A 288,358-nucleotide genomic window follows, 5' to 3' on the forward strand; every position below is an offset into this window, starting at 1 on the left:
CTTTGCTGTGCAACTGCAGTGAATAACCACCCATCTCTAGTTTCCCCAAACCTCAGAAGCCTTTCTGAGGTTTTCAGAATCAAGCCCCAATACCGCAGTCTAGCCTTCTGTCAAGCCCTCTGTAACCCAAAGCCAGCCTGACAGCTGAAGCTATCCTATTACTCTGCATCCCAAACTCTCTTTGCTGTGAGAGTCTATGTCACAAAAGCCAGGGGTTCCTGCTTTATTAGCTGAGAGGAAAACTAGTCTGGGATCCTAGCCCTACCAGAGCCTGCTTGTGTGACCTTAGGCAAGTCACTTTCCCTTTAAGAGTCTCAGTGTTCTTATTAGTCAAATTAGAATAATAATACTTAGAGATCTGAAGTCACAGGATTGCAGTAAAGGCCAAATAAGTTCATGGTGGCCACTATGGTAAGAGGTAGAGGTAATTCTTGTCAGAGTTGTGGTTGCCATGGTTACAGTGTTGATGTTTACTGCAAGGCATGACTCTTCACCCTCGCTGTCCCTTTTACCTTTCGCCTTTCCCATCTTTTCCATTCCATATCCACCTTATCATTTAAGGAACAGCTCTAGACCAACTTTCTCAAAAAAAATTTTCCTGGGCTTCCTAAGCCTACTCTCAACTCTCCTCTCTTCAAAAACCTCCCAGATACACATTCTTTGTGTTTGTACAGGTACCATGTATATCATATTATATTGTGTAGCCTCCCCACCTGGGCTATAGGTCCATCCCTTAAGTTTGCTTAGCTGCCCTCTTAAGACTGGACACACAATAGATGTTAAATCAAGATTAGTCAAAATGAATGAATGAATGAAAGAAAGAAAGAATCTTCTTTTTTTTTTTTTTTTTTTTTTAACCCCTTAAAGCAAAATATGCTGACAGTGCCCTCTGCTGCTGAGCAATGATTCTGTTTTTCTACATGGTGGAAAAACAAGCAAGACAATGTTAGGGAAAAGAGTGGGTAAAAATTGTGCTTTCGACATGCTGGGACAGAGGACCAGAAAGAGCCACGGAAACATCCCAGTGCAGCGGAGGCTCAGAAACCAGAAGGGCCAGACACGGTGGCTGCCGGAAAGGCGAGACCCTCCTTTTCAGACTGATGATTGACAGCCTGTTTGGAATTGGAGCACCCTCTTGATTTTACATAACAAACTTCTCTTTTCCTGTGCCCCTGCCCCAGGAGCAAGTGTGTTATTTTTGGCCCAGAGATAAATTTTCGCTCTGATTGTATGAAAATTAACTTCGAAGATTCCACGATGCTTCATGGGAGAATGCATTAGAGAAAATGTTGTGAGAGCTAGAAAACACTGCTAGAGAAATCACAGTCCTGCTCATTTTCTTTTCAGGTGTTCTAATACAGTGAAAATAAGCAACTGCCTTTTACGGATTGCCTGCTATGTGCTGGGCATTTTCCTTCTATTATATTATTTCAAATCTCATGACAGTTGATCAGGTAGGTTTTTTGTTTGTTTGTTTTGTTTCATTTTTTTAAAGTCCTTACCCGTGGCATATGGAAGTTCCCAGGCTAGGGATCGAATTGGAGTACAGCTGCCAGCCCACACCATAGCCACAGCAACACCAGATCCGAGTTGCATCTGCGACCTACGCTGCATCTTACGGCAATGCTGGATCCTTTAACCCACTGAGCGAGGCCAGGGATCAGAGCTGAATCCTCATGGATGCTAGTCAGTTTCGTAACCCACTGAGACACAATGGGAACTCCAGGTAGGTTATTGCTAGCCCTTTCCAGATGGAAACATTCCTGTGCTTTAGAGATTGCAGGAAATGTGTCCATTTCCAGAGAGCTAGTAAAGAGCATGGCTTTTGAAGTCTGAGGGGCACAAAACCGGTGCCTTCCCTCGTATTGCACACTGAGTCTGCTAATGGGGCCCTGGACCAGGAGTCGAGCTACCTGGAATTAAATCCAGATTCTACCAGGAACTTACTTAGTAAAGCTGGGTGAATGAACTTTTCCTCTGGGCTTCAATGTCCACACCTGTAAAATAAGGGGTATGAGACCAGGTGTTCCTTAAGCACCCTACCAAATCGGAGTCTATTATTTGCAGTCATCTTCATTTGCTGAACTATAAATACAAAGCCTCATTGTGAGCATGATTCTCCCTTGTGTTTCCACTACAGGCGTGATCTTCCCCATCTAACTAAGTCTGGACGGTTCAATGTTGACGAGACAAGGACTACAAGCCCTCTAGACTGAGCTTTGAAGGCCATTCAGCTATCTCTCTATTTAGCATGTACATCATTCTGCACATAAATGAGGCATTTATTTTCCTTATCGAGTTCAAAGCACATTATATGGTCTTTGCTGGTCTGGAAGGCAGGGCGCGTTGAAGCTTTCAGCATGCCCGTTTGGCATATGCGACACCCGGTCTTTAGTTGGTAAGGGCCTTCGTTGGTGGGCAGGGTGTCCCGTGTTGGTGGGCATACCTTGATAGAGCAGGGTCCTCGGGAACAGCATCTCCCTGTCCTGTCCTGTCCACTGAGCCTTTGAAGTGGCTCACTGGTGCTTCAAAGAGAAGTTCATGGTACAGGGAGCAACATCTGATATACTTTTATTAATTACCCTTCGAGACAAAAAACATTTCGTGGAAGCCAAACGTCTAGAAGAAAAATCTGTAGCCTGTGCTCAGCCCTGCGGCCTGGAAATTCAGAGGAGGCACAGGGTGCTCCCTGAGAGGAACCCAGAGCATGTTGGGGCAGAGCTGTAACCAGACCTGACACCCAGAGCAGCGGTAGCTCCGGTCTTCCTGAAGAACAGAGCCTCCCTCTGAATTTGCACGGGGGTGTGGAGGAGTCGGAAACCTAGGGTCAGAGAAGCTCAGAGTAATTCCTCCTGCCTCCTAGCGCTTCATAAAACATGATCACAAGTGCATGAACCTCCTTAGAGACTACAACCACTTTTTTTTTTTTTAATTCGGCAAAGTGACATCTACTGTGACTTTAAGTCAAATTATTCGTCTACTCTGGATTTCTTTTACCGTCTGTGGGAATAATGGTCCCGTCTCCCAGGATGTTGTGAAACTTAGTGACCACAATGCTTAGCAATAAAGGAAGGGAGTTCCCGTTGTGGCTCAGAGGGTTAAGAAACCAACTAGTATCCTTGAGGATGTGGGTTGGATTCCTGGCCTCACTCAGTGGGTTAAGGATTTGGCATTGCTGTGAGCTGGGGTATAAGTCATAAATGTGGCTCAGATCTGGCATTGCTGTGGCCGTGGCATAGGCCAGCAGCTGCAGCTCCGATTAGACCCCTAGCCTGGGACCTTCCGTATGCCACAGGTGTAGCCCTTAAAAAAAAAGAAAAAAAAAATGAAGGAAAGTGGAAGATTCTCCAGGAATCTTGACTCTGTGTAGCTCAGGGAGGTCCAATAATGCCTTCCTGCCTGCTTGTCACTTCAAGAAGCTAAAGGTAGAATAAATTGCAAATTAATACCACTCCAAACACAATCGTGCTAAAAAAAAAATATTGCTACACTTTTTGGATATTGAGATTAAAAAAAAAAAACTAAACAGTGTTTATTTAATTACCAATAAGAACTCCAATAAGCATAATTCTGATTCATTTTATCTTGTGAGGAAAACATGTCCTGAAACTCTTAACTTCAAGTACAATAAAACTACTATTCAGTAAACATTGCTAAACACTGGAATATTACAAGAGCTCAGAATGTTATTCTGGTGACCAGAAGTCTTGAAGTTGGCTTCTAAGCCTCGGGACTCTATAATTTATTCTCAATCTAAGCAGTATGATTGCTAAAGACCTTCAAAGTCATTTGTGAAGTTCACAAACCAAAAACAAGTACAAAGAACAAACACAGTAAGTGTGATCGGATGTTTTATTGCATGATGTCTTATTTGATGCTTTGATTGTAAATGAGGCAAGTGGGCCCCATTAATTCCTGATGGAGATGATTTGCTTCCAAGAAGTCCCTAAGCTTCTGAAACTCTGTACCCTGTTTGACATTGAATGAGATGTCTTCACTATGCCAGATGCCACAGCTTTCTGTGGCATCACCATAAGCTTGACTGATCTTACCAGATGTTTTAGGCTTTGCAGACAACACACCTGCATATCCTTGAAGGGCTGGAATATCTTCATTATTCCCATTTCTGAGATGAAAATGTAAGAATTTGAGTGAGTGGGTTGGCTCCAAGGCATGTGAGATAAAAGCTTTCTTGGACCCCAAAGCAGAGGGAAATGTAGCTGGACAGCTCATCAGTGTTTTACCCTGAGTGAAGGGGTTCCCTTCAGCTTTTTCTGACACCTCCTGGGGCTCTGCTTTTCAGCAAGAAGACTGGTCCTTCAAGGCTTCACCCCTACCCTCTTACATAAACCTCCTCACAAGGGAATAAAGTAAAACCCGTTTTAAAATAGTATTTATTTGGATTTTCACAGCATTCATTAATGTGCTTTCCTGGGGCAATTTGCAGTAAAGATCCCATCCCAACCCACCTCCAAAACACTAACTTTAAAATAAACTCTCCAACTTTTCTGGAGTGTCCATTGTGGCTCAGTGGGTTAAGAACTGACTACCATCCATGGGGATGCAGGTTCAATCCCTGACCTCACCCAGTGGGTGAAGGATCCAGTATTGCCACAAGTTGCAGCATAGGTCACAGATTCTGCTTGGATCTGGTGTTGCTGGGGCTGTGGTGTAGGCCGGCAGCTGTAGCTCCAATTCAACCCTTAGGCTGGGAACTTCCATATGCCACAGGTGCAGCCCCAAAAAGGTAAAAATAAAATAAAAATAAATAAAATAAAATAAGCTCTCCAATTTTTCTGAAAGCTTAGTATTTCGGAAACCAAGAAGCCACTGATTTCAAATTTGACAGTTTTTTTTTCAGTGGAGGACATCGTGGCACATTTCTGCTTATTGGTGACAGACAGGCACTCAAGACCCAGCTTAGCTAACCTTCTCTGCAAAGCTCTCCGTCCCCAGTCACTCCCTCCTCTGAACTCACATGGCCTTTTCTGTCCCTGCCTCTCTCATAACCCTTCTGTCCCTTTATTTACCTATTTCATATTTTTCATTGGTCTACATATGTTTTTTCTTTTCCACTTCCTTTGAATTTCGTAAAGGAAGGGAATGAAATTGTTCTCAGTTTTGAATACTTCCCTAAACCTACTACCAAATAACCACTCACAAACTGAGGGATGAGTTCACGGATAACCAGAGCTTTCCTCTACCTCCTTCCCAGGGCCCGTGCCTTTTCTCTGTTTACACCATGAAGATGGCACTGGTGTGTCTCTCAAGATAATTATGTACTTCCCTATGATTGCCAAGTGCTTTGAGACCATAAAAAAATCTTTATAAATGCCAGCCATGATTACAACCCTTTGAAACAATGGGATATATGATTTACAAGTGGAAAAAGATGAGACATAACAGGTAATCCTTCTTGTCTGGTCCCCATTTTTATCCCCACCCACCGTCAAGATAGTAATTCAGAGGTAAGAGCGTCAGCTTGGGAAGAGAGAGGAGGATTAAACCAGGGTCTAGGTAGGATTTCCAGGGCCCATGCTGTCACACTGCTGTCAAGAGGAAGGGTGCCTAAATCTGAGAAGAGGGGCCAAGGGCCGGAATTCCCAGAGAGATGGGTGACACCCAGCTCACCGCTGAAAGGGGAACACAGACTCGGATGAAGAAGATGGTTGGTCGGCCCTTTTAGAGGAAAAGGTGGCTCAGGAGAAGGCCTGAGAAGGTGGCAGTGTTGTCAAACTCTGCTCAGTCCTCAACCTCTGATGACCTAACGAGGAAAGAAAGGGTGAGGTTTGTTTTCGTGACAGTTTACAGAATGGGAGAAAATAGTTTCAAATGATGCAACTGACAAGGGCTTAATCTTCAGAATATACCAGCAATTTATACAACTCAACAGCAAAAAAGGCAACAATCCAATTGAAAAATGGGCAAAAAACCTGAACAGACATTTCTCCAAGGAAGATATACAGATGGCCAACAAGCACATGAAACAATGCTCAGCATTGCTGATTATTAGAGAAATGCAAATCAAAACTACCATGAGATACCACCTCACACCAGTCAGAATGGCCATCAGTAATAAGTCCACAAATAACAAGTGCTGGAGGGGGTATGGAGAAAAGGGAATGAAAGCTGGTACAGCCACTATGGAGAACAGTGTGGAGGTACCTTAGAAATCTACACGTAGAACTACCATATGACCCAGCAATCCCACTCTTGGGCATATATCCAGACAAAACTTTCCTTGAAAAAGACACATGCACCTGCATGTTCATGGCAGCTCTATTCACAATAGCCAAGACATGGAAACAACCCAAATGTCCATCGACAGATGATTGGATTAGGAAGAGGTGGTATATATACACAATGGAATACTACTCAGCCATTAAAAAAATGCCATTTGCAGCAACATGGTTGGAACTAGAGACTCTCACGTTAAGTGAAGTAAGTCAGAAAGAGAAAGACAAATAACATATGATGTCACTCATACCTGGAATCTAATATACAGCACAAATGAACTTTCCACAGAAAAGAAAATCATGGACCTGGAGAATAGACTTGTGGTTCCCGGGGCGGGGGGGGAGTGAGAGGTATCGGGAGTTTGGGGTTAACGGAGGCAAACTATTGCTTTTGGAATGGACTAACAATGTGATCCTGCTGTTTAGCACTGAGAACTATGTCGAGATATTACAACACAGGGGGACAATGGGAGAAAAAATTATGTATGCATGTATGCCTAACTGGGTCCCCATGCCCTACAGTGGGGGAAAAAAAGAGAGAGAGAGAGAGAAAATGTAATAAAAAAAAAAAAGAAAAAAAAAAGAAAAGAAAGGGCGAGGTTTAGTTGTTCACCCTCTCTCTGGGCTTATCATATCAAGTGGCCAGAAGAGGTGGGGTGTCTGCTGAAGGAACAGAGCATTCAGATTTTCCTCCCTAGAATGTGTGTCAGGAGAGAGGGCAGGAACGTTTTGTTTGGCTAGTTTTCTTGTGGGCCTTTTATAAGATCTTTGAAGGCAGAGCTGACTCACTAAGCCAACTTTTCACATGGCAGATGCCATCCATCTCAATGATCGGATTGTTCCAGACTTGACGTTGCCTGGCCTCCGAGGTCAGCAGCAGGCGTGGAAAACACCGTGATTTACCAGGAAAGGTGGGAAGGGGAGGCTCTGACAGCGTGAGTCTGCAGCTCCCTCCCAGCTGTGAGCTGCACCCAGATGGACATTGCTTGTCTCGGTGTGTCTGAAAAACACACACACTGGGGCCAAACCAGGATGGGCCCTCATGTCTCGTGTTGGAAACATCAAATTATCTGGGAGTAGCAGCAGATCTGGGGGTGGGATGAGGGCCTGCGTGGGGAGGTCACTTCACATCACAGCCTTCTTGGCAGGACGCAGCCAGCGATCATAACCACGGGCCCAATCTAACTTGTGGTTTCAAGGTTTTTGCCAAATGGCTCCTGTTTCCCTGAAGAGCTTTATACGTGGGAACAGTTCAATCTCCCCCGCCCCACTTCTCAGCCATACCATTGTCAGTCACCTCAGAATGCTTAATTCTTTGGCATAATGAACTAGTGAGGTGGCCCTCATTACCTCCTTGCCTGACGTCAGTGAGGGAGTTGTTCCCCGTGGCTGTCTTATGTGAAATAATTCAGCATTTGTACTTCAATTAAAACTCAGAGCTATATATTATTAAATGGCGCTGACTCATTCCATGGCTTCTCCTCAGCTGAAGAAGTGCCCAAAAATTGCTGTGTGCAAAGTAATGACGAAGACGGTGTTGAAGCTAAAATGTCCTTGTCAAGCATTGTGCATAACAGGGCCCTGAAGAAAGCGACTCACACATCTGAGATGATCATTCTGTCCTCTGCCGGGGCGTTCTCAAAAAGAAATTGAAGTTTCAGATGGATTCTTTCTGCCTTGAAGGGAGAGGAAAATAACCCCAGACTAGAACCTTCTTCCATTTTGTGAGTTTCATGAGAGCATGGCCCGGCACCCAGTATTGGCTCCACTGAATTGTGCAACCCATGCTCAACAGCTCTCGGAGGAGAGAAGGGGAAATATGCCTTCGCGTATTAGCAGGAACATAAAAGGGGAGGCAAAGTTTAGATTTTACGAAAAAGCTAACTCTGTTCCTTCCATGAATGCAGTATTTTATTTTATTTTTTACTTTTTTTCTTTTTAGGGCCACACCAGTGGCATATGGAAGGTCCAGGGTTAGGGGTCGAATTGGAGTTGCAGCTGCAGGCTTACGCCACAGCCATGGCAATATGGAATCCTCAACCCACTGAGGGAGGCCAGGGATCAAACCCACATCCTCGCAGGCACTATGGAATCCTTAACCCACTGAGCCACATTGGAAACTCCGAGTGTGGTATTTTACATTAAATATGTCTGGGAGGGAGTTCCCATTGTGCCTCAGCAAAAAGAACCCAACTAAGTACTCGAGCAGACAGGGCTCGTATCCCGCATTGCTGTGACTGTGGTGTAGGCTGGCAGCTGCAGCTCCGGATGAACCTCTAGCCTGGGAACTTTCACATGCCGCAGGTGTGGCCCTAAAAAGACAAAAAAAAAAAAAAAAAAAAAAAAAAAGGCCTGGGAGAAAACAACTTGGTGCTTTATTTTTTCCCTGCTGTTCCAAAGACTATCTTTCGGTCTCAAACACAGAGGATCCTCTGAGCTCAGTGACCACAGCTCTGAGTTCTCTTCATTGCTGTCCATTTCTTCATCTGCAAATTAGGCATCATAATCTGTGCATGGAACACTCCTGGGATTCCTAGTGTGAGAGCCTGTTCTGTGTCATAAGCGTTCAATACAACAGTATGGGTGAAAATAACAGCCTTGTAAAACTGCAGGCGTTTTTACACCAATGATGATCATCAAGACAAGTGCAGTTCCCAGAGGGATCTAGAGGAAGAGTCCTAGACTTGGAGTCATAAAAACAGGGCTTTTTAGCCTGGGCTGCTTCAAGCACATACAGCATGGTTACATGAATTAGAAAAAGGCACCCCTTCAGGTCCATGGATTGATAAGTATCATTTTTGGCCAAAGAGAACAAGGCACCCCTTCCTCTAGTGGATGCTGCCCTGGGCCAGCATTCCTGTATAACAGCAGCCCTGGAGCTCGAATTCTGGAACTAAGAAATCATTCTTCCTACCTCTGAGTCTCAGTATCCTCCCAGACAGAAAGAGGGAATTGCATTGTACCTCCTTCAGCTCTAAAAATGACACAAAGTCCAATGAGCTTTCTGATCCTTCTACAAAAAAGAGCCCTTTATCACACAGACTGCAAGTTCTGAGCTCCGTCTCTTTAAAAGCATCTGATGACACTCCCTAACTATGTGAATGAAATTATGTATGGTTTGATGTGGGGCAGATTAAAACATAAATGCTTGAGTATAGACATGATGTTCCAGGTGGAACACAACGTGGGTAGCCTGCCAAACAGGAAAAACGACTCCGTGTTTCAGTAATGGCAGAGGATGTGACTCTTAGCCTAAGCCCTCTATTGAGACCTCTGCTCACTGTCTCAGTGTGGCTGAAAGGCAGACTCAGAGCGGGCGTCCCAGCCTCTCCCCCACCCCCCACCATGGCCTCTCCCAGAGCACCCAGGAAGCAGGCACTGCAAGGATCCAAGGACTGTTGTCTTTGTTGATGCCTTGTTGCCAGAAAACAGAAATTAGATCCTTGGCCAGATCCTTCTATCAGCAAATCCGAGTGCCAGCAAACACTTCTCAGTGAGAGAGCAAACAAATAGCCACCTCCCTTTTCGAGGCTCAGGGATTTTCAGCCCTAAATTTAGGCTTCAAGTTTTAAAATCACGTAAACACATAATGAACCCATTCACGAGTCTCAAAAAGTAGGCACAAGTAAATTTGGTTGTATAAGTGAATATTTCTAAAATCATTTTTTGTTTTGTTTTGTTTTGTTTTTGTCTTCTTTGTTTTGTCTTCAGAGCAAGAGGGAAGGACTTGGAAACAATTACGACCAATTACGTCATTTTCAGAGAAGGAAACTAAAGCCCAGAAAGGGAAAGGGAGTTGCTCCAGGTCACACAGCAGAGTATATTTGATCAGGCTGGGTTTAGAATCGAATGCTCTTTCCACTCTCCCACGATGAAAACGCAACCAGAAGGTTGGGTGGAAAACAGATGGTACATAAAATCACTATGCCTCAATTTTTCAGTCTCAAAGGATGGATGCTCTTACCACCATCCAAGATCATAAATAGCAGAAAGTAAATGTGATTTTCATAAAATGTGCTTATCTGCTGCTTTTCTTAAGGGTTGTGACCTGTTCTATTTGCCCATCAGAGAGACAGGTGACCTCCCACAGGCTAGTGGAGCAGACACCCCTGGGCTAGAACAACTCTAGTCCCCGCCCCCTCTGAAACATAGTCTTTGCAGTATCTTCCTTAGAACTGGCACCAAGGACCAGGTGTTCTCTGGATGAACACACCTGTTTGCTAACCATCTGTTTCTTCAAAAATAATGCTCGAACCTTCCTTGCCGCCCCCGAGCACCTGCCAGTGAAACCAACTATGGCCCAGTGTTTCCCCTGGGTTATTCCCAAAGGTCCTGCAGGACCACAGAACCAATCCCTGGAGATAAAGCAAACATTTGGGAGAAGAAAAATAAATGCCGGGTATTAAAATAAAACTCCCTTTATTAAACAAATCAGATACAAGCACTCAAATCCACGAGCTGGAAAGCAGCAAAGAGGAGGGGCTGCCAAAATACACATCAATGGAGAGTGGGATCAATCAGAAATTCATTTTTCTTACTGAAGAAGAGAACACCGCTTCTCACCCATGGACCCCACTCTCAGGCAATGTGACAATGGGGCCCCAATTCATGTGGGAGTAAAGATTTTCTTCCCAAGTCATTGAATGAAGAAGCCAGTCTTGAGACGGGGGTTCTTGGGAAGGAACAGAATGGGATGAAGCTCCATTCTACTTCAACCCCCACACCACCTTTTTTTTTTTTTTTTTTTTTTTGTCTCTTTGTCTTTTCTAGAGCCACACCCACGGCACATGGAGGGTCCCAGGCTAGGGGATCGAATCAGAGCTGTAGCCGCCGGCCTAAACCACAGCCACAGCAACGCAGGATCCAAGTCGCAACTGCAACGTACACCACAGATCACGGCAATGCCAGATCCTTAACCCACTGAGCAAGGCCAGGGATCGAACCCGCAAACTCCTGGTTCCTAGTCTGATTCCTTAACCACTGGGCCACGATGGGAACTCCCCCACACCACCTTTTTAAAGACACAACTCCCAGGGCCATCTTTTCTGGCGCACCATGGTGGGGAGGGGGGATGGAAGCTTCCAGTGTTAGGTGTTCTGTCCGCTGTAAATACTGGAATCGAAAGCACCACCCTTGCCCTGGAAAGGCCGAACCCCTCCGTCTTACGCAGTACTCATCACAGCAGTTCCTCCACAGAGCCTGGGGGCCCAAAGACCCCCACTTGATGCAGTTCCAATCTTGCCATGGACTCCCCAGAGTCAAACCCAGGGCTGCCAGCCCTGGGAGAGACCAGGACTAAACAACACAGGGCCAGAAAGGCCTTCGGAGTCCAAATCACATGCTATCTTTAGAAGTGGAGCACAGTTGTAGTTTGAACAAGAACAGGCTTATTCTTACTGCTTGAGCTTTAGGATCTGCAGCAAATGAACTGTATGTGTGTTGGGGGCAGTGGCGGCAGGGGCGGGCATTGTGACTGGGCTTTGAGAAATGACCTGACGAAAAACCAAGACAGATAGACTGAGTGAGGCAAAGCGAGGGTCTTTAAGAGCAGAAGGGAGATCTGGTGACTCTTATTAACCTGTTAACTTATACCACGGCTCTGTACAAAAATAAAAAAGGTTCTCATAAGATTAACAATTTAAATAAATAGCTGATAGGACACTCTCTCATTTTTTATAGCTCATCTTTGGGGTTGATATTCAGTTCATGCTTCCCTTGTTGTTCTTGATCCAGGATGGCGATCACTTCATCAGCCTGTATTCGCTCCTGAAAAAAGACAATTTTCACATTACTGTTGCAAGCGTGATAATCAGCCCCAGAGGCAGATGCTTCCCAAACACTTCCAGGCATCCTTCTGTACAAGGACTGGCCCTAAATCCAGCTAAGGACAGAACCTCATCTCCATTCCTGCTCGGGTGCTTCCCTCTTTTTTTTTTGCCTTTTCTAGGGCTGCACCCGCGGCATATGGAGGTTCCCAGGCTAGGGGTCGAATCAGAGCTGTAGCTGCTGGCGTACACCAGAGCCACAGCAATGAGGGATCCGAGCCTCACCTGCGACCTTCACCACAGCTCAGTGGGTTAAGGCAACACCGGATTCTTAACCGACTGAGCAAGGCCAGGGATCGAACCCGCAACCTCATGCTTCTTAGATTCGTTAACCACTGAGCCACGACGGGAACTCCCATGGGTGCCTTCTCTTGACTCTCCTACATCCTGAACAATTACTTTCCAAACAGTTCCCTCTTGTTGGGGCTCCCGAGTGGCTCAGTGGGTTAATGATCTGGCTTGTCTCTGCACAGGCCTGGGTTCGACCCCCAGCCCAGTGCAGTGGGTTAAGGATTTGGCGTGGCTGCAGCTGTGACACAGGCTGAAGCTCCGGTTTGGATTTGATCCCCGGCCCGGGAGCTTCCATATGCCGCAGGAGTGGCTGAAAAAGAAAAAAAAATAATAATAATTTCCCTCTTGTCAAGAAGTCTTTTATATTCAACCACTGACTCCCTTTTCTACTGCGTGGTCGCACAAACATCTCCAACTCAGTCCTCCACTTCAGGGTTCAGGCTGAATTCCCCATTTTCTCCCCCAAAGACCTACTTCACTACTTTCCTTTTCTCAGTAAAGATCGTCCCTGCTCATCCATGTGCCCCCAAAACCTGACCGTGGTTTCTCGGATCTGATAAATCGCCTAGTCCTCTTTCTTCTGCCTCCTGTTTCTGCCCTTTCTTTTCAGTGCACGTTACCGTTGCCTTAGTTAAGCCAATGGCTCTCAGCCTCAGTAATGCTGACGTCTTGGACTAGATAACTCTCTGTGGGGGGGCCGTCCTGTGCCTCGTAGGATGTGTAGCAGCATCTTTGGCCTCTGCCTACTGCAGGTAGCCAACAGCATCCCCTCCCTGAAGTTGTGACAACCAAAAAGTTTCTAAATGTTGCCAAATGTGCCCTGGAGGCAGAATCGCTCCTGCTTGAGAACCACGGGTATACACTCTGCTATCTCTTAGCTCAGTTGCTGCTCACACCCCCCTCCCACCTGCTTCCGATGGGTCCTCTGCAGAGTAGTTATGCTGCGAGCCACTCGGGAAGTCCAGGATCCTCGCACTTGAATCGTGACCCCCCTCCCCATGAGCCCTCCCCTTTCCTGCTCACTGCTCACAGCCCTCCCAGGGGTTCCCACTGCTTGACCCTCCAGGACCAGCCTTTTGATGTGCGTACAAGGAGCTGCCTGACTTTGACCTTCCTTCTTCAGCTCTCCTCGTCTTGTCCTCCTACCTCACCTTACAATCCACCTTCCCGACCTTCCTCAAGGTCTCTGACAACAGCACTCTTGAGAAGATTTCCCTCCTCTCAGTGTAGGTTAAGTGCCCCTAGACTTTAAAGGATGCTTCCATTTTATGCTTCCTCTTACCCCCACACCAATGCCTCAACAGGCTCAGGTGGTCTACCTCCAAATGGCCCCTCTAAACTTCCACTCTTTCCCCCTTCTGTATTATGACTCTACAATGTGTTAGAGACAGTGATTTTTTCCTGTCCTATAACTCCTGGGACTGGGGAAGGTGGCGCGGAGGGGCAGAGGGGGGAAGGACAGGGACATAGCTTTTCCCCTACATTTAGAATGGAACTTATATTTCTCTTTTCTTTTTTTCTTTCTTTCTTTCTTTTTTTTTTTTCTGTCTTTTTGCCTTTTCTAGGGCTGCTTCCTGTGGCACATGGAGGTTCCCAGGCTAGGGGTCTAATTGGAGTTGTAGATGCTGGCCTACACCAAAGCCAAAGCAACTTGGAATCTGAGCGGCCCCTGTGACCTACACCACAGCTCACGGCAACGCGGGATCCCTAATCCACTGAGCAAGACCAGGGATGGAACCGCAACCTCATGGTTCTTAGCTGGATTCATTAATCACTGCTCCATGATGGGAACCCCGGGTTTGTATTTCTTGATCAGCTTGTCAAGTCTAATCACTGCCTGCTCTGTGTCAGCTTTTCAGACCATTCACCACCTTGCATACCATGTTCTAGCCTCTCTGGCTTTTTTGTTTCTTGACCACTCTGAGCTCCTTCTTGTCTCTGGACCTTCACGACCTCTTCTCTCCCTGGAATAGTCCTCCCAAGACCTTTATCACAGTTGGCTTTTTCTTGTCACTTGTCTGAGGGGTCTCACAGTTCACCACCTCCTCTCTTTTCTTTTTCTTTTTTTTTTTTTTTTTTAACAGCTGCACCTGCAGCATATGGAAGTTCCCAGGCTAGGGAATGAATCAGAGCTGCAACTGTCAGCCACAGCCACAGCTCTATAGCAACACCAGATCTGAGCCACCTCTGTGACCTACATCACAGCTTATAGAAATGCTGGATCCTTAACCCACTGAGTAAGGCCAGGGACCCAACACTACGTTGGGTGTTTGGGTTTTTTTTTTTTTTTTTTTTTTTTTTTGCTTTTTTAGGCCCGCACCCATGGCATATGGAGGTTCCCAGGCTAGGGGTCGAATAAGAGCTGTAGCCGCTGGCCTACGCCATAGCCAAAGCAACAACATATCTGAGCCAAGTCTACAACCTATACCATAGCTCATAGCAATGCCAGATCCTTATCCCACTGAGGGAGGCCAAGGATTGAACCTGTGTCCTCATAGATGCTAATCAGACTCGTTAACTGCTGAGCCACGACAGGAACTCTGTGGGTTCTTAACCCACTGAACCATAATGGAAACTCCAATCCCTCATTTTTACTTTCCAATCAATTGCCTTGTTCCTTTTTCCAGACATCATTTCTCACAATCTGAAAATCCCTCAAATCTTTTGTTGTCTTTTTCTACTAGATGAAAGCAAGGAATCTTGTCTTTTGGGGTCACTGCTGTATTTCCTGTGCCCAGAAAAGTTACTGATAGTTGGCAAGAGCTGTATTATAGTTGATGAATAAACGCATAAGGGGGCAAAGGGTTTTCTCTGTCTAAAATGTCTCTGCCTAAAGAAATCACGCTCATCCTTTAAGGCTCAGGTCAAATGCCATCTCCTCAGTGAAGCCTTTCGGGTTTCCTCTTTCTATGCTCTAAACACCACACATTGTTGACACTAATCATAATTCTTACCAAGATCTGACTTGTGTTTTAATCACTCAGACCCCTGTATTATCTCTTCACTTTGACTTCAAGTTCCTTGAAAATAAAGGTTATGTCTTACCTCGTTTGTACTTCCTATAAGTAGTCCCTAGCACAATGCCCAGCATAGTAAATTATTAAAAAGAACTATTTTATGATGTGCAAACAAAGCCTCTTTTAGTCAAAAGCTTGTAATTGAGCATTATGTTGACCCAAAGGCGCCCAAAAGGATCAAATACGCTCAATAACAAAACTAAATTGTTGTCATGATGTCCAAGTGTGATTACTACTGTGTGAATATGGGGAAAACATTTTACTGATTAGGAAACGGATAAAATGATCAAATCTGACCGCACAAGAGACTGTTGCTCTGAAAGGAAAGAAGTTCAAGAGTTACAAGTCTCTGCACAAGGAACTGAAGTTTCTAACATTGGGTGTCCTTAAGAGTTTATGATGCTACATCCTCCTTGAGAATTGAATGTCTTTAAAGCCATTTGTAAGGAGCATGAGAGTCGGCCAGCTTTGATGATGTCCTGATAGGCAGACTTTCTTTGCTCAGGGATTCAACCTGATCAGGGTCTCTCAAACTTTGTTGCACACTGGAGTCACTTTGGGAGCTTTCAAAGCTTCTGATACCCAGGTTACACCCAAAGTCAATTAACCCAGAACTTCCAAGGTGGGGAACCAGATGTCAGTAATCTGTAAAGATCCCCAGGTGATTCCAGCGTGGAGTAGAGTCTGGGAATCAAGTCATGGGCAAACTTTCCTGATAGTTGCCGAAGAGGTTCTGGTCATTTTCTTCTGTGACCACTAGATGTCGCCACAGCTCAAAGATGGGAGAAGTTTTCTGATACTTTCCAGGTTAGGAAGGAGAAAAGAGAAGACTTTGTGTTAGCTGATGTTGATAGAAATAATATCTTGGGAGACAGGGCTGAGACACTGATAAAATAGGTTAAATGTTTGTTGAACACTGAAAAAAAAAAAAGCGAGGCAATTTTGTCAGCAACGTGTAATCTCCATGGCATACTCATGTACCCAGATTCCTTAGTCCAAAAGGAGTGAGGCTGGCCTTTGGGAAGTGGAGATGTACAAGGAGAGAGAGGGTGGAGAGAGATTATAGATGAAGGAGACTGATCAGTCCCCTGTGAAGTTTTCACAACTCTGTGTGCTCTGCTTCTTCCGTCAGGACCTTTCTTTTCTCCTTCTGTGCCTGGCCATCGTCTTCTGCTCTTTTAGAATGGTGCTTATGTGAGAAAGTCTTCCTTGACAGTCCCTACAAATGCAATCTGCTGTCTTCTCGCCATCATTTCCTTGTCAGCTTCTCCAGCCTCCACTTGGTCAAGGCTACGTTTTGTTCATCCTTATACACCCAGGGTCTACCTAGCAGAATTTTCCAGACACAGAATAGGCTTTCTGTAAACATTTGTGGAATATATGAAAGAAGGCTTAGGGAATGTGGCCTAACAACTGTGTGAGTTAATGCTGGATGGCAAAAAGTATATGAGAAGGAGAAATTCTTTTTAAGCAGTTTCTGATGCAATTGGATTCAGTGGAGGGACCTACAGAGGGAAATTGGTTAGAATGCCATTTTAAAGGCTAGAATTTCACAGCTTCAATAAGATGCAGCGCTGGAGGAGACTTTGAAGTCAGCTGGTTCAGCCCTGGCCATGAAGTTTCAGGTTCAGGCTCGGCATCCATGTCAAGCAGTTGCTAAGGCCTTGACTGGAGCCATCCAGTGATGAGAAACTCAATACTTTCAAAGGAGACAACTCCACCAGGTAATGGTGATGGTCTGAAAGTTATTCCTTATGTTGAGCCTAGACTTTCCTCCCAGGGGCTTGTGTCCATAGGTCTTTGTTTTCCTTGTAGGGCCACACCCATGGCATAGGGAAGTTCCCAGGCTAGGGGTAGAATAGGATTTGCAGCTGCTGGCCTGTGCCACAGCCCCAGCGATGCCAGATCTGAGCCACATCTGTGACAATGCTGGATCCTTGCCGACTGAGAGAGGCCAGGTATCGAACCTGCATCCTCATGGAGTCCACATCAGGTTCTTAACCTGCTGAGCTATGACAGGAACTCTTTATCCATACATTTTAATTAGTCCCTCTGCAACATGCCAGGCAGACTCTATAACCTCTGCCCAGCAGCCTCCAAAAGGATGAGACCATGGTCTCTTATCCAGGCTAAGTACCCTTAGCTACTTTCAATACAATAGTAACTTCCAATACTTAATATTTAATTTAAATAGCAAATGACAAACTTTCACGTCCCCTCACCCTCTTCTGCAAATGTTTCATAAGTTATTCAGTGCACATTTTAAGGATTTGCTGAAAAAACAAATCAGTCTTCCTGGTGACCAGTAGAAAGTGGTTCCTCTTTACTGATGTTACAATTAATAAACTCAAGACTAATTAGAGACTCTCGAATAGTGCTGAGATGTCTATTTCTGCAGACATTCACTTATTAGCACCTGTATATTAATAGCAGCACTATTCACAATAGCCAAGACATAGAAACAACCGAAATGTCCACTGGCAGATGAATGGATTAAGATGACGTGGTACATACACACAATGGAATACTACTCAGCCATAAAAAAAGAATGAAATAATGCCATCTGCAGCAACATGGATGCAACTAGAGATTCTCATATTAAGTAAAGTGAGTTGGAAAGAGAAATGCCGTTTGATATCACTTATATGTAGAATCTAAAATATGGCACAAATGAACCTATCTACAGAACAGAAACACACTCACGTCTAGACATAGAGAATGGATTTGTAGCTGCCAAGGGGGGAAAGGAAGGGAGTAGGATGAGCAGGGAGTTTAGGGTTAATAGACGCAAACTTTTATGTATAGAATGGATGGGCAATGAGGTCCCACTGTATAGCACAGGGAACTGTGTCCCATCCCTTGGGATAAAACATGAAGGGGGGTGGTATGAGAAAAAGAACAACTATATATATATTTATGACTGGGTCACTTTGCTGCACAGCAGAAATTGGCACAACATTGTAAATCAAGTATAATAAAAAATATAATTTTTTGATTAAGAACTGCATTCAGAGTCCCTCTTCTTCCCCTCAGACTCATACTACAAACATAGGATTGTAATTTCTAGGTCATGGATCTGATTAAGAAAATTCATTCTTGCTTAGAAAACAAAGCCAGTGTTGGGAACCAGAGAGAGAGAATTCTGCAAAAAGTGCCCTCCCCCCACAATTTTCTCTAAGATCCTTGAAGAGTTATGGGTCGGCTAAAAGGATTTTTCAGATCAGTCAGTTCATGAAGCAGGGTGTCTCATTGGCCTTCTGGGTGGGTCAGAAACTCACCAATTCTCTATAAAGTGGGTCCAAGGTAAACCACAGAGCCACAGCACACCTCTGGCCCTTGGTGACTGCTTTCACCCCATGCGGGTTCTCTCCTCCAGATGAGAAGCTGATCATACGTCCACACTTTGGTTTTATAGAAGCCTGAGAAAGAAAGTGAAAATTAAACTCCCAATTCCTGTATTGGGAACATTTCTACAACCTTCCCCATCCTTTTACTGAATTATTTGGGTCAAGTTTTTGTTTTTTTTTTTTGTCTTTTTGCCTTTTCTAGGGCCGATTCCTACGGCATATGGAGGTTGCCATGTAGCCATGGGCCTACGCCAGAGCCACAGCAATGCGGGATCCGAGCCGCATCTGCAACCTACACACAGCTCACGGCAATGCCAGATCCTTAACCCACTGAACGAGGCCAGGGATTGAACCAGCAACCTCATGGTTCCCAGTTGGATTCTCTAACCACTGTGCCACGAAGGGAACTCCTTGGGTCAAGTTTTGAATCAAAGAATAATGGGATCCTGAGGTTGAAGAAAACATAGCTTGTTTCAATTCATCGTCTGCAAAACGAAGAAAAGGTCAAAGTAATACCTAATTCAGAAAACATGCCGTAAAATTGGGTGGTGATGATCATTGTACAACTATAAATGTTATAACAGTCATTTAGCTAAAAAATAAAAACAAAAGACCAAAAAAAAAAGAAAACAAAGTTATCAGGTAGAATGGTTGGCACAGTCCATGGTGTATGGTAATTGCTCAATACGTGCTGTGTTGGTGGCTGGCCAACTCCACAAAGCAAAGGCTCCCTCTTTCAATTCACTTCTCTAATTTTAGCACTTGCACAGCTTCTGGCCTAAGTAGATGTACACTTAACATTTGTGGAATGACAAAAATAAATGAAGAGGACAATCTGGGTGCTGCTAAGTTCTTATAATTGATCTGCGTATTGGTTCCATGGGTGTACCCTTTCTAATTCCTTAGTTGTAAACTTATGGTTTGTGAACTTTTAATAATACAAAGATTTTAAAGAGTCAAGTCTCATCTCGTGTGATACTTTAATTCATCAACCGAGGCTTAAATACCTCTGCTGATGAGGACACAACACGCCTTCAGGTGACCTGTTCCATGGCTTCCAGGGGCTCTGAAAGGATCAGCACAGTCTTTTCAAGCTAGCATATGGCTTGAGGGGGGAGCTGTCCACTAAGGGTTCCGTAGGACAGGAGAGAAAGGAAAAGAGGCACTGCAGGGGACCCTGAACCACGCATTTGATCCAACAAGCAGGCTCTCCAAATTGAGTGAGCTGAAGCAACGGAATATTAGGGGCTTTGCCTCCATGTTTAAAGAAGTGTCTGGTGCAAGTGGAGTTCATTTTTCTTGCTTGCAAAACACAGAAAGCTGACTCATTCCACAGTAGAGCTTAGAAAAGTAAAATAAAGGAAGAATGTGATACTAATCACTCTATTTGATAACACGAGCCCATTCTAACTAGCTATGATCTGAACTGACCTGAGTTGATAGATGCTAATTAGCAGAATTCTGGGTTTCCTTTACCATAAAATGGAATGGCAACATTTTTTTTTTTCCCCACTGCTATCTTCAAGAGGAATATTTGGAAAATTATCTGAAGTCTTTGGATCCTACCTAACATAGGTGCTCCCAGATTAGGTCCAACCTGTGGAAGCTCAAAGGAAGGTGGAGGAGTCAAAAAGCCTGAGACCAGAGTTCCCCTTGTGGCACAGAGGAAATGAATCCGACTAGGAATCATGATGCTGCGGGTTTGATCCCTGGCCTTGCTCAGTGGGTTAAGGATCCGGCGTTGCCGTGAGCTGTGGTGCAGAAGCAGCTTAGATCTGGCATTGATGTGGCTGTGGCGTAGGCCAGCAGCTGTAGCTCCGCTTATACCCCTAGCCTGGGAATCTCCATATGCCACAGGTACAGCCCTAAAGAGACAAAAAAAAAAAAAAAGCCTGAAAGCCTGAGACCAAGGGATGTGTGTGTGGGGGGGAGTGTGTGTGTATTAAAGGAAGTCACTTTCTGGTTACTCTTCTACTCACAATAATTGAGGAGTGATCTGTCTTTGCTAGAAAGAGTTGCCTTTCTTAAGCAGCTTCATCAAAGTGACTTTCTGTCAGTCTAGAGTTTCCTAGTTACTGGTACCCTCAGAATTAATCAGATTTCATGTTTATGGTTTGTTTATTTGTTTTTTGTTTTGTTTTGTTTTGTTTTTGCTTTTCAGGGCCACACCTGCGGCACATGGAGGTTCCCAGGCTAGGGGTTGAGTCGGAGCTACACCTGCTGGCCTCTGCCACAGACACAGCAATGTGGGATCCCAGCTGCATCTTCGACCTACACCACAGCTCATGGAATGCCAGATCCCTAACTCACTGAGCGAGATCAGGGATTGAACCCACATCCTCATGGTTCCTAGTTGGACTCATTTCTGCTGCGCCACAACAGGAACTCCCATGTTTTATGTTTCTGGAGGAGGAATTTGTGGTGCATTTCCACATAAAAACAGCAAAATAACTGACATTCGAAGCATATGAAGCAGGGCAGGAAGACCTTCCTATACACATGCCTTTAGGATTAGTTTTGGGTTTTCTGAGCTGCTCGTTTCCCGGGTGCTGGTCAGGACCCATTCACCCACATGTGAGTGGATTGCTATTGCTTCAATGTGATTACAGAGTCTTGGCATCAACATGTTATAATACTAAAGAAAGGGTGTAGGGACAATTTAGTGCTTTCTCTCTGATGGATCAGAAAGAATTGAAAGTATTTTTAGACATGAAGAACTTTGGGAGAGTTTAGGAAATTGCTTGAAGTGGTTGGGATTCACTATAGGCATGTGGGTTCACAGAGGGATAATCTTATCAAATGGACAGCATCGCCTCTTATATATCAGGTACGAGGAGGAATGACCAGCCTCCATGATGACATTACTTCTACAGGAAAATATGTTCTGAAGTTTAGATAAGTGATGGTAAATATAGTTTTGGAGCAAAACTCCACTGACTTTAGTTTTTCATGAAGCATATGCAATTCATTAAATTTTATCTTTTTCGAACTTGCACTGAGAAACCAAAATTCCTTAATACCCATGTTTCACAAACATGCTGCTGTTGAAAAAAATCCATGTCTCTTCCAAGTATGATAAAGGAAAATTCCTTTTACTTTCCATTTAGCCGATGATTAAAGTCATAGATGGCTCTGTGCTGTACTCGTCTTGAATATAAACAGAAATCTTCAGCCTCAGTTCAAAAGTTACACGATTACCAGATTTTTCCTAAGTAAAGAACTTAAGAGACTTTTCTTCCTTGTGTATTCCCAAAGGTGGGTCATGTCCCTGATTCATTTGTCTTTCAGAGTCAAAGGAGGAATGCTGAAAAGGAAGACTACCAATTTCTCTTTGTTATCGGCACTGGTTACCTAAGAATTTCAATTATCTACAAAATACCCCCAAACTCCACCACATGCATTAATGTGAAGTAGAAATGATTTTGGAAAATAAATCTCTCAAATTGAAACTACTGCATTAAAACAGGTGAGGAGTTCCTGTGGTGGCTCAGCAGTGACAAACCAGACTAGTATTCATGAGGATGTGGGTTCTATCCCTGGCCTCGCTCAGTGGGTTAAGGATCCAGCGTTGCCATGAACAGAGCTTGCAGAGGCAGTTGGATCTGGCATTGCTGTGGCTGTGGCTGTGGCATTGGCTGGCAGCTACAGCTTCAATTCGACCTCTAGCCTGGGAACTTCTTTTAGGTGCGGCCCCAAAAACCTCTTACTTTTTGGGAGGTGTTAGTGGTTAGATTCAGTACTTTCTAATATAGTTACACCTTTGTATAAAAAGTATAAATCTCTTAAAGAGAAGTGGTATCTGCTTTCACATCTTTAAAAAGCGGAATTACAGTTTACTTGCATTCAACAATTAATGAATTAGTGGTTCATACACAGTTTTCCAGGCTTGCTTCCTTTCAAACATTGAGCATTTCCAAACATGGCCACTAGATGGAGTAAAAGAAAAGAAATCTTTTCAACCACCTGTGATTTTTCCAACTGTATGAGCTGCAAGCATTTTTGACCTCAGTTAGCAGAGCTCAGAAATCAAATGCTTCCTGCACAGAGGCATTTCAAAAGTTGATAATATTGAACTAGGATTTAAACTCCAGCCTGGATCATCAGTCCTAATTTAATTTCTCAGATGATGGAGCATCAAATACTCCCAAGTTAAAATTTAAGCTTTTTACAAAAAAGTGTGAGGCTAAATATACTATATATTAAATTGTACAAAATATTTTTCTTAATTATATCAATATTTCTGGACAATTTTAACCAGAATACCCATAGATATCTCCCTTTAAATGCAGTAATATATAGTTTTTCATATTACCTGCTTACCTCCCAGTAGTATGCCATGAATAAGACTGAGAAAAGGGTACAAAATATGAGAGGAAAGACATAAAATTCAGAAAAAGTTGTGGAAATAGCTTATATATTGCAAAATTCTTGAAGTTCATCACATATATGTTTCAACTATTTCAATTCTATGTGGAAGAAAGAGATATCACATCATCTATTTATAATTCAATTATCTCCTCAATCATAAAACCTTTCTACTATGGCATTTGCTCATCAGCTTAAAGACTAAAGGATTCTGGCTTTATGGTTTATAAGTGCTCAGTAGGCTGGTTTTCCAAAGGCATTCGTTTGCCTAGGAAGATGGTGGTTGAATTTAACTTTTATTTTTTGTTTTATTAGGGCAGCTCCTGAGGCATGGAGGTTCCTAGGCTAGGGGTCGAATCAGAGCTATAGACGCTGGCCTACACCAGAGCCACAGTAACGTCAGACCCAAGTCTGCAACCTACACCACAACTCAAGGCAACGCTGGTTCCTTAACCCACTGAGTGAGGCAGTGAAGCCAGGGATCAAACCTGCTTTGAAACTGCATCCTCAGGGAAGCTAGTCAGATTTGTTTCTGCTGAGCCATGGTGGGAAATGTGAATTTTACTTTTTTCTTGGTCTTTTTTTAGGGCCGCACCCCCATGGCATATGGAGGTTCCCAGGCTAGGGGTCCAATCAGCAATGCCGGCCTATGCCACATCCACAGCAACGCCAGATCCGAGCCGCATCTGCAACTTACACCACAGCTCACGGCAAAGCCAGATCGTTAACCCATTGAGCAAGGCCAAGGATCGAATCTGCAACCTCATGGTTCCTAGTCGGATTCATTTCCACTGTGCCACAACAGGAACTCCCAAATTTAACTTTTGATTTTCCCTTATGAAGGTGTGTTCAGAATCTTATTCAAAGCGTAAACATGTAACACATATATGTGTATGTCAGTTTTCAAGTATAGGTTTATTTATCATCAGAATCCCTCTCCCTCTCACACATACACACACACACACACACAAACATGCACACACTAATTTGGATAACTAGGGGTAAGAAGGCCAATGCTCACTCAAGCATGCAGAACACCAAGGTACTTGATAGCCATTCTCTAGAGTCATTTGACTTGTCCTAGTCGTGAGTGCCTTAAGAACATATGTTTTTATGTTTCCATCAGATTACTTGACAAAGAATTACAAGACCTGGGCTCCGGTTCTATGTCTAACACTAACTAGCTAGATGATCATGAGCAAATCCTTACTCTCTAGTCTTTAAATTACTCATCTGTAAAATGGACAAGAAGATTTTTATTGATGGTTCCATTTCTAACATTTTATGATGTATACATTCACTGGGTCTCTCTCCACCTCTTGAATTCTCGAGCTCAAAAATATCTGAAATCCAGCAGTCCTTGGAAAGTGGCAAAATTGAGACTAAAACATACTAGATAAATTTGCAAGAATAGGCTTGCTTACGGTCACAGTCTTGGCATCCATCTCAGTGAATATGAATTCTCCCCCTTCAAAGTCGTCGTTCATGTACAGGAGAGCACTGTAAGAAGAGAGAAACAGGTGGTTCTCTTATCTGCCAACACAACATGACCACAGAATGCTGGAGACTGGCGATGAACTGGCCAGCCTGATTAGCAGGTTTCCTCTGACAAGTCATTCAAATGAATGACCCTCCTAACCCTGAAGAGTAAGATCAGATCTAAGGTCGTAGCATTCACTTATTCCACTTAACGTTAAAATTTTAATTATATTTCACATCTCATTTCTTCTCACATTTCACTTCCTCCAAAGAAAACCTCACTAGGTTTCATCTAGCCCTTTGATCCTGCCCGCAGTATTTAAAACTCTCTTCTTTCCTTTCAGACTAATAACTCTAAAGGACATATTTTTTCCTTGACTTGGCTGGAGAGCTCCAAAGGGTGTAGCCTAGCCTGGTCGATAGGGGGCACTCAATAAACATTTTAGTATAGAGCACAGAGCAGTCATAATGAACACATTAATACGCACATGGTGACTACAACTCCTGACTCTTTCTTTACACTCTTAAATATTATTCAATAAGAGAAAGCATTTTTTTCTTCTGAGTTCCAGTCTTATTTATAAAATGCAGACAGAAATGAGTGAGGCGACAAGGTCCCTACGCATGTTGAGATGGCACCCTGATGTGTTCTCAGACTGAGGTACACAGACCACAAGGGATATGCTTAAGTGAAAGCCAAGTAATAAAAAAAAAAAAAAATCCCATAAACTTTACTTTTTATATTGAAACAAAATGGCCATTTTGTGGAATCGGATGCATCAAAACGTGCAAGGGAATTTTTTTTTTTTTTTTTTTGGCAGGGAATTTTTAAAGATAAAAATATGAGACGATGAAGCTGCTTTTCAGTTGTGGCAGCTGCTTCAGAAGATTATTTGAGCACCTCTGCTTCATGGAGATGAATGTGATGACAAGTACAACAGATCAGCTTTCTAGTTTCCATGGGGTTTTGATAACCGTTGGGCAGAAGCTTGGTTTCGAAGCAGGTGCTGGCGGTACCTGTAGTCCCTAAATGTGTAAGCAGGTGGCTGCTTCCAGCATTCATTGGCCTCCGGGTCCAACAGGCAATTGTCCGCATGGATGGGATGACTGAGATCATTTCTTCTATCTTGTTGACCTGCCAGAAAGGGGAACAGATAAGAATGAGAGATGGAGTGCCATAACCTCTGAGAGCAAAGATGACAGTCTGTCTGCACCCACGGCTGATGCTCCTTGCAAATTTGAGCCCTCAGAAGGCAGAGCGGGTGAAAAAACACTGGGCAAGCACAGTCAAGAGACTCTGGTCCTGCTCTGATATGAACTTGATGTTAAAAAAAAAAAAAATGTAGGCAAGTCATACCTGCCTCTTCAGTGCTAAAAGTTCTCTGATATGAATATACATACGGAAACAGCTATATATTTTGTGGGGGGCAGGAAATTTAAGGATGAGGACAAAATGCACACATCCAATGAAAAGATTTGATTCAGCTGAAGTTTGCTGGTGGAAAAATCTACTTCTGTGGCATTCTCTTTCCCTCCTCCTCAAAAGGATGTAGAAGAGAAAACACAGAGAAGAAATAATGACAACAGGGGTAAGGAGGGCTCTGCCTGTCTAAGCTCCCTTCTATCAGTAATCCCTTCATCTTCTACACTTCCCTTCAGTGCTTGTGGGCTATAACTTCTAGGTTCTTGGATCATGAAAAGTGAAACCTAAAGCATTTTGCTGTGATTTAAGCAAACAGGAGGAATGGATTTGAAAGGGAAAGCAGGCAGAGCGATGGTCTTCTGATGCAGCAGGGGACCGACAAGTAGACAAAGTGGGAAGGGAAAAATCTGAGCAAGTAAGCCTCTTTCATTTTAGAGATGGAGAACTCTGCTAAACCATTGGTTTGATGTGTTCATGGAGCTCTGTTCTGCATTGTTTTCTTTCTCATGTCACTGTGGATAGAAGGGAGTAAGCTCAGACTCTGGAATCTCACCAGACAGGGCTGTTCGGCAGACCATGTGCGTGTAGGAAAAATACAGGGTTGAGTTCAGCATGAAATAGGATTCTACAATCTTTCGAGCCTTCTCGCTGATGTCATAGAACAGACGGGCGCTCTTGAGGGGGACGCGGCCTTCATAACCAAACTGAAGAAAAAGAAGAACATTAAAAACCAGTGCGGTGATGGGAAGGCTTGAAGACACGAGATGCTAAGTTTTATTAAGTCAATGCAGGATGTGCATCTCTCTTTTGCCTAGTGGGAACACTAGCACACACTCGTGTGTTTGGATTAGGACAGTGAGCCATTGAAATGAGCCCACTCAGAGAGGGAAAGCTAAAAGCTAATCACCCCGCTTCCAAAACTTATAAACACCTTCTGCAGCTCAGTACCAAAAAAGCAAATAACCCCATCAAAAAATGAGCAGAAGATCTAAACAGACAATTCTCCAAAGAAGACATACAGATGGCCAAAAAACACATGAAAAGATGCTCAAAATCACTCATTATTAGAGAAATGCAAATCAAAACCACTATGAGGTACCACTTTACACTAGCCAGAATGGCTATCATCAAAAAATCTACAAACAATAAGTGCTGGAGAGGGTGTGGAGAAAAGGGAACCGTATTACACTGTTGAGGGGAATGTAAATTGGTGCAACCACTGTGAAAAACAGTAGGGAGATTCCTCAGAAAACTAAAAATGGAATTACCATTTGATCCAGCAATCCCACTCATGGGCATCTATCCAGAGAAAATCATGACTCGAAAAGACACATGTACTCCAATGTTCACTGAAGCACTATTATAATAGCCAAGACATGGAAACAACCTAAATGTCCATCAACAGAGGAGTGGATAAAGAAGATGTGGTACATATACACAATGGAATATTAATCAGCCAATAAAAGGAAAGAAATAACGGCATTTGCAGCAACATGGATAGACCTAGAAATTATCATGCTAAGTGAAGTTAGCCAGACAGTGAGACACCAACATCATATGCTATCACTGACATGTGGAATCTGAAAAAAAGGACAGAATAAACTTCTTTGCAGCACAGATACTGACTCATAGACTTTGAAAAATTATGGTTTCCAAATGAGACAGGTTGGAGGGTGGGGGATGGGCTGGGGGTTTGGGGTGGAAGTGCTATAAAATTGGGTTGTGATGATCACTGAACAACTATAAATGTAATAAAATTCACTGAGTAATTTCAAAAGATAAAAGCTAATCACCCCTCTTTTCTTTCTCTCAGAATACTTTCCTCACTCTTCTCCAAAAAGATGTCTTGTCATGCAGAATTATTGTTTGTTTGAGTGTGTTTTCACCATTAGACCTTGAGCTCCTTCAGGAAGGGGGTAGTGTATTATTTGTCAAATGAAAATTTAAGAAATACAAAGTTTGATAAATTGATGGCCAAAAATGGAGGAATGAAGGAATGCTGAAAAACAATGAAGGTGCTATTTCCTACATGCTTCCATCAACAACCTCAGAGGTCTCTCTCCTAAACCCTTTTCTTCCCTGTATCTGCTATTCCCAGAAGCTCCTGGATTGACATGTAGGAATTCAAACCCAAAAGACGTTATGGCTTTACTTTGAGTGCTTTCAGGACAGTTGCACCTTCAAACTTTTCATTGGGTGTATGAGGCGAAGTTTTTCCTCTGTATCCATCACCAACAAGCATGATCCCCTGGAAGCGAAATACAAGATGCTCCATTAATGATAATTATGAGTTCATCAGGTCTCCCTTTCTGTCTTGACCGCCAAAAGCTGACAATCCACAGCAAGACTCAGATTCATCCCCACTGCATTCCAGGATCCTGGTATCATTAATTCTTCCAATCAAAAGAGGGATCCATCTTTAACTCCCACACCACATTTTCAGTATAAAACGCCACCACCACTTTCTGTAGGAATAGGTGGCATATAAATATCTACTACATCGATGAATTAAATTATTGATTAACATAAAGAGGTTTTCCCAGTGACTTTAATTTTTTTTAGAAGAAATATGAACTTTGGTGAAGATTCTTTCCCTTTGGTATAAGTGAGACCCGTGAAGACATCCAAATAAAAAGAACAAAAAATTTTATGAAAGTAGAGGAGAGGATTTTGACAGTCCCCTCTCCCTTACCCACAGGGCCTAAGGACAGAGCAGAGCCCACTCCTTTGTCTTTGAGGCAGGGCCCAGCTTGGAGAAGGGATTCAGTAACTCAAGTTTCAAGGTCCGCCCCCGCCCCACCCTGTGAAACTAACACTAATTCAGCCAAACAGCTGCCTCCCAGCTTCCCCTTGGGAGGCCCAAGTTTCTCTAGTCCTAGCTCACACTTGACTTCTCTCAGCCTCAGGTCTCTCTTGTAGCAGAGATAACCCTGCCGGTCCCAGTGGCCTCACATGCTGAGGAAAAGGCCAACAGTTGTGAAAGGGCTTTGAAAAGTCAAAGAGGAGATGTACAAACGCTATTGGTTATTATCATAATAATGATATAGTAGAATAAGAATTCTCTCAAGAATAAGCGATGGAAAACAAATTAGGAAAGTAAATCTACAGCCCTAAAATATATGCATAGAAAGGAAAAAAGAAAGGCAGTTCCAAATCTATTGATGGTGTTTGGGGATTGTCCACTGCTTTAGAGTCTCAATGCCACTGTTCTCACCTCCTTAAAAATCCCACTGGTAGAATCAGCAGTTCAGTCATCACCCCCACCCCGCCAGGAGGGGGAGACAGGGCAGGAGCTACAGGAGGAAGGGCTATACTTTGGCCATAGAGTGTTAACATGCATGCAACATGGGAAGGGTGGGCTTAGGAAATGTATATCCAGACCCCTGGGGTGAGGGGCCCTGGCCAGAAGGCACTGAGCAAAGGAGGGGTCCATCTCCCCACTGGCCAGGAAGGGGGCTCTGAGGCAATCTCTAAGGGTTGCATTTCCCTAGGGAGAGGGGACAGCTGCCCCTCCTGCCTCTTGTCGCCCAAGCTGAACTGGAAGGGATGCTGAGCAAAGAGAGGACAGGGTCAGAAAAGACAGGAGGGTGTCAGCAACCCCACCCTTGACCTCAGGGGCCCAAGAACTCTTTGCATAAAATACCTTCAGACCAAGGAGATGGTCAAAGGCACAAGGTTTAAATGCTCAGAAGGAGGGTGGTTGAGAGGGGCCTGGGGTACCCTGAGCCCAGGGTAGACTAAAGGTGTGATTCATTCCCCCTTCCCTGGAAGAGTGATTGCACCACTGGGCCTATCACCACAGGACATTTTCCAGCACAAGGAGGCAAACTGCCTAGGCCTCCAGTACCCACCTTGGGGAAGGGGTATCAAGGTGGCGACAGGCAAGGCCCAGGGAAGGGGGCCACTTTGTACATTAATACTGGGGTGAGGTTTGGGGAGAAGCAGGACTCTACCCCTGGCTCCTGACTCCAACCCTCTCCCTCAGCTGGATGCTGAGCCCACTGTCCATACCACCCCCAGCCCTATACAGGGCCCCCAGCCCTACACAGGACCCAGCCCCCAGAACACTCCCAGGTGAGGTTCTGAGAGGGAATGGGGTAGGAGTCCCAGTGACTTTATATATGAGGCAGGGCACGTACTGGACACTGTTATCCTAGGATTTAAGCCACTAGCTATTCCAGACCCAATAGGTATGGCCAGGTCTGGACAAAATGACAATCACCCTAACCCAAAGGCTGTAAAAGTGCCTCTGCCATCAATGTGCTTCTCCTAAAGAAAGGGGCATTTCAGGTCTGGTGTCCTGGCTCCAAGTAAGCCCAGGACCAAAGAGCTTGCAGGCTCAGGCCAGGCCGGCCCCGGTGGGCTCCCGGTTCTCACACTGGCAACGCTGTGCAGCTCCCGGCACTGTTCTTCTGACAACACGTTGTCCAGGAGAACACGCTGTGTCCCATTCAGCTGCTCTGAGTTGTAGACAAACGTGATGTTTTCATATAGGAGAGGGCCACCTGCAGGGACAGAGCACATTGTCCTCCCGGTCATCTCCGTCCCCAAGGGGGGAAGCACAGAACACCCAACGCAGTTGTTTTCAATGTGCAGCTCAGGAGAACCTCCTTCCTAATGAGTATTTAGGAATGCAATGGCAAATCATAATTTTGGAAGCTTGAGACACACAATATAGATTCAAGAAAAAGGCAGATGTCTGGCTACCATGTTTCCCCAATAAGGTCATAATTCATATATCACATTTGTATGGTATTTGGGGATGGAGAGGCTCCCCCCCCCCAACTTGATTCCAGAGATGATCCTGCAAAGAAGACTGGGCATCTCATAGGGTTCTCCTCGGTGAAGACTTCTCAGAATTCTCTCAGCAGCTGGCCCCTCCCTTCTCCACAGCCTTCTGTTCCTAGCCCTGTCACAACAGCTCGTGCAATTACTTGGGTCCATGTTTGTGTCCCCAGGCATAACAGTCACACCTCAGTTTCACTGGTCTCTAGAGCAACACCTTTACCAGGTGACACAGGGAGTAAATGCAGGTCAGGACAGTCCCGCCCAAGACACCTGACTCCTTCTCCATCTTTTTCCCATCACCTACTGACTCCAAATGGTCTGGCTTTTTCCTTTCCTTTCCTTTCCTTTCCTTTCCTTTCCTTTCCTTTCTCTTTTTAGGCCCACACCTGCAGCATATGGAGGTTCCCAGGCTAGGAATCAAATCAGAGCTGCAGCTGCCCGACTACACCACAGCCACAGCAATGGCAGATCTGAGCCTCGCCTGTGACCTACACCACAGCTCACAGCAACATCAGATCCCTAACCCACCAAGCAAAGCCAGGGATCAAACCGAAGTCCCTATGAACACTAGTTCATTACCGCTGAGCCACTACGGGAACTCCAATGGTCTGGCTTATAGAATATTTATTTTTCTCTGCCCTCTAGGTACATACAGATCCCCCGCAGAAGAGTTTCCTGCAGGCACCTGCTTTCTTCCTGGGCAGAGTCTAAAACTTCAGGATATTAATCCCATAGAGTCTCTTCAGAGGGTGATGCTTGGGGCTTTGTTTTAGGTGTTAAAATTACAAAAGCTAGACCTGACTTGCTCCTTTGCTCACAGAGAACAGGACCGAAGGACAAAGCCTCTGATGAGGAGGAAATCTTCAGATGTAGCCAAGTACAACCTCCTTGAACCAGAAAACTGAACAGGAAAGCAAAACACTGTTTTTCTCTTCTTTATAATACTCCCAAGGAACCTGAGAGGTGCCTGTCAGCCACAGCACCCCATCTGGAGGGTGTGTGTTGGGGACGGCATGGGCCCTCCCACCCGCCTCTGGTCAAGCACTGGCATCAGCACACTGGTCCAAAAGACATCATCGAAGGAGAAAGAGGCAATTGAAATTGATGTCTACTCTACCTGTGAAGTAGATAGTTGAACTAGGTACCAGTACTAAGTGCTATTAGTACAGTTAGAATTCGAGTTCCCGTGGTGGCGCAGTGGTTAGTGAATCCAACTAGGAACCATGAGGTTGCGGGTTTGATCCCTGCCCTTGCTCAGTGGGTTAACGATCCAGTGTTGCTATGAGCTGTGGTGTTATTGCTATGAGCTGTGGTGTAGGTCACAGACGCAGCTCGGATCCCCTGTTGCTGTGGCTCTGGCGTAGGCCGGTGGCTGCAGCTCCGATTCGACCCCTAGCCTGGGAACCTCCATATGCCATGGGAGCGGCCCAAGAAATGGCAAAAAGACCAAAAAAAAAAAAAAAAAAAAGAAAGAATCACTACAGCCCATGATTCATGGAATATTCAAATAATGGGACAGTATTTCTGAGTCTTCAGTAGTTTATGGTTATCTGTTAAAGCAAAAGTTCCCTAAGGAGCTCCAGTGGTGACAAATTATTTGTCCTGAGACTTTCCTTCCATATTCACAATCATAAAACTATGAAGGCAGTTTTTATTTCTATAGCTTCATACAACACTAATACCCCAAAATATACAAGATTAAATAAAAGCAAGGCCATAAAACCAACTAAATGCAAATTAACAGTATTATTAAAATGATTAAAGCTATTTGTGCAAACTACAAAGCAATGTTCCACAGGAATATTCTACTAAGTGATCTGGCCCAGGTTCTTCTGAGCTAGCTTGCCTCCGCAGGCTTTTGGTGTGTAAGAACACATTCCATTACGACACTTCTCTCTTGAGCCGACTCTAGAATCTTAGTGTACCATGATGAAGTCTGGCCCTCATCTGGTCCTAATACATCATTCCTAAATTTGTTCCACTTCATTTCTTATTCATCTTTGACCACTGAGGTGTAGTTTTCTTTCTTTCTTTCTTTCTCTCTTTCTTTCTTTCTTTCTTTCTTTCTTTCTTTCTTTCTTTCTTTCTTTCTTTCTTTCTTTCCTTCCTTCCTTCCTTCCTTCCTTCCTTCCTTCCTTCCTTCCTTTCTTCCTTCCTTCCTTCCTTCTTTCTTTCTTTTTCTTTTTTTTTAGTGTTTTTTAGGGCTGCACCTTAGGCATATGGAGGTTCCCAGGCTAGGGGTTGAATAGGAGCTGTAGCTGCTGGCCTATGCCACAGCCACAGCAACGCTGGATCTGAGCTGCATTTTTGAACTATACCACAGCTCATGGCAACACTGGATCCTTAACCCACTGAGCAAGGCCAGGAATCAAACCTTCGTCTTCATGGATGCTAGTCAGATTTGTTTCTGCTGAGCCAAGATGAGAACTCCTGAAGTATTATTAACTGACTTGCCAATGTGCTGGTAACCGCTACCATACCCACTGAGCTGGCTATAAGTAGTTACTCAGATGACCCCCTAGCTGCCCCTCTTAATTTTTTCAGCTGCCATCAAAATTTATAAATACAGAATTCCTTGGATTCCAGGAATACATCCACAAAATCCCAGTTGGTACCAAGCTTCTGGATGAATAGAAACAGATATCTATATATAGATATACACAGATATAAATATTCCTATGATTTGATATTTCTCAAACTTTGTTCTAAAGAAAAAGGTTTTAATGAAAAAAAGTTTCTGGGTCCAATATGTTTGGGAACTACTAGTTTAAATGAAACTGAAGAGGACTTCTTGGGACTTTAATATGTGAAGAGGCATTATAAATATCCTAAGTATTGACAGACCATGCACCAGTTCTCACCCTTAACTGAGCACAATACCCACTCTCCCTTCCTTCCTCCCTCCTTCTTATAGCAGAGAGATTGTAATTTGGCCCCTAATGACCACCACCTCCGGGTACTCATAGGCTTGTTGTGTACTTTGCTTCCCTCAAGTGTGGGTGGGGCCTGCAGCTTGCTTCTAGCCTATGGAAGATTGCAAAGTGATGGTATGTCTGTCACCTTGCTGATGGCATTACATAAAACTGCAAGTCCTACCTTGCTGGCTGATTCAATCGAATGCCTTCTCAGCTTGCAGAGTCTGGTGAAACAAGTGGCTGTATTGGACAGGTGCACATGGCAAGGAATTGGGTGCATCCTCCAGCCAACAACCAACCAGAAACTGAGGATAACAGTCGAACAGCCTTCGGGAACTGAAGTGTCATCTGAGCTTGGATGAAGATAGCTCCCCGGCTTTAGAAGGGACTTCAGCCCTCATCAGCACCTCATTAAAACCTTTTACTTTAGAACAAAGTTTGAGTCTTGTGATGGACCCTGAAGCAAAGCTATCCCTTCAGACTTCTGACCCACAGAAAACGTATGTCACTGTTAAGCTGCTACCCTTGTGATAATTTTTTTTCACTGCATGGGATCTCTTAAAAAGCATAATTTGTTTAAGAAAGATTGATCTAATCTATCTAGTTAATATTTATAGCCAAATTAAGGTTGTTCCTCAAACATCCAAGAGTGAACTGCATATTCCATTTCCTCTCAGAAACATAGAGATGTTCCTTCAACAAGAAAAAAAAGCTACTTGTAGGTTAGCTGGAAAGCATTTTATAATATAAAATTCACAGAGAAATGGAAGACAGATCAAGGGTTTAGTGAATGAGGGTGATGTGTACTTTGCCATGTTTTTCTCATTTTCTCTACTGAGGGTATATTACTTTAAATATATTTAGCTTCTTTTCAAACATGACTTTAAAAGTTACTTAAAACTAAAACATTCAGAAAAATGCCAACCATGCTAAAGCTCTGTATAAAGAGTTGTTATTATGATGGTGATTAATATTACGCTGGTAAAATATGTCTGGTGTATTGTGTTAAGTTCTGACTGAGACATCTGAATAAGTAGAGGGCATAATGGAGTGTATTTAAAAGAGGGATCCTGGGAGTTCCCATTGTGGCTCAGTGGTTAATGAATCTGACTAGGAACCATGAGGTTGAGGATTCGATCCTTGGCCTCGCTCAGTGGGTTAAGGATCCGGCGTTGCCGTGAGCTGTGGGGTAGGTTGCAGACGTGGCTTGGATCCCACGTTGCTGTGGCTGTGGCGTAGGTGAAAAGACAAAAAATAAAAAAATAAAAGAGGGATCCTGGGATATTGACAGTTTCCCCAACCAAGCCATAAGTGACATACAAAAATCAGGTGAAGGGACATACAGCAACACAGAGTCTCAAAAACCCAAACTGTAACAGGTGCAGGCAGAAGCTGTACTAGAAATCTGCCTTTCATGTAGCTAATGCAACCACCACTAAGCACAGATTTCTATACAGAGGTTTCCCACATATACATTTCACAAAAACACAAACAACTACCTACCCATTAACCAAAAGGAAAAACAAAATCCAGAAGGAAAAATAAATCCTGCCATTTAAAAAGCAAGTCTACTAGCTTCCAAATGACTAGTAGCACACCAGACAGAGAAAAACATTAAAATAAAAATAAAAACGTTGTCCAATAAGTTGTGGTTCCCAGGGCCTGATTTGATGGCTTCAGCCAATTCTTAACCACAGTCCAGGGAGATTTAGTTAAACAACTTAATTCTTCCCTCATTCATAAAGTATGTGCCTAGCTCTGACTCTCGATTTGCAATAAAGAAGAATCATCTAGGAAAATGCTCCTTTGTGTTCACTGCCTATGGTTCATGGCAGGAAGGCATATTTGACCACAAATACAAAGCCATGAAAGTTGGGACGGGAGTGTGCTAACAAGCTCTCATATGAACACAGCCCTTTACAGTTTACAGAAGACTTTCTCCTTCATCCTTTCCAAAGAGCTGCTCTCCTTCTTTTGCAGGTTGAGGATCATAGGGCTCAGGGAGGATGAGTCTCTAGTTATGCATCACTCTGGAGAACATCAAACTAAGATGATTCCTGGAAACTAAGCCTCCTGAATCCAAATTCAGTTATTTCTATTATACCCCCACTGACTCCAGGATTCTTATCAAGCAGGGTTTTTGGAAAACAGGTGGTTTAAAGAAGAATGGATAAGTGACAGATGTTTTCAGTAAGATGACATGTACATTCCATGGACTGAAGTCACTCTGGAAGGCAGGAGTCCTGGGCCACTCCCATTGTAATGGCTGGGAGCCATCCAATAGGAATTCCACTACATAACTAGTATGTAACCAGAGGACATGACAAACTCTTTGTGGAAGACAAGAAAAGCTGAAATATATTTTATCCTGGAAATATGAATCCCTTCGCACCTCCCTGACATCTGCTTTCAGCCCGAAAAAGATGTGAAAGTGTTTTCTGGTTGGGAACTTTGCCTCTGCCTACCACTGTTCCTAATTTAGACCTGATCTTAATCTCTAGCGATTGCACAGAAGCCTTTCCAGTAGATTCCCAGAGAATGTCCTAAGATCTATGAGCCCATTCAACTGCAGAAATGATAGAATCTGGTAACCAGTCAATCATGACTTTTCTTCATCTTGTGTAGTCTTCAGTTCTACTGTTCCCATTAGCTTTCCCAGCCAGTTTCTGGACATCAGATCCCCTGGTAGCCAGGGACAAAAAATGCTTTGAAATCTGGCAACTGTCCTGGAGTTTCCCAAACTTTGACAGCAAAGGGGTAGCTTACTGGCATGTATTTCCTGGGTGATTTCTCAGCTTAAAAAGCAACATGAACTCTGGCTGACCATGAGGTTCTCTGGCACTTGTAAAACAGCTTGGGCTTTGTGGCCACAAACTGAGGTCCAGGTCAGATTAGATGAGCATATTATCCTGTTTACTGCCTCAAACTGAGCTGGAAGCTGAGGAAGGAAAGGGCTGGGAAAGGTGAGAGCCGTAGAGGGCCAGAAGTTTTCAAATTAGGCAGAGGAATGTGCTGACAGCTCTCTTGTTGGGGAAAGGAGGACTGTACTTCTCAAAGCAAGTTTTTAAAAACCTCTTCTTACCTTGCAATTATTTAATCAATAGGGGATGCATTTCGGATATCTAGACACTTCTGTGTTCTGTCATCAGATGAAGAAGAGAAAATGGGATTTGGATTCAAAAGCCTGCTCAACCTATTACAAGCTCTGAGACTTTGTTCAAGTCACTTAATCTCCATACGTCTCAGTTTTCTTGCCTATGAAGGGGGGACACTTGTCTCACAGGAGATGCTGCCAGTTTTAAAATGCAGTGTGTATAAATCTGTTTGTAAAATTTGAAAATATATAGAGATAATCATGATTGTTAAGTATTACTACTGCTGTTAGTATTATACTTGCTAATAATGGATTATTAGAAGAAGTTAAAACTATTTAGGAGTTCCCATTATGGCTCAATGGTAACAAACCCGACTAATATCCATGGGGATTTGAGTTCAATCCTTGGCTTCAATCAATGGGTTAAGGACCCAGCATTGCTGTGAGCTGTGGTGTAGATCACAGATGCGGCTTGGACCCCACGTTGCTGTGGCTGTAGCTACAGCTCTGATTGATTCAACCCCTAGCCTGGGAACTTCCACATGCTGTGGGTGTGGTGTATGTGGCCCTAAAAAGACTATACACACACACACACACACACACACACACACTATATATATATATATATATATATATATATATATATATATATATATACACACACATACATAGATGCATATAAATGTATAATTAAAAATAAATAAAATAAAACTATTTAGAAACGACTTTTAGCAACACCTCACTTAGCTCTCCACGCATTCTGAGGTTATCTAATGTCCTAATTTTGAGCCATCTCTGTGCCTTCATGGAAATTGTTTTATCCACTTGAACAGCCTGCCCTCTGCACTTCTGTCAATGCAATCAAATTCTGCTTATTTCTCAAAGCCCTGATCAGATATATACGCCTCAAGGACCACAGGTTAACTACTCTAATGTCTCCTGTGTCCTGTCTCTTCAAGTTCCTCTGATACACAGTCTATTCCACACTCTCTAGCACTCACCCAAGATGTGCGAGAAGTAAGCCAGGAAACCTCTCCAAGCTTCAGGTACTCAGCTGAGGACAGTGATGATCAGACAGTTCCCACCTGTGAGTGAACTTGGACGCACTTTTGTTGAAAACCAAAAATAGTGCTGTGTGTACCTGAGACATTTTTGGTTTTAAGCCTTGCTTTGAAAGTCTTGTGAACTGGAGTAGCTTAGTCCTACTTATTTCTCAGAGAAAATGGGCTCGTAAGGGCTGGCCATGTCCCAGCCTCTCTGTCCCCTCCTTCTAAGCATAAAAATGCAATGATACTCACCTTCTCTTAGATCTCGGTCTAACTTGGGTGATGACTTTTTCCCCATTGATAATCCATGAACTTCTGCTCCCTCCACGTTCACTCCTGAAGGGACCCTGCCATTCAAAAAAAGTTGAAATAGAAATACTTCATTGAATAAAGATGTTCAAAGGGAAAGGATATCTTACCCAGGCTGTCTAAGACTTCATATTAGATATTTTTGTTGGCTATAACAAGTCCACTTATCTTTCAATGAAATTAGATGTCATTACCTCCATGAAGCTCTTTATTTCCTCATCCAGTGTGCTCTATTTCACATCTCTAAATCTTCTTAGCAACCTTAATTCAGTTAATTGTATCCATAATGTAACCCCCTTAAGATTAGACATTGAGTCCCAACAGAGCAGGAAAAAATAATCATGTGCCAGTTTATAATGCTCAGAGTGTCAAATTATATGTCTTGAGCATAGAGTGTGTCACTGAATGAGGCTGAATTGAAATAAATCATGCCCTAGTCTAGTGGGTCTCTATCTCAAGAAAGGAGACAGGGCTTATGTCAAACATTGCAAACATATATGTGGTAGCATGATGTCCTATCAGTATACATATATACAAACTGAACAAATCCAAATGTGCATATGCCTTCTTGCATCTCTTGCAATAATTTGAGGCTACCCGGGGGTGAGCCCTTGAAGCTTAGTGAAAGACTACAAGACACTGAATAAGAAGATCTGGAGCTGCCAGTCCTTTGTGGGAGAGATACCCAAGTCATTTGCCTTGTCGGGGCCTCAGTTTCTGAATTTGATAATTAATACCAGGACTTCATGATCTCAAACACATAACTCCAACTTTATGTGGCTCCGTCAGCTGCTGGGAACATGTGAATTGACACTTGAGCACTCTCATTTAAAAAAAGAAATGTTTTTCTTCTTTTCTGATTGTGTTCATGACACTTCATATTTTAGCTTGCAGTAAAGCTTGCCAAGATAGATGCTTTCAAGTAAATGCAGTAAGATGATTCATCATTAAAAAGATAATTTCATAGTTTTTTTCTTATTATTCTTTGATTAATAAATCAAAATGAGCATCTAACTTTCTCTGATTTAGAGTCACAGAACGTTTAGTCCTCAGAGATCACCTGATTTAATCCCTTCATGTGAGGAAAAACATGAGAACCAGAGAGAAGGATAAATTATTTAAGGTCCCTCAGAAGTAACAGGAAGAGCTGGGACCAGAACACAGAGCTCCTGATTCCCAAATCAGAGCTCTTTTAATTATATCCTTCTGCCTATTTCATAGAGCTAAGTTCTTTATAATAAACATGACTCTAAGTATTTCTTCTTATTAAAAATAAACATTCTGCAGTTTCCGCTGTGGTGCAATGGCATCAGCAGCATCTCTGGAGCCCTGGGACACAGGTTTGTTCCCAGGCCTGGCACAGGTGGGTTAAGGATAAAGCGTTGCTACAGGTGCAGTGTAAGTCACAACTGCTGCTCAAACCCCATCCATGGCTTGGACACTTCATATGCCCTGGAGCAGCCAAAAAAGGAACCAAAAACCCTCCATATTCTGAATGGAGAACTTACCGATTCTCATCCTGTCGTCCTCCATATCGAATCCAATAATTCTGTTTTAAATTTAAAAAAAAAGAAAACTCAGCAGTTTTGCTACTGAAATGCCATGTGCAGAAATAAGATAAAGCAAAATATATTTATAACACTCAAAAGATCTAAAATATTAGAAAACTTGCATACTATATAAAGCTACAATATAATATATTTTTTAATTTTTAATAAAAAAATAAGGCTAAGGTTGATGTAATTTTGGCAAATGTAAAAGATGTCACAAATGGATTTTTAAAAATAGCATGGGGAGTTCCTGTCATGACTCAGCGGTAACAAACCCAACTAGGTTAGTTACCATGAGGATTCAGGTTTGATCCCTGGCCTCACTCAGGGGGTTAAGGATCCAGTGTTGCTATGAGCTATGTGAGCTAGGTTGCACACACGGCTCAGATCCTGCATTGCTATGCCAGCAGCTACAGCTCTGATGTGACCCCTAGCCTGGGAACTTTCATATGCCTCGGGTGGGGGCCTAAAAAGACAAAAAAAAAAAAAAAAAAAAAAAAGCATGGAATTAGCCTGTGCGTCCATCCTTTTGTCCAAGATAGTGATTTAGAATTTTGTGACAGGAAGACAGAAAATCATTAAGTACAACTCCTTTATCTTTTATAAATAAAACAAATAAAAGAAAAAGTCCAGTTTGGTTAATGATCATTACAGGAACATAAAGTAAGTGATTTTTTTCTAGAGTCTTTTGGGATAACATAACTTTAAAAAAACAGTGAGAGTGGGCTAAACATATTAGACATGTTATTACTAGAAATGTATATTAAAATTAACTTTAGAACATGCCAATGAAAACGTAACTAAGAAAGATGAAAAATATTTTACAAATCAGGTTTATTACAATGTTTTTATAAACATATTATCATGTACTGTATATAAATAACATATAGCAAACAGCAAAAAGAAAAAATACATAATTCAAAAGAGAGGAAAATAATTAATAATAATTTGTGAAAAGTTTATTTTTGCTGATCATCAAAGTAATACAAGTTAAAACAACAATGAGGAGTTCCCATCCTGGCTCAGTGGTTAACAAATCCAACTAGGAACCATGAGGTTGCGGGTTTAATCCCTGGCCTCGCTCAGTAGGTTAAAGATCTGGCATTGCTGTGGCTGTGGTGTAGTTGCTGTGGCTGTGGTGTAGGTCCGGCGGCTACAGCTCCGATTAGACTCCTAGCCTGGGAATCTCCATGTGCCGTGGGAAGCCCTAGAAAAGACAGAAAAGACAAAAAAAAATTAAAATAAAATAAAACAATGATGTACCATTTTGTACATAATATACTGCCAATATGAGTGATTTTAAAATGCTATTTCTAATTGCTGAAATGTTTGTGGTAAACTGTAGATTTAAGCATTTCTAGGAATAGTGAAGGGACCAGAAAACTTGGTTTTAGAAAAAAAATTTCAAAGACTGTGAAACTTTTCATAACCATTGATGGCAGAGTAATCTCATTTCTAGGAATTTATTCTATGGATATAGTTCAACAGAAAGAAGAATGTTTAATGCATTAATTTTTGGCAGGAAAAAGCCCAAATAAACCAAATGTTTAGAAGCAGGAGAATTAACTTATTGTACTCAAATACAGATGTAGCTAAAAATAATTTTAAAAGCTGAATAACATAAATTATTTATACTACCTTAAATAAAAATCAGAACAGAAATCTATCTATACTGTGGTAATAGTTTTACAACAGGTATGTCTTCATATGCATAGTGTTTAAAAGAACATGGAGGCATGAACAAAAGACAACATGATGGTAATACAATTGTGGCTGATTTTGCTCTCTCTCTCTCTCTCTTTTTTTTTTTTTTTTTTTTTATTAGCTATTTCTTGGGCCGCTCCCACGGCATATGGAGGTTCCCAGGCTAGAGGTCTAATCGGAGCTGTAGCCGCTGACCTATGCCACAGCCACAGCAACGCGGGATCCAAGCCGCGTCTGCAACCCACACCACAGCTCTCGGCAACGCCGGATCATTAACCCACTGAGCAAGGGCAGGGACTGAACCCGCAACCTCATGGTTCCTAGTCGGATTCGTTAACCACTGTGCCACGACGGGAACTCCTTGAAGTCTTTTTAATGTTTAAAATGTTTAAGTGAAAATACAAAATGTAGCATGCAGAGGTTAGGAGATAAAACAATCCTGAGGCAAATGTAGCTTGTACACAATACTTCTTTCTTATCCAAACATATTTGCTTTTGACTTTGGACCTCAGTGACATGGAAATCTATTACAGTCTTTTAAAGTTCATCCCTATACAGAGTAAACACCTCCTTTACCCCAGTTTTTGTTAACATAAGGCAGGGGATTAGAATTTCTTCAACGAATGGGGTTGAGGAATAAAATCACAAATAAGAAGTCCACTGAATAGTTCTTTTAAAGAACTTTTCCTCTCTTCTTCACTCTTACCGGCTCAGTGTATGAAAATCCCAGACCCTCTGCCGCTGATTTTATTAATTCTGACTCCAGTTTATGACGCTTCACAAACATCATCAAATCCTACAAACAATAAAGAAAATGTACATGTAAATAACAGTTAAGAGATATTATAAATGTTCAAGTGGAAATACTTTTATTTGGACAGTATCAAATGAGCTAAAAAATATTCACACTTGCAAAAATTGTCTGTCTCCACAGATTTCCACAAGCTAGCACACATGCGAAAAATACGCTCCTGGCAATAAGAATTAAAGTTCAAAAGCACTGGGTCCTAGAGCCCTTACTAAATTGCTAGATACCTTTAAGAGAAGTTATATATTTTTACCAACACCCAGAAGCCAAGTGCCCAGAGCACCTGGCAGAATAGTTTCTTCTCAGGACTGGTCTCACCTCTCTGGCCTCGATAGATCCTGGGTCAATGCTGTCGTCCAAAATACTCTCATAGTAATCCACATTGTCTAGAACATCCTCATCATCTGGATGGATTAGAAGATAGGCCTTGGCACACTCCAAAGCTTTCACATATTCGCCAACTGAAAAACCCAGGAGTTGCAGCATTAGCGTCAGCCTAGGCCTGTCTACAAAAATTTCAGGAGATACATGCCTATGAGAGATCAGCATCAGCATTCACTAAGAGTGAAGATGCTGCAATGCTGAATAGAGTACTCAGAAATAGTTGCAGATAAAAGGAAAGGTGGGGTTTTAGGTTTTCAAAGGAACTAGCTTTGGTTTACTATGCAGCTAGTTATCTTCAACAGATTATCAAAAGCTTACACCTGAAGATGTTTACTGACAATTTAAATTATTTAATACAGGGCAGAATTGTTGGGGTTAATTCTGATTTTTGTCCTGAATTTAAAAACATGATATTAAAGACCAATTTCATCATTCTCAATTCTATTAATTGATTTTAAATATAAGAAAAGTTCTCTCCCTGTCTCTCTCGCTCTTCTTCAATAAGATAAATGGAAATTGAAACTCTATTGAGATATCAATTTTCACGTAATGATTGAGGAATATCTAAAAATTTGATAATATCGTTTGTTGTTACCCAAAGAAAAATGTACACTATATGGAGGAAAAAATTTGTAACATCTGTCAAAATTACAAACAAATGAACTACTTGATGTAGCAATTGTACTTTTAGAAATTTACCCTATAGATATTTATGTGCAAGTGTAAATTTCATACATAAAATATGATTCACTTGATTGAGTGTAATAGTAAAATATTACAAACAACACTTCAGTAAGGAGACACATGAAATAAATTACAGTACAATGATATGCAAATTTAAAAAAAAATAGTGAGGAAGATCTCTATGTAATGAAACAATCAGGTTGAGCCATATAAAATTGCCAAAATTTGACCACTTTTGACCAAGCAAAAGGTAATTTAATAGGCAAACCTGCTAAAAAAAATCTAATGTGTAGGTAACAGTGTAAATAATGTGCTGTCTTCTATGTATAAGGGGGGGAAGTGTGTGTGTGTTGTTTCCATGTAAAATTTTGGAAAGGTAAGTAAGAAACTGTGGGTTGTGGGGCATGAAATTGGTTTGTGAGGAAAAGAGGGTTTTATGGTATTTGGTCTTTGAACCTGTGAATATATTATCTTTTAAAATGAAGTTGAAAAATTAAATGTAAAACTCATACAAAATATCAGTCTCATCTAACTTTCAGGACATTGTCACAGCATTTGCTCATGGGTGGTTTCACCTTCTCTTGTTCCAAGTGCAGTGATGTGGGGTGAGAGAGAGAGCATCCTCATCACTTGACTATAAACTGAGGAAGGCAGAGGACAAACTCACAAAAACGTGGATGTCTGTTATGATGAACCACACCCCTTCCCCCAAGGGCCTTCACAGATAATCCACGCTTTACCTCGATAGTAGGCAAACTGTAGGTAGTCATAATGCAGGGGAAGAAAGTTCTCAATAGGGGAGAGGCGGCCGGGGCGGGTGGCAAGTTCCCTCACGCATTCATGCTGACAGACCAGCACCTGCATGTAGTGATCTGGAAAACAAGAGCCAAGACGTGGGTTCCTCCAGTCTATTTAATGTCCAGACTCAAAGTCAGAGCCACAGTCACACAGGATATTCCTTATCCCACCACACTCTCTGAGAGCGGTATTATTATTATCTCACTTCATGACTATCAATCCTTTTCACAAAGAAAGTAAGTGACTGGTCAAGGCTTCCTAACCAGCGATCACTGGAGTAATTACTAGTGGATTCCAAATCTTCTGGCTCTCGATCTTTCCTCCTCCACACAGGACTCTTGCCTTGTGTGTATCCTTTTCTACATCTCTTGAAAGTGACGTAAGCCATCTCACCCCACCCAGGCCCAGCTGAGTAAGTGACTTTATTATTTAAAGTCACTTTTGGGTCTCTCTTTGGACTTTGGATGCCCTGAAGTGTCCTAGAATCAGGATGGGACATTCAGATCCTGGTTACGTTAAGGACCAGTCAAGAGAAGGGAACTGCCATGGACACGAGGAGCTTATGTAGAGAATGGAAGCCACAAGGCTCTTTTTCCTTTTAACATTTTCAAGCAACTTTTCCTACAGAGCAAATAACAACAACATTCCTTTACATCTTTTGATCAGGAACCTATTCTATCCAGTTACAAATTAGTTCATCACCTGGACATTGCAAATCCTAATACTGAGAGACTGGTATAGTATTAGGGTTTCAAATAGGAAAAAGATGAAAGCTAAAGGGTCTGAAGAAGCATCTTGCCTCTTTTTCTTTGTTTCCCTTTCTTTGTTCCCCTTCTTCTCATCTGCAAACAGATGAGGATCCTGAAGTTTAGGGGGTTTCATGCTCCTTCGAAATCTGGGGTTTATCTCCTCTAAGAATGAGCTAAGGAAACACAGTGGCTAATGGCCCAGAAAGAAAACCCTTCTTACATTTTGCCCCCACTCCAATTTTTACAATGAAGATGGAGGCAGTCTTTTCCATTAACAGAATAGTCCATTCATGCTTGTGCCGAGCAAGGTCTTTTGAGAATAATGATGAAGCCACCCAACTTGATGACTGTACAGTCTAAGCCACAACAACTGCCTCCTTTCAAAAGGCTCTCTGTTACACAGAGTTTGGCTTGTATCTGGATGACCTGGAAGTAGGACCTCAAAACACAACAGAAAGGAAATATATGCTTTCTGGGTGTAGGAAAATATGCCAGTTCTCTTAAAACCTGGCTAACTCAATCCAATACAGCATAGCTAATAGAATCACTATCGTCTACTGGTTCTTTCTTTCTTTCTTTCTTTCTTTTTTTTTTTTTTTAAGGGCTGCACCTGGGGCATATGGAAGTTCCTGGGCTAGGGGTCCAATTAGAACAGCAGCTGCACTCTATGCCACAGCCACAGCAATACCAGATCTTAGCCACATCTGCGACCTACACCTCAGCTTTTGGCATTGCTGAATCCTCAATGCACTGAGCAAGGCCAGCGATAGAACCTACATCTTCAGGGAAACAATGCCAGATCTTTAACCTGCTGAGCCAAAACAGGAATGCCTTCTTTCTTTTCTTGTTGAGCCCACAGATGCAGAAGTTCCTGGGCCAGGGATTGAACCTGTACCACAGCAGTGAGAATACCAGATCCTTAACTGCTAGGCCACCAAGAAACTCCTACTGATTCTTAATTTCAGTGGAGGATGTGAGAGGAAAAATGAGTTCTGTTTATTTGATTAACATGTTAGAAATAAAGAGCTAGCTATTTTATTTCTTAATAAAACAACAATAAACAACACTCAAATGCTTTCTCCTAGTTTACTCGGCCATTGGCTTTTCTCTTAACCATTTAATATGTACTCAATTCCAAATGATAAGCAAAAGGAAAAGCTAGGAAACACATCCACCAAGAACTCACAATCTGATTGAAAGTATTTTCTTCAAAGCAAGATATAAATAGCAACAAAATAAGAGTGACAAAATGATACCTTTTAGGGCACCAAGAAGCATGGCTAGTAACAAATAACTGCATTCAAAAGCCATTTGTACTTTTGTCCAATGTTTAATGTTCTCCTAACTCTAAAATTAAAAAAAATTCTAAATATACTCTGTATTTTAAGAGTGAGTTTTAATCCTAATTTAGGATAGTTTTAACCCAGATAGGAATTTATAAAGAGTTATGATATACTTTTCCATTAGTTGTATTCAAGCCTCCTTTATATACCAAATGTTATTGTGCAATTAATATATTTCAATATGTTTGAGATCCAAGACACTTGTATGGGAATAATTTTAAAGATTTCCTTCTCATCATAAATAGGATATGCTTTAAATTCCCAGGAAGGGTTACCATATTTCTGTAATGTACAATATCTGTTAGAACTTGAGGGAAATATGGCTTTTCTATCACTTTTCTTTATTGCAAGTGATGGTGATGATGACGGCGTTCGGGTAAGGTATTAAGAGCCTGAATTAGGGTACTTCTGTTCTTTTTCCCAACCAACATGCTGTGGTGACCTTAGAAAATCACTAAATGTTAATCTGTGGGAATCTGTCAGTCAATTTTCTTAAACCAGATCAAGGACATGTGCCAAAGCTGTTCAGTGGTCACTGGTAGAGGCGAGTGCAGAGATGAATGTGGGCATAGAGGCAGGGCTCCTGTCCTTGAAAAACCACAAAATAGTAACTATGATAAAAGAAAAGCCTGCCCATTCCCAAATAAAGATTAAGTTAAAGAAACATTCAGCAACTGCAATATGAAGCACACATAAAACTGACATTAAAATCAGTAGTGATCACAAAAAATGCAGATTGATGGTGCTGGCAGAGGCCCAACAAAACAAAACTTTCAGGAAAAAAACTCCAATAATTCAGATATTTCATTGATTTTAGATGAATTGAGTTGATTCTGGGTAATTGAATGGGAAGCAATTAAGTTATTTGACATGTAGATATATTTACAACAGCCAAAATATGGAAGCAACCTAAGTGCCCATCAATAGATAAATGAATAAAGAAGATGTCATTTATACATATACATACACACCCACACATATATACACACACGCACAATAGAACTCAATCATAAAAAAAGATTGAAATCTTGCTACTTGTGACAAACAAAAAGATGGACCTAGAAGTTATTATGCCAGTAAGTCAGACCAAAAAAAAGACAAATACTGGAGTTCCCATTGTGAATCATGAGTAATGAATCTGACTAGGATCCATGAGGATGTGGGTTCGATCCCTGGCCTCGCTCAGTGGGTTAAGGATCTGGTATTGCTGTGAGCTGTGGTGTGGGTCACAGACGCAGCTAGGATCCCACATTGCTGTGACTGTGGTATAGGCCAGCAGGTGGCTACAGCTCCAATTCGACCCCTAGCCTGGGAACTTCCTTATGCTGCAGGTGCAGCCCTTAAAAAAAAAAAAAGACCAACACAATATGGTTTCACTTATATGTGGAATCTAAAAACAAAACAAAGCAAATGAACAAACATAACAAAACAGAAACAGAGAAACAGAGTTATAGATGCAGAGAACAAACAGGTGATTGCCAGAGGGGTAGAGGGTAGGGAAGGAAAAAAAAAATAGATGAGGGAGTTTAAGAAAATTGACTGACAGATTCCCACAGTTGCACAATAAATGAGTTATGGGTATAAAATGTACAGTGTGGGAAATACAGTCAATAACTATGTGATATCTTTGTATGGTGACATATTATAACAAGAACTAACATAGTGTAGAAGGTCTACTTTACTTCAAAAACAAGCAAACAAATTCAGAGAAAAAGGGATCAGGAGTTCCCGTTGTGGGTCTGTGGGTTAAGAACACGACCCTCTGTCTGTGAGGATGAGAATTTGATCCCTGGCTTCTCTCAGTGGGTTAAGGATCTGGCATGGCTGCAAGGTACAGCACAGGTCACAGATGCTGCTCAGATATGGCGTTGCTCTGGCTGTGGCCTAGGCCTGCAGCTGAGGCCCCTAGCTCGGGAACTTCCATATGCTGCAGGTAAGGATGTAAAGACAAAGAAAAAAGAAAAAGAAGTCAGACTTATGGTTAGCAGAGGTGGAAGCTGGGGGTGGGGGGAAGGAATTGGATGAATGTTAAAAGGTAAATCGATTTTTATTTTATTTCCTAGTCTAAATCTTGATAGATATTTTCTAATCATCCCTCTAAAAGATCTCAACAATTTAAGACCTTTATTTTCACAAACATGGAGTATTTTTAACCTTTTTAATCTCTGCAATGTGACTGATAGATATGTTATCTCCCTTTTCCTTCCTTACACCCATTCATTTAACAAATATTCCCTAACACCTGCTATTTGCCTGTCACTTTAAGTAGGTACTGAGGATTAAGCACTTAACAAGATAAGACACTGGCCAAGCGACAGAGGAAAACAACATTTTCAAGGTCTGTAAGTGGAAACGAGTCTGGCATAGCCTAGGAATTAAAAGAAGTGCAGTAGGAATGGATTAAAGGGAAAGAAAAAGAGAGAGGATGAATACGTACACCAGTGTGCAGTCATGAAGGTCTTTGTTAAAATTTTTGGTTCTATTTCAAGTGCAATGAAGCCACTGGAGGGTGAGTGGAGGTGATTCAGCATGCCTTTGAGCAGACTTTAGGTTTTTTAAAAACCTAATCAGAACATGAGGATCAGGAAGAAGGCTTTCACAACAGCTTAGTTAAAATACACCATTGATTTGAATCAAAGTGGTAGGAAAAGGAATAGAGCGAACCAGGGAAATGTTAAATGCTGTTAGGAGGTCGCATTTATCGAAGTTTGATAACAAATCACAGGGGGGCAGGAATTGAAGAACAGGTTGAAAGATAACTTCTAGGGATTTGGCTTCAGGTACTTGGTGAGTGGTACTTTTTAGGAAGACAGAAAACATTGGAAATTGAGGAAAGCACACTGACTTCATTAATTTGCATTTCTATGAGAATATGTGAAGCCGAACATTGTTTTTCATGTTTTTATTACTTGGAATACAATATGCACTCAACAGATGTGTTAAACGTGTTTTATTGAATAAATAACCTTTGCCTATTTTTCAATTGTGTAGACCTTCAAAATAGGACTCTAGAGTGAGAAAACCTTTGGTGTGATTCCCAGCTTCACCTTAATCCCATTACTTACTCTTTCTGAGGTATAAATTCCTCATCTAAAAAGGGAGAAGAGGGTGAATAACAATACCAACAAGAAGCTCCTTAGAGGGGTAGAAAAGACATAACTCTGTATATTGTAACCGCAAAATAAATTTTGCTTATTACTATTATGAATACCAATAAATAAGTAAATTACTACTACTAATAATTCACAGGCTTTGTTTAAATATTCAGGATATTAACTGTTTTCCTATAAACATTTTACTTTTTCCACTTGCCATTATAAATCAACCTGATACATAGTATATTTTATATATATAAATCTTATGTAAAGTCTTTTTCTTCAAACTTCTTGTCTTTTGTAAGGTTAAAAAGGGCTATCCTATTTTTTCTTTTTTCTTGGCGTTTTTTTTTTAGGGCCGCATCCACAGCATATGGAAGTTCCTAAGCTAGGGGTCTAATCAGAGCTACAGCTGCCAGCCTACACCACAGCCACAGCAACGCCAGATCCAAGATGCGTCTGCAACCTACACCACAGCTCAAGGCAACGCCAGATCATTAACCTCCTGAGCAAGGCCAGGGATTGAACCCACAACCTCATGGTTCCTCCTCGGATTTGTTTCCACTGCACTATGATGGGAATCCTCCTTACCTGCTATTTTAAATGCCACTTTGTGATAGATTAAGTTCCCATATGTAATAAAATATTCATTAAAGCAACTGAAGAAGACTGAACAAAGGTATTCACTACTTCATTGTTAATCATAACGAAAAATCGCAATTTCCTTAATATTCATCAGAAAAGGACTGGTCAAATAAATTATACTTTCCCCATATAATGGATCATTACACAGTCATTAAATACAATAAGGTAGATATACAGGTACTCACATGACAAGAAGTCCACAATATATTGTAAAGCATAAAATAAAATGAAAACAAAACATATGCTGAAAATCAGTATTACAGTATTGTCTTATTTTTTAAAAATGAAATAATAATTATAAATAAATACACAAATATTTACATAAGCATATGAAAAAGTTTGGTAGCACAGTCACCAAAATTTAAACTTGGTAATCTACGAAAGACAGGACAGGATATGTATATGAGAATCATTTCACAATTCATACTTTTTATAATACATATTTCTATATTGTTGGAATGGTTTTACAAATGGAATGTAGTATTTCTACAATCAGGAAATCAAAGGAAAAAATAAACTTTACCTGCAATGGCTTCATAGAGCCCAGCTTTATACCCTAAGTACTCATACTCCTCAAATCTCTGAGGCCCCTCACACAGGGCTCTGCACTCCATATCTTCATTGAAATACTCTCTTAAAGCTTGTTCAAAGTACTTGATAGCTAGTTCAAAGTCATCGGTCTCATAATGTTTAACTGCTGCACCATAACTTTCCTGTAAGAAACAAAAATAAGTTATTTTTTCAAAGAGCACCCACGGGAGCACTTCAATTTCAGGATTCAGGCAGATTCTGGATTACTGAGGTAGGTGGGATATGGGACTCTTGAGCTAAAGAAGATAAAGAAGGGTGGCACTGGAGATAAGGTGTAACTTCCCGAGCTTCCATTCATTGTCAGTGGGAAGGGACTGACTACTGTGGTATCAATCAATCTCATTCTCTTCCTGAACTCCCTCAAGAATGTATTTTCTGGCGTTCCCAATCACGGCTCAGTGGAAACGAATCTGACTAGCATCCATGAGGATGCAGGTTTGATCCCTGGCCTTGCTCAGCAGGTTAAGGATCTGGCACTGCCATGAGCTGTGAGCTGTGGTATAGGTCGCAAATGTGGCTCAGATCCTGAGTTGCTGTAGCTGTGGTGTAGGCCAGCAGCTACAGTTCTGACTGGACTCCTAGCCTGGGACCCTCCATATGCCACAGGTGCAGCCCTCAAAAGACAACACCAAAAAAATGTATTTTCTAACTCCTTGAATGTGGGTAGGGATATTGCAACAAAGTGCAGGGAGGCTGATATCGGTGGACATGACACACATTCACAGGCCTGACTCAATCATGAAAAAATAAAGGAAAAAAAGACTTCCATCTACACTTGATCTTAGCCAAAAAGCCGAGAAGCAATAGCACTTCCATTGAAAATCTTCTTCTCCTATCCTTTTTCTCAATCCTTTTGGAGGCCATGCATTGAGAATGGTGACTTCTCCAATGGAAAAAAACCCTTTCAACATACTGTGAATTTCAAGTAAGATTTCATTTCAAGGAATAATTACATAGCTTAAAAAAATCAGAATATGAAAAGTACATGTACCCTGGAAAAGCCACTGCACTGGTTGCTGGGAAACCACAATGTGACCATGAGAAATTCACGTGGGCTTCAACCCCAGAAGATAAAATTTAAGTGCTGGAGATGGGGGCTGAAGCTCAGAGAGGGTTACAGATTTTATTTTATTTTTTTTATCATTTCCTACCTTTCACCACATGCTACTGATGTTCTAAGTTAATTTTCATTTTCTCTCAATTTTTTCAATGCCAAATTACAACATTTCATCTGGGAACTCAGAAAGTATAAAGATGATATTGTATTGGAAACTGGGAATCAATCTGAGATATCCATTCATAGGAATCTGCCTTAAGTCCAGTGAAACTCAAGAGCACTCAGCTCCTTATGGTTAGAGCTGGGTCCCCAGAGCTCACCAAGTGTGGTCTTGCTTCTCGATCCACCAGCTGGAGGGCTTCAACACCCGCCATCATTCTGTAATTCTCAATGTTCTGCTGCATTTCCATGTGCTCCGGGTTGGCCATGAAAAATGTGTGGGCTGCTTCCACTGCCTTTTCCAGCTGGTTAAGCTATAAAGATAAAAAAAATTTTTAAAAGCAAAAAAAAAAAAAAAAAAAAAAAAGACCAAATGAAGACAATTATTTCTAAACCAGGTTCAGTACCAGTCTACAAATGTCTACAGACTACAGACTACAAATGTCAGGACTGGATTCTAGTTCACATTCACTATCCTCAGTCTCCATGCTAAGGCGCAAGAGGTAAATAAACAGTGCTTCTAAAACAGGTGGGTATTTTGGCTTTGGCGAAAATGGATAAATGTGCTTTGTTCCATGCTCGTTCTCTTTCTCTCTTTTCTAAGCCATCTGTTTTCTGCGAAATTGAATCTGCTAGCTTCTGTTTCTTGTATGATGAATCAAAACAGAAAGCTGCTAATGTCATGCCACTTCTAATTCACGTTTTCAACATTTATGTTTTTTTATTTTCTCTTGTTTTCTTTTGGCTCCTTTCTCCTTGAATCCTGACAATGGAAGTATAAACAGTCACTTTATGAAGGAGGAGATTGGGAATACCTCCCTCTCTGCCAAATTTGTTATCAGGCTTCAGTATGTGAAGAACAAAAAGTTAAAAGGAATAGAACATTCCAATCCATAAGAGATGCAAAATACAACCCATAAAATGCTACCACATTCCTTTGATTGAGGTATTGATCTAAACTTATGTTTGATTTTGACAAACAAGGCAGAAATTTTAATAACCTACATAGACACTATAATATACTGCTTTCCATGCTTAACATACAATGATGCATTTTTTAAGGAAATGGAATTGAATTACTTAAGACATTTTGTCCTATGCTTTAGTCCCAGAGAATGTCATTAGCCAGATCTTTCTGTCTCATTTCAGAAAAGTGAATATTGGAGTTCACATCATGGCTCAGTGGAAATGAATCTGACTAGCATCCATGAGGACGCAGGCTCAATCCCTGGCCTCACTCAGTGGGTTAAGGATCTGGCGTTGCCATGAGCTGTGGTGTAGGTTGCAGACGCGGCTTGGATATGGCGTTTCTGTGGCTGTGGCAAAGGCAGGCAGCTACAGCTTCAATTCGACCCCTAGTCTGGGAACCTCCGATGTGCCTGGGGTGTGGCCCTAAAGAGAAAAAAAAAAAGTGAATATTCACACTAGTACTAGTCATTTTCATGGTGAAATCTAAATTATGTTTGGTCTACTTTGATGTATCAAGAAATGAAACTCTTTGTTATTGAACAAGTAAATATAAAATTATGCAAAGCATGTAAGATTCAACTGCCCTATTTTAAGATCTGACACACTTCACTCTGTCTAATAATAGTTAAAACTTTCCCTTTTTTCTTTCTATTCGCATATTCTCAGCTGCTGACCTTCCTTCCATTATATCTTGCCTAAATCAGCTGCTTTGTTCTCAATTCTGTGGTTCCAGAATTATTTTGGCTCTCAAAAATCACTAATTTTGGACCAGATTTTTTTGTTAATTTAAATTTCCTCAAATTGTCATACACCAACACAGATAAATATGAATTGTATGGACTTCTACATAGTGATAAATACATAGATATAGATGAAAAAGAAGAGGTTCTAAATCAGGTATGTGTCTACACTCATTGACCAAATGAACCTAAAAAAAGTCATTTAAACATGTGTGTCATTAAGAAAAAATGTTCTTGAAACCCTCATACCACCACCTACTACATAAGATTTTGGAAGGATTTAATTGTGTAATATATATAAATGTGCTTCACTAAAACCTGAAAAAATAAACCGGATACAATTTATATACGATCTATCCAGTTCAAAGATGTGAATATACTCTCATTAATGATGGGTATGTATAGTCTACAACTTCCATAAACACATTGTTTATGAGGATATAGTACAGGTTGGTGGAAACTGCCTCTGGTTAAGAATCAAACCATAAGTTATGAACGAAAAAGGTCAACGCTGAACACACTCTAGTTTCATAACACCAGCCATTAAGCATTGAAGGAACAAAGATACATTTTTAAATATTTCTCACTTTCCTACCTTCATGTTTTGCTCAGACTGTTCCACTGACCTAGAGATCCTTTGTCCCTTGGTCTTTTCTTATTAAAATCTAGCATATCCTAAAGACTAAACCTAAATCCTATCTTCTCTAAGAGCTTTTCTCTCAACCCTAAAGCTAAATAAAGTTAAGCCCTGCAATATCATCTTACCCCTGTTCCTCTGCACACTTATCATACTCTTCCATGCATGGCATCTTCCTGAGCGTATTTGTTTCTCTTAGTAGAGCTCCCTGAGGTTAGGGGCCACATGACTTCTTTACCTTTTTGTTTTCTATCTAATTTACATATAGATCATGTCTATGATATGTCTAAGAAAAGAACAGGACAAGTCTAAGAAGCAAATATTCACACACACATCAAAAGGATTATTACGTATAGATGTGTTTTGCAAACTGTAAGACTAAAAGGATGTAAGTTTACTAACAACATCTTGGAGTTAAATGTATTCCCCAATATAAATATAAAGAGGATTCCATGACTTAAGGTTAAACCATAAAATTTATTCATGAGCTGGCTTTTACATTATTGTGAACCAGTTCAGGAAAGTAGAATTGGCTGTCAGAGACTATAAAATAGGCCATGATTTTAACTAGAAGCTTGATACCTTTGTATTCCATTTTTGAAATTATATACACACATCTGAAGTGGTAAGAAGAGTCCAGATGAACATATGTATGTTACGTATAATGCTGTATTACTGGAAGGAGATTATTATAAGACCTTTCAGGTACTAGTTTCAGCTAAGGAAGGGCCTACCTACTACTCCACTGAAACAAAGAAGCAGCTAACTGCATTTAAAGCCTTCAAACTGGGCTTTTTTTTTTTTTTTTTTTTTTGCCCACGCCCACAGCATGTGGAAGTTGCCAAGCCAGGAATCAAACTTGTGCCACAGCTGTGACCCAGGTCACAGCAGTGACAATGCCAGATCCTCAATCCATTGAGTCATGCAGGAACTCCTGGACTTCCGTTAAGACCAAAATAAAACATCCCAAGAGAAAGGGTAACCCTAAAGGGAGGGTAGCTTTATGCGTTAGAAATGTAAATTGCAAAATAAAGCTCAACTGAGAAAAGGAGACTGATTCAACAGGATGGTAGGTACCATACTTTTGGAGGCAGGCGTCTGCTGTTTCACTGAGATAAGAGAAATATTGGTTAGAAACGCCCTTGGGAAGCGCTGGTTGTTTCATCTCAGGCTGTGAGGAACTAAGGCAAACATTTTCACCTGCCAGACCAGAGGCAGTATGTGGCAGCCATGCTGCATGGAAAAAGACTGATTAAGTCAACACCTTGCTGATGTTTGGAAGCTTCTCTGTCCACTGGTGACTGAACGAGACTCCACTGACACACAAATGGTTTTCTATAATGAATAATAAAGGAGCATTTCAAAAGGATGCATTGACTACTTAAAAACCTTTAATAGTGATCTATTGACCACAGATGTGACTCTAGAAACTGTATCATGATATTTAAGAAACTGAAGGATGTGGTCCCAGCTCTATCTTCCTGGCATAATTTCCTCCTATTTACAACTTTCCCAGAAAAGTTCTAGCAAAACCTCAAGAAGTTTTATCATTTACCATCCCCCATTCTAGAAAACACACATAGGTCCAATACTCCATCTATACCCATTTTTTTTTTTTTAATTTGTGCAACAAGGCATATGTAAATTCCTGGCCTAGAGGTTGAAACTGAGCCCCACAGCTGTGACCTACGCCACTGCTGTGACTACACTGGATCCTTAACCCACTGTGCTGGGCCAGGGATCATGCCCGTACCTCAGCCACTGCAGATACAACATTGGATCCTTAGCCTGTTGTGCCACAGTGGGAACTCCCACACCAAATTCTTTATTTCATTCATTCACTTATTCAACGAATATTTACTTCGCACTAAATCTCTGCCAGGCACTGTGATAGTCCTTGAGAACAGCTACAGGGGCAAAACAAAGACCCTGTTTCCAAGTGCTTACAGTCTGATCCAAGCAGACAAGTCTCAAGTAAATAAATCAGTAACGAAATGAAGCTTAGATTGCACTAAGTGCTATGAAGAAATAAATGAACAAACAGTACAGTAAGAGCTGGCTGGCTTGGATGAAAGCAGGACTCCTTCAGATAAATAAGTCAAAGAAAGTCTCCGCAATGGGAGTTTTGAAACTTAAATGTCGAGAAACCAGTCATCCGCAGAAGAGGAGCAAGAATGTTCTGGGCAAAAGAAAGTCAAATGCCACAGGTGAGGCCCTCAAAAAGACAAAAGACAAAAGACAAAAAAAAAAAAAGAAAAGAAAAAAAGAAAGTCAAATGAAAGGGTATTGAAATGGAAAGAGTCTTGACATGTTTTACAAGCAGAGTAGAGACAAAGGGGAAAGATCTGGGAAGTCACCTGCAGGTTAAGGCAAAGAATTTGAATGTGATTCTAAGCGTGAGAGGAACCATTAAAGAATTTTAAATAATATTTGACATATATTTTCAAGTGATCATTCAGACTCCCACGTGGAGAACAGATCTTTGGTCTCATGTAGAACACTGCAGCAATCCAGGTCAGAGATAATGGTTTCACTCTTTGTTTTATGAATATAGTGTATCACACTGATTGATGTAGGGATGTCAAACTGTCCTCACATCCCTGGATGCAAAATAAAAACAGGACTGCCCCTTGCTTTTTTCCCCCCTCTCTTTCATTCCTTTCTGTTTCTTTCCATTTTGCCCATTCTTGCTATAGTAATGTTTCTCAATTCAGAAGGCCGACACACACCCCAAAAGGAAACAATTCTTAAAATTTCCAAACTTATTTTAGGGAAGATACACAAGTTCCCTCTCATCTGAATTAGCAGAAATATGAAGTTCATATATTTGGAATAAGAGTTTAGAACAGCTTGTGAGACATGTGCAGGAAAAGGAAAGGGACTAATTCTAAAGCACATTAAAATACGTAAAGAACACTGCTTATTTTGAAATAGAATATTTAAGATCATATTCTATCTTCAGAAGCCTTTTTATACAATCAGGGTAAAACGCTGAGCCTGAAATAAGTAATTTCCATTCTTGTACTCAAACCACACTTTCAATAAAGAAGGGAATTCTTTTTCTACTTTCCCCACCCTAACTTTGGGAATTCATCCAATAGCATGCATTACATCTCGATGCAATGCTTTATTTTTGCCTTGGCTCTTTACTTAAATTTCATAATGTAGCAACTTTAGAGAATTTTTAATCCCAAATGAGGTTTCTTACCAACTTCCAAGTATGTAATTAGACAGTGAAGACATCCTGTTTCTAAGTCAAGGCAGAATTCTGAAGTTAGTTAGCATCATAATCACACTAGCTTCAGAGAAAGGAAGCCACCAGATTACAGCATGTGTACCATGCTAAACACTAAAAATTCATGGGCTAAAAATTTCTTCTTTTTATGAAGCAGGAAGTTTTATTCTTTTTTAATAATGGTGACACCCAAAAATAAATATCTATTTTTATACATATTTTGGCTCTTGCCAATGCCTCCACATTTACCTCAAATTTTTGTCAACCCAAAGTTAATTTTCCTTCTCAGAACCACATAAGTAAATAAATAAGTAAACTCTGAATCGCTGAACAACACATTCAGAAAACACTGTTAAAATAAAGACCCACCAAATTTTGAAACAAAATTTGGAGGCAATTTGTTTGACAACTGAATTAAAGTAAATTCTACAAGTTATAGTGTTCCAAATGTAAAGACCAGGTTTTTAGGGAGAATTCAATCTTAGGAGGATTCTAAACATTTCCATATAATGGTGTCAGATTTTTAGAGAATCCAAAAATAGCCATATGAAAAACAAATTTTCATTCTTATTCCACAATTTCTGGTGATGTTACTGTCCTTTATGTTGTTAATATAACTTGTAAAGAGCCCCATATAATGCATTGTTTTCATAATTCAGTTACAGTAAGTAATTGCTTGATTTTCCGGACTGTATTTATAAAGTTAATTTGATCAGTCGGGGGAAACTACATGATATACTGTGTTGTCGTTTTTGTCTTGACTCCCAGGAAACTTAGACCTAAATTTTATGATCACTTACAGTACCTCTGTTATACTGGGTTCCTAGTCTCTTAAACTAAAGCTAGTACATTTTCATTTTTTCTTTGATTTTTTTTTTCCTGTGGTTTTTGTTGCCATTCCAAAAGTCTAATTAGGCAAATAATTGCTTTAGCAAGGTAACTCTAAGTTCTTTTGGATACAGAAAAGTTACAATTTACTTGAAAGATTAAACCCCCAGAGTAAGGAAATTTCTAGTAATTAAATTCTTTCCTACATATCAATGTAGAAAATTTAGAAATTTTAAGGTTTATAGAAAACCCAGTAATTCGTGAATTAGGTGTACTTGCTGATGTAGCAAATAAACTCATCTTTGCATTGATGGAATGTTAGTCTAAAGTGTAGTCATGGTTATAAGTAAATATTTAAAGCTTTCAAAATGCTATTGGATAAGGATTAGATGAGAAATGACATATTTAAAGTGTAACATTTTCTCTGGAGTAAATTGGAAAGGAATAACACATCTTTTTAAAGCACTTTATTTTGCTAAACTGCTTACACCCTTCCCTTCCATAACTTATTATCTGGAGCCTGATTGAGTCTCCTGCTTTTTTTTTTTTTCCAAACAATCTAGTGAGGACTTAATCTGATGTTTACAACTTAATGTTTTTTTTTGGTTTTTTTTTTTTTTTTTGCTTTTTAGGGTTAAACCTATGGGACATGGAAGTTCCCAGGCTAGGGGTCAAATCTGAGCTGCAGCTGCCGGCCTACGCCACAGCAACTACAGATCTGATCCCCGTCTGTGACCTACACCACAGCTCACAGCAATGCCAGACCCTTAACCACTGAGCGAAGCCAGGGATCGAACCTGCGTCCTCATGGATGCTACTCAGATTTGTTTCCTCTGTACCATAATGGGAACTCTGCTAGAAGATTTCTAAATAAAAACCATTATTCAGAGTAAGGAAAACACTAAAGTGCAGAAGCAAGGCTTTCAAACAAGCTATTTCAGATTACAGACTGTTGAAAACAAAAAGTCCTAGAGTTTTTCAGAAAAACAAAACAAAACAAAACAAAAAAACCCCTCCACAATGACAACACCCCACAGAACTCAAAATATTAGCCAAAAAATACACGTGCACTTAATTGGACAAAATCCCTCAAGCTGTCTGTGTATTGTCTAACTTCCTAACAAGACAACAGCCAAGGCTTGGATGCCTGGTGGGGCAGAAGAGAGAGCTATCTCTGTGATGGAACGTGGGCAAGTGGTATCTGCCATGCAGCAAAGGAAATTAGTGTGTGGTTTACTGGTATGTTACTGTCACTTTGGTTTTAAGTGTTGGGACCGGGTCAGGCGGGGAAGGCATCTTAACCTCCTTGGTGTTGTCCAGAAGGCTCCCTTGAGGTGTCAGAGGATGACTAATGGTTACCGAAAAGAAAGTTTGGGCCAAGATCTCTCTGACCCTTGTTTCCTGCTACTGTTTTTGGAAACATAGTTTTAATCCTCTTAAAAAATTTCTTTGGAAGGTGGCTGCCACTCACTTCATATTCTGGTTTTGCCAGTGTCGCATGACTCTTGTAGTAGTCATCACTTTAACTTGTGAAGAATCTTATGCGGGTCTGATTTTTTAAAAGTAAATAAATCGAAATATGAGGTCCCACTTTGGGACCTTGGAACTATACCCTCATGACCCCCATATCATGAGAGCATAACTGTTCATGAGCTTGTTAATAAGAATTTACCCTTGTATGCTGTTAGTTTGCACAGCCCTTTACAATATTACTAATACAAATTTAAATAATAAAAATAGTCCTGTATTGAGTGTATACTCAGTTCTTATTGTGAAATTCTTCAAAAAGCTGGAAGATGAACCCCTACCTCACTTTGCGCCGGGTGCAAAAGTAACTGATCATTATTTACAAGAGCACGTTACACTCCAAACAATGAGCTAGAGCACCATGTGGAAGCTGGTGCTGGCACAGACTGAGTTGCCCTTCACGAACTTGACGGTCTAAAAACAAAGTTTGTTGTTCTAACTGTTCATGCATGCTTAGCTTCTGTCTGGTTTTCATTATGATAGAGATGAATGCTCTCTGTCCCTAGTGACCCATTAGAAAAGTTCTAGCTGGCTATCACTTTGCTAGAGCCAACAGCATAATTGCTCACTACCAGTGTTATGTCTCCGTGGCCATCAGCAGCCAGATCACATTTTTTACTGCAAACCATTCAAAGGTGCAATCATTTGAATTTATTTGTCAAATCTGATCATAGAATGACAAATAAACTGCAGATCAGGGCTTCCTGCTTCTAAGATATCCTTTAAAAATCAGCAAAGAAATAGCTTAATATAGATCTGGCACTGATTTTTCTGCTCTTGAGAATATAAAAACAAAAAACCAAAAAACTTTTCAAAACTTTTTTGTGTATCTACAACATGTGTGAAATCACAAAGTGATGAGTATAAGACGCTTGTCATAGGTGAAGAGGAGTGAGAGGTCTGAGGACAAAGAATTGAAGTTTGGGTTTAATTCCTGTTTTTGTCATAAGCACCCACATTTCCGGAGTGAATGACAGATAGAGAAATGTGTGTCCGGGAAGAAGAAGTAATACATTGGGCTTTGCCTTGTTAAAAATTCTAACAGTGTTAGGATAACACTGGGGACAGCTTGCAAAATTGATGATTTGGGGAGGGGCTTTAGGGCTTAGTGAGCACACAGGAAAAGGCTATCATTACAACTTCTAATGCCTCCTTTTCATTTTGGTTTCCCTTCCATTTTGTGTTTATGAAAACACAATTTAACTTTCCACCCAAACCACTTCACTGTGAGAAATATAAGAAAAGCAAACAAGTAAATCAAACACTTTCACACTTGCACTGTTTTGAATCAATATGCCGTGTTCCTCTACGAAATACAAACTTTCTCTTGCTCTTATAAGAGTGGAGAGATTTACTGCAAAATGTACTTCAAAACCTTCACTTCAGCCCATGTGAAAGAAAGCACCATGGCTGTAGGCCAAAGGGAGTTTCACTTCAAAGACCCCCCCTTGGAGGGGATTTCAAGAGAGTCTAATGTCTCTTCAGGTATTTAACCCATCAAGTTGACCAATGGGTTCTCCTAACCTGACAGGCCAAAAGGTCTTACTATGGAGGTGGTTTTGATGATAAAGTTATTTCAATGTTTTATAGCTCTTCTGGCATCACCTGCACTTTTTGAAACATTTGGCCACAGCGATAACCTTTAGGCTATTGTAAATTAAATATCTCTGCCATATACAAAGACTAAATATAAACCCAAACTTTTTCCGTACTTTAATCAAGAGACTGCACTGGAAAGAGTCTCAGTCCATCTAAACTTCTGCAGAGGTTAAAGCCTGGAGAAAAATCTGCTTACTTACTGAATATATCAGGTAACAACCACTTTTCTGTTACTTCTGTGGCACTTGCATTGATTTTATGAATACTAACTTCCATTAACCATAGATAACTAGGGCTAGAAAGGCCCTTTAAACCATATAATACCACTGCTTCATTTTACTGGCTGATAAAACATTTGCATAGAAAATTAGTAGCAAGACTACATCTTTTATTAAAACATTCACAAATATGTATTTGGGATTTTAATCCTTTAAAGTAGAATAGGTTCATACATATCTGGTCCATATGTAGTAAGTGCTTGCTGATCACCTCTGCCACAGAAAGGACTATGATAGATGTTCTCTGAGGACATATTTGCAATATGGCCCTTGACTTTTTATTAAATAAATTAAAATCAACAGGGTGAGGAGACATACACAGACTATTAATATCAAGAACTAAGCTTGCTCAGGATTAGAGGACAGAGTGAGTGGGTTACAGTCAACACAGTACTATAGAAATCGACAGAAATTTGAAACCACAGTAACCTGGAAAGTACAGGGAAGACCCCATTGAAAAAGTGGGACTGAGACTGGTTCTTGAAGAATAGAAAACATGCGGATGTCCCAGATGCAAAATAGGGTGAGCAGGAAGAAACAGGAATGACTCAGATGTTTTTATAGAATAGTAATTTGGCTGAACCAGCTCCTGTGGCAGTTCTAGATTGCAGAGTAATGGAAAACAAGATTGAATGGAGCTGGAATTTGGGGATCTTTGAACATTAAACTGAGGTGTTTTGATTTTTATTCTTGGAAAAAGAAACCCAGATGTATTTACATGTGTGCGTGTGTGAGTGTAGTCATGAAAATCTTCCCAGCCTCATTTCGAAAAGAATTTGAAAAATGAAAAAACTACAATATTTGATGTAGCTATGAAAATATTTTTCTTAAGAATTTATTTTTGGGGGAGCAATTTTAGGTTCACAGCAAGATGGAGAGGAAAAAAACACAGATTTCCAAGATCGCCCATGGAGCCAACTAGGCATAGCCGCATTATCAACATTTTCAACCTCAACATCCCAAACCAGAGTGGTACGTTAATTACAACTTAAGATCCTACATCAACACATCATAATCACCCAAAGACCATAGGAATCATCCTTGATAGTGTACATTCTGTGGGTTTGGAGAAATGTGTAATGACACATATATATCATTACAGTATCATACAGAGCATTTCCATGCCCTAGAAACCTTCTGTTCATCTAGTCATCCTTCTCCACCCCAACCCCAGGCAACCATTAATCTTTTTACTGTCTCTTCCATTTTGCCTTTTCCAGGATGTCATATAGCTGTATATACCATATTGTGACTTTTCAGACTGGCTTCTTTCACTTATTAATATGCACTTAAGGTATCTCTGATCTTTTCATAGCTTGATAGCTCATTTCTTTTTAGCACTGAATAGTAGCTCATTGTCTGGATAATCACAAGTTTATTTATTCATTCACCTACCGAAGCATGCCATGGTTGCGTCCTAGTTTTGCAATTTACAAATGATGCTGCTATAAATGTCCATGTTCTTGTTACTGTGTGAACATAAGTTTTCAACTACTTTGGAGAAATATCAAAAAATGAGATTGCTGGATGGTATGGTAAGAGCAGTTTAGCTTGGTGAGAAACTGGCAGACTACCTTCTACAGAGGCCTCACCATTTTGTATTCCCATCATCAATGAATGAGAATTCTTAGTGCTACACCCTTTCCAGCATCTGTTGGCAGTGTTCCAGATTTCAGTCTAATAGGTGTATAGTAGTATTTCATTGTTGTTTTAATTTACATTTCCTTGATGAAATATTATATAGAGGATTTTTTCATATGCTTATTTACCATTTGTATTATCTTCACAAATAAGCTGTCCAATAAGGTCTTTACTCATTTTTAAATTGGGTTGTTTGCTTTCTCATTTTTGAGTTTTAAGAATTTTTTGCATATATCAAATAACCATTCTTTATCTCAAATGAGTCTTTTGCAAAAAAAATTTTTTTTTCTGGTCTGTTGCTTGTCTTCTAATTCTCTTCACACTGTCTTTTGCAGATCAGAGGTTTTTAATTTGGATGAAGCTCAGCTTATCAGTGAGTCCTTTCATGGATGGTATCTTTGGTATTGCATCCAAAAAATCATTGCCATATCTTAAGTCATCTATGTCATCTACTAGAAGTTTTCTACTTGTGCATTTTGTATTTAGATTTATAATCAATTTTGAGTTAATTTTGATGAGGGGCATACTCTTAGTATGCAGTTTTTGTTTTGTTTTGCACAGGGCTATCCAGTTGTTGCAGCATCATTAGTTGAAAAGACTATCTTTGCTCCATTGAATTGCCTTAGCTACTTTGTCAAAGATCAGTGAACTATATTTATATGGATCTATTTCTGGGCTCTGTTTTCTGTTTCCTTGATCTACAGGTTTGTTTTTGTGCCAGTGCTATAATGTTTGGGGTACTATATCTTTGTAAACAGTTTCAAGTTTGGGAGTATGATACCTGCACCTTTGGTTTCTTCCGATTGTTTTGTTTTGTTCTTTTGTTACCTTTCACAATATTGCTTTGGCTTTTAGAGATCTTTTATGACTTTATATAAGTTGTAGGAGGATTTTTTCTATTTCTGTAAAAACTGTCCTTGATATTTTGATAGGGATTGTATGAAGCCAGAAATAAACAATGAGAATTAAACTGAAAAACATACACAGACACACACACACAAACATGGAAACTAAATGACATGCTACGAAACAACAAATAGGTCAATGAAGAACTCAAAATATACTTTGAGACAAGTGAAAATGGAAACACAAATGTCCAAAATCTATGGGATGCAGCAAAAGCAGTTCAAAGAGGGAAGTTTGTAGTGATACAGGACTTCCTCAAGAAACAATCTCAGATAACAATATAAATGTACATTTAAAGGAACTAGAAAAATAAGAATGAGGAAAAACTCAAATTTAGGAGAAGGATGGATAGTATAGGAACTAAAAAAAAAAAATAATAGAAAAGATCAATGAAACTAAGATTTGGTTCTTTGAAAAGATAAATAAAACTGAAGAACTGTAGCCAGACTCATAAAGAAAAAAAAAAAAGAGAAAGAACCCAAAGAAATAAAAATCAAAAATAAAAGAGAAGAAATGACAATGAATGCCACAGAAATACAAAGGATCGTAAGAGAATACTGCAAACAATTATATGTCAAAAAATTATGCAGGCTAGGAGAAATACATAAATTCCTTTGTATGTAGAAACAAACAATCTTTCAAGAATGAATTAGAAATAAATTTAAAAAATCTAAAAAGACTATTGCTAGCAATGAAAGTGACTCAGTAATTATAAAAATCTCCCCAAACTAAAGTCCAGTCCAGATGGCTTCACAGGTGAATTCTCCCAAACATTTAAAGAGGAGTTAGTTAATACTTATCCTTCTCAAATGATTCCAAAAAAATTGAAGAAAAAACATTTCCAAACTCATTTTATGAGGCCAGCATTACCCTAATATAAAAACCAGACAAAAACACAACAAAAAAGAAAGTTATAGGCCAATATCTCTCTGATGCAAAATTCCTCATTTGACGCAAAATTCCTCATCTGATGCAAAATTCCTCATCAAAATATTAGTAAACCAGATTCAACAACGCATTGAAAGAATTATACACTGAACAATATATTGAAAGAATTATACCCCATGGATCAAGTGAAATTTATTCCAGGGATATATGGAAGGTTTAACACCCATAAATCAATCAATACGATACACCACATTGACAAAATGAAGAATAAAAATCATATGATTATCTCAATAGATGCATAAAAAGAAATTGACAAAATGCAACATCCATTCATGATAAACATTCTCAACCAAGCATTCAGAGAGGGAACATACCTCAACATAATAAAGGCTATTTATGAAAAACTCATAGCTAACACAGCTAACATCATACTCAACCCTGAAAACTGAAAACATTTCCTCTAAGATCAGAAACAAGACAAGGATGCCCCCACTCTTGCTATTTTCATTCAACACAGTATTGGAAGTCCTCGCTACAGGAACTAGAAATAAAAAGAAATAAAAGGCATCCTAATTGTAAAGGAAGAAGTAAAACTGTCACTATCTGCAGATAACATAACGCTACATAGAAAATGCCAGGAGTTCCAATTGCGGCTTAGCGGTAATGAACCTTGGTAGTATCCACAAGGATGCAGGTTCGATCCCTGGCCTCACTCAGTGGCTTAAGCATCTGGCATTGCTGTGAGCTGTGGTGTAGGTCACAGACATGGCACAGATCCTGTGTTTCTGGGTCTGTGGTGCAGGCCAGCCGCTGCAGCTCTCATTCGACCCCTAGCATGGGAGCTTCCATATGCTACAGGCGCAGCCCTAAAAGCAAAGCAAATAAACAACTAGTAAATGGATACATTAAAGCTGCAAGTCCCTTTCCCCAGGTCATTTAGTCTCTGATAATACTATAGCACATTAGGCTCTGGTTAGCTAGATTTCTCTGAGGGTAAATCTTGTTTAGAAGACCAAAGTTTCTCTAGTGTACTCCAAAATGGTTCCTTTTCCCCTCGCCTTGCAGGAAGCATGAGAGGATATTTTTCTCTAATATTTACTGTAAGAACCTTGTCAAGTTACTAGAGGTAAATCTCTCAATATTGAGTGTGTATGTCTATAGTTGAGTCCCCTAGAGTATTTAACTCTCGGAATTACCCACACTGAACCTAAAGCAATTTGTCAATTACAGTTCAGGTTTTCCTACCCCTGTTTTGATTCCCTCAGTAGTTTCTACTCAGGAGTCTCTGCTCTGTGAGCCAAGACAATCTGTATTCATCGGTCTAGCTCTCCAATCTTGGGAGCAATGGTTTGGCCTGTGTTCTCAACCTCTTTTATGGATCTTAGAATAAAGTTGATTTTTTAGTCTGTTTAGCGTTTTAGTTGTTGCTAGGACGGAATGGCAACACCCAAGCTCCTTATATGCAGAACCAGAAACCAGAAGTCTGAAATACTTTTCCTTTCTCAGCAGGGAGAAGGGTATGAGAATGGGGCTATAATGCCAATTCCTGTGGAAAGGTTAGCCTGGTTATTGTAGGATAAACAAGAGTAAAGGGAGATGGGAGAAGAGGCAAAATTCCTGTAAGACATTGTAACTGTTTTCTTACATAAAGAAGCAAGTTGATTGTCTTGGTCAACTTGGGCTGACATAATGAAATAACAGAATAGGTGGCTTAAAGAATAGATATTTATTTTCTCACAGCTCTGGGGGCTATATATCTGAGGTCAGGGCATCAGCAAGGCCAGGTTCTGATGAAAACTCTCCTCCTGGTTTGCAGATGCCCACTTTCTCCTTCTACCCTCACATGGCAGTGTCTTTTCTTATGAGGGCACTAATCCTACCATGAGTGCTCTCATGACTTCATCTATACCTAATTACCTCCCAAAGCCTCATCTCCAAATGCCATCATATCAGTAGTTAAAGAGTCAACGTATTAATTTGGGGGGGGACACATTCTATCTACTGCAAAAGAAATGTAAAAAATAAGAATATTCTTAAAATTTCTAAGGCAGTCAATTATGAATATTGGCAATGGACATCAGTACTTTTTTTGGTGACTCCAAAATTTTATTGTGGAGTGTAGAAAATAGTTATTTCCTTTTGAACTAGCTTGTGTCTGGTATAATGGGAGGCATGCAAAAGAATATATCATCTTAGCAGTGAAGAATCTTGAGGACTGATCAGTTGAGCAATGGGTAAGGTCTTCATTTGAGACACACTTAGGGATTCTGCACCAGAGAAAGTAAGAGAAGACCTTCCAGAAGTAGGGTGTGATCAATTATTTTAAATAACTTAGAGCAACCCTGAAGTCCATGGAAAATGCCTTTGGGTTTGTAGTTAAACTTTACTTGCTAAGCAGTGTATTCTCCTGGATTGTCATGAGACTTATTTTTTTTTTTTTAGGTTTTTACAGTCAATTAAGTGTAAGATAAACTGTATGAAAGGTTAAAATACTTATAAAGGGTAAGACTTTTAGAATCTTTAATATGCTACTGTGGTAGTTAATTTCTATAAATGCAATTTTTTCACGTTTTTCAAAATTTTTGACCATCCTTCCTGCTTCAGAATGACTTCAGGGGCTACTGATGAGTTTTGTGAGACTCTACTTTGTTGGTATATATATAGCAACCAGCACTTTGGGTAAACTTTGTTGACTCTGATGAATGTCTTTAATTGTAAAATCATCACTTAAGTGATCCCAGAATCCCCAAATGCAAATATTGAAATGGCCCTTAATGTTATTTGATGTAAGACTCCCTCCCCTACTATATATAACCAAAATATAGAGTGAAAAATTTTGTCCTCAGGGTCCTATGAATCCTAATAGAAGTGCAAGACCTCACACCCTGGTCTTCTAATTCCAAAGTTAATGGTGTTTCTAGTAAACTTCATTGCATCTAAGACTAAGTGACCAACCTTCCTTATTTGGCAAGGAAATGAAGGCTGTACCATTTTGGACAAGCACATGTGAAAAAGTTATGCCCAAAATATATCCTTCCAAAAGACATAAAAGAATACTTTTCTCCATGCCACCCAGAGTAAGCCAAAGTAAGTTACCAAGTAGTTGCTAATGAGTACAGAAGAGAACTATAGGATTGGCTTCAAATGAAGAGACTGGTTTGAATTAAACTACAGCCTAGAGAAATCATATCAAATAGACTATAAAATTATATTCGGTGGTTAAAAAACCCTCAGGGTTTCTGAATTTGACTTTGTACATACCATGGGTTTACACTGGCTTCCTTCCCCTTAAAATGTTATGTTGTAGCAGAGTTTAGCAGCTGCATGTTTGGTTTATACTAAGAAAAGCCTACCATTATGATCTCCCACATATGAAGTTCAATGCTCCCACTTTGTCTGCATTGAAGAATATAAGCTTTTTACTTCTAGGGAAATTGAGGGTCAGGCTACTCTACTTTGTCTTTCAGTTCAACCTGACCAATATTTAATGAGGGTCTAATGCTGGGTATTGGGTGGGCAGGGATTATAGGGAGAAAAACGGGATAACTTCTGCTTTTTGGTAACTGATCTGGAGGATGGGGTGGGAAATCAGACAAATACCTACTATAATCCAGGGCTATGGTACCATAAAAGAAGTAGAAACAAATCCTGTAAGGATTCAAACTAGGGAAAAAAAAAAAACTTCTAATTAGATGGATTGAGTTCTAAAAAGTCTTTATGAAGATCTTATTATGAACATGGCATTTGTAATGGAACCTGAAAGATGGATGGAATTTCAACAAACAGGAGGCTTTTCACCATTGGTAAGACACCACTAAAAACTATGAGCCCTGTGTAAGTACTAGTTTGTTGGGAGTACCAGTGTTGAGAGTGGGGTTCAGAGAACATGAGAATACATTAAAAAGTAGGCTGGGGCCAAAGTGGTATGGATTTAAAGCTAAGCACGTATGGTGTCATATTTGGGGAGAAGGCTTAAAACTTTCAGAGCAAATGGGGTAACTTGAATCTTTTGAAACTTGCTTCCAGAAATATCTCCAATTCATTGGAAAGGAGTAAGTCTAGGTTACTAGTTATACTAGTAATTTAGGATGGTCCTAGCAAGACAGGCAGCTTAGATCAATTCCCCGAGCTCCAGGTGCCATTACACCCCACTCTGTCCAGTCAGGCCTCGCTTCCTGAGAGCCGTATGGAACCAGGTCACATAATCACACTCTGAAAGTGCAGTTGGTTGGACATGCCAATAATGTGCTAAACTGCCACATTTCCCATTTCCGTAAGACTCACCTTCCGTTCATCTAAAGTCTTTTTAAGGCTTTACAAGATTTAAAGCTTTTTAAAGACTCTATCTTATGTCCAATCTTCGACCAGAAAGAAATCCCAGCCAAGGTATTAAAATGAACATAGTCTTCCAGGTGGGAGTTGCCACCTCTATTCTTTCTACTCCAAAGAACATATGGTCCTACTACAAGATAATATAAGCAGAGCTGATTTTTTTCATTTGAAAACACTCCCATGAGGCACTAGAGGAATTCTTGCTTGCCTCTACATGGAGACAGTGAGGCAGAGAGATTCTGCTACACTTTCACTAATCTTTGCCTCATCCCCCACGTGAGCTGAGGCAGTTTCTATGGGAAAGGCTATAAGAATTTCAGTTTTGAACCTTGGGCTTTCCTGTTCAGGAAGTCGGGATGCTGAGCCCTATTAGAGTAAAAGGGAGATGAATGGGAGCCCAAATCTTACTCTTCTTCCTCTCAGCTCTAAGGGAAAAGCTCAGAGTAAATGCCTGGATGCAATGCACATATCCATGTGTGTGTGTGTGTGTGTGTGTGTGTGTGTGTGTGTGTGTGTGTGTGTGTGTGTGTGTGTGTGTGTCTTTTGTCTTTTTAGGGATGCATCCTCAGCATATGGAGCTTCCCAGGCTAGGGATCCAATCGGAGCTGTAGCCCCCGACCTACACCACAGCCACAGCAATGTGGGATCTGAGCCTCATCTGCAACCTACACCACAGCTCACGGCAATGCCAGATCCTTAACCCACTGAGCAAGGCCAGGGATCAAACCCATGTCCTCAAGGATACTAGTCAGGTTCATTAACCACTGAGCAATGATGGGAACTCCTACTGTGCATATTCTTAAAGGGAAGCAAGTTAAGTATGCAAGTATATACCCAAGATAAAAGACAGTCTCCCACCACTTATTTTACGAAGAAATTGAACATAACATTTTTTTTTTTTTTTTTGGCCATGCCCATAGCATGCTGAAGTTCATGGGCCAGGGTTTGAACCTGCACCACAGTAGCAACCTGAGCCACAGCAATGACAATGCTATATCCTTAACTTGCTAGGCCACCAGGGAGCTTCTGACATAAATTATCTTAAGTCATTATTATAGTAGGCAAGGCAGATATTAATTTCCCAATTTTACAATGAGAAAAATGAAGCTCAGAGAGAATAAATAATAATTGTTAGTGTTACTGAGCATATAATATGCCAGAGACATGAAATCAATGTCTTATGCATATTACCACATGTTTATGGACTGTATCATATCCCCTAAAACTCATCTGTGAATTTAGCTGAACCCTAACCCCAGGACCTAAGGATGTGACTGTATTTGGAGATAGGGCCTTTAAAGAGGTAATTAAGTTAAAATAAGGCCTTTGGAATGGGCCCTAATCAAATCTGATTGGTTTCTTTATAAGAAAAAAAAAAAGATTAGAACACAGAGAAAGATTAGGGGCACTGATGAACAGAGGAGAAAACCATTTTGGGGACAAAGGGAGGTGACCACCTGCAAGCCAAGGAAAGAGGCCTAGAAATCAACCCTGTAGCCATCTTGATCTTGAACCTTGAGCTTCTAGAACCATGAGAAAAAAAATGCCTGCTCTTTAAGGTATCCAGTCTGTGGTATTCTATGACTACAAGCTTAGCAAAGTAATATACTACATTTTAAAAATGAAAGAAACAGTGAGGTAAGAATCAGTAACTTCACTTACAATTGAGAAAACTAAGAATTCATGGTCATTGAATCTGACTTTAAAGCCAAAGACGTCTTACATCAGAACTCAGGCTCCACTGTATTTTTCCAAGTGATAAGCTGATCAGTGACAATGCTTGAGAGTGAGTTAGGGCATTGTAACTTCAACTCAGTGTTCTTTCAACCAAAGTATCATGAACTTATCTTGGTATGCCTGTTTTTGTTTTTGTTTTGTTTTGTTTTGCTTTTAAAGGCTGCACCTGCACCATATAGAAGTTTGCTGGCTAAAGGGTGAATCAGAGCTGTAGCAGCAGGCCTACGCTTTGGCCACAGAAACGCCAGATCCAAGCTCCATCTGTGACCTACACCACAGCTCACAGCAATGCCAGATCCTTAACCCACTGAGCAAGGCCAGGGATCGAACCCCGCATCCTCACGGATACTAGCCGGGCTCGTTACTGCTGAGCCACCATGGGAACTTCCTTGGTAGGCCTGTTTTGACATTGAAACAGGATGGGAAACAAAGTTAAGGAAAAAATGGAGTTCCAAATGAAAATTACAATACTGGTTTCCTCTATTATTTCTCATAATAAGAGTTCTCAGAAAAAGTTCAAGACAAATGAATCTCCTTTTCTAGGCATTCTGGAGTGGTACATCTCTTTTTCCTTACGGTACTTAAACCTCCCATTTGGGTTTATTCTGAAAAGGAGCCCAATCAAACTCTTCCTCTAAGCATCACCTTTCACTTTATTGTAGGTAAAAGGTTTTCCTAATGCAGAAAGCTCCCAAAGGGGAGTTGCTTTCCTGGTATTATTTTAATTAGCTGGTAAAGTTCCTGAAAAATGCTGAAAATCCATAGTACCAGATAACCAGACAAAGAAGGCTGCCTGAGAAATGTCATCTTGATTTTGTAAAGCAGAATTTCTCAGACTCCATACTAACTCTGATCTAATCAAATACAAAGTGAAGTTTTTAACAATAAGGATGGACTAAATCACAGCACAATTATTTGGTAGAATATTATAGGCCCACTGAGACTAATGAGCCATGAAAAGCTGTTCATGATATACTTGAAAGAAAAAAGCAGACTGGATATGAATATGTATAGTATGAATCTGTTTATGTGATATAAATTCTTAAGAAAAAGTTGATACACCAAATGTGCATGGTAGCTGTGTTCAAGAGGAGGCAGGGGACTTAACTTAGGACTTAATAATTCATCACTATATTTTATCTTGTTTTCTAATTTTCAAAAACAAACATTTGGCATAGGTGCATTATGAAGAAACAGAAATAGAAGTAGAATGAGAAACAAGCAAAGGTTTGTCATGATTTCTGGAATAAAGAAATACGCAAGGCAAGGAGGGACTTAATCTTAAAAAAGGTCTTTTAATGCCATCAGTGAATTTGACTTTTATAATTTAAATAAAACAAGTGACATTCTGAGAAACTGTGTGTGTGTGTGTGTGTGTGTGTGAAAGACACCATATTTAACTGCACAAAGGAAAACAGCTGTGGGAACTTTCCTGTGAACTCCTATTCCCCTTAATCGGTTTACCACACAGAAGCCAGAATAATCTTTCTAAAATGCAAGTCTGATCTTATCCCTACCTGATTTAAACTTGCCAAGGCCTCCTCCTGGTCTGAGGAGAAATTCATATGCCTTAAGTGACTCACAAGCTCCTGCCTCTCTAGTTCTGGTTTACCTGCCAGACTTGCTTCTCACTATTCTCTGCTCTTTCTCAGCTACGGTCCTTTGAATTTTGTCTCAGTTCCATTTACTCTCTCCCCTCTGAGTTTCTATATTCCTCTTTTTTAAAAAATTCTCCTTCTAAATCTTTGCCTAATTATTTCTTTAGTGCGCTGCTTCGACATCATTTCCTCCGCTGTGTCTGCCTTGAGTAACCAGCTCTCACAAACCTGGACAGATCCCTGAACTTCCCCCACAGCGCCTCCCTCCGGGTATGACAATCACCCCATGAGATGCCTGAGGTTTCCACTGCTTCTCTGGGGGGTAACTTTCTGAAGATGTTTACCAGTCCACTGAAGAAGATTAAGAGATTTTGCAAGTTAAAACCTGTGTACACATATCACTGAGTCACTTTGCGGTTCAGCAGAAATGATCACAACACTGTAAATCAATTACACTTCAATAAGACTTTTAAAAATGAAAAAAAAGAACTCATTTGTAGAAAAACAAAATGGGACATTTTCTCTTTTAATTGGAAGGACATTCAACTCACACAAAGCTGTGTCTCTATGTGGCTCTGACTGGCTGTTACACTGCTGGTGATGAACCCTTCTTGGTGCATCTTAGGTTTTCAGTACCTGGATGAAAAGCTGCTCATGTAGTTGTCCATTCATGAAACACTGAGGAGCTCTTGCACAATGTGTTACTGTGGGCTAGTCACCAATTACACATGACAGGCACACAGGGCAGGAATGTATCTCTCTGTATATACCAAGATCAGTATAGTAAGAATGACAGCATTGTGGAGGCTATGAGAAGTACAAAAAACAGACAATAATCAGATAGTGACCCAAGTGCAAAAAAGAGTTATGTGGGAACAGAGAAAGAATGCTTAACTCAAAACAGGTGGCATTTACTGCATCACCAAGTTTTTTCAAGTGATGATAGATGATTAAAAATTATAGCACCCTCCTGAAAGCTGTTTTCCGAAAAAAAAAAATCAGTTAAACTCAAACTAGTAAGTCATTCTTAAGCAACTTTTGAGAGTAAAAATAAAGTGATGATAATGATGAAGATCTGTTAGCAAAGCGGCTAACTGAAAGTCATTTATTTAAATAGGCATAGACTTCAGCCAGCTCCCTGATGATGGATTCATGGGTAGAAAGACAAACAGGTCTGTCTTCTTGCCACGTGGGATGGGGCAAGGGTGAGACATGTAAGAAGAGAAAAATATACAAATAAAACCTATAAATTTCAAAGAGAAAACAGATTTTCCTTGTAAATATTTCCCCTTAGGGCTTCTGACATCCTTTAGGGAAATGATGATTTTAACAACTCTGGCTTTCATGCTGCTGGGTTTTCAAATATCTTTTCCAGAATTGGAAGGTAAATGGACTGGTGCTGGGTGCCAAATGCTGATGGCTTCAAAATTTGCTCTGAGAAAAAAAAAATTAAGAGTCAATTAAATCATCACTTCATCATTTTTGTGTATGAAATTTTGCACTGAGACCAAGAATTTGATGTGAGTAGAATATCAGTAAATCTGATTTGATCTCTTTTTCTAAAGTAGAAAATGTTATTTATCTTTTCTTTGTATTTGTCCTCAAGAAAAATACTTCTTTTGGAATTTACTGTCTGTCAGGGAGAAAAATACTTTGGGTGGTAAAATACAGACAATAAATAGCTGATTTATGAGGAGCACTTGTTACTTACAGGTGAGGGATTAGGGAGTGATATATAAACACTATATAAGACATGCTGGTCTTGGAGAAAAATATGTGATTTGGATATGAGGAGTGGGTGCTGAGCACGGTTAGTGAAACTAAAAGAATGAATGAATGGATGAATGAATAAATACTTCAGGTCTACGTGAAGTTGGAGAATTTCTTGAATTTCTTTGTCATAGAAATTATATCGTCCAGTTGTAGCCAAATAATTTTTATTTTTTCTGAGAGAAAAGTAATCAGGGGACCAAGAAGTACAGCTATGTGAGAAAGCCTATCATTAGGGAAAGAGAAATAAGACTACATGAAGGAACAGACACTTGAGATCAACCTTGACAGATGGATAGGGCTTGACAGCTGAAAATGGATGGAAAAATGTATTCTAAATGAAGTCACCATAACTACAAAAAAGTATGTGATGTATTGACCAAGAAGTTCCAATTGTCTGCAGCTAAGGTTGTTGAAGGAGAGAGTGGGAAATTAGGCTGGAGAGAAGATTTTTCAATGTGAATAGACTCAAATAAATGTAGACACCAACCCTGAGTCCACAGCATTCTCTGTGGCTTGGGTCAAAATGAGGCGCTTATTGTCTCCAAAGCCATCCATGGGGGTCCTATGGCTTCTCCATTGCCTTCGTCTTAGCATGGAAGCCTTCTTTATCTACCATTCTGATTTATATCACTCTTGCCAATAGCCAGCATCATGCTTTCAAGCTAATGTCTTCAGAACTGCAGAAAATTCTTTACCAGACTTGTGAGAAAGGAGATGGTCAGGTAATGAAGAAAGTGTGAGATCAGGATGCAGAAGTCATGGATTCCAGTTCTTGCTTTGCTAGCAACTTCCTGAGTAACCTTAAGCAAGGCAATCAGTATCTCTGAGTCTGCCACTTTAGCTTCAGCCAGATGATCTTTAAGGTGACTTCTAACTTGCTATGTTTACATAGTTCGACTACATTAATTCCAAGAATGAAAAGCATGAATAGCATAATCATGTATAATACTATAGTATAATCAGTATAATACTATAATCCTTTTTAGAAACTTAATTGTGAAAAAAATTTTAAGAGCATTTCAGTATAAAACAAACTTTATCCTTTTGCTTGCCCTACCTCCCTTCACTCACTGAGGAATTTATCCCCATCCCAGCATCTTCCCTTTATGCCAATAAGAGACCATGTTCTATATTTGAAATAGCATTTAGCTAGGAGTCTGCCATGAATTTTCTTTGTCTGTCTTGTCCCCTTTTGAGCAACCGTGAACTACTCCTCAAGACAAATCTACTTGAGAGTGGGTCCAGCATTTCTAATCTTTTCCCAACTGGCATTGTTAGGATCTGGTTTAGTTCAGCATCACTGCAATCACCTTGGGCTCATCCTACCTACAGAGGGCAGATTGGGGTTCCCACTGCTTCAGTCTTTGGAGTATTCCTGGAATAAGCTAGGTTTCAGCCACTACCTTTAGAAAACCACTTTGGACAAATCATAATGGCTATATTCTTGCCTGGCCTTAAGTTTAGTCCCAAGGATAGGGCTGGAGATAAAACATCCACTGGAAGTAAGCAGTTAGAAAATTTTGGATAGAAACATTTTTGTGGATGTGTGTGGTGGGGGAAGGAAGGGTATTTGCATTCTTCTTCTTGAATGAGTATTTTCCCTTGGAGCTCAGGCATGATGGTAAGCCTCTGTTACATGTACTTGCTCTTTAGTTTGCTGCCCTGTCTCTCAATCCTCTGTCTCAATCATCAGCCACTCTAGCTATGGCTCATGTACCCTAAGGGAGGAGAAATCCACAACAGATCACTGGTGGGATTTCCTGTTCTTCTGCTGGTTTTGGTATGTGGTAAATCCTAATTTGTCTTAGTTTAATTGCCTCGTGTGTTTAATAGGAAGAATAGGAGTGCTTAATTTTTATTTGGTTTATCTTACTTCGTAATTCAAAATGTGAGGGAAAATGACAAGTTTGTAAGTTACAAATATAACATAAATTTACTATATTCCCACTGCTTTTTCCTTTGAGATCAAAAAGACCTTAAGAGTCACTTGGCCAAAACTCCACCCTTTCTTCTGGTGCTTAACTCCCCTGCAAAGTTCTGTCAATGGTTATGTGACTTCTTCTTGAACACCCTCAAGTGGCAGGAAATTCACAATCTTCCAAAGCAGTCTATTCCAGCTTTGGACAACTGTAGACATTCCAATGTCCTTTCCTATGCTGACTGGAATCTGTCTTAAAATTTCTACCAACCCGTCTTCCATCCACCAGTCACAGTCATTCCAAATAGGTCTAAGGTAGCCCTTCAAATGTATATACACTGAATCAAAGAGTCCTTTCAGTAGGAAATGTTGTTTCTTTAAGAATATTTTTATCGGGGGCTACCAATACCTTAGATCTGAAGCTGATAGGTCAAAACACTCTCTATCATGGAACCGTCCCCATCTTCTTTCTCTGGGTTCCCCGGCATCTGTTCTCTAGTCCCTTTGCAGCTGTCCTTTCAATCAGAAGTAGTCTCTTCTACCCTAAAGAATTTTGTTCAAGGAAGCAGTCTATCATATGGCAATGTCATTTATTTTTTCTTCATAAATCAGGCAGCCATGACTTGAGCAGTGCAGTGAAATTCTACTTACTAGTATAAATTTAAGCCACCTCAGCTGCTCTTTCAAGAAAGAAAGGGAAACAAAAAAAAACTATTTTACCATTGGTTCTCCAGTTACAAAAATTTGGGACTCATCCCAAAGACTATTTCAAAAGGAGATATTATTTCCAGCGGCTAAATAGCATACACATGGGATGTGAAAGATTTGTTGATTCTATGGAGCCAGCAACAACATGGTAAATATATCTGACTCCTGACAATAACCAAAACAAGTCCCAAAGACAGCTTGGTTAGTGGGAAATGAATTTTAAAAGAAATTCTCCTCTGGATTTCTCCTTAGCACATTGACTGCCAGCAGTTGTGTGTCTGCCCTGGAGCAGACACCCCTAAACCACAATGCATTGTTTTCCTAGTGAGAGATAATGAGTGCCATTGATGCTACGGCCTCTGTTGGTCCTGAAGCAGGAGGCTAGCTTTGTTTGTGGATTCACAAGCAAACAGATGAACATTATAACTCTCCACAGTCTATTTCCTGAAAGCTTTTTCTCTTTGGGACTTCAATGATCTTGTCTCTGTGATTAAAGGCAAATTATTTGGCACATTGGAATGGTGAAAATTGGTTTAATGCCAGAGAAAACTCTCTAATGCCATAGACACATATACCCACATATAGATACATACCTATTAACCTAAGTATAACTGATTTGAACAAGTCAGTGAAAGTGAATGCCTTTAGTTTACTGTTCCACGAGTTGTCAGGTAAGTAAAGACACAGTGGTCAATTCTATAGTCCTTTATGAAGTTATCCTCTTGTTTTGAAAGCTTTTACATGCAGCTGCTCAAGATTTATGTGAAACTTCATAAGGAAGTGTTATTATACTCAGCCAAGATTTTTTTTTTTTTGCTGCAGCACCCTGTGGCATATTGAAGTTCTTGGGCCAGGGATCAAATCCAAGCCACAGCTGCGACTTACACCACAGCTGTGGCAGTACAGGATTCTTAACCCACTGCGCCAGGCCAGGGATTAAACCCATGCCACCTCAGAGATAAGGCCAGATCCTTAACTGCTGTACCACGGTGGGAATTCCAAAAAAGATAGTTTATAATAAGAGGACATCTACTTTAAGTTATTTTCTTAGCCGTTGTGGTCCGTTTTGCTAAACTAATTATTCACACTTTCTCACCAGTTCAATCTCATTTGCTCATCGATGCACATTTTTGCAAAGTCGTAATGATAATAGTAATAATAATAACAGTAATAGTTATCATGCATTGTACCACTCTGCTACACACTTTGAATATATTATGATATTAAGTCATGTTAACATCCCTAAAAGGTGGGTGGTAATAATCTCATTTTACAGATGAGAAAAACAAGGCTTAAAAACTTAAATATTTCAGGTCTTTTTAACTCTACTATTACATGCTGTACATTTATTTTTATACTATGAACATAAGGAGAAGATGAACTGTAAGTGATTGTGGACATATTTCCACATGTGATCACTTGGATTGTTACACTCTTTAAATTGTTAATTATTTTAGGACAGAATAAGCATGTCTATCTTTCACTCTAATACAGACATCTGCAAACTCCTTATGTGGTAATGGGCCAGGCTATTATGGAAATAGATTCAGAGACCTTAATTCCACTGTGACTAATGTCAGAAGAAACCCCTGGATTCTATACTATTCATCCCCATCCAAAGCACACATCGGAGACATGGAACATAGTTTGACCAAGACCTCCCTTGAGAAAGCCAAGAAAATTGCCATTCATTCAATAACTGGGAGGATTCAATACAGTCACCTCTTTGACCTGTCATTTAAGGCGAGCCTATTTAGACAAACAGGAGAAAAAAACCTCAAGGGGAACTGCCCCCACCCCAGTGTCTGTGAACACAGAGTCCTCTCAGGCAACGGAGATTAATGATATTCATGTTACTTTTAACTACTTTTTCCCCTAGAATAGAGACCTATTTTTATGCCAAAATACCAGGTATTTCTTTCCAATCCAGAAGTTCAATGTGAGAGTTTCATATTCAGAATGTCTAGAGAGGTTAAGCTTAGTTTTCAGGACTGAGGAATGGTCAAAATACTCACTGGTATTGGCTCAGTGATTTATTGATTTAGTCTTATAAGAGACTGTCCCTCTATTCTTCTATCTAGGGATGGAAGGGTGCTCATGGTCATTTTCAGTACAGTTGACCTTTGAACAACACAAGGGTTGTGGCATCCATCCTCCAGGCAGTCGAAAATCCATTAACTTATAGCCAGCTCTCCATGCAGTTCTGCATCCTGGGACCCAACCAACTCCAGATCTTTTGAAACTGTATTATTTACTCTTGAAAATGATGTGCTTATAAGTGGACCAATTCAGTTCAAAAGATGTTATTCTAGGTCAATTGTATTGTTAATTCGACACTTTGTACTAAGAAGCGGAGGGATGAGCTGGGTCTGTTTTCCATTTGCAGAACCTTAGCCAAGTCACCACACTCCCCTCCTAGTCTCAATAACCTCATTAATGAAATAGCAATGATGATTCCTGTGGTCTATCTCAAGAGGTTACTTAAGGAATAAACGGAAAAATCTAGGTGACACTACCTAAAACACACACACAAATACATACATCTACAAACCCACAATAGATGTTGCTGTAATTATTTCTGTTTAGGTATATCCTCTCTCTATTGTGATACCAAGAAGGGGTCATATTTTCTCATTAATGTTTAGGAAGGGTAACCATTCAGTGGATGTTAATGATAATGACAAGAATGAAATTTAACATGCCTGGCATGGTGGACACAGTTCTGCCAGCAGTCATGATCACTGGCAGCAGGAGGTGGCACAAGCCTGAGCATTTGGATTAGGAAGGTTCACAGTTGGTCTTCCTCTGTAATAAAGTAGGAAACTATCAAAATAGTTCAAAGTTTCTTCCATGAGCTGTGGTGACCACAACCTCCAGAAAGGCTAAGGCTTCAACATCACATTTCTGGTGCCAACAAAGGCAGTTAAGATTCAAGAAACCTGTATCAGAGGTCTCGACAGCACTGGACATGAAATCAGCACGCAAATGGATCATCTGGATAATGTGAAAGTCAAAGGGATTTAGGAAAAGGTAAAATCGATTGAAATATTCTTTTGGGGAAAACACCAGGAGAACTTTCCAAGTATTTCTTCCAAAGAAGAGCCAAGTTTGCATCTTCTTTTCCATCTTAATCCAATCTTTCTCCCCCTTCTTTTTTATCTAACTGATTTACTGGATTCCCAAACACAGCATCCGCTGTAATTGCAAAGAAGCCACGATGAGTCCTTCAAGGACTTTCCCTCATAAGCATCGTTTTTTTCTGGCTGGAAAAGACCTATCTCCAGGTCTCATCTTAAAAGTCAAACCTTTCCCCTTTCATGAAAGCCTCCTATGTCTGAGCAGCCTCAGCTACAGGGCAAAGTTAAATAGGGTCACAGTTAAATGTGGGTCTCGAGTGTGGAGCCTATCCAGGGGTGGGGTGATTTTTCCTGCGCATGGTCTGACTGGGCAGCTGCCACAGAAACATGTTGATTATTTTAAACCCGCTGAAGTGCCTGAAGCCCAACTGGCCTTTCAGAAAGGTTTCCCCAGGAGTCACTTTGCAAGGAGGAGAGAACTCATTCACAAATGCAAAACAACAGGAAGCAATGGCTACAAAATCCCAGTCAAAATGCTGGAGTGAAAACCTGCTGGTTATGGAGTTCGGTTCAGGCATACTGCAGTCCAAATCTCTCAACTTTATAAAAGAGGAAACTGAGGCCCAGAAAGCAGAAGTGATTTTCCCAAACTCACTTGGGAAAACTCCATTCCCAAGGCCCTAACTAACCATCTTCGCCTTATACCACAGTAGTCTTCCAGATGTTTAGTCTAAATAATGCCAAATTCCAGACATCTGGAAACCTATGCCTACAGGACACCCAACATGAAATGTTTCCAAATAATCAGAAATTTGGATTGAAAAATTGATATAACAAAAAAGCATTTGAATGATTTCAGAGCATTTATGAAAATGTTTTAATCTGGTAAAGAAGTAAACACCTCAGAAAGTATAAAAGGGGTTCCCTTTCCTATGCATCACTGTAGCTCATTAAAATAATAATAATTTGCTTCTGTCTCTGTTTGGTTTTTTTTTTTTTTTTTGGCATTCTTGAGCCTGGAAAAGTTTAATTCAATTGGCCTATTTCACTTTGTTTTTAAAGTCTTTCTTTTTTTGATTTTCTGGGATTTTCAACACTGTTATAATGCATAAATCCAAAATAAACACATTCTTTTCTTTCATAATTTTCTTTTTTTTAAAAAAAAGTAGCCTTCTCTTCTCTGCAAACATTTTATTCCTAAATTATGTAAACACTTTCTTATTCAGTTTTTACAAATACAGTCCATATTTAAAGCTTAAATTGTACAAATTTGTAACATTCATACTGACAGATGCCTGTATACCTGCATAGGCATATATATAGGCAGATATATACAGGTATATAGGCATATATACAGGCAGATATATACAAGTATATAGGCATATATATATGCCTGTATATATACCTATATACCCATCAGCCAGGCCATCCATCCATCCATCAATCCACCCATCCTTCATCCATCCATCCATTTATTGACTTCCTTTCTGTTAGCCTATGTGCTTAGAAATGAGATTCTTGAGAATCTTTATAATGCCTTCCTCATAGTATTATTGTAAAAATTAAACTGAAGTGAGGAAAGCTTCGTGAACTGAAAACGTAGCAAATAGATACTAGTTGTTCTAATATCTCAGTCTGGCTTTTCAATCAGTGAAATGAATGGTCCCCATCAGGAGCTCAGTGACAATGTATATATTGGGGTGTATAAATCTATAAAATTAAACATTTAGGCTTGAAATGAAATTGGAATACATTCTGTAGTTTAGGTAATAGTATGGCATCACATGCTAATTTCCTGGTTTTGACCACTGAATGTGCCATGGTTATATAAGTTGGTAAGATAAGAAAAACTGGGTAAAGGACATTTTTTAAAAAACAAAATTTCTGCCCTGTTTTTGCCAGCTTTCTATAAGTTTAACATTTTATTTTGAAATAAAAAGTTAAAAAATTCAATCATCATGTGATAACAGGAAGAAAAAATGATAAAAATTGTTGTATGTTATCAATTAAAATAAACTGCAAAGTTTTTACTGGGCAAAAATATCTCAATTACTGTGAATCAAAGAATTACAAATGCGAATTAACACACCCTATGGTTTAAGCAAATTAGAAAATACTGCAGAAGCCCATGTAGCCTGAGATCCCATGTTTATGTTTATTATCCCAAGCAGGATGAAATAATATTCATACCCTATCACTCAAGATAGAAAGGTTTTCCCCCTTTCTACAGTTTTATTTTTTTTTTAAATGAAACACTCAATAAATAAAAATTTGCATACAATTCCCTTGGCAACCAGGAAAGCTCATATTTTCTGCTTTTGGACATATTTTTAATTCCCTAATGTAGTTCTCTACAATTTCAAGCTCATGTCATGAAATATTTTTTAAAGCAATATTCAAACTGAAAACAAAATTCTAAAAAGATTTAATACTGTTCCCTATCAAGAGAAAACATAACTCGGCACAATGTAAAGCATGTGAAGAGTTTACATAGACTTATTTTCTTTTTTCTTTTATCTTTTTGCCTTTTCTAGGGCCGCTCCCACAGCACGTGGAAGTTCCCAGGCTAGGGGTCCATTCAGAGCCGCAGCCACCAGCCTACACCACAGCCACAGCAATATGGGATCTGAATATTAAAGGGAAGCATGAGGAAATTGTGGGGGGGGGTGGAACTGCTCTGTATCTTAATTTCGATGGTAGTGGCTACTTGACTCTATGCATTTGTCAAAAGTAACAGAACTGTACACGGAGAGTGGATTTTACTGTATGAAAATTAAAAATTCACTTAAAATATTTGAAAACATCTGGCTGAATGATATTTCCTCCTCCTCTTTCCATTTTCCCTCCCCCTCCTCTTCCTCCTCCCTCCTTTTCTTCATTTCTAATTTGATTCTTTAGCCATTAGGAATAGTTGGTAAAACAAAGGACTGGGCCTCAAAAGACTAGCATTTAAGGGAGTTCCCTTGGTGGCTCAGCAGTTAACGAACTTAACTAGGATCCATGAGGATGCGGGTTTGATCCCTGGCCTTGCTCAGTGGGTTAAGGATCCAGCGTTGCTGTGAGCTGTGGTGTAGGTCACAGACGCAGCTCAGATCTAGCATTGCTGTGGCTGTGGCATAGGCCAGCAGCTGCAGCTCCCATTCAGCCCCTAGCCTGGGAACTTGCATGTGCCAAGAGTGAGGCCCTAAAAAGAAAAGGAAAAAAAAAGACTAGCATTTGAGATTTGGCATCATGTTATCTGTTGTGTGCCCTTAGGAGAATATTTTAGCCTCTCTGGTCCATTGTATAGCACACGAGTATGAGGAGAATTGACACCTCCACCCAACATATTTTGTTCGGGAACTTAAGCTATATAACATTCTATTAGCATTATCACATTTTATATGAATGCAGAGTTTACTAAAGAGACATAAAAAGTTTTAACTCACTGAAGATTAGAGTCTTAAATCCTTAAATAATTTATTTTCTGTTTTGAATTCTTGACTCCTTTTTTGAAGACATCCTCTTTGTCATTCTTTCTTGATCCACCAGCTATGATCTATATATCAATTCTCTGCCACCCATCAAGGACACATAGTCTTAATTTACACAAAAAGGCAGCAGGGAGTTCCCGTCGTGGCGCAGTGGTTAACGAATCCGACTAGGAACCATGAGGTTGCGGGTTCGGTCCCTGCCCTTGCTCAGTGGGTTAACGATCCGGCGTTGCCGTGAGCTGTGGTGTAGGTCGCGGACGCGGCTCGGATCCCGCGTTGCTGTGCCTCTGGTGTAGGCCGGTGGCTACAGCTCCGATTCAGCCCCTAGCCTGGGAACCTCCATATGCCGCGGGAGCGGCCCAAGAAATAGCAACAACAACAACAACAACAACAAAGAGAGACAAAAAGACAAAAAAAAAAAAAAAAAAGGCGGCAGGGTGGGAGTGTTGCACTATTGACAGGTCAAAGCTATTTCCATTTAAGCAAAAGCAAATGACAAAGAACCACTGTTGAGCAGGAGGGGTTTTGGAGGATTTGAAGCAAACCCAGATCTCATGTAGGAATGTCTTCTTGGGCTTTTTTCCCCTTAACATGTGTGGTTAATTAGCAGTGAGTTTGGAGTCCGGGTCAGGGAACAAGAGGTATAAGCATAATATGTACTCAATTGGGAAGTTAGTTTAGTAAGTCATACACAGTAAACTGCAGTGAAGAGTCCCCAGAAACTCTCTACCAGTTGGATGAGTGTTTCCTACTAAGAATTTTATACTATTACAATCTCTGTCTTTACTGTTCTACTTCTGTATTATTTTGCTTCCTACTTTTTCACATTCAGAATAAAATTTACTTCTGAAGGTCCTATCTACTACCACTATCTCCTTCCTACTTCTGCTCTTCTCTAATATGAAGTGGCACTCTCTGTCTTTTTTACTGTGTGACCCTCTTTTTTCTTCAAATTCTTTCTTGCTTTCTGGTTCACCTCTGATTTCATCTGAGAAGTCGGCTCTCAAGTAATGATGCATCCTACTTACCTCATGTGTCACCAAACAAAGAGTAAATAATGAATACATACAGATGACATATAGATGTATACTACAATATACAGCATGTGTGTGTATGTATATCTTAATATACATACATATATATGTACACACAAATACATACATATTTGAATAAATAAAATACTAGTGAAATACCATCAGAAAAATCTCCAAGGGAATGATACAGTCATTGTGCACTTTGGAATTGTTTGAAATGATTATTCCTTAATAACTAATAACATATAAAGTAGTACTTTGCTTTACAGTTAATAAGGTACAACCTACAGATATAATTATGTCATGCTTACTATAATCTTATGAGATCATTCTTTTTATCTCCATTTGTAAAATAGTAACATTGAGTCTCTGAAAGAATATGAGAACTCACTGTTTGCATGAAGACAAGGCAGAAAATTCAACTCATAATCTGATGTCTAAACACATTGATTTCCATTCTTTGTATTCTTCCTCAACCTCATTTACTGAACCTACCATTGACCTTTATTCAAAGAAAACAAAAGAAGTCTTCCAAGTTTCCTTTGCAGAATTTGACACAGGCCAGGGAAATCCCTGGCTCTGCCCCAGCACAGTGGTCTGCCTGGTCCTAGACCCACTCTGATATAGTCCAGGCAGTAGTCATGGTGTATTAGATACTTACATTGATTCATTTAAAAACACAGGCCTCTAAAAACATAGAAAAGTCTATGAACTGGATAATCACTCTTTGAAAAACTAAATTGACAACATTGGCAAGATAGTAAAGATATATTTTACTTGGTAATGAAATAAAATTTTCAACTAATACGCCTTTTACTGTTTATTCTGGCCAGTTGCATAACCCATGTTATTTAACTCTCAGGAGGAAAAGGAGTATCTGCTCATTTGAAAGAAAAAGTTACAGTAGTTGAGTAATTTCTCTGAAGTCACACAGGTAGAAAGGAAAGAATCAAAGACTATAAATTGTCTTTCCATTCCAATTCTAATAGTATCCTTCCACTAAACATACCTTCTTTCCCAAATTATAAGTCAAATATGCATCAGTGATTCTTTTTTTTTCTACTGTTTTTTTAGGGACTCATCCATGGCATATGGAAGTTTCCAGGCTAGGGGATGTATTGGAGCTACAGCTGCCGGCCTACACCACAGCCACAGCAATGCTGAATCTGAGCCATATCTGTGACCTACATTGTGGCTCAAGGCAACACCGGATCCTTAAACCACTAAGCAGGGCCAGGGATCGAACCTGCATCCTCAGGGATACTAGTTGGATTGGTTACCGCTGAACCACAACGGGAACTCCCGCATTAGTGGTTCTTAATATTAATATTAATATACTGGGTTATTGTTTTAGAATCTAAAATATTCTTCAGTTTACATTCCATCTAAATTCTAGTGACGAAATAAGGATAAAAACTGGCATTGTAGCCTAAAGAAAGTTGTTCCTCTAGGATGCATTAATCACTGAAACCAGAGATGGAAATGATTGTATGGGTCATTTATTTCTTCCTCAAGATAAGCCAGAAACATACCTTATAGTTTCTTTCCCTAAGTACATACATATTTATCAAATACTGAAGAGAACCACATGCCACAATAATTCACATTTTATAGACAGGCAGAGGTTAAAAGTTTGAAGAATAAACTAGACTTAGTATATTTCATTAGAACCTACTTAATTTTTTTTAACAAATCAGCATTATAAGGAAGGAAAATTTTATGGGACATATGACGGTTGTGTTTTCCACTAATAGTAAGGCCCCTGAAATCCCTTGAAACATCATTGCCAGTCTCAGTTAAATGTTAACTCGTAGCTAAGTGAAAGCACATATTCCATATTAATGAGTGATTCTGTGCATTGGTATAATGCTTCAGTTTGTAAAATTTAATGCCTCAATTTTGATATTGTAATTTTATAAGATGTAGTATGTATTAACTTCACTTCCTCACTTAGAGATGAAGAAACAGATCCCAGAGACACTAGATTACCAGTTAAAAGTCTTACAGATTGTTAGTGGCAAAATCGTCAGATCATTCATTCATTTTTAAAATGTGTTAAGTTCATAGTATATACACACTAAGAACAATAGTGGGAACCAGGGAAACAAAGAAAAGGAAGACACAGTCTGCCTTCCAAGTGTCCCAAGTCCACCAAGAAGCACACAAGAGGGGAGTTCCCATCATGGCTCAGTGGTTAGCAAATCCAACTAGGAACCATGAGGTTGCGGATTTGATCCCTGGCCTTGCTCAGTGGGTTAAGGATCCGGCATTGCCGTGAGCTGTGGTGTAGGCTGCAGACGCGGCTCAGAACCCGAGTTGCTGTGGTTCTGGTGTAGGCCGGTGGCTACAGCTCTGATTAGACCCCTAGCGTGGGAACCTCCATATGCCGCAGAAGCAGCCCTAGAAATGGCAAAAAGACAAAAAAAAAAAAAAAAAAAAAAAAAAAAAAAACCCACAAGTTTCTAAAGATAGATTATAGTAAATCCCTAAGAAGGCTTCCAAAATAGTGAGGCAGGAGATAGATGGGCCCCAGGCTAAGCAACTGGAATCTGTTCCCTGTGGACAGATACTTGGATTATGGCAGGAGCAACAAGGAGCTGCATCCTGCTTGGGTAAAAGATATATTTTTCATTCTTGAGGTCAAAGAGACCCCCAAACTACACATGCACAGAAAGGTTTCTCAGAGGTCAGAGAAGGGAAGGGCACCAGAACATAGTACATCTTGTCAACTTCCTAGAGACCCTTGCACTAGAATCTATCTTGGCTAAAAGATGAGTACGCACACAGGGGAAGGCCCTGAGTCAGGCCAAATATGGACTCAAGGACAGATGGAGCAAGATGATTGGCCAGAGGAAGCCCAGAAGAACTGCCCTCGTACAAGTGACTTAAATCACCTCCAAAACATGTGTGTTCTCTTTCTTTCTCTATGTCTATCTATCTGTGTCTGTCTCTGTTTCTGTCTCTCTCTGCCTCCACCCCCTGGAGCTCACCTGTGCTTTCTTTGCATGTATCTTCTCTCTTAATAGACACTTTATTTGCCTCACCACTCTCAGTCTCTTTGTCAATTTTTTTCTCCAAAGGACAAGAATTAGGGACCTATCTCAAGCCTGCTGGCCCTTGTGGTCTAATGATTTGGGTTCAGCACTCTCATCCCACAGCCACCTGAGAACAATAGCATAGGGACTCACAGGAGGGAGGGATCAATATGAGAGAGATTATGTGAGTTGATCTTCTACTGATAGTGAATTCGTTAAGGGTAAAAAATAGGACTTCTTCATTCTTATTTCCCCACTGAGTTTAGAACATCCTGTAGGTGTTAGGTGGATGGAATAAATAAAATGAACATGTTAAGTTGTCTGTTCCCTGTATATCTTTTAAATGATACAGCTAAAATGATTACTATATACTCTAGGGTTAAGAAAAAGAACCAAAACTCACTGGACTACGGAGAAATGAGAACAGTAACTACGGTTGCATTAGATGGTTCTTAAAGGTGTATTCAGTGTAATGATTCAGCATTTGTGTCACAATGTCCATAGGAACTGGCACCATGGAAATTTATCTTACACTTTACCATAAGGCATGCCAGAGACACCAGTGACAGGACACCTGCACATTTGGCAGCATAGATTCAAGGGAGATTTGAAAGATCTGGGAGGGTTTGCAAAGCACTGACAGAATATTTAAATAGTTTTTCTTGGGTCCATAGCATGATTGGTTCTGCAAATGATTCTGTAGCTCATTTAATCTACAAACCTGTGTTCAAAAAAGGGTTACTTCAGGGAGCGCCCTTTGTGGCTCAGCCATAACAAACCCGACTTGTATCCATGAGGATACGGGTTTGATCCCTGGCCCTGCTCAGTGGGTTAAGGATCCGGCATTACCAGGAGCTGTGGTGTAGGTCACAGACGTGGCTCAGATCCCACGTTGCTGTGGCTGTGGTGTAGGCCGGCAGTCACAGCTCTGCTTCTACCGCTAGCCTGGGTTACTTCAGGCTTAGAAAAGAGAAGGCAACAAATGGTTACTGAATCTGTCACTTGCAGAATAACTGGAAAATCAACCTGTTTCTTCAGAGCCAAGATCTACAACTAGATCATCTTTTCGTAGGACATGAATCTGATCCAAATGGTCATCTAAAGACAACTGATAAATGGACTGAAAAAGTCATATCCATTCCCTATGAAGGTAAGCTTTCATCTTCATGACCATGAACATGCAAAGTGATATTTATGGAGGAGTGGTGATGATTTTGACCTCAGTCATGCACATCTTTTAGTTTGTTGGCCTCATATAATGTGGCTTTGACTCAGAACAAACGGAATTCCTGTCTGGAAAGCAACTGGCCATGCAAATAGATTGCATGCAATTTTTTTTTTTTGTTCTTTTTTTTTGTTTTTGTTTTTTTGCTTTTTAGGGCCACACCTATAGCACATGGGAGTTCCCAGGCTACAAGTTCAATGGAACTACAGCTGTTGGCCTACACCATAGCCACACCAGTGCAGGATCTGAGCCACGTCTTCGACCTAAACTACAGGTCACAGCAACACTGGATCCTTAACCCACTGAGCAAGGCCAGGGACTGAACCCACATCCTCATGGATACTAGTCGGACTCATTTCCGCTGGGCCACAACGGGAACTCCCACGTATCTTCATATCCTGTTTCCTTTAAGCTTATTAAGAATGCATTTTCAGCAAGAGGGTGGGAATAAAGAGGAGAAAATGTTACTGCCTACTCAGCAAAATGTTTAAAATCTCAGTCCAATAAAGGGTCCTAAGAGGCTCACAGTTGGCTTCTACTTAGTGCAATTAAAGAAATGAAAAGCAGTACTTTTGTTGGAGCCTGCTTAAAAGTTTCCATGCCTGACTTGCAAATGCTTAAAGGAAGTAATAGCTATTCGGCAACCTGAAAGACCCCAAAGACCTAGGTAAATATCTCAGCATCTGGTCTGGTCACTGTTTACCCTCCCTTAACATTTTAAAACTTAAATTAAGCAATTTCTCCCAATTGTTTTTATATGACTTTATATGTCCCCAAGCATAGAGAGAGACAATCTGCCTTTATTGGCCATAGGGACAACTTTGAATTGTTAAGTGGAAAGCAATACTGTAAACAGAACATGAAAACCCATGGTCATGCAAAGTTCAACTTTTGAAATTTCTCAACATATAAGAAAATAATTACTTCATTTTTCTTACCTAGATTTTTACAGTTTAGAATCACACACATAGAAACACACACAAACCATTCCTCAAAGGGGAACACATTAATGATTAAAGTCTCTAATTGCCTCAATGTCCTCTAGCAATTAGCTGCTTTACTTTCCCTAAACTGAATGCAATGGTGGAGTGGTGGAAAGAGGGGAAGGAAGAAAGTTATTTATTTTGTTGAAGACCTATCTGGAGTAGAAGCCCCTGATGTGAAACTGACCTAGTAGACATGAACAGGAACCTTTGATGCTGCACTATGTTGGGGGCTGGAGATCACTGGATAGCTGATGCTTTTTTAAAAAACTGAGCCAGTCCATAAGGTTTATTGCAAGTGTCCATGAAATTGCAGTGTAGACAGCAGAAGGAGTACAGTGTTAGGAATCAGTTGAAGTGGTTCCAAAACTTTTTTTTACTAGTTTACTCTGTGTCCTTGTCAGGACATCAGGACATCCTGCCAATGTCATTATTTTATAAAATATACATATCTTGGCCATCTATCTCACAGGAGCATTGTGGGATATATCAAAGTATATAAAATAGATTACAAACTCTAAAGCTATAGAACAATATAAGAGATCATTATATTGGTAAGGAATTTTTTTTTTTTTCTTTTTAGGGCCACACCTGCAGCATATGGAGGTTCCCAGGCTAGGAGTCTAATCAGAGCTATAGCCTCCAGCCTATGCCACAGTCACAGCCACGCAGGATCTGAGCTGTGTCTGTGACCTACACCACAGCTCACAGCAACGCCAGATCCTTACCCACTGAGCAAAGCCAGGGATTGAACTTGCGTCCTCATGGATGCTAGTTGGGTTTGTTAACTGCTGAGCCATGTCGGAGCTCCAGTAAGGAATGATTTTAAAAATTAATATAGCATCTTCCTTCAGAACAACCTACAAATAAAAATACCACATTTTCTAGTTCACGTCATTTCCCGTCCCTACACTAAAACTTTTGGCTGGGATTCAAAGGAATGGTTCCCATTTTACATTGGCATAGTTACTGCTACCTTTTAAGGGTAAGAGGGATTCCAGCATGCTTAGTAACAAGAGGGACTGCAAATTTGTCCCCAGAGCTCCACATTCTGGAGAAAACTGGTGAACACTTATGTTTGCTTTTCACAGAACTAAAAGAACACTTTGGTTAGAAAGCTCAAGTAGGAAAGAAGGTTGATAGATTCTAATGCTGAAAATGAAGGCAGATAGAGATTTCTATTTGAAACGTAACCGTTAGAGATGGTCATTGTATTTTTCTCCCTAAAACCACCTTCAGTAATAGAACAGAGCCAGATATAAGGCCTATTATTGCAAGAGGGTAAATATAAGGAAATGCTCAGAAATACATGGAATGAAACAGAATTCCAAAATCACTTTTACAAGATCACTTCTATAAAAGAATAGAAATGTGTGTGTTTGTGTTTGTGTGTGCAAGTATGTGATCACATTTCTGGTTAACTACAGTAAGATCTCACATGAGGCTTTATCATATGCCTTATGGAAATGCAGGCAGTTTTCACTCTCTAAGAACCAAAATTAAGGAACTGGTATCTAACATCCAGAAGGCCATGTAGATCGCAGACAGATGGCGATGATGAGGCCCAAAGTGATTAATGGAAAGAGTGCTGATTCACTGTGGGTAATTCAGCTTTCGGCAACTTTTCATTCTCCTTGAACTAGAACTTTATGCTGGTGGAAGGGAGAATGGCAGAAGGCAGGTAGCCCGTGAGAGCTTAGCATGATTTCACCATGTAGGAAATGATCCTTACTGGGAAAATATTATACCTCTATCAAGCCCTTATTCTGATCTTGATATCAACCATGTGTTTATATCTCATGATTAGAAATGATAATGAGGAAAATGATAATCAGCCCCCAGCCAACCAGCTGCACAAGTCCTCAGCAATGTCTACCAAAATTGGGTGGAGGAGGCTGACGTCATAGATTGAAAGTGTCTGGACTGAAAAGAAGCACAGAGGCCACCCCCTCTGATTTTTGTCACAGGGACAATGCAGCTCAAGGATAAAGTGGGTGAGGGTGGAAGGTTTGTTCAAGGGTCCTGATGGTCAAGAGTAGAATCAGACCTAAAATTTAGGTTTTCTGACCCTCAGTGAAATATTCTTTCCACTATACTCACTGTTTCCCTCTTAGTCTTCTAGTAACTACAGGAAGAGGAAGGAGATAAGGAAATCTCACCAATTTAACTGCTGAGTCAGCAAATTCATTTTTGATAGAAAAAGAAAAAAAATAAAATAAAACAAAGTAAACTTTGAGGCCAAGAAAGACTAGCTTTGGATCTGTTTTATCAACTACTGGGCAAAGGACTAAACCTCTGTGACCCTTACTTGCTTGTTTAACCAGGATAGAATATATGTTTATATTCTTTTCCTAGTTTCTAGGACAATATTTTACATTCAGTAAATACTCAGTAAGTGGCAGTGCCTCAGGGGTGCCTTAAAACAAATCTGGGGCTTTAGAAATACTCCAATCAATTTCCTCTTGTGTGTTTGCCTCTACACTGCCGCTGGCGCTGGGTGAACTCTTCCAAGGATGAGGCACTCAGTGGATTAGGTCTGCCTCTGCTGCACCGTACAGCTATAAGATCCTCCTTCTAACTGTACCAGTTCTGATTTCTCCAGACATTCCTAAGAAGTCTCACCTTTTTTATTCCTCTGACTCATTCCAAAACTTGAACACAACCCTCAAGTCCCTATATTATCTTTCCTCCAAGTTAAATTTCCCCTTGTCTTAGAGCTAAATGGATGTCCTGTCTTTTTTTTTTTTTTTTTTTTAATTGGCAACTACTACGACTTGTGTTTTGTGTACAACGCCAGACAGGTCATGCTCCTGATGACCCAAAGCCGATGCAAGATCCCTTCTTGCCACTAGGTGAGGACACCTGGAGGGTAGTCATTGGATGACAATTTTTCCTTCTGCCCAAAGGGGAGCCAAAAATTTGTATAAATAACATGCTGCTAGTTGGACATCCATTTACCCCATTCCTATTTATCATTTATTTATTTAGGTTTACAATTACTAACTTCAGCTGGATAAGACCTTCCTTTTGTAATTTATGAACATTAGCGAAGCTACTGATTATGGGTCACTTAAATAGTAAACATATGTAAATATGAGTAACCTGCCTTTACTTATGCTGGTGTAATTTTCTAGGAAGAAAAAAAAAATCCAGTCAATTGAGTTATTTCATAATTCTAATAATACTGACAATGTAGGTGGTCTGAGTGCACTGAGATACAAGCAGAATATTGCATTTTTACAAGAGTGACTTCATAAAACAAAAGACATTTGGGGAAAACTTCTCCTTCTGAAACTAGAACACTCACATGTGCAGAAGAGCAATCATAAATCACAAATATTATTTTTGATAGTCATAAAAAACAAAGTTTTCCCTTTGGGGTTTATTTTCCTTGGTATCTACTGCCTGTCCTATTGTAAACCCTTTTTGACTCTCAGAGTAGAAGTTGTTGAAATTCTATGCAGCACATTTCCAATTTAGAAATTCTTAGAGTGGCAAAATCATTAATCCATTACCAAAAACTTTCCTAATGATAGCTGAGTAATCTATATAAGTTCATGTTCCTCCTATGAGAACAAAATAGACAACAGAGGAAGTAAAGTAAAACCTATTTCATAAAATATCCCCTATTATATGAAAACTTTGAAATTATAATCTTCCCATTAAATGATGCTATTTTTGAATATGCACAGAGCAGAGTAAAAAATATACATTAAATTTTTTTTTCTAGTAAATCTGCCTTAAAATCAGGTCTTTGTTACTAAAGCAGGAGTTTGGGGATGTTATCTGGATGAATTCCAGGGAGACTCAAATCAAAACAACAGAAATATTTTGTTTTACCGCCCTCCCCCAGGTATTCGTAAATACACTGCAAATAAGTCTAAAATCAAAAAGAAACTTGTTTACAGTTTATTTTATTTTTAGTTAGTGCATTGCACATCTGTTAAAATATATGCAGGGTCAAGCCAGTATCTTTAAAATAAAAGCAAAAGCACAGACAAGCAAATGACTAGATGTCCAATTTCATTCCTGAGATACTTTGAAAATTATCAGCCAACCCTTCTTCAGTCCTAGTTAGAAGTTATTCCCCAGATACTCAACACTCTCTCACCACACTTCATAATCCCAACATATGACATATTAGTTTCGGCTGCACCAGATGCCAAATGGGAGAAATTGTACAGTACAGAGGAGTCAGCGTGGTGGAATGATACAGAAAAATTCAGCCAAGGCACATTCCCTCGGCTCTCAATTCCCTTACAGCTGCCACACTGCTTCCTAGAATGCATCACACCTAGCGTACAGTTCTGACATCTGCCTCTCCATGGGCCCAGGAAGAATACTGAGAGGTTGATATATTCTACTGAGGACTAGAGCAGGAACACCTGATTAACCCTGCAAAAGCACACATTTCTCAACAGAGCATATACAGACAACTTCCAAAAATAATATTTATTGTAAGATAGCTTAAAAGGAAAATACAGTGTTAGAAGGAAGGACCAAAAAAATTAATAAATAAACAGGAAGGAGTGATGAATTTCACCTGGAAAGTAAACTGGGAATCATCAATTTATGTCGTTAGTATGGAGTAGAGCTCTACTAAATGTCAGGTAAGGTTCTTGTCGCTGTGATTTAGTGGAAAACAAAAAGAGTCTCGGTTCTCAAAAGCAGGCAGATAAGGTAGAGATATATAATAACTAAGAAAACTGTTCAGGAGTTCCCTTATGGTCTAGCACTGCCACCCTGGTCTGGGAACTGAGATCCCAAGTCAAGTCATAGCACACCACAGATCCCTCCCCCCAAAAAAACTGTTAAATCACTAAGATTATTGTAGATATAATTTTTCACTATAAAAATTAAAATTTGACAGTGAGATAAAGTAATCTGGGGATGAGAGGACTCTAGCTAGGGTGTCCAAGAAGTCCTCTCTAGGGAAGTAATATATGAGATGAGACCCCAATAGTGAGGCCAGAAGAGAAAAGGCTTGGAGGAAGGTCTTCAAGGCAAAGAGAAAAGTGCAACGGCTCTTGGAAGAACCTTTGGCATCTTTGAGGGAAAAAAAAAACACCCATATATCTGCTTGTTTGTCTGGAACCTAATAATATATGATAATATATTATGGTATATTGTTACCATGATGATAATATGTGGTATACTTGCTGGATAAGCAAGCAAGACCCAGATCATCTAAGGCAGTGTAGGCCAAGATAAGGAGCTTGAATTTCTAAATGATGGGAAAATTAGTGCAAGTGGGATTTATACCTAGATCTGAGCTTCCTGACAGCTCAGATCTTTATACTTATTTTTCCTTCAGCAAGGAAAATAGGACTGTCATTGTAAAAAAGGCATCTGAAAAAAAAATCAACAAAAATATTATTTTTTCCATTAACTTGCCTTCCTGTTTACTAGATCTTATTCTTTCCCACCTCCCTACCCCTGAATGCTTTCTGAAGAGAGAAAGAGAGACAGAGACACAGAAAGAGAGTATGAAAACTAACTATACAAGTGTGATTAGTTTTATGTGTCAATTTAGCTAGGTCAAACATTAACAAACATTAACCTAGTTGTTGCTGTGAAGGTATTTTAAATGTGGTTAATGCCCATAAGCAGTTTACTAAGTAAAGGAGATTATTCAAGATATTATGAGTGGACCTGATGCCAAATGGGAGTTGATAGGCTTTAGAAAGAGAATGTATTCTTCCCCAAGGAAAAATCACTTTCTTCTATAGATAGCAGCTTCAGCTCATAACCAAAAGTTCAAGTCTACTCTTCCTGATGGCCTATTCTAGAGACTTCACACTTACTTAGATATCCAGTCAGTCATGGAAGCCATTTCCTTGCATTAAATGCCTTCTGGTACATCTGGTTCTATTCTTCTGGTTGAACCTAACTGATACTCTGTCACACTTTTTCAGAAGTAATGTATTAAAGATAATCCGTGCCAAACACTAAAAGGTATAAAGACAATTCCTTCACTTCTATGACCATATAGTATGGACTTAAATATGTGTAAGATAAAGAAAAGAGTAACAGTCAACTTGTATAACGTGGCCAAATTCCATTGTTCTGGACAAGTGAACTCATGGTAGATGCTGATGAAAATAAGACCAGGGCTCTCATCCACTGTGGGTGTGAGGGCCACTCTAGTCCCTGATGCATTCACTAGAGTAGCTTATTACAGTGACCAGTAATGGAAAATAATCAAGAATACATTTTTCAACACAAAAACCTCACAGATGAGAAGTGAATTCAGAATTTACTGTAAATCTCATTTATAGATGAGAAACAATAAGGTATGAATACAAAAATTGATACAAATGGACTTTCCCCAATAAAATGTGCAATTAAATAAAAAAAGGATTAAACTAATCAAATGCCCAGCATTAGTGTGAATTAAAGACATGTTTGATAATTTCTATCATTAAACACTAATAAGCCATTCTGATTAGTGTTGCAGAGGAAAATTTAAGAATACTGAAAACCTTTATGAAACATGGGGGGGTAGAAAATATAGGTTACAAACAGTATTAGCAAGGTGATAGCAGTTTTGAAATAAATGCTCATAAGCATAGGAAAAGAAAAAAAGGCTTGGAAAGATAGCTCATCATATTATCAATGACTATCCTTGGGCATTGAGATTATCCAATAATTTTCATTTTTTCTCTTTATTCATCTCTATCTTTTATTTCATCCCTGGCAGTGAACACATATCATTAGAAGAGTAAAAACTATTCAAGTTATTTTAAGACCTGAATAGTCAAGAAACATCCTTCGTTGAAAAACAAATATGCATTGTGTGCAGTTAAAAATTACAGTGGCTAAGAGTAAGTATTTATGTCCCTATCACATCATCCAGCCATGTTCTGACCCATCAAAACCATCTGGCTAAACCTGTGCCTACCATACACTTTCTCATACCCACAGCATCTTTGGTCTTCCCAATTTGCCAGTTTCACCAGCTCAATGTCCATTGAGTATCCTCATCCCAACTGCATCTATTCTTCAAGTCCCCAGACTCCTTCAAAATGAATACAAAGCTTTTTTCACCATGTCTAACATGGTCTCACTCCATTCATGTTCCTGAAGTATCAGTATACACCCCCAAATGTTCACCACCTCCATGATGTTCCTAGGACCTTCCAAAAGAACCCAAACTTGACCACAGACACTTCAGGGTCTTCTCGGCTCTTCTCTGACAAGAAACTACATCAGTCTACTCATCAGCTCCTAGTACGCTATGAACTTCCATCCATACTCTTTAGGTTTTCTCTGCTTCAAGTCCTTTTCTATACCCATTCCCTCCTCCTTTTTAAAATTAAAGTATAGTTGATTTACAATATTGTGCCAATTTCTGCTGTACATTAAAAAAAATGAAAAGATAACCTATGGAACTGGAGAGAATAGTTGGAAATGCTGCAACAGACAAGGGCTTCATCTCCAAAATATACAAACAAAACTCATACAACTCAACAACAACAACAAAACAATCAAATTGAAAAATGAGCAGAAAATCCAAATAGACCTTTCTCCAAAGAAGATATAGATGGTCAAAAGTCACATGAAAAGATGTTCAACATTGCTAATTATTAGAGAAATGCAAATCAAAACTATAATGAGATAGCTCACATCAGTCAGAATGGCCATCACTAGTAAGTCTACCAATAAGAAATTCTGGAGAGGGTGTGGAGAAAATGGAACCATCCTACATTGTTGGTGGGTATGTAAACTGGTACAACCATTATGGAAAACAGTATGGAGGTCCTTCAGAAAACTAAAAATAGAATTACCCATCCTCTTTGACAGGGCACATAAGCCTATTCATATTCTCAGGAGCAACTCACTTATCACTTATTCCATATCCCTCAAATGTTTCTAATCACAGCTGGTTCCATTAAGTTCTCATAGAATTAGTTTTCACTCCAGTCTGGTACTTAAGATAACCTGCTTTTTATTTTACGTAGTTGAATCCATCTTCCTCTTTAGATTATAACTTAATCTTACTCATTTTTTAACTCTCATAAGTATTTGTCTTATAGTAGACACTCCAAAAAGTAGTGGACAGAATTGAAATGATCTAGAACGTGAGAGAAAAAAAATCATAGACATTAGGAATAAAAGAGATTAGACTTTCTGGCTTTGATCTCTAATATCAGCATCATGCTGGTAATCAAAAGTACTGACTGTGTGGGGTTGAAAATCCAATGAATAAAAGAGTCTATCTTTTTGGGGTGAAGAAGAAAAAGGAACCTAGAGTAGCATCTCCTAAACCTGAGGGCACAGATAATTCATCTTGGTAGGTTTTATTAATTTATTTATTTTAAATTTTGGGGATGCAGATGCCGAAGCCCAAAGTAAGATCTACCAATTCAGACCTTAAGGGGCAGTGAGCCCCAAACGTGTGTTTTTAAAGGTTCAAGATCCTGAGGCATTGTGCTGCTTGAGATATCTGATCTAAGAATGAGTCTTTACGTTTCCTGGTTTGGGATGCAATGATACTAAGAAAAACAAAGTATAAGCTTAGGCCATGTTATTTGCAAAAAAAAAAAAAAGAGGTTTTTTTTGTTTTTTTTTTTTTTTTGGTTCTTGACATAGTTTTGCCTGAAATTCATCACAGAGAGTTTATTTCATCCTTCCTGATGCTTATAGGTCTTCTGATTTCAAAATTCTAGAGCAGTGGTCATCCCACCAAGTCCCTGGAGTCACCTCCAGTAGAAGACAGCAGAGGCACAGTTTCATCAATATAACTCTCTTCATTTCTTGTTACATTTTTCTTTTTGGCTAAATCACTATCATTCAAGAGTTTTCGTTCAAAAACTGTCTTCTGCTAATTAAAAAAAAAGGGGGGGGTTGAAAACAATGTCTTCAGTTTTTGCTTCATTTTATAGGAGATCCTTTTTACCTGGCAGGTTACTGATGGACTCATATTAATACCTAAGTAAATTAAAAAGAGAGAGAAAGAATGAGAGACAGAGAAAGAAACACTTAAGTTTGATATTATATCTTTGGCTTATTTTATTTTAAAGTTATTATTTTCTGTATCTTTGGCTAACTGTATTGAGGTATGGAATATTTACATAAAGTATTCACACAAATATCCTCCTGAAGCCGCTTATCAAGTCTTCATGTCTGATAGAACTGTAGGGACGACAGCTGGAGATCAGCTGCAACATACTTTGGAAGCACTCTTCCTTCTTGATCGGTGCCATATCATCCAAAAGTTTTTTTAAAAAAAAGTCCTATAAGAGATAGGAAAGAGATTCTCCTTGCTCTTTCCTCTCTGCATGTCCTTCCTGTTCTAGAAGCATCAGAGGAAAAACAACAACAAAAAACTTTAAAGAAAAAAAAAACCAACAAAACAGCCTTGCAGGTGGGTGCATGTGTGTGGATAGCATTTCAAGAACTAAACAGTTGCCTGTCACAGCAGTGTTGGGATTTGCTTCGGATTTTGGCTTCAAATTACAGAATACGTGAGTAAGGGCACATCCATGACTCAGTCCACAACCTCTGCCAAAGTAGAAGTTTTCTAGAAAGAAAACTACAAGGGGAAAAAAAAAAAAAAACAACCCAGAAAATCAGAAAAGAGAAGAGGAAAAGAAACCACTAATCACGTTCATAACTCATGCTTATAACTAAATCTTGGCAGTGCCATAAGGAGCGTAGGCTCAGTGTTTAGGAAAGAGAAGTATACATACATAAGGCCTAGCTAATGTTTCTACAGACACACAGTTATTTTCAGTCACATTAATTAAGCTCTGTGCATGGTGCTTGCAGATAAATAAAACCAGATGTTTAAGATGTGGTTCAACCCATTATTCTCTCCTATCTACTCCTGCCTTCTCTTACTACGCTCAAGAAATTGGCTTTTTGCCTAAACAGCAAGGGAGGGAAAGAGAGAACTAAAAACTTAGTTCTGGGGTTGCAGGCTTACTTTTCTCTTGATGAGCAGTTGATGATGTGTCGTGATTACACTGGTTTGTATGACCTCTCTGAGGGAAAGTGGCAAATTGTAGTTTTCTTGAGGCAGTTGGGCTCCTAAAAGGATTATTTGTTTGTCACACCATCAATTTATCATCCATCAAAACAACTATGTTTCAATTTTGTCAGTTATATAGAAGCGTATCTTAAAACTCTGTTTCTGAGGGTATTATGCCAAATAAAATAAGCCAGATAGAGGACAAATACTATATGTTATCACCTATATGTGGAATCTAAAAAAATACAACTAGTGAATATAACAAAAAAAGAAGCAGACTGACAGATATAGAGAATGAACCAGTGGTTACCGTGGGGAGAGGGAAGGGGGTAGGGGCAATACAGGAGTAGGGGATTAACAGGTACAAACCATTAGGTATAAAATAAGCTACAAGGGAGTTCCCATCGTGGTGCAGCAGAAAGAAATCTGACTAGGAACCATGAGGGTGCTGGTTCGATCCCTGGCCTCGCTTAGTGGGTCAAGGATCCAGCACTGCCGGGAGCTGTGGTGTAGGTCGCAGACGCAGTTTAGATCTGGCATTGCTGTGGCTGTGGCGTAGGCCGGCAGCTGTAGCTCCGATTAGACCCCTAGCCTGGGAACCTCCATATGCCACAGGTGCGGCCCTAAAAAGACAAAAAATAAAATAAAATAAGCTGCAAGGATATATTGTACAACCTGGGAAATATAGACAATATTTTATAACTATAAATGGAGTACAACAGTTAGAAACTATGAATCACTGTATTGTACACCTGTAACAGAATATTGCATGGCAACTATACTTTGATAAAAAAGAATAAATCAAAGTATAACAAATTACAGAAAAACTTCTCACTCTCTGATACACAAGCACAAGAAACACATGCACACAAATACATGTGTCAGTCAACACATGAGTGTACAAATAAATATGGAGAGAATGGCTTCATGGAATCAAAGTCATTAGGTCTACTCCCTGTAATGCATTTCTCAACATGTGTTCTGAAGCATCCTTGTCCCACAAAAGGTGAAACATTTTTAGGATTTAAATACATTTGAGAGATGGTGGATTACACAAAGTTAAACAGGTTTCTTTAGAGTAGGACCTTCAGAGCCTCTACCATGTGAATATTCAAGGCAGCAACATCCCTACATATTCTCTCTCACAGCGACTTGACTCAGTCATGTGGACTATCCTGTGAAGGTAGTGATCTGCAGGGCGTGCTGGGAGAAAGGCTAAACTAAATTAACCCAAGTTATCTGTCCAGTTTCTAATTGAATTTTTCCTAAGTGAAGAAAAATTACTACTTTCCAAAAAAGCCCTTTCTGTCCTACAGAAAATCTCAGTCAAATATAATTTCTCTAACATTGAACAATGGTCTACCTCCCCACAATTTCTACCCCTGCTCCTGGTTTTGTTATTGGAAGAAGAAAAACGGGAGTAATGTAATCCCTTTTTCCTGTGATAGCTCTTCAGGTAGTTGAAGGCAACAATTACATCTCCTCGCAGTCTTCTATTATGCAGAAGACTTAAATGAATGTGTCAAATTACATGTGCTAGTCCTCTCTATTGGAATGTTTTTTTAAGAGAAGGAATCTAAACATGAACACAAAGTCAGATATGCTTCCATAGATGAAGTCTTAGATCTCATTAGTTTTTGATTCCCATTAGTTGCATTTGAGTCCTCATAAATTTCATGGCAATATGCTATGTATGTATGAGTCTTCTGAGGAATTTCTTGGGAGAATACAAGTCTGCTACACTTCATTTGCCCTCAATCACAGAGACTCTTCTGTACAATAAATTGGTTCTCTTTTCTCAGTTATCTTACTTAGTCTCATGAACATTTTATTTTATTTATTTATTTTTTGGTTTTTAGGGCTGCACCTGTAGCATATGGAAGTTCCGAGGCTAGGGGTCAAATCGGAGCTTCAGCTGCCGACCATAGTCACAGCCATAGCAACACAGGATCCAAGGTGAGTCTGCAACCTACACCACAGCTCATGGCAATGCTGGATCCTTAACCCACTGGGCAGGGCCAAGGATGGAACCCACGTCCTCATGTACACTAGTTGAGTTTGTTACCTCTGAGCCATGATGGGAATTCCAACATTTTGTCATTTTAAGAGAATGGAGTGTAGTACCTTGGCACTAGAATCCTCTTTCTATAATATTATTTCATGATTAGATACCACAGAAATCCTTCCAAGCCATTACAAACTTACATAAAACCAATTAGAAAACATTTCTTTAGCTAGTCATGCATATTAGAATATAATAAAAGACACTGTCAAATGCTTTCTGAAATTAAGATATTAATCTGTGGCAATTTCCTCTGCAAACCCACATAGTCAGTCTCATAGCTGTAAATAATGCAGTTCTTATTAATTCACCATCTATGACATCGGTAAAAGTACTGGCATGTAATTTGGTACATTATGAAAGTTGTGGGAATAGGACAATGTTAATTGCAGTTGATGTAGGTGAAGGTTAAGATCTGAAGGAGGTAGGAGGTCAACAGCTGACAGGGCACTTTGAATGACAGGAGAGTGAGAGGCAAATGAAGAAAAAAAATCACCATAGTCAAGATGATAGGCAACCAGTACATAAAGGCTTTGGTTTTCCCTTTTGTTTTTTCTCTATTTAAAAAAAAAAAATGGAAATGGGAAAAGAGGTGACATAGAATTTTAGAGCATTGAAATAAACAGTGCCATTTCACTCTTTGCTCTTTAATATGAAAAGGGGTAAATATGTTGCTCAATCTTTTCTTAAAACTAGACTACTCAGTTTAACAAAAATATAAAGAAATAGATTCAAATCCTGTGTATTAGTAATTGCAATAGTAAGTTTTTACCTAAAGGAGAGTTGATTTTGAAAAGTTGTAGTGGAGTCTACTTTTAAAAAGAAAATTAAAAGAAGCAAAGCAAAAGTGCCGTTTGGCAAATTCCAGTGCCTTCCTTTGCTCATCTGCAAAATCCCCAATGATTAAATTGAAACATAGAAAATTGTAAATATCTGCAATAAGTGTTTGTCATTTTAAGAACAAATATTACTTTCATATCACTTTTTCTCCCTGGGATTTAATCTGCCAGATTTCAGCCCACAGTGAATTCTTGCAGCTGGGTTAGGATCCTCCAAGAAGGGGCGTTCAAAACAGAAATGCTGAGGGAGGCACTTCAGCCAAGAAAGGCATTTTAGCTGTGGAGGAGGATGGAATGTTTCTGAGCACAAGGTTTCCCCTTGCAGGCCTGGGAATGCCATCTTGCAAGACTTCTTCGCCATTTGTTCTACTCACGCTGCCCCAAGAGTCAGATCTTGCAAAACACAAAACAGGACAATAACAAACACCAACCAAGCCTCTAGAAAAGAGGTCCTGAGGGAACACAATTTTGTTCCTGGGAACAAACGCCCTCAAACATAAAGGAAAAACAATCAGGCAAAATAAAGAAATCAGCAAGGTATAAATCAAAGTGAACTCTTGCGCAGGGTAATATTTTCCACTAATATTTATTGAGATTGTGCTCTGGGCTCAGCACTGTTGTCCTCCTTGAGGAAAATAGTATTATATTACCATTTTACACAAATATAAACTCAAGGCAGAGAGGTTATTAATTTGACTAAGAACATGTGGCTATGTGCATGGAAGTGTACATACATGAGTATGCATATATGTGGGTATGTATAGATGAGTATGCATATATATGGGTATGTATACATGTACACGCATATATATAATATTTACTGAGGTATAATTGGTGACCAATATACTGCACATAACTTGATGAATTTTAACATATGTATTCACTCATGAAAGAATATCATAATCAAATAAGGAATAGATCCATCATCCCTAAAAGTTTCTCTGCACCTCTTTGTAATCCATCTCTATCCCTTTGTACTCATGAAGTACACCCTGCTTTCTAACCTATAGAAAGAATTTCTACAGAAATTAATTTTTAAAGAATTTTATAGGAGTTCCCATTGTGGCACAGCAGGAGTGAATCCGACTAGGATGCAGGTTCGATCCCTGGCCTCACTCAGTGGGTTAAGGATCCGGTGTTGCCGTGAGCCGTGGTGTAGGTCACAGACACGGCTCAGATCTGGTGTTGCTGTGGCTGTGGTGTAGGCTGGCAGCTGTAGCTCTGACTGGATCTCTAGTCTGGGAACCTCCATATGCTGCAGGTGCAGCCCTAAAAAGCAAAAAACAAGCAAACAAAAAACAAACAAAAACAAATAAATCTGCTAAAAAACAGTTGGGTACAGGTTTCCAATTTATCCAGTGATGTTGAGCATCTTTTCAAGTACCCATTTGTCATCTATACATCATCTTTGATGAAGTATTTGTTCAAACCTTTTCCTGTTTCTTTCCTTTTTAAAAATTGGATTATCTTCTTATTGACTTGTAAGGGTTATTTATATATTCCAGATACATGTCCCTTGTAAGATATGTTTTGCAAATAATTTCCACCAGGCTATGGCTGTCTTTTCATTTTTATTACAGTATCTTTTGAAGAGCAATCCTTATAAATTTCAATATGGTCCAATTTATTCATTTATTTTTCCTTTTTTGTGCATTTAATCATCAGGAGTTCCAGTCATGGCGCAGCAGAAATGAATCCAACTAGGAACTGTGAGGCTGCGGGTTACATCCCTGGCCTCACTCAGCAGGTCAAGGATCTGGCATTGCCGTGAGCTGTGGTATAGGTCACAGACATGGCTTGGATCTGGCATTGCTGTGGCTGTGGTGTAGGCCAGTGGCTTACAGCTCTGATTAGACCTCTAGCCTGGGAACCTCCACATGCCATTGATGAGACCCTAAAAAGACAAAAAAAGAAAAAAAGAAATAATCATCAAATTCAAAATTCAAGATTTTTCTCTTATGTTTTCTTATAAAAGTTTTATATTTGTAATTCTTATACTTAGGTTTGTGATTCATTGGAGTTAATTTTTGTATATGGTGTGAGATAAGGATTGAGGTTCATTTTTGTCACATAGCTATCCAATTTTTCTATCCCCCTTTGCTGAAGAAACTATTCCTTCTCCATTAATTAGCATGGTACCTTGGTCAAAAAACAACTGACCTTATATGTAGGGGCTTATAATTATACCCTACTACTTTATGCTCATAATAACTACACACCACTCTGAAGCCATTAGTGAAACAGTGAGGTCACTGAAATAAGGCCTAATAAGAGCCCCTCCACCATCTACCCAATACTTTAGTTTCTAAATGCCTAATTTACCATCAATGAAGCAAGTTAGGCAATGATAGCATCTGGCCTGTATAATTATGGTGTTCAAAAGGAAGATCATAGTGTGAGGAACCTGTATTTTGAATAATCTGTAGGTAGACTGGCCTTGTCTCTGTGGATCTGGTGTAGTCATCACCTGCTACTCAGAGTGACCTGAAAGCTCATATCACAGGGGATATCCAGCCTTATCTTTGGGGAAAGAGGGGAGGTGGTGGTAAAGGGGACATCATGGAATATCAGAACTGAGAGTGATACTGCTGGGCTTGCTGTTTGATGCTAGGGTCATTCTTATCATGTCTGATACCTTTACTCAGTTATCAAACTTTGACTGGACTCCTAGAGAGAGGCCAACATCTCTCCTTCCCCTACCCATAGCATCCCATTCATCTATGGACAGTCCTCTTTCCCACACTGTGCAATTTCTATGCTCCTAAAACTTTCACCTATGAATCCAAGTGTTGTAACTGCACATGGATTCTACCTTCAGGTACTGCCCTCATCTCCCCACCCCACCCAGTGTTAATGGGCAGAAACTAAGGGAACTCATCTTAACATCCCCCATTCTTCACACTACAGAGCTGCATGCCCCCTACCATCTTTTTCTCCATCTTGAGTAGCTCTCAGTTTACAATACCTTTCATAGATGGTTAGCCCCAAACTGAACACAATTCTTCTACACAGGCATCACATGGTAAGGAGAACAAACACTGACCTCTGTGCCTATAAACAAACTATGATAGAGTATTTCAGAGTTAGGAATAATAACAAGATGCACATAATACATGGTCTCATGTTCAGTAGTCTTCTTACTTATCTAAGTTTGTTTCAGTTTGGATAAAAACTAAATATTTTTCAAGTTGATTTTTCTCCTGCCAAAGAGCAACATTATGCTTACTTTTTGTAAAACTAAGTTTGAAAAATTAAAATTCACATGAACATGTTTTTAATTACACTACTTTTACTTAGATGACAACCATGATAACAGAAATTTTTTGAATTCGTGTAATAAGGACCTTGAGATGATAAACAAAATGTAAGCAAAACTCTGGGATAGGAACTCTTGCCAGACACAAACTCTTGTTTTTCTCTTTCTCTAGTTTCACCAAATACCAAAAGGCCCAGTACTCAGATATGTAAGGCATCTGCTAATTACATTTCAAGAGTCAGGCAATGGTCATAGCTATATTTCACAAAACTATCACATTCTCTTAAAGGAAGTGAAGGATGATTATGTGGGCATTGAAGCAAGTATGAATAGAATAGATTCTGGTTTCCAAAAAGGGAATAGAGGATACAATATTCTCAATTTTATCCTTCTAGCTTTACTGATTAACATTTTTGGTGGATAATAAAAGTGATCTTTATACAGTAATTCCATGTCATACAGCTCTAAAAAGAGCCTGTATCCTTCTCCTTCTTGGCATGCACTGTACTCTGTAATTAGGTATTATCTGTGTGTTTAGTTGTGTTGTAGATGGAATGTTTGTGTACCCCTCCCCCCAAATTCACAGGCTGAAGCCCTGATCCCAATGTGTCTGTATTTGGAGACGAAGATGGGGTCTTTAAGAAAGTAACTAAGGCTGAATGAGGTCATTAGGGTGGGCCCTGATCCATAGGATTGGTGTCCTGTGGATCTGGCTATAAATCACTTCTCACAACACCCTCCACCGATTTGATTAATTTGCTAGAGCAACTCACAGAACTCAGGAAACCCATTTAATCACTACATTACCAATTTAGTATAAAAGAATACAACTTAGGAACAGCCAGCTGGAAGAGAGGTTCTAGACAAAGTATGTGGGAAGAGGCGAAGAGCTCTTTTCCAGTCAAGCCACTCTCTGCATCTTCATGTGTTCACCAACCCAGAAGCTCTTGGCCCTGTCCTTTCGAGGCTTCAGTACAGCAACTTGGTGGACTAAATCATTAGCCCTTGGCAACTGAACTCAATCTCCAGCCCATCTCCCCACCCTGGAGGAGGGGTGAGAGCTGGGACTGAAGGATCCAATCTTCTAATCAACTGGTTGGTTCTCCAGGCAACCAGCTCCTACCCTTAGATTATACAGGAGCTTTCCTAGAGTCTCTACATTAATATAACAAAAGACACCTTTATCAGTCTTATCAAGAGAAATTCCAAGGGCTTTTGGAATTGGCACCAGGAGCAGCAGAATACCAACATGATGTGAGAAATACAGCCTGGTCATCTGAATAACCAAATATATACTTCTTATAAATCATAATATCACACTCTGAAAGGCCGTATCTTAGGAAACATTATTTCATGCGGGTGTGCATGATAATTTAAGTTACATTCTCTTTAAGAATCTTAAACTGTAATTAAGCTTCAAGGCACTAACAGACAGGACAGAGACTTCTTCCCAGCTGCAGGCCACAGGATACCTTACACAGGGCACAGTCTATTTCCAGGAGTCCAGGAGACTAGATTAGGAAAGCTCGGGCAGCTGCTCAGGCCTCCCCACTTCCTCTGCCTGGGGAATGTCCTCAGTTCCAGGCGCTGCCCAGACTCTGCTCAGTCTTACACACAAGCTACATTTCCCAGGCCTCAACAGCTCAGACAGCCCCTCCCCCTTCACCACAGGCCAGAAACACGTCTTTGGAAAATGTGACCTCATCCCAGGGTAACTTGGGTTCACTTATAGCAAAGAGAACAGATGAAGCTGCTGCCAACCTCCAGACAACAGAGGAGGGGGAGAAGGCAAGAGAAAGATGTACAGCAGAAAGCGATGGAACTCAGAACTACTTAGAAATCAAATTAGAAACAGTTGGAAGGTCTGACTTTAAATATCTTCTTATCCTGCTGTCTTTTACATGGTGAGGGGTAGCTGAGAGTCTACCAACTCAGGATGTGATCCCCAGACCAGAAGCCAAGGTGTCACCTGAGAATTTGTTGCAAATGCTAATCTCAGGCTTCATCCCAGATCTGTGAATTAAAACCACGTTTTAACAAAATCGCCCAAGTGATTTGTATGCCCGTGAACCTTTGAGAAGCACTGGTTTTCAAGGTTTGGCGTAAGAGTTAGAGGAGGCTACATCCCCAGGGAAATATGTGAAACTGAACTCTAGTCCTGAACCCTAGTCAGAATTAGTTCTGGACACTAGTCAGACCCAGGATGAACTCTTTACTCCCTGCAGCTCTCTCCCAAGGCCTCCCTCCATTGAGGTTACGCTTTCTCTTGGGTCCTAAGAACAGAATCTGCATCACTCCTCCATCTGAAGCAAGCTCTTGGTCCTCTGGGGGTTTCCTGTGTGTGTCTATCTGCTATGATGAGATGCTGAGAAGGCTGAAAGAAGCAGCCGTACTTTACCTCACAGGAGCCTCCTAGAGGAGAAACAATTTAAATGAAGTTGCTCAAGGGTGGGGCTCGGAGAGATAGTGTGAGGTGAGGTATTTCTTTTAGGCAGAATTTTGAATTCATTTATATCTCAGAAAAAAACAACTTTGGCTATCACGAACATCTTTCCATAAAAACATCGGCGTGCAGAGAAAGATGAAAGGGTAGGAACAAACCTACTCTCAGAGCATAAGACAGATGGGGGTGTCACCATTAGAGGCTTCTCTCCCCTCTTCTCTTTCTCAGTCACTCCCAGCACTAAGGCATTCAACAGTCAGAAATGAGATTAGAAATAGTCAGAAATAAGATAACATTTTGAGATCTGGCTGTGGAAGATGGGGGTGGGAGAGACAGAGAAGCAGCTGGGGCAGATCAAAAATGGAATCAGAGGCTATCCTTTCAGTAACCTCTTCACCACCAAAAAAAAAAAAAAGAGAGCATGGAAATTCCCACAATCACCTCAGCAGTTTCTGACTGCATATAATTTAGGAAAGTCCATATTCTCCTTATATATACCCTTAGGGAGCCAGCAAGATGCCTTGTTAACCCATGTCTGTGCATTGCTTTGCTAAAGACATAATCTTTTTCCATAAAATGGGCATTCACTATGCTGGGTACAGGTAAGCAGCACTTAACAAATTTCTTGTGAATCAATTTTTTAATTTCACAGTGAAGATAATGGGTCCTTATGACCCTCTGGGAGATAAGTTTGCCTGAACCAAGGCACAATATGCTGGGATCCACAGGAACTACAAGAGACAAAGTCTTGCTGTTTCAACCACGGGTCAAAGTTGCGAGATGGAATGGGGAGTAAATGATCCCAGGAGGGCTGAAAGCAACTTGGTCAAAGAGTGGGAGTGAGGACAAGAAGGGGAATGACCTGGAATGGAAAGGATGACATGTTTATGTCAAATTAAAAGAGCAAAAGAAACTTAATTGCCTTGACAGATTCAACGGCATGCTGGGAACTGGGAGAAAGGGCCCCCTGCTTTGCTGATACAGACTGCAAGTTATTGGGACAACATAAAAGGTCAGCAAAATTCAACCTTTATTTGAGCCTCTGCTGTTATTTTACCCCTGTTGCAAAGGGTCACAGTGTTCCATCCCAGATAATAAAAGGATGTTGGGAGGAGACAGAGAAGACACACAAAAAAATGGAAACTCACCAAAGGCCAAATCTCCTTCAGGGAGAAGTCAACTGGCTTCTCCTAGTGAGTCTTTGTAGTAACACACTGTGGCTTCCTTCTTCCCTTGCTGTCCTACTAGTTTAATGGATGGAGGAAGAACATTCTCATTACCTACCAATAAGGCACATCCAGTTGTGGAAGTTCACCATGATAACCACCTTCCTGGATTGCTTCCTGGCACATAGGACTTCCCTCAAACAAGACCAGACCAGAGGGGAAGCAGGCCCAGACAGGCAGCACCCGCTTCATAGCAGCTGGCTGGGGTGGCAGTTGACTTCCTCCCCTGTGATTCCTGCAACCATGCCTCTATTATCCCCCAACCTGTGCCACAATAACATCATGACCTGTCTTCACATCTCTCTTTCCCAGTGACTGCATGTTCCTTGAGCAGCAGGTCTGTGTACTCTCCACTTTTATAAAGCTGGTGTACATAGTAGGTGCTCAGGATGGCAAACGTATTAAAGAAAGACCGTCTCCATGAGTAAGGGACCCTGAGCACAGCTGCATATGTCTCTCAGCACAGCTGCATCAGGCAGCATCAAAAGCACATCACTGCCATACAACACTAGGGGGAATGGAAAATGAGAAAGGTTACCAACCCCTTTCCTCCCCTGCTTCTCCAGCCATAGCGGCATCTTGAAAGAAGCAAAGACTAAGGGAAGGAGAAAGCTATGAATTGTCAGCACAGGAAAAAGTGACATTTTCCTATTCACCGTCACATCCTCATTTCACAGCTCTGCTCCACCCCCAGCACCATTCATCTCCACTGTATCTGCTGCCCACACCCTCCAACAACATTGGGCACCTTCCACTAATATGAGTTTCCTTGTTCTAGGAGCTCTTTAGGATGTGAGAGACAAAACAAAACAAAACAAAACAAAAAACCTGAGTGTCAACTAATAGATCAGGACAAATATATTCCTGAACTTTAGTTTGTGTCCTACAAGAAGCCTAACCATACTCTCTCATAGCACACATTCATTCATAAGCCTGACTTCACTCTGTAGAAGCAAGTGTTTCTGCTCATGATCTGAGATTTTGGAAGGCCATAAAGCACCATCATGATTCTAGGTAAGTTATGCTAGGAAACCCTAACTATGGGAAACCATACTTCACCCTGAGTTATGGTTCCATTTTTGAGAGAAAAAAAATGAGAGAGTTTCAACAATTGATAATTTTTAAGGTTTTTAAGTGATTTTTATTTTTTCCATTACAGTTGGTTTACAGTGTTCTGTCAATTTTCTACTGTACAGAAAAGGGACCCAGTCACACATACATACATACATACATTCTTTTTCTCCCATTATCCTCCATCATGCTCCATCACAGGTGACTGCATATAGTTCCCAGTGCTATACAGCAGGATCTCACTGCTTATTCATTCCAAAGGCAATACTTTGCATCCATTAACCCCAGATTCCCAGTCCATCGCACTCCCTCCCCCTCTCCTTGGCAACCACAATTCTGTTCTCCAAGTCCATGAGTTTCTTCAATGAAGAATTCGAAGGAATAATCGTGGACTGCTGAGGTATTAAGGTTTTGGCCAAAATCAAAAATTTTTTAAAGGTTTCTATGACACTTAATATAAACTTTTGAACATTCTGATGAGAACATTTTGCTTAAATCTAATCCAATGCCTGAGAAATACCTAAGTTTTGCAACAAACAGTTGGAAATGTTTGTCTTCAAGCAGCCTTTGGAGAGAGGCACAAAAATTTACTGAAATTAACTGCTATGGAAGTTCCTAAAATGCATGGAGGTTAGGGGAGAGAGGTAACCATTAGAAAAATACAATATCTGTGACTACCTAATAACATATATGACTACATCCTAATCTAGGCATCTATTTTTAAATTAGGCTTAAGATTTGTAAGAAAATTCATATCTGAGTTGTAACGCATTCAACAGCCCAAACTGCCAACTTTCTGAAAGTTACAAGTGAACAGGAAATCTATTCAAGCTCACATATTAATTTTGTGGGAATTAGAGGGACGATCAGTGCCAAATATGAAAAACTCCTGGATATTTTAAACAGCCAGTGACTCATGGAAGTATTTCCCTCTTACTTGCTCTAATTCCAACTCCTTTTTCTTTTTTTTTTTTTTTTTTTTTTTTTTTAGTAGTTGTTCGTGCTTTTGGTCAAGTCATCATTTCTCTGGTTTTAAGTAACTGAACAATATACTGTATCTTGGTCACAACAGCCTAATTTAGACAATTATCTGTGCTTCCTGAGATGAAGTACATCCCTGAGAAACAAAGCAAAGATTGCACATCAGAGTATAATTTGGTGCTATTTTGTTCCACTATCTCCTGAATGGGTGAATCTGACTATAGATACTTGAGAGAAATAAGAGGGGATTATAAACCAAAATCACCTATTAACACACTAGAAATAGAGGGAAGGGGGAAAAGGGATGGCAGGAATGACTACGTGGTCTCCTTTATCGTAATTCCCCTTGGTAATTTACTAAGAACCTGCTTCATTCCTGGCGGTGGAGCTCTTAGTGCAGCCAATGGTGTCGTTTCTGACCATGGAGCTTGTGAAAAGTGACACTGAGCTGGAAGCAAAAACAAAACCAAGACATCTTCTTTCCTTGCTTTCCTTTCTTCTTCCTTCTCTGACAGTTGCCTGAGAGGTTCTCCTCCAGTTTATTTTCCCTGGGCTTCAGGACAGCATTCACAAAGTACACTATATTTGGGGATTTACTGTGTACTAATCTCAACTGAGGGAGAACTGATATCCCAAAGGACCATACATTCCACTGAGAGGCTGAGGTCCAGAGATCATGGGTAGACTTTATTGACTGCTAGATGTTTCAAGGTTTTAGTGAAAACCTCTGGTGATGTGGTAGAAGTGAGAACAAAGGCTCCAGGAAAGGTCAGGCGTTACTAAGATCAGCAGCAGGATGACAGGAAGGTGAGTTTAACCACAAAATTCAGAGACAGAAACAGGTCACCCAGTTTGTGTTTACCAACCCCTCCTACTATATCTAAAAAAAAGAAGGCCTTACAGATTTCAATTCCACAGTGTCCTACAGACCATTTCTTATTCTTAAGTCCTCTAACAATACCCTGCTTGAGGCCACTGGTACTTCTTAGTCTTGCCTCCTTCCTATTCATTAAGCAAACTGATGCCTAAGGAGTAAATGTACTCATGTACTTTTCCCCGAAGAAATCTTTAAGGGTCCCTCGTGGTCTTCAGAAGAAACAGGTTATGATGGAATGAAAAAAAAAATGCACGTTAGGATCCATGCAAGCCTGGATTCCAATCCTAGTATATTTCCAGTTGACCTTAGGTAAGTTCCTTAGGCCTTCTAGGCTTCAGTTTTCTCCTTGGTAGAACAGAGAAAACAATTATCTGCAGTTGTGAGAATTACATGAGAAAAAGTATGTAAAATGCCTGGCATATATTAGGTACTTAATACATGACAGATGAACTTTCTCGTCAAGGTTCTCTACAATGTGCCAACTTACCTGTTCGGTCTAAGCATACCTCTGCTCCTCAATGTGCAACAGTCAAAGGGAAGGATATTCTCTCCCCACCACCCCAAATTCTCTCCCAGCTTCCAGGAATGTCCTTCATCACAGACACTTTACATTAATTATGTTCAAATGCTACCCATCCCTCAAAATTCAGCTGGAGTACCCCTCTTTGTTCTCAATTACATCCTACTCCCTTCATTCCTCATATTTTCCTGTGTATCTTATAGCTCTTTATGCTTACCTGTCTTTTGGCACTTCCTAATCCTGTGCCTGGACCATAAACAGATGTGTATGACATACTATACCCCCCTCCTACAATAAATTTGATGCAAACATCATTTTATTTAACTCTCCACTCCCAGAATGCCTTGCATGGAATATCCCCATTTGAAAAATTCAAATTGAATAAATGCAGAAAATAATTTCTTATTCTCAAGAACCAACTCTCATACCCTGTCATACCTGAAACTCCAGGGGCCATAAATTACCCATTGTTCTCTCACCAAATGTTGAAAAACTGTATTTGTATATCATATGTTTAATAGGTATCTAGTGAATACTTACTGATAATAATCAATAATTGATATTATTGATATTATTATACTGATTAATAATAACCCTGGCACTATTAGCATGTGTGCGCATGGCATTTAAAAGAAAAGCCACACTGCCTATGTGGAAATCCAAGTTCTCCTACTTCCTAGCTTGGGTAAGAGACTCGAGCTCTCTGTGCCCTATGATGTGGATTTATCATCTGTAAAATGGGGCTAATAATAGCTTGCTTCAATGTGAGTGATTTCCCCCCCATAAATATAAATATCTCTTATATCTTCAAGACCCACTCCCTATACCAACCATCACCAAGGACTCAGCAGGGAGCAAGTCCTTGAGGTAATGCACTAGTGAGAAGAGAATACTAGAGTGGAATAACAACAGCTGGGAGCAAGAATAAGAGTGTGGAGATAGGAAGTGGTCGGGAGCCACATACAAATCCTATTGGATGATTTTATTATTATGTTTAATTCTAAGCTTCCATTACTAATACATTTATGCATTTAAAGAAGTTATGTCAAGCTATTTTTCTATTAAGTCAGTGTTTTGGGTCCAAATCAAATTCTCCAATAAATGGCTTCTGAGGTGTGTTACTTCAAACTAAAAAGTTCTATCTTTACAAATTGCTCTATAATCTATGAAAAATGTGCCATGAGTGGAATGCAGCTACTGGTAAAAGGCAGGTTGCTTCTAGTTCATCAGTGATGAATAGTCTGCAGATAGCATGAGCTGTGAGTTAGTAAAATGTAAACAGTAATTCTGCCATGGGAGACTCAGAATTAATCATTTTCATGCCTAAGCACAGAATGCTACTTCCCAGGATGCCAAAGGCAAAAGGAAATGTTCTTAAGACAAAGATATTTTGCTAAATTCTCACTCTGGTCAAGGCATTTGGCTATTACATTAGAGACAGACTGCAGGCCTAATGGTTCTTTATAAATGAGACAACTAACTGTACCAGACACTGCTTGTTAAAAATAATAAAAGTTATTTTTAAAAGGAACATCTGCAGTTGCTTCCAGACTTTGGTTTTGCATTCTTTGGTTTGAAAGACTCTGAATTTTTTATGTTCTATTAAATATCAGGTATGTGCTTTGTCAGAGATTCAGATGATAGTGCTTCAATGAAGTCACCACCCTTGATGTTCAGTGACATGTAAATGCATCTGAGTCTCCTCCTCTTCACTGCTGTGGTCATTGTGATTGTAGTGAATATTATTCTTGGAGTGAGAGAAGCCTGTGGTGGCCAGCAGAGACTCCTTGAGCTGCCTCTGCAACTCAAGCTGTCACCCAAGATCTGCAGGGGAAGGATTGGGAAGAGAAGGTCAGAGGCCTTAAAGAGAGTAGCTAATTTCTTAACAAGTTTCTGCAAGGAAAGAAATTGAGGCACCTCCATTCTCTTTTTTTTGTGGCGAGTTATATGTGCGACTGTTTATGGTTAACTACATATCTATTTAAACAGGTAAATTTAAATCAACCCTAAATAAAAAGTAGAACAAAATAATTGCAGCATAACCATTCTCAGTAACAAAATCCTAGGACACAATTGGGTTGTTTTGTTTCTGATCCTCTCTGAGGAGTGAGTCAGGAGACAGGGCCATGCTGAATGGACATGAGAATTGCCTCAGGATGTTAATATTCAGAGGCTGGAGCTGAGAGGTTCAGGCAGGGGCACATCTTGTTACCTGACGTAATTACATCATATACATTTCCTGTCCTTGTTTCTTCACATGCATATTTATTGATTGAACCACTTTGTATTGAGTCATGGTATGCAACACTCTGATAGGCACCAGGAATAGGTTTTGAGTCATTCTGTATAATTTTGTAAATCCCCACTAAATTAAAGTGGTATCTTGAGCATATTCCTGGCAGAGGACATAAGGTAAGACTTCCTGTTTTGTGCCAGGCAAGCTTCAGGTCTTGAATAAAGCCTCCAGATACGGAACAAATTCAAAATGGAATGCAGGCATATAGGCACAAACAGGAGACTGTTCAGCTAATTTCAACTTCAAAGTCAAGCCTGCTTTTCTTTCTTTCTTTCTTTCTTCCTTTCTTTCTTTTCTTTTCTTTTTTTTTTTTTTTTTTGCTTTTTAGGGCTACACCTGTGTCATATGTGAGTTCCCAGGCTGGGGGTAGAATTGGAGCTGTAACTGCTGGCCACAGCTACAGCAACACGTGATCTGAGCCACGTCTGTGACCCACACCACAGTTCACAGTAATGCCGGATCCCTAACTCACTGAGCAAGGCCAGGGATTGAACCCATGTCCTCATGGATGCTAGTCGGGTCCTTTAACCCCATTAACCGCTGAACCATGACAGGAACTCCCAAAATTTTGTTTTAAGTTTTAAGACTTAGGAGTTTATCTTTTACAACAGCCAGAATTATATTAATAAAGACAGAGAATTTTTTTCTTGATACCTGCTTCTATGGAATTCTAACTGTAGGCTCTTTCTCTCTCCAGCCAAATCCTTGGCAAGCATAGTATCCAAAAAGAAATATTGTTTGGTTTATTTGGCCATTTCCCTCATGTTCATTCTGGCTCCAACCTACAACCCCAGGCTTGTCTATTCAGACCGCCCTAAAAAATGTTAGAGAGCGCCCCTTCTGTGCTTTTGCTCATGTTGTTCCTCCCACCTAGGAGGAATGCCTTTCCCTCTACCTTTCAAGATGCAGTTCATATGTCAATTCCTGGGTTAAGCTTTCTCTGAAAGTCACTAGCTGGACAGTAATTCTCTCCACCGTGTTCACAAGGAGTTCATCTTTGCATTTAGATATAATTGTGTTTTGGGGGGAGATGTCTCCACTATCAGATTCTTGGCTCTTTGTAGGCATGATTTTAATTTGACCCATTTTTGTATCTAGTTCAAGAAATAGTTATTGAATAAATCGTAGATGAAGAGAAAGACGAAGAGAAGGAGGAAGGAGGAATATGAATAACTGCGAGGTCCTTTTCAACAAGTCTAGAGACTTGAGCTCCATGTTTTGTCCACAGAAGCAGAGACAAATCCTTGTGTGAGTCTCATATCCCTTTTAATCATTCTTTCCCTCACAAACAAAAAAAAAACCAAACAAATAGTTAGTGACCCAAAACTCCCAGGCCACATCTTCAGTGCCCTTTACTCCATTCCATGTCAGCTCAATTTCTCTATAGAGTTTTTCTTTGGATGTATAGTGGTTCCATGTTATCCTCTGGACTTCAATACTAATTTACACATGGTACCAACACCTTTACCTGCACTTAGTATTTACTTATGATTCTTCCCACTCATACATGATAAATAAATTTTTTTTAAGTATTTACAAAAGCTATTCAAGATAAAGTTTAGACATCACTTAAAAAATCCTTTCTTCAAACTTTAAAGAGAATATATTGCTAGCAATTATTTTGAAAGGACCTTAAGAAGGAACGTAATCTGTTGAATTTCCACAAATGAGTAAAACTAAAAGTGACAGCTAAATCACAAAAACTAGAAAGAAAGTTGGCAAGTTCACCTTCTCCCATCCTCTGATGTTATAAGACTCCAGATACCTCAGCCCCAATGGTCATTGTCAGTCCCCTCATGGTCTAGCCACATGAGGGGATGCTCAGCGTCCTAGACATATATAGATATCGGTGGGGAGTTACTCCCCCTCTCTTTTTCTCTCACAAACGTTTCTAGGTATTAAAAATGCCAGATTTGGTAAACTGGGCTCACTCTAAACCCTAACCGATATCAAAACTAAACAGTTCCTTTTTTTTTTTTTTAACCATTTCTTAGATCCTGGCAAAGACACATAGAATAATACTTTATAGGAGATTACTTTTCTTTGGGAAGCTACCGCTTCTCAATTTACCAATGCAATATTTCTGGAGGAGGAAGCAGGAGCAGTAGGAGAAGTTTTCTAGATGCCAAAGTTTCAATTTCCTTAGTGAGAAGGCTTATCACTCAAAATAGTCACCTGTTTTGCTCAGTGGAAAGACTACTCTTTGTTGATCTACATAAGGGATAATTTTCTACTGTTCTCCTACATATTGATTCCTTTACTGCCAAGAAAAAAAATTAAATTCAATTATAACTTCAAAGACTTCTATTTTTTTAAAGTTGCAGTCTCTTTTTTAAAGACCAAACTTAACTCCCTATTACGACTCTCTAAACTCTTGTTATATATATCATTCCATGCCCCATGGTATCCTGAGAAACCATGGAAAAAAAATGCTTCATATTAGTGAGGTCAGTATTTTCATAGGTGACACTTTAGTTCCAACAAAAATTCTATTATTCTTTGGTATATTTTTCCAAGACAGCCCCACCCATCCATGCCTTCCACATAGTAGAAGCTCAATAAATATTTTGGGAATTAAGGAGTGAATGTCAGCCTCCATGTGGTTTGGCCCCAGGCCCTAGAGTAGCACACTTTAGACCGAGAAAAATGAGAAAGTCTATGGTGACACACTTTTGGTTTCTCTTTTGGAACATTGCTAAGACTTTGGTTTCCAATAAAAGGAAATTGCTACCTTCAATATGGGCCCTAATTAGCTCACCAACCTCACTGGGTTAGCATCCTTTGACTTTTCACTGATTTTAGGGCTAGAAAAAAAATGAGGGTTCAGTGTCTCTAGAAATCTTTTCCTAGTCTCAAAGAAGATACTATATATTTGATGGGATGTTTTAAACTCCTTCTATAAATAATAAATCTCCTCTTCACCTATCCAAAGTTCTAGACAAAGAGAAGTTTTCTATAAAATTTATAGCATGTTTCCTTTTCCTCATTTCCCAGTCCTCCTCACAGTTTTCATCTCATGTCTTAAAATTCCACCTATCTCTTCAATGACTGAAATGTCCAAGCACTTCTACATTCGGAGGTCCAGGAAAAAAGAAGAGCTATCAGGAGTTCCCCAGTGGCTCAGAGGGTTAAGGATCTGGCATTATCACTGTTATGGCTTAGGTTGATGCTGTGGCGCAGGTTCAGTCCCTGGCCTGGGAGCTTCCACATGGCACAGGTGCAGCCAAAAATGAAAAAAGGGGTTAAAAAATTAAAAGAAAAAAGAAGAAGAAGAGCCAGCAAAGGAGACAGAAAACAGCTAGTTAAATAGAAGGAAATCTACTAAGAGTGAATGGAAGGAAGCCCAAAGAAGGAAGGGTTTAAAAACACAACGTCATAAGAGAGAAATACCTCTGGGAAGTCAATAAAGTTGAAGGCAGATAACTTACCATTGGCTCTAGCAAGGTCTAGACCACTGGGAACATTTATGAGTGCCATTTCAGTGCAGCAATATAGATGGCAATCTAATTAGCATGTGTAATGAAGAAAGTGAGAGAGAGGAGGTAGAGACAGAAAGTCTAGACATGTTTTTGAAGTTGTGATAATGCAGGAAAGTTGGTGTATTTGTTTTAAGATGTGTGTGTTAAGATAGGTTTGTGAGCTAGTGGCAATTATCCAGTGGCTATAGAAAAATCCATGATATAGGAGAGGAAAAAAGGATAATTGCAAGCATGAAATTCTTTGGAAGGCTAGAACAAACAGGCTAGATCCAGGTTACTAGCCAAAAATCTTGATCTCATATTGATTTTGAATGGGCATCTATTTAATTTTCTTTCATATTATTGTCATTACCATTAGTACTGACAAAGGAGGGACTATCTGCCAGAGAAGCTAATGGGTTGGTGGAACTGATGGTTCCAACATGAGACTGTTCTCATCTGAGGACCTCTATTTCATTCTCTTAGAAGTCCTAGTACATTAGCAGATGTAGAAGGGGTTCTAAAAAGAAACTGGTTCAACTTTCTTGTCTTGCATCTGGGGAAAATGAGTTCTAGGGATGTCCAGGGATTTTCTACGGTTATAAAAACCAATGTGTCCTCTGAAAGAGTCTCCAGGGAATCCTCTTAATCATGTTGCCTCTCCTTTTCTTCTCCAGCATAATCAGGAGCTGTGGTCAAGAGCACCCCATCTAAGGAGGGATGCAAGGAGGCTAGAGGTGATAGGACAATAAATCCTGACTATCTACGCAACCATTTCTCCTTCCTACATTAGACACTCTTATTTCTCTCTTTTTTCTTTTTTTCCTTTCTTTTTTTTTTTTTTTTTTTCCTTAGGGCTGCACCTGATGATATGGAAATTTGATCAAATCAGAGCTACAACTGCTGGCCTCCGCCACAGTCACAGCAACGAAGGACCCAAGCCACATCTGCAACCAAACATCAGCTCATGGCAATGCTGGATCCCCGACCCTTAATCCACTGATCAAGGCCAGGGAATGAACCCACATCCTCATGGATACTATTTGGGCTTGTTACTACTGAACCACAATAGGAACTTCCTAGACACTCTTATTTCTAACAAGCCAGGTTCACAACCAGGCTCCTCAAAAACTTTTTTTTTTTTTATCTTTTTGCCTTTTCTGGGGCTGCTCCCGTGGCATATGGAGGTTCCCAGGCTAGGGGTCTAATCGGAGCTGTTGCTGCCGGCCTACACCAGAGCCACAGCAACGCAGGATCCGAGCCGCGTCTGTGACCTACACTACAGCTCACAGCAACACTGGATCCTCAACCCACTGAGCGAGGCCAGGGATCGAACCTGCAACCTCACGGTTCCTAGTCTGATTCGTTAACCACTGAGCCAGGACGGGAACTCTAAAACCTTATCTTTAATAAAAACACATTGTCTGCCTGAAGTAGGAAATTCCATTACTTCAAACCTCCCTCAAATTCCAGCCTCTTGCTACAGCTTCATGTTTCATGCTTACGTGTTGCCCTCACTTCATTAACTTCTCTTAATTGAGTCCAAAATGTTCATCTTTCAGCTCGGGAGAGCCAGAGCAGAACATCATGATCATATTGCATGTAGACTGCACAAAGTTTTTTAAAATGATTTAAAAGCAGAATAAATGAAATCAAGGAAAATTATTAGAGACATTTTGGAAAGTAAGATAATCTTGGCTCCGTTTCTGGATTCTAGAACAGTTTTTTTCCACTAGCTTCCAAGAGATACATCCAATCTAAGTACCCAATTTCCTCAATAAATACCAATATGTTCCTGGATAACATCTTTGCACTGAAATTGATGAACTAAAGCAAAGTTCCATGCCCTTGGCTTTAACTGTCATGATTTGTTTTAGACAGTAACCAAATATTTTGAAATCTCCTATTACAAACCACAGTAAACAGGCTTTTTAGTACCAGTTCCTAAAAGAAATCTGTCACCTAGAAGAAACACTGAATTATACTTAAAATATTCAATAACTTTTTCCTGGCAAATCAGTTCAATCTGCTTGCTGTTCCAAAGACATGTAAATCCAGTCTACTTCTATAATTCCTAACTAACCCCACCTTGCATGAAGCAATGAGCAAATAGTGGTTGATAGTCACTACGAATTTTTATTAGAAAAGTTAAAAATAAGATAGTTATATGTATTTCAAAATTATTCCAGTGAGAATTTTAAAAGCACTATTGGATTATTTCACTACTTTCCATTCCAGAAAAGATCACAGTCACTATCTTCTTCTACCACTCATGGATCTTTCTCGGCACACGCATGTTGAAATTAAAAAGTTACAAGTATGAAAGAGTCTTCTAAAAGTGAGTAAAAAGGGAATTTATTTTTCTAGTATTTAGGATCGATTTCAAATTAGTTCTTTGAAAATCTTCTCCTCTCAGGTCTTAGTTTGGGTGACAAACAATTCAAAGAACATGACGAACTAAGAAAAATATGTGCAGGATTACTATCCTTAGCCATAAATTAAATCCTATGTAGCGACAAGAAAAATAATCAATACCTCAATAAAGTAGACAAAAGGCATAAACAATTATTGAAAAACATATTTTAAAGGTGTTTTGTATTGATGACCAAAAAATGCATTAAAGACAAAATGGGAGTTCCCACTGTGGCTCAGCAGTTGGTGAATCTGACTAGCATCCATGAGGACTCGGGTTCGATCCCTGGCCTCTCTCAGTGGGTTAGGGATCCAGCATTGCCATGAGCTGTGGTGTAGGTCACAGTACTGTAGTGCTGTGGCAGTAGCAAGGCCAGCAGCTACAGGTCCAATTCAACCCCTGGCCTGGGAACCTCCATATGCTTCGGGTAAGGCCCTAAAAAAAAAGAGACAAAATGAATTTTTTATACATCAGATTGTCATAGTTTCCTTTATTTTAAGTGTAATTTAGAAAGTTGGCGGTAGTTCTAGAAAATAGATATTCAGCCACTAATATTTAAAGTATTAAGTGGTACCAACTTTCTTAAGGACGATTTGGCAATATACATCAAACTTCTTAAATCATGCTTACTTTTGATCCAGCAAGTTTACTCTTAGGAATGTATTTTAAGAAAAATGATGAGGGAGTTCCCATCGTGGTTCAGCAGAAACGAAACTGACTAGCACCCATGAAGACGCAGGTTCAATCCCTGGCCTCATTCAGTGGCTTAAGGATACAGCATTGCTGTGAGCTGTGGTGTAGGCTGGCAGCTCCAGCTCCAATTCGACCCCTAGCCTGGAAACCTCCATATGCCAAGGTGCGGCACTAAAAAGACCAAAAAAAAAAAGAAAGAAAATGATAAGAAATGAATATTTAAATAAATGAATGAACATCAAGCAATATTTATGAGAGTGCAAAACTATACACAGCTCAAATACCTAGGCAGGTATTTGTTAAATAGATTATAATATATTCATGTAATAGTTACATTACAGCCATTTAAAAATTTTAGAGGTTTCATTTTATGTTTTTAGTTAGTAAAAGTTACAGAATAACATGCACAATATGATTTAAATTTTGTTTAAATATATATGTGCAGGTGGTATGTGTGTATCTGAAATGGTATACATTACAGCATTATGAATGGTTAGGCTTAGGTGATGACATTGAATGAGTACTGATTACTTAGATTTCTTATTCGTATTTTATTTCTTCGTATTTTGCAAGTTATCTACAATGAACATATATTATTCTAGAAAAAATTATTCTTAAAACACTTAATAAATGTTATTCTAAGAAGCCACTACTGTAATAGCCTCATGTCAGATACAATCTTACTGTACTATTCTTAAACTACATTTATATTGCCACAAATAGCACACACAAAATCACATGATATATAAAGAGATAATATAAATGGTAGCATGTAATCAACCCTGTAAAAACACTGATTATCAGAATTTGACACTAATGAAACAGACACATATAATTTGGAGGTTTGGGGTTTGGTTTGGTTTTTTCCAGGCTGCATCCATAGCATGCAAAATGTCTGGACTAGGGATCAAACCCATGCCACAGCAGGGACCCAAGCCACAGCCAGGACACTAGATCCTCCACCCACTGAGCCATGAGGGAACTCCCCAGTCTGGAGTTTTGAATGGATTGCAGATGTTAGTCTTTGTTAAACAGATGTACAGTTTGTGACTTAACTAGCTATGCAATATTCTGTGTGCATGTCATGTTTCAATGAAAAAGATAAGTGAAGCCAGCCATGACCCCTGGTTTGCTCATAGAGACTCACAACATAGCCAGAAGGAAACCTGAGAGGTCACTGACCTCTCACCCCACTTCCTCGGTACTACAGATAAGAAATACTGGGGTGCTTGAGTGTCATTCCACTGTGGGACAGCCCTGATAAAACCTTATTCCTTGTAATGAACCACAAACCATCTGGCCCCTTTCAACTACCAGGCAAGACTGAGCTAATCAGCTACAAGCATGCTTGGATATAGACAGTAAGATCATCAAACCACTAATGGACTAGAATGCATCCTGTCATGTGGCCAGGGAACTGGGAACTGCCACTGCAGTTCTGGTGGGCATGACTGAAAGCTGATGACAGCCGTGTGCCCAGAAACTACAGTGTGGTCAACAAAAATAGGATAAGTGCAAACATCAGGGCCAGAATTTCTAAGGCTTGGCTGATGGCAAACTGAATTTCTTTTTTCAAAGCCAGTGGGGGAGTTGGGTATGAATGTCCCACAGTTGTGTGCTGAAGGAAGAGATGCTTGTGATAATGGAAACAGACAGTTCAAGTGTAGCCAAAGCCTTTTGCTCCTTTTGAACTAAGACCATACCTCAAATAATCTACAAATAAGACTGTTTGGTGAATCATGTCTGCAGCTATATGGACTTTGCCTGACTTTTTAAAATGATAAAGAGGACTTACAGAGAATGCTTTTGAGGGCAGTTCACTTTTTTGCAAAAGGATCTGCTATTGAAGCGGATCATACAGTGAATGATTTGTTATTAGATTAAAATATATTCCATACCCATAAAAACAAGGATATTTAACCTAAAGTCAGGACACTTGGTCTTGACTCTTAGGCCTTCATTAATTAAGTGACTTGATCTTGTACATTTTTACCTTATTCATTAGTAAAATGTCGTTGAACCACTTAAGATATCCCAATGAATCTGCATCTAAATCTAGAACATGACAATTCTAAATTTATAATCTCACAACAAAGTTTTCTCTGTTAAAGGGAAATCTATTTTTTAATTTTTTATACCACAATTCCCAAATTGACAAAAGCTGTACTTTTGATGAATATTATAGAACCCATCTCATTACAGCCACAGGAGGAAAGATTAAAAAGAGCGAGAGGTCATGCAAACAAGTAAAAACAAGCCCACTGCCTCTCTACCCAATAACTCTTTTGACTGTTAACAGTTTTGTCTTTTCCTCTTACTTCCTCACACATCCTCTTAGTTCCCTTTAATACACTATAAAACCAGAATTAAGAAAGAAAAGATCTGAAAGTACAGTAGAGAGAGCAACAGACACAGAGAGTCAAACACTCGGACAACTAGAACAGCTCTGCCTTATGTCACTTTCTTGTGAAACCTCTCCTCTTGGCTAGAGTGGATTTGCCCTCCAACATGGCACACTACTTCTCTCCTCTCAACCTGAATGAGGACACCGAAGAAACAGCACTTCCTCCAAATCTCACTCATTGACTCCATCACTGATTAGAATGGAACTCCAGCAATGGTTGGACCAACACAGGGATAACAGAAAGAGAGAGAGAGAAACTCTGTTCTCAAGGAGCTCAGAGCCTAGTAATGAAGAGAAAACATAAAACAAGTAACAGTTCCTCAAGGCAGAAAGAATAAATGCAAACTAGAACACTTAGAATGGATAAGCAATGAGATTCTACTGTACAACACAGGAAACTTTATCTATAGAACACGATGGAAAATAGGATGAGAAAAAGAATGGCTCACTATGCTGTACAGCAGAAACTGACTCAACACTGTAAATCAACTATACTTTAATAAAAAATAAGAATTAAAAACAAAAAAACAATTAACAAGTTTAAAAATAAAAAAGAATAAATGCACGCAGAGGGGCACATATAAAACCTTATGGGATTTCTGAGAAGGGAGGACATTCTCTCAAATGGCATGGGTCAGAAAAAGCTTCCTGAAAGAAATGGCACAGGACAAAGGGCTTGAAAAAAGGGTAGGATCTGGACACGTGGAGATGAAAGGGAGTGATAGCAAGAAGAAGACAAGTAGAAAAGAGTTCGGGTTGGGACTCGGAGTAATTGAAAAAGAAGACTGGAAGATCAGATTGAAAGATAAGATAGCTTGGACCCTAAAAGCCTTGCATTCCAAGCTGAGGCCAACAGACTCTCTACAGGCCATTGGAATCACTACAGATTTTATACTAGAGAAGCAATATGACTGCATCTGTACTTTGGAATGATTCATAGTTAAACTTCTCCAAACTAAAGTATTTCTTCTGAAGATGTATCAGCTACCTTTCAGAGAAAATATTCCAGGGAAATTTAAGCATAGCTTTGTCTTGTACTGCTCATGATAATATAAACTATTGTTCCTCAAAGTATTCAATGGCAATTGAGTAGATTTTATTTCATGTATTCAGTCCATATTTCTTTGACAACTTTTGGGTTTGTTTCTCCCTAGGCTCAACATTCACTGTCAGCAGTGGTGGTTTCCAGCCATTTTAGGATGTGAGATTACATATATGTTAAAAAATGAAGCAGTTAAGGACAAGTGTCCTTAATTTTGAGATACTTATGTGCTTTGGCAGGAATACACTCTGGATTTTCGAGAGCCAAGAGCTCCCCGCTTCCTGGAATCTTTACAAGAAAGAAAATGTGCTTCACCATAAACTGTCAAAAGCCAGAATATTCCCTGAAGTTCTTTCTTGGCTCTAGGAAAGGAAATGCTGGGTATTTCTTATATACGTGAAGGATGAACTTAATCATGCAGAGATGAGGCAACTATTGTTATGGCTCCAGAAGAATGACAGGAGCTGCTTACTGGTCCACATCTCCCTGTCCATGTTTACTTTGGGAACCAAGGAGGATGAATGTAAGTTGACCAGACCAGTGATGCCTGTCAATGGTCCTGGAATCAAATAAAACTGAGTCTTTCAGAGGGTATTGTAATCCATGATTCTGGCCTCATTGATCCAAGAAAAAGGAAGACCACAGAGAGACAAAGACATGTCTAAGGCTGCACTGGCCGCTTAGATGAACACAAGGTCTCTGAGATGAGTAACAAGGTTTTCTGAGTACAGGTAAAGACACACCATGCTGTCTTCTCCTATAACCAATACAAAGAATCTTGACTTTAACTCAATAATGATGATTCATTTGATCAATAATTCCAACTACCTCAAAGGAACTCCGAAGAAAAGCAAATTAAAAGCCCCCTTGAGCTTACTATTTTTGGAGAAAAGGTTTCTCATTTTCAATGGTGGCTTAAAAAAACAGTTTAAAGCCCTCTGCTTCAGGGTGGTATGAAAAATGTCTAAGCATCCCATATTCACCACTGAATTTTTAATTAGGTGTTTCTACCTGAAAAAAAAACTTAAAAATAAAAAAAGAGAAAAAACAAAAACAGTAGGAAAACTTTCCTGACTGTTTTTAGCTCTGGTTGCTTCTGACTCAGCCCCACTGGCATGTGTGATTCAATGGTTTATGTCAAACACGAATTCCAGCCCAGTGCCCTCCATCCTACGAGATCTCATTCCTGAGTCTGACAGCAGAACTGGTCTCCTAGCAACACTGAACATTTTCTCTGCTTAGTCATCTGTAGCAATTGGCTCGTTTTAATGGGTCACCTTCTCTCATTCTCTGTCCAGACAAACCAAAAAACTTCTATGTCATCAAAGGGGTCTGAGGTCTGGATTCAGATCTGGAAAATCAGTTGAAATTGAATTGTTTTCTCTCCCAACCTAGGTCTCCTTCTCCCTTTTTCTCTATCCTCTTTTCTGTCTCTCACTCAAATACACACATGCATATACACACATCAGCAAACAGAATGTTTTTGGTATATATTCTGAGAAATGGGAATATTGTCTAATACAAAAGATCACAGAATTCTTTTAAACTGTAAGTAAACTTCAGAATGCCTCTTCACTACTTTAATTACCTCACCATGTAAAAGGGAGAAGAAAAATATCCACTTCAGAGAGTTTTTATGAGAATCAAAGGACATAATGAATAATAAATTGCAATGAAATAACAAAGGTAGCACAGACATCAGTTACACACTAACTGAATTAATTTAACAATAAATACATGAAATGTCCTTTATATATATACTGAAAAAGAGAATCAAAGAAACAAGGCTGTGAAAACTAGTCATTATTCATTTAAGACCAAAGTTCCTATCATGACATTACCAGAATTCATCCTCTCTTCATCATCCAAATTTCCAGTTTAATCAGAGCCTCCAAGAGAATACTGATAGCAACTGATGGGAACATGAGACAAGGAAAAGGAAAATGTATTAAATATAGCAATTTTTCAGGTGGGTCTCAAATGCTCCTTTTGGCTTAAGGCAAATCACTGGAGGGCCCTTCCAATTGCTTCTAACATAGCTCACGATATCATGAAAGTACTGATGGGTAGCTTCCCTAAGCCCTCTAAAACCTAATCCCCTTCCTCAAGAGACAACAGAGTAAAACTGGAGTTTGCTGGTAGGCAGGGTGGAGAAATGCCTATGGGGGAGAGGAAGTTGGTCAGCCTGCAAATCCCTGGACTCTACACATCATAAATCAAGAGATCAAGGGGGTTTTGTTTATTTTAAAAGTATCATTGTCTCTTCATTGCTTAGAAATGGGCCTAATATTTGGTAACCTTTTAATAAACATTTGTTTGAAGATGGAAGCATTCAGTAGTCAGGGCTATGAACCTGCTCATTTTAGTAGTTTTTCTTACATATGGTCCCATCAAATTCATGACTGAATTTGATTAAAACTAATATGATCACTGCTATTTAATAAGAAAATATATGTATCAATTGCCTGGCACTTAATAGGATCTCAATACATGGGAGCTGTCTTTCTTCATCTTCTACTACTATCTAATTCAACCATCATTCATTACCACCTGCTACAGGCAAGTCATTAGAGAAAATTATGTAGAAGGAGCTTTATAATTTAGGAAGGAGACTAGCAAGCAGTAACAGCCCTATGAAGCAGGTGAGCATACAATAAAACCAACTGGCATATCTGTCCACAGACTGGAAAGGACTACAGCTAGCAATTTCAAGTATCTGATTTGCACTCTTAATTTCATAGAGAAGAAAAAAAAATACACTTAGTTCTCTCAGCTCTGACTGTACATTCAGATTTTTCATTAGTTTGTTATTCATTTTAAGATCCTCATTTACTTCTTGCAAACTAAGACTTTGCACTTTCAGGGATGCAGCAAAGAAAACAGTGTGCATGCTTGAATATTCCTAGTCAAGGAAGCAAGAATGGTTAGACAGCTCTCTTGGACCCTCCACGAGAAGGTGCAGGAGGGAGAGAGGACTGTTTGCATGGGCCATATGCACAGGGGTTGGAGGTGTGGGCTCTGGAGCCAAATGCCCACCATACGCCAGTCCTAACTCTGTCACTTGTAAGCTATGTGACTGTGGACATCAACCTAACCTATCTGTGCATCAATAACCCACTTTGTAAAGTGGGGACATAATAGCACCTACCATAAAGGATTATCATGAGAATTAAATGAATACATGTAAACATAGATGAACAATAAATAAATTTGTTTTATTTGTATTAGGATATGATTTGGTAGCATTCCTTTAGATACATACCCACAGTTAATATCACTCTATTTCCTTAACAACTGGTCTTCCTGGGGTTGAGAGTCCACTAATGTTCCAAAACCATAGAAAGACACTGCCCAATCTGTACTTCCCTTTCCACCTTCTTAACTGACTATCCACCAGCACCATACACAGGGCTAGGAACTGGTAAACAGAAATGAATAAGACTTGAACTTCCTCTTCCTTAATTCATAGACTTAATGGTCAAATCTTGGCTTTAAAGCAGATATATCGGAATTTAAAATACTGTCTGTCATTTACTAATCATGTGCCCAGTTTTCTCATTTATAGCAGGGAGGGAGGGTGTTAATAAAAATGTCAGATAGTTATGTTAGTCATTTGAATGAAAAGTGATTGGGATAGTGCTTAGATTATAAAACTACTCAATAAATAACTTAATTATTATTACAATACAGTACAGAAAGACAGGTCATATATTACACTCATTGTAAAGGCAGATAAAACAAATAGAGAATTCACAAGCATGGACAAGTTAGTTAATTGGGTATACAGTCTTGAAAATCAGTTCAGAGGGTAATATTAAGGTCTGATAGGCAAAAAGAAGCGTACGGATAAAACAACAGATACATTAAGGAGCATGACAGATTCAAAGAAGAAAACACAGGCATATATAGTGGGCAGTGAGGCTGCAAGAAAGCAAGACCACATTGTGGGAAGGACCTTGAGCGTCATGACAGAAGTTTTAGTCTTTATCTCATTGTCTCCAGATGATCCTGAAGACAAACCAAGACAAGAATGAAATTTGAGCAATTTTTAACTACCCCCCCCAACTATAGGTGGTCTCTGTAAAACTTGAGGGGAAAAAAAAAAAAGCAAACACTAATCCTGTCAATGCTTGTGATGGATAAATAAGGGATAACCAAATTAAAATAATGATCTTCCCATCTGCTGGATTCACAGACACCTTCCAGAATTAGTTAGTAAAAGAAAAATATTCTTCTCCCTTTTTTTATCCCCCCCCCCTTTTTTTTTAGGGCCACACCTGTGGCATACTGAAGTTCTCAAACTGGGGGTTGAATCGGAGCTGCAGGTGCTGACCTACACCACAGCCACAGCAACGCCAGATCCGAGCCACATCTGTGACCTACACCACAACTCACGGGCAATGCCAGATCCTTAACCCACTGAGTTGGGCTAGGGATCGAACCTGCATCCTCATGGATACCAGTCGGGTTCGTAATCTGCTGAGCCACTGCGGGAACTCTGGAAAAAGAAATATTCTGATGCTTCATTCTAACACAGGCTATTGTAATTATTATTTACTTCAAAAGAAGTTCGGGGTTTAGATTACCATCTACTATGAATAGCCATGGTTGATATTCACACCCAGTTAGACTATCTAATGCTTATAGCAACACCTAGCAAACAAATGGCACTTCTGTGCCTCAGTTTCTGAGTTTCCTACCTAACAGGAAAAGCTCTTATATTCCTATCTTTTGCATATGGTTATAGAAATTACCAAAGGTGGGATTATAGTAAGTACAATACATTTAAATAAAACTTTTAAAGATTCTTCTTACCTGATTTATTTTTCTTACTTTAATATATAATTAATATCTAAAAATACAGCTTCATGTTACCTCTGACCCCAAAGTCACTATAATAGAAAGGCTTCCTACACTGAATCGTATATTATATGTTTACAAAACTGAAATGAATATAAATGGAAGGAAAGAAAGTGACTTGAAAAGGGGAAAGAGCCTTCAAATTTTTTTCAGGGAAATGAGTTTGATTCCTACCATCCAGTTTTTGGTTTTGTTTTGTTTTGTTTTTCCTACCATCCAGTTTAACCATTTTCTCTTCAGGCCTAAGAGAAGGAAAAATGCTTTCTAAATCCATCATTCTAGTCTGGAGGAGATGCATAGTAATGTACCTGTTCTCAGTTTCTACATCTGCCCTATGTATTCTACTTTTGCTTTGCATTATTTTCTTCGAAATCTTAAAATGATATATTTACGTTAAACCAACTCTACCTTAGAACATAAGCTAAACTCTAATATGAAATACAGAGATTCAATGATTCAGTGATAGGACTGGGATGGTTGGAAGAATGTGAAAATAACCAACCACTCAATCTGACAAAATTACAATTCATAGAGTTAAAAAAAAAAATGTTCTGAATGGCTACGGTGTTCTGAGACATGAGGTTCAAGGTGCTCAGTTGAAGAGGCCATACCAATGAATGGTTAAAACAATGGCTTTGTTGTGAGGTGAACCTTAGATGCAGGTCCTGAATTTGCCTTCTCCTTAATTTTATGAATGGGAAGAAAGTATTCTTGGTTTCCTCATTTATAAAAAGAAGAATGTCCTCCTCAAGAGTCTTATGAAAAAGGATGAGTTTGTGAAAGGGATGGATGTGCTTAGCAGAGTGCTCTGCACAGAACAAACACCCAAAAGGGTTAATTGCCACTACTAGTGTGCGTAATAAGGGAAATTGGAGAATTACTCTCAAAAAGAGACTATACACACACACACATGTTGAATGAATGCTGAAATCTCACTTTAATCATATTTTAACACACTACTTCAAGTTTAAGTGAGTGAATACGTATATATAACCAACATCCTATAATGTAGAGACTCATGGAACTTACCTGCATTTATCTAAAATCATCAAAATTGAACAGCTGGGGAGTTCCCATAGTGGCACAGTAGAAACGAATCTGACTAGGAACCATGAGGTTGCGGGTTAGATTCCTAGCCTCGCTCAGTGGGTTAATGATCCGGAGTTGCCGTGAGCTGTGGTGTAGGTCACAGACATGGTTTGGATCTAGCATTGCTGTGGCTCTGGTGTAGGCCAGCAGCTGTAGCTCCAATTAGACCCCTAGCCTGGGAACCTTCGTATGCTGAAGGTGTGGCCCTAAAAAGACAAAAAAAAAAAAAAAAAAAAAAAAAATTGAGCAGCTAATTAGAGTGTCAGGGCTTTCTCTTATGATAAAGTTGATTTTCTGAAGTCTTGAAAACCTAAGTATGAAAATAATTTTCAGTCTTCCTTCTTTAAAATAATTCATACGTGATCACATTTGGCCTTAGGAATGTAAAACATCTTTCATATTTTAAGGCAAAGACAAGGAGAAGGCATGGGATGCTTGCATGGAAATCTGAACAGCAGGAAACACCAGAATCATCAGAAGTGTTAGGGAGGAGGTGTGTTTCATGCATCCACATCAAAGGAAGAAAGCCACACCCTTTCTATTTTAGATGAGGAAAAGAAACCAAATCCCTAGTGCGTTCTTTTCCACTGAACCTTGCAGCCTGCTTAAATTTCCACAAGACTCAAGAAAATCTACATGTGCAAAAAGGACCGAGCCATTTTCAAAGCGTTTTTAAATGTTAATCTTTCAGCTGGGGAAAAATGAGGGGGTAGAAATTATATCTGTCATCAAAAGATCCTCCCTTCTACAAATGTGTAATTGTGGTATGGCCTGCCCCAACACAGGCATAAAAGTCACTCTAAATAAAAGTTCTTTCTAAAATCAACTGCATATAAAAATCCCCTGGGCACTCATACAGACCTAATCCATGCTCAATTCATGTGCAGACTTTCAGAAACATTTCAGATTAACATTAGCCAATTGCACCCAAGAGAATCCAGCCTGTGGTTCCCACTAGGCTTGGATTTGGGTGCAGGCAAAATAATTAGCTTGTTTAAAAATGAACAAATAAACAACAATCATAAACTTTTTTGGAATTTTAACATGGGAATTTCGATGTTTTCATTATAGGAACTATGAACAGGTTAAAAACCTCTTAATGTGCTCCATGTTCATTATTTTGAAAAAAATATTTCAAATTCAAGAGATATTTGTCAGAGCAGCTTGAGTTGTTAGTGAGATGATCTGAAGAGTAGTGTGATCCCTCGGTGACTTAACTCAAATGAGCTGACTGCATACACTGTGTGTACGCTGGAATTCCTGAACAATTTCTCACGATTCACTTCCTTTATCCTGCAGCAAAACCTCCTCAATGTGTTTGCAACTAACAGGCCTCAGAATGAGAAGATTTCATAAATAATTGATCTCTACAAAGGGAATGTGGATAGCCATCAAACTAATGATTTTTTTCCTTAACCAACTTTTGCCATGGTTTAAAACAGAATTTAAGCAGCATTGCACGTCATCTAAAACACAAAGAGCACTGTTTTGTTATCTAATTTTTTTCAGAAAGTTTTCATTTTCTCCACCTCTTGGCTAGAATACATTCCTTTAGTCTTATGTCACATTATTTACTTACAAGTCCTAAAAGCATTTTGGAAAGAGAGAGAAACTCCACTATGAAGACTCTGTAAAAGCCAAACACCAATTGAATAAATGAATAATGATGGATGCTTAAGGTAAAACTGTTATTCTGACCAAGGGTCTTACAGTTTTAAAATCTTATTAAATGCTAAAAACCATTAATACATAAAAATATGCCAGCTCTATGAAATTCCCTTATTCCATTTCTTTATAATCTTTTTTCATGAGACAATATGAAACAATGCTAAACACACAAGCTTCGGAGTCAGATAAACTCCATCCCCAAACTTTTCTCAATTAAACTTTTTGAGCCAGACTCTGCGATCCTAGAATAGACTTAACATCTATCTCACTGCTTTTTATTCAGATTAAAAAAAAAAAAAAACTAAACATTTTTGGGGGGAAAAAATTTAGGATTATGGTCATCTCAAATGTTGAATTAGAAACCATACGCAGGTTTGGCTTAAGGAACTTTGTTTAGGGCTTAAAGAACTTAGCTATGAATTATTCTTATGTTGTTCCTGGTGAAACCCTCTCATTTCATGTATATAACAACTGAGGCTCAGAAGATAAACAAGGTCACAATAAATCAGGGGAGGGGAAGGAGTAAGAATTAGCGCTCTGTCTGCTGAACAGCACTGTCCAATGATATAGCTATTTGTGATGTCTGTTATTTTTAATGCAGGTTTTAGTGTAACCAAAAGGGCCAAAATGATGACATACATATATCTGTCAATGTAGACATACTTAAAGATAGCCAACCACCTGAGATGAGACAAATCCCTGGATATATGGAGTTATATAAAAGCATATGCTTTTAAATGGAGAGCAAAAGTGTTGCCATGGAGGGAAAATGAATGATTTCCCAAGTGCTAGATAAGTGTCTCCACAATGATCAAATCATGCCCAGCTCTGCACAGTGTACTAGATTAAACATGCTTCTTGTAATGAATGACTCTTTAAAATTGTTACTCTTACTTGAGCCGACTACATATTTCCCTATGCATTGTTCAATAGCAATTACTTTTTTTTTTTTTTTTTTTTTTTTGTCTTTTTGCCATTTCTAGGGCCACACCCACGGCATATGGAGGTTCCCAGGTTAGGGGTCCAATCAGAGCTGTAGCCACCGGTCTAATGCCAGAGACACAGCAATGCGGGAACCTGAGCCGCATCTGCAACCTACACCACAGCTCACGGCAACGCCAGATCCTTAACCCACTGATCAAGGTCAGGGATCGAACCCGCAACCTCATTGGTTCCTAGTCGGATTCGTTAACCACTGTGCCACGACAGGAACTCCAATAGCAATTACTTTTAACTTTGTTTGAAACAGATTAGAAAACCTAGAGGGAGAAAATACTAATGCTTATTTACAAAACTGACTTTTTTTGTTTGTTTGTTTTTTTAGGGCCCCATCTGAGGCATATGGAAGTTTCCAGGCTAGGGACAGAATTGGAGCTGCAGCTGCTGGCCTATACCACAGCCATAGCAACGCAAGATCTGAGCCACATCTATGACCTACACAACAGCTCATGGCCAGATCCTTAACCCACTGAATAAGGCCAGGGACCAAACCCACATCCTCATGGATACTAGTCAGGTTCATTACTATTGAGCCACAGTGGGAACTCCCCAAGCTGACTTTTGAATCATTTACATATTTAATGAAAAAACATTTAATAGGTTTGGAAATGTTCCCCTACATTTATTAACATGGATTATAAAAATGTGTGGTATTTTAATTTTGTTGAAAATGTCATCCTTATCTTACTCAGATCTCTAATTTAAAATCCAAACTTTTATAGGTTTCCAGTCATTTTACAAAATTAATAACATGTCATGGTCTGATTCTTAAATTTCTAGGGTAATACTTTTCCCTGGACAGGTGAAGAGAGATGAGAATAGTCTATTGAGTAGAGCAAAGACTATTAAAAAGATTTAAATAAAAAGTCATTCTTCCGGGAAAAAAAAAAAAAAGTCATTTTTCCTTACTGATGAAGACTGAATGGTTCTGTCCTCCCCCAAAATTCACATGTTGAAACTCCATTCCTAATATGACGGTATTTGAGGTGGAGCCTTTGGGAGGTGATTAGGTCGTGAGGGTAGAGTCTTCACGAATGGGATTAGTACCCTTTTAAAAGAGACCCCATAGAGGACACAGCAAGAACCCCATGTGAGGACACAGCAAGAACACAGCCCTCTAAGAGCCAGGAAGCAGGTTCTCACAAGAGTCAGAATCCGCCAGGGCCACTGATATTGAACTCTCCAGCCTCCAGAACTATGAGAAATAAAATTCTATTGTTTCTAAGCCACCCAGTCTGCTGTTATAGTAGCCCAAGAGGACTAAGACAATTATCAAAACTAACTTCATTAAAGTTATTTCCATATTTATCATACTGTTTATTTTGACCAATGGCATCACTAACTATATCATTACCCAAGTCACACATGTGGATGTCATCTTCAAGTCTCATCTCCCACATTCAAACTACATCTGTTTGACTCTAACCTTTCTAATGTATTCTTGATCCCACTATCTCCTCTTATCCTCACCTTGAGTCTTCTAATTGGTGTCACTAGATAGTCTCTCCCTGGATGGGCAGCTTAAAGAGGAACCTCTGGAGAAAGAACAGAGGTCTTTGAAAGAACATAAGCATCACTGTATGAGGTGTCAGCTTCCCTCAATGTTGCCTGGGGGCACTGCTGGCCTCCAGATGCCCAGGTCTTCCTTCTGCCTCCCAACCCACAGCAGCCCTGCTGGTTTCCTCAGGCCCCATACAGCCTGATGGGGATCCAGTAATGCAGCTTGCATGGGAGAAACTTCAGAGTTGATGCACTACTAGTTGTGCAGAGGCCTGAGTTCAACTAATGAGACTGTAGTGTATAAAGATTTCTGTATCTTAAATGCTTAGGACTAAGGGAATCATAAATATGAACTCTTCTCCCTAAAAGGTCAAGTGGGACCATCTGTATTTCAGTAATGCCAGTTTAGGGGTCAGAACTAATATCTGTCCAGATTCAGATTTGTTTCAAACCAGATTTGTCCAAGGATTCCATGAGGATCTGGACAAATCTTCTCCCCCCAGCTACTAAGTCACGTAAACCCTTTCGAGTACCCAGAAATAATTTCTGTTTGAAAGGAGCATGGAGAAGAAAGATAAAATCTGAAAGACTGAGTATCCCCACCCACCCCCCAAAATTGAGTTATTTAATACAGACAAGACCAGAAGGGGATGAGAAGTGATTAACTGACCAGTTAAAATCCCTCTCCATAGCCCAGTCCCTGGCCCACTACTCAGTAGGACAGAAGCTTAAGAGGAAGGTTAGACTTGCTATGGAACATAAGTTTTAACTTATTGGAAAATATAAGTAGTAAGTAAATTTGCAACCGCTACTATAATCCACGCTACTGACTCTCATTTGAACTCTGCAAACTCTTACTCATCTACCTAGATCCACTTAAGGTCATCTCCTTTTATAAGGTAGCCTTAAATATGCCACCAGGTAAAACAATTTCCTTTCTCTGCATAATTTTCAATACTCTACATGTACCTCTACAAAAAATTTTTTTAAATTTTATAAATACTCCTTAAACATCTGTATCACCTGCTTTAATATACGATCTTTCAGGGAAAGGTCAAATCAATGTCTTGTCAATCTGCACTGCTCTGTAATTTAAAGAACTTAGTTCACTGTGGGAACTCAGTACTTAATGAAGAATAGATTAATAATTCTAAATTCATATCTATAAAATTCCATAATTCTCCCAAATCTTGTGGGATTTTGTTAGTTTTGTTTTTGATGATTATTCTTGGGTAGAAAATGAATGGGAAGAAAGGGCAGAGAAGTAGAAGAAAAAATAAAAAGACAAAAATTATCTGGATTACTATAAATTAAAGGGAGACTTGACTACTCCATAGTGTCATAGATAACTGATCTGAAAGATGTCTCATAATATTTCATTAACAAATAAATATCAGAAACAAAGGCATTGGTCCAAGTTTTTAACAAATTCTTTAAGTGATTGTCTTCTAATTGCTCAACACATGAATTACATTGTGAAAGTTTTTCTTATCAAAATTTATGTGTTAGGTTTTCAATCTGACTTTATTCAAGGTAAGTTTAACAGAGATCAAGCATAAAATTCCATATGGAACACATGGAAATAATCATTACTTCAATAGATCTAAAGTCTCAGTTGCTGATGAGTCAAAAAGTTAAAGGCTTTTTTAAAAGGAGTTCTTTCTTAGGTCCTTAAAATGAGTAACCCTTTTAAACATTTTTGGAATCACAAAAATGTATTTCCTCAGCATATTGATACACCTAACATTGCATCTGGATAACCATGCTGTGGGATAAAATCCCTTGGCATTACTGAGAGACATAACTGTACTGGACCACATGAGAAACTTCTCAGATGTCTTGGGTGGAAAGGAGAGAAGGCAGATTATTCATTAAGCTCAAAAGTTCCATACTTCTTTGCTTCTTTGTTGATCTGAAAAGTGCAAAGTGTGAACTCAATCTGTGCTTCTTTCTACACTGTTGATGGGTAAAGAAAACATGTGGGTCTCTCTTGTGGCTGAACTGTCAACAAAATGAGTCAGAGTTGGGGAAAGGAGGATAAAACTTGTGTCTAATGTTATAACCTTCTCTTGGCTTATATTTGATAACTGTAATACTGGGGTGAAAATTAACACATGATGTGAGACAAGAATAGAAGAAGGATAAAGGGAAAACTATTTTTTTCTCCTCTGAGTATCACCTACAGACTTGTTAGAATGTCAAGGACTGATCTAAAGAAAGGTGCATGTTATCTTTTTTAATGAAAGTTTTGTCTGGATATATATCCAACACAGATGAACCTATATACAGAACAGAAACAGACTCAGAGATATGGACAGCAGACTTGTCGTAGCCAAGGAGGAGGAGAAGAAGGGAGTGGAATGAACTGGGAGTTTGGGGTTAATAGATGCAAACGGTTACATTAAGAATGGATAGGCAATGAGGTCCTGCTGTAGAGCACAGGGAACCATGTCCACTCACTTCTGATGGAAGATAATAGGAGAAAGAGAGTGTGTATACATGTACAATTTTGCTGTACAGCAGAAATTGAAGGAAACAATTTAAATCAACTACAATAATTTTTTTTAATTCCACATATAAGTGGAAAAAAAAGATGCCCTGTTTTTGATAGGGATGGAGTACACACAGATAGTTGTAGAAGTCCCAATAAAAGACCATATTTAAAGAGGGAAACTTAAGGGACATTGGGAGATCACTAACTTGAGTAAGTTAATAAATTGCTCAAGAAAACCATCAGCACAAGTCAGGCTTGCTTCATTAGTGAAGCCTTGAGAATTGCCTCAGGTCTTTGGGTGGGAGATGGGATGAGGCCTGCATTCATATTCAGACCAAGGGCAAGAGTTTGAGGACCGGCATTCTGCAGATTTGAATACACACCTTACCAGACACTAAGGAGGAGCTACTACTCCCAGAAAAGAAGAAGCGGGCTTTTCCAACCCCCACTCTCCTTGGATGACAAAACTGTAGCCCAACGGATCCTCGGGGCAGTTTCCTTGCCTGCCCCCTTGCATCTCTCACAAGCACCCTATCTTAATAAATCTATTTCTTGCCTATCACTTCCATCTCTCGCTGAATTCCTTCTATGTGTGGAGACATGAAGAACCTGAACCTCAGTGAGTCCAGACACAAGGCGAGTGATTCTAATTTAAAACCTTGGGTTCAAGTCCCAATCTGGATTTAGGCTGGGTTTGAGTCCCGGCATGTGGGTTCAAGTCCCAATCTAGGTTCTGGCTGTAGGAGAAAATGTCCCGATAAAAAGGTAGAAAGGAGAGCCCCTGACCATGATGACTAAGCAAAGTCCAGCCAACTGCCCCTAACCACCCTTCCCCCACGCATCTGCTTCTGTAAACTTGCCTCCACATCTACTACCTTGCCTGACCTCACTCCAGTCTGCCAAGCACGGACTCTGAAGAGCTAGCCATAAAAATCTTGTGACACCCCTCTTCCGGGCTCAGACTCCAGAGAGTGATCTCCTCTGAGCCCGTGGGCGTAATAAACCTGAGTTCTCCAACTCTCCGAGTGCTCGCTTGGTTTCTCACGGGTAAAAGAGCTGATCCACTGCAGCCACAGAGCTGCTGGAGCTGGTGCACTACAGCCACAGGGCTGTCGCCAGAGCTGATACGCTGCGGCTGCAGAGCTGCTGGGCACCTGCTGTGATATGGCTAGGTTCAGCCCGTTAATGCTGTCAGTTTTCCTTTGATATCTTCTCACTGTTAAACAAATCAGAAGCTAATTTTTTATTAATGAGGTTCATAGCATTTTTACATGTATGACTACCAAGGAAACCATCCCTGTAATACTCGGAGATGTTCAGAAATGAACCTCCTTCCACCCATGGAAGGTGCAATAATTGCCTCACCTGTACCACCTCCCAACTCCCCTACACACACACCATCCTGGGCACTCTGAGTTCAAGAGTGCCAGAGGAAACAAGAACTGGACACAGCTTTGTTACAAGTCTTCCCTGTGACGCCTTGTATCCTGGGGCAGATGCTGGGGGTTCCACAACTACATCACGTGGCATGCTCTAGCCCTTTATCTCCTAGGACCCCTAGCCACCACCATTCACACACAATGACCAAGGAAGCTTTCCGAGGAGTGAACTGGGGGGTGGGGGGGTACAGTTAATTAAAAATTCCCAAGTAGCTCCTTTGAAACAGGAGCAGCACAGGATGGGCTGCCATGTCCTGAGGCCAGATCATTAAGCACCACTTAATCTCTGGTGACCTTCTCGTCCTACCTTCCTAATGGTGAATGGTCTTGCCTGACTCTAAAGAGGGGTCACAAACGCTTAAGTTATGTTCCATCCTCTACCTTCCCTCTTTCTGTATCTTGTCAGTGTGAGTAAGTAGCTTTTATAGGAATAAGCCACGGAGGCCTTTGAGACATGTGAAGGGAAACACGTCAGAAACTGGAAGACAAGCCCTTGGTTGTCATGCTGGGACTTCCCAGCCCCACAGAGTCATAATAACCTGGGCAGGGCAAGATGGGTGTCCAATTTGTGAGGTCTGTTAAAAAAGACTTGGAGACCACAAAGCTACCACCCTAGTGCCATTTGGGTTTGTCAATCCCATATTTAGCTCTAGTATTGCCTGCTCCCACATCACATTTCAGTCACAGAGTGAAGAAATGATGAATGGGGGCCTTTGTGGGGAAAGCTTTCTGGGCCTGGCACAGTCTCAGTGGCTGGTGAGGTAAAGGACTTGTGGTCTGGTGTCTGTGCCATAAAGTGGAAAGAATGTGAAGTCAATGACTCTCTCTGTAGGTAGCTCATCGAGGGCCTGGGGTCAGTCTTCAGCACTGCTCCCTCCTTTGTGCCCCACCAGCATCTTTTCATTTTCCATTATGCAGCAGGTCACACCGGTTTCTTACCCAAGCGGTGAGTCATTTCTGTAGAGGATAGCATTTATTTCCTTTTCCTTTCCTTTTCTTTCTGGGGCCTTCCAGATCACAGGCACTAAGGATGTTGAGTTAAATGCTTACCAAAAACAAAATATTCATTTGATAAACATCTTCAAGGTCTCATTGTTGCAGTTTTCACTAGTAGACTAAAGAAAATCTTTACCAACAATTAACTTAGGAAATGGACTGGACTCCCAGAAGAATTCCTCAGGGAGCACTTAAATGCCTCCAAGTCTTTATACAGGATACCCCTCATATTTGGAGGACCTGACCCTGTCTTCTCCATCTAAGGACCTCTCACTCATTTGAAAGGCATAACGTCAATGTCAACTTCCCAGAAAAGTCTTCCTTGACTCACCCAGAGTTATCCACTCTCTGATGAATACTTTCACAGTCCTTCTCATACACTATTTTTAATACTGAGATACGTGTCTGTGTACCCCTCCCAGAGCTATTAACCTCCAAGACAAATTCTGTCTGAAACAGGCATTCTGTTATGTTTAGTATACAATGTGTGTTCTATAAATGGATTAAATAGTGAAGCTAGTTTTTTTTACTATTACAAATGAAGAGGAAATATCAATCACAGATAAATCAAAACACTGGCAATCCAAAAATGGTGTGTGTTGGCTTTCTTATTAATTCTGATTGGAAGAGACAAAGTCACCTTCCAGGTAACATTTGCCGAGGGACAATATTCAGCTTAAATTTACTGAATGCCTTCTAGTCCGAGGTAAAGCATCCAGACTGATAGAAATGGTTTTAAGAGTCACGTTTGCCAAGTGGAAACACAGAGGTAACACATTCATTACCTTAAGAGTAACTTAACCTACTGAATACATACTCTCAATCTCATGTTTCTAATACACAGTTGAGACATAACATTATAGGCTGTCCCAGGCAGTTTCCCAAATGAAGAGAAAAAAAGAGTATTATTAGGACAAACACCTCTAATAATTTAGATTAGAAAAAGATGCATCTTAATGTCTGTAAATGGATATCTGGCACTATTATTTATACTTAAGTTAAATCATTTTTTTAATATCAATCTATAAAAGTTTGAAAGGAAATGTGGCAGAAGCCAGGCCCCTAATAAATAAACAACTTGGATAATTGTGGGGAAAAAAAAAAGATACCAAATGAAGTTTTGTTTGTTTGCTTGTTTGTTTGTTTTAAGAATACCTAGGCCAGCAAGGCCTGAGGGCAAAAATATGCTTGGAAACTCAGTATCTGCTGCCTGTGATTTGACATTCTCTGTGAAGTGGGGAGGTGGGCTACTAAGAGGCTGGAATATTACAGAAAACACTGTGAAAAAGAAAGAGAGAAGCTGACCTGAGCTCTATGTATCATCAAGGATGTGTAGCCATATTTCCAAGTAGGTTGAAGCCAGACTATGTTTCTATCAAGGAGGAAATGTGTCGGTTGAAATAGTATACAAGGGCCAAGGAGACAGATATTCAGAACAAGCTGCTACTAAAACAGCCCCCCTGCCATGTGTCCCTTGGCACAGCCTCTGTCAATCTTTGACTTGCTGAAAAGTGAAACCCTCTGCGGAGAGAGTTGGCTCAGCAAAAGAGCTAGTGCTTAAGAAAGACATAAAAATCTAGAAGATATTCCCATTAAGAGCTGCATCTTACTTGCATGGCTATTTTTAAAATTAAGAGGAAGGGCAAAGGACTTAGGGCATTTTTCCAAAGACAGAATGTTTTTCTAGTTATGTGACATTACAGAGCTTAAACTTGATTTATTAAGAGGATTATTCTTTCCGGAAGCCAGAACCTGAACTCTTTTCAGTCTTTCTGGTATGTGCCCTTTTATTTTGGAAGCTCATTTATTTGAAGCAATAAGTTGTTCTATTTTATTTAAGGTAATTAAGCACAAATAATTAGACTTTTAAAAAGGGCAAAGAGGAACAGACTGACAAGGGAAAGTCACATCCTCTCTCCCTATCCTGTTTTCTTTCCTATAATTTTTTGGGTTTGCTCATGGAATCACAACCCATCAGTTTCCCAGGCTCCAAATCTCTGGGTCAATTCCAATCTCTCTCTTTCATCTCTCCCCTCCTATTTCCAAAACCAACACAAATGCCTGTTAATTTCAATTTCTTAATGTCTCATACAGGTGCCTTCTTTTCACCTTTCCCAACACACCCCTCTACATTCTGTCTCTCATCAGAGCTTGTCTTCATAATTTGGGAGATAAAGTTACGCAGAGAGTGATGGATTACAGATTTGGGGATGTTAAATGATTCTGGACATCAATGCCTGTGAAAAAATATTGGGTAACAACAGCAGAAAACTGCTAAAAACTCTAAAACCCTAGCTGTGAGCACACAGTGACAGTTAAGTAGTAGCCCTCAAAGGCATGGCTGTGTGACATGAGTCTGCAGTGTTCAGCAAACAGGCATTGAGCGCTGCAAAGCTTGACAAGATGGAAAGTTACCGAGGAGAGTAACTGCAATCTTTATAGCACAGCAAATGCCCCTGGAATCCTACACAAGTGAATAGTTAAAGAGGGCGTCTACAGGGTTGTTTTGGACAGAAAGGTAAATAAAGAGAAGACAGAAGGATCATGCTGTCGTATTTTAGATCCCACATATAAGTGAGAGCATATGGTATTTGTCTTTCCCTTTTTGACTTACTTCAATCAGTATGAGAATCTCTAGTTGCATCCATGTTGCTGCAAATGGCATTCTTTTGACCCTTTTTATGATTGAGCAGTAGTCCATTGTAGATATGTGCATCTTCTTAATCCATTCATCTGCCAATGGACATTTAGGTTGTTTCTATGTCTCAAATATTGCAAATGGTGCTGAGATGAACGTACGGGTGCATGTATGTTTTTGAATGAAAGTTTGTTTGGAAGATGGTATGAGGAAAAGAATGCATATATATCTATGACTGGGGTCACGATACTGTACAGCAGAAATTGACACAACAATGTAAATCAACTATACTCTTAAAAAAAGAGAAAAGAGGAGGGAAGTACATTAAGGGAAGTTCTGAAATTCTAGATAGCTAGTCAGGGCAGAACCAAGTAAAGAAATTTGAGAAGATTAAAGGAACACTGTCAAAGCAATGCCTTCATGATGGCTGAATTCACAGAGGTTCGTAGTTGACAAAACCAAGGACAGTGATGAAATCACAAACCAGACGCTGAAGTCATCAAGAAAGATATCCAGAGGGGCAGGAGGGGGATTAGTAGCTGGTGAGAATGTAACAGGATGTGGGAATTCAAATAAGTGACTGTACAGGGAGTGTTGGTTTCCTTTGTTTTGTTTTAATATTATTGTCACCAGGATGAACAGTAAACACATTAGAAATATTTGAAAAGTTGGTGGCTTTTTAAAAAAAGTTTTGTGCAAAAAAAAAAAAAAAAGGAGTTCCCGTCGTGGCGCAGTGGTTAACGAATCCGACTAGGAACCATGAGGTTGCGGGTTCGGTCCCTGCCCTTGCTCAGTGGGTTAACGATCCGCATTGCCGTGAGCTGTGGTGTAGGTTGCAGACGCGGCTCGGATCCTGCGTTGCTGTGGCTCTGGCGTAGGGCGGTGGCTACAGCTCCGATTGGACCCCTAGCCTGGGAACCTCCATATGCCGCGGGAGCGGCCCAAGAAATAGCAAAAAGACAAAAAATAAATAAATAAATAAATAAATAAATAAATAAATAAAGTTTTGTAAAGCTCACCACATGAATGTTTAATAAAAATTCTGTGAAAATGGAAGATTAATTGCTAGCTATTTATATTGTTCACTGACAGATTCCATTGAAGTTATGTAGGTTTCCTTTCACATGATGAAAAATACACACACCCTTCTCCCATTAACACCTCTGCTTCCGAGAAGAAAAATGGTTCTGGGTAGCATAAATCAAAGTAGCTTAGATTAAATCTGAGAATTTCACAAACATTGGTACAGAGCAACAGCTAATGATCTGATACACTTTTTAACCAGAGTTGAGAATGTGCTGATCTGGCAAATTAATCTCTATTCTATTGCTTATAACTGTGGGTCTACATACATTGCAAAAAACACTAAACAGCAATCTAATGCTGATAATATTCCTTCCACCCAGGAAAGCAAAATCTTTAGGCCACAACCTAACATCCACATCCATATCCGTTTTGAGTTACAAACAGGAAATCCCCAAGCCTCAAGCTACGTTTCCTATTTAGCTTTCTTCAAGCACTGCAGTCCTAGCCTTGGGATTCTTACAAGAGGCATTGCTTTGGGAAGTTATTTTCCATTTCTCTTGTATATCTGATGTCCTTCAATTCTATGACCCTGGTTGCTGGTAACAACGAGAACCATTCTAGATAGATCTGTCCTAATTTATGAAACAGTGAACCAAATTTAGCCTACTGATACACATTTTCCCTACAATTTCCATGGAACCCAGGCACAGTGCCATAAACATTGGGACAATGGTGGCCTTGGAAAGGCTGACTCAAGGTCAACAGTCCTGATGTAACAGTTGGGTTGTGCTTAAATACCAATATACCAACAACAACAGAGTACTAGGTTCCTTTGACATTCTGCCCAGCTCAAAATAGGAACTGATAAAGCTAGGATAATAAAAAGCCACCTTACACAGTACTTCACAATATACAGAGTACTTATACAGCCAAGACAAAGAAATATCTCCCCAATAATCCTACAAAGCAAGGAGACCAAGTATATGTATACCACCTCTCTTTATCATAAGAGAAATCTCAGATTAAAGATGTAAAATTATTTGTCCCAAGTCACGCAGCTAGAAAGGGACCAGGACAATTATCCAGATTTCCAAACTAGAATCCACAATTGTTTGGTTATATCAAAACAATTTTGCCATAGCCAAGACAAACCTAATCAATATCACAAATGTGAAAATTTACTAAAAAACAATAGAATCACAGAGTTCCCTTGTGGCGCAGTGGGTTAAGGATCTGGTATTGTTGTTGCAGTGACTCAGGCCACCACTGTGGCTCAGGTTCAATCCCCAGCCTCAGAACTTCTACACACTGCAGGTGCAACCCAAAAAAAAAAAAAAAAAAAAAAAAAAAAAAAGAATCGGTATTTTCCAAAGTGTGATCCATTTGTTTTAAAGGAAAAGTTAACTTGCGTTTCATGCTTATGACTTGTCAGGCATATCTAAGTACTTTACATAAATTAGCTCATTTAATTGTTATAGTACCTCTAAGAGTTGTTCATCTTATAGAGTGAAAAACCGAGACTTCTGTTCATCTTCCTGATGATGAAAGTGATTCTTAGAGGCATCCAATCACTTGCCCAAAGTTACAAAGCTTTATACATATACAGGAGCTTGAAGCTAATTTGTGTCTTAAATCCAAAGTTTGATGGTGTTCCCATCGTGGCTTAGTGGTTAACAAATTTGACTAGGAGCAATGAGGTTGAGGGTTCGACCCCTGGCCTCGCTCAGTGGGTTAAGGATCCAGCATTGCCGTGAGCTGTGGTGTAGGTAGCAGACGTGGATCAGATCCCATGTTGTTGTGGCTGTGGTGTAGGCCAGTGGCTACAGCTCCGATTAGACCCCTAGCCTGGGAATCTCCATGTGCCAAGGGAACAGGCCTAGAAAAGGCAAAAAGAGCAAAAAAAAAAAAAAAAAGTCTATAAAATATAAAGAAATATTCCTCAGAACAATATGGTGTTCAACATTTTGTTCATAATTCCCAATAGGAAAGAACAACAAATCCCATCCAAGACTTTAAAGAGCAAGGATTTAAGGGGAAATTTCTCTTGGGCCACATAGTGAGTAAGAACAGGAGAGGGCTAAGTCCATGAAGATATGTCGACTTAGGGGTAAGCTCAAAAGCAGAAACAAATGGTAATTCTAACTTGCTACAACTCAAGGGAAAGATGTGAGGATTCATGAAAAGCATAATCAAAAACCAAACCAAACCACATGTCATTATAAAACTATAAATCTCCTTCAATATCTTATCTTAGATTCTGGAAATCACGCAGTCCTTTAGCTGATCAGAGAATGAAATCTACACTGTGTACCAGTGTTTACACTGAGCCTAAGTAGAATGTTTACAAACCAAACCCAAACATACAGCAAGAACTGGACAAATATAATCAAGGCCCATACAACGGTCATTTCTTTTATGTGAAGTGGACAGTTGGGGCTATTATCCAGATGGCTCAAGGAAGAAAGAGAGGGCTGTGGATTCCACCTCAGCTGGGGAGAGCTTTTGGGTGATCCCACGTTCAGCTGTGACAGTGTGCTAGCTGTTGGCTGGAAACAGTATTCTAACACCCAGCCCCTCCCACCATGCTGTCAGCAATCAGTGAGCACAGACACACAATAGGGCCAAAAGCTCCCACAGATTAAAGACAGGAGCAAATGAATGAATTGTAATCTCTTTAGCTTGGAAACACCACATATCAGAGACAATAAAGACACAGAAGAGTAGCATCAGGAGGCCCTTGGAATGGAAACATTAGAATTCATAGCTTTGTGTTTACAAAGAAATTTGAAAAAAGAGTGCAGCTGTGACATGTTGGCAAGAACACTGGCCTTAGGGCCAGAAAAGCGCCACTGAGTCACAGCTCTGCCATTCTCTCAGTGTCTGACTGGACAAACCAGTGAACCCCTGCTTTCCTTCTCCCAGGGCTCTGAGGAGGAAGTGAGGACACCATGGCGGAAGGTCCTTCACAGATTTCCTAGCATGATGCAAGTCTGGGAGGTGATTATCTTCATTTCCATGGTAATGTTTACCACTCAGAAACAAAGAGAACCCAGTTCAGGAAGCTGAGAGCTGGGACATATTATGCAAGTTCTGACTCTGTCACTGAGATGCTGCAGGACTTAAAGGAAGGAATTGCTCTGATTTTTCCAATGCTGATTCTTCCCATGCATCTGGATATCAGAAATAACAATGCTGGCTTCTCATCTACAGTTTAGTAAAAAAGTTAATTAAGAGACTGACTCATAAAACAAACAGGCTATTGATTTAAGAAAAAATAATTTCAGTTTTGAATTTAAACCCTAACAAGGCACAGCATTGACTTGATTACAGCCCTATGGTCATGCCAGTTGTGACCTGAAAAGTAATAAGACCCCCTCTATGGGGTCGACTCAGACTTTCCTCCCATGTTCACCTTTCTTCATTTCTTTCCACCTCATGTATCACATCTAGGAATTCTACTCAAAGGCCCCAACTTAATTGCTCCTAGACTTCCCACAAACTGCCAGATCATCTTTGAGAGCTGATGTTATCATAGGAATTCAAAACAAGAGGGTGCAAATATCATAACCATTGGTCTTATCAAATAATTCCTGCTCCAAGTGTTGTTTTAAGCCAGAGCTTCTACTCCCTCCTGCCTCCCCACTCCCAGGAATAAAGGCATGCTTGGGTCTGGAATGTATTAAAGGTAGTTAGAGATCTTAAAAATTGCAAGGACAAAAAGAAACCTCTATATAGGCTCTCTTATGTCTGCACGGCCCATATGTGATTTATGTAAGCTCAAAAGCATTTGGAAAAATACTTTTCAGTCATATTATTGAACTTTATGGCTAGTATGGATGTTGTCATTGTTCAAGAAAAAATGAGCAGCTTTATGTGGTAAAAAAATATAAGAGAAATTTTTATTACTATAGTAATAGGAATTTTATGAGGTGAAACAATTTTATACAGTACACATATTCTTATATGAATTAGAAATTACTTGCTTTTACATTACATTTGTACAGAACTAGGACATTTTCAAAATTCCTTCCTAGATCCTTATTGTAAACCTGTTTCCATAGATAGAGTAAATATTAGGAGTATCCTCCATTTCATAAAAAAAGGAACAGTTTTAAAGATGTTAAAGACTTTTTCAGGGATCTGTGGAATCGGCCTATTGTTCTGTAATCAGGCTATGTACCATTTAGGATTTAAACAACACTAGGGTAGAGTTAATCTCATGCTACTAAATTAAAAATTAAGAGGTGAGGTCTGAAAATAACAAATGTCACAATTCTTTTAAGGTCACATAAGCAAGATGTGAGATGAAAGAATAGATGATAGCCCGTTAGAAACATGATTATGATTATAGCGTAACATCAGCGACAATTACTATTTTCTGAGAGCTTATACTAAAAGCCAGGTTCTATACTAGGTGCCCGACAAGTATTCACTCAAGAAATCTTCACAACACCCCTATCAGTTAACCCTGTTTTAAAGACAGACTTTAAGTTACTGGCAGAAGGTTATAAAACATTATCTTATTTACTTTCTAGATCAGAGTTTCTTAAAATATATCCATTGTCCAAGGCTTATTACATGGACCACCAACAATTTCAGACTTAAAAGTGCTTTCATTAAGGTATATTTCACTAACTGAAAATGTAGATTTAATTACTATGTTAACAGAAATCCTATCACATATTAATAATCATGACATTTAAAGGTCATACAAGCTCTGGGTGTTCCCTATCAGCTACCATTCAGTTAGCAAGGTATATTTAAGAGTTCCCTTGTGGTGCAGCAGGTTAAGAATCCAGCATTGTCACTGTAGCCACTCAGGTCGATGCTGTAGCACAGGTTCAGCCCCTGGCCTAAGAACTTCCACATGCCATGGTGGAAAAAAAAAAGTGCATTTAATATTGCTTATTTTATAACATTTACATGTTGTTTGTTACTACTAAATTTGCAATTTTGTATTACCATTGCTGTGTTTTGATATAGCACCATTTTACAAAAAAAATGTTTGAAAGATACATGTTTCTTTAGTGAGTCACTAAAGCCTGGTAGTAGAGATAAAAGTACTAACAAACACTGAGATAAAAAAAAATCTGATTAAAAAAATACATTTTTGCCAAGTTACAGTCTATGTAATAAAAGTAATTACACTACTACTGCCTCAAAGCTTATAAAAGAGAGTCTAAAAGAGTTTAAAATTAATAACACATATAATGACCAAAAAGAAAAAGCAATGAGCTTTTGGAAAAATTCAATTTTCAAATGACTGCAGGGTGTCACATAATAGAATACACACAATGATGAGGGACAAGTACCATTATATCTTTTGATATAACTATATTTTGCTGTATAGTTTGGTAATACCCATGAGAGTAGAATCATATCTGGACAACTGAAACATATGCAAGGGAAAAGCCCAAAACAACTTGTTTATTTTTCACTAAAAGCCCATGCACCATGGAAAAGACTCCAAGGTTCTGGTTTAATTCTCAAAATCATATGAATCAGAACATGAGTGTGTTGGAACAAAATGTATTGAACTTAAAATGGATGACAGAGCACTGATTTTTATATGCAGCAAAAAAAAAAAATAGTGCATTTCAAATAAGAGGTCTCACTTGAATGCCAATACATAAACTATTATTCATAGGGAACAGCTGATATTAACATTTTATATCCTGCTCTGGACATTGTCACTGTCCATATCCTCATTATTATAGGAAGCAATGAAAATTTTGAATAAATTGAATCTTAACTATCAGCATACAGATTTTCAGAAGGGAGTCTACAGAACTGTGTAGTAAATACAGTATTTTTTCTAACACTGACATTACAGAAGAGATATACCGTTTTTAAACTGAGCAATGAAATCAAAATATTTCTTCAGGACATTGATACTGCTACATATGGAAGTTCCCAGGCTAGGGGTCAAATTGGAGCTGCAGCTGCCAGCCACAGCCATAGCAATGCCAGATCTGAGCCGTGTCTGTGACCTACACCAAAGCTCATGGCAATGCAGGATCCTTAACCCACTGAGCAAGACCAGGGATCCAACCCACATCCTGATGGATACTAGTCGGGTTCATAACCTGGTAAGCACATGGTAACTCCCGAAAAGACTATTTCTATAATTGCAAAAACCTTGTCAATTTGGCTTTCCTCTTCAATATATTCAGTATTTTATCTTGCCAAAGTTTACCTTTTTGGTGTCTAAATATAAAAAGTCCCTTTTTGGCTGCCCTGTGGCACATGGAGTTCTCTGGCCAGGGATCAGATCAGAGTCATGGTTGCAACCTACACCATAGCTATGGCAAAACCAGATCCTTACCCACTGTGCCTGGCCAGGAATCAAACCTGTGTTCCAGCGCTCGAGAGATGCCTCCAATCCTGTTGCACCACAGCAGGAACACCTAAATATCAAAATTCTTAATGTTGAGAGTACAATCCTTGGATTTATTAAGACCATGTTAAAGAGCAAACAATTTAATTGCTGAGAGTTTCACAGTTTACTAATATTTAATGACTCTGCTTTATCAGAGGAAATACTTCACCAAACACTAGAATATATTAAAGCTAGTAGAGACATTCAAGATTATATATTCCAATCACCGCATTTTATAGATGAAGAAATGAAGGCTGAGAAAAGGGAAATTCATCATCTTATCACCATAGTTAGTGGCATAGTTATAATTAGAGCCATGGTTTCCTAACTCCTCACTCTAACACTGCTACCAATGTATTCACCCAACTTCAGGCTAATAATTGTAAATTGACTTCTAAAGCTGGAACCCCCATGAAGAAGCTCTCTTTAAAAATTATGATGGGAGTTCCCGTTGTGGCTCAGTGGGTAACGAATCCGACTAGGAACCGTGAGGTTGCAGGTTCACTCCCTGGTCTTGCTCAGTGGGTTAAGGATCTAGCATTGCTGTGAGCTGTGGTGTAGGTTGAAGATGCGGCTCAGATCCCAAGTTGCTGTGGCTCTGGCATAGGCCGGCGGCTATAGCTCCAATTAGACCCCCTAGCCTGGGAACCTCCGTACGCCGAACGTGCGGCCCTAGAAAAGACAAAAAATAAAAAATAAAAAAAAACAAAATAAATAAATTATGATCAAGTGCACATAATAGCATTATTAAATACCTAATTATGAGGACTAATATAGGGACAAATTCAGCGCCTAGGAACATTGACAGTTCACATTCAACAAAGTATTGAGTTCTCACCAAACACAAAAAAATAAAACAGTAATGTTAACCATGTGTGAATGTTGAGATCAAAGGCTTACACAAAACAATCTGCAACACAGTAGATATTGATAATGGCAATGTCATAGTGATTCTGTGACAATGAGAAGGAGAAAAGAAAATCATTACTTAGGAGCATGTTTTTCTTTCTTTGTTTTCTTTCTTTTTTTTTTTTTATTTTTGCATTTTAGGGTCATACCCGAGGAAGATGGAGGTTCCCAGGCTAGGGGTCAAATCAGAGCTGTAGCTACCAGTCTACCCCACAGCCACAGCAATGCAGGATCCGAGCCACGTTTGCGACCTACACCACAGCTCACGGCAAGGCCAGATCCTTGACCCACTGAGCAAGGCCAGGGATGGAACCTGCAACCTTATGGATGCTAGTCAGATTCTGTAGCCACTGAGCCATGACGGGAACTCCAGGAACATGTTTATCTTATTCTAAACCCTAAATAAATTGGTTCCCCATATATAATACAGTAGGTAAATCTTTATTAAATATCCTGTTGGGAAAATGAGCCAGGATGATCAAATATTTATTTATTCATTTATGAAGGGTTAAACCACAGCATTCTCGAGAGGTTCCCTCTATGGACCTATAAATATGTGAAGGGGCAGGTGGATGGCAACTCAGTTGAAAGGCTGCTATTTTTTATACCTCAAAAGCCAGAGTAGGAAAGACTTAACAACTTTACATGAACCATAGCATGGTCCTGTTGATCTACTTAGGTTAGATTTAGCGGTGATGAGGTTTGACCAGAGATTTTTATTAGAGACAGAAAGGCTTTTTCTGTAGGTTTTTGAAGTTAAAGCATTAGTAACAAAACTTACCCAGAGTTTTGAAATCAAGTCCACTCAAATTGTAATAATCATCATCATTACAATTTAAAAATTATTTAGAGTCTGCATGAAGACTTCTGCTTCTGGGAATTCCTGTAGTGGCTCAGCAGAAACGAATCTGACTAGTATCCAAGAAGAGGCAGGTTCTGTCCCTGGCCTAGCTCGGCGGGTTAAGGATCCAGTGTTGCCATGAGCTGTGGTGTTGGTCACAGACACAGTTCGGATCTTGCATTGCTGTGGCTGTGGTGTAGGCCGGCAGCTACAACTCCAATTCAACCCCTATCCTGGGAACTTCCATATGCCACAGGTGTGGCCCTAAAAGACAAAAAAAAAAAAAAAAAAAAAAAAACCCAAACTTGTTTCTGAACAAGATGGAATAAACTCATTTCTACCTAGACCTCCTTTTTTAATCACACTTAAAAACTCTGGGCAAACACAGGAAAACTTTGAAAGATGGCATGAGGAGGTGGCCAGGCTAAGGACCTGATCCTTGAGCACAGCCATGAATTTCCTGGGTTTTCTTTCTGTCTCCCTTATATTCCAGATTGGACTCTGGAAAGCCTGAACCTGGACATGACAATGGGAACAGACAAAAAAAAGAAAGCCCTCTTCCCCCAAAGCATGTATTCTTTAGTTAAAAGGACCAGAAAAGTTAGGCATAATCGAACAGAAATGTTCATGGAGTTCCCACCATGGCGCAGCAGAAACGAATCTGACTAATAACCATGAGGTTGTGGGTTCAATCCCTGGCCTCTCTCAGTGGGTTAAGGATCTGGCATTGCCATGAGCCGTGGTGCAGGCCAGCATCTGTAGTTCCAATTAGACCCCTAGTATGGGAACCTCCATATGCAGTGGGTGCGGCCCTAAAAAGCAAAGAAATGTTTGTGATAATATCCACCCAACCTCAGCCAAACACCAGCGGCAAAACCTTTGCTGCCCCCTTGCCCTTGATCAGCTCTTAGGGCAGGGAACCTGGACTTCCACCCCGCTTCTCCCCAAGTGTAGCTAGCACTCCTCTCCCTCCAATTAGAAAGTAAGAAAATAATGGCACAGGGGAGGGTACCAGGTGAAGATATTGCTTAAACATTCTTTAGGAATATTTAATATCCTTTAAATATTCTTAAATATGATCTTCTGGGCAGACCCCCTAGCAACTTATATGTGAAACCGAACAGAATTGACATTGGCAAAAGGTTTGATAACCGAACTATGGTATGGAATACAGCCAGGTTTTCAGGTCAGCCTCTGGATAGCCCACAAAGGAAGCAAATTAGAATAGCACCACCAAGGCTCTGTAAATGAAATTTGGTTCTCAGAGTATATCATGCTGTACTTGCTAAGAGAGGCTCATGGATGGTCTAATCAGGCGTTATCCATTTAATTAAAAACTCTTTTTGGTATGATGCAAGTGCAACTAAATCCTTTTCAGATGTTATCTTGGGCACACTTGAGCCAGAAATCAGAGGCCTGATGCAGATCATACATATGGTATTGTTATTGCTAAATATTCTCTCTTTTTCAGCTTTTGGCTTTTTAGGGCTGCACTCGTGGCATATTGGAGGTTCCCAGGCTAGGGGTCTAATCAGAGCTGTTGTTGCTGGCCTATACCAGAGCCATAGCAATACCAGATCCAAGCCGCCGTCTGCAACTACAACACAGCTCATGGCAATGTCGGATCCTTAACCTACTGAGCGAGGCCAGGGATTGAACCTGCAAGCTCCTGGTTCCCAGCTGGATTCGTTTCCACTGTGCCACAACGGGAACTCTTTGTTTGTTTGTTTAAACATTCTTTGAGTATGCATTTCCATGTGAGTTTTAGGACCTTGGCACTGCTTTTTTTCTTTTTTTCTTTCCTTTTTTTTGCCCTATGTAAGCTATTTATAGGGAGTATGCTGGTGACCCTGGTCTAAGATTACATTAGCAAGAATTAAGAAGCAGGAAAGAGAGAAAGCTATAAAGTTTTGCCCATGAAAACGTCTTTGCAGATACACTATCTATGGGTATAAGACAAATTTTCATTCCATAAGATGGTGGAGTCATTGACTCTGTATTGGAAAATACGTTAAATCTTTCTATTTCAACATTGCTTTAATGCTTGAACCTTAAATGCAACCTCTCTATTTAAGCATTTGTCTGCCTCATGTTCAAGCACCTTCTTGGGCTATTTATTATATTTGAACAGCTGTTCGTGTCAGGAAAGTCTTCCATATTTGAGCCAAGATCTTGATCTTGGTAACTTCTGTTATTTGGTCCGACTTCAATTTCTAGGTGCCATAGAGATGAAGAACAATTGTCTTATATCTTTTCAAAAGCCACTTTTTTTGCTTGTGGGTATAGTCTATCCATCCCTATTTCAATTGTTTCTCATAAAACATGGTTTTGAGCCTTTTATCAATATCTTTTTGTCCCTCCTGAACATGTCTTAGTTTATCTGGTTCCTCTTAAAGTTCCTCCGCATTAAACACTATTTTCTTCAAGGTTTACTTTAAAATGTTTGACTGCCCAAGGATGAAGACTAGCATCAGACATGCTGAAAGTAGCTCTTATCCTTTGTCCTTTTATCTGTTTTTTTAATTTTTTTTTTTTTTTTTTTTTTTTTTTTTGCTTTTAGGGCTATACCCGCAGCATATGGAAGTTCCCAGGCTAGGAGTGGAATTGGAGCTGTAGCTGCCGGCCTATGCCACAGCCACAGCAACTCAAGATCCGAGCCGTGTCTTTGACCAACACCACAGCTCATGGCAACGCCGGACCCCTGACCCACTGAGTGAGGCCAGGGATCGAACCCGCAACCTCATGGTTCCTAGTCGGATTCGTTTCCACTGTGCCACAATGGGAATGACCCTTTTGTCCTTTTAAACAACTTTGTCCCCTTTCTATCACTTTGTATTCTATTACATTATCTTATCATTTCTCCTTTCATTGGTAACTGCTGGCTCACTGTACCAGTTCACTAAAGTATTTTAGCATCTCAGGCTGGTAGAGGTAGAAGAGTTCTTATACACCATCTGGTCCAATTCTGCCCTTGTCCAAATGGAGACCTCAAGGCATTAGTGACAGAACTGGGGGCAGGGCCTAAATTGCTTGATTCCTGGACTCCTAACTCTAGATTTTTATTTCAGCTACTCTCCCATTTACTTGACTATTATACAAGAAGCAGTCTTATTTTTGGTGCCTGTGATGAAGAAACATTTGTGGATTTCCAACCCTAGGTCATCTCCCAGGAGTACTTGAGATCAGGGTGGTGAAGAGGCTTAAAGGGGTTTAAAATTCCCAAGATGTGTCGGTCTGTGGGAAGAGATTTTATCTGTTAATAGGAAACAGCGAAGGTTTGGAATGTGTTTGAACAGAGTCCACTTCTTGAAAAATACAAAGAAAAGGCTACAATCTCATGGAAATTATGAAATCAGAGGGTTGGAGAATGTAATGGAGAGAAAGCAAAAGGGCTTTTCTCAAAGCAGCAAAAAAACAGTCCCAAGTTCTCATTAAGAAGATGACTTCTGTTTCAGTTTGATGGTAAAAGAAGACTGGTAAGCCTACATTCCGATGTATAGGGAATTCCACTTAAAATCGGTAGCTAAGCAGGCCAAGTTCTTGTTTGTTTTGTGTTGTTATTGTTTGTTTCTTTTTAGGGCCACCAGGCTAGGGGTCCAACTGGAGCTACAGCTTCCGGCCTACACCACAACCACAGCAACACTGGATCTGAGCTGTATCTGCGACCTACACCACAGCTTGCACCAACGCCAGATCCTTACTTAACCCAGAGATCGAGGCCAAGGATTGTATCTGCATCCTCAGGGACACTAATTGGGTTCTTAACCTGCTGAGCCACAATGGGAACTCCTCAAGTTCTTGTTTTGTGAGTCCCAAAGTTTTCTCTACCTACTGTGCATATAATTAGCATCTCAGTTTATCATGACATATTTACCTAACTATGCTTTTTGCCTTTCCTAGTCCCCTGCAAATTTGCTGTCTGCATAGCAGCTATGAGGCAAGGAATCAGTACTGTTGACACTTAAACAACATGGGAGGTTAAGGGACCAACCTCTGCATAGTCAAAAATCCACATATAGTTTACAGTTTGGTCCTCTTTATCCACCATTCAACATCTGCAGATTCAACACTTGGGGATCATAAAATGCTATAGTATTTACTATTGAAAAGAACTCACGTATAAGTGGACCCCCGTGGTTCAAACCCATCTTGTTCAAGGGTTAACTGCACCTCTGTGTCAGCGCTGACCTAGGTGAGCCTACTGTCTCTTTTGTTAACTTGTAAAAAGAACCTAGTGAAGCAGGTATGATTATCCCCATTTTCCAGAGGAGAAACTCAAGTTCATATACGTGCACATTCCCAGTGTCATACAAATAATAAAAGGTAGGACTCTTTTGAATATAGGTCTGTTTCATGTCAAAACCCAAGCTATGAGAAGTCAAGCAGAGCTTCAGCTCTGTCATCAGAAAAACCTGGATTCAGATTCAGATTCAAATTATTCAGTAGCTGTATGATCTCATACATACCATTTAACCTTCCAAGCTTCAGGGTCCCTACTGCAAAATGAAGAAAAGGAGAACATTTTGCTATACCTGGGATATCAGAGAGACATGAAATGGCAAAATAGTATTTCCATTTTCCCTTAACATTTGGTAAATATTCAATGAGGTGCATGTGAAATCTCCCCCAAAGCGATTCCCTCCCTCTCTGTTTCACACAGGAAGCTGAGTGACTCTGCTACTGTGGGCTTTATCAAGGCAGAAACATCTCAGCCAAGTATGGGGCCAATGGAATTACAGGAATGAAGAAGGACCATCATCTGCTTCTGTTTTATTACAGAGACATGGATTTCAGAGGGTGCAACATCCATGTTGGATTCCCGTCAACTCCTTTCATGTGTGGGGCCCTGCTTGGACTCTGATTTAGAATTCTTGCCTTCCTTTACTTAATTTTTTCCAACATCTCTCCATTTTTCTCCCTCTATTTCTGCATCTCTCTGCTATGGTATGAATGTTTGGGTCCCCCCAACATTCACAGGTTGACACCTAGTCCCCAGGGTACTAGAGGGCAAGCACTGGGAGCTGGTTAAGTCATGGAAGCAGAGCCTTCATGAATGGAATTCATGCCTTTAAAAAAGAAGCCCCAGAAAGCTCCCTGTCCCCTTCTGCCATGTTAGGTTACATCAAAGACACTGAATCTATGGGCACTGTGATCTTGGCCTCTCAGCCTCCAGAACTCTAAGAATTAAATATTTGTTGTCTGGAGTTCCCGTCATGGCTCAGCAGTTAACAAATCTGGCCAGCATCCATGAGGACCCAGGTTCGATCCCTGGACTCACTCAGTGGGTTAAGGATCCTGCATTGCCGTGAGCTGTGGTGTAGGTCACAGACACAGCTCAGATCCTGCCTACCTAGCCGGAGCCACAATTGTAATTCGACCCCTAGCCTGGGAACATCCATATGCCACAGGCGCGGCCCTAAAAAAAAAAAGCAAATAAATATTTGTTGTTTATGCTCTCTCTCTCTTTCAATTATTTCCTCTTTCCTCTGGGTTCCTCTCATTTTCCGCACTTTCCAGCCTTCTATAAGATGGCAGTTTATGTTTGAATCAAGCTACTTTCTGAGAAGATATGTGATAAAGAGCTAACTCCAAGAAACTAAGAGTTGCAGTGGATTATTTTTAAACGATTGAGTTTGGGTACTTTCCAAGTTGAATAAGAAACATAGTAATTCTGGAGTATGGAGTTCACAACGAACAGGTGTTAGTTTGTACTGGTAAAGCAACCTGTCCTGTCATGTTCAGATGATAAGTAGAGAGAAGCTAGACCCTCTGGTCTTTCCTATAAACTGAATTAGCACAGCCACAAGGGAGGACCAGTTAAGGGATATGAGCTCAGGGATTTGCATCTTGGAGAAAGATTCTCTATTTCCAACAGAATTCCCCTTATAAAAGGTATCACGCTATCACCAAATGTTTTCATAAATATCACGCTTCATTAGTGTGCACATTGCCACCTAGCATATGTTGTCAAAAACTTGTTTTGTACTTGTCTAATCTTAACATCTGGTTATCTTAAGTATGGCTACAGATTTAAAGCAGCGGTCCTCCATTTGGACTGATTCTGACCCCAAGAGACAGTATATGGAGATGTTTTTGGTTGTCACAGCTTAGAAGCCAGGTGAGGTGTGTTGCCATTTCTGTCTGGTAGGTAAAGATCAGGAATGATGCTAATCACGCTAAAATGCATAGGACAGCCCATCACAACGAAGAGTTATTCATCTCAAATATCAATAAGTCAAGGTGGAGAAACTCCAGCTCAAATGCCTCGAAAACCTGCAGACTCCACTGTCTAACTGAGCCCTTGGTCATCCTATAGAAACAATGATTGGCTGTGAAAGTTTCTATCCCAGTCGGCATTTCTAAATGCCATGTGCTACAATCAAATGCTGGGTGTTGATCCTGGATTCAATCTGAAAAAAATATTATTCAAAAATAGTTCCAACTTCAGTGGGGAAATAATTTGTATAGTCTTCTGGATGAGTCTTTGATACTATAATTTGAGATCATTTTTGAAAAGAACCAAATCTGATTTTAAGGTAATTCACTGTGTCTGGTGTCCTAATGATGTGTTGATTTCTTCATGCAAACCTGTTGAGTTTGGCAAAGTAAAAGCTAAAAATTTCGCATTCGAGTAGGAAGAATAAATCAAAATTGGCTCAATTAACTTTCCTGTGATTCAGGGTTTGTTAACAGTTTCTCTGTTTTGTTTCAGTTCTATTTATTTTATTATCTCTTTGGCTTTTCTCCATCCCTCTCCAAGAGTGCCTGGATAATCACACTTCAGTCTTCAGCAGTGTCCCTTTACTTGCACAAAAACTGAATCCCTGACATGTAGATAATGAATTCCAGCAGGATCATTCTGATAGACATGAACTTCTGGAAAATCTGACCTCTTGGATCTCCCTCTTTCCAGCTTTTACACTTTCGTTTCCCTTCCAAAGGAGATTCTTTGCCTCATTCATTTTCATTAGGCTTCTTGGGGAACATCATGAATCCAGGTTCCGGCTTCTGCGTTTTTCCCAGAGGTGGGCAGAATAAGTGGGGCAAGGAATAACACCCACATAAGGTAGCTCTTATTTTCAGGGTCTATCCCATTTGGCAAATAATGTAAGAGGCATGCTATATGTTTCATATTCATTTTTGTTGAGTGTGGTTTCAGTGTGCATTTACAAATAGTGGTCATCAGCATTGTCACAGAGGTGGGACTCAGGGTGCTTGGATTCTAATGCCAGCTCTTCCATTAAATTGCTGGATACATTTGGATGATTCTTTTTTCAGACTTTATTTTCCTACCTCTAAAATGGGAGGATGGTAACACAGATGTTCTATGAATGTGGCAGGGAGCAGTTGCAGAGCGATGGGGAGCTGAGAGGAGAGGGAAATGAATAATTATCCCAATATATGCCCAACTCTTGCACAAGTCATATGGGAGAAAGGGACATAAAAAGAGTTTCATAGAAGTAGATGCCTGTGTTTGTGCATGAAATTAAATTACATAAGAGGCTCTGATGGCTTCATTTTATGAACACCAGTACCTCTACCACAACCTGCTTTCTCTTCCCTCGAACTGATCCCCTCAACCTCTCCTTTGTGGATGTAAGTAACTTCACTGGGTGGAACACCAGCAGGGCAAGGAATGAGAAAGGAGAGAGAGAAGCGAGAAATAAGACCAGAAAACAAAGTCAGTCAGAGAGGGGATAGGTCAAATGAAATCAGCTTCTCCTAACTATAGCCTGCAGGCCTCTTCAGAACTAAAACCTGAAAATCATACACACAGCATTAAAGCAGAGCACACACAAGGCTGACTCCTAGTCAGTTTTTGTTTTTTTTTTTAAGATGTGTTTGGGCCAGCTCTAATGGAAATTACATAGCTAGGGAGTCAGACACCAGGAAAGAAAGGATGAATAAAAGGACAGAACAAGAATTATAGGAGAAAAGCTGAATGGAAAAAAAAGACAAGAGAAAGTATTTTTCCTAATGAGAAATGCAAAATTTTCCACCAGACAACTGTGACTCTTGGCTAAGTGACCCACATATCATGTGAATGAAAATACAGGGTGGGAGGGGTGGTCCAAGAAGCTGGGCCCTGTGTCTGCTCTGTCTCTGAAGGCAACAGGTCCACTGCAGGTCTCAATGGCACTTCTGATTCACAGCCTGCCCCTCAGGAGGTAGCCATGCCCATTACACAGAGTCTGGAAAGAGCCCTGGGCTATAAATTAAAATCTCCACATGCTGGACCCAGCTTCACTTACTGACCCTCTTTGATTTGTCATGGAACCGCTGAAGCCAGTGTCATCTGCTATTAAGTTACAGAGATAGATGTCGTGATTTCTAAAAGTCCTTCAAGCTGCAGCTTTTTTTTTTTTTTTTTTGCTTTTCTGGTCCACACTTGCTGGATATGGAAGTTCCCAGGCTACGGGTTCAATCAGAGCTGCAGCCGCTGGCCCACACCACAGCCACAAGAATGCCACATCTGAGCCACATCCATGACCTACGATGCAGCTCACGGCAACACTGGACCTTTAACTCACTGAATGAGGCCAGGGATCAAACCCATGTCCTCATGGATACTAGGTGGCTTCACAACATGCTCAGCCAAAACGGGAAGTCCAAACTGGAGTATTTTTGCAGTATTAATAATCATCACGCTTCACCCCTGCAAGACCACATCTCTTAAGCAAAATAACTTAACCCTCCCTCTCTCACCCCTACTTCACTGGCCCAAACCAGCTTTTTATCATGAAGAGAGAGTTGAACAAGATGCTCTCTTGGAGGCCCTTCTAGCTCTCTCAAATTTGGGATTCTAAGACATCCCAGTTTACTCAGTTCCTTAGCAAAACTAAAGAATCATTATTATAACAAATGCATTCAGTTTTCATTTTAGATCAAACCTGTCAGAATTTATCAAACTCCATCCATGAAGCAAGCTGACATTTTTATCTAACATTCCTAAAAAGAATTCCTCACAGCTATCCCTTTGTAGTTTCTCAATGAGCAAATGATGTTAGTAACAGAATGCATTTGATTGTCAGAGATGGGATCTGTGAAGAGGGACAAGCAGTTATTACTTTCTTTTATTAAAACCTGTAAAGGAATCGCTGATTCACCAGACTAAGATAGGAAAAAACTTGTAAGCAACTGCTCCCCTCATCTAATTGAGTTTTAAGCTGCTGTGGCACTTCCCCTTTGCAGTCAAAATGGATGATTGACAAAGAGCAGGCGGAGCTTTTAAATGGTCAACATCATAGGAAGAAACAATTGAAATTCTAATTCCTTAGCATTAGACCTAAGGGACCTAAAAGGTGGCTACATAAAGGCTCTCCCAAGTTTCCTTTCTTTTTGCTTTTGTTCTTAGGAGTGGGATGGAAAGATGATGAAGAGTGGATTTGGATGATTGAAGCACAGACACAAACACAAGATGACCAATTATAAGAAGGGAAAAAAAAGCCTCATCCCTTGAGGAAATAACCACTAGAAAATTTCAGAACAAGCAAGAAAACATAAAAACAACTTCCTACTTGAAATAATTTGAGGACAAAATGTACATAGTCTACATACAAGTAAAAAGAGATTTAAACATGGGATTTGGGAAAGGCTTTTTTTTTTTTTAATTCTGAACTAATAGAATATATATCATGCACATACCATGTGGCCTAAGTTTCAAACTTTTTTTTTTTTTTTTGAGGCAATCATCTAGAAAGAGAAAGAAGCTGATAAAGCCGAATAAGAGTGAAGAAAATCCTTGTGCTTCCTTTTTTATTTTCTAGAAACCACTAATAAAATAAATTATGGTCGAGAAAAAGTTTAGGGAGATGACTCCAGGAGGGAGATAGAATTCCTTAACTTAATTGCATTTCCTTTCTTACCGCCCTCTAATCTTAAGAAGAAAAACAAAGGTCAAATGTCACAAAGCACCATCTGAGAAACAAAAAAAACATGGAGGGGCAAGCTTGTTTTAAGTAAAACAGTAAATAAACAGCACTGGTTGTCTTTTTTTTAATTGTTTCCTTTTACTAAATGTCTGGGAACACTGAAAGAAAAACAGATATTGTCAAAGTATGCCTGATTCTAAAGTACACAGATAAGAAAAAGAAAAAGCTCTCTTGCATTTGTTTAAATTCCACAAATGTACATAAAACAGGCACAGTGTGTCAAGAATTTTCCAAAGCAGAGTTTTAGGAAATAAGGATTAAATTAGGAAAAAAGATGCAGGGTGGGGGTGGGGAGAGGAGGTTTGCAACATTTACCAGAACTTGCAAGCGAAAAGAGTGAAAAGCCAAGCAATCTACAGTCCTTCTTAACTTTCTCCCCCAAATGACCAGCCAAGAAACCAAATAACTAATGTGAGAAAACACCACACAGAAATCTTTCTCAACAATATTTCATACACAAGCCACCAAGCTATTCATTCAATGAGCATATACTGAGCATTTACTGCTACTGCCCCCTGTCTCAGGTATTTGGGGGGAACTATCAATGCTAAAACTCAACTCAGACCGGCTGAATCTAAATTTCTAATGTTAAATCATAGTGCTAATGCCCAGATGATCATCCATCAAGCAGTCTTGCAGATCTGGGAATGCCTACTTTAGGAGGTGCAACAATGACTATAACCATTCTTTTTTTTTTTTTTTTTTTTTGCCTTTTTAGGGCCACACCTGCAGCATATGGAGGTTCCCAGGCTAGGGGACAAATTGGAGCTGTAGCTGCTGGCCTACACCAGAGCCACAGCAAATAGTGATCCGAGCCGCATCTGCAACCTACACTACAGCTCATGGCAATGCTGGATCCCCAACCCACTGAGCAAGGCCAGGGATAAAACCTGCATCCTCATGGATACCAGTCAGGTTCGTTGAACACTGAGCCAAGACGGGAACTCCAGACTATCACCATTCTTGATCTCAAGGAGCTCATATAAGTGACGAACAAATAGATGAATCTCTCCAGAACAAGATTAAAAGTGACACAAGACAGAAGAGGAACATATTCTTTACTGTGGATATTCAGAAGCATGAGAAATAATGGACTGTTGGGGATTACAGAAGCAGTGAAAGAGGGCCTCACAGAAATAGGTACATATGTGGTAAAATAGTTACCCTTTGAGCGCACAGAGAAGGAGTTGGGAAAAATCTACTATTACAGCTAATAAGAATTCCCGTCTCTAGTGTTTCTGGAAACAGAAATAAGCCCTGTCCTGGAGTTCCCATTGTGGGTCAGCAGGTTAAAACCTCCCATATGACCTTCAGGATGCAGGTTCAATCGCTGGCCTCACTCAGTGGATTAAGGATCCAGCGTTTCTGTAAGCTGCAGCACAGGTCACAAATGCAGCTTGGATGTGGTATTGCCATGGCTGTGGAGCAGGCTGCAGCTCCAGTTTGACCCCTAGTCTGGAAACTTCCATGCGAGGCAGGTGCAGCAGTAAAAATAAGCAAGAAAGCAAAGAAAGCAAGAAAGCAAGCAAGCAAGCAAGCAAGAAAGAAAGAAAGAAAGAAAGGGAAAAAAAGGAGGAAGAAAAGGAAGGAAAGAAAGGAGGGAGGGAGTGAAGGAGGGAAGGAAGGAGGGAAGGAAGGAAGAAACAGGTCCCGTCCTGGGTGCTGTACATAAATCCTCTCTTAAACCTAAACCTATTAGGTAGGTTCTATTATTTCTCCGCTTTGCAGATGGAGGAATTAAAGCTTAGAATGTTCATGTGACTTGCTCACAGTCACAGAGCTAGAGATTGAAGAGCTAAAGTTCGATCCCAGATCAGTCGCATTCCAGAGCCTATGTGCCTCCCAAAGAAGAATAAATGAAGCCCAGATGTGCAAAAGTGTCAGACACATATGATTAACTAGACATTATCCCCTCCAGCTAAAGGATGGCAGAGTGGGAGGACATTGGGCTATAAAGTTCAGGGGCAGCCAGGCTGGGGGTGCTGCATTGGACACCATGGGCTAATACAGTAGCAAGGGGGAACCAGTGAAGATTTCCAAGCAGAGACAATTCTGCTAAAAGCATTATCTTAGATTTCAGGCTTTGAATCATGAGTTATATCTTACAAACTGATATACTAAAATTTCAAAGTTTGAGGAGTCTCATCCTGCCTTTACACCAAAAAAGTGTGGCTGGGAGCGAAGTGGAACTACCACCTTATAGCTGTTGGAGACAACCCCTAATGTGCCAGGCCTTAAGGAAGATTCTACAGAATAGCCCTTAAGATAAATGCAATGCATATCTATTACCTCACAAGACAAAGACTGACTCATCCTCGGAGCTGTCCAAATCTGGCACAGGATAGTCGTGGGGCCTCAGCATTCCTAGGACCTGAGGTGACCCCATGGGGCAGTGGGTGTACACAAGACTGGTCCATCACTGGCAGGGCCCAGACCCCTGACTCCCAAGTCCTGTTTTCATTTCATCAAATCAAATCATATGTGACACTGGGTGAGCCCCTTTCCTTATCTGGATCTCTCCTTCCTCATCTGTGAAATGAGAAATTGATCTCGAGGGGCCTCAGATTTCACAATTCTCAATCTTTCCCTTCCAACAGTCAAGCATAAAGAATCTGCTTCCATCAGTGGCTCACTAATTGGGACTTGAGGGAAGCAGGGGAGCAGCATCTCCCAAGAGCTTCTATAGTTTGTAAACCCCTCGCTGAGAATAAATGTACTTCCTTATCTCTACAAAGTCTGCTAGTTCTGACTGGACTGCAGGATTCACAGTTCTCTAACCCTGGCTGCAGTCATCACTGAATTCCATCTGGCCCAGGATTATCTTTTTCAAGTACAAACTGGATCACTGATGTCCAAAGGAATGCAACAGCACCAAGTACCATTATCATGGGCAGGCAAATGCAGGGAACACTTCAATCATTAGAGAACGAACGCTTTAGCCACCAAATCTGTCAGAGCCCAAAGATACCGTTATTTGAGAGTTTTGTTTTACTCTCAAAGAGTGTGTATGTGTTTGTGTGTCTGTGTATGTATGCATCTGTTTATAAGTGAAATTCCCAAGAAGTCAAGCAAAGGTTAAAACTGTGGAGTTCTTGCAGGGAAGAAAGGAGGAACCATTGTACACCTTATCTGATGCTCATAAAGATGCTCCTGCAAACTCCAGCCCATCAAAAATGAATTTCTAAAGGGGTAAAAAGATGTCTTCCTTATCAATTATACAGATCCAAGAAACGGTACCTATTGGAGTGGAGGTGAACAGGGAGAAGGTGCAAGATTTGTTTTGCTCTCAGAAATGTAGCTGGTAAAACAGACATCAGCACATGAACTCACAGAGTTTTGAAAGGTCTTCTTAAGCTTCATCAGTTCATCAGACCACACCCAGTAGTTCACCCACAGAGGAACTCACAAGTGACTAACTCCTGTCATCAATTCATTGCAAAACACTGAGGCATGTTAAACCTATAGTTTTATCTTCCTTGACTTCCAACTTGGAGATGGGAGCAGAAGAATGGTGAATGGGAACATTAGCAGTGAAGAAAGCTTAATTACAGAACCAAGGAAACCCATATTTGAGAGTCACCTCATAGTTACTTACTTTGATAGGATGGAAAATAAATGTGCATTCCTTTTCCAGACCTGGGAAAGGAGAATGTGCCCAAGATGTGTGACAGAACAATCAACAGGACTGCCTACCTCACATCCTGTCTTCCTGGGAAGACAGTGTTACAGGAACCCACGTTCTGCTCTGGGAACTAGCTTAGTATATCTTCAGCTGTCAGGAACTTGGGGTCCTCTCTACCTACTACTGACTGACTTCTGTAAGATGACCAAAAACTGTGCCACTCATTGAAAAGAAAGCAGATTTATTCTTAACACAGGCCTCAGCATATCCATCAGGATGCAGAAGCAAGTAGAAGACCAATCCTGACCAATTCAGACTCTCTATTTCTTACCCAAGATACCAATTCTAGCACCTTTGCCAGAGCACTGGGAGTTAAGTGTTAGTTACAGTTCCGATTTCCTGAACTCCACCAACAACTGCAAATCTCCAGAGAGCCCTGTCAACTGTGAGGGCAGAAACCTTGCCGCATGAGCTGCAAAAGGCATCTGAATATCTGTACATGGTGTGTATTTCCACCACCCCTGAAATGCAGCCGGGTCCACTGGCTGGCAGTTCTCCAACAGCTGCAGAAGAGACAATGATATATTGACATAGAAAGGCAGAAGGGAGAAGGTGTAAGTTGAGAGCAATATGGATGAGTGAGAGTGGGGCATTGAGGCATACAGGCTTAATGCTCTCTGCTGAAGCATCCACACAGATCTTCAAAATTGTGAATGTGGGGAAAATGTCAAAATATACAGTCTACTTTCCCATCTACTTGCCTGACACTAACCTCAGGCAAGCTGAACATACAGAAATAAAACCAGAAGAGGACCTCTGATATCCTCTAATAACTCAGTCCAGTGCTTACCTCCAGAAACTAGAAGCCCTCTATCAAAAGAGAAAGAGCCAGAACTTCAGATAGACACTTTTGGTGAGACTGACTCACACAGATTCTCCTCTTCCACGCATACCTTCTCTTTAAACTTAGATCCTTTTTTTTTTTCTTTTTGTACGTGCAAGGGAAAAGACAGAGGAATTGGTTTCAGAACAAGTCTACTTTAAACTCTGCCATTCACAGAATGCTTTCTTTTAAACTTCAAAGAAAAGGTGCACACCGGAGTGTAGAAAGGATGTATGAATGGAGATGGAAGAGAACCAGGGTGACGCTAGATCAAGGAATGAAGCCCAGAGACCTTATAGTGGACTCGGCTCTGCCAACGTACAGACAGTACTGGAATCATCATCTTATCAGTACAGTCCCCTTTTTGAGATAGAAGTGGATGTTGAGAGAGCTAATGGCTTGCCCAGGTTCATCTAGTGTTGGTTACACAACACGGGCCACCAGATGGCTAGATCCACACATGAGACAGAACCATTAGAGGAGACCCAGTCTGACCCGCTAAGGAGCAGAGTGACGGACAGGGGACAGGTGTCCCGGGGGAGGGCTCCACTGCATCCCGGCGCCGCGAAAGACGTGAAGTGTGCGCTCTGGGTACCTTGAGGTAGGCCCGCTGCAGGTAGTTGTAGGGCACTCTGCGCTGGAAGTCGCTGCGCACATCCTCGCTGGCACGGTGGCGAGACGCGGGGCCCCCGAGGCGCTGGCTCTGGCAGCTGCGGTAGCAGCGAGCCCGCTCGAGCAGCGAGCGGAAGAAGGGCAGCTCGGCCCCGGGGCCGGCGCCCGGGGGCGCGAGCGGGCGGCGCGCGGTGCAGTGGCGGGCGCAGCGCGCGCGGATCTCCAGCAGGCGCCGGTGGCTGCGCAGCGCCGCTTCCAGGTCGCGCACGGCCAGCTCGTAGTCCCCGCTGTAGTAAGCGGCCACGCCGCTGGCGTAGAGCAGGTCGAAGGGCTGCAGAGGCCCGGGCTCGGGCTCCCGCCTCTGGTGCGGGCCGTCCGGGGGGCCACCCCACAGCGGCGGCGGCAGCAGTAGACAGGGCAGCAGCAGCGGCAGCGGCGCCCAGATGCGCTCCCGCATCCTCCGCCGCAGACAAGCGCCGGCCGGCCCCGCACTCAGTCGGCTCCCGGCAGCTGGCGTCCTAGTCCGGTCTCTTGTCTTTGCGGGCGAAACCGCCAGCCCCGCCGCCAAGCGGCTGCCCTTTGAGCCTCAGGTGACCGGCCGCGCTCGGCGAACTGAGAGGCGGAGGCCGGCCCGGCCGGCCGTTCTTAAAGGGACGCCCACAGCTCACATGCTCCTCCTGCTGCCGGAGCCTTCCCGAGTGGCTCGCAGCCGCCAGGAGGCCAGGGGCTGCACACCCCAGTGCCAGCCAAGGAGCCAGTGCCGCTGAGGATCCAGCGGGCAAGCAGAGCCTGAAGTGGGGTCCCTTTCAGAATGGATATGATTACTCCCTTTTTAGGGAGGAAAAAATGCAGCTTAGTGAGATGAGGGCTCTCATCGTTTTCCGCAATTTGTCCGACGTTTGCAAAGCCTTTCGACTTCACGTGAAGCATTGAAGCTCCATCTCAGGCTGTGAGGAAACTTGTGGCTTGTGGAGAAAAGTGATTAGTCCAAGTTTATAGAACAGTGAAAAGACAAAGGAAGGACTCAATCTTGGGCCACTGGAATCAAAGTTTAGGGCCGCTTCCTTTAAGGAAAGTCCTCCCTTGCCTTCTCATCCCACTTTGGTTGTGGCTGTGCCTTGGGGAAAGGGGAAGGGCCAAGGGAACAACGAATAGCCCACCTTTCTGTGCAGATGAGGGTGTCAGAGGACCGAGAGAATTATTGCAGGAAGGAGCAGCTATGCTTAACATTCTGCTTGTCAGTTTATCAGCCTTGTGATCCCGCACAAAGGAGCCTCAGTCTCATCGCCTACAGTACACCAATGTCCCAACACGACAAATTATTTTCAGATATAAATTCTCATTGTAAGAGTTAAACAAAGAGGCAATTTAATAAATCCAATATCCCCCGGACTTAAGCAATGAGCATCAATCTAGGAATGGGAACCCTGACAGAAGTGGCTGCCAAACTCCGAAGGGCTAGCTCAGGCTTTCCTGTTCCTCTGCTTCTCCTCTGTGGTAAATACCTTCTGAGCCAAGGTGTTCCCTTCTTTCGTCTTCCTTGGCTTCCCACTCTCACAAGGATTCCTGAGCGCTTATGCACTGGACCTTTGATTCCAGGCTTCCTCCTATAAGCATTCCTGTGGGCTCCTAGTGCTTGTGGCAATTTTATCAAAGACTCCCTGGCCAACAGGCTGGTGAGCAAGTGGGAAGGGCAACAGGAAAGAACACTTATCATGTAGTTGATGTGAGTTCTTCCATAGAAGGCTTTTGTGTGGAATCACCACAATGCCCAGGAGACTGCCAGAGTTTTGTGCTCCTTCCTTCATTAACTGTGTTGAATTTGACCACACAGACCATAAACAGCCTTGGTGCTGTAACTTCAAGGACCCCCAAAGAGTCATGCTCTTATTAACTTTTCTCCAGCAAACCACACTCATTTGGCTTATCCTACTGATGGAAAAGCTCCACTTTGGAGCTGGGTATGTACTGAATACTTTGAATGTTCACTAATCCAGAATTTGTCCTTGGGTCTTCTGCCCAGACTTTTGCTCTAAGGATTCTCTCTCTTTTCAGATAAAGACTTTGAGGTCCATCGTTATTAATCCACTTGTGGAGGGTTTTGAAGCACACTAGCCAGGAAGTCCTGCTGTGGGAGTGGGACTGAGAGCAAAGTGCCAGGATGCTTTGCTGTGGATTATCTAAGTTCTGTGATATTTCCTTATCATTTAATATATATCAATTAAATTCACATCTTTGGATACCTACTCTCAAAGTAGCCAGAATCCTTATCCCTGGGAGCTCACAGTGCTGTGTCAGAGATAAACATCATGTACTAGGACCATAATACAAGGGAGAAATGGTACCTGTTAGACTGGGTTCAAAGTGCTGTAGAAATGCAGAGCCTGCAAAATTGGCTTCTGGTTGAAGGATCTAAGAAAACTTAGGGGGAGAATTGGCACTGGCACAGAATCAAAAGCTTACAGGTGGCAGCCATACCGAACTTTCTGCTGATCCCCAAACTGACATGTGCTTTCAAATTTTCTGCATGTCCTACTCCCTCATCTCTCTCTGCACAACCCTGACTTTATGGAAAATGTTCAATTGATTTCTCAAATTTGCTTGAACACTGGAATCGTCTGAGAAGACAAAAATACTGATAGCTGGTTCTTACTCTAACAGCTTCTAATTTAATTGGTCTGGTGTATGGCCTGAGCATTGAGATTTTTAAATGTTTCCTAAGAGATTCTACTGTGAAGAGGAGATTGAGAACCACTAGTCCACAACCAACGCCTTAGCCCAAAGAGTAAGTCTATGAGCCAGGGCTCCAGGTGCCATGGAGGATCCCTGAGTCTGAGACATGCCATCCCTCAGACTTCCCATCCCCAAGAAGGACAACCTGATCTACCTTTTAAGCCTGGTTCTGAACAAAGTTCATGGCCATATGATGATAAGAGCCATGCAGAGAAGCAGATTCCAGGCAGTGCTCTCTGCCTGATGATAACAATTCTGTGTTGAGAAAGACAGTCCTCCCTGGGTCTCTCATCTTCCTGAATGTCTTTCTGGATGTGCCAAGACTGCATTTTTTCTTTACCTGGGCCATGTCTTAGACAATTGGGTTCCATCTCAGAGTTTCTGTTTCATTTATTCTGTGGTGGAGCCTTAAATATGCCTTTCTAACAAGTTCTTTGGTAATGCTGAGGTCCTTGGTACAAGAATCATACTTTGAGAACCACTTCATCAATACAATTCCTTGTGAACTGTGGTACTCAAACTTTGTTATGTATTTAAAAACTAATAAAAACCAGAGTTCAAGTCATGGCTCAGCGAAAACGTATCTGACAAGCATCCATTAGGACGCAAGTTCAATCTATGGCCTGGCTCAGTGGGTTAAGGATCTGGAGATGCCGTGAGTTGTGGTGTAGGTTGCAGACGCTGCTCGGATCCTGAGTTGTTGTGGCTGTGGCGTGGGCCGGCATCTACAGCTCCGATTCAGCCCCTACCCTGGGAACCTCCGTATGCTGCGGGTGCAGCCCTAAAAAGACAAAAAAAAAAAAAAAAAAAACAAAGAAAATAAAAACACGAAAAAAACCAAACCACTAAGAAAAACCACAGAGGCTTCAGCTTTGTAATAAAACCAAGTCTGGGCCTGCATGTTTTCCCCAAGTTCCCAGGGGTTCTGTTAACCACCAAAGCTTGAGAACTACAGCTTCAGTTAGTGACTTTTTCACCCCAGGAGACAGCTGACAATATTGAGAGGCATTTTCAGTTTCCATAACCAGCAGAGAGAAAATGGTTATACTATTGGCATCTAACAGGTAGAGGCCAGGGAAGGCGCTAATCGTAACTTGATGCACAGGACAGCCTCCCACAACAGAAGAATTATCCAGCCTAAAGTACCAACAGTTTCCAAGTTGAGGAACCCTGGGATAGAACATAATTTGGGCACCATGAGTTTCACTCACTACACTTATTTTACAAATGAGAAAACCTTGGCCCACAGACCACATAGATAGGCAGTTTTAAGAGCTAATTTCATATACCAAAATATAAAATGTGTACATCAAATGTCATGGAGCATTAGGCGACGGTGGCTTTGCATAAATTTTTTCAAGAGAGAAAAAAATAAAAATTCACAAAAGTAAGAAAGAAAGAAATGATTTGAGAAAAGGAGACATTGGAAGCATCAGATGTTGAAATTGCTGGTAAGATGGGTATGAACTTGGAGCGTGCAATTTTGCTTTTGTTTCCCATTCCTTGCAGATTCAGAGAACAGTCAAAGCACAGGCGAATTCTTCCAAAAGCTCTCAAAGAGCTTCAATCATTTGCTTTTTTATTGTATTTGGAAGAAATCTTGACAGAAGCTTGAGTTTCTTTTTGACATCTGTGTACAAGTCAACAGTATCATGATACCCCATGCTTTAGGGAACCTCCAGCAGGAAGGAATTCAGAAAAGGGAAGGTCTTCAAATGCTTCTATTTTCCCCAAATCAGTTAGTTTTTCAAAGCCGACTTTTTTCTGCAAAATCCTTATGGAATAATAAAAAAAGGGTGCTCAGACTACAGCAGTAGACTCCATCAACACTGTCCCTAAGCAAGTCTAACATTAGTTTATTTTGATCCTGTGTAACCAGGGCTCTTGCTTGCCCCAAACATCTTTGATTCCCTTGAAATGAAAGGAATAATTCTCACTATGCAACAACCCAGGCCTGTTCAGCTGATGTTGATGCTGGCGACAAGGGAGCTGTGTTGAAGACTTTTTTTTTTTTTTCCTATTCAAGGAGGATCATCTGAAGATTTTTTTTCTCCAAATAAGTTAGTGTGAAAGGCAAGCCACCAACAATCTGTCGGCATGAGAGAGAGAGAGAAAGAAAGGTCTCCCTGGAGGAAGGGAGATTTTTTTTTTTTTTAGAAAAATTAATATTTAACTTATACTTAAAATCAAACAGGAGCTGCCACATTCCAGGACTGTCTGTTCCTTTCCAATTTCCTTAATAGCTCTGTCCCTGTGCTTACCTTAATTCGTGATTGAGCTTTTAAAATTCCAAATCAAATAAAACATTTGCAAACACTCTGTCCCCACACTCTTGTCATGGAGCCGTTCCAGCTTCATTCCTCAGGAGGCTCACAGTTTAATTGAACAAGAAAAAAAAAGTAAATAAAGAATAATAATTATTCTGCAAATAATTTAAGCTAAAAACACAATTTAGATTGAAATCCAGAGAATAGGCAGGCCTCTCCTAACTCAGTGGGCTGGGTACCACGCCAGCTCTTTTCATGAACATGTAGTAATTTAACTGGAAAGGTCTCTGAGGAAGGCATTAGTATTGTGATTTTACCAGTGAGAAAGCTGAGGCTTATAAAAAAGGGGTGACTTGTCAAAGGTTAGTTTGCAAGTTACGGGGCCAGAACTGAAGCTTATTGAATAGCATTTCTCCCATTTCAATACAGTGCCTCTTTCTAGGCCTAAAATATCTTCCCAGCTCCTGTCAAATTTCTGCTTTGGTTAAACTTGTACAGACCACATTTCTTCTTTAGTTACCAACTTTGTTTTATGCTCCTCATTCAGCTAGAGTCACAGACTCATAAAATATTTCTGCAGAAGAAATATGGATGAGGGGTGTGTTTGTGTGTGTGTATAAAACCATAGGTAGTGGGCAGAGGCTGAATATGATATTGAACTCAACTTGAGAGGTGACATAATGCCTGTAGAAAGTCATGGCCATGAGGGTAAATAGGTTTAATTCATTCCTACATTAGAGATGTTAAATCGCTGCTCATGGCTGCAAAGAAAAATCTTACCCATCAGAAATCCTAGGAGAGATGACTGTTGGTATGAGTGGTCCAACATTCAGATATTACCCCCATATCCCCTGCCTATCCTTGACACCCCCTTCTCCATCCCTAAATTCTTCATGTGAGACCCCACATTTCAGGCTCAGCCCTGTTGCAGTAATTGGAGGAGGTTTTATCCCATGGCAAAGTCAACTCCACTGTTCCACTGGCCTGCTCTTCCCTTAAAAATCTGGTTTAGAAAATGAACCCATGTCTTCTCCTGTTTGAAGACATTAAGGTTGATAATGACTTCTTTTTTCCAACTTCAATTTTGAAACCATTTCAGTAGACTCAGAAATATAATTAATGCATTCCCCAATATTACCTTTAGTGCTGAAAAGCAGGTTTGGAGAGCATAGTTTTAATATGCAGAAATGGTCTTTCTGTTCTTTCCACCACCCACACTCTTGAATCAAACTCATCTGCCTACACTCAAGCCAAACTGGGGAGCTTCTGAAGTATTAACCCAGACATTTTCTCATCAAGAAACACAGGGAGAATAGGGGCTCCCCTCTAATACTCTACTTATCTAAATAGAATAATGATCACCCCAGTTCCTCTGAAATGGTGACCCACTTGTTCCTGCTTGCTCTAAATGAGACTGTTTATAAACCACCCCTTACTTCCAGCTTTTGGACAAGACAAATGCCAGTAAGCTGCATGGATCAGCACCTAGTTCTTGCTGACAGAATCCTTAGGAGTCAGTTTATCTGTCTCCTGAGACACCCGCTGTGTCCTCTTATAGCCATCCCTGATGCTGATGGCTTTGCTATTGGATTCCTGGCTGAATTCCAACCCATTGCTTGCCGATTCTGTATTTCCAAGCCTGGCCCACCAAAGTGCTTCTGGTCAGAACTTGCTTCTGTATCTGGTCTACCCCACTTGTGACTGGCTCCGAAGCTGACACTGGGGCTTGTCCAGGTGACCACAGAGCCATAGGTAATCTCACCTCTCTGGCCTCAGGATGGGGAAGACCACTTCCAGATGAAACATCTCGGAGTTCCCATCATGGCTCAGTGGTTAACAAATCCAACTAGGAACCATGAGGTTACGGGTTCGATCCCTGGCCTTGCTCAGTGGGTTAAGGATCCAGCGTTGCCGTGAGCTGTGGTGTAGGCTGTTGGCTACAGCTCCTATTAGACCCCTAGCCTGGGAACCTCCCTATGCCATGGGAGCGGCCCTAAAAATGACACACACATACAAAAAAACGAAAGAAAGAAAGAAACATCTCCATTTCCAGAAAAATCATAGGCCGTTGCAGTTTCCACATTTTGGTTGGGGACCTAGATGAAGATCTAAATGTGGAAAACACAGGAAGAAATAGAAAGATGTCTCTTGCTTGGTTGAGAATTTACATTGTATTCCCTCATAGAATTAAACTTTCATCTTTGCTCAGGTTCAGCTGAGGCTAATGGAAGATTCTGAGCTGGAAACATTTTCTGATTTTATTTGATATTTGGAGTACATTAAGGATCTATGATTACACAAACTTTACAAATGAAGAATTTTAGCTTAAAAAAAAAAAGTTAAAAGTTCATAGATCAAATAAACTAGGGAGTCATGACATGAATGAGTCTCGCCAGAGGTCACTTTCCTGAAGCTGGCTTCCTTCTTCCGTTAGGGTCTAGACAGGGATTTCTTTCAGTACCTGCTGACAGAGGTTTGTTCTCCAGGCTTCTTCTGGTAGCCTCTGCACTCAGCTTCTGGTGGGATCATAGGGAAATTTAAACACACAAACAAACAAAAAGAGCCAACAATAAACAACAAGAGTTCAACAATAAATCCTCAACTCCTAAGACCCCTTAAACTTCTAGAATTGGGTGTCTGCCTCTCTCATTATTCTAGTCTGCTTTGCCCACACTTATCTCCGTTTCCCTCTCTTTGAACCATCTCCAGCAATGTGCATATCACAAGAGGTCCAGGCCGTGGTACCCTGAAGGCTGTGGTACTTCTCTGAAAACCACCTAGATGTGCCTCTGCCAGGCCTGCTGAGCCTTCTCCTCTGTTCTATTCTCTAGTGTCTGATGGGTACTAGCAGCCCTCCCAAACCACTGGGGAACAAAGTCTCTCCAAGTCTAGAGGAGAGGTACAGTCCTTCCCCCGCTCTAGCCCTAGAAAATTTGACATCTGATTAACAGCACTGTCTGTGACAAAACTAGAATAAATTGCTTTTGAAGTGATTCAGTAATATTTTTTTTAATTTGAAACATATGTAAAACATCAGTGCTCCATCGCTCATCAAAATTTGATTTGATTTGTGGCTACAAAGAGTAACAACTCATATGATTTACTACCAACTATAGTGTAAAAATAAATTAGGTAAAGTGGCAACATATATATATGATATATATATATGTGATATATGTGTGTGATATATATGTTATATATGTGATATATGTGTGATATATATGATATAGGTGTGATATACATGTGATATATATGTGATATATGTGATATATATGTGATATATATGTGATATATATATATATGGGATTTGGAACAAAAGAGAAAGAGAAACAATTTGTTTTCCTTTTGAATAAATAAAAGTATTCTCTGAGGATTTTTTCAAACATTTCAATAAAATTTAGTGATCAAAATAAAATTATCAAAGCAAAAATACCAAGAATATGTTTTTCAAATAAAGGATTTCACTTATCACAGTGCTTTTAAGAAATTCATTCCAACAAAAGCAATGGAAGAACCCATAAAACTCACCAATGTTGCTCTGCTGGAGAACCTGTCACTCATTGCACCTGAATACTTTAGATTCTGATTTCACTACTCGTTTTGGCTTCCCTGAAAATAGACTCCAGCTTCCTGAATACCTGACCACCTGTTCCTCCTCCCCAGGCTGGCTGGGTGCCTGCCTGTGGTTTCTCTAACCCTGCTCCCCCATACACCATTCCACTCCTGCTGTTTCTCCTCCAAATTACCTTTCATTAGTAGGGTCTGACCATATGTGGATTACCCAAGTGGAAACTTATTCAAAGAGATACCAAATTATCATTATCCTTTTAACTTCATGGGAAGAAAGATATTTACTAGATCTAAACACTGTCTGTATTCTAGAAAATGCTACTTGAATGAATGAATGAAATGAATGTCTTTCAAAAGAGACAGGCACATAATATAATCCCAGACAGGAAATCGGGCTCCGTCATGGACCAGTTGTGAGCCCCTAGGCGAGACCCTCTTACCTGGGGCTCTCTTTGCCCCCGATCAGGAAAGGAAACTGTGGAACTAGACTTCTGAATTCTTTCTGGCTCTAAGTAATTTCTGACTCTTTCCTTTTAAAAATGTAATGTTATCACATTCCTAGTGGTTTTCCAAAGACTTACTCCGTCTCTTCCTACATTATCTCTGGGAGAAAGCTAAACTTTGATTCCCAAGCAAATTTCTAAGCTCCCTCCGGGGTTGTTCAAAGTCTCATCTTATGCCAAACATGTTGGTTTTGCCTCGAATCATCAGCCAGCCTTAGCCAGCGGAGCAGGAGACTGGCGTTATTGTTTTGAAGTGACCCATAGCAGAGAGAAACTACTCCAGACACTGAAGAGTTGATCCATATGTCTCCACTCCCTGGGGAACCTCCAACTTCAGTCTGCCCAGCATACATCTTCTTCCATCTCTTTGCCTCTACCACAGGGAAGAATTGTGAAGAGAATCTGGGGTTTAGGGAAAATAATAAAAGTACAGCTACTCTATTTTTCCCACCCGTCTTGACAAACGGAGAAGTTTAAGACCCAAAGGCAGTGATGGTGTGGCTCACCTGAAAAGCAAACAAACGAACATACTTAATAAAATAATTATGCAAACCAGTATCTCAACTCCTCTCTTCCATTGAATTTAACCTCCTTATCACTCTACCCATGGAAGTGGTCAGAATATAAGTAGTAAACCACCTGATTTGGGTCAATTTACTTTTGGGGGAAAGGGCAATTTTTATTCACAATTTAACTTATTATCTCCAAACAATTTTCAAATTTTTAATTATAATTTTAAGGTACTGTTTATATACTTATATATATGTATATATATAGTAAAATATATACAGTAATATATAGTAAAGGTACTATTTATATATATAAATATATATTTTAAACTTATAAATATTTATATTTAAAAAGTTTTTAGATGACTCCTCAGTTTCAGTGATATAAATTGGATAAATAAAATCTCCATTTTTCCCAATTTCGATCCTAATACATCCATAAGAAACAAAGGTCACTAATTTGATATTATGCATCTCAAAGACTTCCAGACCTTGGATTTTACCACACAAACTATAACCATATGTTTATTTGTTAAAATAAACATAGAAGAAATCGCATGGTTGATTGCCTTCAAAGTAGACACACTGAAATGCCATATGCTGATTTCATTTATGATACCAGTGTTTTGGGAAGGATTTATAGAGAAATTTTGCCAATTATTTTTTAATCGAAATTCAATTTTTACATCAAAAATGTCTTCCTTAACTTATTTTCCTGAATCAATTTCAACTGACATTTAGATGTTTCCTGAAGTCAAGTGTACTTTCTAAAGATAAAGAATTACTCTCATTAAAAATATTGCAGTAACTGAAGCCAATCTTCTAAGGAGTCAGAAGCTTTCCTTTTGATTCATGAATATTTATTTCATGTATACTAAGGGTACAGTTTTTTTAATGGCATCAATTTACTTTTTGTAGTACTTGATCATTTTAAAGCCCTTCTATGTATGTAAAATGATATATTCTGTCTACCCATCTGGTCTGGTGTCCTGAGCATTCCCTATACAAGGCCTTTGGATTACATAGCAAAACAAGGGAAATTTAAAATCTCACTCAGCCGCTAAGACTGCCTTTAACACGCCAAAGGCAATCTGCTCACCCATATCCAAACTAATCCATTCCCCATCTTTTCCCACAACCACAGCCACTCTCTCTCATTGACGACCTTAGCCAGAAGGGAAACGATTTTATTAAAGCAATGTACTTCACTTTCTGAAGGTGTTCTTGTGATTTGAGAGATAAAATTAACCAAAATAATTCTCAAATTTTAGGCTATATGACTTACTGTAGAATGTACCTTTCCTCTCTTTTTCCCACTTCATTCCTGATATACCCACAAGAAAATAATACTGACTTCCAAGCTCTGCATCAGGAGTTCCCATCGTGGCGCAGTGGTTAACAAATCCGACTAGGAACCATGAGGTTGCTGTTTCAGTCCCTGGCCTCGCTCAGTGGGTTAAGGATCCAGCATTTCCATGAGCTGTGGTCTAGTTCACAGACATGGCTCAGATCTGGCATTGCTGTGGCTCTGGCATAGGCCAGTGGCTATAGCTCTGATTGGACCCCTAGCTTGGGAATCTCCATATGCCAGGGGAGCGGCCCTAGAAAAGGAAAAAAAAAAAAAAAAAAAAAAAAAAAAAGGCAAGCTCTGCATCTGAAAGACTGCTAGACCTCAGATTCTATCACACAAAATTTGAAATTCTGTAGGGATCTGCTTGCATATGATTGACAGATAACAGAAAAGAGCAGATGAAAATTAGATCTTCTCCTTGAGTATTATACTCACTGCCTCATTTTTAACTGGAAAAATTTATAACCTTCTCCTTAGAAGATTATGCCATAAGAGAGAGAGGATTAAGATGGCAGGAAGGACTGGAGCTCAATTTCTCTCCTAAAAACAACAAAATTCACAACTAAAAGCTGAGCAATCTCCACCCGAATGCACCAGAAACCTTAAAAAAGTTACCCTACTCCAGAAGAGGTAGCTTCACATCAAGAGGTAGGAGGGGCGATTTCGTGATATAAACAACCCCATACCTCCCAGGTGGGAAGCTCCACAGACTGAAAACTAACTGGTTCACAGAGACTCACCTACAGGAGTGAGAGTTCTGAGCTCCACATCAAACCCTCACATGTGGGGATCCGGCACTGGGAGAAAGAGCCCCTGGAGCATCTGGTCTTGAAGGTCAGTGGGGCTTGTGTGCAGGAGCTCCACAGGACTGGGGGAAATGGAGACCCCATTCTTAAAAGGCACACACGGACTTTCACATGCGCTGGATCCCAGGGCAGAGCAAGGTCTCCATAGGAATCTGGGTCAAACCTGACTGCAGTTCTTGGAGGACATCCTGGGAAAACAGAGGTGAATGTGGCTTGTTGTGAGGGAAGGACATTGAAAGCAAAGCTCTCAGGAATATTCAGCAGCTGCCTTTCTCTGGAGGTGGCCATATTGGGAAAATATGGCCCCACCCATCAGTCAGTGCTGAGAAGCCCCAGGGCAAACAACAATCCAGGTGGGATCACAGCCCCACCCCTCAGTAAACAGGCTGCCTAAAGACCCCTCAGGCACACAGCTGCCTCTGATCCCATCCAGAGACTAAGCCCCACCCACCAGAGGGATTAGAATCAGCTCCACCTACCAGTGGGCAGGCATCAGCCCCTCCCATCAGGAAGCCTACAGCAAGCCCCCATACTGACTTCAGCCACAGGGGGGGAGACATCAGAAGTAAGAGAGGCTACAATTCTAGTATCTGTAAAAAGATCACCACACTGAAAACCTATAAAAATGAAAAGACAGAGAACTATAACTCAGATGAGAGAGAAAGGAAAAACCCCAGAAAATCAGCTAAGTGATGAGGAGATTCTTAGCCTCCAGGAAAAAGACTTTAGATTGTTGATGCTGAAGATGATGCAAGACATTGGAAATAAACTGGCAGCAAAGATGGATAACTTACAGGAAACACTGACCAAAGAGATACAAGATATAAAACTTAGACAAGAAGAGATGCAAAATACAATAACTGAAATAAAAAATTCACTAGAAGCAGCCAATAGCAGAATACAGGAAGCAGAAGAATGAATAAACAAGGTGGAGGACAGATTAGTGGAAATTACAGATGCAGAACAGAAAAGAGAAAAAAGATTGGAAATAAATGAAGAGAGTCTCAGAGATCTCTGGGACAATGTTAAATGCACCAACATCCGTATTATAGGAGTGCCACAAGGAGAAGAGAGAGAGAAGGGGACAGAAAAAATATTCCAAGAGATAATAGCCGAAAACGTCCCTAAAATGGGAAAAAAACCACTCACTCAAATCCAGGAAGCACAACGAGTACCCTATAAAATAAACCCAAGGAGGAATACACCAAGACGCATATTAATCAAACTGACCAAAATTAAAGACAAAGAGAAAAAACTTGAAAGCAGCTAGGGAAAAGAAACAAGTAACATACAAGGGAACCCCAATAAGGTTATTGACAGATTTCTCAGCAGAAACTCTGCAGGCTAGAAGGGAGTGGCATGATATACTTAATGTCATGAAAGGAAAAAACCTCCAACCTGGATTACTTTGTCCAGCAAGGCTCTCATTCAGATTTGAAGAAGAAATCAAAACCTTCACCAATAAGCAAAAGTTGAGAGAATTCAGCAATACTAAACCAGCCTTACAACAAATACTAAAGGAAGTTCTCTAGGCAGAAAAGACAGCAACAGGAAACAAAAATGCCACACATGACAAGGCTCACCAGTAAAGTTACCTATACAGTAAGTATACAAAATCATCCATGCACAATTATACCATCAAAATCAGAAATCATGAGAAGAGGTGGGTACAAATGCAGGACACTGGAGATGAACTTGAAATTAAGAGAACAATAACTTAAAACAATCTCATATACATATAGACTCTTATATCAAAACTTCAGAATATCTGCAAACCAAAAATCTACAATTGATACACAAACAAGGAATCTCTGGAGAAGAAATATATCTCATAGTAAATAAGTGCATAATCCACCATGAAGGGGGTCATTTGACATCATTCTTGGAATGCTGAAGTCTTCTTACATCTGATTCTGATTTCCTCTCCATCAAAGAATTTATGATAATTATAATTAAATAGTGCAACTGTACAATTAAATAATACAGTTCTACAACTGTATTATTAATAACCATTTCTCTCCATGGTACAGTGTAAGGTCTATATTGTCTTGTTTATCACATCACCTAGAATGGTGTAATGCCTTTATTGAAGAATCAATGAGATATAACAAATTGTGAGGACATATTTATATAGTTACACTGTTTTTTAACCAATTTATGCATTTTATATTTTCCTTATTTTCAGAGGGTGTATTATTTTTGTTATTCTTACCAGTCAAGTTATTCTTTTTATTATGCTATATAAAATATTTAATGGTATATAAGGCTTTCTTTACAAATTTTAGTTGCATAACATACACAATTTTAATATAATGCTAATTTTTAAAGAAAAATTGAAATGTAATAGATAACACTAAATGGTAAATATGAAAGCCATACAAAATGGGATAAAGCATATAATAAATTTCCTATTTGTCTCAGCATATTTTCCATTCCGCTTCTCCAGAGGGAGGCAATCTGTTTCTTAAGATCCATGATATAATAATCTGTCTGAATGTAATTGTGTTTAAATATATGTATTTTACTCTGTTAAAAATATATATATATTCTGTGATAATCTATGTGGGAAAAGAATGTGAAAGGGAATGGATGTATGTACATGTATAACTGAATCTCTTTGTTGTACAACAGAAATTATCACAACCTTATAAATCAACTATACGTCAATAAATTTTTTTTAAAAATGAAAAAAAAAGAAGATTATGTCATAATTGCTTAAGGTTTTTTTTGGGGGGGCTAAATTATATAAGCTATGGTGAACTTTAGCTCTAATGTAATTATCCTGAGAAGCATAAAGCAAAACTTAGCTCCTAAAAGTAATCAAGTTTTTTTTTCTTTTTGCGTAATAGTATTTATTTAGCACTTAACAGCTTTAAAAAGCCAGAGATAATTTTTTAAAATTTATTCATTTTTTTTTTTCCTCAGTGACATCTCTCTTAAGAGGATCTCTCATCTGATTTTTAAGAACAGGACAATGAGGCCAAATTACTTATTTGTTCATAAGCTCTCTTATTTTTCCATGACTATCAATCAAAGCATCTCAGATTTTCCTGATAATGAAACAGACCAAGAGCTGAAGACTTACCTCATCCTCAATCCCACACTGAGTCTGGAAATAAGCCAGTGAATGAGGTTCTATGATAACTGGCTTTCTGATGATTGTGAGTCAAATCACTGGTCTCATTCTGCCATGCTTGTCCAAAAAAAACAAACAAACAAACAAAAAAAAAACTTCCACTACCTTCCCTTCCCCCTACAACCAACCACACACTAACCTCCCACTCAAAGAAAAAGTTGACAAGGTTTTCATAAGCATCAGTCTCAACAGAGGCATGTTTAAATAATTAAACTCATAGGATGTTCCAGAATAAGAGAAGCTTTTAAGATCATCTAGGGCTAGGTGGTGAAGAACTCTAGGATTAGACTGGAAAGTTGGCACACAAGCCTACAGCGATTGGGTGGCTAAACCAGCATGAAAATATACTCTTGCAGACAAAGATTTTCTTGGGAGAAAGATCTTTTCAGAATTGAGTTTTGAACTCTTCCTTGCTAATTTCCTTAAAATCATTATTAGACTGCAATCTGTGAGATGCGTAGAGTCTCTGAGACTTTTAGGAACTCCTGATCCCACTTCAGCCAGAGCTCTTGGACTTTATTTGTATATAACGCATTAGAAAAAAGAAAAAGAAAAAAAGATACTGTGATTTTGAAACACCCACATTTCAAATATGCCACACTTCCAACCAACACATTCTCATAAATGTCCAGGTAGGATATAGGGAGGAGATCTTCATGAGGTTAAAAAAACCTATGCAAAATTTCTCAAGGGTCCAAAGTTGAAAACATCAGTTTTGTTCAACTGCATGAGACTTTATACATTGATTTTGCTTTTAATTTCCTTTCTCTCTCTCTCTCTCTTTTTTTTTTTCTTTTTCTTTTTTTTTTTTTTTTTTAGGGTTGCAACTGTGGTATACGGAAGTTCTAAGGCTAGTGGTGGAATCAGAGCTGCAGCTGCCAGCCTATACCACAGCCACAGCATCATGGGATCCAAGCTGCATCTTCGACCTATACCACAGCTCACAACACCATCAGATCACCAATGCGCTGAATGAGGCCAGGGATCAAACTTGGATCCTCATGAATTCTAGTTGGATTCATTTCTGCTGCACCACAATGGGAACGCCTCCATTGGTTTTGTGATGTGCTCAGACTTCCAAAAGTCTGAGCACATCACAAAAAATATTATTTACTTCTAGGCTATAGGCCAAGATGTCCAAGGAAACCGAATGTGCTTTAATCTATGGGCTCTGCAACTTCCGTCAATTTGTTTTCATCATTCCTCCATGAGCACAAGAGGCAACAGTTTACTCACTTGATATCTCCTCAGATATTTGAAAACAACATTTGCTTTTGAATTCTTTCATCCTTAGTAAGATATATTGTAATTGCATATGTATCTCTTAAATATCTGTTATGTTCAACGGACTTGCTTAAATTAATGGAGAATGCAAAAAGAGATAATAGACCTGCCCTCAAAAAGGACAATCTAGGGGACTTAGAAACAAACACAATTCAAAATACATGTTGCTGCTGTGAGCACAGATTCAATCATAGGCCCAGCAGAGTCAGTTAAAGATTCAGTGTTACTGCAGCTGTGGTGTAGGTCATAGCTGAGACTCAGATTCCTTCCCTGGTCGGAGAATTTCAAGATGCCCTGGGTGCAGCCAAAAAAGAAAGGAAAAGAAAAGGAACTTCAAAAAACTTTATTACTTCTAGCTTCTGAGAACTTCATGAAAGATGTAGCAGTTGAGTTGGACTTTGTAGAACAGGTCAGATTTCCACAGAATGATATGAGGGTGATAAAACAGCATTCCAGTGAGAGAAAAAAGTATGAAAAGATGCACATGTTTAGAAAACATGAAGCAGTCTTTGGAAAGAGAAAGGAGCCCAGTTTACTTGGAGCCTATATTTTAAGAAGCACAAAGATATGGCTGGAGAGGGAGGATGGCAGCAACTTTTGGAGGCCATTGATTCCCTGGTTTTAGCTTCTATTTATTGAGAATTACCATCTACTGACGGTCTTTTGCACATGGAAATTGCATTAGACTAGAGTATGAGAAATAAGTATGAGGTAGGGAGACCTTGGACCCTGGTTGTGAGAATTTTATATCTGCAAATATTTTACATCTGTGTCTTCAAGTTTCGTTATTATATATTCTCTTTTCAAGCAAAGTGATCAAAAATCAAAGCACCTGAAGACTGTGGTTTACACACACACCAACAGCCCAAGATTGAATTCCAAAGATCCTCTGAAATGGCTCCATTTTTAATAAAGAAAACAGGAAAATAAAATCCCTCCCTTTTATTAAACGTATATCAAATAAAATTCCAACAGAATAAAAGTTAAATATAAAATCTGTAGTCATAGAGGAATAGGAAAAAATAAAAGTCAATATTTGGTCTCTAAGTGAGGGAGGACTTTCTTAAACATAAAAACAAACAGCTAAGTTACAAAGTAAGAGATTAATAGATTTAACTACATCCATATTTTTAAAATATTAAAATTAAACATAAAGTATCAACTGTGAAAAAATTTCAACACATATTATATACAAAGGGTTATTATCTTTAATATAAAGAGTTTTTGTAAATCAATAAGCTGAAAGTTTTAACTGTAAAACAGCAAAAGACATACTACAGATATCAAAGAAAGAATATAAATAAATAGCATACCAAAAGTGTTAAAAGTTTTGAAATAATCCATTTCATTTATCATAATAATAATAGAGGCTGATAATTCTATGAATTAGTCTACTCATCAGCTCTGGGAAGAAATATAAATTGGTCTGGATCTGCAATCCGTTAACCACACTTACAAAATTCAAAGGCTTTTCATAGCTAATTTGGTGGCAAAACCAGACTTGAACTGATATGAAGCTACTCAAAATTTTTACTTATTCTACTTGGTAAGAATATTAACGCATTTTGCTAAAGAAATAATCATGCATTTCTGGAGTTCCCATCTTGGCTCAGCCATTAACGAACCTGATTAGCATCCATGAGGACATGGGTTCAATCCCTGGCCTTGCTCAGTGGGTTAAGGATCAGGTGCTGCCATGAGCTGTGGTGAAGGTCACAGACGTGGCTAGGATCCCACATTGTTGTGGCTCTGGCATAGGCCGGCAGCTACAGCTCTGATTGGACCCATACCCTGGGAACCTCCATATGCCATGGGTGTGGCCCTAAAAAGACAAACAAACAAACAAACAAAAGAAATTCATTTGATTGAATGTTTCTCTATACCTAAAGAAGGACATTACCTAATAGAAGGTAAATGTAACATACTATCTTTCTAAAATCTGAATATTTCTAAATTCCCAAACATATCTGACTCTAAGGAGAAGGGATTGTCTATCTGGACTTTAATTTTGGGAAGCAGAGAAATTTGTCAACAAGTTGGCTAGTATCTAAAAGAGGTTCTAGGAGTTCCCATCTTGGCTCAGTTGTTAACAGATCCGACTAGGAACCACAAGGTTTCTGTTTCAGTCCCTGGCCTTGCTCAGTGGGTTAAGGATCTGGTGTTGCTGTGAGCTGTGGTCTAGGTCACAGAGGGCGGCTCAGATCCCGCATTGCTGTGGCTGTATCATAGGCCTGTGGCTACAGTTCCAATTAGACCTCTAGCCTGGAAACTTCCATATGCCGCAATGCGGGCCTAGGGGAAAAAAAAAAAGGTTCTACCTTTGACCTAATAATAACATATTTAGGAAATTTTCTAAGGAAAAGTAGTCATAACAGAGAAATATTTATAAGTAAGGATATTCATTGGAGTGTTATATCAAATATTAAGAAATTGAAAATAACATCTATGTTCATCAAGAGGAGAATGTAAGATAAACAGTACCAACAACCAATGCTGAAAGATCATAGTAAAAGCATACATTCAAGGAAATTGGATGAGAGTTACCAGGGTTGAGGTAAGAACAAAACACTATGTAAGCATGAAATAATATATTTTTACAGAAAAATATACTTGGAAATTATTAACTTGGGAAAGTGGGATTATGGGTTATTTCAACTTTTTAAAAAAGTCACACTTAGGTTTTCTAAATCCTCCACAAATCATGTTTGACAATTAGGAGCCGGAGAGAGGCAGGTGCTATGCTTTGTGTCACCCCATTTTTGAAAACACATTGCTTTTTCAGGTATTGGCTTGAAACCTATCCCTACATTTGAGGGTAAAACATTAACTGTGTTGTTCCCCCCAAATGGGTGACATAAAGATTTAGGTCATAACAGCATGTTTCCAAAGAAAATTCTCTGCAAATCCCCTGATCACACCTTCTCTTCCCGTCTTTGTTTTGATTCTTAATCTGCTGGGAGATTCCATAGCCCCAGTATCATTTCATGAAAAAAAAAAAAAAATACATTGATAAGAAAAGGTTTGTTTTACATTTGGTAACAATAGCTTATTGGCCCCTGAGTCAAAATGAAGAGGGGAAATCTCATTCTAACTTCCTGTGTTACTTGACCTAGTGACACAGGGCTACTTATTTAACCACTCTGCAAAGTTCCACCCATTAGCATTTAAAATGAAGAGTAAATGAGGTAATGGGATAATAATAGTACTTAAATCATGGGTTGTTGTGATGATTAAATGAGTTAAAACCTGTAAAGTCTTAAAACATATCTGGCTTGTCTTAAGAGCTCTGTAAACACTAGTTGCTATTATTTATCTTTCAAATGTCCAGTTATGAACTAAATAAAGCATGGGAATGTTATGCACAGAATGGTGATGATAGTTAAAAATACTCTATTGAATGTTTGAAAGTTGCTGAAAGCATAGATTTTTTTCTTTAATACACACTTTTTTTTTTTTTTTTTTGGAAACACCTGTGGTATGTGGGAGTTTCCAGGCCAGGGATCTGAACGCTTGCCACAGCAGCAACTTGAGTTGCTGCAGTGACAACACCATATCCTTAACCTATTGCACGACAGAGAACTCTCAAAAGGTAGATCTTAAAAGTTTGCATCACAAGAAAAAAAATTTGTAACTATATATGATGGATATTAACTAGATCTATTGCAGTGAGCATTGCAAAATATATACAAATATTGAATGACCATGTTGTATGCTTAAAACTAATATGTCATATGTCAATTATAGCTCAAAAAATTAAAAACAAAACAAAACAAAAACAAAAAAAATCAACTCAATTGGCATTTCCCTAATAAGCTCTTCTTAATTTATTCTCTCAGGGTTACATGCCTTCCTCAGTGTTTCCACAACAATTTTAACTGAGTTCTGCTTCTTTGTGTTTTCAGACTCATGTATCACATTCCTAGAGACAGATGCTTATATGTGTGTTTTTTCCTCTAACTGTTTAAGCCAGGGATTTTGATCCGTTTATTTTTGCTTTCCAAGCATGTGTGATGGATGAGCGAATGGACAGCACATACAAAATAGCTGGACATTCAAAAACAAATAGATCAATTTGCTTCATAGCGTAAGTAGATAATCAACTTTGCTGAAGTAGCTGAATGAATGAATAAAGTCTGAAGAGAAAAAACGTCTCTAAAAGCTCTAAAAGAGCACAGAAATATGCACAGTTTACACATCACGGCGCCAATATTTTCCTATTAAAGCCATAAGAATTTGTAACAAAAACAGACTAAGAAAGCCTTGGATCCTACTCGATGTTTAATGATACCAGGTTGTGTTCAGAAGGAAAGCAAATATTTTATAATCATCCCATGTGGTAATTTGTTGAAAGAATATCAGTCTTAAAAAAAAATGGAGATAGCCTTTGTTCCCCATTGTTTTTGAATAATTCTAGCTGATCATTATGCTCTGAACCTCAAAAAGAGAAAATGGAAATCCACAATTGATCAAAGTAGATAGATGATGAAACTATTGAGTATTAACACTGAAAGTTAGGATAAAGTTAGAAATAACATTTAATTAAAAATGCCTTGTAGGTATAAATGACTATGGATAAAGACTATAATAAATAGGGTGTTAAATAAAGGACAATTAAATTATTTGACTTTTGATTCATAAATAATTTGGTATTAAATTAATTCTTTAAAAATATTATAAGGTTTATTGGGACTGAACGTCATCCAAACAGAAAGAAAACTGATTTCCTTGATATTCAAAAACAATTTAATTATTTTTCAATACGTTTCAATTTTCCAAGTGGATTCTTTCTGCAGTGGTGGAAGGCAGCTGCTAAAAACATTAGCAGTCATTAAGAGAACATGATAGTGAAGAAGAGCTTTGCTTTTTTATGGGTTTTTTTTTTTTTAAGCCAAAATGTTCCACTTATTTAGTTCCACCAGATCTGAAACTTGGGAATGTTTTGAACCATAAAAAAATAGGGTTCTATTACCCTCATAATTCTCCACAAATTCCTCTCCATAACATGGAGAACTACTCTGGAAGCTATGCTGAAACTTAGCATATGTTCTCTTGTGGAACTGTTATCCTGCCCACTTCAGTCCTAGAAAGTCCTGGTGAGTCCCTGGAAAGGTTTGAATAGTAATATAGGAAATAGGGAATGAATTAGACTCATTCCTCCTTTGCCTTGCTCTTGAGCTTTGGGCAAGTTACCCAAGGTCAGCTCTAGTTATAAAATAGGACTTTTGCTTAATTATTGACAAATTGGATATGAATATATGTATTCCCTAGGTTATTGGGTAAAGCCTAGGATCAATCTTTATTCAGTGCCTTAGAGAGTCCTATATACCTTATAACAATAAGGTTATACATTTTAATGTAATTTTACAAGTAATAAAATGCTTATAATACTTATAATTTTATAAGTAATACATTTTGATTCCAAGGAACAGAAACTATTTCAGGGAGCTTCCTGGTGCTTAGTGGGTAAAGGATCTGGTGTTGTCACTGCTGTGGTGGGAGTTTGATACCTGACCCCAGAACTTCCACATGCTGTGAGCACCACTAAGACAAAAGAACAGGAGGAGTTTCTGTCATGGTGCAGCGGAACGAACCCAACTAGGATCCATGAGGACGCAGGTTTGATCCCTGGCTTCCCTCAGTGGTCAGGGATCCGGCATGGCCATGAGCTGTGGTATAGCTTGTAGACGTGGCTTAGATCCTGCGTTGCTGTGGCTGTGGTATAGGCCACTGGCTAGAGCTCCAATTTGACCCCTAGCCTGGGAACCTCCATATGCCATGGGTGTGACCATAAAAAAAAAAAAAAGACAAAACAAACAAGCAAACAAATAAATAATTTGGAAAAAAGTAACTAGTTCAAATAAAGGAGGAATGGGTGAGTGATACTCTTCATGGTAAGAGTGGAATGGGTCCACTTTCCTCTGTTCTTAACTTGAGATATACTCATTTATTCAGTCTACCTCAGAGGCGTGCTCCCCTTGACTCAGCAGGCTTAGGCACACGTATTTGATGTATGAAAACTCAAAGCACAGGAAGGGCATTTAATACACTAACACTTTTGACTGGATGGTAAAATCAGGAGTACAGGCAGGCTGATGCTCCTCTTTGTACTTGGGCAGCCCTTCCTAAGTGATCATCAGCTGGCCCAGGAGTGGAGTCAGTTCTATCGAAAACAGCTCTGACTTCTTAGATGGTCCTTATCCAGGTTCTTAGGCACTGCTGATTTATAAGCCACAGACCACCTATGGACAACTCTAAAGGATGGAGCCCACAAGTCATACTAGTCCCCTTTCTGCTTTCATGATCCCTCCTTTTTAGGCTTTCTCTTTCAGAAGTTCTCCTTCAGTTTCTTGTCCTACATGGGCCTAACAACGAATCAGAAAGAGCTTCATGGTCAAGCAGTTGGAGCCCTATGACTTATCAACACAAAATACACTTGATATCTTCATCGGTTACATGGGGTCAAATCATTGGAAACATAACTGCTGCACTTTGCCATCTGTAAGAACCAAAGAGTGATTCATTTCCTTCTTGATACATCAAGACCTAAAAACTGGAGCTTCTTGCTAAAGCAGCAAATTACATACATACATAAAAGTCCAAAATGCAAGCAGGGAGTTCCTGCCCTGTCACAGTATCACAGGTACTCAATCAGATTTTCAAGTGAGGAAATTAAGTACCATACTCAGGCGTTGCAGGCAACGGAATGCCAAGTAACTCTCAGAGGCCTCATCGTTTTTTTCCCACTGCTTTTTCTCTCTGCATATTTTCACTCCATTTCCCTCTTTAACATCCAGCTTCCTTGAATCCAGTATGACCATTCTTCTTCTTCTTTTTTTTTTTTTTTTAGGGCTGCACCCACAGCATATGGAATTTCCCAAACTAGAGATCATATTAGAGCTCTAGCCACTGGCCTGTGCCACAGCCACAGCAACATGGGATCCAAGCCATGTATGTGACCTATAACACAGCTTATGGCAACGCTGGATCCTTAACCCACTAAGTGAGGCCAGGGATCAAACCCACATCCTCATGGATCCTAGTAGGTTTCATTAACCACTGAGCCATGAAGGGAACTCCTGACCATTATTCTTGACTCTGTATTATGATGTCTTAGGTCTGCCACCTACCTTCAGCTGGCAACAGTGTCTCTGTTGATTAGATCAGAGAAACAATTAGATTAGTGTAGATTAGTATCAACTCCCTGAAAATACCAGCAAGATAACCTGTTGACCACCAGAAAAACCTCTCGATAAAGGAAAGCAGAGTTTATTGCTTAACACAATATGGAAGACCAGTATTTCACTGTCTTAATAGCATCTTAAAAGAGAGGGATGGCAAAGGTGCAATACATATATAAGGATTTGGGGGTCTAGCTTAAAGTAAGTCTTTCAATGATGGAGCCAGTTTGAGATTGAACAAGTTTGTAACATAACAGTTTAGGGGTGATAGATGCAGAGAATCTAAGGTTTCTAAGAGTGTTGAATAGTCTTCTGATGAACCTACAGACATAAGAAGGAGTAAAAGTAGTCGCACAGTCATTTGTTCTAATAAATGAATTTGGGGATAGTTACTGAAAGAAACACTGAAGTCACTTGGAACTTTGTCTTCCCAGGGTAAAGTTTCCCAAAGTCATGATAATTTAGACAGTAAGCTATGTGTTTTAGATAGTGTTCTGTTCCCAATTCTCAAAGCTGCCTGTTATTGGAATATCTTGGAGGAAGGAAGGTATTAAGATATACATATATACATATGCAAATCATCCATATTGGGACATTTAAATGCTCATCTTTAGCTTGGGTGTTGGTAAATTAAAAAAAAATTCCCAGGTGATTCTAATGTTCAGGTGTGTAATAAACCAATGACCTAGGTCATCTTTTAAAGCCAGTCCACATAAGTCATATATACCTGGCCTCCCAGTGGTCTTGCCATGTTTGATCAGCTATCCATCCGTGGTAGTGAGGGAAAAGGGAAGGAAGAAGCTGGGACGTGTGAAATAGAGGACTTCTCCTTCTAGGGAGGGTAGCTGTGGCAGGTAGCTAGAAACTTGTCTGCTAGTTTTTATCATCCCTAAGGAGTACTTGATCTGAGATGAACCATGATATGTGCACTCCACCCACATTTTTTATCCAGGTGTTAAAAGACCAACACCCTTGGAAGTCATAGGGCTTTGAAATGCCAGAACATGAGTGTGTCAGGAGCTTGTGTAGGCTGGATATACCAGGTGCCATGGCTGCTGTTGATGACTAAAGGTGGGTGGAGGCAGCACAGGGAATCTTGTTTTGTTCCTGGACCATAGCCCAGAGGCTCCAAAGAACAGACACTAAAAAGACGATGAATCAGGCAATCATTGTGGGAGTGCCAGATTATGGTCAGGGAAAGGCTGTGGGAAACATTAGGGGAATGGAGAAGTGGGAGAATGGCTAGAGGTTAGGGCAGAGAAGGGGTTGGCAGGGATTTAAACTAGTGTCTCATGGTACTTGGTGGAGGAGGCTGACCAAAGCAGGAACTGGAGACGAGGCACTAAGGAGAATATCACAAAGAATCTGGACATATATTAGCAAAGAAGAAAAAGGCTTTGGTCTAGGGATACGTGCTAGTGGCATGTTGATCTCAGGCTTCTTGACAAAGGTAGCATTGTAAGGATTATACATGCTGATCAACTACAGTTAGCAGGTAGCAGAGCATTAGTAGCAGGAAATGGGAAGGGACAATTTTTCAGTGTTTTTCCTACTGCTACTGAGCCAAAAAACAAAAATAACACTTGTTGAGGCCAAATGAATAAAGAATACCTCAGGGAGTCATTGTTCTCAAGCAGGAATCTGATGGCATCAGATCCATGCAGTGACTACTAATTATGGACCAGGAAAATTGGAAAGGAAGAGAAGCAACCATAATATTGACTATTAATAAGAATAATAAGATAAATATTAGTTTGGCAAGATTATAGAAACACAATTATGCCATAGACTACTAGTTTATAAAATCCCCCTGAAGAGCGACTTGGCCCCAGAAAATGACCTAATAATGCCACTTCTATGTATAACTCATAGAGAAATTCTTACATATGTACAAAAGAAGATATTTTATAAGAATGCTCATAAAATGTTGATTGTAAAGCACCAAGTTAAAAATAATCCCAATAGGAGTTCCTGTCATGACTCAATGGAAAGAAATTTGACTAGTATCCATGAGGATGCAGGTTCAATCTCTGGCTCGCTCAGTGGGTTAAGGATCTGGTGTTGCCATGAGCTGTGGTGCAGGTCACAGATGCAGCTCAGATCTAGCATTGCTGTGGCGTAGGCCAGTGGCTACAGCTGCAATTCAACCCCTAGTCTGGGAACCTCCACATGCCACGAGTGAGACCCTAAAAAAAAAGACCAAAAAAAAAAATAGTCCCAATGGTGGAAGAATGACTAAATTAATTATGATATATGAATATCAGAGAATACCATATGCTAATTAAAATAAAAAATTTTGACTATAAGAATTTATATGTATAGATAATAAATGAAAAAGTAAGCTGGAAAAGAATACATATGGTGTGGTAGTATTTATATATATATTTTAAAACATAGAAAGGTGTAATATATTTCATTGATAGATATATGCACATATTGAGGAACAATATAAAAATATAGGTTACATATTCACCAAAGCCACATGAACAATTGCCCCTGGAGAAAGAGTTGAGGTTTGGAATGGTAGCACTACTTGCTGTATAATCATTTATTTGTTTTTAAAAACCTGAAGCATACATGACATATTATTATCATTATTGTCAGTTTGGTAGGCTTATGGGTATTGTGTATATTTTCTTTTTGGCTTAACTGATCTTAAACTAGCCATATAATATACAAACAACAAACAGCTCAATCACTAGATGTTTTTTACAATATTGGGTGAATTTTATTAATTCAATTTACCAAATACCATATAGGACTAAATACAATAAGATTTAGTCCATGCTCCCAAGATGCTCACAGTATCTAAATATGCACACGTACAATTATAAAGCTAAGTATAAATTACATATAAAGAAGGTATTGGAGTTCCCGTCGTGGCGCAGTGGTTAATGAATCCGACTAGGAACCATGAGGTTGCGGGTTCGGTCCCTGCCCTTGCTCAGTGGGTTAACGATCCGGCGTTGCCGTGAGCTGTGGTGTAGGTTGCAGACGCGGCTCGGATCCCACGTTGCTGTGGCTCTGGCGTAGGCCGGTGGCTACAGCTCCAATTGGACCCCTAGCCTGGGAACCTCCATATGCCGCGGGAGCCGCCCAAGAAATAGCAACAACAGCAACAGCAACAACAACAAAAAAAAAGACAAAAAGACAAAAAAAAAAAAAAAAAAAAAAAAAGAAGGTATTAATTTTTGTTCAAGAACAGTAGTTTTTTAAAAAAACAAACCTGGAATGTTTATAAGAGGTTTCTTTTTGCTGTGCTCGCATCATGTGGAAGTTCCTAGGCCAGGGATTGAACCTGTGCCACAGAAGTGACAATGCCAGCTCTTAACCTGCTGAGCTACCAAGGAACTCTGTGTATAAGACATTTTAGGTTGGCCACTAGAAAAATAGTTTTTACAGCAGGCACAAGAAGAAATGGTGTTCAGAAGGTGGAACAGCATGAATAAAAAGGCATAGAGCTATTTTCATAGAACATGAAGATATTTTTAATAACAATAGTTAATATCGTGTGATTGGATCATATGGATTATAGAAATAAATGGCAGAAAATGGACCTAGAAATTCGTGCTAGTTAGTAAAGAGTATAGAATGACATGTTAAGAAGTTTAGGGTATGAGGGTGCATTTCAGTAAACTAATACTGTTGATGATATGGGAAACTGGTTGAATCGATATTACTTTGGAGGGAGGATTGTAAGAATGCAAGTATTAGCTAGCCATCATACATTACTGGATGATGGACAATATTCAGACAGAGTCTCTACCATATCAGTCACTACAAATAGAGCCTCACAACTTCAGAGGTGAGCTGAAGGGCAGAGTTGAAAGGATCAGTCTGCTCCTGGCAACCCCAGAGAGAAACCAATGTTGAAGTTCAAAATAACCAGAAAAGTAGAGCAGAAAGTTACTCTCCACCTAGTGGAGGAAGCTGTGTGTTGACTATTTCTCATTATAAAGAATAAATAACTATGTTTTGCAAAGCAAAACCAACCTTCTTGAATGGCTCTACTGTAAACAGGAGCCCTTTGTAACTGCACCCTTAAGATTCTGGTGAACCTGCCAAAAGGGTGGGTCCTCTTGGCTGGAGTAGTAACGCAGATTGGCTCCTTCACAGGAAAATTGAGGATTTGCAATAAACCATCAGGGTCCTTGAAAGCACTTGTTTGAGTGATATTGGTGCTGATTGTTGGAGTGACATTTTGGCGGAGACAGAATTTTTTCTTTGCCCCTCCTCACTCTCCCTACTCCTTAGAAAGAACACAGTTCTGCATGTCAGAGGCCTTTGAGCTTGCCTTAGTGAAGCCCTTTCATCTCCCGAGTTATTTATAAAGTTGCTTCATCTCCCTGGGCTCTAAGGCCCTCATCTGAAAGTAAATTTTATTCCTCTCAACTAATTGCTTCTTGGTCTGGGTGGCTGGAATATGATAACCATATTACTCAGTAGCTTGGCTCAACTTGCTCATTCAATATCCTTCAAATCTCTTCCACTAATAAAAGTGAAGGGAGTGGAATGTTTTCAAGGTGTCTCAAAAACATTCCTGTGTGCCTTCTAGTCTTTGAGGGGAATGATGATTCAAATGCGTTTCCTGACCTATTAGAGGATTTGGCCCAGAGCAGTAGTTCAAGGCCCAAGGAGATGAAGATAGGTGTAATTCAGCCGATCCCAAGGATCTCAAATCTTGGCACCAGGTAACTCCCCCTTCAGTATGTGGGTGGACTCTCTGGCCTTTTCAGGGTTCCTAGAGAACTCCTTTGGGGATGAGCTATGTGCTGGGCCCTACCTTGGGCTATTTTATGGCTGTTTCTGTTTCTAACATCTGGCCCAATCGGTGAGTCTGTTTCTCTCTTAGGAGGAGCTTGAAGTCCTTACGCATCTTACACCTCAGAATTTTGTTAGTGAATGCTAAGTAATGTCTGTACTTTTCCTGTAAAGAAGGAATTTGAGACAGGTAACCTAAAGGTCATTTCACAAGCAATAGTCTTAGTCATGCCAAGGGCTTTCAGAACTGGGCTTGGGAGATGGAGTATAGTGTAGAAAAAGTTTTGCTAAAGTTTTTTTACTAACTGTGAAACTTCGAGCAAGTTATTTACCTTCCAGGATCGTCAATTTACTTATAATTAAAATCAGAAACACACAACCCACTTATCAAAATTGTTACAAAGGACTTGTAAGGAGAAGATTTACTTAAGAGATGTTGGGGCAAAATAGGTGTTCAGCAGAGATTACTATTCTACTCAGTACAACCAGCCAAGAAAAAAAGTGCTGTTGCTTTCTAGTAGCAACCTCAAAGTTCAAAATTGCATTTTTGTAAGTCATTTTACATTTTCATTTTTAAGATAAAAAATTGTTGTTGGAGTTCCTCTTGTGGTGCAGTGGTTAACGAATCCGACCAGGAACCATGAGGTTGTGGGTTTGGTCCCTGGCCTTGCTCAGTGGGTTAAGGATCCGGCGTTGCTATGAGCTGTGGTGTAGGTCGCAGATGAGACTTGGATCTGACGTGGCTGTGGCTCTGGGGTTGGCCGGCCACTACAGCTCCAATTAGACCCCTAGCCTGGGAACCTCCATATGCCAAGGGAGCGGCCCTAGAAAAGGCAAAAAGACAAAAACAAAGAACAAAAACAACAAAAAAAGTTGTTATAAATAGGTTACAGCCATGAGAGTGTGACAGAAGGGGGAGGTGGGATGGTGATTTTACTTTCTCATCTACTGATCTTCTCAACTGGCTCCACCACTGTTGACTCTGGTCACACCTCACAAATTAACACCTTTCTCTGAAACTTCTTTATACCTCTCTTCCCATTGATCTTTCCTGGTAAAAGCCAACCTTCCATTTACTCTGTATTGGCACCTGAGTAGTCAGACATAGCTGGGGAAAAACAGATAAGCATGCAGTGAGCCACTTGAGCTTTACAACACAAACCTCAGAAGAGACCTCAGGGCTACTGAGAAATCCAATTACACCACATGAGTCAATATACCCTTCCTTTCTCCTTACACACCTAGGTTACGCCTTTTTCCATATCTGCACACCTCCCTTATTCCCTTACTGATACTTTTGCTTTTCATATTTACCTGAGAACAAAAGCTATCAGAATAGAGCTTTGGCATCCTCCAGTAATAAACTAAAGCTCAAATGCAGTACAATCCATATTTTGTGCCATCCTTTCTGTTAAAATGATGAACTATCCCTGTTCCTACTCAAAGGCAGACTTTTCCCTTGTGTACTGAACCCTGTTCCCTCTTAACTTCTCAAGGACATTCCTCAACACCCCAAATTTCACACTTTATGCTAAAGTATTCCTGTCCCGCATAAACCTGATGTAATATATTTTACCTTAAAAGAATAACAAATCTTTATAGATCCTACGTTTTTTGCTCTTTAGAAATTTGTCTGTACAAGCTGCCCTCACCTCTTTCCTCCCATTTGCTCTTAAACACACTGTAATCAGAAATCCATTCCTTTGCTTCATTATCAAGATCACTAACAAGCCTCATGAACAAATTCCATCTTTTGTTCTCTGTCTTTAAATTGTTTAACTTGGAAAGAACATTAGCAGAATTATTGTTCCTTTTGAAATACTTCTACTTTTGGATTCCAATACCTTCTCAGTTAGACAAAAATAATCTAAGTTCATGAAGGGAATTGTCCCACAGCAGCTTCACATGTAAACAAAAAACAGGATTTTTCTCAAAAAAAAAAAAAAAACAAAACCCAAAAAACCTGCGGATATGGCTTTCTGGGTAGACAGGGACGTCAAACCAGTTTCCTGGGAAATGTATAAAGTTTAAGGGATTTTTTGAGAAAAACACCCCCAACTATGAAGAAAAGACACTAAGAAAATCCAAAAAGAAAAGAAACGCCTTTGGACTCCAAATGTCTCTGGGCAGGCAGTAGGCTGAGGAAAATTCCCAGCCACAGACATGGGCCATTTTTGATGAAAAGCATATATATCTTAGAGGGAAAATTGAGAAAGAGAAAAACATTGGATTAAAGAATAATTCTAATATGATTGGAAACATCAGATTAAGGAATTAGATTTAAAAATATTCTCTGCTCCTAGGATTGGGGGTTCTGACATCACGGGTTAGCTGTATATCAGAACTGCTCAGAGCCAATGATTGCTATGCGACTCCCTACCCATTACCATTTTGATAAGTGTCTGTAGCTATTTTTCTGCTTTGTAAATTTATTGTTGGATAGCTTCTTCTTCCTCTTCCCCTTCTTCTTCTGCTTTTTTTTTTTTTTACAGTTCCCTGGAATAGAGCTTTCTTCACTACTGACAAGTTTCGTCCATATCTAGAACCGATTCAGATCATCTGATTTAGCACCCTCGTCTAGTATGATTGGATGACATGGGGGTCTTGGTACAGTTGAGTTTAATTTGCCTATGGGAGGGACAGAAATTTTTACAGGGATGATTACAGTAATAGGCTCCCATGGATACTGCCTCCAGGTTTCCGTGCCCTTGTGTTATCCTCTGGGCTTTTTGTGCCTCTCTTGGACAATGAGATAACAGCAAATATGACAGAGATTAGGTAAGGCTCACACACTGGGGCTCGCTTCTCATAGTGATTTACGATATGCTGTAAAAGAGTCCAATAGGAATTGCCATGTGGAGAGAGAAGAGCCAAGCATCGCAGCCATCACAGCTAAGACTATCCCCTAACCATCATGCCAGCTGCATATAGCCACGTAAATGAGCCCAACTGAGATGGACAGAATGAGCATCCACTCAATCTACAGAATCATGAAAAATAATGTCATTATGATTTTAAGCTACTGGGTTTGGGAGTAATTTGTTATACAGCAATAGATAACTAATACAACATATTCCTGGTTTCTAGAGAGAAAAGTAGCAGTTATACCTTTATTAACTAGGAATAAACGTCCAATTTTTCATGCAGTCAAGAACTTGACAGAACAATCTTTATGTGTTATTTGTCCTTGGACAGAATATCAATGTGATGGAGAATGGCAAAACCCACTTAAGAAAGCTAAAAGCAGCTAAGAAAAATATATTAACAAATGCTTATATATTTCTTGATTTTATTCCTAGTCATTATTTAGTTAGCTATCTTTTCAACTCATCCTTATGTGTATACCTCAGGGAACATATGCACATTTTGGGAAACAATATAACCTGCTTAGAAGTTAATAACGTAAGGTTGGACAATTATTAACTAGGTGATATGTGCCACATTAATGTAAAGCTCAGTTGTATTAGTTTCCTCATAGAGAAAATTATTTCTCTCTTTACAGGAGAAATAATAATGGTGTCTCTATCTCACCAGGTTATTGGGAAGATTTGCAGAGTTAATATAAGTAAATTAAAAAAAAAACCTGTCTGGATTATAGTAAACAGTACTTCTACATCAGTTCTAATTACTAATGGAGAGAGAACAAGTCTTCCGACCTTTGCTGTGCTGAGTATGAGATTATCTACTACTCACTGACTATGTATGATGCTTGGAATGTATTTTAATCTCTTGGAATAGCCTCCATTCTATGTTCTGTAAAATGTGAGCATTCCTTTATGATGTTTTAGCAAAATAATGAACATAAATCCATAATAAAAGCAAATTTTTACACCATTTATTTTAAAGTATTTATGGCATAGGGTAGGAATAACAGGTGAAAATTATGAAGAAGAAAAAAAGAATCCCCTAACACACAAAGAACAGTCCAAGTCCAAATATAGCAGAGTCTGGTTTGAGATAGTTTCATTTTGTTTCGGTAATCCTTCCATCCTTCCTCGGTATATTCAGTCATTTATCACACCTCTGCTGAGTATCTTCTCTCTAACAGACGTGTGCTATTTAGAAAAACATTCTCTATCAGTGATGGTATTCAAGCAAAGGTAAAAGGCCCACGTCATACTGAACATGCATTGGTAAATGGGTGGCATAGAAATTCAATCTTCAGATGAGTGAGTGGTTGAATTAGATTAGAGTTTCCACAAACAAGTGATCTCAGCATAATTTAAGTAGATTTTTCCCCTTCTTTTTATTTTATCAAAATATAGCTGATTTACAATGTTTCAGGTGTACAGTCAAGTAATATATCTATATCTATATAGATATAGATATCTAAATTTATCTATATATCTAAATAAATAGGTACATATAGATCTATTTAGATACATATCTATAGATTTCTAGATATATAGATATATTTCTTTTCTGATTCTTTTACATTATAAGTTATTATAAGATACTGAATATAGTTCCCTGTGCTATACAGTAGGTCCTTTTAGGTTATATGTGAAAATAGACAGTAGTATATATCTGTTAATCCCAAATTCCCAATTTATCCCTCTCCCTTCCCCCTTGATTTCTATGTCTGTGACTCTATTTCTGTTTTGTAAATAAATTTATTTGTATCGTTTTTTTTTTTTTTTAGATTTCACATATGTGGTATCATATGATCTTTGTATTTTTCTGCCTGACTTTCTTCACATAGTATGATAATCTCTAGGTTCAATTGTGCTGCTGAAAATGGTATTATTTCATTCTTTTTTATGGTTGAGTAATATTTTTTTTTGTATTTTTTTAATCCATTCATCAAAGAAGAGGTAGTATAGGCAGCTTTTTAAAAATACAGATATCTAGACCTCAGTTCTTGGTTCTACTGAGTAAGAATCTAGAAAATGAAGGAGGGAAATTGCAGAGAGAAGGAGTCTAAAAACTTTCATCAAAAATTCAAATGCAGACAGTTCACATACATTGACAAATTTGGAAATGTGTTAAAAGACTTCTTAGTCCATTACCACGTAAAAGTATAATAAACATTTAAAAGGGCAATCTTATATAAAATGAATGTTATCATTATTGCTTTCTTAATTTCGGCTTTTGAAGATTGTGATCCAGGTCCTCTTCAGAATTCTCTAAAGAGAATGCCATCATTCAGAGAGTATTAATGCTAATTAAAATGGTAGGGCAAACACACTCCAACATCTTTTATGCCAAGGTCCAGAGTTTTTGTCCAGTGGAATCAAGTACCCTGCCTAATAGATCTAAGTTAGGGGTTTTGTCCAGTGGAATCAAGTACCCTGCCTAATAGATCTAAGTTAGTAGCAAATCCTCTTTTTGAGTTCAGGTGGTTTTGCTCCATTTTCACCCCTTGTTTGAGTCAGTCCAAAATGTTGATAACAAAAAGCAAAGAGGTAAGGATAACTGGATTACTGGATCCATAAGTGGATCAGCCTGAGCCCATTTCTATTATGAGAAAGAGCATGCTATTTGAGATCAATGGTTAATAAATCATCATCACTCACAAAAATCTATCAATTTTTATTTCTAGCTTCAGAGTTTAGAAAATTAAAAATAAAATAATTGTACTGTTTTTTATTGTTATACTACAGTTTCTGGCTTTCTAAAAGCTTATAGGTCAGTCTCTTGTTAATGCCTAAGAAACATGGGGATACAATGTTGCCTTGTAGAATCAGACAATAACATCGTTTTAGAACACAGACCATTAGAAATGGAGGCATTTTAGATTTATCAGTTTAATTTTCTCCTGGGGAGGTTAAGTAATCAAGAATCATTGGCAGCAATGGAGCTAGAATTTGTCTTCAAATCCCAGTGTGGTGATTTTTTTGTTGAATAACACCTATGCCAATTAGTAAGTCTACATGCTATTTCTAGTCATATAATTATTTTATGGATTTCCAAGCAGACACCATAAATGTATAAATATTTATACATTTATTTTTAGTTTCTTGAATGCTAACACATGTGAGCATCTTGGTCTCCCATTTAGTCAAGAATATCTTTCCACTATTTGCACATTAAAAACTAACAAGCAGATTCCTTTGGAAATTTGGCATTGCTTCCTGAATTGTAGTTAAAGAAAGTTTTCTCCTAAAACAACTGAAAACATAGCACGTGTTCTACTCATTGCCTTGTACCAAAGCCAGCCTCATAGTTATTTTTCTGATTTAGTCTGGACAAGCCCAAATTAGCTACTATGTGACTAGCCCAGTCTCCCTTTCATAATCAAAATTGGTTGGCAAATGACAAGAACTTTGGCAAAAGCTGTGTTTCTCTGTGCTCTTATAAATTGCTTAGTTTACAGGGACCATGAAAGTTAGATAATTGCTGTTTTCCTAATGAAACTTCTTAGAATCACACAGAGATAAATTTCATTAGAACTAAAAAGGCTCTTTGGGATCATTTGGCTTTGTGTTTCTGTGGAAAGGGCCAGGTGTTTGGTTGTTTTACTTCACAAACCATTTGTCAAATATTGATATTTTTAGAAAAATAAAATTAAAATTAATTATTAGAAATAAAGATAAGCAAAATATAGCCTTATATTTTATCAGGTTTCCAAATGAAATAATATGACTCTGTCAGAATCCTGTGCAATGTTTTAGAATATTTGCTCTCAATATCTGTATTAATCTCATCTCAGACCAGAAACAACAATTTTAAGAATTGGCACTAGTCTGGGGTTCTGCATGAATACAGTTACTTCGTGCATTTTGTATATAAAAAATAACATCCTTGAGACCCCTGGAGGAAAAATGACTTTCGCAAGATCACAGAGACTATTGGTACCAGAGATAGGCTCTGACCCCATAACCTTTAATTCATAAGAAGATGCTCTTTGTATTACAAAAAAAAAAAAAAAAAAAAAATAGTAATTTTGAACACACAAGAGCCAATAAAACACTGGAATGAAAAGTGACCCGCAGGGAAAAGTCAAGGTAGTAGACAGTAAAATCTGTTGAAGAGCTTAGCGAAATCCACAAACATGGAATAAAAAATTTTTCGCAAGAAAATCATGGACTTGGAGAAGAGACTTGTGGGAAGGGGAGGGAGTGGGAGGGATCGGGAGCTTGGGCTTATCAGACATAACTTAGAATAGATTTACAAGGAGATCCTGCTGAATAGCATTGAGAACTATGTCTAGATACTCATGTTGCAACAGAACAAAGGGTGGGGGAAAAATGTAATTGTAATTGTAATGTATACATGTAAGGATAACCTGACCCCCTTGCTGTACAGTGGGAAAAAAAAAAAAAAAAAAAAATTTTTCACAAAATCCCAATTGATTAACCTCGTGCTGTTGGTTTTCCAAGAGCTTCTTCTTATCAACAGTCTCCTACCCCATAATAAGGGATGAAATCAACTTTTCAGTGGACTAAAGCAGATTTTTCATGGAGCTAATGAAGGTAAACTTTCTATAGACTCTTTATGAGGTCTGACCCTTGCCTTGAAACCCTATGGTCTTACACATTGCTATAAAGTTTACAAAGTTTTCTTTTCTTTTCACTCCAATTTCCTTCTGTCGCACTTCCATTAATGAAATGTGGCCTTGGAGTGGCCACAGAGAAGTTGAGTTGGAGACATATTTAGTCTGAGTTCAGTGGGACAGATAAGGATATATGTAGGATTAAGTTAAAGTATTTAAGTTCTACACACCAGTAGCAACAAGCACATCTAGCATATAGATCTTGGTCTCTAGTACTATATTCATTGACAGAAACAGGGACTTCTGAATTTATGGATGACACCAATGTTGGAGTAGGACAAAGTGAGCCTCCTAGCTTTCTATTAGTCCAGAAAGTAAAAGTGCTCAAAAAAGTACAAGAGACACAGGAACTGGTTTGAAAAGTCTCCTGGTAATCTCATATGGGACACTATAATGGCCAAAATAACTAGATACCATAGTTAATTATGAACTATTGAACAAGTATGAATTCATGAGTCCAAATAATTAGTAAGCAAGTAATCAGAGGAAAAAAAGAAAGCAAGAAAAATAAAGTAAATGGAGCAAAATATTAGCAATGAGGGAATCAAGTAAAGGGTTGTTCAAATAGTTGTTCTTTTACCATTTTTATTTTTGAAACTTCCTTGTCGATTTAAAGTTATTTCCAAATTAAAAGTGTTTTTAAAAAGTAGGATAATGCTTACATTCCATTAGTAATACTTTTCAGAGTACTCTTATAACCCCTATGCCTACCCATCTAGGCAGTGTGGCATGAAACTCCAGGGCCAGAGGTTGTATTGTGATAAAAATGGGTCCTATAACCCCTAATAAATGAAATAAAGAATAATGGAAGGCACAAGTTTTGAAGTTCATTGATCCAGAAGACAGTGAGAAGGAAGAAAGGAGTTCTTTCAGATGTCAGATGTGTAAACTATAAAGAGATACTTAAGCTTTTGTTTTTTTGTCTTTTTGCCTTTTCTAGGGCTGCTTCCTGCGGCATATGGAGGTTTCGAGGCTAGGAGCCGAATCAGAGCTGTAGCTGCCGGCCTCTGCCAGAGCCACAGCAATGCGGGACCAGAGCCGTGTCTGAAACCTACACCACAGCTCACGGCAACGCCGGATCCTTAACCCACTGAGCAAGGCCAGGGACCGAACCCGCCACCTCGTGGTTCCTAGTCGGATTCGTTAACCACTGTGCCATGACGGGAACTCTGAGATATTTAAGTTTTTATCAACATAATCAAAAGGAAATCTTTCCTTACGGAACTATACTTAATATCACAGGATATGCAATTATAAGCATCAACCTTCTTTAAAAATATGGTCAGAAACAGTGAAAAATAGAATGTGTCATAATGTCTATGTTTAGGGGGATAAATCTGCAGCAGTACTACAGTAGCAAGTACATCTGTGAGTGGATATTAATGTCTTATGTATCCCAACATATAGAATTGTGTCCTAGCACATCTGTTTCACTTTGCCCTGACACGTCTAGAGATTCCAGATGAAATAACATGCAAAATTGCCTTTGATCTAGTGAAATGGCCTGAAGAAAATAGTGTTCCAGTCACAAATTTCTTACTCTTTTTTTATCAATTAGTCAGTATACGTAATAGATTAATTACTTGATCATACAATTATGTAATGCAACACAGCAGGTCAGGCAATATCAAAAGCATTTGAATTGTTATTGTGTATGATGTATACAATTGAGTTGAAATGTCACGGCAGCTGCCCAGCAGCCCTGCACCACAGGGTATCAGCTCTGGCAACAGCCCTGTGGCTGTCGTGTACCAGCTCCAGCAGCTCTGTGGCTGCAGTGGATCAGCTCTTTTACCCGAAGAGAAACCAAGCGAGCACTCGGAGAGTTGGAGAACTCAGGTTTATTATGCCCACGGGCTCAGAGATCACTTTCTGGAGTCTGAGCCCCGAAGAGGGGTGCCAGAAAGCTTTTATGAGCTAGTTCTTCCGGGTCCATGCTTGGCAGACCAGAGTGAGAACTGGCAAAGTGATAGTGGTGGGAGCAAGTTTTACAGAAGCAGATGTGTGGGGGTGGGGTGGTTAGGGGTAGTTGGCTGGGTTAGGGGCAGTTTGGCCAGATTTTGCTTAGTCATCATGGCCAGGGTGTCTCCTTTCGACCTTTTTGTCAGGACATTTTCCCCTACAATAAAGGTGAGAGAAAGGTTTAAAAACTCAATGATGAAAATAAACTTCGATCAATAATGCTAGAACAAAGATTAAGTTCTGCTTCTGGCCAGTGAAGTTATAGGGACTGGATTTACTTTTCCTCTTTTACCTACACACACCTGTAATAACTAAAAATTCTGGACAAAATAACAAAAAAAATGTGGAGCAAAGATTTTTAACACACTAAACATCAGGCAACAAAGAACAGAAATCACTGAGAAGAAAATGACCATTACAATTGTCCCCACCTTACTACCTTAAAAGTGTTCCCAGGCTGTGTGACACGGGAGAAGCCCACAGACTCAGTGACTGAGGAGGCCAAGTTGAAAGTGTGGGAAGATATAAGCAGCTAATATTCATACGGCAGAGTACCAGAGAACTTACAGCCATATGTGGCGATAACTCTGGGGATGTGCAAAGAACCTTCCTCAAGTATTCAACAGAGTGTGGAATAATTACAAGAAAACTCCTAGAGCCCCTGGAAAAACCCACCTGAAAAGATTAGCAATGACAGTACTTTGGAGTTCACTTTGGAGTTCAAAGAAGGCCAAGAAGAATGCCTCTTCCTGCCACGAGACATGTTTCTACAATATTTATTATTTTATAAGTTCTTTTATTATTTTAAAAGTCACATATCTGGTAGATGGTTAAGCTTTTACTCTGACCTTTAGGCATTTAACAATCATTAGCATTTGAGGAAGCTTGGCATTAGCTACCAATGCATAGCATTTCAGAGAATCCTCACTGTGCTTCCGTAAACTGCATGCCTATTTGCGGCAACCCAGTTTTTTTAAAAAATAATAATAAAAAAAAACCTATATCCTCCACCTATAGCCCCCTCCTCACTTGACTTAATCCTAAAGAGCACAATAAAAGCAGTGTGGTTTCTTGAGGCCATGCTCTTTGTCCCTGAGACCTTGAGTTCCCCGGTTCCCAGCTTTACTTAAGATAAATGTCTCTGTGTTTTATTTTATGTTAATTTTTTTCCTTAAGTATCACAGCACCTGTTCTTCAGCCCCATCCTGCTGAGCTGGTCTCTGCATCTTCCTACTCAAACAGACAAGAAAAAAATCTTAATTGATGGAGGATTTGAGTAGAGTGCTCAGAATAAGGGTGTTGTCTCAGTATAGGGTAAAATTAGCTGTGGGATAAACACCAGTCTACACAACCTTAGAAAAGCTTAAAAGAAAGGCAGAAAAAATCATCATGCCAGAACAAAGATCAAGAATATTTATAAGAACACAAAAATATCCAGCACTATCTTTATTCCGTAGCTACCATGCAATGTACCACAATTGTGTGGCTTAAAACAACAGAAATTCATAGTCTTCCTGTTCTGGAGGCCATAGTCTGAAATCAAGGTGTCCTCAGGGTCATGCTTCTTCTGAACTAAAGTGTACTAGAGAACAATTCCATTCCTTTTTCTCCACCTCTGGTAACCTCAGTTGTTCCTTATTTTGTGGATGCATCACTCCAATCCTCTGTCTTCATGTAATGTTCTCCTTGTGTGTCTTCACATTGTCTTCCCTCTGTGCATTTCTGTTACTGTGTCCAAATTTCCTCTTTTTATAAGGACATTAGTCATATTGCATTAAGGCCCACCCTAATGACCTCACTTTATCTTTCAGTTTGTAAGTACTCTTTTTCCAAATAATGTCATAATCTGAAGTGCTGGGATTTAGACTTTAAGGTATCTTTGGGGTGGGGGGGATGTAATTCAACTCATAACAAGGATTCAATAATGTAAAATTCACAATGTCTTGCATGTCAATTGCCTAGCATGTCAAAAAAAGAAGAAACATGATACATAATAAAGAGAAAAATCCATCAGCCATACAAATCCAGAACTGTCACAGAATTTTAAATTATTAAATACAACATTAAAATAGTTATCGTACTTATACTCACATGTTCAAAAATCTATAGGGAATATTGGTTATATTCATTAGAGACATTGAAGATATTTTTAAAAGCCCTAAATTGAACTTGTACAAATAACAATGTCTGAGATGAAAAATATATTCTCTAGTTTAATGATAGATTAGATAAAGCAGAAGGAAAAATTAGTGAATTGAAGGCATAAGGAGAGAAAATGAAATGAAAGTGAAAAAACATTCAACATTAGGGAGATTAGGAGATTGACAACTTACTTGTATGTAACACAAATCCCTGAAAAAGAGAAAAGGAAGGGCAAAAAAGCATAGCTGCAGAAATAAGAAGCAAATTTCCAAACTTAATGAAAACTATAACCTTATAGATTCTATAAGCCTAGTAAGCATCAAACATAGAATCATGAAGAAAGAAGTTCCCATTGTGGCTCAGTGGGTTAAGAAGTCAGCATAATGTCCATGAGGATTCAGGTTTGATTCCTGGCCTTGCTCATTGGGTTAAGGATCTTGTATTGCTGCAAGCTATAGCATAGTTTGCAGATGCAGCTCACATCCTGCATTGCTGTGGCTGTAGTGAGGCCAGCAGCTGCAGCTCTGATTTAAAATCTAGATCAGGAACATCCATGAGCCACAGATATAGTCATAAAAAGGAAAAAAAAAAAGAATATGAAGAAAGCTACATCCAGACACACAATAATTGAATTGCTCAAAATCAATAACACCAAAAAATAATTTAAACCCAGTGGAATGAAGTTAAAGATGGATAACAGAAAATTTCTTGCAGGGAACAATGCAAAGAGGAAGACAGTAATGTTATCTTTTTCAAAGTATTCAAAAAAAAAATTCCTTTTTTTTTTTTTTGCTTTTTAGGGCCGTACTCGTGGCACATGGAAGTCCCCAGGCTAGGGGTTGAATTGGAGCTACAGCTGTCGGCCTACACCACAGCCATAGCAGTGCAGGATCTGAGCCACATCTGTGACCTACACCGCAGCTCATGGCAAGGCTGGATCCTTAACCCACTGAGTGAAGCCAGGACCGAACACGCATCCTCATGAATCCTAGTCGGGTTTGTTAACTGCTGAGCCACAAAGGGAACTCCCAACCTAAAATTCTATACCCAGTGAAAATATCATTCAAAATGAAGGGCAAAATAAAGCCTGTTTGAAATATAGAAAAGTTTAAGAGTTATCACCAGAAGACCAGCACATAAAAATGTTAAAGGCAGTCCTTTAGGAATAAGAAAAAAATAATAGCAGAAGGAAAGAACGTAATTAAGAAGACTAGAGATGGCAACTATAAGAATTAAATATGTATGATTTTATAAAATCATCTCTTCAATATATTTAAAAATAGTTATTAAAACCAAAATAGTAGCAATGTATTTGGTGTTTATAACATATGTGTAAGTAATATGTGTGGCAATAAGATAAATAAGATACAATAAGATACAGGCCAGAAAATGGAAGTATATTATAAAATTCTAAAATATGAAGTGGTGTGGTATCACTAGAAAGTATAAATTATAATAAGCAAAGAAACTTCTGGAAGAAAAAAATAAAGAATTGTACCTAATAAGCCAACAAAAGAGATAAAATAAAATACCAAAAGAAGGCATGGGGTGGTGGGGACAAAGAACAGATGAGTTAAATAAGGAATGAAAAAGCCAGATGGAAGATTTAAACTTCGAGTTCCTGTTGTGGCTCACCAAGTTAAGAACATGACATACTGTCCGTGAGGATGCATGTTCAATCTCTGGCCTTGTTCAGTGGGTAAGGGATCCAACATTTCCAGAAGATGTGGTGTTGCAGATATGGCTTAGATCCAGTGTTGCTATGGCTGTGGTGTAGGCCTGCAGCTGCAGCTCTGATTTAACTCCTAGCCTGGGAACTTCCATATGCTGCAGGTGCATCTGTAGAAAGAAAACAAGAAAAGAAAATTTAAACCTAAACACATCAGCAGTCACATTAAATGTGAATAGTGTAAATATACCAATTAAAAGTTAGAGACTATCAAACTGGATAAAAAGCAAGTGTCAAATATATACTCCCTATAAGAAAGGTACTTTAAATATAAATACAGTTTAAAAATAAGATGATGGAAAAAGATACAACAAGCTAACACCAAATCTGAAGAAAGTTTTAATGACTCTACTAATACTAGGCAAAGTGAAATCTTCAGAACAAAGAATATTACCAGGGAAAATGAAAGTAATTTCATAATGACAGAGGGTTCAATTAAGCAAGAGAACACAACCATTCCATATATTCATGCACCTAATTACAGAACTTCAAAATTAAAGAAGAAAAAATACTGATGGAAATGCAAGGAGAAATAGCCCAACATACATTTAGTTGCATTTTAATACTCTCCTTTCAATAATTGATAGAAAAATAGATAGAACATTAGTAAATGCATAGAAGACTTGAACAGTGCTATCAACCTACTTGATGTAATTGACATTTGTAGAGGACTCTACCTCACAAGGACAGAATATACATATTCGTAAGTGTACCCAGAAATTTTACCTAGATATACTATATTCTGGGTATAAAATGAGTATCAATAAATTTACAAGGATTCAAGCGCCACAGTGTGCATTCTTTGTCAATAATGGAATTAAATTAGATGTTAATCAGTGAACCTCATATTTGTAAACTAAATAACGTACTTCTAAATAATCTATGTGAGTCAAAGGAGATTTCAAAAAGGAAATTGGGAAGATTTTTGAATTAAAATGAGGGTATCTTCAAAAATTGTGGAATGCCACTAAAGCAACATTTAAGGGAATGTTATAGCACTAAACACCTTTATCAGAAGGAAATATACACTTATGTGCTGGTGACACTAGAAAGCCTTGAACTTCGTTGCTAACAAACACCTTCCACCTTCATACCCCACAATATGGTTATAAAACCATGTAAAACTGATCCAGGGGGACATTGATTTTTTGGTAGTAAGTGTTTAAAAATATTACTGTATCAGAACTTTCCATGTATTTTCATATATACTTTCTTCCTAAATGTTCTTAACGAATCAGTAAGATGTTACTGTTTCCTTATTATACAAGGAAATTAACTCAGAAAAAAGTAAATTTGAGGCCACATACCCTGTGAATAGTAACAAACATCTGTATCTTTGAAAATAAAACCCAGTGCTTTTTTATTATCTTAGACATAAGAAGCACTACATGACTGTGAAGCATATATAAGACCAAGGCATGGCTCAGATGGAGAACTGTAAATGCTAGGAACCTCACCAATTTCCCTTTGGGAATTCTAGTACTCTCCAGGAGGCACATTCAGAGGCCAAGGCAATGTGTTTGTGGAGGGACTTTACTGGAGACAAGACCAGGAACATTCACAACAGAGACATTTTATAAGGTTTGGTCAAGAGACGCTGTTGCATTTTCCATGGGATCCAATTTTTAATTGAAGATGTGGTTTGAAGATTTAATCTTTCTTGTAGTTACCATTTGCTAAACCACTTTACTTTCTTCACTTGAAGGGCTCGTAGAATTAAGTGGCAGTACCTTGCAGTGAAATATAGAATAGAGGAAAACAAACCACTTGAGGTGGGATATAGATTGGAGAAAACACAGTTTGTCTTAGTCAAGGATGTCACTGGCTGGAAGAAGATGACATAAGTGAGTTGCTGTCTGCCAGGCCACAGCCTGTGGCAGTAGAACAGAAAACAGTGAAGTCACGCAGAAGTAGCTTGTTATCCCTAACACAATACCAATTTTAAAGGAAGATTGATTGGCATTTGGTGTGATGTTAAAAAGCATTGGACTGGAAGTCAAGACATGTGGGTTCTAGTCCTAGTTTGAATGGTAACCAGATGTATGATTTTAGTCAATTTCTCTTCTTTGGCTTGTTTCACTACTTATGAACAAGTAAGGAAGGAGTAAGTTTAGATGATACATTGGGCATTTTCCCGTTTGGCAATCAATCAACATATATTTATTTAGCACCAATATGTGCCAGGAACTTTATTATGTGCTGGGAATACATTAAAGAACAAAATAGACTTGATGTTTGTCTTTACTTGAACATGAAGAAAGAGCCAACAGATTGATGTTGAAAGCCTTTAGAGGGTCTTAAATATTCCTGAGAAGTAAGAAAACCCCAGGAGTTCTGTTGCTGCCTGAAGGGGGCTGAATATTTGTACTAAAATTTGACTGCAACTTTTCACTTTATCCTCTCATTACTTTTTGCTGGAGCCATTGCAACCACCTTCTCGCTATTCTCTTTGTCTCCATTCTCAGCCCCTCCCTACAACCATACAAATTGCTATCAGAAGTTGCTATCAGTGTTCCAAGAAATGATTAATAGCATTCCCTTTTTACAAAACATTTGTTTTTCCATAGAAAACAAAAGCATGCACAAATTCCTTTAGAAGAAAGTCAAGGCTCTCCATGCTCTGGTCTGAACCTCCATTTTCTCATTTTAGTCTGTGCTCTAGTGAGGCTGAACTACTTATCTCGGCCACCATGGTATGTATTACCATTTCACTTACCAGTGTTAGCTTCTGTCACTACACCAGGAGCCCTTGGAGAGCAGAGATGGTGTGGCAGAGTTAGGTACTTAAAAAATACTTGTGGAATTGATTGGATTCCCTTTTGGTAGGATCTTCCCTATCTGTTGTGTCTTTCACACTAAAAGCTCTCAATACATAGCTATTGATTATTGCCCCATCAGTGCTCGGCAGAAGTCTGTGAACTGCTAACATCAGCTTTACCTGGGAACTTATAAGAAATGCAAATTCTTGAGACATGTCCCTGGTATCTTTGAAGATGGGAACTGGAGGAACTCCAGTCCTCTTCAGAATTCTTAAGCATGCTAAAATTTGAGCAGCATGCCCTTAAACTACTACCAGAAACAAATTTATAGGCTCTGACTCATTTTTATTTGCTAAAACTGTGGTTATTCAACCAGTGCCAAAACGCATTGGCTAGGGCTTCCACTGATTGATAAAATCTAAAAACAAAGCCAGAATAAAACCTGAGCACTGGCAAAGTTGAGACAGATGCCAAGGGTTTTTTTTAAGCTGTTTTGATTATCACAGCTCCGCTGTAGTCTTAAGCTCCGCTCCCAATGAAAAACAGCAAAAATAAACATTTGCAAAGGCTACATAATGTGAACAAATGCCCCTATACTATAAAACTGGTGTGTGTTCGGCAGTGGCTAGGGAGGTGATAATAAATTAATTTTCTTGATAACACAACTTGAATTTACAAGAGACCTCCATAATATCAATCTTTTATTCACTAATTAGATCCTCTATTATTTCAACTAATATTTAGTGAAGGCCTACTCTGTGTAATCAATATGCCAACCATTGTAGAGTTACACAAATAATTAAAAGGCACAGTCTTTGTACTCAAATTTCATCTTCACATTCACTAAATGTGCTATTTTAAAACAATGCCATGTGTATTAATTAAAAGTAAATAGGAGTTGTCAACCGGGCCAAAACATGAGCTCTAACTCCCCTTCCAGGTCTTGGGAGGCTTCCTCAAGAAATTAATATGTTGACTGAGGTCAGATGCGCAAATGGGAGCTACTCCCCATGAAGGTGCCAGGACAAAGGATGAAATGGACAATAAGGTAAAAGGATGTTCCAAAAAAATTGCATTCACTTTGGCCCTAGAACAGGGTGAAAAAGCAGCAAGGTGCCTTTATGGGACTGTAGGACACTCATTCTGGATGGAGCACAGAGTCCAAAAAGGGGTGAGGAGAGATGAGGGTCATGAGACAGACAAATCATGGATGCCTTCTAACCATATGAAGGAGCTTGAACTTTATCCCTGAGAAAAGGTTAAAGAAATTAGGGCAAGGGAGTGAGGAGAGAAGACAAGGGCCAGCTCAAAAGAATTGAAAAGTTTTAAAGCACTGAAATAGCCAGTCAAATTTCTGTTTAGAAGAATAGTCTTGATTCTTCTGGACTATTCTGGATTGGTGTAGAACTGACTGGAATAGAGCCAGACAGGATGCAAGGAGGCCCAATAGAAGTATTGTGACCTGCACCAAATCACAGTGAGGAAGGAAGAAAGGATGGCTGTAAGAAGTTAAGTGCCAAGAAGCAAGAGCCTTGATGTAATGCTGGATGCGGGGTGGGAAAATCATCAAAGATGGTACCTGAGACAGGGAATTTAAGATGAGGGAGTCAGGGAGTGGACAGCAGCAGTTGAGAGAGTGATGAGAAAGTTTTAGCCTCAGAGTGGGGATGTTTTTTGAAAGCTGGAAGTCTGTTGCTCTTCAAAGGTACACTGTGACACCACCAGCTCTGCTCTGAAGATTCCAGATATTTTTCTTTTTTTTTTAATTTAATTTATTTTATTTATTTATTTATTTATTTATTTATTTATTTATTTTTTGTCTTTTTGGGGCCGCACCTGCAGAACAAGGAGTTTCCCAGGCTAGGGGTCTAATCGGAGCTACAGCTGCCGGCCTACACCACAGTCACAGCAATACCAGATCCTAGCCGCATCTGTGACCTACACCACAGCTCACGGCAAGGCCGGATCCTTCACCTGCAATCTCATGGCTCCTAGTTGGATTCGTTTCCGCTGCGCCATGAAGGGAACTCCTACAGATATTTCTGAGTAAGTATGCTCCATTGCACATACAAGAGTTTCCTGAGCACCCTGGACTGAAGAGGAAGTATAGCCATAAAGCAGTTCTTTGTCCCATTATTCAGTTCAGTGAACCAAGGAAATGTCTTAAGCCTGAAGACTCTGCCCCTAAGTTGCTCATAACCTTTGTCTTTTTTTTTTTTTTCATTTAAGAAGTGAGAAAAATATTATATTAAACTACTTTGTACAGCTGCCCTAAGGAATTTCCACTTAAAATACACATAAAAATTGTATAAATTGAACATGGTCATAAATGCTTGACAACGGACTTGCAAAACTTAAAAAAAAAAAAAAAAAACAAAAAAAAGATTCCTAATCTGTGAAATTTTTCACCAGTTTGGAACTTCTTTGAAGCCACAAGTCCTGAGTTTTATAAACTGAGTATTTACTACCCCATCCCTTAGCTCAGGGAGAATATAGTATTTCCTCTTGTGAAATTAAAAGAAAGTAAAATTTTAACCTTAAAAAGCATTTGCTTTGGGATTAGAAACCCAGAACACTTTTCATGTACTGCTGCTGTGTATCAAAGCTTTGGGCCACTGGTTCTTTATGCCTATTGTGTTTAAGTATTTTATAATCCCATTTTGATTAGAAGATGATATTTCAAAGGGAAAAATCCCATGACTAGTTTCAGAGGATTTGAACTTAAATCCCAGATTCGATATTACCTAGCTTGGTGCCCTTTGGCCATGTCTCATTGTCTCTTACACCTCAATCATTTTATCTGTTTTATGGAGTGAAGGTAATAGTCCTTGTTTTGCTTTACTCACTGACATCATTAAAATTTTATTTAGGAAGGGTTTACACAGGGCTTACTATCTGCAGGGCAGTTTGCTAGGTTTGGTGAAGCAGAGGGAATGCATAGTATGGCTGTGGAGATGCATTTTTAATCAGAAATATTATAGAACAACATGGCACTTACTATTCATGCCTTCAAACAACTAGAGAAGGACAAAGAACAGAACTAAAAGCCTGGACAGGTCAAGGAAGGCTTCATTAAGGAGGTAACATTCAAATTATCCTCTTGGAGGATCTGGTTGGGTAAATGGATGGTTGAAAGCCTTTGTATTCTGAATAGCATGTAATAAAGACACAGAGTCATGCTTAGGAACTACATGAGGTCATTATTACTGTTAAGAGTCATTTATATATACAAGGACTACTGAAAAAAGATGTAAGGCTCAGGTCATCTTTTCCATCTACGAGGCCCATACCTTTACCCATCATTACCTCTTACCCAAACTATGCAAATTCGCCCTTTCAGTACCCCAGTCTGAGTGCTGCACATAAACTTTGTGGTCTGAAAAATGTTATGGTCCAAAGGATGTTACCCAAGGGATGCAAGAGCAGTGAATTGGAAAGGTACGTATGAGTCTAAGTCTTCAGTGTTCAACAAAGTTCAAAGCCAAGGAATCCAAATGCCCATGTCAAGTTCAAAGAGCAGAAGGAGAGCCACAAGCTGGAAATGAAATCAAGGGTTAAGCTCAGGATGGAATGTGGCATGGCACCATCTCATGAAAGAAGGGAAGATCCTTGAATCTAGTACTGGAATATGGTACCTTTCTTTTACTGGTCATTGGGCACAGGGAATGAGTTGTGTATGGTCAGTTTTATTTATTTTCCCCTAACCCTACTTTTTCATTTCTTTATTTCCATTTCCTGCATTACTATATGGTCTGAATCTTGGTTTAAAAGAGTTCTGGCTTTTAAATGCTTCTTGAACTGCCTGTCTATCTTTACCTTCGCCCTACCTTCCCCAGACATTAATTCATTCAGCAGATAGTCTAATTCTCTCCCTTTTTAATTTAATTTTAAGAAAAATTTGACCAAATTCTATTCAAGTACCTACTAATAAAAGAAAGTAAACTATTTTTTTCTTATAAGACTTTGTTTTTAAGATATGAGGTGAGAGAAAATATAATACTCAGGATGTATGAACACAGACACTTTCACATCATTTGCAAGGGAGTGAGAAAACCTGTGCATATCTTGTAAATGAAGGATGTGAAAGCTCACTGATCAAATAGTTTTATTTAGACCACTGAGTGAAATTCTTAGCATCAAATATTCATGTATCTATGTTTATTTATCGTCTTTTTTATCACAGCATTTTTTATTACTCAATTACATTTATAGTTGTACAATGATCATTACTAAATGTAAAATATAATAATAAGATATAGTTTGTTTTCTAGTAGAGTTTTTTTTTTTTTTTTTTTTTTTTGGCTGTGCCCTCAACATGTAGAAGTTCCTGGGTCAAGGATCAAACCTGAGCCACAGCAGCGACCCAAGCCACTACCATGACATTGCCAGATCCTTAAGCTCACAGCACAACAAGAGAACTCACTCTAGCAGATCTTGAAATTCTAAAGAAAATTTTGAATATCCCATATTGGCAAGGCATTGGGAAAATGGACACTTTTTGGGACTGCTAATGAGAAGGAAAAATAGTCAAAGCTCTTGACTTTGTCACGTATCTCTTGACAAAGTTACCTACATAACAGTTTGACTGTGCATGTAACTTTCATAAATGTATCATTCCATTTGTCTCAGAAGATCCACTTCCAGACACCTAGCTTCTAGATGGAGAACATTATGTCCCCATGTTCTGACTCTCCCAGAAACTTTTTTCACCATGAAGAAGGTATTGCAGAGAATGCACATCTTTGGAAGAGAAAGGCTTCTAATGTTAATTTTAAATACTGTCTGGATTCTAGCCTCTTCCTTTCTCTCATCAGGAAGAGGGTCCTAAACTCTAAGTCACAGTTTGTGCAAAACTATACACTGGGCCTTTTTAATCCTGTGTTGGGTTCCATCTCTTTTGTGATGCCACCAATTCAGGCTCCTCTTTCCTTTTTTCTCTTAATTATTTAATTATGCCTTTATATAATATCTATCTTGCTTTTCAAAGGAGGATTTTCTTTTAATTTGACTGAAAAGAAATGATAGGTGTTTGTCTTCGAGGTTTTTAAAAAAAAAAAAAAAGAAAAATGCCCAGGTTATGGGATGAGAGTAAAAGATGTCAATTAGCAGTTTGGCGCTTTTGGATTTGTAACTCTCAAATAAGACCAAAGTAAATTATGGCACTACTGTCTGTAATAAGAGATCATACAACTTCTTGTGTGTTGGATATTACTTTTTTCTGGAGGGAGGACTTAGCCTGGAGTGTTTAGAGGAAATTCTTTCTAAGTCTAGAGTTTTTAAATTGCTACATGCCACACTATGGAGAAATAGACTCACAGAGCTGGAAAGCATCTTAAAGATGATCTAGTCTGACTGCTTCATTTGCAGGTGGGGAAAACAAGGCTCAGAGAGGCCAATTCACTCACCACAGTATAGTGGAGGCAACGGACCTGAGTTCAACTCACAGCTCGTACATCTCCTTGGAGTCATTTCTTTGTTCCAAGGAAAGGTTACACACTGCATATGGCTAGCACCAACAGAAGTCTAGAAATACAAGGATCAGGTCAGTACAATGATGCCTCCACTGAAATTTTGCTGGTCACTGAGCATGAGATTATGTATATAACATATACACACACACACACATTTTATAATTAAACAACTGTTTTGTAAGCCTCTGCCAGGTGGTACTAAAAGATTAGTAGACACCATTAACAGCATTTTGTCAGGAGTTCCTGTTGTGGCTCAGCAGAAACGAACCCAACTAGTACCCATGAGGATGCGGGTTCGATCCATGGCCTTGCTCAATAGGTCAAGGATCTGGTGTTGCCGTGACCTGTGGTGTATGTCCCAGAGGCAGCTCAAATCTGGCACTGCTGTGGCCGTGGCATGGGCCAGCCATTAGAGCTCTGATTCGACTCCTATCCTGGGAATTTCCATATGCTGTGAGTTCGGACCTAAAAAGCCAAAAAAGAAAAAAAGAAAAAAAAAAAGTATTTTCTCATACTGCAATTATTTACAGAATTATTTAATAGATCCCAGATCTCTTGATTTCCACTTCAGTATTTACTTAACTCCATGTCATACTGCCCTCCTTGGCAGATGAAAAGAGCTGAAAATTAAACTTCACCCAGCTGAAAAAGTAGAGCTGGGATCTTGATTCTGGACTGATTGTACTGCTCTCTGTTCAAATAGACTGGGGCCTAAAGCACAGAAATTAGTGTTGGAAATCCTTAGAAACTCAAAGCTCCTCCTAGCTCTTCCTCCTTTCTCTGAAAATAGAAATGCATATAAAGAGAGAGAGAGAAGGAGAGAGAGAGGGAGAGGGAGGAAGGAAAGAAAAGAAAAGGCACACTGTTTGATGTACTGTAAGTTGGAGGGTTCTGGAAAAATTTATAATGTGTTCTGTACTCAGAGACAAAACTTTCCAAAAGGACATTTATACTATTTCCTTCCAAGAGTCTGCATCCTGTTATACTCTGGAAGAAGTGACCTCATGGTGTTTGTATTTGTCTCTCTCACAAAACTTCTTTTATAGTATTAAGGCATGTGCAGATTTTAGGATATGTAATACACGAGGCTCTGACTTTGGCAGGTCATTCAAAGAACATGCTGCTACTTTTGTGCTGGCGTCATCTTGTTTTATAGTGGCAGAGGGTCTGGGAGCGGGAGAGCAGGATAGGAGGAAGTGCCATGCCAAGTTACTTGGAAAATATATGCCACAGCAATCTAAGGAACCTAATAAAAGAAAAAGAATATTAACTAGCGATACATGTTATTAGTCTCAGAGGAACTGACCGTAATCGCCATAATCCCTTACAGCTTATTAGAATTATAAGGTGATTGCTTGCCCATTACCTCATTTGTACAGTACTTTACAGTTTATAAAGTACTTCCTTGTAGAGCACCTCGGTTGTTTCTTCCAGCATCCATGTGAGTGTTGCAGAACCATTATTATCCCAACTGTATAGATGTGAAAACTGAGGCTTTGAAATAAATAAAAACATGCAAATTCTTTTACATAAATTTGACATAAAAACCATAATTATGTAAATTCATTTGGTTTCCACTAATATCTGTATTAAATAAAATTATTGTTAATCATTATGCATCCCATTTTACATATGTTATATAAATTCACTTGGTTTCCACAAATATCTATATTAAATAAAATTATTATTAATCCCATTTTACATATATTCCACAAATATCTGTAGTAAATAAAATTATTATTAATCCCATTTTACATATAAGGAAGCCAGACAACAGAGAGAGTAAATGACTTCACCCAGATTTTGCAGCAAATTAAGTAGCAGAAGTCAGATCCAGACTGACTCCTTAAAAAGTGCTCTTTCCACTACATAAAACTGCGTCTTTATAGAGCATGGGCTGGGAGTCAGCCAGACCTGTGTATAAATCTTGGCTGTTGCACAGGTGGACGGTAGGGTGAAGTCTGAGAAACTACTTAACCTCACTAAACACAGCTTTCTAATCGGTAAAATAGGAAAAGTAATCTCTACCTCAGGGGATTACTATGAGGAAAAAATGAGCTAATGTTTGTAAAATGTTTAGCGTAGTGCTTGACACAAAGAAAGGGCCCAAGGATTGTTATTGTAATAAATTGGATCGCTGGCCCCTATGAGTACACAAGCCCACCCTACTCCAAATTTATTCCCACCAGAGCTGCTCATAAGTTTTGGAAAGCGTCACTTGTTTTTTTTTTCCAACTATGGCTGTGGATTCCTCCTGGTGCAGTGCAGGAAGATCCACACTAATCTCTGGAACAGGAGGCAAGATCTGAAGTGCCGATACTTTCATCCCCTTCCTTCCATGTCTCCTAGAACCCATACAAACCCCCTTGTTTCCAGCCTCTGTTCCCAGTTGAGGGTGCGGGGTAAAGTGAGAACTACACTCAGAAGGAAAACAAACCGAGGCTGTGTCCGAACATCTGGTTAAAATTCCAGAGCCTGGGACCCCACACCAAGAGTCTCCTGCTACTTTATGGGCATCTCATCAACCTCAGCTGTCTCCATCGCCACTTCTAAGAAATCAAGCCCCTGACACTGAAGGTAGTTGTGAGGCAAAGAAGCCCTTATAGTCAGGAAATAACAAAGGTGTTTAGAGATCAGCCCTGATGACTCTCATTCTCATGGGAGACAGATGCTTCCCAAGGCTTTCCCCTCTTCCACGAAATCAGCTCCTTATTGGGACAGAATGATCTTCATGAGACCTGGGCCATGGCCTTGCACCTGAGACACTCCCTGACATCCCCCTTGCATTTCACTCATTCTGAATTCTCCAAATGCATCTTGCCGCTCACATTTTAGTGCTTTTGCACGAGTTCTTCTTTTTTGCCAAGAATTCTCCCTCATTCCCTGAACCGTAGTTGCAAGGTGAGTTCCTGTTCTTCTTGAAGATGTATCTTGAGTAGCTCTTCTTTTTTTTTTTTTAAAGTTTCATTGAAGTATAGTTGATTTACAACGTTGTGATAATTTCTGCTGTACAACAAAGCAATTAGGTTTCACATGTTCACACATCACACATGGAGTAGCTCTTCTTTTAAGGAGTATCTCTTAGTGGCCTCAACTGCTGAGGAGCTGTCTGAGGTAAAGTTGGTGATTTTATCTTTTTTCTTTCACCACCTCTCCTATGGTCTTTAAATGTTTTATATATATATAATATATTATACATTATATATATATGTAATGTTTATATATGTATATAAAACACAATGTTCACATAAAATTTCCTTTACAAGTTTCTGACCTCTCTAATGGTAACTTTTTCTGTGATTTATGAAACTTAGTGCTAGGCACATGGCAGGAATTTAATAACTTTTTTGAGAAGCGGTATGATAGCTTTTAAAATTTTAACCTTTTTATATGGTGGATAGCTTTGGCTGCCTTGGGCCTCCAATGTCACTGTGATTTGGGGGGGAATGGGGTTAAAGAAGATATTAAATTTTTGTTAAAGAATGAAAATAACATTTTGGGGGGTTCCAGGTTAATGAACCCCCTTGAATTCTATACTCACCTTCCTGGTGAAAAAGCTCCAGAAAGTACAGGATGTAGAGACTGACTGAGATTCAAATATCAGCATCTCTACATGAAATAAATGGGAGCTGATATTCTTTTTCTGAGTCTTATAATACTTACCTGTGTGTGAAATAATGTGGAAAAAAATCCCACTATCTAACGATGTCTAACAAGGCCATGCATACATATATGCTATTTAGCAGTGTTATTACTAATAAGTGTTATTTTTTTTTGAGACTTCATGGAACAATGAAGCCCAAATACTCTGCAGTTGAATCTCAGTCTTCTCTTTTATTTGCTATATGATATAGGCCCCTTTAAATGTCAGCTAATTCATCTGGAATATGGGGCTAATAATACCTACTATGAAATCTTTTTATAACAAGTAGTACATTAATGCTCTAGCATAGGCCTGAAAAAAAGGAAATGCTCAATAATTAATCAATTGAATGAATGAATGACATTTTTAAATATAATTAATTCTACCTCTTTGGGTCTGAAAAATTTTACTTCCCAATGAAATTAAAAATTCTCAAAAGGTGATACTGGTTGTATCTACTCATTCGAAATCAGTTAAAGTTGTGATAAACTGTTGATTATTTATAATTAAAAAGTTAAAAGGTAAGTCTAATTCTACTTTGTTTTTTTTACAAACACCTTTTTACCAGATGCCAAGATTTTTCTGAAAAAAATCTGAAGAGAGCTGCTTAAACAAACAAAACATATTTCAGTTAAAAGATTGGTATAGTTATAAGAAACAAAGTTTTAAATGAAGAGAAATTCTTAATAAACTACTTTTAATGTATAAAACAAAAATTTTAACATATTCCTTAGGGACGTATAATTCAAATACTGGAGATAAATGCAAATCTGAAATACTTTGAAAAAACAGCTAATGAAATATCTAAATACTTTAGCAAATTCAAAGGCTAAATATTTATGGAATACAGGTGCTGGTGACATATGGAGAAGTGGGGCCAGTTAGATTTCGCCCTCTGTTTATTCAGCAGAGAGGCCCAGATCCTCTATCACACTGAAGATTTGCCCTTTGATTAACTGCTGACTATTGCTTTTCCCCAGCTGCCCATCTGTACTCCAGTGTCTCAAAAGCCAGTGGATGTGAGCTGTACAACTCTGGCCACCGCAGAGAGCTCGTCCTAAATCTCTAGCTGATGTTTAACATGAGACTAAAACATTAACAGATGCTGTGTCTTAACTTGTCTGCTCTCTGACTGTCTCCTCTTGTGGGTTCCTCTTGGCCAATGATCATCTGACTGTAACCTTGGAAAGCTGGCTGATAAAAAGGAGGGAGAAAGGAAGCAGGAGAGGAGGAAGAAAGAGCTGAAGAGAAGGAGGCAAGGGAGAGAGAAAGAAAAATATCTTGTGCTGGGAAGCTAAGAAATCTGGAATGTAGTCCCACTCTAGCCATGAACTTTCTGTGGGAACTTAGGAAAGATACTTCTCCTTCCTGTGCCTCAGTTTCCTCATCTGTATTTTTTATTTTTTTATTTTTTTTTTATTGTTTGGGCTTTTTCCCATGCTCTTTTTTTTTTAATTACTAAAAGAATTTATCACATCTGTAGTTATATAATGATCATCACAATCCAATTTCATAGGAGTTTCCTCATCTTTAAAATGAAGCAGTAGAATAAGATGGCATAAAATCCCTTCTAGAGCTAGCAATAATATTCACTGCTTAAATTGCTATTTTATTTTATTTATTTATTTATTTATTTTTTGCTTTTTAGGGCTGCACCCGCAGCATATGGAAGTTCCCAGGCTAGGGGTCCAATCGGAGCTATAGCTGCCGGCCTGTGCCACGGACACAACACATGATCCTTAACCCACTGAGCAAGGCTGGGGATCAAACCCGAAACCTCATGGTTCCTAGTCGGATTCATTTCTGCTACACCATGATGGGAACTCCTAAATTACCATTTTAAATTACCCTCTATTCTATACAGTAATAGTCTTTCCAAAACTATTTTATTAATCTCTATAAGAGAATAACCTTGGCATTTGGATAAATAAGTATTATTACTCCATTAATAAAGAGAGGAGGGAACCAATACACAACACGCTTACTGTCATACACTTTCACAAAGTCCTCGTTCTACATGATGACAGAAATGCAAATAGACTTTCCCCAATTAAAAGAAGAGTCAAATTAAGTTCTAGAGATAAATAACGACCAACCTCAGAATGTTAATGAGCAGAGTTAGTTAGGATTTAATTCTTTATATTTATTTAATCATTCTCTCAATAAATGTTATTGAGCACCACACAAGGCACTGAATCAGGTATAGGATCAGAACAGGGAACCGTGTCTCCAAAGATCATATTTTCTACTGCAGTGAAAGTAAACTCTTGCCAGAATCTCTTGAGAATGTCAGTCTTTGGTGTTCTGACACTCAATTTCCAACATGGGCAATAGGACAGGGGATGTGGTCTGGGGGACACCCATACCTCTAAAAAGCAATTTTCAAAACATTAGCTGGGTGTCGCTAGAATTGGACTCAATTCTGACACAGTCTACCTAGAGATAGCATCTAATTTCATAGTTGGAGGGCGTAGCCCTACAAGACTGCACACCACCCCCCTCTCACTTCAAAGGCCAGTCAAAGGTCCAGGCTGTTATCTGTGCTTCTGAACCACTGGCTATATATCAGAGGCTCCCTTGACCCCTTTTCCTCGCATTAGATTCATTTGCCAGAGTGGCTCACAGTACCCACAGGAACGTGTTCCTTACTAGATCACCAGATTATATTAAAATGACATAATTGAGGAAGGGCCAGTTGGAGGAGATGCATGGGCAAGGTATGGGAAAAGAGCATGGACTTTCACGCCCTCTCAGTACACACCATTATCTTCAAATCTTCCTGTGTTCACCAACCCGGAAGCTCTCCAATTCCTGTCCTTTTGGGTTTTTATGGAGGCTTTATTAATAGTCACGATTGATTAAATCATTTGCCATTGGGAAGTGATTCAATCTCCAGTCCTTTTTGCCTCCCAGGAGACAAAAGGTGCTATTCAAGGTTCCAATCCTAGAAGTCACCTCATTCACGTAACAAAGATACCTCTATCATTCCCCAGCTTAGGAAACTCCAAGAGTTTGGGGAACTGTGGACAAAGACCACATGTACATGAGAAATATTTTGGGGTCCTCTACATGATCAAATGTATATTTCTTACATATCACAATATTACAGTCAAGGAACCAGACAAATTAAATGTTCCAAAATACACAAAACATTTGAGAAAAGAGACCCTCAAGTCATTGTAAATTAATTTTTAACATTTAGGTTTGGGCTCTTTCCGGTTTACATTTATTTATTTATTTTTGCTTTTTGGGGCCAAATGTGTGGCATAAGGGGGTTCCCAGTCTAGGGGTTGAGCCAGAGCTGTAACTGCTGGCCTACACCACAGCCACAGCAACACCATATCCAAGCTGAGTCTGTGATCTACACGACGGCTCACGGCAACGCTGTATCCTTAACCCACTGAGCGAGGTCAGGAATCCAACCTGCATATTCAGGGATAGTAGTCAGGTTTGTTAACCACTGAGCCATGACAGGAATTCCCCTGTTTTACATTTAAAACATCAAATTCATAATGAGAAAAAAATGGATCTTATTAATCTTATCTCTATAAACATTAAGCATACATACATTTTTCCTTTTTGAAAGAGAAATAACACTAATATCTCCTAATTTTCATTACAAACTTGTGGAGTATAAGAAGGATTTTTAGGAAAAAAAGTCTCTAATATAAAAGACAAATATAAGCACTTAAGGAAAGTAATATTTAAAGATGAGCTATGTAACCAAAAAGAATCATTCAAGAATATGAAGACAAAAAATTACCACTGGCACACCCTACTATTGAGTGCATTCCATGAACTTGACATTAAACACTGTGCTATGGAGGATAAAAATTCAAGGGGAACCAGATCATACCGAAGTGAATGAAAAGCCAGGCAAGTTCTGTTGAGTTGCAGGATTGTTGCTACTGCTACTACTGTTAAAAACAATAATTCACATTTTTTTGTGTTCTTCCTATTTGTTAGACACAGTGTTAAGTGCTTTGAAAGTTTACACCATTAGTCTTCCCAATGACTCTTTCATGTAGGTATGATCTGGTGTTATTATCATTTCTATTTTATTTTTTAAAATTTTTTCTTGTCTTTTTTTTTTTTTTTTTTCTTAGGGCCACACCTGAGGCATATGGAGGTTTTCAGGCCAGGGGTCTAAACGGAGCTGTAGCCATCGGCCTACACCACAGGCACAGCAACATGGAATCTGAGCTGCATCTGCGACCTACACCACAGCTCAAGGCAATGCTGGATCCTTAACCCACTGAGTGAGGCCAGGGATCGAATCCCCAACTTCATGGTTCCTAGTCGGATTCATTTCTACTGCGCCACAGTGGGAACTCACATCATTTCCGTTTTATAACCTAAGAAGTCTGAGAATTGGAAATGCCAAGTAACTTGCATAAAGACACAGAGAAAAAGTGGTTAAGCTGATATTCAAAGACAGATTCTCCTGAGTCCAAAGTCAAAGCTCTTAATATCTAATCTAATACTCATTTTAAGATCTTGAGCCTAAGTAATTAACAGACAGATAAAATTAAGACCATGAAAATTAAGATATGAGATGATTTAGGACAAAGAAGGGAGTTAGGGTATAAATGTGTTAACCTTTAAGTGACAGCGAGACTTACATGTAGACTTCCAATAGAATTTCAGCATGAGCAGGGTTAGACCTGCTCTTGCAAAAAAGTCAGGCAAGGATATCACATATAGTGGCTTAGAGGACAGCAAGGTAGTACTCTGAGGCTAATTATCGCAGGATAGGTGGGAGAACCTGGTATATCTAAGTACCTATGGAAAGGCTAGGACTCTGATAACTTTAAGGAAGCATATATGTATATTTCATGGTCCAGCTATTTAGAAACATAGAGTAGGATATTTCTGCAAATATATTCAAAATTTGGGCAAAGACTGAGGACTAGTGTATTAAGAGACACATCATATTTCAGAAAGCAGAACCAAAGGATCCTTTCTTCATTATATAAACTGGAGTCCAAGATTCTATTAGGGTTTTTTTTTTTTTTCTTTTTCGAGACTTTTTGACTGTGATCCACAGTAAAAAATACATTTTTATCATACTCCAGTACATATATTCATATACATGCATATTTTTAGCTGACACAAATATCTCACAGAAGGAAGATTTGCCCTTACTATGGGCATTGCACTCTGACATTTTTCTACTACCTTATTTTTCATTTTTTTTTATATTGCTTGATGCAAATAACTCAATTGATTTCACAACACACTAATAGGGTACTTGCTGCTTGAAATGAATGTCAGTAAAAGCTAGAAATATATGTGTCCTAGAGGAAGAGAATTACTAAGGTAGCCTTAGGACATGTTGATCCATTATTAAAAATATGACATTTGAGAATGAAATTATGTTCAAAATAATGAATGCATTTCAGGGGATCTGGGCGCAGAGATGATGGTTGAAACACTGTAGTAATACTTTATTTATGAAGAAAAACAAAAATAACAAAGCAAAGCAGAAGATAAAAAATTGACCTCTACAGACTATCCACAGTTCTGCAGTGGAATAAGGAAGCAGAATTAGAGAAAAAATAAAAACATGTTTATATGAGGAATTTAATGAAGTATAATTTATGGCAATTATTTTGAAGTAGGGATCATTGATCTGTTTAATATTGATGTTTTTAGGTCAATATTATTACCAGTGTATGCTGATGTGTTTGTTGTGGACTATAAAATTTTATTCTTCTCAGTACAGTTGTACATTAGTTTCTTTTCTAATAGTGGACACACCAGTCCAGAAAAGATGGCTTATTCTGCCATCTAGTGGTCTATTTTATAACACTGTCAGCTATAAGTTGCCAAGTATTAAGCTGGGAAAAACAAAACCAAAACTAATGAAAGGCACATTACAATTATGGTATATGCTGTGTGAATACTGGAAGGCAGTTAACAGAGTTAGGAATATTAAAATCTGACGTAGTCACTCCGCTTTGGCACCCTTTCAAAATATTCTTCCTCATAAAATTCTAGGAAAACCCATAAATTAACTAGGAAGAAGCCTAATATAAAGAAAATTATAGAACCCTACCAAGAAATACAGAAGAATAAAAACACATACTGTGCTTATTGAAAGAAGATTCATTATTATAAATATACATACTGTTCCAAAATGTAGCTATAAATCCAATCAAATCCCAGGCAAAATCCCCCCAAATTTTTGTTTGTTGTATATTGAAACATTATAAACTGATTCTAATATTTAAATGAAAGAGATGTGAGACAGCGAATCTCCCCAAATAAAATACAGGACTTGCTTAAGATATACAAAAATTATAAAATAGTGGTCATTAAAACATATAGAATTATGCAGAAATAAATATGCTGACTGAACAGCACAGAGAGTCCAGAAAGATGAAAAAATGTTGAAATTCAGCTGCTGTAAGGGACTTTTCAAATCGGCGGGGAAAAAAGAGCAAGAATTCAATGAATGGCTTTGTCAAAATATATTATATGTTTGGAAAAAAAAATTATTTTTTCAACTTCAAGCCATCTACCAGTGTAAATTCCTTATGGCCCATATAGTAAATGTAAAAAGCAAATTATGTAAGTGTTAAGGAGAAAAGGCAGGATAATTTTTATAACCATATGGTGGGGAAAATCTAAGCAAAACACAACGACAGAGGAGTTCCCGTCGTGGCACAGTGGTTAACGAATCCGACCAGGAATCATGAGGTTGCAGGTTCGATCCCTGGCCTTGCTCAGTGGGTTAAGGATCCGGCATTGCTGTGAGCTGTGGTGTATGTAACAGACTTGGCTCGGATGCTGTGGCTTTGGCGTAGGCCGGCGTGTACAGCTCCTATTAGACCCCTAGCCTGGGAACCTCCATATGCTGCGGGAAGCGGCCCTAGAAAAGGCAAAAAAAAAAAAAAAACAAAAAAAAAAACAAAAAAAAAAAAACCACAATGGCAAAACCATAAAGAAAAGGTTTGAAACATTTGACTATATAAAAATTTTCATCTTCTCTGTGATGAAAGACACCATAAACAAAGTTAAACAACAAGTAACAGACTGGAAATTACACTCTGAATATCAGACTGCATATACACTACACATCCTTAAGAAAACAAGTCAAGAGAAAATGGGCAAATTATTTGTATCAGGACACACTTAGGAAATATAAATGGCCAATACTGATAAAAGATGCTCAAACTTAACATTGATAAGAAAAATGCCGATTAAAATTAAAATAAGATATTTATATTTATTTTTAAAGTTCGATAATAGCAGGAATGTGTAATAATGTAGGGGAAAAGTCACTCTTGAAAAGTGATAAACTGGGTAGCACTTTTGGAAGGCTGTTTGGCAGAATCTATTAAAATTTTAAACGCCTGCTTTTTTGATACAGTAATTCTACTTCTGGAATCAAACCTCAGGAAATAGTCGCAGATGTGTACAAAGATATACGCTCATTACTTAATTGCAAAAAATACTGAAATATGCAAAACGTGTTAAAGTGAAATAACTTTCTTCTCTTGATTTCCAAAATGTCATGCTCTCCTGGCTTTCTCAGGCCGAGTCTCTTTTCTTGGTTCCTCCTCACCTCCCTCACTCTCAGCTGTTGCATTTCCCCAGAAGTTGGTCTTTGGATCTCTTACCCCATCCATACTCTCCTCCTTGGTGACTTCTTCTGGTCTCTCTCTCTCTCTTTTTTTTTTTTTTTTTTTTTGTCTTTTCGCCATTTCTTGGGCCACTCCCACGGCATATGGAGGTTCCCAGGCTAGGGGTCGAATCGGAGTTGTAGTCACCGGCCTACGCCAGAGCCACAGCAACACTGGGATCCGAGCTGTGTCTGTGACCTATACTACAGCTCACGGCAATGCTGGATCCTTAACCCACTGAGCAAGGTCAGGGATGGAACCCACAACCTCATAGTTCTTAGTGGGATTCATTAACCACTGAGCCATGATGGGAACTCCAAATAATTTCTCATCAGCCCCTGCTTTCTCTGCCAAGGCTCAAAGCCTTGAGGCAGTATTGTTGGGCTTTCTATAACCATGACTCGCTCAGCTCATAGGTCACACTAAAGAGACCCTGAGAACCTCCCAAGAGAGACCCTTTGGTCATGAACCTGCACCAGGGCTAGATTATGTGAGAGGTGTGTCAGTGCTCCTTTTGGTCTCTTGAGTCTCTGATTCAACATCCACTCCTCTCCACTGGATGGCTTGTCTTTCTAGCTCAGATTCCCCCTCTACCTCCGGACTCATATACACCTACCTGCCTGTTGACATCTTCCTTTCTCTTATCTAACATATACCTCACTCATAACTTGTCTCCACAAACTCTTGATCGTATCTTCCAAAACTGTTCTTTCCTTAGTCTTCTGGAACTCAAAGCAGAAATTGACAGAACATTGTAAATCAACTGCAATAAAGAAATTAAAAAAAGAATGTACACCAAAAATTTTTTTAAATAAAATAAAAAATATACAGCTCAATAAAGAGTGGCTCATTTCAGTAGCTCAAGCCAAAATATTAGAAGTCATTATTTGAAGCCACTTTCTCTAATATCCTCCATCCCACTTATCAGCAATTTGTATAGTCCTATTATAGTTGTACTTTAAAATTATCTAAAGGAGTTCCCACTGTGGCTCAGCGGTTAAGGACCCAGCGATGTCTCTGTTAGGATGTGGATTCAATCTGGCATTTCCATGAGCTATGGCATAGGTCACAGAAGCAGCTTGGATCCTGTGTTGCCATGACTGTGGTGTAGGCCTCTGCTGCAGCTCAAATGTGACCCCTGGCCTGGGAAGTTTCATATGTAACAGGTATGGCTATAAAAAAGAAAAAAATATCAAGAATCTCATCATCTTACACCTCCTCCACTCTTACTCTGGTCTGAGCCACCATCACCTCTTACCTGGATGCCTAAGACAGCTTCCTACTGGGCCTCTCAACTTCCACTCTTATACCCCTGTGGTCCACTTTCAATAGAGTCAGCAGGGCGATGAATCTTGTCTCTCTCCTGCTTAGAATTTTCCACTGGATTCCCATCTCACTCAGTAAAAGCCTGTATTTTTAAAGTAACTTATAAATTTTAACTCAACGCCATTTCTAGCTTTCTCTTCTTTCCTCTCAACACTCCCTCCTCTTGCTTTTCCCACCTCACCTACCAACACTCTTTGTAGTTCCCTCTGCTCAAGACTCTCTACCCTCCTTGGAGTTCCTGTTGTGGCAAAGCAGAAATGAATCCAACTAGGAACCATGAGGTTATGGGCTCGATCCCCGGCCTCCATCAGTGGGTTAAAGCTTTGACGTTGCCCTGAGCTGTGGTGTAGGTCACAGACGTGGCTTGGATCTGGAACGGCTGTGGCTGTGGCTGTGGCCCACAGCTGTAGCTCTGATATGACCCCTAGCCTGGGAACCTCCATATGCCACAAGTGCGGCCCTAAAAAAAAAAAAGAGGCAAAAAAAAAAAAAAAAAAAAAAAAAAAGGACTCTCTACCCTCCTTTTAAATCTTTAAAACCCTGGGTCATTATCCATTACCTTGGCATAGGGCCCATGTACTTACAGCTCCCTCTACCTCTACTTCATCACACATCCCCTCTGCTATTTCAAGCCCTTACTCAAATGTCACCTTCTCATTGAGCTTTTCTTTCTTTTTTTTCTCCCTGTCTCTCTTCTTTCCCTTTCTTTCACCCTTTCTTTCTTTCTCTCTTTCTTTTTGAGCTTTTCTTTCTCTCTTTTTTTTTCTCCCTCTCTCTCTTCTTTCCCTTTCTAAGCTAGTTCCAATTCTAAGCTAGTCCAATTGCCTGAATGCAATCAGTTTTACCTTCTCAATGTTAAAACTTTCTTGCCTTGCTCTGCCTGGGCCCTTCCCTTAGAAGCTATGCATTTTCCAATTGTCCTTTAATTTGTACCAAAAATGTTTTATATCTTGAAGTAATTATACCATAGGAAATAATAAGAATTAGTGAGAAGCATGCTTTTCTGCTGTTAAAATAGGAGAGTGGTGACTGATTGATTGTGAAAGTGGAGGGAGGAAAGAAGACCAATCCAATCACTGGAGTACTCTCAGGCAAACCAATTCTAGGGTCAAATAGACTTGAAAGTTGAAGAATCTGGAAATCATTTCTTCATTCACATATGTTCTTAGAAAGTCTATGAGTAACCCTGTGTACTCAGGCACCCAAATTTCATTTGAAAGATAAAATATGAATATGCTGTGGAATTCTATGCAACAGTAATTTAAACAAGTACATCTATATGAAATGATGCACAATTTTTAAGAAATCGTTTTAACTGAAAAAGCAAATTGCCTGACAATGTTTCCCATTTGTTTTTGAAATATGTATTTATCTATGTATGATTGTCAGCTCATAGAAGGGGACTGCAAGAATGCATCCAGGAGTTCTCTCCATGGCTCAGTGGTTAACGAATCCGACTAGGAACCATGAAGTTGTGGGTTTGATCCCTGGCCTTGTTCAGTGGGTTAAGGATCTGGCATTGCCGTGGGCTGTGGTGTAGGTCGCAAATGCGGCTCAGATCTGGCATTGCTGTGGCTCTGGCGTAGGCCGGCAGCAACAGCTCCAATTAGACCCCTAGCCTGGGAACCTCCATATGCTCTGGGTGTGGCCCTGGAAAAGACCAAAAAAAAAAAAAAGAATGCATCCAAAGCTATTAGTGATGGGTACCTCTGAGGAAGGATGGAGGCATGGCGCTTAGGGGACAGGGAATAAGAGATTCACATTTTGCTCAGCTAATGCTGAATCTTACATTATTTTAAAAATTTTTACATGTTAAGAAACTTTAATTATGATAAAGTAAAAATTTTCTAACAGACTCAGATATTACAGAGCTGAAATCCTCTTAGACATTTTTTTGCCTTTCGGCAGTTTGTCAATACCACAACATTTTTCCGATAACATTCCAAAAAATATGTCAGTTACAACAAACCACTCTTTTGCTCTTCCCTTGTCACCCTGATATTTTCCCCATCCCATGCCCTTGATAGTCTCCTGTCATGTGCTCTGCTACAGCTCTTTTTGTCCCATCTGTTTCCCTCACTAGGTGTTATGTACCTTTAAGGACTAAAGCGTTTTCAGCTTTGCAGTCCCCACACCTTACACAGGGCCTGAGATAGAGTGATCTCTCAGCGAATGAGTAAATGAACAGAAGTGAAGAGTCTGTCCTCTTGTTCTCCTCTTTGTCTCATTGATTTAAAATAAATAAATAAATGTTTGTTTTATCTTGCATGTCTAAGGATCTCGTCTCTACTTACTGGACAGGAAGTTCTAGACATTTAACACATTGACAGACATGATCTCATTTTTCTTCCCCATTCTGTGGTGAGGAACCATGAGGAGAACATACACATAGAGAAGTGGAAACCCACAGACAGAAAACGTCTTTCTAAATTCACAGCCACAGACGCTGTGACTATTAGGTTATTAGTGTGGATCCAGGAGCACGAACACCCATGGGTAACTTTAATACTTAACCAACAGCTCTTTTAATAAGCATATGATGATATTTGAGATTTAAAAGGCTGAAACTGGGCTAGCTTAGATATATAATTTACTAAATCATATTTTAGAAGGTCTCTTAAAGACCTTTTAAAATAGCCCTTAGCTAATTCTTGAAATTTTTAAAACAATACCAGAGAGGCATCTCAACAGACATATCTGTCAAAAGGAAAGGATAATTATTATTTTATGACATGAGCATGAATTTATGTGTGCATATTTATTAAAATGAAAGCAAAATGGAAATTTTCAAAAGTAGAGAAAATTTTGATTTTTGTTTGAGTTCTGTTATGCTTTTGGTACTGAGTAGCAGTAACAGTTAAAACAATAACAGTGAAGCAAAATAACAAAAGTCAAGCAGGAAAATGGTAAGAGACTTCAATACCCTTCTCCAAGCCTCCCTCAGAGATATGGAAGTTTTGCTGAATAGACGCCATGAAGTCATTTCTAGGTTGAAAAGAAATTATTACAAAGATTTATGAGGTGTGGGGTTAAGACCACATTCTAGGTCCTTAGTTAATACTGCATTTTTTCTCATTTATTTCAGGCCTATACACAAATGTTGGATGTTCAGAGATAGAAGTAAATATAAGTTGGATCATTATAGGAGTTCCCATTGTGGCTCAGTGGTTAATGAATCTGACTAGGAACCATGAGGTTGCGGGTTCGATCCCTGGCCTTGCTCAGTGGGTTAAGGATCCTGTGTTGCCGTGAGATGTGGTGTAGGTTTCAGACACGGCTCGGATCCCGTGTTGCTGTGGCTCTGGTGTAGGCGGGTGGCTACAGCTCCAATTTGACCCCTAGCCTGGGAACCTCCATATGCTGTGGGAGTGGCCCAAGAAATGGCAAAAAGACAAAAAAAAAAAAAAAGTTGGGTCATTATACTCTCAGTGAAGTATAGAAGCTCTAGATCAACAGGTGTAGTTCATTGCAAAAATAGTATCATAGTTTTTCTTCAAAAAAAAAAGACTGTATTACTCAATTGAAACATAATAATTAATTTCCAATTTTCCAAGAATATATTTCCCTAGACAAAGAGAAATGACCTAACATGAAAGCAGGAAATTTTAGGGGAAAAATTTGACAAATGACAATTAAATTTTAGAAATTTAACTAAGTTTTTAGTTAAATGAACAAATTCTTAGCCACACTCAAAAACAAGTAAGAGAACTCTTCTTGATTTGGATTGCAGAAGCATTTTAGGGGAAAAATTTGACAAATGACAATTAAATTTTAGAAATTTAACTAAGTTTTTAGTTAAATGAACAAATTCTTAGCCACACTCAAAAACAAGTAAGAGAACTCTTCTTGATTTGGATTGCAGAAGCATTTTTTTTTTTTTTTTTGTCTTTTTGCTATTTTTTTGGGCCGCTCCCGCGGCATATGGAGGTTCCCAGGTTAGGGATCGAATCGGAGCTGTAGCCACTGGCCTACACCAGAGCCACAGCAACACGGGATCCGAGCCGCGTCTGCAACCTACACCACAGCTCACGGCAATGCCGGATCGTCAACCCACTGAGCAAGGGCAGGGACCGAACCCAAAACCTCATGGTTCCTACTCGGATTCGTTAACCACTGCGCCACGACAGGAACTCCTGTAGAAGCATTTCTAAAATGATAAAACAAACTTAAAACCATCACAGAATCTGCTGCTTTACTATAACGAAGCTGGAGCTACGGTTGTGTTGATTAGAGACAAATTCTGTGATGTCTCTGCTTAGTAGACAAATCTAGAGCTAAGCCATCTTCAAAGTTAGTATCTGTACAATTGTGAAATCACTGCACTAAGAGAAATTATCACCATAGGATATGAAAAGAATTCTGCAACAATCGCAAAACAGATAAGTAAAAGCAACATCTCTACAGAAACACCATAAACTCAACCACTAAAAGAACTTATAACCAAGGAAGTAGAGGTAATAATGCAGCTTAAAAAGAATTTTAAAGCAATACATTTAGTAATTCCAAAGAGCCAAAGGAAGTAACTTCTTCCAAAAACTAGTTTCGTAAAGTAAAAATAAAATATTATGACAAAGAACAGGTGCTTATGAAGAAAAAAATTAAAATTCTAGGAGTTACAAAATGTATTTTAATTTAAAATCTCACTAGAAAGATTTAAAAGTGTGCTAGAAAATTGAACTGAGAAACTTCCCTGAGCAAGTCCAAAATATTGAAAATATTAAATAAAAATCAAAGACAATTATAGGTCCCGAATCTTAACATTCTGTTAAAAGAAGTTTCAGAAAGCAGCAATAGAGAGAATACAGGGGAGATAATATTAAAGAAATATGGCTGAAATTTTTCAACAGTGAAGAAGTGACTCCTAAGATTAAAAGGCCCTCTAATTGCCAAGCAAGATTAAAAAACAAACATAAGAATGTCCATAACTGGAAACAGCCAAAGGAAACCCAGGACAATAATGGAAATTAATTTCTAAGGAGAACTTTATATAGAAAAGAAAAATAAACTACAAAGCGATCAGAAATAGAATAACATTAATAATGTATTTGAGAAGATAAAAGAAAATAAACTTGAATAGGGAATTATATACCCAACTAACCTATTTTAGTTGGGCCAACAATTTTAGATATACAAGGATTCATAACATGTGTGATCTAGTGACTCTCTCTGAAAGGGCAAATAACAAAATATAGTCAACTGAGAATAAAAATTACCTTAACTGTATATACTAAGATGCAAGAAGCAATCACAAGCAAAGAAGTCAGTAAATAAAATTAGTAAATTTAACTATTATTGATTAAAAATGAGCTTTAAATGACAAGGGAGAGGTAAACATTTTGATATTATCAGAATAAACCTAAATAAAGCTAGTGGTAAGATTTTGTTAAAACAATTTTAAATGTATACGTCAAATATTTAAGATTAGTTACTAGATGATAGAAAATGAAATATTTATCTTTCCAAATATAGCAAAAACTTAAAAAGAGCACTAGATTAATCCAACAGAAATCTATAGAGAAAAAATAAAGGCTAGGAGAGAAAACATGGCATTTCATAATTTGTATTTTTTTCCTATATATAAATTTTAAGTTTTGATGTAAATATATCCGTCTTTAATGTATTTATTTTTGTGCCTGTTTAGGAAGATTTTTCTACCCCAGGGCTATGGTAAATTTCACTATAATTTCTTCTAATAATTTTGATTATTTTGTTATGGCAATTTGGGTATTAGTTACACCAGGAATTTGTTTTTGAAAATGAAATTAAGTATGAATCCACATAGATAATCAATATTTTTTGAAGAGTCCATGATTTCTCCACTGATTAAAAAGCTAGTACGTGAGTCTTTTTTCTGACCTGTCTAGCACATTTCATTGATCTATTTGTTTTTCCTTGTAAAAATATTATACAATACTAATTACTATAATTTAAAAATACATCTTAAAAATTAGTTTTGGTCATTTTTAAAAATTACTTCTGCCTGGGAGTTCCTGTTGTGGCTCAGTGGTTAACAAATCCAACTAGGAACCATGAGGTTGCGGGTTCAATCCCTGGCCTTGCTCAGTGGGTTAAGGATCCGGCATTGCCATGAGCTGTGGTTTAGTTTGCAGACACGGCTCAGATCCCACGTTGCTGTGGCTGTGGTGTACACCAGCAGCTACAGCTCCGATTAGACCCCTAGTCTGGGAACCTCCATGTGCCAAAGGAGCGGCCCTAGAAAAGGCAAAAAGACAAAAAAAAAAAAAAAAAAATTGCTTCTGCCTTTTCTCTTATAGAAGAGTATCTATTAAATATGCAAGTAGTGAATTAAATTAGCACATAAAAACATTACTAAAATTGGATAATTGAAATATTTGTATCAAAATTCACAGATGATATTAAAAAAGTAAACATCCTAGAAGTGACCATTTGTAATGCATATGACAGATGATATATTAATATTATCACTATATAAATAGCTTTTTTACATCAATAAAAATATTCTAACTCTCCAACTGGAAATCAATCAATCAAAAGACAAAAATTCAAAAAAGAAATAGGAACTATTAAACCTATGAAATAAAATTTCAATCTCCCTAACTGTTGAAATTCAATAAAAATAACAAAATATTTAAAAATCAGACAATGGAAACAAATTAAACCATTGATGAAAATTATCCTGTAGATGTGATTAGAATTTAAATTATGGAATTTATCACCAATAATAAGATTTATAATGGAACTATATCAAAATTGTTTAAAGGTATTGTGAAACTGGTATAATACAGTATTACATCCTCAATAAAATAGTAAATGTGAAGAGCACTTAATGGCATAGTGAAATTATCAATATTCCAAAAAAGATTTAAATTGAAAATAATATTAATTCAATTTTTTTTTAATAATAACAGTAACTAATTATTTGAGAAAAATGAGAGAAGAGACATTATGTTATGCTAGTCAAAATGTTGCTATGAGGGCATTTGGTATTGCTGTGATTAACTTTTATTGTCAATTAACTTTAATGGAGATTACTTTGGATACAGTGAGTGGGCCTTATCCAATTAGTCGATGGCCTTAGGAGAAAAAAAACTGAGATTTCCCAAAGAAGAAGGAATTGCACCAAGACCATAACATAATCTGGTCTGGTTTTCCAGCTTTCTGCCTGTTCTACGTAATTCAAATTTGCAAGCCCTCACAATCTCACAAGTTAATTTTTTCAGATCTCTCTCCCTGTCTCTTCTCCTTTCCACTCTTTCCTTCCTTCTTTCCACTCTCTCTCTCTAGATAGATGGTAGCTAGCTAGCTAGCTAGCTAGATATGTCTCCCATTGGCTGTGTCTCTAGAGGCCCCTGACTGGTATAGTAAGTAATCAAATTGATGTTTGATCCCAGGGAGTTTGAAGGACCAGGGAGGATAAATAATAATGGAGAAAAATCAGAACAAGTTTATTACCAAGTTGTTATGTAACTATAAGACTTGAAAGGTAAAAATGATGAGAGACATATATGTAATGCTGTAGAGGAAGTCCTCTAGGTAAATGGAGAGACTAGAATTGGGAAAGTTTTTGACAGACTCAAAGGAGAGAAATAGGGCAGCTATGAAGAGTTGTGCAAATCTTGTGTTAGAGAAGTTTGTGTTGGTTTTGAAGAGATAAGCAAGATTCAGATTCTGCAGGAGCTCTGGGTCACATCTCGTGATGTCTGGATTTCATTCTAGCGACACTGGGAAACACTGAATGCTTTTAAGCAGGAGAATTAAAAATATGATTTAATTTTTTAAAAGATAATTGATTTTTTTAGAAGAATAAATAAATTAGAGCTAGACAAATTGAAAGTTGGGAAACTAGTTAGGTGAACATATCCAGGCAAAGATGGTGGTAGCCTGGACTGAGATGATGGCAGTAGAGAATGGAAGCAGATGGATTTGGAGATAAGAACTACCAGGGCCCGATGCTCCATCAGAAAAAGAGGAAGAGATGACTCATTAGGATTGAGGAACTGAGACTGGGATCATAAAATTTACTTTTTTAGGGAAAATAAAGGAGAAACAAGAGCATGGAGAATCGAGAATTTGGTTTGGGGCCTATTAATGTAGAGTTATTTATTAGATACCAAGAGGAAGTCTTTTGACTCATTATGTTGATCCAAGGCTGAAACAGACTGCCACCACACTACTGACCCAGTCGGTGGTAGAGAGTGGATTTTTAAAAAGACTTTATTCTTTAGAGCAATTTTCCACTTTCCACAAAGTCATGGGGTCATGCTGTGTAGTGTTTGACCAAAGGAATGTGCCCACTGGTCCAGATCCTTCACATCCTGGCTCACAGCTGACCTCCTCTTTGAATAAACTGACACCTATTTCTATCACACCTTCACACTGTCCCCTTAGCACCGAGTTCTACTTAGTTTATATAGTATTGCTTTATGTTGCTTTGATCTATGTTTCCCTCTAGGAGTCTTAAATTGCTTTGTGTTTGAACTTCGCTGAAACTATTCCTGCATGGGTTTATTTATTCACTCAACAGCAGTTATTCAATTCATTCATGTAAAACACTTGTTTGGGATTGTACCACGTTTGCTAGGCACTGCATATTTTTACATATATTGTTAGTTGATTATGCCCCTCTTCATCCCAATGAAAATTGGGGACAGCAGAGAAATAGGAATAGTGGCCTTTGTCTATAAGGAGATTACAGTATAAATATAAATGCAATCATTATCACACATAAATATTAAAAGTCTCATTAAAAGGTATAGATAAAATGCGATAGGAGTATAGAATTGAAAATGTTCCTTTCTGAGTTTGAAATTCAGGGGAACATGATGGAAAGGATGCAATTTATTTGAAACTTGATATATCATCATCATTTTCAGAGGTAGCAATGAGAGCAAAACATTTCAGGCATTCTCATACAACTCTAAGGAAATCGATTCTTGACCTGCAAATCCTTCAGCTCCGTGTCAATGTGATACCTGAACTTCAGCCACTAATTTGCATTCAAAATAGCACATTGGTCATTTCTTGTGCCTTAGTTTTGGCATTTATTCATTTAGAAGGATGGTGATGTTTTAATTCACCCTATTTGAAAGATTAACTAATAAAAAAATGACTTCATAAGATCTTCATTCTATAAAAGAGGCTATTTTGTTGTAAATATTTATGACCATTGGTTATTTCAGCTGAAAATGGACTCCAAAGAAATCATAACAAAAATTGTATTTCAATATAGCCTCTGGGGTGTGTGGTCTTGTTAAATTTTTATTACTGGGTCTCAATAATACAAGGTCCTGTAATGTAGCTCTTAAACATAAAATCAGTAGTGATTTTACAGATTTCCAATATTTATAAGCTAAGTAGTTCATCCCATTATGCATAACAAAGAACATGTTTTCCTGGGAGAATGTAACCCTCTCAGCTCTGCTGCTCCAGAAACCAACTATCAGAAAGCCTTCCATGGAGGATCTGAAAAAACAATCTTTCTGCCCATAGGGGGAGCCACATAAACACACGTTAAATAAATAATGAATTAAATGTTAAATCATCACTCAAGCAGATTCTCTCTCTCTCTTCCTCTCACAGAGAAGCTAATTTTTCATTACCATTTTGGGAGTTATTTCTTTCTCTTTCATTTTTTCCTTGTTTCTTTCTCTATTTGTTCTTCCTCTTTCTCCTTTCTTCCTTCGTAATTAAAAGAAAAATGACAAGGAGTTCCTGTTGTGGCTCAGTGGGTTACAAACCCGACTAGTATCCATGAGGACTCTGGTTCAATCCCCAGCCTCCCTCAGTGTATTAAGTTGCCAGTGAGCCGCGGTGTACTTCACAGATGAGGCTCGGATCCCTCTTTGTGCCTGTGGCGCAGGCTGGCAGCTATAGCTCTGATTCAGCCCCTAGCCTGGGAACTTTCATGTGCTGCAGATGTGGCCCTGAAAAAAAAAGCAAAAAAATAAAGAAAAGAAAAATGACAGAACTGCATACATTTTATACCCAAATGTTAGAGTTTTATACCAGAAGAGACCCCTTGGTAATATTTTAGTTTAGTCCCTTCTGCCTGGGTTTCCAGGACCACAGTCTTAGTAATTTTAGGGACCATCAGAAATTTTGCTTTCTCAATTGGCTGGATATGTATCTGGAGCCTTGAGAAAGAGCAGTTTTCTTTCTTTCCCTTTAAGAAATATGTCTGTTGCTTTCTGCCCCCTCAGTAGGATGTTTTTCTCTCTAAACAATACACGAAACATCCATTTACCTTTCAATGCCATTTCACAAGACTCTCACATTTCCTCAAAGAAAAAAATATGTTTGCCTGAAGTAGTGGCGATGGTAATTCAATTCTTAGTCAATGAATACTTCTTAAGCACATTCAAGGTTTTAGCATTGTATGTTATATATTTCTCTCCTGTTCTCTGCTCACCTTCTCCTCTCCTTCTCCGTTCTTCTCTCCTTTTCTCTGCTATTAAAGTAGCTGCAGCGGAGTTCCCTTTGTGGCGCAGTGGTTAACGAATCCGACTAGGAACCATGAGGTTGTGGGTTCCATCCCTGGCCTTGCTCAGTGGGTTAAGGATCCGGCATTGCCATGAGCTGTGGTGTAAGTCGCAGACGTGGCTTGGATCCTGAGTTGCTGGGGCTCTGGTGTGGGCCGGCGGCTACAGCTCCGATTAGACCCCTAGCCTGGGAACTTCCATATGCAACGGGAGCGGCCCTAGAAAATGCGAAAAGACAAAAAATAAAGTAAAAAAAAAAAATAAAGTAGCTGCAGCATTAGTGGGAGGCAAAAGGAAGCAACAAGGGATGACTGTAGTGGTAAATGAGGATCTAAAACAGATACCTGGAGTTCCTGTCGTGACTCAGCAGATTAAGAACATGACAGAGTCTCCATGAGGATTTGGGTTTTATTCCTGGCTTCACTCAGCGGGTTAAGGATCCAGTGTTGTTGTGGTTGTTTCTGACTTCAGCAGCTGAAGCTCTGATTCAACCTCTAGCCCAGGAACTTAAATACGCCACACATGAGGCCCTAAACAGAAGCAAACAAACAAATATCTACACTTACAGTAAAAAGATGGATAAAGTCATAAAATGTCCTTTCTCATCTGAGCTGTCTAGACATCAGAGCTCTGGGCCTTAATTATATGACATTTTTCACTTTGATCTCCCAGAGAAGTCATAGGATTTTTCAGATCTTCCAACAACAACAACAACAAAATATATATATATATGTTTTTAACTTACATGTCCTGAAGTGTCACATTGCAGAAGATTTTATGCATTTGATTTTATGGCAAATTATTAAGAAAGTGGGAAAATCATCTTCCTTCTAGAGGACTTTAAAACTAAAGTAAAGGTGGAACAAACACCACTGGAAAAACAAAAGCTCAAATGCTGTTAAAGAAACATTGCACACATCATTGTTACATAATTGCAGTTGCACAGAGATAGTTTCAACCTATGGGATTCTTCCCTTTATGGAAGAAACAGCTGTTATCAACATTGAGCAGAAAAATGGTTCCTTTCATTGGATAGGAAAGTGGGCAGCAGGCCATGCAGCAAGGAGGGAATAGGTGTAAACGCCATTGACAAATCAGCTGCTTCATTTTCATAGGGAGGTTAATCATTATCAGGTCAGAAGAAAATGCAAGATGTTCTGGAGATAGTAAGAGGTAAAAGATGGTGAGAAATCATTGTAGCTTTAGAATGATTCAAGTGGTAATTTAGAAAAATATAAAAGAAAATCTAGATAAGAAAGTATCTTCTTTGTCAAGGACACAATGGACTGGACACAACTATAACTATGCTTTTTAAAATCAGTGTTTTGTATGTGTGTGTAGTGGTGAAAGGAAATTTGTCCACACAAGGGACACAGAAAAGGACTCAGAAAGATGAGGCTGGGTGGTGGTAGAAGACTTCAGGATGGAGTAGATGGTCCACCTGATGAGTTGGACAGGTGTTGAGGAAGCAACTAAGAGGTGGAGAAGGAGGGTGGTCAAGGGTGTTGGCTCCATTCCCAGCTGGACTTTCCCTTGCCTTTGGTTCTGTCCTCTCTGTGATGAGGACAGGTTTCTCTGTGGTGTCCCAAGGGAAAATCTGAGCTTCCCAAAGTGTAATTTGTTTACAATGGATGATATATAAGATTTGGGATTCAGGGACTAAAAAAGATTTAAGTTATCCAGTAAGTTTCATGAGTATTAGAAAAAAATTTTTCCTAGATGTGTGAGTTTGTAGATAACGATTAGTTAGAACAAAGCTTCAGTTTGGCAAATTAATTTAGAGAATCATTAAGTTAAAATAGTGCTGGCATTGTGCTGACAGACTAATATAAAGCCTTTCTGAGCAAGAAAGTAATTGTCAAGTAAGGATAGATTGGAAAGAGAGGAAAGACATGGCAGGGACATGTGGGTGGAAGGTAAGGGATAAAGCTCGACAAGCTAAGGTCAAGGACAGTCGGCCATTCATAAGTGATGCATTTCATAGAACTTCCTGTGTTACAAATGGGAAACCTGAGATCTGCAGGGAAAAGATAATTACCAGCTATCTCACAGAAAGTCATTTATAAAACAACGACTGGAACTTGGGGTTTTGCTTTATAACCTAGTATTTCTTTTTATTAACTAAACCAGTCCCTTCTTAATACATATTTTGGTTACATATGAGCAATGTCACTACTCAATTCATCATGTTTTATGTTCTTTTTCATACTCTTATTTTTTTGTGTCATCTGGTGTTTCTAATTTAATTTGAAAAGTGGTTGTCTGCAGGATGTTCAATGTTTTCATAATTTCGTTTGAAAGTTGTCTATAGGTAGATTCAAGTGATGGAAAAAAATTGTTTAGGTAATTAAAGTAAAATAACTTGAAAGAAAAAAGGTGAGATTTGTCCAGTGATGCTGATTGGTGAGAGCAGGGGCCAAGCATCACTGGGGACCCGGTTTAAATCCTGGTCGCCTGATCCACTGAGGGAATGTAAGCTATGTACTTGAGATTCTTGGGATTGTGATTTCTATAACATGGAACAACAGAAGCTTTCTGGCAAGATGTATTTGAAAGTTACAAATAACAAAGATCACCAGGACAGCTCCTGACACCTGGTAGGTATTAAATACGTAGCAACTATTATTAGTATGTGATGGGATAAGAGAGAGGAGAAGGAATGGGGTGGAATAGTCTCAGGGCCAGAAACAGGAAGTATTTTGATGTGGTAGCAACAGAAAGAGGATAAGGAGGAAGAGAATAGGGGCTTTGGGTTTTAGGATCACTTTCAGAGGAGCTGGTAATATGCAAGTTCTGCTTACTTCAGCATCCTCATTCTAAAAAGCGAATCATTTTTCTATTCTTAGAGGTTTTCGAATTATGCTATGTCACCTAATATTTCTACAAAAATACTGAGAATTTAAATGGGGAATTTCCTAAGCCAAAACTTACCTCCTACTAGCTGGATTCCATGAAACTACAATGTTGACAGCTCCTAATGAACAGTTTTAGCATCTGGATTATATCAGCTTTCCTTGAATCATAAATCTTTTGTAATTCCTGCTTTTATAAAAGCAAATAAATAACATTGTTTCCATGTGGCTATATTTCTTTGCATAGCAGGACATAGAAATATGAAGATTTTTGTGGGGGGCGAGCAAACACATTTGTCCTTGACTGATGTTACCAGCAGACTCCTCCTATTTAATCTACATTATTCTTAAAGTAAATACAAATACTTGCTCCACATTCATACAACCCTTATGAGTTTACAAAGTACTTTTAAACATATTTGATACATATCTCATTTATTTACTAATATTCTATCTCCTAGATGATGCAGCGAAAGCTCAAATTTCAATGTCTTGTTCAGGGTCCTATGGCTAATGAGAAATTGATTCAGATTGTCTGATTCCAAATTCAAAAAAGTTTTCACTCTGTGCCTCTATTCCTTATTTCCATCATTCACTATAAGAGGAAACATGAAACGTGTTTGTCCCTGACCGCAGAGAATTTGGCAAGGAACACACACACACACACACACACACACACACACACACACACACCCTGAGTGAAACATCACTACAGGCAAAACACAATGCTAAATGCTTTACAAGTGTTCCTTACAGGGCAGTTAAAATGTGCAGGGAAAGAGAAGGAGATTGAGATTGCTCTGCGTTGGGGTGATCAGGGACATAGCATAGAGGAAGTAAGAAGAAAGGTAAGAAGAATAATTTTTAAGAGTAGAAAACCAAGAAGCATTTGGGATGATTGTAGTAATCAAGTTGTCCTCCACCTCCAGGCTCTAACTCTCATTTGTAAACATTCCAGAAGGAATAGGACATTGCATTCTTGGCTGGAAGTTAAACAAGCAGATGAATCATCTGAAAATCCAGGGTTGGAGTAGGTTTTCAACTGATCAGTATGAGAGATACCCATGTTGATGGGCCCCTGGGGGATGGCGTACCTGCAGTAACCAAAACTGTGATGTCTGACACCTTTTACATGCTGCTACCCAGAAACTTGTAACCAGGCTTTAACAAACCAAACCATAATTTTTTTTTTTTTTTTGTCCGTGTGGTAAGCACTGAGGACAGGGAGGCAGAAGAAAGAGCAGTGAGTTAGGAATCAGAAGAACTGGGCTTTGTCTTATGGTTGCAGCAACTCTTATGAGGACAACCTTGAGCAACTCACTTCAATCCCTCTGTGTTCCAGTTTCATCATCTGTAAAATGGGCCAAATGATACCTGCCCAGCCTACCTTTTTGCAAAAGATTAATGGGATGACATATGTGAAAGTGTCCTGAAAATGATAAATTGTACAAAGTATACAAATGTATACATTATACCAATGTACATGATATGCAAATGTTATATACTGACTTCCAAGGGATTTTTTTTTAAGTAAAATCCCCTCTAATTCTCTTTTGCAACTTAGCAAGCACTTAAACATTTTTTTTGCCTCATCACAATCTCCAAATACCTGATCTACATAGGGCTAGGTGTGAAATCGTTGTTCTTAAAGACCTAGTGAAAAAAATCATTTTCCCATAAACCTAGACTTCAGTGAAAATGTTGGTTGTCATTTTGGGCACTTGGGAACCCTTTCACTATATTAAGTGAGCTTTTGTAGAATGAGCAGATGTGCGAATTGATGTGGATGGTTAGAATAGGAGGTGGTGAATTTAAAAAAAAAATGTAAAGACTAAAGAATATCCAGAAATTGGCACAACATTGTAAACCAACTATACTTTAATTTGAAAATGTAAAAAGGAATAAAATACTTAAAAAACAACTCTTTGTCAAAAATAAGTAAATAAATAAAAGAATACTCTTCCCTGAAAAGTTGTTGATACAGGCTAGTAATAACCAATTACAACATGACACTAAAGTCTCTACCACGTTATTCAAAATGGGCTCTATGGACCAGCCACAAGGGCATGTCACTTGGGAGCTTGTTAGAAATGCGGACTCTCCAGCCTGCCCCAGAACTACCAAATCAGAATCTGCATTTTAACAAGATCCTGGATGATTTGCATGCGTGTTAAAATTTGAGACTCAGTAGGTTATGTGGCACTTTTATATATATTACATCATTTGGTTCTTGAGATTACTGTGTTAAAAAAACAGTATTACTACCTTGTCCTTCCCACACCCCATATTCCAGTGTAACTCAGAAAAGTTAAGCCAGAGTGTCAGGGCCAGTGTGGCAGCTGAAGGATATAAAGCCAACTTTCTGATTCTAACATCTGTGCTTCTCCCACAGCAAGCCTTTCCTGTTGCATCTCTCTCTCTCTGATATTTTCTATGAGGACCTACCTAGAAACCAGATAAGACTTCCAGCAATCCTTTCTGACTGAAAGATCCTCTCATTTATCTAAGGTACCCCACTCACAAAACCCTGCCTCATGATACAGGAAACATCACACAAGGAGAGGAAGGACTGCTTCCTTTTGTGGCACAGTCAGATACTTTGGGTTGGTGCCAGGCTGAAGACGGGAAATTCCCATTTCATATTCTTCTGCATTTACTTGGATAATTGAGGTCCTAAATGATGTCAGACTTTCTGAGATCTTTCTGGGAGTTCATTCTTGGCTGATTCCATCATCAGAATACCACTATTACAGGGCGCCACCCCTGGAATTGCTCAAACCCAGTGGCTGACTATGCTTCTTGTGGGTGCCTCAAGGGGGCTCCTTGGAGTATAGAGTCTGCTTACATTGTAAGGTGAAGGTCTGATTCAGACACTCACTAGTAGTGCTTGAAATATGCTGTTGGATGTCTTCCAGCTTTCTCTTTCTTAACATTCTCAAACTTGTGACAGATTTCATAGGGATGGCAGTCAAGAGACAATGGTTTGGAAAGTGTCATCAGCAGTAACTTTTTACAGCTGAGACCTGGGGAATTAACTGCAATCCACAAAATGGAATGTACATATTTGGGCAAAAAATTAAAAAGTAAAGAAAACAATCCCAAAATGAAAAATCCAAGGACAAATAAAGACACTAAGATTGTGCTTTGTAGCTTCTTAATACCAGGTATGCCAACTGTAGTCCTGTCCAGCAATGAGGCTTTATTGTCTTCCTAAAGAGTGAGCTCAATGGACTTTCCAGAGTAGAGAGACTGCGCTACAATACATCACCCGCTTCTTGTCTCCCCTTAGGATGTAGCACTGAAGACACCAATAGATTCTAGAAAGTATTTTTTTTTAATCCTGATTTTATTTATTTATTTTGCCTTTTTTCTAAGGCCATTTCCCGCAGCATATGGAGGTTCCCAGGATGTAGCACTGAAGACACAAATAGATTCTAGAAAGTATTTTTTTTAATCCTGATTTTATTTATTTATTTATTTATTTATTTATTTATTTATTTATTTTGCCTTTTTTCTAGGGCTGCTTCCCGCAGCATATGGAGGTTCCCAGGCTAGGGTCTAATCGGAGTTGTAGCCACCAGCCTACACCACAGCCACAGCAACACCAGATCCGAGCCGCGTCTGCAAACTACACCACAGCTCACGGCAACGCCGGATCCTTAACCCACTGAGCAAGGCCAGGGATCGAACCTGCAACCTCATAGTTCCTAGTTGGATTTGTTAACCACTGCACCACGACAGGAAGTCTAGATTCTAGAAAGTTTTAAGCTAAGAATCAGTGATTCCCAGAATGAGAACTATGCCCAGATGGCTGTTTCTGTTTAGCTCAAGTCAAGGAGTTATTTATCCCCCTTTATTTCCCACTAAGTTTTTCTCTTCATCGTCAGAGCCCCAGCAAATCCACAAGATGTGCCTTTAATTCTTTCACTCTTACAGTTACTACGGATGTGCAAAAGTCTTTGCTAATGCTATTCTTTCAGCCTGAAATGTTTCTCATCAAATCAACTATTTCAAATCCCAGGCATCATTCAGTGCTCTCCTGTGATGACTCAAGTGGAACCAAACTTCCCAGCTCATGTCTCTACTAGAGCCCTTGGGTGTTCTGTCTGTTTTAGAGTTATTTGTGTAATTGTCGGTCTCTCCTACTAGGCACATCTCAGTCTGTTTTACTAGATTATGTTTCTCTTATTTGTATAATTTTATAATACCTTATTCTGAAACACATGAGTGTAACGATAAAGCACCATTTGAATGGGAACTTCTCTCTCAAGGTTAAGAAAGAAATGTCAGACCTTCCTCTTGCAGTTTGGAGTCAGCAAGTCTTGTTTATTACCCTCAAACCCTGTGGGCCTTTGAGGTCACCTGTGTACCCCAGGGGCTTTATCCAAACCTGTAGGACTTGTTCTCCAGCCTGAATGAAAAGAGCTCTTCACTTCAAAAAGAGGTTCCACCCTTTTTCATTTCACAAAGCCCCATATCCTGTTCTAACATAACATAGATATGTGCACTAGATTTTAAGGAGATTGTTAAACGTCTTTAAGAAATTAGTATCATGGTACAAGTGCCATAAGAAAAAAAAATCATGAACATTAAAGGAATAAATATTATTGTAAAGTCTATCATTGTCTCTAAATAAATATATGCAACTTCTTTTTTATTTTTCCATAGAGATAAAAGCATTTCAAACAATTTTGAGAAAAAGGTCCCAGTGATTTCTCCGTGATTGTGACTTACAAGGGTAAGTACCTTAAAAGCAAAACTCTTAATTGTGTAAAAAAAAATCTATAGATTCCAGTGAGGAAGAACTGGAGAAGTGATCTTTGAAGAGATCCACAGTATCCTGAGATTCAAAAGTTAGATGAAAAAAAAAAAAATGGAAGGAGGGATTTGAGATGATAAAATATTACAGGTGGGAAATGTTGATGGGGAATGTGGGGAATCTGGGAAATCGCTGTACCTTTCTCTCAACTTTGCTGTGAACCTAAAACTGCTCTAAAAACAAAATCTTCAAAGAAGTCTCCAAATGCTGCCAAATGTCCCCTAGAAGGCAAACATTTCCTGGCTGAGAAACTAACACCTTTGTTTTTATTAAAAATGTGACAAGAGCTCCTGTTGTGGCTCATCAGGTTAAGAACCTGACAAGTATCCATGAAGATGCAGATCCAATTCTTGGCCTCAGTGGAAGTTAAGGATCTGGCACTGCTGTGAGCTGAGATGTAGGTCATCAACATGGCTCAGATCTGGCATTGCTGCGGCTGTGGCATAAGCTCGCCCAGGAATTGAACTTCTATCCAGGGGATTTCCATATGCCGCAGGTGCTGCCCTAAAAAATAAAAAGAAAATAAATAAATCCATAAATAAAAAGATGACAAACTTATGGCTACCAAAGGGGACAGGTTGGGGGTGGGGAGGGTTGGACTGGGGGGTTGGAACTGGCACGTGCACAATGAGGTATCTGGAAAGACTGGCCATTGGGGACCTGCTCTAAAGCACAGAGAACTCCACCCAGTATTCTGTGATAAACTATTCAGGAAAAGATTCTGAAAGAGAATGCATGTGTGTCCATGTGTAACTGAGTCATTTGTTGTACAGCAGAAGTGATCAAAACATTGTAAATCAACTATACTTCAATAAAACTTTCAAAAAATTAAAAAATGTAAACTGCTGACTCTACCCCAAACCTACCAAATGAGAAACACTGGGGGCGAGGCCTCGCAATCAATCTGTGTTTTAATACGCCTGCCTTGCAGTTTATTTTGGTGCAGTTTAATTTTAAGAACAATGCTGGACTTATCTCCTCCTCCAAGCAAGTGTATCCCAGAAGATGTAGACTGGTATTCCATAGTGTGGGAACCAGGGATTATCTTCACCAGAATCACGTTTGTTGTTTCTTAAAGCAGCGTCTAGGGGCTCACCCTAGTGTTCTTTAATCAGAACTTCATAGGGAATGGGGAAGACGAGGATGAAGTAGAAAGCAGGGATCCAGTGGGGTTTGTTGGTTTTGTTTTTAAGAAAGCATACCCCAATGTCTCCTATGTATACAGAACACCACTGGCTGGTACAGACTCTTCAGATGTTCTTTATTCATATCGCTGACATAGCAAGTTGTGGTTTTGTGTTTCCAAAACAACTTTCTGATGACAAATTGGCATCTTATTTAGACCTACCTACAGCAGTGTTTCTCAGGCCTGGTTGCATTTTCTAAACACCTGGGGAGCTTTTTCAAAACGTCAATTCCCAGTTCCCACACAAGGTTAATTAAATCAGACTCTCTGAGGGTGGTATTTTTTTTTTAAGAGTCCCAGATGATTCTCTTTTTTTGGTCTTTTTAGGGTCGTATGTGCAGCATATGGAGGCTCCCAGGCTAGGGGTTGAATCGGAGCTGCAGCCACTGGCCTACGCCACAGCCACAGCCACACCAGATCTGAGCTGCATCTGCAACCCACACCACTTCTCACAGCAATGCTAGATCCTTAACTCACCGATTGAGGCCAGGGATCAAACCTGTGTCCTCATGAATACTAGTTGATTCGTTTCCACTGAGCCGCAACGAGAACTCCCCAGACAATTCCAATAGGCAACTAAGCTTGTAAACCACTGGTCTATAGAGGAAAACATTTTAGTTAGTTTAATACTTACGTATCTCACTACTAATTATGAATGTAATATTCTGTCTTGTATTTCATTACTCTTTTTGTGTCTCTTTAAATCCATTCACATTCTGAGGACCAAATGATAGATCCTGGAATGCAATCGTGTAATTGGGACATTCTCCTTTCTACACCACCTGCTGGCCTTACCTGTATTCTCCCATCAGTATCTTGTAAGTCAGTTTTCAGGGTTTCGTTCAGTTAAATATGCTAAACAAATGGCTGCAAATTTTTATCTTCGAAAATAGAGGCACTTTGATGTTAATGTAATCAAGCCTTTAGATTTTGCTTCCAATTCACAGGGAGGTGTGTGTGTGTGTGGGGGGGTGGTAGATGAACAAAGCAAACATTCACAAAGAAGGATTTAGACTAACCCTGAAGGTGAATATTTTATAGAATAACTTTCCTGTCTCTTCAAAGATCAGTATTGTGAAAAAAGTACTAAATAAAATTAAATAATATGTTTTGATTTTAGAAGAAGACTATTTTAAATTGAAAGTGACTTAAGACATAACTATCGAAGGCAATCTATAGGCCTTGATTGGCTGCCAGTTACATGAAATGGCTATAAGTGAAATTATAGAAGTACTTTAAAGAATTTGAATATGATTTCAATATTAGATGATGCTAAGAAATTGTTCTTAATTTCCGTAGATATTATGGTATTGTGCTTACGTGGGGAAACATCCTTATTTTTTAGAAATGCATGACAGGGGCAAAATGTCATGCTATTTATAATTTAAAGTACTTTAGTAAGAGAGAAAGATGATACAAATATAACAAAATATTAACAATTGTCCAATCCCATCTAGGTTATAGACATGAGTGTACATGACACTGTTTTATCTCCTTTTTTCATTTCTTGAAAATTTTTATTTTTTTATTTCTTTATTTTTAAAATTTATTTTTGCTTTTTAGGGCTGCACCCACTGCATATGGAGGTTCCCAGGCTAGGGGTCAAATCACAACCACAGCAACACCAGATCTGAGCCCGCATCTGCGACCCTATGCCACAGCTCACAGCAATTTCAGAGCGTAACCCACTGAGCAAGGCGGGGGATCAAACCTATGACCTCATGGTTCCTAGTTGGATTCTTTTCTGCTGTACCACAAAGGGAACTCCAAAATTTTTTATAATAAAAAACTATATTTTTTATTATAATAAAACTTTTTATTATGAAAAATGGGGTGGAAAAAAAAAGAATGTATATAAAGGCAACTTAGTGGAGAAACCTCCGAAATGGAAATAAAACCACCTGTGTCTGAGTAGTGCCCTCTCTGGACCTCAGTTACTCCTGTGCTGAAAGACAGGGTTGGACCAGGGTCCTTCATGCTGTAATCCTGGGTTTATATACATGTTCTCATACACAATTATGTTAGAAGTCAGTATAGTAACTGGCATCCCTAAAAGCAATATATTGCCCCCAAATGTGATTTAAAACCTCTCTCGGTAATAGCAATTGTGAATTTTGAGAATTGAGGGGTTTTTTGGAAAAGATTTTCTACTGTTAATATTTGAATAATGAACAACTTATTTCTCTTTGAAGTTTATGGAAAACTAAAATCCTATAACTTAAAGTAGGAGAACCTCAGAGGAAATTTCTTTTTTAAAATTCTTTTTTTTAAATTAAAGTATTGTTGATTTACAATGTTGTGTTAGATTCTGATGCATGGCAAAAGGAATACACATACACACACATATTATTTTTCATATTCTTTTCCGCTTAGGTTTTATCACAGGATCTTGAATATAGTTCCCTGTGCTATGCAGTAGGACCTTGTTGTTTATCCATTCTATACATAATAGTTTGCAAGTGCTAACCCTAAACTCCCACTCCATCCCTCCCACTTGTCTCTCCCCCTTGGCAAACGCAAGTCTGTTCTCTATGTCTTTGAGTTTCTCTCTGTCTCACAGATAAATTCATTCATGTCACATTTTAGATTTCACATGTAAAGGATATCATACAATTCTTTCTCTTTTTGACTTATTTCATTTAGTATGATAATCTCTAGGTCCATCCATGTAGCTACAAATGGCATTATTTTATTCTTTTTATGGCTTAGTAATATTCCATTGTGTCTTTTTTATTCAAGACATTTAAGTTGTTTCCATGTCTTGGCTATTGTGAATAGCGCTGCAATGATTATAGGGGTGCATGTATCAGATCAAATTTCTTATGCGAAATTCCTCATTGCAGAAAACATTCAGGGTCCAATCATATTTAAAGTGTGAAGAAGTCCTCGGTATTTTGTTTTATTTCATATTTGACTATGGAAAGAAGGATATAATTCTAGAAGAGCCAGCGTGCTCTATCAGGGAATCAGAAAGAAGTTCTCAAAATATGTTTCCTCCAAAGTGAGAAAGTATAATAAAAAATACTTCAGTGCCATTCATTTGAGCAAATCCTCACTGAGCAAATCCTAGATATTAACCCTGCAACCGTGCAAAACAAATATTTATTGGGCACCCACCATGTGTCAGCCACTCTTATCAGCATGGGAGCATTTCACAATCAAAACAGAATGATCAAAAAAAAGTATCTTCTTTGGAGTCTACATTCTATTGGGGAGAAATGTTCTATAAGTAATTAAATGAGAAAATGTCAGCTACTGAGAAGGGCTATTAAAAAATAGAGTAATGTGAAAGAGACTGAGGGGGCCCTTTTTGGGTCCTTTCAGGCATCTTACTACTCCAAGTGGGGCAGTAGCATATTCCAGGTAGAAGAAATAGAAATCTCAAAGGTCTTAGTAGGGAATGAACTTGGTGTGTTTGATCAAAAGAAGGCCAATGTGACATGCCCTATAACCAAGGGTTGGCACGGCGTGGGGGGGCGGGAGGGGGGGAAGAGGTAGAAGAGATAAGCTGGGGAGTTCCCATTGTGGCTCAGCAGTAACAAACCCAACTAGTATCCATGAGGATGCACGTTCAATCCCTGGCAGGCTGGCAGCTGCAGCTCTGATTCTACCCCTAGCCTGGGAACTTCCATATGTTGCAGGTGTGGCCCGAAATAACAAAACAAACAAACAAACAAACAAAAAAAGAGGGAGGCTGGAGCCTGATCTTGTGTAGAGTATAGAACTGTTTAGAATTTTAATCTGATTACAAGGGGAAAGCTTTAAGAGGTTTTGAGCAAAGGAGTGGTATTATCGTGTTTTCATTTTTAAATGATTACTCTGACTTCTCTAGAGAGGATGAATTGCAGGGGGCGGCGGCAAAAGTGAGGTAGAGAGGCCAGTTCCGATTATTCTGTCACAGAAAAATCAAGGGCTAACTGTAGCTTGAGTTAGTGTTGTATCGATGAGACATAGTTGGACTAGGCTGAGTTTTAGCGAGAGGAACAACACAACTTTCCAAAGTGTTGGGTGTGGAATGTGAAGGTAGAAGAGGAATTGAGGATGACGCCAAGGTTCTTGTCTGAGCACCCAGGCAGATGGTGGTATCATTTAGTGAGATAAAGAGGACTTGGGAAGAAGTAGCTTTTGGGGGGAGGGAGAGAGGAAGGAAATCCGAAGTTCTGTTTTAGCTATGCTAAGTGTGTGTTGCTTGTTAGATATCTGAGTCTAGATTTTGAGTTTGGAAAAAGTAATCTTGGTTTATTCTAGCCAGAGAGAAAAACATTTGATTAGCATAATTTCTTCTGAAATAAACTCAGCCTGAGCAGCAGAAAGAGACAGAGTGGCCAAGAATTTGTTAATTTAAATCAAAACCTGCAAACAAGTGGCCCAAGGATGTGTTTTATTTGGAATTCAAAATGTTTTTAAAAATTAGGTTATTTCACATAAAAATTCTTCGATCTCCTAAAGAAATAAGAAGGCTGGGTACTACTGGGCCACTGTTTCCATTCTTAGAGCTCTTTTCTTCGCCATAGGCTTCATAATTCCCTGTTGTATTGTTCCTGCTCAGTCTTTGTAGGATTTTGAGTTCACATCACTTGAACTAGTTCTGGTCTTCACTATGCCTCTTGTGATCATTTATTTTGCAGTTATTTAACTTTTACGAGCCTCAGCATAAAATGAGTGCCCTGACTAGCTCACAAGGTTCTTTTAAAAATCACATTAAATAATGGATATGAAAGCACCTTGTACTGGTTGTGTGCTCTACAACTATAAAGTTTTATTCCCTTTGAAAAAGCAAGAGTTCAGATGATCAATTTATAACTGGACACAATGAGTACTGGAAATATCTATATTTAATTACTTAGGTATTTGGAAAAGCTCAAATAACTCTTAAAATACCATGTAGTTTAGAATAAAACAGAAGTGGAAAAAGAATGGGTGACCCAAAATGAGGAGAAGAAATTCTTTGAGGGAAGACACCCCCACAAAATATTAAAAATTCAAAGTATTTGAGTGGGATGAAGATTAAAGAGGAAATAAGGAGAATGGAAGAGCTGAGAAACTGAAGTCAGGTACCAAAGGTTCATGTCCCAGTCCTATAACACCTCTTGTGAACTTACAGAGATAAGGGGATTAATTCTTAATACACTGCTTGTGTATATGATTTCATTTAGCACAGCTATCTGATGAGGTGGGCAGTGCTCCTCTCCCCATTTCACAGATGAGGAAACAGAAGCACAGTCTGGCTAAGTAATCTACTCCCAGGGATTCAGCTAGCAAGTGTGGAGTCTGGATGAGTCATTCCATGTCTCCTTTTCTTGGAATGAAATATGAAGAAATGAAACTTTCTTTTGCAAACATTTTTCTAAACTGCTATACAGATGTACAGAAGCTATTATTAACTACTGTAAGGAACTGTGTTTTTATATAATTCATGGAGAAATGCCTTAGAGGCTGTACCCATGTGATTTATCAAAGTTTGAAAATGACGAATTGTCTCTATTTTAGACAATCTATGAAAATTTATGCACTGATATCCAACTGTTTAATTTTTTAAAAAATTTTATGGCCACAATTGTGACATACGGAAGTTCCCTGGCCAGGGATTGAATCTGAGCCATAGCTGTGACCTACGCCAACTGCTGCAGCAATGCTTTATCCGTTAACCCACTGTGCCAGCCGCTTATGAACCTGTGCCTCCACAGTGACCCAAGCCACTGCAGTTGGATTCTTAACCCACTGTGCTATGACAGGTACTCCCAGCTGTTTAATATTTTGATGATACTTGTATCTGAAATGTATCTCCAAGCATTATTTCACAGGTATATTTAAATGATGCAACCTCCAATTTTTATGTGCAGCACTGGCCGCACAGTTAGCACTCTCTGTGTCTCTGCTATTGTTATTGAGAGCTCAGATATGTTGTACAAATGGGAGCTCATCTCCTCAGCTTTCCCAGCATCCCTTTTACGCTAATTTGTCCATTCTTTTGGCAGTCTATACGTAGAACACTGACTTGGGAGATAATTGATCTGAGTTCTGAAACTTGCTCTCCTGCTAAACCACTGAGTGGACATTAAAAAGTCAGTACTCCTCTTGGGGTCTTAGTTAGTCCGCCTCTAAAAAGAAGAGTTGGGCCAAATGACTGCTAAGGCCTCTTCCTTTTCTGACATGCTGGAACTTTTTTTGAAATCTAGGGATAAAGTGAAATAGTGCCCATTCATTGTTGTCTATGGAGTATTAGTTGAACTCTCCGTTAAAAATAAATGAGCCTCCAAGAGTTTCCAAAAGGACTAGAAGAACAAAAACAAACCACAGGTTACTGAAGTCAGTGGCTTGGGCAGGTCTTCTATGTGTTACCAGCCCCCAAGTGCTCCACTTGAATTGCTGGACTGAATGCCAATGAAGGACTCCAGCTGTGCAGGGTGAACCTTGTCTGATTACATCAGCAGGGTGGGCTGGGATGCTCGGTTCAGTTCAGAGTAGTCATTCAGCAGTTCAGTGACACAGACAAGGTCATGGACTTCAAAGAGAATGCTGAATGCAGAGCTGAAGGCCTGTGCAGAACGGCTGAGTTAATGATCACACTTCATAATTTCACGGTGTGCTGATTCTCCCAGGCTTGGTGCTCGGCCTGACTCCTACTGGTTTGGCTTGGGAACCAGGAGCTTTCACCCCAAGGTTCCTCCCTGATTCCTCAGCATGTTTCACTGAGTATCTTCCTTTATGTGATTTCTTTCATGCTTAGAGAACTCAGCAAGAGAGGAATTCTCATCGTATCAGGGCACCGCTTTGTGATCTGTAGAGCCCTTTTCCCATCCGTTCCTTCATTTGTCATCTCACTGAGTCTGTGAAGTGTGCAGAGCATACATGCTGACCTAGACCTTGGAGATGGGGAAACTGAGTCAGAGAGGAAAGAACTTGCCCTGAATCACACAGCTAGTAAATGACATCTGTAGTCCTCTCCTGTGTTTTTTCTTCTTTTTGCCATAACCTGTCAACCTGACAGCAGAGATGTTTTGAAGGCATTGCATCCTTGATGCACTCTGGAGGAAAAGGTATAATTTCTGCTTTTCTTGATGCATGTCATAACATTTAATGATGACAATTTCTTACTCCCTTGTGTTATGCCTTCTGTAGGTATTATGTTAGTGTCCATCTAGTTTATTTTTATATAAAGTGGTTTCCATGCAGTGTTCTGTAGAATAGTGTATTTCAGAGGCTCCTCGAGAACCATCCCAGGGTGGTAATGAGGAGAGGGATAAACAGATCAGACCATGGACTTCAACTGCAACTTCTCGGCCTTCATCTGTTTTACATAGCAAACTTCATATTATGAACAAAAGAGTCTCTAGCCAATTTTTTTTTTTTTTTTTTTTTTTTTTGGCACGTGGAAGTTCCTAGGCCAGGGATTGAACCCTCACCACAGCAGTGACCCCAGCCACTGCAGTGACAATGCTGGGTACTTAATCCCCTGAGCCATATGGGAACTCTTCTAGCCAAAATATTTAAAAACCGCAGAATCATCATGTTCTTTTCAAAGAAAGCTGTGTTTTATTCCAGCCACAGTTCTAATTGGGTAGCAAGAAAGAACTGACTTTGGCATCAGGCAAATCTGTGTTCAAGCTCCAACTCACTTGCTATGAATGAGCCTGAGTAACCTCTTCAAGCCTCGATTTCCTCTGATATGAAATGATAATAACAGTACCTTCTGTATGAGTTTGCTAGAGCTGCAATAATACAGTACCACAAATAGGCGGCTTGAATAAGAAAGATCCATTCCCTTACAGCTCTGGAACTTAGAACTTTACAATCAAGGTGTCAGTGGGGTTGGTTTCTTTTGAGGGCTGGAGAGAAGGTTTGCCTTCAGGTCTGTGTCAGCCAACGGGCAGCTGTATTATTTATCCTGTGTCACCTCACACTGTCTTCCCTCCAACAGCATCTGCTAGAGTCCACATTTCTCCTTTTTATAAGGACACCAGTCATAATGGATTAGGGTCTACCTACATAACCTCACTTTAATTAATTACGTCTATAATAATCCCACTTCCAAATAAGGTTACATTCTGAGGTCCTGACGGGTAGGTAGGACTTCGGCATATGCATTCAAGGGGAGGATAAAATTCAACTTTCCTTCTAAGATGGGAATTAGGTGAGATTATACATTAAAGTGTTTAACTGAGGACTCGGGGTGTAATAGCTGTTTAACAGGTGTGAGTTTCCTTCCGTTTTTTTCATGAAACCCTTATTGCTAATTTTTTTCTCAAATGCTCCCTTCTGTTCCTCTTTACTGTCTTTACCTTTTCCCTTAGCCTCCTATTACGACCTGTTGAGGCTACTAGCCTCTTCTGCTCACTCTCAGGGGGAATTCTGAAACCTAGGGTGAGGTTATTAGGCCCTGAGCTGCACCTTTTATGGAAGGGAACCCAAGGAATGAGTAGCAGATTACTTTTTCAAGGTCATTCTAGTTCCTCCAGCTCTTTTCATTTATTTATTTTTAATTTTAAAAATGTTTATTAAAGTATAGTTGATTTATAGCTCCAGCTCTTTTTAAAAAGTGGAGATTAACCTGTACAACTATAAATGTAATAAAATTCATTGAGTAATAAAAAAAAAAACTGGAGATTGACCACTTTGATCCCAATCACTGAAGTGTCTGCGGGAGGCCCGGACAGCTAAAAAAGAGTAATTGTGACTTCGTTGAGATTTGGCTGCAAGGAAAACTCCTGACACAATGTACCAGAGAGGTACCTTCAGAACTTTCTGAAAGAAGTTCGTAAATGTGTCTGAACATGAGGGGGTGGTTTGAGGAGCAGATGCCAGATTCTGAAGGAAGAACAGTTCTGATGGAACAAAAGTTCACTGGGGCAAATGAAGGAAAGGAAAATACAACTGTATCTTTTTCAATTCAAATTTGTCTAAAACCAACATGTCAGAAGTATCTCTGCTGGTCTTTAGCTAGTAATTCCTCACTTGGAATGTTGAAATATGGCTCCCTCAGCAACTTGACATGCCCTTGGGGGACTGGGAAATATTATTCACCAAGAGGAGTGATTTAAAGCAACATGCTTTAAAAGTTCTGTGGGTAGTTAGAGGCAGAACTTCTCTCAAAATTGCTGCACAGACCATATACTAAAATAAGAAAATTAGAGTCCAGAAGCTGGGCAGATCCCAGGCCTGTCTCTGATTGGCTGAATATACCTGACACATGTCAAATGGCCAGACAGAAGTATATCATTATGAGTGACAGAATTGTTTTTTGTACTTAATGCAAATGGGCTGCCCCAGGACAGAGAGACCAACTTGATTCTGGGAATGATGCATTTTCAAGATAAGAGACAGTCATTGAGAAATGTAAATTCTCTAACCTTCTGCTCAGGCTGACTTTGAGAAAACTGGGTCACTGGATTGGTAGCTCCTTTTGTAAGTCTGTCCCTGGGGTCCTGATATCTGTTTGCTTACATCTCTAGATGTCTGTGGATGGGACTGGGAACTTTGCAAAGGCAGGGAAAGCTCTTTTTGATGAAGGGGTTGAGAGGGTGGAGTTGAAATTGGAGGCTAATCTCTTTGTGCAAGGGTGTGTGTGTGTGTGTGCGCGTGTGTGTGTGCGTGTGTGTGTGTGTGTGTGTGTGTGTGTGCGCGCGCGCGCACCCTGACCTGGGCTTGGCTAGCTCAGCTGTTCTTCTGGAAGGTAAAACAACAGCCGCAAATTCCCTAGTGCACCATCAGCCCATGTTCCAGCCCCACAATGGTGGTGGTCTTGGGAATCACAGCAGACCGCCCACACAGAAAAGAAATGAAAACAATATCTAGCCCCTCAAGTAGGTTTTGAACTTTTAATTTCAAAACATTAAGAAGCAGGAAATCTTTTACAGTTTATTTTCATGAAGTCCCTGGAAACAGGCATCAGCATTTTAAAAGGAGGGAATCTAAGTCAATAGGAGGCATAATAATATCAATAGTGTACAGCAATAACAATAGTAATTTATATTTTCCATTCCTCTTTGAAGAATTTTTTCCCATGGAGGTTCCTTGAAGAAGAAAATACTCTTGGTAAGAAGGATTTAAATTACTGTTTTGACTCTGGCATTAGCTCTATTATTTGTGCAATTACCTTTACTTATCTGAGCAATGTCATCTCTTTAGTCAAAAAGAGGCAAATACTGCCTACACAAGGTAGCCTTCATGACTGGATAATCATAATTTATGATACATGAAACAACTGGAACAATTAAATTGAATGATCAGCTATCAGTACGCTTATTTTGTCAAAGTCTTGAAGAATTTGATGAAACCAGAAGAGTAATTCTGACTTCTGATTCAACTTTGTAAATTAATACTCTCCACTTTAAAGCATACCTTACCCAAAACACAATTGGATTTTCATAATCAATATTAACAAAGCAGCCAAATTGATGTATTTCACTAGAGTAGCTTGGGGGAGCTACAAAGAAGTAACAGCAGATGGGCTAGCTGGAGAGACAGGACTTACACCCAAGGGTCAGGCAGGAAGGAGCAACATCAATGTGTAAACTCCTACTATTATCTTATTTATGAAGATTCCTCATTTATGGTATTGGACTCATTTCTAAATCATAAAGACACTATGCCCTCCTATGTCTCATCCCATAGACACCTCCTTTCACACGTTTCAGAGTTTTTGAGGATTTTCACTAATTTCCTCACTGAGCAAGGTGGAAATTTTCTTGTTGGCATTGTTCTCTTCAATAAACATTCTTCAATGTCTCCGTAAGGTAGACACATTCCCCTTGATCCAGTTTTGGAGAAAGAACTATGGCAGGAATAGCCAAGGAGGACGGTAACAACATACCTGCAGGGACCTTGGAACAGGAAGAAGAGCTGCTATTTAGAAATCTGTGCAGCCTTTCTACATAACAGGATGTTCTGAGATTTCAAGTCTTCATGTGTCCTCACTATCTCTAAACATAAAGGTAGGAAATAGCAAAAACACTTCACGTTCCAGTTGTGCCAAAGACTTGATTCAAGCCATCCTGTGTGGTGTCAAAGTAGCCAAATGCCCTTAATGGCCATTAGCCCCAGTAGACTGGTTGCCATTGTTAACCATGCGATAGTACCCACAGTACGCAGTGAAGCTAAAACTTTTCCACATCCTTTCCTCCCCTTATACAATTGTTTGAGAGGGAGGATGGCAGAGCGTAGTGGTTCTCGACCTTAGTGTTCCAAGTGAAAACTTATTCCAAATGAAGCTTCCTGGCCATATCTCCAGAAGGTCCTACTCAATGGCTTTGGGGAAAGGTCCAGGAAGCTGATTTATTGATTGACCTCAGATCATCTAATGCAGGTGGTATGGATGCCATGCTTTTAAGAAATACTAGCCTGGAGTTCCCGTTGTGGCGCAGTGGCTAACGAATCCGACTAGGAACCATGAGGTTGCAGGTTCAATCCCTGCCCTTGCTCAGTGGGTCAAGGTTCTGGCGTTGCCGTGAGCTGTGGTGTAGGTCGCAGACGCGGCTCGGATCCTGCGTTGCTGTGGCTCTGGCGTAGGCTGGCGGCTACAGCTCCGATTAGACCCCTAGCCCGGGAACCTCCATGTGCCGCAGGAGCAGTTCAAGAAATGGCAAAAAGACAAAACAAAACAAAAACAAAAACAAAACAAAACAAAAAACCAAAAAAACCCAAAAAACAAAACAAAACAAAACAAAACAAAACAAAACAAAAAAGAAATACTAGCCTAAGATCTAAGAGTTCAAGATTGCAAGTCAAGACAATCTAGGTTGAAATCCCAGATCCTGAAGTTCCTTGCTATTTACCATTAGGTGAGTTCTCCTGTTTAAGCTTTGGTTTTCTCAGCTCTAGCATGGGGTAATGACACTAAGGGAGATGTTGTATAAGGAACTCGGTTCAGTGATTGCCGCATAGTTGGTATTAAATCAACTGTGGCTATTATTTGATATAACTCCCAGCCTAAATAAACTCTGGAAACTCTTTAAAAGGTTTAACATCTTGGAGTTCCCGTCATGGCACAGTGGTTAATGAATCCGACTAGGAACTATGAGGTTCCGGGTTTGATACCTGCCCTTGCTCAATGGGTTAAGGATCCAGCGTTGCCGTGAGCTGTGGTGTAGGTTGTAGATGTGGCTCGGATCCCGTGTTGCTGTGGCTGTGGCGAAGGCTGGCAGCTAGAGCTCCGATTCAACCCATAGCCTGGGAACCTCCATATGCCATGGGAGCAGCTCAAGAAAAAGGCAAAAAGAGAAAAAAAAAAAAAAAGGTTTGACATCTTGAAGGATCCACATTTATTCTTGAGTGGAAAAAAGTGATTTTTTTCTTACCATGATGGTGAAGCACAATAGTAAAATGAGTTCGTAATTTACTTTCTTGTCAACTCCAAACAACTACATCAAAGAATAACAAAGTCAATCTGGACATCAAGGCATGATACATTCATCCCTGAGGAAACTGTAACGGTGTAAGTTGAGTGCTGATAAAAGCCCTTGACAAAATCATGTGGGAATATTGAAAAGGACTTTGATAGTCATCCTGGTTTGAGGTAGTAAACATACCCCAGGACTGGAAATCTGAGCAGCTGTTTCCCTGGTGATACGGTGATAATACCAATTTGTCTCCTTCATAGGAATGTAAGAATCATGGGATCGCAAGTGAAAACAATTTGAAAATAGTGCAACACTAAGATGATAGGATTGTTATGATGAGGCCTCTGCTCTAAAAACCAGAAGAGATAACACACAAAATAAGTAATAGGCTCCTTCATAAACATAACCCAGTATTATGGGCTTAACACTAGTAAAGTCATAGGCCACTGCTGAGTGACCAGAAGGCTAGATAGCTGCATGGCAAGAATGATGAAGGGCTGATTCAAGAATCAGAGAGGAGGCCCAGATGAAACCATTTTCAAAATTCTCTTCTCTATAGCTATTAGAGGATTGTAAGCAATACTACATCTAATTAGACACTCAAGAAAATAGAGAAATTTATTCCAAATCTGCCCTTTAAGCTGGCGCACTTTCTAAAAAAAAATAAATAAATAAATAAATTACAGTAAAATTTGTATTTTTAAAAAGTTGTAGTTTTCAGGCAATAGTGCAATAAAGTAAGAAAACAAAGCCATTCCAAATGTAGAAACTATTACATTTATAATGGATAAGCAATGATAGAACTACATTCAATCTCTCGGGATAGAACATGATGGCAGATAGTATGAGAAAAAGAATGTATATATATGTATCACTGGGTGACTTTGCTGTACAGCAGAAATTGACACAACACCGTAAATCAACTATACTTTTAATAAACTGTACTTTTAATAAAAAAGAAAATAAAAAAATTACACACCAAGTTGTTTACTCAATGAAAATTCTAGCCTTCATTGTGGTTATGGGGTTTGGATCTCCCAGAGCTATCTATCACACCTGGCTTGTTGAGCAATAAATACCTGTGGCACCATGAGTCAGATCATGAATCAACTGGCAACACAAGAGAATCAGGGCACAGTCTGAAAATGACATCTTTCCACTTGTATGGGAACAACACTTGCTACCCACAAAGTAATGCAGCTTCGTGTGGTTAGGAAAGGCAAAGGAGCAGTGGGCAAGAGGCCCAGGCTTGGGAGTTATTCAGAGGAGAATATCATTTCTGTTGACAAAACTTCAGGCAAACAGGCTCCTCCTTCTGTGTTCTGGCAATAATTTGTGTTTATCTGCCCTATGTTTTACTTATTCACATAAATATATCCTTCCAAATAGATTTGAGGTCTTAGAAAAAAGATGGATATTCAATTTATTTTTAGTTTCATCTTCTAACTCAGAGACTGATGTCTGGTGTATGCTCAATAAGTATTTGTTGAATTATTTCAATTACCAAGTTCTAGGCTCTTTATATACATTGTGCCCAATTAGTAAGGCAGGAAGTTGCTTAACCTTGATAAGAATATAGAAGTCTATACTTTCCATAGGGTAATAAGAGGGAGTAGAAGATGAAGTGTTGCTGAGGAAGCACTTACACAGGAACATTGCACAGGAAAAAGAAAATCAGATTCTCTTCAGCTTCTAGAAGAGCCATGGACTTAAGAAAATAGGGCTGGGTGGGGGATGTGCTTGGGTTATGGGATGGAAATCCTGTGAATGATCATTATACAACTATAGATGTGATAAATTAATTCCAGTAATACAAGAAATAAATAAACAATAAAATAACCACATGACGCCATGAAAGAAAGAAAAAGAAGGAAGGAAGGAAAGAAGGAAGGAAGGAAGGAAGGAAGGAAAGAAAGAAAGAAATAGGGCTGCAACCACTGATGGCAGGGCCCTTTTGCTATCTGCCTTGGTTTTGTGATCCTTACTGAGAATAACTGGGCAATGACTCATGGTTATTTGCCAGATGCCAGAGAGAGGTTAAAGCAGAGAACAAATCTTAACCCGGAGTCCTGACACCTTCTGTGAAATGTCTTCCTGGGCTCACTGTTGTGGGAATTTTTCAAGGAGTGGCTAGAAAACTGCAGGGTAAGGATGTTATAGAGGGAAACTTAGATGCTGCGTCTTAAATAGAATTGACCTAGGTGGTCTTTAAGTCCTCAGCTCCTATACTTTTCCCCAACTATTATATTTTAAAAACACAAGCCTATGTCATTTATTGAGCATTGTGTTACATACTGAGCAAGGTACTTTTTATATATATAATTATAGCCAACAGTTGCATTGCATTTACTAAGTGCTGAATAGAGTTCTTTGTGTGTATGTATTCCATACACCTTCACACAAGCCTATGAAGTAGGTATCAAGTTTCATTCTACAGATGAGGAAACTGAAGCACAAAGTGGTTCAGCAACCTGAACGGGGATATTCAGCTAGTAAGTAGCATGGTTGGAATTTTAACCCACAGAGTCTGTTTTTGACTCCATATTCATATCCATTCTACTCCACTGCTGCTTTGAGCTTTGTGATAACTATGCGACAATAGAGTTGCTATTTTTTCTTTATAGATGAGAAACTGAGGTGTAAGATAAACATTGTGTGCCTTTGATCAACACAGAGTCCTCTTCAACTTCCCTTTTACCATTACCTGGTGCTTGTGCTGCTCATTCCATGCCTGAGTTTCTGCAAAGGCTTTTCATCTCGACTTCCAACCACTCTCCCCTCCCACTTGACCTTCAAATTGCTGCATGATGTCACTCAAGAATCTCCAGTTGGCTCCTTCTTGTCTGTGGCATCATGGTCAAATAGGTCAAACCTGTGTGACTCTTTATAACCTGCCTCCTCTACCTTTTGCAAACTTATCTCTGATCCTTTAAAATAGAAACTCTATTCCCATTAAATTCATAATTGTTCCACTCATATTGAGCCTTGTTTCCTAGAAACAATAATACTAATATATCCTTGTTGGGAAACATATTCAGTTTACAAAATCTTCAAATATAATCTTCCCTTTCTATCTCTCTCCAATATTCAATTTGGTCCCATGGCTTGACTCTTGCATCAATCTACTCTTCTATTGGACATCAACGTAGTGTTAACTAAGACCCTCATTATCTTCCTATGAATTACTTCTGTGTTTCCCGATTGTTCTGCTGCCAGTCTTGCCTCCCTAAAAGCTACTCTCAATAATGCTGCTAAAAAGCCTTTTGATTATGCTAACTGTCTAGATAAAATAAAAACAAATTTAGCTTAGTGGGTCCTGAAAAGCAGGCTGGGAATTGGATACAGAAAGATTTTATATAGAATATCATAATATTAGGAATATGTATGTTTCTTCTGGGCCATATGGCTCAGGATTGTGTTGTATACCAAGCACAGGATATCAAAAGTGCTTGAGAAAGGGCCAAAGTTATTGTTACTACAGCTTCCTTTAGTCCTCATCCTTGTTCTGTCCCTGGAGAGGGTTGGTTTAAGAGGGAAAAGCCGAGGGAAACAGAGGAGTATGCTGTGATGGCAGGGTGGTAGCCCAAACAGAGCTGCAAAGTTGTGGCCCAAACCTATCTGGGCTGAGTTTTAAATATCTTGGTGAGAGCCTCTGACTCTTGCTATAGGAGCCCCACATGGCCCTCTAGCTGCAGGGAAATTCAGATTTTGGAATATATGTAAAAAATGAATAAATCTGATCAAGTCTCTTGATCCCTTGTTTGAGCTATTAAATTTTATTTCTGTTTCATTAAGGCCCTGTGGCTTTCTCTACGGCCCCAGAGTAGATCTTCACATTCACAGACATAAACTACTTGCACCTTTCCTGCCAGATCATAGATTGAATTCCCCACCTCCATTTCCTCTTATTCTTTTTTTGTATTAAAATTACAAATTAAACCCTTTGAAAAACTTCCACAGTTCTTGGATGTTCTGGGGTTGTCGTTATTGTTGTTGCTATTTTTCTTTTTCCTTTTCAGTTTGGAAAGTTTCTACTTTTTGATCTATCTTCAAACTCACTGATTCTTTCTGCAGTTATGCCTAGTCTTCTAATGTGCCATCAGACATTCTTCATTTCTATTATAGTTATAGTTAGCCATTCATCATAACTGCTGTTCTGCATCTGTGGATTCAACCAACCATGAATTGATCAGCAGTTGGTTGAATTTATGAGTGCAGAACATGTGGAAACAGAACCCATGGATGTAGAGAGCAAATGGTACTATGCTATTTCATATAAGGGATTTAAGCATCTGCTGATTGTGATATCCATGGGAAGTCCTGAAACCAATCGCCTCACAGATGTGGAGGCAAAGACTGTTTAAAAAAATTTTTTTAATGTACCTGTGGCATGCTGAAGTTTCCAGGCCAGGGATCAAACCTGTGCCATACATAGCAGCAACCTGAGCCACTGCAGTGAAAATGCTGGATCCTTAACCCATCTCACCACAGGGGAACTTCTGATTGTATTTACTCTTGATTCTTTCTTAGAATTTCCATATTTCTGCTTACATTAACTATCTGTTCTTTCATGTTGCCTACTCTTTCCATTAAAGTTCTAACTTAGTAATCATAGTTATTTTAAGTCCTCTGATAATTTCCACATCGGTGTTATATCTGAGTCTCGTTCTGACATTTGCTTTGTTTCTTTAGCCTGTACATTTTTCTCATTGTGGTATGTCAGCATTTTTTTTTTTTAAGCTGGATTTGATGTATCACATAATAGGAACTGAGGTAAAAAAGAGCTTTATCGTAGGATTTACATTAATCCTCTAAGAGTTGGACTGTTTTTAATGTTGTAGGTGTCAGAGATTTCAAATTCCTGTTCTATCCTTGTTTTTGTCTCCTGTCTTGACTTAGAGTTTCCCTTAGTGCACTTTCTCAGAGCAAATCCACAGCTTATGGCTCTTTCAGCTTTAATCCTCTGTTACAATGCTGGAACCTGTTGGTATAGTGGGTAAGTGTGGGGAACAGGAAGAATTCTATAACACTATGATTAAATCTCAGTCTTTTAGTACATCTTTGTCTCTAGTTATCACTTTCGTAAGAGTTTCTTCAATGATATAGCCACGCCTATCACCTCAGGTGATATAGGAAGGCTAGAGGGGACTGAAATTGGAAAAATGTCTCCCAGTTGGCAGTCTTTTTCTCTTGAGAGTAATCCTTTGTCATGAAGAATACTTTCATATTCCACAATGATTATACCTTCCCTACCGCCCCCGTGCCAGAGACATGGAGTCATTTTCTTCAATCACTAATTTTATAACATGATTAGATTCCTCAATATAAAGCTCACACAAATATGGGAATCTTTCTAAGAGTATAGCCCACATTTTTTTCACATTTCCATGGTAGTCTACATTCAGCCTTTAGTAATTTATCAAAATTATCTTTCAATTGTACCTTTCAGCTTATAACTTCAGATCCTTTTTCTTTAGGTAAGTGGATCTCATCTGTGTCTCTCTGAATTTATCTGTTTCTCTAGGGTAGTGGCTTGCCCTGCAACCTCATTTCTCTGATGAGTCAAAGAAAAGTCATTAATTTTCAATTTGTTCAGCTTTTTCTTATTGTAAGGACAAGAGTGATGGCTTCTAAGTTCTTTATACTGTTGGGACTCAAGTCAGAAGATGAAACTGTGAAATGGTAAAAGAGACAAGTCTATGCTGTACCTTATTCCTTATTTCTTATGCCCAGCAGAATAGAGTAGGAAGCTCAACAGATTGTAAAGTATTGGTATTGAGTCAACAGGAAGGGACAAACCATCCCACACAGCAGGCAACTGTACACTTAAGTTAATCAACAGAAACAGTGACTATTCCTAAGTGTAATAACTGCATAAATCATAGAAAAGATTTGTACAGTACAAAAGCATAAGGTTTTACAGTGTTAGATGTGCATTCTTAAATAAAATTACAACCTCAATTGTAATATCAAGCAGATTATTAGTCATGCTGCTTATAAATCTGAAATTCAAAAGGTAAGCCTATGAATTTTCACCAAACAATAGCACCCACACATTTAATTCACGTCTGTTCATTCCCAAGCACCAGATTTTACACAGCTGCCTGGAATTTTGGCAGAGAACATCCCAGATGCTGCCAAGATTGTGAGAAAGGAAATGAATCTTAACCTAGCTGATTCTAAATTTTAGGAAAGACGATATGTTTCTGAGTGTTCAACAGATGTAGGGTTGGGAGATGAGAACAGTGGATGAAGAGGAGAAAATTTCTTTATGATTGAGACTAAATTCATAATAAGCACTCATTAATGGAAAGTAGCTTTATGTTGTAGTCCTATGTTCAATTATAAATTAAATAAATATTTAATATGGGTTTAATTGTGTGGTTCTGCTGTAAATCAGCATGTATATCAGCCGTAGCACTTTCTTCCCTTTCTACTGGCAATTTTTCCCCTAACTTTCCTCTTCCCACCAAGCCATGCAAAACTTGACCATTTCCAGAGTTCCCTGGTGGCATAGTGGGTTAAGGATCTGGTAGTGTCACTGCTACGACTCAGGTCCCAGCTATAGCCTGGGTTCAGTCCCTGGCCTGGGAAATTCCATAGGCTTTGGGCATGGCCAAAAAAAAAAAAAAAAAAAAAAAAAAAATCCCCAAAACCAAAAAACGCTGACCATTTCTCAGAAGCACTAAGGCTTTTGAACTTCTCTCTTTTTATTTACATCAATATAAAGAGCTCCTCTGCCATCAAATCTTACCATTTTCTTCCAGCAAGATTAGAATGAATCTTGTAGTGGTGGATTAGAATCAGAGACACCAGTTTATACTCCTGGTTCAGATAGATATATAAATGAAAAGTTAAGTGTTTGTATATGCTTGGTCAGTACATAGATTTCCAAGATGTTAACCTCAGGGGACAATGGATGGAAATATGTGGGAAATCTCTATTTTTGAAAATTTCTAGTAAGTTTAAAATGATTTCAGATAAGAAGTACAAAAGGAAAAGAAAAAAGCTGTAAGAGTCCTATGGCATGTTAAAATGTTTAAACAACTAAAACTTACTTACTTACTATGACTTCGAGGTCCTTACTTACTTACTATGACTTCAAGGTCTAAGTCAGCAAGACCTCTCCATGAAGCCCTCACTAATACCCCATCAGAAGTCATCTGTCCTTTTCCCCTCATAAATTTTTATGGGAAAATTATGTCATAGAGGTTTGAGAGAGAGATTTTTCTGATTCCTAGTGGGATGAGTTGAGAAAGGGGCTAGATACAAAGGAGAAATGACTCCTCATGTTGTCCTGCATTCATGGGCTAGAATTCCTTTAGGAGTTCAGTTGACCTAAGAACAAGTATGCTAAGTGGCCATTCTTTCCCAGCAGCTGTGGAACAGAAAAACCTGGCTGCAGCTATAGGAGCTGTACAAGCCTGGTTTGAAAGAGGAATTTAGGAATGGATTTTAAAGGGAGCGCATGCTCCTAGGGAATTGTATTTTTTTCTTAGCATAAAACAAGAACCAATCACATAGAAATTGGAAGATATCCCCCAACTCTTGAATTCAGAGTTCAAGTTCAGTAAATAATTGTGACATTTATCCCGGGAAAGGAATATATTATAGCAAAGGAGTCTGGATTGAGAATCAAGAAAGATTCCGTATAACCTCTAACCAGGTCAATAGATACCAGATGCTGGAATGCTATAATTCTACTGTATGCCCCTTTCTAATTATCACATAAACTCTTTCCCTGAGAGGAAGATCCATTCACATTTCCATCTGCAGCTCTAATGTGTTCATTTTTCATTGTTGTAAGGTCTTCCACTGTATAACTAACTACACCATGATTATTTGTCCTATAATGATGGACATTTGTCATAAACTGTGTCATAATGAATATTATTGCATAAGTAGTCTATTGCACACATATAATTATTTCTTAAATCCTGGTTTTTATTAGCTATTGTGGAAATAAATACCAATGAGAAAAGCCAAACTTGTTTATCAAGAACTTGCTCTGTGGTTAAAGAGTCAGCCACTGCCACTTGCATTTTGGTAAAGACTCCAAAGCAGGCAGAGCAGTGGGAAAGCTTCATAGTAGAAAAGAGGGGGGTTCCCATCACGGCTCAGTGGTTAACGAATCTGACTAGGAACCATGAGGTTGCAGGTTTGATCCCTGCCCTTGCTCAGTGGCTTAAGAATCCAGCGTTGCCGTGAGCTGTGGTGTAGGTTGCAGACGCGGCTCGGATCTGGTGTTGCTGTGGCTCTGGCTAAGGCCGGCAACTACAGCTCCGATTAGACCCCTAGCCTGGGAACTTCCATATGCCACAGGAGCAGCTCTAGAAAAGGCAAAAAGATAAAAAAAAAAAAAAAAATAGGGAAGGCTACAGTTTTATCATGATTAGAATCTGTTGGTGTGGAGAAGCTATAGGGGTACAGATTTGACTTTATCTGGTTTGTCCCAAGTTAAAGATGGGGAGTATTAGGGAAACTGTCTGTTAATAATCAAGTTCTGATAATTTGGGGTCAATTATTACCAATTATTACAGGAATTACTGTTTAGCTTCCTGGACTGTTGCTAGAGATAGAAATCTGTCTTCCTAGTCAATTACAGCAGGCTGGCTTCTCCCGCTGTTTCTTGTACATGAGTCGATCTTCTAGGCAAGCTTCAGGTTGTGGGTCAGAGTTCTATTTCCATATACGGTCTGACCACTGTTCATTTGTATATTCAACCTCTCACTTTAGTGATTTATGTCAAGTTATCTTGTTTTCTTGAGCTTCAGAGCATAATGATAAAAACAGATTTCTTATCTTTTTTGTGAAAGTTTAATAATATGTTGAATACCTTCCTCACTCTCTGACACATGTAAATATTCTCTTCTTTACATCTCTTCCAATTTGATAGATGCTTGACGGTGTCTATCAGTGAATTGCAAGCAACTTTGCTTGAAGTGTAGATGTTATTTAAAAAAATTCACACACACAAAAAAGGAGTTCCCATAGTGGAGCAGCGGAAATGAATCCGACCAGGAACCATGAGGTTGCGGGTTGGATCCCTGGCCTTGCTCAGTGGATTAAGGATCCAACATTGTCATGAGCTGTGGTGTAGGTCGCAGATGCAGCTCAGATCTGGCGTTGCTGTGGCTTTGACATAGGCTGGCAGCAACAGCTCTGATTAGACTCTTAGCCTGGGAATCTCCATACGCTGCAGGTGCAGCCCTAAAAAGACAAAAATAAATAAATAAATAAATAAATAAATAAATAGTTCAAACACCAAAGTATTGGAACAGTTATCTTGACGCTCTTTCCAATTCAAAGCATCCAGGGAAGTACTCCCAATTGCAGCATCTTTGTGTTCTTTGCAAGGATAAAGGTCCTTGAGTGAGTTAGTATATCTGCCTGAGGCCATACATCTAGTAAGCAGAAGAACTAAGATTTAAATCTACTTCAGATTCCAAAGTATATACACATTTTTTTCTTTCCTATATATAAATGCCTCTCAATATTTTAGATATATTTTCCTAGCTCATCAGACCACAGGCATACTTTTAAGTCTATGATATATTGATTGAAACTCAATGGAGAATCATAAGTTATAATGAACAATACAATGAATATAGTAGATAGCAAAAAAAAATCACAATTGAATTGCTGCCAAAAATGATAAAATTTTGTTTTCAAATGAGTTGTTTTTAACTTTATAACAGATGAAAATAGAGAATTAAAATTATTTTATATTTTTGTTATTTTATTTTGAGTACCATCTACATGAAAGTTGTATTTTATACACATCTGTTGGAAGAAAGAGATGAAAATGAACCACACAGTAATAAGTTGACGGTCTTGAATAAGCTATCCCAAACGTCATTCATGCTTACATCTTGGAAAGATTATCACTTTTTTTTTAAAAAGCAATGGTTGTCTAAGTTATTTGGGGAAATTTTATTTTTTGCTTATTTCACTTAGTCATAGTTTGAGAACCTCAAGATTTTCTTTTTCTCCTCTTAGCCACAGACTCTGTTTTTATATAACTTTGTTATTCAAAATAGACATGTAAGGTATTGCATTTTAAATAAAAAGCACAGAAAACACATTTGATATTTTTAAATACAATGTTAAAATTAAATTATGAAAGGAAAATACTTCTTTCATTTTTTTTTCATAAAAAGACCTATTAACATATCCTCAAGGACCTTTTAGGAAATACTATTACATTAAAGCCACAGGGATGGGACTCAGCATAAATGACAATTAGGATACAGTGAAATTTTCCAATCTTGCCATGATATTTACAGTTGAGATTTCTCTCTCCTCTCAACTGACCAGTTGTCACAGAGAATTTGGATATTTTAGATAGCACTAAACTATAAAGAAAGAGGCATTCAATGTAAAATATTCCAATTAGAACATTGGATTGTTCATGAATTCAGTATTGAGTAATGCTGAAGGTAGCTGAAGGTATCTGATACTGCCACACTGAGGGTTTTCTCCAACTCCACATTTAGCAAATGATTGTGTGCTTGTCGGATTCATGGATATTATAAGGCATGGAATTATGGAATCCTCAATACAGCTTTGTAAAACTTGCCATCTTGTAACTGTCCTTTCAGAAAAGTCTAGGCTAGCTCCTGTCCTGCCCCAGGGAATTAGACTGGCTTGTTCCAGTCACCTCCCTGAAAAGACTGGCAAAGGCTGAGCTCAGAAAGGTCCTTTCTTTTGAAATGACCTACTTCGGTAATTCCCAATCAGGTGAGATTTATAACTCACTGCTATTCTTGCAAAGTGGAATCATTCAACTAAGAGGAATAAAAACTAGAGAATAATATACTTTAATTTTATCTGGTTCCATAGTTGTTTAAGAAACAACAATATGAGCTTTATCGAGGCCTCTTTGTGTATACAGGGTTGTTGAAACAGTGCTTTATTTTGTAATTTGGATGATGAGACTACATTAGTGAATTGTTATGCAAGGACAGCTAAATGAGAGAATGCACTGATACAAACTATAACAACAAAACTAAAAATTAGAGTTCAAAGTAAAAGCAATGCACCTGGAATTTTTGGAATTGAGTTTGAGTCCTAGTCCTTCATATTAAAGGATGTATGATCTTATGCAAATCAGGCTACTTCTGTGACCAGTTTCTTCTTTTATGTTAATCAGATAAGATCTGTTCTGCTTATTTCATGAGGTTTTTAGGAATAGCTTAAATACAGTTCAATTAATGTATAAAAACCTAGTGAATACAGAGTATATACCAAACATTTTGCAGGATGCTTTCTATTCTGTAGTTAATATAATGTTTACACAAGTACACTGTAAATTGTGACTTCTATAGAAATTATAGAAATACTATACATAGAGTAGCTCCTATATTGTATCTCAACTAATGTGGCATTTCTCATTTTGAAAGGAGCGGGTGACATTTGAGATCACATATTACTCGCCACCCATTGGTGATTCAATATTATGTAGACATAACATGACTTTGCAAGAGTAAAAAAATGAATGGTTTAGACTCCCTAAGGAGAAAAAAAGGGGTTGAGAAATAAAGTTAAACTATGTAAGTGACCATTTTAAAGCAAAATGTTACATAAAGATTAAAAACCAAAGGATGAAAATAATAAATCTGACACATGCGAATAAAAAGGTGGCTCTGGCAGTAATAATAATAAAAATAAAAATGATTCAAGGCAAAAATAATTACATCAAAACAAAATGGTCATTTTATATATAAAAGCTTTTAATTTACAATGATTAGGCAGAATCTTTATGTATAGAATAATAATAGAATAACACAGCAACAAAAGATATGGGATTGAGATGGAGGAATAGAAGGACTGGAGCTCAACTTATCTCCTAAAAACAACAAAATTACAACCAAATCCTGCACAATCTTCAACCAAATGGACTGGAAACTTTCAAAAAGATATCCTACTCCAGAAGACAAAGAGGACGCCACATCAAGAGGTAGGAGGGGCGATTATGTGATATAAGCAACCCCATATCCCCCAGATGGGAAGCCCCACAGACTGGAAAGTAACTGTATCACAGAGACTCACCTACAGGAGTGAGAGTTCTAAGCCCCACATCAAACCCCCATGCATGGGGATCTGGCACTGGGAGAAAAGGCCCCTGGAGCATCTGGCATTGAAGGCCAGTGGGGCTTGTGCACAGGAGCTCCATGGCACTGGGAGAAATGGAGACCCCATTCTTAAAAGGCGCACATGGACTTTCATTCGCACTGGGTCCCAGGGCAAAGCAAAGTCTCCATGGGAATCTGGGTCAGACCTGACTACAGTCCTTGGAGGACCTCCTGGGAAAACAGGGATGAATGTGGCTTGTTGTAGGGGAATAACATTGGAAGCAAAGCTCTTCATCAGTATGCATTTCTCTAGAGGTGGCCATTTGGGGAAAATCTGGCCCCACCCATCAGTCTTGAAAAGCCCCAGGGCAAACAACAAACCAGGTGGGATCACAGCCCCACCCATCAGTAAACAGGCTGCCTAAAGAACCCTCAGGCACACAGCCACCTTTAATGTCACCCAGAGACAAAGCCCCACCCACCAGAGGGATAGGAATCAGCTCCACCTACCAGTGGGCAGGCATCAGTCCCTCCCATTAGGAAGCCTACAGCAAGCCCCCGTACCAACTTCAGCCACAAGGGGGGCACACACCAGAAGTAAGAGAGGCTACAACTCTATTATCAGTAAAAAGGTCACCACACCAAAAATCTATAAAAATGAAAAGACAGAGAACTATAACTCAGATGAGGGAGAAAGAAAAACCTCCAGAAAATCAGCTAAGTGATCAGGAGATTCTCAGCCTCCAGGAAAAAGACTTTAGACTATTGATGGTGAAAATGATGGAAGACATTGGAAATAAACTGGCAGCAAAGATGGAGAACTTACAGGAAACACTGAGCAAAGAGATATAAGATATAAAACTTAAGCAAGAAGAGATGAAAAATAAAATAACTAAAAAAAAGTTCAGTGGAAATCATGGATGCAGAACATAAAAGAGAAAAAAGATTGAAAAAAAAATGAAGAGAGTCTCAGAGAACTCTGAGACAACATCTGTATTATAGGGGTGCCAGATGGAGAAGAGAGAGAGAGAAAGGGACAGAAAAAAAATATTCAAAGAGATAATAGCCAAAAACTGCCCTAACATGGGAAAGGAACCACTCACTCAAATCCAGGAAGCACAACAAGTACCATATAAAATTAACCCAAGGAGGAATACACCGAGACACATATTAATCAAACTAACCAAAATTAAAGACAGAGAAAATCTTGAAAGCAGCTAGGGAAAAGAAACAAATAACATACAAGGGAACCCCGATAAGGTTATTGGCAGATTTTTTTCAGCAGAAACTGCAGGCCAGAAGGGAGTGGAATGATATCCTTAACGTGATGAAAGGAAAAAAACTCCAACAAAGATTACTTTACCCAGCAAGGCTCTCATTCATATTTGAAAGAGAAATCAAAAGCTCACAGATAAAACAAAAGCTAAGAGAATTCAACAACACTAAACCAGCTTTACAACAAATATGTAAAGGAACTTCTCTAGGCAGAAAAGAAAAGGCTGCAACCATAAACAAAAATACCACAAATGACAAGGCCACCAGAAAGGTATATATACAGTAAAGATATGAAATCATCCATGTACAATTATGCTACCAAAATCAGAAATTGTGAGAAGAGGAAGGTACAAATGCAGACACTGGAGATGCACTTGCAATTAAGAGACCAACAGCTTAAAACAATCTCATATACATATAGACTCTTATATCAAAACTTCAGAATAACTGCAAGCCAAAAATCTACAATTGATACACAAACAAAGAAAAATCAACTCAAACACAACACTAAAAATAGTCATCAAACCAGAAGAGAGAACAAGAGAAGAAGGGAAGAAAAAAGAGCAACAAAAACAAATCCAAAGCAATTAACAAAATGGCAATAAGAACATATATATCAATAATTACCTTAAATGTTAATGGACTAAATGCCCCAAGCAAAAGACATAGACTGGCTGAATGGATACAAAAACAAGACCCATGTATATGCTGTCTTCAAGAGACCCATTTCACTCCCAGGGGCACATACAAATTGAAACTGACAGGATGGAAGAAAATATTGCTTGCAAATGGAATTCAAGAGAAAGCTGGAGTAGCAATACTCATATCAGACAAAATAGACTTTAAAATGAAGAATATTTTAAGGGACAAAGAAGGTCATTATGTAATGATCAAAGGATCAATCCAAGGAGAATATATAACAATTTTAAATATGTACACACCCAACATAGGTTCACCACAATATATAAGGCAACTACTAACAACCTTAAAAGGACAAATTGGCAATAACACGATCATAGTGGGAGACTTTGACACTCCACTTACAGCAATGGACATATCAACCAGACAGAAAATCAATAAGGACACACAGGCCCTGAATGAAGTATTAGACCAGATGGACTTAATAGACATTTATAAGACATTCCATCCAAAAGCAACAGAATACACATTCTTCTCAAGTGCACATGGAGCATTCTCTAAGATGGATCACATCCTGGGCTACAAATCCAACCTTAGTAACTTTAAGAAAATTGAAATCATACCAATCATCTCTTCCAACCACAACGTTGTATGACTGGAAATCAAAAACAAGAAAAAAACTGCAAAAAATACAAACAGGTAGAGACTAAACAACATGCTACTAAACAACTAATGGATCACTGAAGAAATCAAAGAGGAAATTAAAAAATACCTAGAAGCAAATGATAACAAAGATATGACACTCTAAAACCTATGGGATGCAGCAAAAGCTGTCTTAAGAGGAAAGTTTATACCAATACAAGCCTACCTCAGGAAACAAGAAAAAGCTCAAATAAACAAGCTAACTTTACATCTAAAGCCACTTGAGAGAGAAGAACAGACAAGACCTAAAGTTAGTAGAAGGAAAGAAATCATAATGATCAGAGCAGAAATCAATGAAATAGAAATGAAGAAAGCCATAGAAAAGATAAATGAAACGAAAAGCTGGTTCTTTGAAAAGATCAACCAAATTGATAAACCCTTAGCCAGACTTATCAAGAAAAAAAGAGAGAGGACTCAAATCAATAAACTTAGAAATTAAAAAGAAAAAATAACAATGGAAATCACAGAAATACGAAGGGTCATAAGAGACTGCTGTATGCAAATTCTTAGGACAAATTCTTAGGAAGGTACAATCTTCCAAGACTAAACCAAGCTGAAATAGAAAAGATGAATGGGCCAATCACAAGTACTGATATTGAAACTGTGATTAAAAAACTTCCAACAAACAAATATCCTGGACCAGGTGGCTTCACAGGTGAATTCCATCAAACATTTAGAGAAGAGCTAACACCTATCCTTCTGAAAATATTCCAAAAAATTGCAGAGGAAGGGATACTCCAAAACTCATTCTATGAGGTCACCATCACCCTGATACCAAAACCAGACAAAGATACCACAAAGAAAACTGCAGGCCAATTTCCCTGGTGCACATAGATGCAAAAATCCTCAACGAAATACTAGCAAACCACATCCAACAATGCATTAAAAGGATTGCACATCATGATCAAGTGGGATTTATCCCAGGGATGCAAGGGTTCTTCAATATCCACAAATCCATCAGTGTGATACACCATGTTAACAAACTGAAGAATAAAAACTATATGATCTTCTCAATAGATGCACAAAAAGACTTTGACAAAATCCAATACCCATTTCTGATAAAAACCCTTCAGAAAGTGGGCATAGAGGGAACCTATCTCAACATAATAAAGGCCATATATGATAAACACACAGCTAACATCATTCTTGATGGTGAAAAGCTGAAAGAATTCCCGCTGAGATCAGGAACAAGACAAGGATGTCCACTCTCACCACTACTATTCAACATAGTTTTTGAAGTCCTAGTCACAGCAAACGGAGAAGTAAAAGAGATAAAAGGAATCCAAATTTGAAAGGAAGACGTAAAACTATTACTATTTGCAGATGACATGATACTATACCTAGATAATCATAAAGACTCTACCAGAAAACTGTTAGACTCTACCATGAATTTGACTAAGTTACAGGATACAAAATTAATACACAGAAATCAATGGCATTTCTATATACTAACAATGAAAGATCGGAAAGAGAAATTAGGGAAGCAATCTCATTTACCATTGCATCCAAGAGAATAAAATACCTAGGAGTAAACCTACCTAAAGAGACAAAAGACCTGTACTCTGAAAACTATAAGACACTGATGAAAGAAATCAAGGATGACACAAATAGATGGAAAGACATCCCATGCTCCTGGATTGGAAGAGTCAATATTATCAAAATGTCTATACTACCCAAGGCAATCTACAGATTCAATGAATTTCCATCAAATTAACAAGGACATTTTTCACAGAACTTGAACAAAATATTTTAAAAATTTTTTGGAAGCAAAAAAGAGCCAGAATAGCCAAAGACATCCTGAGAAAGAAAAATAGAGCTGGAGGAATCAGGCTCCCTGACTTTAGACTATACTACAAAGCAACAGTCATCAAAGCCATGTGGTACTGGCACAAAGAGAAATATAGATAGTGGAACAGGACAGAAAGCCCAGAATTAAACCCACACACCTACAGCCAACTAATCTGTGAATGACCAAGGAGGCAAGAATATACAATGGAGAAAACACAGCCTATTCAATAAGTGGTGCTGGGAAAACAGGACAGACACATGGAAAAGAATGAAATTAGAACACTCCCTAACACCATACAGAAAAACAAACTCAAAATGGATTAAAGTCCTAGATATAAGACCAGACACTATAAACCTCTTAGAGGAAAACATAGGCCAAACACTCTCTGACATAAATGACAGCAACATCTTCTCATATCCACCTCTTAGAGTAATGACAGTAAAAAGAAAAATAAACAAATGGAACTTAATGAAACAAAAGTTTCTGCACAGCAAAGGAAACCCTAAACAAAACTAAAAGACAACCCACAGAATGAGAGAAAATCTTTGCTAATGAATCGACTGACAATGGATTAATTTCCAAAATTTATAAACACCTCCTACTGCTCAATACCAAAAAAACAACCAACCCCATCAAAAAATGGTCAGAAGATCTAAACAGACAATTCTCCAAAGAAGACACACATTTGGCCAAAAAACACATGAAAAGATGCTCAACATCACTCATGATTAGAGGAATGCAAATCATAACCACTATGAGGTACCACCCTACACCAGCCAGAATGGCCATCATCAAAATCTCTACAAACAATAAGAGCTGGAGAGGGTGTGGAGAAAAAGGAACCCTAGTACACTGTTGGTGGGATTGTAAATTGGTGCAACCACTATGGAAAACAGTAGGGAGATTCCTCAGAAAACTAAAAATAGAACTACCATTTGATCCAGCAATCCCAGTCCTGGGCATCTATCCAGAGAAAACCATGACTCAAAAAGGCACGTGTACACCAGTGTTCGTTGCAGCACTATTTTCAATAGCCAAGACATGGAAACAACCTAAATGTCCATTGACAGAGGAGTGGATAAAGAAGAGTGGTACACATACACAATGGAATATTACTCAGCCATTAAAAGGAATGAAATAACAGCATTTTTAGCAACATGGATGGACCTAGAAATTATCATGCTAAGTGAAGTCAGTCAGACAATGAGACACCAACATCAAATGCTTTCACTGAAGTGGAATCTGAAAAAAGAACATAACAAACTTCTTTGCAGAGCAGATACTAAGGCATAGACTTTGAAAAGCTTATGGTCTCCAAAGGAGACATTTTGGGAGGTGAGGGGGATGCACTGGGGTTGTGGAATGGAAATTCTATGAAACTGGATTGTGATGATCATTGTGCAACTAAATGTAATAAATTCATTAAGTAATAAAAAAATAAATTTTTATAACTTAGAATTACACAAAATGACAACCGTATTGGAAGACTCAATATTTGGCAGATAAAATAAGCAAAATTAAATAAGAATAAAAAGGGTTAGATTAATATAAGATACTTAAAAGATATATACTGATATTTGTACTACAGATAATATATATTATTTTTAAATAATCATGTCACATTTATAAAAATTAATCATATGTAAGACCGCAAATATTGCAAAGTCAGAATTGGACAGCTATTATGTTTATTCACAATACAGTATGAGGTATAAGTGTCAAAATTTACCTAGAAAAAATTCAATCACTTAAAATTCAAATGCAGAAGTTATTGACAAGCAAATATATTAATTTAGAAAAAAATAAGTGATCAGCAAACTTAACGAAAAAGGAGCCAGAAAAATAATTATCTTCAAAAAAATTAACACCTGGAATTTCAATAACTTTATAGGGTAATATATCCAATGTTCTATAATAAAATATCTAACCAATCTAAAATTCTATACCTATTCTTTAAGAATAAATACAAAAACAAAGCATTTTAATAAAAGTAAAAATAGAAAATTTAAACCTAGCAGATTTGTACCAGAGAAAATATGAAAGGGAGCTCTTTAGACAGAAAGAAAACTATCCCCAAATTAAAGTTGTAGATTCAAGTAGAAAAATCACAGGAGTTCCTGTTGTGGCATAGCAGAAACCAATCCGACTAGGAACCATGAGGTTTCGGGTTTGATCCCTGGCCTTGCTCAGTGGGTTAAGGATCTGGCGTTGCCGTGGGCTGTGGTGTAGTTTGAAGATGCAGCTTAGATCTAGCGTTGCTGTGGCTTTGGTTTAGGCCGGTAGCTACAGCTCCAATTAGACCCCTAGCCTGGAAACCTCAATATGCCGTGGGTACGGCCCTAAAATGGACGAAAGACAAAAAAAAAAAAAAAGGAAAAAAGAAAAATCACAAATAAATCTGAAAAAGATGGAGATAAATGGAAATGAATATTGACCAATTAATTAATCAATCATAGTGTCTTCCTAAGTTTATTGTATAGGTAGGATAAAAAATATTTCGCAAATGGTATATAAGTCAGGAAGGGGATAAATGGATTTAAAGATTTCTTTGGTATTTATATAAGACAAGGATCAAAATTTCAGTGAATATTAGGCTTAATAAGTCAAGAAATCTATTTTAGTTTGTAGAAGAATATTGCATCTCAAAGAAGATTAAGAGAGAAAATAACTTTCAAGTTAAGAGAGTCAGAAAAATGGAATGAGATAAATTCAAGTGAAATAAAGGAAGAAAGGAAAGTATTTATAAAAAGAAGAAAGTAAATTGAAAAATATAGATTGAAATAAGATACATCAGTAATTACTTTAAATTTGCATTTAGATGTAATTGGAGACTAAATATTCCAATTAAAAGATAAAGACCATGATAGTTCCCATCATGCTCAGTGGTGAGGAATCCGACTAGTATCCATGACGACTTGGGTTTGATCACTGGCCTCCGTTGGTGGGTTAAGGATCTGGAATTGCCATGAGCTGCTGTGTAGGTGGCAGTCGAGGCATGGATTTGGCATTGCTGTGGCTGTGGAATAGGCTAGCAGCTACAGCTGCCATTTGACCCCTAGCTTGGGAACTTCCATATGCTAGGGTGTGGCGCTAAAGAAAAAAAAAAAGATAAAGACTATCAAAAGTTTTATACTATTTACAAGCAACACATTTAAAATATAATAATATAGAAAGAATAAAAGCAAAAGAAAATAAACGAATATACACGCAAATATTAACCAAAAAAAAAAAGTCAGTGTATCTATTTTAAAATCAGACAAGAAATTTTTTAAGGCCAAAAGCATTTCTAGAGATAAAAAGGGTAACTTCAAAATGAAGGTTTAATTTATAAAGAAGATATAATTCTAAATTTGTATGTAAATAATAACTCAGACTCAACTAATAATAGATTCAAACTATATTAGATAAAAATTACCCAACAAAACGATGAAACCAATTTCTTGATGAATATTTGAAAAATATATATTAAAATGATATAATTGACATATAAAATAATATCCTCCAAACTTTAATGTTAAATCATAGTGTTAATGCCCAGATGATCATTTATCTAGCAGTCTTGCAGATCTGGGAACACCTACTTTAGGAGGTGCAACAATGACTTATGACCATTCTTTTTTTTTTTTTTTTTTTTTTTTTTTTTTTTTTTTTGCCTTTTAAGGGCCATACCTGCAGCATATGGAGGTTCCTAGGCTAGGGATCTAATCAGAGTTGTGGTCTCCGGCCTACGCCACAGCCACAGCAATGCCAGATCTGAGCCACGTCTGTGACCTACACCACAGCTCACAGCAACTCCAGATCCTTAACCCACTGAGGGAGGCCAGGGATCAAACCCTCAGCCTCATGGTTCCTAGTCAGATTTGTTTCTGCTGGGCCTCGACAGGAACTCCTCCAAAGTTTAAAATATGCATTCTTTTCCATCAATGAAGGGATAATTACAAATATTGACCAATTCTACATCATAAGGCAAATCTTAGCACATTTCAGTGAACTGACATCACGGTGTATGACTTTTAACCAAAATGCAGTTAAAATACAAAATAATTATTTAAAAAAGAGAAGTAGAACAAAGTTTTTCACTTTTTAAAATTTAGAAATGAGCTTTAAAATAACCTGTGGATCAATGAAATAAAAATGGAAGTTAGGGGTGTTCCTGTTGTGGCTCAGCAGTAACGATCTCAACTAGTATCCATGAGGGCACGGGTTCCATCCATGGCCTCGCTCAGTGGGTTAAGGATCTGACATTTCTGTGAGCTGGGGTGTAGGTTGCAGACTTGGCTAGGATCCCGAGTTGCTGTGGCTGTGGCTGTGGCTATGGCTGGCAGCTACAGCTCTGATTTGACCCCTAGTCTGGCAACTTCCATATGCCATGGGTGTGGCCCTTAAAAAAAAAAAAGTTAGTACATGTGTTTAACTGAATGCTAACACAAGCATAATGTTTTAAAAGATACAGAATGCCTGGGAAAACTGTACTTAAAGGGAAATTTTACCTTTAAATTCATCCTTGAGAAAAAGTCAGGAAGAAAATTAATGAACCTTAGCTCATTTTCCTCAGGAAGTTGTTTTTTTTTTTAAGTAATAATAGTAATAAATAGGGTGGATGACACAGAGAATATAGATACCAGTGAAATAAATACACTGTAGAGAGGACCTGAAAAGAATTAAGTGTTGATTGTTGGGAAAATCTAATAAAATGGCTAATCCTTGGTGAGATTACCAAGGGAAGAAAAAGGCAAGAAGGAAAATAGATTTGTTTCACTTTAATGATCATAATGATGGAGCGTGGGTAGAATGAAGGAATGAGATTGTTAGCACTGGCAGCACCTGTACCAGGTGGCTGAGCAAGTGTTTGCACTGTGTTAAGCAGTTGTTTATAAATGATCCACATTCTCCTACATGAGTTTATTATATAAGCTGGATTTTCTTTGTGAGACTACTTATAAACCTATCAATTGGTATCAAAAATAGGTATTTTATCTTCTCTTAATATACTAACACAACACAGAACATAGCCTCTTTTCCTCCTTGAAGTTCTGTGAAGACAGACAGAAATTATCTCTTTATGTGAATTGAAGCAAAACACTTGAATTTCTAAGTTATAATAGGCACGAGAATGTGATTTAGTTATTTGTTCTGACATGTCTTATGGCTTGTAATGAGACCAAGCAAATATGAAAACACACTGGTATTGAAACTGACAGTATTAACAGCCTGAACTTAGCCAGAATCCAAATTGGGACTTGAAACCACATGCCAGGACTCAAACCCAGCCTAAACCCAGATTGGGACTTAAACCCAAGGTTTTAAATTAGAATCACTCACCCTGTGTCTGGACTTACTGAGGTTCAGGTTCTTCATGTCTCCGCACAGAAGGAATTCAGTGAGAGAAAAAATGATAGGCAAGAATTAGATTTATTAAGAAAAGATGCTTGTGAGAGATGCAAGCATGCAAGTAGACAGGCATGGAAGCTCTGCCCCAAGGATCTGGTGGGTGGGCTACAGTTTTTATCATCCAAAGGGAGTGGGGGTTGGAAAAGCGCACCCCTCCCTTTCTGAGAGAAGTAGCTCCTCCTTAGTATCTGGTAAGGTGTGTATTTAAATCCACAGAAGGGTGGTCCTCAAACTCTTGCCCTTGGTCTGAATATGAATGCAGGCCTCATCCCATCTCCCACCCAAGGGACCTGAGGTAATTCTCAAGGCTCCATTAATGAAGCAAAGCTGCCTTGTTCTGATGGCTTTTTGAGCAGTTTCTTTACTTACAGAGATCTCCCAATGTCCCCTAAGTTTCCCTTGTTACCTGTGGTCCTTTATTGGGACTTCTAAAAAATACCTGTGCCTACTCCATCCCTATCAGTATGGATATGTTTACTTTTGTGCCTAAAGAATTTAAAGCACAAAAAAACAATGATTTCTGGAGTTGCCGTCTTGGCTCAGTGGTTAACGAATCTGACTAGGAACCATGAGGTTGCAGGTTCGATCCCTGGCCTTGCTCAGTGGGTTAAGGATCTGGCATTGCCATGAGCTGTGGTGTAGGTGGCAGAAACGACTTGGATCCAGTGTTGCTGTGGCTGTGGTGTAGGCCGGTGGCTACGGCTCTGATTAGACCCCTCGCCAAGAAATGGCAAAAAGAAAGAAAAGAAAAGAAAAAAAAAAGGCAGTGATTTCTGACATCTTTGAGTAATAACCCAAATATCTGTACTTCAAGTAGAGAAATTGGCTAGATCTTATGCTTGGATTTTGAGTGATGTTATCTTTTCTACCTAAATATTCTAGACTCTGAAATGGAGCAGCAAAATACACAGAGAGATATAAAAATACAATAGTAAACACTTTTATTGCACCTTAAAGATTTCCTTATCGGCTATCAAATCAGGTGTACATGGCTCATTCTGATGTTTTAAACATTCCACAAAATGTTCCCAACCCCTTTCTCACTCTTAACTACTACTTCTACCTACAAGTATTCTAGAAATAATCAGAAATACAAATACAAATGCCACACAAATACTTCTGGCATTCTTGGAAAATCTTTGTTCAGACAGTGCATGATAAAACCATATTATCTTTCGAATCTTCTCCATATCTTTTCTTAATTCGCTAACAAGACATGATCTTTCAACTCTTTGCAACATCATTATACCTTTCTTGTATTTCTTGTATAACTGCTTTTTTGTTTGTTTGTTTTTTCAAACTGGACAACATCATTAGAGAATCATTAAAATTTTTAAGGGCTGAAATGTGTCCAAGATGTTGATATCCGGAGTTCCCATAGTGGCACAGTGGTTAACGAATCCGACTAGGAACCATAAGGTGGTGGGTTTGATCCCTGGCCTTGCTCAGTGGGTTAAGGATCCGGCATTGTCGTGAGCTGTGGTGTAGGTCACAGACGCGGCTCAGATCCTGTGTTGCTGTGGTTCTGTCGAAGGCCAGTACCTACAGCTCCAATTAGACCCCTAGCCTGGGAACCTCCAAATGCTGTGGGAGTGGCCCTAGAAAAGGCAAAAAGACCAAAAAAAAAAAAAAATGTTGTCTTTTGTTTTTGTTTGTTTTTGTTTTTGTTTGGCTGCTCTCATGTATATCAAACCACAAAGGGGAACTGAAAGAACCTGAATTTTGGAGTCAGAAGACCTTGGTTTGAATAATGTATTTTCCCAAAAACTTGGTTTCTATATTTGTAGAAGGAAAGACATAATTTCTTCCTTATTAGACTCTGTGTATATGAACTTAAATAATTACATAAAGATATTCAGTTAATTATTATAGAAAGCTTGATTTTAATTTTATGCTTATACTTAAAGGAGGAATGTATTTAATATGGGGGGACTTTTTAAAAAAAATCATATAAGTAGATAGGAGTAAAAATAATAATGAGAACATCACCAGCATATATCACACTCCTTAGGTGTCAAATATTGTGGTAAGCATTTCACAGAAGTATGCCATTAATTCTCCCAATAATTGTATTATTATTTCTGCTGTATAGGAGAGAAAACTGAGGCTCTGGAAATTCAATGCACCCAAGTTTATGCTGCTGGTCAGTGTCGCAGCCTGGACTCAAATTCAGATCTCTCAAACTCAGAGTGGATGCTCTTAACCACTGAGCGTTGTTAGCACACCAGAAGCAAACACTGTGATTAATTTACTTTTACCTAGAAAAGTTAGGATGAAAGTACTTCTTGGGGAAAAAAATCACTTCTTTCTCTGAAAAACTCAGCTTGAAATGAAGCGAGGCAGTAGTAGAGCCAGATCCCCAATCAAGAAAGACAGTTTTCCCCTCATAAGTATCAAATTATAAACATTACGGCGAATCTAGCTGAATACAGTTTGGAGCCTTTTTGCTTCTTTCCAATTAGTTGTAATGAGCTTACAGCAAATTAAGTCTGTAAGGAAAGGAGACCTAGCCAGACCCAAAGTATGATTTCCATGGGATATAATATAAAAGCCTGTGTATTTTAAAATTATGCTGTGGTTCAGAGCATTTGGACTGTACAGGGATTTTTAACCACCAGCATTGCTGAGAAACTGCTAAGACTGTAGAAAGGGAATTGTGTGTACTACAGAGAAGTCTGGCAATTAAGGATGAAGCACATACTGGTACTCTTTGCTCAGTAATTATATAAACACGGGACCACAAAAAAGTCTGCTTGCTGGAAACTTTCATCTTAACACCATTTGTGTATTGCTACATCTGCATGTTCATTTATGTAATCTGTCTAGCCAGATGCAGTTTCTCCCACCAATCATTGTATTCAAAAAGAGAGTTAAGTGACCAGAGGGAATCTAGTTGATAAACAATCATTATGTGTGTGTGTGTCAGGGTTGGGGGGCAGAATTCATAGTCAGGGTTTTTTTTTTTTTTTGCTGGGGGTGTATGCTGCTAATGGTTCCTTCTAAACTGTGTCCTTATTCAGTTTCACTGGTGGGCTCGTAGTCTTGGTTCTTGCAAAGAACATTCATCAATAAGTTCATGATAATATCTTCGTTATTTTGTGCCTAGAGTTAGTCTTGGTCTTGAGAAGCAGGGAGGCAGTGTTAGAGCCTAAAATTCCTTGGTTAGAGTGGTGTGATTTCTCTCTCTGACAATTCCAGTCTGGGAAGAGTCAGTTGACAGTATACAATTGATAAAGTGGATTGAAACTCAGCAGATAATAGCACAGTAACCCAGAGCTGGCAATAGCTGGATTTCTCTAACATACTAAGGAAGGAGGTGGTAAACCAGTGGCTGGGATCCTGGGTCTCCTAGCAGAAGCTGGAACGATGGGGTGGTGGGAGCTAGATCACAGAAATGATGTGGACTGTGCCAAAGATGACTCCCAGGGTAGCAAAGAAAGTGGGGGACAGCTGATTTCTACCTTCCTACTTCTTCCTATTTCCTGCCACTATCTCCCATTAGCAAAAAGCCAGCAGATATACAGCTTTGTTATCATAGACTGCAAGGGTTAGCCTCCTTACAGGGTCAAGTAGCACATGGGAAGGAGGCAGTGGGGGGGCAGGGGTACTGATCTGAGGATAGTAGGCCAGGATTGGCAAAGGAAGTGGAAATAGATGGAAGAGGGAGGGGTCTGTTTGGGGGCAGTGGGAATTACGTGGCTTAGATCAAGGTAGTGGCAGAGAAAATGGAGAGAAACAAATAATTTGAGGTATATTTAGGGGAAAAAAAAAAGAAACACAGCATGAATTAGTGACAGATTGAGAATTAAGGGAAAAGGAATTAACTGGAAAAAACTTCAATCATTTTCTTTGCCTGGATTGTTTTGTAGTTTCTGCAGAACAGTAAGGCTGCCACTCAAAATAATCTCTGAGGGTTTACCCAAACTGTTCCTTCAGCTATTAATAAGTAAGAAAAGTAGTAAGCAGTTGGCTAGAAGCATGCAACAGAGAAGGAAGGGTATTGGCTGCTGCCATGGGTTGCCACAGTTATTGTTGTTTGTTATTACTGTCAGGAGGCACAGGAGAGACAGAAAGTTATAAAACCAAAGAACAGAGGATTTATGGAATAATACAGCTTCTGAATATCTCTTTAGGCTGAAAAGGAGTATTGTTTTACAGTATTGCATTACAAAAACCAACTCACTAGAGAGATGAGAAGGCTACTATAGCAAGCAGTTATGGTAATAATTGCCAGATGTCTTTATGTGTGTGTTAAGTACTTGAAAAATACTTTTAAGAGTTTCTACCAAGAGTTAGTTAGCCAGCCTGAAAATAAGGTTTTAAATTAAACATATCAGAACAAAGATGGAGAGTAAGGTGCAGTGTAGAGAAATTCATAAGCCTAAACATGCATGGCTGTAGGCTTGTCCTATGCAGTTGCCACTGTATTTAAGGGGGCTGAAGTGGAGAAGACAGGAGAGCTCAGCAAGCACTGGACTCACCCTTGGCAGCTGTTATTTGGTAAATCAACAGCAAAGAGGCAGAATCTTAGTCATCACAGACTGCAAGGGTTAACCTCCTTACAAGGTCAAGTAGCACATGGGAAGGAGGCAGTGGGGGGGCAGGGGTACTGATCTGAGGATAGTAGGCCAGGATTGGCAAAGGAAGTGGAAATAGATGGAAGAGGGAGGGGTCTGTTTGGGGGCAGTGGGAATTACGTGGCTTAGATGCTTCTGCTGCCATTATTTCAAAAAAAATTAACTTTAGTACCAATGTGAGGAAAGATAGCAAAATCACCTTTATTAATAATGATACAACTATGTACTGATAAAGTATCTCTCAATTGCTCAATAGAAAGGCATAGTTTAATTGCTTACTATATGCATGCCTTTCTGCTAGTTCCAGGAAGGATTGCAGAGAAATATAGGCCACACTTCAACACAGTCACAAGATCCTTTCATTTTCAATTTTAGTAACACAATTAATTAGCTCTAGCAACACTGAATTCCAAGAAAATTTATATTCCTGGTACATACTGACATGTAGCATAGACTAAAACCTCCATCCAAATTTTGGGGGCAAAAGTCCATTTAATGTGTCAGAGAAAGTTAATATATAAGTATATAGGTTCCAGGATTTGAATAGACAATTATAATGTGAATATTATCAAACTGGAATGGAATAAGAGTTTGATATAGACTAAAGAGTTATTACACAGTTAAAGTGTATCAAAGACACCCCCTAATGTCTTCTTGACCTGTATACAATCTCTGAAAATTGACATGAGAGTTATTAGCAGATACATTCCTATACCAGG

The 288,358-nt window shown here is 39.2% G+C and overlaps 1 protein-coding gene, 1 long non-coding RNA gene and 1 pseudogene across 3 annotated transcripts; 1 reads left to right on the top strand and 2 right to left on the bottom strand.

Annotated features, from left to right (window-relative positions):
• Nucleotides 1–10,638: 10,638 nt before the first annotated feature.
• P3H2 (prolyl 3-hydroxylase 2) lies at nt 10,639–167,905 on the bottom strand. 2 transcript variants are annotated; one of them, XM_084990714.1, is made up of 16 exons: nt 167,268–167,905; nt 150,432–150,513; nt 51,864–52,016; nt 50,419–50,608; nt 44,006–44,137; nt 42,516–42,658; nt 42,096–42,185; nt 39,644–39,684; nt 38,079–38,173; nt 30,361–30,488; nt 28,136–28,231; nt 26,537–26,687; nt 25,578–25,695; nt 24,506–24,581; nt 18,648–18,788; nt 10,639–12,002 (listed from the first exon to the last, which is right to left on the bottom strand). In XM_084990714.1, the coding sequence occupies exons 1-16, from the start codon at nt 167,327–167,329 to the stop codon at nt 11,910–11,912; spliced, it is 1,791 nt and encodes a 596-aa protein (XP_084846840.1). In that variant the 5' UTR covers nt 167,330–167,905; the 3' UTR covers nt 10,639–11,909. The 2 variants fall into 2 exon arrangements, with proteins under 2 accessions (XP_084846840.1, XP_020925708.1); XM_021070049.2 differs by lacking the exon at nt 150,432–150,513.
• LOC146397667 (U2 spliceosomal RNA) lies at nt 51,128–51,291 on the bottom strand (annotated as a pseudogene).
• Nucleotides 98,397–104,572, top strand: LOC146397668 (uncharacterized). The gene is made up of 2 exons (XR_014824523.1): nt 98,397–100,293; nt 101,833–104,572. It is a non-coding gene; the product is annotated as an uncharacterized LOC146397668 (long non-coding RNA).
• Nucleotides 167,906–288,358: the final 120,453 nt, after the last annotated feature.

The sequence above is a fragment of the Sus scrofa genome, chromosome 13 (genome assembly GCF_054392235.1).
Source record: "Sus scrofa isolate SSC_HxYL_T2T_F1_AM1 chromosome 13, Sscrofa_HxYL_maternal_Yorkshire_Landrace_v2.0, whole genome shotgun sequence".
Lineage (NCBI taxonomy): Eukaryota > Metazoa > Chordata > Mammalia > Artiodactyla > Suidae > Sus > Sus scrofa.

Excerpts from the sequence above, each read along its gene's own strand:
- P3H2 (XM_021070049.2), bottom strand. The coding sequence starts at position 167,741 with ATGCGGGAGCGCATCTGGGCGCCGCTGCCGCTGCTGCTGCCCTGTCTA. Across the intron at positions 38,174-39,643 it reads GGACGACAGGATGAGAATCG|GGTCCCTTCAGGAGTGAACG; the intron begins GTAAGTTCTCCA and ends TTTGAATGGCAG. Across the intron at positions 18,789-24,505 it reads TGGATGCCAAGACTGTGACC|GCTTCTATAAAACCAAAGTG; the intron begins GTAAGCAAGCCT and ends TTTCTTTCTCAG.